This window comes from Saccoglossus kowalevskii, chromosome 16 (genome assembly GCF_978046115.1).
Source record: "Saccoglossus kowalevskii chromosome 16, keSacKowa6.1, whole genome shotgun sequence".
Taxonomy (NCBI): Eukaryota; Metazoa; Hemichordata; class Enteropneusta; family Harrimaniidae; genus Saccoglossus; species Saccoglossus kowalevskii.
In genome coordinates, this window is record NC_140656.1 from 30311627 (window position 1) to 30599984 (window position 288358).

At 36.5% G+C, this 288358-nt stretch overlaps 11 protein-coding genes and 1 pseudogene across 14 annotated transcripts; 5 read left to right on the forward strand and 7 right to left on the reverse strand.

The window, feature by feature from the left end:
- Positions 1-9272: 9272 nt before the first annotated feature.
- LOC102803033 (uncharacterized) lies at positions 9273-232752 on the forward strand. 3 transcript variants are annotated; one of them, XR_014926639.1, is made up of 7 exons: positions 9273-9397; positions 9567-9579; positions 13211-13357; positions 13709-13861; positions 14246-14380; positions 15213-15275; positions 232735-232752. XR_014926639.1 is itself a non-coding variant. In XM_006823049.3 (7 exons), the coding sequence occupies exons 1-6, from the start codon at positions 9341-9343 to the stop codon at positions 14700-14702; spliced, it is 513 nt and encodes a 170-aa protein (XP_006823112.1). In that variant the 5' UTR covers positions 9273-9340; the 3' UTR covers positions 14703-14730; positions 15213-15282. The 3 variants fall into 3 exon arrangements, 2 of the variants coding, with proteins under 2 accessions (XP_006823112.1, XP_006823113.1); XM_006823049.3 differs by lacking the exon at positions 232735-232752 and adding an exon at positions 14695-14730 and having other exon boundaries at positions 15213-15282; XM_006823050.3 differs by lacking the exon at positions 232735-232752 and having other exon boundaries at positions 15213-15282.
- On the reverse strand, positions 17897-88868 carry LOC102803359 (integrator complex subunit 2-like). Its single transcript, XM_085491343.1, has 22 exons — positions 88501-88868; positions 87273-87399; positions 78747-78849; positions 78342-78455; positions 77522-77652; positions 75139-75315; positions 73750-73922; positions 73141-73266; positions 71235-71306; positions 70474-70588; positions 68773-68841; positions 68424-68558; positions 63375-63702; positions 62298-62555; positions 42858-43059; positions 28338-28457; positions 25253-25493; positions 24920-25030; positions 23606-23713; positions 21707-21812; positions 20640-20813; positions 17897-19114 (listed from the first exon to the last, which is right to left on the reverse strand). The coding sequence occupies exons 1-22, from the start codon at positions 88782-88784 to the stop codon at positions 18954-18956; spliced, it is 3435 nt and encodes a 1144-aa protein (XP_085347469.1). The 5' UTR covers positions 88785-88868; the 3' UTR covers positions 17897-18953.
- On the forward strand, positions 56812-57618 carry LOC144350851 (uncharacterized). The gene has a single exon (XM_085491464.1). The coding sequence runs from the start codon at positions 56812-56814 to the stop codon at positions 57616-57618; it is 807 nt and encodes a 268-aa protein (XP_085347590.1).
- On the forward strand, positions 89058-92149 carry LOC100378779 (mediator of RNA polymerase II transcription subunit 31-like). Its single transcript, XM_002738756.4, has 4 exons — positions 89058-89135; positions 89306-89386; positions 90404-90500; positions 90816-92149. The coding sequence occupies exons 1-4, from the start codon at positions 89114-89116 to the stop codon at positions 91117-91119; spliced, it is 504 nt and encodes a 167-aa protein (XP_002738802.1). The 5' UTR covers positions 89058-89113; the 3' UTR covers positions 91120-92149.
- LOC144362069 (uncharacterized) lies at positions 99420-102425 on the reverse strand. Its single transcript, XM_085491344.1, has 6 exons — positions 102252-102425; positions 101723-101881; positions 101455-101514; positions 100613-101299; positions 100234-100339; positions 99420-100091 (listed from the first exon to the last, which is right to left on the reverse strand). Exons 1-6 carry the CDS (start codon positions 102408-102410, stop codon positions 99955-99957), a joined length of 1308 nt encoding a protein of 435 aa, XP_085347470.1. The 5' UTR covers positions 102411-102425; the 3' UTR covers positions 99420-99954.
- LOC146733827 (uncharacterized) lies at positions 119871-128260 on the reverse strand. The gene is made up of 3 exons (XM_085490984.1): positions 127652-128260; positions 123525-123726; positions 119871-119989 (listed from the first exon to the last, which is right to left on the reverse strand). Exons 1-3 carry the CDS (start codon positions 128258-128260, stop codon positions 119871-119873), a joined length of 930 nt encoding a protein of 309 aa, XP_085347110.1.
- LOC102804432 (protein rolling stone-like) lies at positions 158498-161510 on the reverse strand. Its single transcript, XM_006824133.3, has 3 exons — positions 161289-161510; positions 160704-160938; positions 158498-160273 (listed from the first exon to the last, which is right to left on the reverse strand). The coding sequence occupies exons 1-3, from the start codon at positions 161364-161366 to the stop codon at positions 159633-159635; spliced, it is 954 nt and encodes a 317-aa protein (XP_006824196.1). The 5' UTR covers positions 161367-161510; the 3' UTR covers positions 158498-159632.
- LOC102804314 (protein rolling stone-like) lies at positions 163318-169072 on the reverse strand. Of its 2 annotated transcripts, none has more exons than XM_006824132.3 (3): positions 168847-169072; positions 166191-166413; positions 163318-165203 (listed from the first exon to the last, which is right to left on the reverse strand). In XM_006824132.3, the coding sequence occupies exons 1-3, from the start codon at positions 168934-168936 to the stop codon at positions 164590-164592; spliced, it is 927 nt and encodes a 308-aa protein (XP_006824195.1). In that variant the 5' UTR covers positions 168937-169072; the 3' UTR covers positions 163318-164589. The 2 variants fall into 2 exon arrangements, with proteins under 2 accessions (XP_006824195.1, XP_085347471.1); XM_085491345.1 differs by lacking the exon at positions 168847-169072 and adding an exon at positions 166522-166562.
- Positions 172131-175798, forward strand: LOC102805566 (protein rolling stone-like; annotated as a pseudogene).
- On the forward strand, positions 189104-189541 carry LOC144364590 (uncharacterized). Its single transcript, XM_078014503.2, has one exon. The coding sequence runs from the start codon at positions 189104-189106 to the stop codon at positions 189539-189541; it is 438 nt and encodes a 145-aa protein (XP_077870629.2).
- Positions 190802-206320, reverse strand: LOC100376542 (uncharacterized). The gene is made up of 8 exons (XM_085490985.1): positions 206269-206320; positions 202409-202548; positions 199491-199632; positions 199339-199379; positions 193915-193987; positions 193278-193314; positions 191428-191491; positions 190802-190972 (listed from the first exon to the last, which is right to left on the reverse strand). Exons 1-8 carry the CDS (start codon positions 206303-206305, stop codon positions 190802-190804), a joined length of 705 nt encoding a protein of 234 aa, XP_085347111.1. The 5' UTR covers positions 206306-206320.
- LOC100376389 (long-chain fatty acid transport protein 2-like) lies at positions 212911-234493 on the reverse strand. Its single transcript, XM_085490986.1, has 9 exons — positions 234022-234493; positions 233419-233631; positions 232571-232729; positions 232117-232241; positions 219291-219485; positions 218867-218957; positions 217211-217409; positions 213661-213758; positions 212911-213424 (listed from the first exon to the last, which is right to left on the reverse strand). Exons 1-9 carry the CDS (start codon positions 234491-234493, stop codon positions 213117-213119), a joined length of 1860 nt encoding a protein of 619 aa, XP_085347112.1. The 3' UTR covers positions 212911-213116.
- Positions 234494-288358: the final 53865 nt, after the last annotated feature.

Consider the following 288358-nt stretch of genomic DNA (forward strand, 5'->3'; position numbering starts at 1 on the left):
TGATGATTAGTACTTGAGATATCAGTGGAAAAACCGAAAATTGACTAATCATTATGCAAATTAGGTAATTAGTATCCACGGATTATTACCAAAAACTAATCAAAACCTAACATTAGGTCAGAGCATCTATGTACCTAGTTTCATCAAAATCCAATGAGTGGTTGTTTAGATATCAGTGGAACAGTCATGGAACCACTAAAAAATAGCTAATTATCATGCAAATTAGGTAATTAATATGCACGGATTTTTACCAAAAATTAATCAAATCTGCGCATATGTTCAGAGCATCTATGTACCAAGTTTCATCAAAATCCAATGAGTGGTTCTTTAGATATCAGTGGAACAGTCATAGAACAGCTAAAAATTAGCTAATTATCATGCAAATTAGGTAATTAACGAGCATGGATTTTTACCAAAACCTAATCAAATCTGCGCATTGGCCCAGAGCATCTATGCATCAAGTTTCATCAAAAACCGATGTATGGTTCTTGAGATAGCAGTGGAACAGTCGGACACACATACACACACATACACACATACACACACACACACACACAGACACACTAACTGCAAAGACTCCCATTTTGTGCTTCGCACATGGGAGTCAAAAAGGGAATGGAAATGGCATAAGCATGGAAATATTTATGGGTGGAAAGCATAGCGATCTAACATTAATAATGTTGTATTCCAGGCGAATAACCAAGTATTCAATAATATAGTTTTCAACAATGCCAAAAATGTTAAAATCTTGACCAGACTATTGTAATTGTATAACTCACCAAGCTTCGTCTCTTGCCATTACAGGCAATGTCCCGCAATTCCAGTTGATTGACAGCTTACACAATAAACATTCCAGGCTGGATGGTAGAGAGAGTGTGATATGTCACTGAAACTCGATAATCCCGCAACAATAGCATGTTATTAAGAGTTAAACACATGTTACATCGTTAGTTCAGGTTGGGTGGTTGATTTCTATCTACACACCCAGGAACCTTACTGAATGTATCTGCGTCAAAATTATTTCAAATAACAATCGCCTTTCGAAAATACAGACACTATAATAGACAGTGTGTCTTTCTTGTCTGTCTCAATACTTTCCATATTGTGACACTGTCATACAATTTTTAATGTTTTTCGGCTTAGTTTTTTCCACGAAACGAAACGAAACCCTAACCTTTAATTTTGAACGACTTCAAACATCGCCACGTCACAGAAATAAATTTGTCGAAAATATTTAGTTTCCATCTCTTTTCCGCCTACTTTGCAGCTCGATTCATTTGTGCTGACATAATGTGACAGCCATTTTGGAATTGTTGAATACTGGTGGCGCTATTCATTTCGTGTTTCACAGTGTGAAATTTTCTCAGATATTATTAGGCCAATGAAAAAAAATGCGAGTTAGGGTTAGGGTTTCGTTTTGTGGAAAAGACTAAGCCGTGCTTTTCTGTATCTGCAAAACCACTAAACGGAGTGGTCATTGCTGTTTGAATTTTGACCTCTCAGTCACACTTAGCAAACGCATTTATTTAAATGTAGTTAAACTTACGTATTCTCTCATAGCGCTGCACGAATATTTTCATGATATATTGCCGGGTAAATTGTCCTTGATAAGTTTCATTTTAGCAGGGCTAATGCAACTAGATGTATGTTATTTCCGTAACGGGACCACGTCACTGAATATGTTTTAGCTGAATGTATCCATGCTATTGGTATGTCCCACCATTGCAATGCTCATGTCACTACATACATTTTAATTTAACAATGTCATTGCAAATTGATATATTTAGGCTTATGTGGCAAAAAAGCATTATCACAGTGCATGTGCCACCAAAAAGCTACTTGATATGTCCAACCATAACATTGCCCGTGAGACCTTAACAAGGTCAATTGCACTGAACATATTTAGGCGTAGGTGGCTAAACCATTATTACAATGCTAGTGCCACAGGAAGTCTACTTGATATGTCCCACAATAAAATTTCTCAATATTTTGATTTAACAGAGTCAATGTCACTGAATATGTTTAGGAATAGGTTACTAAAGTATTATTACAAAGCATGTGTAACCGAAAGGCTACATCATATGTCCAACCATAACAATGGTAATTTCACAACATTTATTTTAATTTAACAAGGTCAATGTTATCCGATATATTTAGACTTAGGAGGCTAAAGATTTCAAACGATGCTTACGCAACCAAATGGCTACTTGATATGTCCCCGAATAACATTTCTCATACCGTTGCATTCATTTAATTTGACAAGTTCAATGCCACTGAATATGTTTATGATTAGGTAACTAAAGTATTATTACAAAGCATGTGTAACCAAATAGCTACTTGATATGTCCCACCATAGCATTCCTCGTGCAACCATATTTATTTTAATTTAACAAGCTTATGGTCAATACCACTGCATACTTTTAGGCTTAGGTGACTAAAACATTATTACAATGCATATGTAATCAAAAGGCTACTTGATATATCCCACCATAACATGCACATGCCGCTATATTTATTTTAATTTAACAAGGTCAATGTCATTCGATTTATTTATTTATTTATATATTTATTTATTTATTTATTTATTAGGAAGCATACGCAACCAATTGGCTAATTGATACGCCCCACCATAACATTGCACATTTTAATTTGACAAGGTCAATGCCACTGAATATGTTTAGAATTAGGTATCTAAAGCTTTTAAATTATTACAATGCATGTACCACCAAAAGTCTACTTGATATGTCCCACCATAACATTGCTAACATCATTACTTATATTCCAATTTAACAAGGCCAATGCCACAAAATATTGTAATGAAATATTTTCAAGATTAGGTGTTCTAAAAAGGGTCATACCGTATTTTGCAATTGCAACAACTTGTATGCTTTACAATGCGACTATCGCTATTGGACTATGATGATGTGGTATGGTTTAACTATGATTTTGATCGGTTACAACGCCAGCATTATTCCGCAGTATGAACTGACACGCAATTTAGTCTTTGAAATGGTCACACCTAAAAAGCGATCCGACTTCCACAGCGTATATACTTACTTCATAATAATAATACATGCACCGTTGTAATTGAACAAGCGCATAATTTCAACTTAAACTTGGTTATCTGAATGCAACCATCTTTAGGTATGTTAGTCATGGATACTTTTTGTCCTATATAGCTTGCGTGTCAGTAACTAGTAAACATGATTGGTCAAACTCGCAATAATAATCGACAAGACATATCACACATATGTCATTGAAATTGACAAAGGCTTCATACGAATGTGAATTGGGTGGAAAGTGAACTTAGAGTGTAAGAAATTTAAGATTTAAGAATACCGGAATGATTACTAGTTGTTTATCTTGTATGGCTTGGTGCGCCATGACACTTGCGGTGGAACCCAGCCAAAGCCAGTCTCATTTTCATTCCTAGATTACCGTATCTCTGCCAACACACAGCGCCATTTTGAGGTGAAACAACACAAGACTTTTAGTAGGCATAATCTTGGCTTGTTCTTGTTACTAAAGGGATCTCATGTTGGTTTCTTCCTACTGGTAATACATTTTAAAATATGCTGTCTATAGCTGATAATGATCTTTCTGTGAACGCGACGAAATGAGTGAATAGTTACAATTTATAAAAAAATCATTGCTGAATAAAGCGGTTAAAAAGTAACTAAGATCTTCAAGCTGACCTTTCTGCAGATTACCAGGCGAAGGAATATAAACAAACAAAAGCACTTGTGAGTCAGATTCGAAAATCGAACACCAGCATGTTTTTGACATGATGTATTGACCAATCAACGACGAGCATAAGATCGCATGATGACAGAGATATATTTTTAGAAAAGCGCTCTGCGTAGTTCCCCGGGTTCTTTCGATCGTTTTCCCGATTCGCTACCGAAAATAGACTCCAGCACATTTGCTAAACGATTCCTGTTCAGCCCACAATAAATTTGCATAACTGATGTGCAGGAAAACTGGCATATATACTACCAAAGTCAACTGGTGTAGTTGAGTTTTCTACACAAAATACACAGAACAATGATATTATATTAGATACCAAAAATACACCTGTCATTCACGTACAGCTTGAATAAGATGTGCTACCATGTTTATTTGAGGATAGAGATGAGGAAACATTGAGTCAAATTGCTGAACCTGTTGATACTGAATATGTACTTAAAGACAATATAAAAATTACACTGGAGGAAAAGATAGTTGTGTTTTATAAATACGTCCGAAAGAACTGCAAGAAGTACAGACATCTTTATCAGTACCACATAGACTTGCTGTTGCATCGAAGTAGGCTGAAGATACTTGTTTTTCTTGGGAATGAGGTTTATTATATCGAAAGTGGACTCTGAAATCTAAAACTTGTACAATACTAAACACGTTGGTTAGAGCCAAACATGTATTTTACGCTTAGCACATGACATACCACTTGCAGGTCGTTGTGTGGAATAAACTAAAAGAAGGCTAATTCAACACTACTATTGGCCTGGAATCTTTATTATAGATGTACCAAAATATTGTTGCACATTTGAGGTATGTCAGAAGGCTGCAAATAAAAGTGTTGGCGGTTAAGGTAAACTCATCCCTTATCACATTTCCTGTGTTAAAAATGCTTTTCCCGCGTATAGACATATAGATTGGTCCACTACCCCGCACAAAGCATGCCATTCAATACGTTTTAAGCATATGCAATTATGCAACAGCTACCCTGAAGCTATACCGGTACCTACCTTAGAAGCTGAATTAATTTCTGGGGAACTGGTGACTGTGTTTAGTTGGGATACCAAAGGAGATCAAGACACAACCTTTCTATCACATTTAATGAGAAACGTGTGTAAGTTGCATTATTGCATTACATTACCGTCACATGGCAAATGGTCTGGTAGCGAATGTTGAATGGTACTCTGAAGTCCAAGTTCGCAGGTACAAACCCAGACAGTTGCGACAGATATATTCCATACTTGTTGTTTTCCTATAGGCTAATGATGCAAGAATCCACTGGCTATATACAGTTTGAACTTCTCTATGGTTGGCAAGTGAGAGGAACCTTAGTAGTTATGAGAGGATTGACGACAGATGAACTACCACCTGCAGAAAATATAGTGCAATTTGTAGTTGAAACAAGAGATAAGTTATCAGAAATGTCAGATCTAGCTCAGCAGAACCTCAAAAATACACACAGCAAAAACAGAATGTGTTATATGACCGCAATGTGTTACTCTTGTTACCATCTTCTACCAAGAAAATTACAAGAGCAGTGAAAAGAACCATGCAATATATCCAGAAAAGTGTTGTTTCAAGCCGTGTTGTAATTGATGTAGAAACTGTCTGACGCTAACTAAAACATGTATTACGTACTAGATGATCAGTTTAATGAAACGCATTCAAGTTGACGAATGCAGAATCTTAACCAAAGGGAAATAATCATTAAAAAGGCTTACCGAATCACTATATTAGTTTATTTCATCGCACGCGTATGTACAATAGACGTACGTACGTTTTGATCCTGTTCACTGGAATTGTAGAAATGGAGAGTTTATCAATATCAGCTCATGATATTATAAAATTACAAAAACTGGACAAACAGGTTGAAGGATAAATACAACGCTTTGAATGCCAGAAGAAAACTGTCGAAATGATTGTACTACTGACATGGTAACAAAATGAAATAATACAGTATTTTTGTTTACTGTGATATACGTGTTATGTTTGAAAACATCTAAAAAAAAATGACAAACAAAGTTCAAAACATCGTATGCGATTCGCAAATGCGTGTTCGCGTTTTCCCATGTGCTGTCCCTATTTGTTGATGGTCAATTTTTAAGTAGGGTAATCTTAACGCCATATTCCCTCTGAAAGTCAAGTTCGAAATCAGATCATTCGATTTTTGTGGAAATTATCAGGTCCATACACAATACGCGAAATTTCAAAGTGAACGAAAATTCCTTTCTTTCATGGGTTTGCTCAATGACTTATACTGTTATAGTGAAGAGTGCACACACAAAGAATGTGTCTAAGAAACAGTGAATAACAGTCACAAAATTAAAACATACAAAACAACATAAGGTTGATATGTCCGCGAGACATGGTTCACTAGCTGATATAGAGAACTGACCATCATTAACTACTGACTATCATTAACTAGTGACTCTCATTGGTGTTACTAGGTGTTCAGAGGAAGCACACCTTCCTGACTAGTAACATCGGAATTTGTTTCATATTGTAATATGTGTCTTGACATTTCATGACTAATCTATAGACTTGCAATTGCGGAAGTTGTTTCGCATAATTGTTTCGACAGACAAGCCATATTATGATAATTATTTGTTTAATGTTGTTTCAAAAATTGTTGAGAGTCCCAATCAGTATATTGCTCGAGTTCAGTCCAGTTCATGCACAAGAATACAGATGGGCACAAGTCTGTTCTACATGAAAATGATTCACGAAACCCGTATGAAGTCCTAGGGTTTAATTTTCTGTTACATTACTGCTTTATCACAGTTGAGTAGTTAATAAGTATATAAGAACAAAATCAAGATGAGACAGACTCTATTGTAAAACTGACGCCCGAACTGAGGGCGAGGGGCGTTCAATAAGTAATGCCCCTGACCCACTTCCAATTGTCTGATCTAGATGAAATTGTACATGTGTAATTTTGCATGGGTTATGTTGCAAAAAACAGCAGTGGTCCGGTATTTGTATTTGAAAGGACGCACACAAAAGGAGACTTTTAATGGAATGAAAGAAACTTATGGTGATGCCCCATCATATGACCTTGTAAAACGCTGGCATCGTGAATTCAAACATGGCCGGAAGTCTGTGGAAACAGCTCCCAGACCTGGTCGTCCCTCTTCTGCCATTGATGAGGCATCTTTCCGTAAAGTTGAGGCAGCCATTTTAGAAGATCGACGCATTACTGTTCGCCAAATAGCCCAAGAGATTAGTACAGGGTCTGTGGAAACTATCATTCAGGACCATTTGCATATTATGCATAAGGTATCTGCCAGATGGATTCCCAGGTTGCCCACACCTTTCCAGAGTCAAAGTTTTTTCAAAAAAACTGATTACATAGGATGAAACCAAACCAATGAGACCAAAGCCCAGTCAATGCAGTGGAAGCACTTAGACTCACAACCTGCAAAGAAGGCAAGGGTGCAACCCTCCGCTGGCTAGGTCATGCTCACAGTCTTCTGGGGCCAGGACAGAGTAGTGATGACAGATTTCCTGGCAAAGGGTACCACAATTACAGGAGCTTATTACACTTCACTTTTGATGAAATTCGGAGAAGCTATCAAAATCAAAATGCTGGGCAAGATCAGCAAATATATCCTCCTCCTGCAGGACAACGCTCCGATCCACAACTCGCATGTCGCCAGATCAGAAGCACGGGCGTGTGGCTATGAATCCTCCCTCATTCCTCTCCTCGGACTCATATTGAGAATATGTTGTCTAATTTACGATGGATGAGTTTTAAATAGCGAATCCATTTTAATAAGATGATTTTAATGTGCAGAGTGCACCATAATTTGGCACCTGAGTATCTTATTTCAAAATTTAAATATCTTAGAGAATTGCACTCATATGACACAATTTCAAGTGCCTTCTCACTATTTCAGTTGTCAGAGAATGGAACTCTCTCACCCAGCAAGTGTATAATCACGATACGTTTGCTGGTTTTAGGAAGTCATTTTCTCAGTATATTTTATAAAATGCTGGTAAATTTTAAAAATATTCTAATGTAATTGTTGCTTGTATATTTGTATATATTTTTATAGCTTTTTTTCTGAATTGTATTTTAATGTAATATTTTAAATGGCTCCTTGTAAAACAGCATTTAGCTGACAGGATTCCTAATAAACTTTGAACTTTGAACCCTCTGACTTCCCAGCCATGAAAGGAACGCGTTTCCCAGATGATGCAGCCTTGATTTATGAAGAAGGGGTGTTCTACAAAAACGGTGTCCAGAGCTGCATCAAACTATGTGAGAAATGCATTACTGTGAGTGGTTCCTATGTAGAGAAAGACTAATAACTGTGCCAAGTTTTATTAATCTTCTGCTATGGGAAATGGCTTAGGGGCATTCTTATTGAACGCCCCTCGTACATATTAAACATGCATCAACATACCTTTCATTCCTGCTTTTCACTTATTTGAATAATTACTTCAAATGAAAATCGTTGTAATTTTGTAATGTTATTTATTTAAAAGTATTCTCGAGAGAAAGCTTATCTCAATTCGTGAACACAGGAACAAAGTACGATGCGCATGCGTAGAACATATGATGTGGCTATTTATTACCTATAAATTCATTAGTAAACTGGACACGCCTCGCTGTATTGCCATGCTGTCTTGTTTAATCAGCTTAAAATGACAACATAGATGATTACCAACAATAAGGAAATAAACATATGACAAATACCGTGTGTTCGATGATAGCAACAATCTACTCTGTGGTCAATACATATAATTTTATCGGGGATATATTTAATAATTTGTCCACTTCTGATTGATGGCTTACTGTTTTAATGCAGTGACCATCTGAAGATGAGTGTATAATCACTAGGGCGTTTATTGCTTTGGCTGAAACAACAATTTGTGTTCAGTCTTTACCTAAGTCATATATTCACCTTGTCTGTTTATTCCTGCTTTTCAAATCACTTGTTGGAATACATACTTCAAAAACAATAACAATCACTGTATTAAACAATGGCAAAGGTACACATACATATGCTTCATTTCTCCAATTTATTCAGTACGACATATGAACAATCCAATTAAGCATCCTATGTTGCATTTAATGCCGGAACTGGATTCATATAATGCTAATTCATCGTGTTTTTATTTTATGCTGATTATATGTACATACAATTAAACATAGGACCATTATGTACACTCACGGTAGGAATAGAAACTCAATGATCTGTCATAATAATACATAGTATTTGAAATCAATTCATCAGATAGAGATCTTAACTCAATTTGTGATTATGATTATAAAAACACGGGAAAGAAATATAAATCATTCTAAGTACTCATGCGAATGTGTTGGACATATGGTTTGCCAATTTAATACTACTTATTCGTAAACTGGAAACACCACTGTGTTGTAGCCTTTTAATCCGCTTACACTGACAGACATTATGATTGATTGCCAATAATAAGTATTAACCTATTATTCTTAATATTTTGGAAATAAACATATTGCCAATATATTGTATTCAATATTAAACATATGAATTCTTCCTAATAAATCCAATCACCCAGCAAAGACTCTACTGACAACGTGTGTATATAGTTCCAAGCTAAGCGTACAGATTTACTCAAAATGCATTTTACATATTTAGTGTGTCTGCTGGTACTTTTGGTTTGTCTGGCGACAAGTGTGAGTATCAAGTATGTTAATATGAATTGATTGTAGTGAAGGAGTCCTTTATCAATGTATACATTGAGGAGCTAACCTCTAAAATAAACATATTTAATGATGAATACATGCACATGTTATCCAACATTTTTTACAATCATTAAACAATAACTGTTCATTTTTATTGCAGGTTGCTGCTAGTAGTAAGTATTCACCCTATTATATGTTCTCTATTTGCTACACTAGCATAGCATAATCTACACAGATCGTTGTCGAAATGCTAATAATTCGTTGCATATATATTAAGTCAACTATATTTAAATACTAGACAGCAAATTGAAGGGGAAATTCCTACTGTTCTATTCGGGGAAATTCATACATAATATTATTATACATCTGTCACCGTAACGCCATAAGTTACAGCGTACCGTAATTTTGCGGTATTTTACGGGATATTTTCATACTACCAAATTAGGAAATCCGAATTCCACATATGGAATGATTACGCGCGTAAGCGTCCTCTAATAATAAAAACAAACATGGCTGCCACCAGGATTTGATCGGACTCCACACAAAGAAGCTCGCTGATTATGTTATAAACTTTTTGGATTTCGGCATTCCCATGATGTATCCTTGGAAGGAAAGATACATAATAATAATAAGGTTATTACGAAGATACCTCAAAGTATGCACTCAGACAGTACGCTGTCGCATCGACCTCCGCTGCGCGTCGGTCGATACTCCCGCTGTACTGTCTTCGTGCATACTTTGGGGTATTTTCGTAATAACCTTATAGTATAAAGAAACGGAGACGGGGATGTGGGAACCTGTACAATAATTTATTTTATAATTAAATGCCGTGTAAACAACGATGAGAATCTTTTCAAGGAAACCTTTTATAAGTTTTCAAGATATCATAATGTACTGTTTAGACACATAATGACAACAAGCTTCATTTTTTGAATCAACAAAACTAAGAGCAGCTTGTAATCCCGATTGCCGATTACAGCTGGTAAATGGTAATCAAAACAGGAAAATAGAGAACTAGCCCAACTGGTCATGATTAATCAACAGATTAATTGCCAATGTCAGCTGATAAAATACCGCTACTAGCAATATCGGAAAATTTCCCAGCTGAGCATTCAACTAATATATAATTTAATAGCACAGTTTGAAATACTTGAATGGCACATCTTTCGAAAGTGTTTTATTTTTCAAAATAGCGAGAATTACATTTCTTTCCATGTGACCCCTCTGATACAACCAACTCTTAACTCTAAATAGCATGAATTGTAATGATTCAACTATGGCATAATAACGTCAATAACCTCTCTTAAAATTGTTGAGAAATAAAGAAACATGCTTTTTGACAAAGATTTACGGGAGAAAATAATAATATTTAGTTCTCTACATAGTTCTCAAGAATTAGATGGAGAAAATAGTCACGTTACCAATACATTTTAAGTTAAATAAAGGATTAAATATGATATTGCGGAATTTACGGTCCATACAATTAGTATAAAAGTCTCTGACTTTATTTAATGGTTTTCAATATCATATTCAAAACAGGCGGATTCGTGATTGTGATTTTCATATTTTCAATTCGAAGCGACTAATCTAGACAGGATGAATTGCAATTGTATTTAATTCCCTGGCGATGAGCACAGTCGGTTAATGATATTATGGTGTTAAATATGTTATTAAAGATATTATAAAATCGAATGCAACCCGTTATTCACATACATAATACGGTTTTGATCAGGGATCGAGTAAATATTTAATATCGAGTCGACACGATAATTTAAATGCTAGTCCATTGAAGCTAGCAGAGCCAGGGATGTAATTAAAAAACATACTTGTTTAAAAACATTGAAATGAGATTAAGCGCACTGACGCACGGGTTGTTGTCCGCTCTGATATCAATGATGATAATGCCAATTTATCTAAATGGATTATGCTATACTGAATTGAATGCTGTCTATCACCCTAGTTCTGTTGAGGCCAAATGTTAATCCACAAACACCGACAAGGGTTAGGGATTATAACGAAAATATTTTGCGTTGCCGATGCGTTTTAAACATTACTGTATATAACAAAGTCACATTTGTACTTAAACAGTTCATTTTGTTTGTGTTTTATTATATAGTGTAAATTTTATTTACGAATACATCATTTACTTCGATAACTATCTACACTCCTGACAGCGTTGCAATCTCCATGTATAGGATAAAAAACAGGAGGGCTATCCAAAATAAATTACTAATGCAAACTCTATTTACACACAGACCTATATAGATAGCCTATTAGTCGAACGAGTTCTGCTGTTCTATAAGAACTTATAAGTATTAAAGAGCAATCATGCTGGTAGAAAATGGAAAATTAATGACATCATCACGAAAGTCTAACTAGCAATTATCAAAAAAACCGGACGAAAATATTAATGTGAAATAACGAATTGAACTAAGGTATACCCCCCCCAAAAAAAAATATCACCCCAGATAGGATAAGTATTCTTTATGTACATGGAAATACAGTGTAGCACGATAAGCCGACAGAAAACATCCAATTGTCATATTTTGGGGAATACAAAATGCTAAACGTGAAATCTGGCCTGTTGAACAAACAATTGTACAAAAACTCAACTAAATAGGCTACACAGTTCCCCACAAAAAAGTATCATTCATAAATTGCATTTTCTACACAGTTTCATAACTTTCTGGCTCAAAAATAACAACTGACTACAGCGATTTTACACTCCGCATCACTACGTATCACCACAAACAAATTCGCCACATTTAGTTCACACGGTTTTGAAATTACAGCCGAAATCAATTTACGCAGACAAATAATAATATTAATGAAACAATAGGCTTGTGGTTGCGTCGTTATTATTAATAACATTGCGATTACAACATACTACATGCAGCAACAAACTGCAGTCGGTTTTTAGACACCCCCCCCCCCCCGAAACGTATTTTGTTTATCAAATAAATTATAACCTTATCTTACACGAGAATTGTAGAACCAGTTCAAATATCTAATATCAAAATATATTGTAATCCGGGAGCCAAGTTTTCAAAGTGTTTTTAAGGTTTTGGTGCCCCTATGTAATTTGATTGAGTGACTTCTTGTGGTATTTGCGAGATATGGTGCAAGTCTGAAGTCAGTAACAGAAGCGAAACATGCCTTGAGTTATAGGTATAACTATTTCTAAGGATTATTGTATATGTCAATAGTAATTTAATGTTTAATTCTGTGGGTTAAGTTCAACTTAAAATCAAATAAATGAGATTAAATTATTACTGTTTTGATAAAGTACCCATTTTATGTAGGGTAAAATTAAATTTTGTGATGGGAGTTACAAAAGGTTCAGTTCATCTCCAGTTTTAAAGCTTACCTTTAAACCCAGTACAGCAGAGATTATCAGCTATAGATGCAAGTTTCACAATTTTCTAATAGTGTTTTTTTAAGTTTTATAAGTATATGTATGTATAAATTTCCAGACCGCTTGCAGTCGGTCAGTTTCTAAATTTCTTTGCTGAAATTGCTTCACCAATACACCTCGTTCATTCATCAAGGGCTTCGATTATTGATTTGCATAATATGCATTAGTCATTAAATGACGGCTGTCATATTCTTTAAACAGACATAACAGTTCAGTTGTCAAACCAAGATTTTACCCTGAAGTAAAAATTATGGTCTACCTAATGTGTGTTCGAGGATCTGTGGTTAGTCCAATCCTTGATAGGGAATAGGAGTGACGAAGACTTAGTGTACATTAAATGGTAAAATTAGTTTACTAATTATACAAGTTTTGTTTTGCAACTGCATTAGATATTGATGAGTGTGATTATTACTGTGGTGGTACATGCCGTGCTAAAAAATGTAATAGGGGCGAGATAGCCTCGGAAAACTCGTACTATTATTGGTATTATGGCTGCTCTCACTACTGTGGGGAAGGTCGGGTGTGCTGTGTGCAAGGTAAGTGTTCTGCCTATAAATATTTGAGTTGCAATTGATGCATATTGTATGAGAATTGCAGCATGTACACGTGTTTTCTATTTTAATATGCACATGTTTGGAACATTTTAGGTTGTTATGGACATCACAAGTTGAATAACCATATTTCTATCAAATCATGATGTTAAATTTATGTGGAATAATGGTATTAGATTGATGTTGACATAGTAATTTTTGACAAACTACGGTGCGTTTATTGATGTTGACATCACCAGTAGAATAAACATAATTCATTTAAGCCATAGTTGTATAATAATTAGGAGAAATAATGTTGATTTACTGAAATTCTATGTTTTATACTAAATATATTAGATTACGATTCAGATGTATGTGAATATTATTGTGGTGGTACATGTCGTTCTAAAAAGTGTAATAGAGATGAGATCACCACAGAATCGGCATACTCTTATTGGTCGAATGGTTGTTCTAGCTACTGTGGGGAAGGAAGGGTGTGCTGCATACCGGGTATGTAATCATTCTGTAAATAATTATCACATATATCAGTCATTTGTTAGATGTTCTTGTAAATTCGTCAGGTGGCCATAGCGTGTCATTGTTTAAAAATTTCGTCTACCCGTGAACCTTTGCTTTCTTAGCGCGTGTTATCATCGCTTGGGACTCAATTCCCGTGCGTGCGTAGGTGACGACCCTCCCGCTTTAATTACTATGAATAGCGATATCGTTGTTAATTATTGTTAGACAAAATGATTGTTTTTTTATTGGCTTCAAGTCTTATTCAAAATTTGTTTGATTAAAAAAGTGCAAATGATTGACTTTGATGCGCCAATGGCATGCATGCAATTGTAGTTAATAGTAATGGTTGATTCACTAAATCTACGTCTTATTAAGAACCTTATGATGTATGTGACCATGAATGCGGAGGAACATGTCGTGCTAAAAAGTGCAATGCAGATGAGGAAGTATCTGATTACAGTTACTGCAATAGCTACTGTGAAGAAAAGAAACGACTGTGCTGTGTGCAATGTGAGTGCCCTTTGTTGAGTTCGATTCACTTAGACTGGGTAGCCCCTTTAGTTACATAACTATCATTTTGACATGATAACAGACATATGACAATATCTAAAGACCGTGAATCACTAAATAAAATAGTGAATCCAAGTTTGCAGTGATGATTACACATTTTGCTTTCATAGTATTATATTTAATTTAGTTCATTGTTATTTGACGTTTTGTGAGTTTTGTATCAAAATGTGCGAGTAGAATTTGGATCAATAATACAATTTTGAAAATGCGCCAAACCACTGTATTACAAACTTGGTAATTTGTTCTTATCACAGGGGAATGAACCGTGTAAAACAAGTTCAAAATGCACTGTGAGTTTATGTATAATAATGTAATGACAGTTAATGATTTGACAAAAATGCAAATATTAATGTCAAGTTTAATTTGCCATTGAAGAAGGATGGTTCATGTTAGTTGCCACAAATCATGAAAGACGCTCAAATATGTATTTTTTATTCACTTTCCCAATTACAAAAAAACGTATTGATTTAAAAAATAATTCAAATTTATTCTTACAGGTTTATTGTTGATAATGTGTTACATAATCAACTATGTCAGATTTGAATTTTCGAATAGGAATTCTGATGAGTAAATTAAGATGAATTTTAGTGATTTTTTTTTTTCATTTATTTTCGTGACCCCCTCGTTTCATTTTCTACCCTATTATTGTTTAGTTTTGTTTTTATGTGCTACCATATACCTAAGTATTGGATTTTATGACACAAGCATGGTATGTTACATACAATGTTCATATTTTAATGCAACTATATAATTATGTTTATATTTTTTTCAGAGGAATCAGCTCAACACAACAAGAGAGCACTGTTAACATTAGCTCTAGCAATAAATCAGATTAAAATAAATAGTTTTTTAGTGATTTTTTGTGAATGACTGTCATACTGCAAAAAAATATTTTCACACTCTTGTGCGAGTTCTGGATACTGTATGACGATGCTCCCATTCTGGGCTAGTATCATTGTCATTTTTCAGAGAGCAGAGACCCATTTATACAGGGGACGCTCCAGTAGGACATTGTTAAAATTGCCCGATTGGCATATCAAAATCCTGTATTGAAACAGAACATATTCTGTATTCACTTTCATAAACAAAAGAAACAGTCTGATCCAAACAACCTGCGTCTTTGAAAATCAAGTCTTATCGCCCTTGTGTTTCCGAGCGAAAATACGTGGATGCCAAAAACAACCGATTTTTGCCAAATCTTCTGAGATTTTTTGATATCATTAATTCAGTCCAGCGGTTAGATAGGATATTTATTAGAGACACTCGGAGAACCAAAACTGACGATGTAAATCAATCTGGCGACGAAAAATCAGCGATAATAGCCAAGGGGGTGAGAGACTGAATTTTAAAAACATATTTTATATATAGGGTATATAATAAATCATTTATAACAAGCCCCTTCCAGATTTTTTTTAATGAATTCATTACCCCAGGTGTAAACAGATGGTGACAATTGTGATTTTCATTTATGAATTCATTACAATAAATACATGATAATTTCTCTAACAATACTGATATCGGTAAAGCAGCAGTTTAAATAAGAAAATTTTTTCAACTATTTTTTTTTATTTTATTTTTTCAAGTACGTCAGTCACTGACATGGGGGTAGCAAAGACATACTTGTAGTTTTTTAGGTAAGATGATATTTGTGTGTCACGTAACTCCTTGTATTGTATAGAAGGGCAATGGACCAGTGACCTACATTTGTAATTAATGTATATATACATATACTTAACAATATGTTGCTTTCAACAACAAACAACCTGTTGAGCTCAGTCAATGGAGTGAGCTGAGAATTCATTCAAAAATCTAGTCAATCTGAAAACCGTGAGTTGGGATCATGGGTGTTGCTGCTTAAAAATAAAAATGTACCATTTTTAAATAGTGGAGGAACATTGTGCTCTTGAGTCATGCTGGAACAACCTATTTCTTGAAAAATGAAAAAACAGTTCTCTTCTATGAATGAATGAGTATTGTTGAGAACAAAGAAACTAGTAAGCGGGTACTGTTTTGGAACCAATGAAAAATACTTTCTCAGTAAACAAGCATTGTTGAGAACAAAGACTCTAGTAAGCGGGTATTGTTTGAAACAAATGAAAAATACTTTCTCAGTAAACAAGCATTGTTGAGAACAAAGAAACTAGTAAGCGGGTACTGTTTTGGAACCAATGAAAAATACTTTCTCAGTAAACAAGCATTGTTGAGAACAAAGAAACCAGTAAGTGGGTACTGTTTGGAACAAATGAAAAATACTTTCTCAGTAAACAAGCATTGTTGAGAACAAATAAACTAGTAAGCGGGTATTGTTTGAAACAAATGAAAAATACTTTCTCAGTAAACAAGCATTGTTGAGAACAAATAAACTAGTAAGTGGGTACTGTTTGGAACAAATGAAAAATACTTTCTCAGTAAACAAGCATTGTTGAGAACAAAGAAACCAGTAAGTGGGTACTGTTTGGAACAAATGAAAAATACTTTCTCAGTAAACAAGCATTGTTAAGAACAAATAAACTAGTAAGCAGGTACTGTTTGGAACCAATGAAAAATACTTTCTCAGTAAACAAGCATTGTTAAGAACAAATAAACTAGTAAGCAGGTACTGTTTTGGAACCAATGAAAAATACTTTCTCAGTAAACAAGCATTGTTAAGAACAAATAAACTAGTAAGCAGGTACTGTTTGGAACCAATGAAAAATACTTTCTCAGTAAACAAGCATTGTTGAGAACAAATAAACTAGTAAGCAGGTACTGTTTGGAACAAATGAAAAATACTTTCTCAGTAAACAAGCATTGTTGAGAACAAAGAAACTAGTAAGCAGGTATTGTTTGAAACAAATGAAAAATACTTTCTCAGTAAACAAGCATTGTTAAGAACAAATAAACTAGTAAGCGGGTACTGTTTTGGAACCAATGAAAAATACTGTCTCAGTAAACAAGCATTGTTAAGAACAAATAAACTAGTGAATAGTACTGTTTGGAATTAAGAAAGAGTATTTTCCTAGTAATACTGAACAAAAACTGTCCAATGTCGAAGGTTGGCAGACTCTTAACTACCGTTAGCTTCCTCATAGCCGTACTTTAACTATACAACAATGGTAGTCTATAGTTGTTACCATAGTAATTACAATTGTTATCTGGTTACAAATCTTGCAGAGGCCCACCCATGATAACTATTAACATTAGAGAACTGCATGTGTCTTCACAAAATTAACAAACCTGATGGAGATTCACCCAAGGTACCTACATGCTAAGTGTCAAATTCATTGAGCTGGTAGCTTTCAATATGAATTCTAAAATAGCATCTTTTTGTCAAAAATTACCAAAAAAAAAATTCAGGACAGCATTCTGCTACGTTTGCATCTTTATTATTGAATGCAGGGGAACTGGACTCAATTAGTGGTCAATATGTACCACAATTTAGGTAATATTGTTGTATTTTAGACAAAGAACTGAACAATACTGGAAATATTTGATGCCCTGTAACACACAAGTCTATGCTGTCACCATGCATCAGTACATTTATTATGTTATATTCATAACAGCCAAACTAACAATATCTTGAAATGTTTGAAACACAGTGTTTGAATTTAATCTGTGGAAAAGGGGACAGCTAATTGCATATAATTACTGTATGTAATTTGCATATTAATGCAATCAGAGGCAAATGTAAAAATAAAATAGGTACTTTTATTTGAAGCCCATCCTCAAACAATGTAAAGTATGATACTGATATTCTTGAATTCTCTTCACAGATATATATACATTGTAACCTTTCTGTAAAAACAAATTTAATTATTAAACAGGAAATATTGCCAAACTACCAATCACTGTCCATCATGATACATGTAGAAGAAAGGTGTATCATGTATTTTTCTCTATAAGAGAAACAAGTGTTGCATTTCTAGTCTTGCATTCAATCTTTTACAATTTGTGTCAAGTAATTTCAGTCAGTTCAGTTGTATATACAGTTTGGATATGCATTGGCATATTATTATAGTTGTAGAATTAAAGAAATAAAAAGACAATGTTTTGAAATCAAAATAACGATAAAAATCTGTTAGCTGCTAATAACAAACAAGTTGTTTGTTTTTACATTCCTGGTACAGTACTGTACATCAATTAAGAAGCTGAGAAAATTCAAGAATGAGAAGATATTTTTGTTCGACATGCATTTTGCGGGTGCCAATCATTTTATGCATATGATTATTGTTTTGTTTCTTCATTCAGACAGTTAGTTTTTCTTGATAACCATTTTATTGTAAAAGTTGTACTGTCAAACACCCGTCCCAACAACTGACACTGGTTCTTTGTTTAATGCCTGTTAATTAAATACAGTGTCTCAATAACGTTGTCAGGACATCTTTCAGAACTCAGTTTTCATCAGAAGTAAACAAAAAGCAGAACAACAAAATGAAGCGATGTTGGAATAAATGATGATACTCATCCCTATAAAATCGATAGTAAAAAACAATCACACATGTCCATGTCTGTCACCATATGTTAATGCATCCAATTATGTTGTAGTCATGACAGCAAAACTAACAATGTCTTGAAATGTTTGATGCACAGCAACACACATAGCCAAATCCACATTTGATGTTTTCAGAAGATGTTCTGATATTTGCTGCTCCCTGTTTTCTCTACCAATGACTGCATGTGAGCTGCCATTCAGTCCTACCAAATAAACAGAGTATGAGCATCAATATTATACAATCACAAGTTCATTATAATACTACCTATGATTAAATAAAAAGAGAAACTGGCATAAAAAACAAAATAGCTACCAGTCACCCTTATCGTTTAAATCACAAAAAATTAAAGCTGCAAGCGACATTAAGTTGATTGCTTGAAGCATTCGTGAGAAACCAAATTTGTGGTCATCTTTGTCAAAAACCAAAGATGGCAGCCAAACCATGTGACTTGTCAACATTTTTTTTTTTCACTTTTCTCGTAAAAAGCTGTGACCATTAATGCAATATGCCAAATATGAAGTGGATCAGTGATGATGTAAGTTTTTTGTTGTTGAGGGTTTGAGACTATGGCTTTATGTGCTGATGCATACCAATGGGAACTGGTGCACTTTAAAATAGTGACCGGTCCAACGTTTTGGCAGTTATCTTATTTGGAAATTTTGTATCGCTTCTCACTCAACAGTTTAAGTTCAAACTACTTGAGATTACACAACTAGTTGCATACTAAGCACATGCAAAATGTTGGCTCATTTTGTCCAGTGGCCATTGAGAAGAAGTTGATTAAAGGATCCAATATGGGGTATTGTGGGTAATTTCTTTTTTTTAAGAATTGTGGTTACAGTTATGAAAATTGGTGAGCACATGGCCAGTTGCTTGACCTTCAGAATTTGGCTATCTGGTCAAAAACTTTGGCCGCTACAGCATCTTGTAAAATCAAATAAAGATTAGAAAAAGTTCCAGTGTGCTGAAATTATAGGAGATATAAAGTTAAAATATGGAGTTTTTAAAATTATTTCAAAATTTAAGACTTTATTTTCAAGCAAGAAACTTATTGAATAATATAGGCCTGCTATTTGCGATGCACAACGTGAAATCAATGCAACTCACAATATTGATTCAATTTAGAACATTCACGGAAAATAAGTTTGATTGTACATCATTCTGTGATTTGCAGTGTGATTTATTTCTGAGCACCTGTGCCACAAGTACAGTTTAAATAAGTCAGAAATTGGCTCATAAAACCTAGATACCGATAAATTAGTATGCACGGTTTTCAACATTAAACTAAGTTTCATTAAAATGTGATGATTAGTACTTGAAATATTGGTAGAACGTTCAAATATTTATTATATGCAGGGCTGCATAATGTTCCAAAGCATCTATCTACCGAGTTTCAGTGAAATATAATGAATATGCAAATTAAGATGACAATATGTACAGATTTTATAAACCAAAACTAATCAGGTCAATTAAAATCTGTTGAACAGTTCTTCAGATATTCATGGAACAGACATGCATAAATGCACATATACAGACAGACATACATACATACATACTGGGTAACTGCAAATACTGCCATTATTACATATATTTATTTAATATGCAACCTGTTAATTTTGCTAGTATGTGACATACAAGTCATCTTCGGTAAATTGTTACATAGGATATATGAGAGCTATGTCCATTGTAACACATTATGTAATTGATTATTAATGAGTTTAACTTACCTAACTGTTTGAGTGGTTTATTTGTGACGACAGAAGAATGAGAGTTACATATCCTACCCATCTGTTGTAACATAGATGTGATGTCATCATACAACGGTGGGAAAGCTTGACATATTCTAACTAAGGCTGGTAATGTAGGCAGAAAAAAACGACTTCGTTTATCACTTGGTAATACTGCAATACAGATCAGAAACATGAACAAATTAGATAAATTGAAATCAAGAGAAAACTTACATTTTGTAGCAGTACAATGTTCTTTTGGTAAAGATTGTTATTTGGAACACGGCTAATTAACAATGCTTTCTGTTTTGATACAACTCTGACTGATTGGGATTTTTAATTTCACCTTAATTACAAGATGATCATATTAAAGTAAGGCTGGAGCTATGAGCATTCAGGTGAAATCTCACATTGTCTCATGTGATATTATTCACTCAGTGTCTCTAATATTGCATGTATTTTTATTAACATTCAACAAGTCTATCATTTTTGTTTTATGAAAAGCTGTAAGTTATGTAAAAGTATTTGATGTATAAAAGGTATACAAATGTATAAATGAGATTATACCCAATTTTTTTTTTTTATTTATGCTGTAAAAAGCATTTTTTTTTAGAAAAAGGATAATTTTTGGAACAATTTCCATAGAAATTCATTATTTCATACAAAATTTTAGTATTTATCACAATTTTCCTATTATTACAGCATATGAATTTCTCACCATATGTAGCCAAACAAAATTCTGTGATAAAACCTTTTTAAACATAAAATTGAAATATTTCATTGTCATGTATGATTTGTGTGAAGGGTTTGCTAATCATATATTGTTTTATGAACAGCATAAACCATATTGTAAATTCTAAAATATGATCACCAGTCTCAATAGTAGCAAACTGCTTTAAAATGCAGAAAACTGTTTTGTAAAAAAAAAATATGAAACACGAAAGATATGTGAAGGTATAAGACAAGATGAACTGCTCGTAGCTTGTAGACATGATCTTTATATCATATGCAGCTATGTAGTGTGGTGGTGTAATTAGGAAGACTATAACGTTCATGAATTAGCTAACCTGTGAGAAGAGTGGACATCACGTTAATAGATAACCTTGCTACGCTTAGAGACTTTGGAAGTGCATACTGCAAACATAAATAAGAAACCAACTCTATGGCGAACACCTGAAAAAAAAATCAATATTAGCATAAATGTTGTATGTAAGAGGCATAATTTATAAATGATCCAGTTTCAACCCAAATGTGTGAAACGCCAATGCAAGGTATGGGTAAGCTGCAGCCATTACATCCAATCTTAGATCAATCTTTTGATCATGTATGACCATACTAACATAGATCAGTCTTTAAATCAATGAAAGCTTAGAAAGAACTCCCATGTGCTGAGAGTATTGGAGACACATTAAATATAATTTGAAATTACTTAGCTGAAAACTAATTATGCAAATCAGAAAATTAACATGAACAGATTTGATTGTAAAACTAATGAGGTCTGCGCAATGTAACAAAAACTCTATGTACCAAGTTTAATTGAAATGTGATTAGAACCAAAAAATTATGAATTATTATGCTAATTAGGGAAATAATATGAACAGAGTTTTACCCCAAACTAATTAGGTTTGTACATTGTCCTAGAGCATCTTTGTACTAAGTTCATTCAAATGGAAATTAGTACTTTAGATATCAGTGTGAAAGCTTAAAATTGGTTAATTATGCAAATTGGGTAATTAATATGTACAGATTTTAACCCACAATTATCCAGGTCTGTCTATTGTCCTACGGCATCCATGTATAAACATTCATTGATATGTGATCATTAGTACCTGAGATATCAGTGTGAAAGTTGGAAATTGGTTAATTATGCAAATTAGGTGATTAATATGCACAAATATTTACCAAAAACTAATTGGGTCTCTGCATAGTTCTAAAGGATCTATGTACCAAGTTTCATTGAAATGCGATGATTAGTACTTGAGATACCTGTGGAAAAGCTGAAAATTAACTAATTATGCAAATTAGGTGATTAATATGCACAAATATTTATCCGAAACAATCAATCTCTGCATAGTCCTTGAGTATGTAAGTACCAAGTTTCATTGAAATGCTCACTACTTGTATCAAAAGCTGAAAATTAATTAATTATGCAAATTAGGTAATTATATGTACTGATATTACCATAAAAACTATCAGGTCTGTGCAGTGTCATATGACATCTATGTACCAAGTTTCATTGAAATGTGATGATTAGTACTTGAGATATCAGTGAAAAAAACGAAAATTGACTAATCATTATGCAAATTAGGTAATTAGTATCCACGGATTATTACCAAAAACTAATCAAAACCTAGCATTAGGTCAGAGCATCTATGTACCAAGTTTCATCAAAATCCAATGAGTGGTTGTTTAGATATCAGTGGAACAGTCATGGAACCACTAAAAAATAGCTAATTATCATGCAAATTAGGTAATTAATATGCACAGATTTTTACCAAAAACTAATCAAATCTGCGCATATGTTCAGAGCATATATGTACCAAGTTTCATCAAAATCCAAAGAGTGGTTCTTTAGATATCAGTGGAACAGTCATAGAACAGCTAAAAATTAGCTAATTATCATGCAAATTAGGTAATTAACGAGCATGGATTTTTACCAAAACCTAATCAAATCTGCGCATTGGCCCAGAGCATCTATGCACCAAGTTTCATCAAAAACCGATGTATGGTTCTTGAGATAGCAGTGGAACAGTCGGACACAGATACACACATACACACATACACACACACATACAGACACACTAACTGCAAAGACTCCCATTTTGTGCTTCGCACATGGTAGTCAAAAAGTTCAAACAGAATTATAAATTATATCATATCCTCTACATGTTTTTTTTAATATACGTTAATGCCACTCATGCAATATAAAATCCATGATTATACGATAAAAATAATTTGTACATTACCTGTTTTTCCATGTGAGGCTGACTGAGTAACTCAGCTATGAAATCAAGACATATATGCATGGATGGAATGCCAGCTACTGTCACTGGTAATAATTCACTATTATAACCCTATGGAGATAAGATATCATGACAAAATCAGATAAGTTCAAATATCAATTTAAAGGCAATGGAGATTCAATTCAAATACACTTTTTGATGAGTTAGAAGGTACAGATAAAGAATCACCCAAATGCTCAAGAATGCATCATACAATTGAAGACACTGACAGCAGTGAATCAGATGAGTCAGGACATGTGTTGAAGACAGGAGTGACTCAGATGAGTCAGGACATTTGTTGAAGACAGCAGTGACTCAGGTGAGTCAGGACATGCGTTGAAGACAGGAGACTCTCAGGTGAGTCAGGACGTGTTGAAGACAGGAGAGTCTCAGGTGAGTCAGGACATGTGTTGAAGACAGGAGTGACTCAGGTGAGTCAGGACATACGTTGAGGAGAGGAGACTCTCAGGTGAGTCAGGACGTGTTGAAGACAGGAGTGACTCAGGTGAGTCAGGACGTGTTGAAGACAGGAGTGACTCAGGTGAGTCAGGACGTGTTGAAGACAGGAGTGACTCAGGTGAGTCAGGACATGTGTTGAAGACAGGAGACTCTCAGGTGAGTCAGGACATCTGTTGAAGACAGGAATGACTCAGGTGAGTCAGAACATACGTTGAACAGAGGAGACTCTCAGGTGAGTCAGGACGTGTTGAAGACAGGAGTGACTCAGGTGAGTCAGGACATGTGTTGAAGACAGGAGACTCTCAGGTGAGTCAGGACATCTGTTGAAGACAGGAGACTCTCAGGTGAGTTAGGACATCTGTTGAAGACAGGAGACTCTCAGGTGAGTTAGGACATGTGTTGAAGACAGGAGACTCTCAGGTGAGTTAGGACATGTGTTGAAGACAAGAGACTCAGGTGAGTCAGGACATGTATTGAAGACAGGGTTGACTCAGGTGAGTCAGCACATGTGTTGAAGACAGAAGAGACTCAGGTGAGTTGGGACGTGTGTTGAAGACAGGAGACTCTCAGGTGAGTTAGGACATGTGTTGAGGACAGGATTGACTCAGGTGAGTCAGGACACGTGTTGAAGACAGAGGAGACTCAGGTGAGTCAGGACGTGTTGAAGACAGGAGTGACTCAGGTGAGTCAGGACATGTGTTGATGACAGAAGAGACTCAAGTGTGTTGGCGACAGAAAAGACTCAAGTGAGTCAGGACATGTGATGAAGACAGGAAAGAATCGGATGAAGTCTATGCTCACAAACAAAAAAGTGTTTACCTGAAAGTGGACTAACTTGGCAATATTGGGGTCAGCAATAAACATCTGATGTAAAAGTGAACAAACTTGACATTGAACTTCACGTAGTACACTTAAAGAACCATCCACAACCTAAAATATAGAAATTGAATAAAAGTACCAATCACCAATGAAAATGCAACCATGTATCTGTGATGTAAATGAGTATAAGGAATTGATCTTGTATGGTCTGTAATCATTCGTCATAAAAAAACACTGTTCAAACAGCATTGCTAATAACTTTGTACATCATTTTGACTTAATGACTTATTAAGTGTGCATTAAACAGGTGAAATACCACATGTTTACATGTACCTTCTCGGCAGATATTGGTAGACATATCTCCAGCAGTATCTGTATTGCTGCACTCTCCTGAGCCGATATTAATGCATTTTTCAATTCCTCTCTTTCCACATCAGTCATCATAGGGTTTGTCGTCATATCCGATTTCTTATTTAGATTGGGAGTTGATTGCAGATGGTTAATGAGGTAAGCTTTAGAAGCAGCTAAGTACGAAGTCAGTATTTTCAATACTATGTCTAATATTGGTGGACATCTAAATTAAACACATGAATGCCTTGGAATTATACATGATAATCAGAGCAAGATTCTATGGTTTGTCTATATGGAGTGTGATTAATACAAAAGTACAGTACAGTACAGTGAAAGTACAGCAGAATACACCGCATCTCGAATACACCGCATCATTTCATATCAAAGAAAGAACGTGCAACAAACCGGCATGGAATTTAGGTTGGATACCCCATTGCCCATTAATATGTTCAAACACTGAGTATAGTATTACGCCCAAGTAACGCGTGTCAGTGTAGAACGCGCCCTGAGAACGCGTGTCACTATTTGTTTGAAATTAAAATAATCAGACGTCTAATCTGAGTCACTGTCAAAATGAATAATTCGTGGACGTTTATTTGGGACCACCACAGAACCAGAACTTGAACTGGATGACTATGATACACAGCTTATGATGAAGTTAAAAGTTCCTCCAAAAATTGTGCACTGGTAAACATGCTGTGCAACTGCGGTACTCCACTGACGAGGTGACTTTCGTCGACAGCGGTCGTTGCTGAGTTGCACGCTACAACTTCGTGTGTGATATTGCTTGCTAGTCGTGGATTGACCGAGTCTTGGTTACCGGTTAAAATGTTGCTCATTTGGCATTGGTAATCTTTATTTGGAACTGAGTAACGCCGCAACGTCACCAGCAGAGACCTCCTAGTATCTCGATGTTGATGATTGCGGTTCAATAGTACATGTGTAATCGCTGATTTTACGGCGGGTGGATCTTCCGAGAGCCGTTCAAGGTTTATAAAACTCAGTTTCCAGGTGGTCAACATACATTAAGTTCTCCCAATCGTAGTATTCCATGAGATGTACACCTAACATGCCAAAAACGTTGCTGAACGATTTGAATCTTACAAAAATAGCAGACGAAAATGTGTTTACAAAATAAAAATAGTTCAGTAGCCAATGGAAATACCATGTTCATTTGCATATAGACCGTGAAAATACCGAAAACATTATTGCATGGGTGATATGCAAATTAGTTTTTGTCAAAATAAGTGACTGCCAAAGAGGATCGTTACTGTTGTTCAAATTTCATTCCACTCGGCAAGTATATTCATGTACCCCAAGAGAAAAATATCGCACTTCTTAAATATTGTTTATTTCTGCTATGTTTCGAAAAACAGTACTCCTAAAGGAACTAATTTGTTTGCTTTCAAACTCATTTGCATATGAGGTGTAGAAATACCGATTTTGATTTCAGGGACGAATCAAAATAAACTGTAGTACATATGTAATAAGATGGATTATTTTATAAACAGTTATCAAATTGCCAACTTTCAAATCGCAGTGACTTTTGAACTTCTGGCGTCAACAAATTATATATTCTAAAACACAAAATACACCTCATATGGATGACCACGATTTGCCAAAAAAATTACTGTAAAACATGTTGAAAAAGCGACATGCAATTTTAGCGAATTGTGGTAAAATGACGTAATAGCAAATGTTGATTTAGCGAATCTCTCTTGTCATTGTTGACTTCCTGTTTTCGCAATACTTGTCTGTCGCATGCTAAAACAAATGCACAGTTATCACCTCCATAAAAACAAAGAACAAGTGTAATAAGGAAGCGCCCCAGATTTTTATGTTCCAGATTACTGTATACAAATCCCCAAGCCTTGGTCATTTTGAATTTATAATATAGTCATTAGCGACATCTTAAATTAGCAAACCAGTTCTCTCGCTAAATTCGCGAAAAGGACATGTTTTACAGTAATCAGCTATAATACAAGTCAATTTACTTTTTCTATCAACTTATAGTCTTAATACTCTTAGGTCTAGTAATGGAGAATTTGAAACAACCACAGCATTACAAACTTCTACATGTACAATGTATGAGACAAATTTCATTGGATGCAAGTATCTTAAATTTGAAACAACCACAGCATTACAAACTTCTACATGTACAATGTATGAGACAAATTACATTGGATGCAAGTATCTTAAATTTGAAACAACCACAGCATTACAAACTTCTACATGTACAATGTATGAGACAAATTTCATTGGATGCAAGTATCTTAAATTTGAAACAACCACAGCATTACAAACTTCTACATGTACAATGTATGAGACAAATTTCATTGGATGCAAGTATCTTAAATTTGCAACAACCACAGCATTACAAACTTCTACATGTACAATGTATGAGACACATTTCATTGGATGCAAGTATCTTAAATTTGAAACAACCACAGCATTACAAACTTCTACATGTACAATGTATGAGACACATTTCATTGGATGCAAGTATCTTAAATTTGAAACAACCACAGCATTACAAACTTCTACATGTACAATGTATGAGACAAATTTCATTGGATGCAAGTATCTTAAATTTGAAACAACCACAGCATTACAAACTTCTACATGTACAATGTATGAGACAAATTTCATTGGATGCAAGTATCTTAAATTTGAAACAACCACAGCATTACAAACTTCTACATGTACAATGTATGAGACACATTTCATTGGATGCAAGTATCTTAAATTTGAAACAACCACAGCATTACAAACTTCTACATGTACAATGTATCAGACAAATTTCATTGGATGCAAGTATCTTAAATTTGAAACAACCACAGCATTACAAACTTCTACATGTACAATGTATGAGACAAATTTCATTGGATGCAAGTATCTTAAATTTGAAACAACCACAGCATTACAAACTTCTACATGTACAATGTATGAGACAAATTTCATTGGATGCAAGTATCTTAAATTTTTCCCACAATGCAATGTGCATTCATGGTACAAAGTATTGAGAATTTTATGAACTTGAAGGAAACTAGTTTTAAATTAATAATACCTGAATATTCGTGGATCACATCGCAGTACAATTAGTGGATCTACAGTAATATCTTGTTGACCATAGGCACCTGCTCTTTCTCTGTTCACAGCTAATGAATTTACTGTCATTACATGTAACCTGTTAAGTAGAAATAAATAAATAGTGATTACATGACAGAAATAATAAGTTTAAAAAGTGAAGAGTATCATGGCTTGAAATACAATGAAATAAACAACAATTAATTTGTCAATTTGTAATAATAGGTTACATATATTCAACAAAATGACTTTCATGTTCCCAGACAGCATTTCTTGAAAGACTTAATTGAGAATAAACAGCGTCCGGATAACTTTCGGAAATTCCGTCGCGTTTCGGAAAGATTTAATTTTCACAACTTTTGAATATTTATTCATACTTTTAGGCTAGTGAGGAGGTTATAATAATTTTTCATTTCACTTTAACTCTGTTTTTTTCACCCCTCAGACCCCTTTGAAAAGTCACTTCTGGCCATTGTAATGGCCACTATTTTCTTAATGGCCAGAATACCAACCAGAAATTTTTTAATGGTCAAAATATTGACCAGTATTTTCAAACTGGTAGTTATAATGACCACTATTTTTACACTGGTCAGAATAATAGTAATTTTTTATTTAATGATGGAGTGGGTGACAATCTATTTTTTTAATGGGTATTATAATGATCATTTTATTTTTCATTACATGAATAAAATGGTCATTTTTTTTTTCATGTCACAGATAATACCCGGTAATAGCACATGGGGATTGACAGCTCTCCTCTTTTTCTCTCACTCGCTTCAGTTTGCTTCAATTTTAAGCCAGTACAATTGTAGGTAAACGTAAAATACAAGATTTTGAAAAATTTGAAATATGGAATTATAATAATAAAGATAATTTATTGCATCCTTAGAAATACAGTGTTTCCATCAGTTTATAGCAACAAAAGTAAGATATTAAAAAACAAAATAACAAAATAACTATAGCAAATAATAAATGATAGATTTTAGTGTTTTTGTTAAGTATCTTTCTCGTTTCTCATTAAGAACGAGCTGTCTATCTTGAAAAAATATGACGTTTTGGGTTAATTTGTTTTTAAAATCACAACAAATCATGCACTTGATACTGTTGACTTAATAATATATACTAGTAGTATAATGCAATAGGTTATTGAACATAGAAGATGACTCGTTTTCAAAATTCGGTCTAGACCCTTATCACGGGTGCTAATGAAGTGTGTGCAAACATTGAGCCCAGGCTAATCACCCAAAATACCATTGTACTTGATGTCCATTTGAAAATTTAACTATTATATTCATAACTATTCTTATTCATAACTATACTAAACTTGACAATCAATACAAGCACATTCTGTGACATTATTCTTGAGATAAAAATGGACTGACAATGAGACTCTGTACTACATCCTGTTCTTATAAAGGCAATGTCCAGCATTTTAATACCTTGAACAAACAAACAAGACATTCACTACTGAACCTTCGAAAAGGGTGCAACCCCAAAAATACTCAGTTACTCCAAAAAGTCACAGGGAGTTACTCCAAAAAGTCACATAAACAGCGAGTTATTAATCCGAAAATGAGGCTGTCTTTATGAGTGGGGTTATAAACATAAACAAAATTCCCATTTTAATAATGACAAAAAACTAAAGTTTAGTCTTCAAATACACCCAAACTATAACATTTTAAATTGAAATACTTAACCAGTAACTTTTCATAACATGTGTTATAAACTGTAGAAGTTTATGTTGAAGGGTTGATGGAAGGTGATTTTAAAGTGGCTAAGACACAGTCAACTAAAAAATACCCATGATGCTCTGCTTTATTTTTATATTTTGCTATTTTCTCTATTATGAATGGTTTAATGTGATATGAAAATTATCTGTGAAAATATTCCACGACTACTGCATGTGTACAAAACGGTGTTGGGTGGTTCAGTAAGTTATATGGGGGGGGGGTCCTAGCATAGAGCTCCATGTGTGTAGCTAGCTGACTTAGCAGTGAATGGCATGTTTGTTTGTTCACGGTATTATAATGCTGTACAATAATAGTGTTCATGCTACATGAAGTACTGGCTAAGATTTTAGCTGATGTTTTGACTAGACCATGGAACTATAAACCCCTTTATAGTTCCATGACTAGACCCAATTGCATCCATGCATTGGGAGGGCCAGTCCTTAGCACGGGCTAAGGGGCGCTGTTTACGAACGCAAAATTTCTGCTGCTGACATGTTTCATTCTAATTTATGAAGCGAAGTGCACTGGAACACGAGCGTAGACAGACCGATTTATTTGGATGCACAGGAACAGTATATAACGGTGTTACAGAATGCAGAGTTTTATTAGTGCATGTTGTAGACACAGGGGCTTGTCGACTCGCCAAGGGGCTTTCGCGCTCGCCAAGGGGCTTTCGCGCTCAGTCGACAAGCCCCTGTGGTTGTAGACAGCAAACTAAATTGGCGTTGTTGTATGCTCTACTACAGCGACCCAATCAGTGTGGAAGCGTGTACGGAGTAATTAATGACTGGTGGGATACTAGTTGACGACTTCCCCAGAAGTCGAAGATATGGTGTTTCGCATGCGCACGCATGCCGTTTTGGAGTGTAACGTAAATTGCACATGTGATATTGCTTTTGAGTGTACCAATCAACATCACAAAAATTCCCTTCTAACAACTATCAGCAAACTAGTATCGGAAGCACCACAATGGTTTAAAAAAAAAAACAATTGAAAAAACTGGTGATGATATTAATAAAAAAAATAAGCATTATAAATCAATAAAACATGGAAAAGGAATGAAAAAAAAAAAATATTAAAGGCCCAGGTATACTTTAAATACGCTCCTAAACAACAGGGATTATTTCCTTGCTTGTCCTGCTGTAGTAAACAGCTCCAGCCAAGCTCCAGTAAAAACGCGTTTTCTCGAACTTACATGTCTATTATGTCGTGCCAAAGTGGATGCATGTGACTATGAATATCACAGCAGTGACTGTGTGTAGTATTTATGACAATAAATAGTGTACGAGCTGAGATTTTGGCGGATAAAAGTAAAAAACATGAACCGGGGAAAGGGATGCGCGACTCATCTTGAATAATTACTACTGTCAATCAAAGTCACGTGATGTTGGACCGCTGAAACAGGATGCGTCATAGGCTATGCAAGTGTTTAATACCATGCATTAGAATAGCCACACCTCCAATTCACACTTGCCCAGGGCAAGTGAATTGGGCCTTTAAGGGAGAAAAATATATGGTGGTTTCGATAATTTGTGGTTGGTTTATTTAGGTTAACAGTGTAGTTATAGAACTGTACCATTGCTGTTTAATTGTTTGTTCATAATTGCTGCCTCCCTTGGGAAACAAGTTTGGGTGTTGTTAGCCAGTGCACAGACCCTCAACACTGTGGCCTGTGCTATAATTGTTGGGCCCTCCTGTGAGTGAACACAATTGGGTATAGCTGATAAGCAAACATTTGGGATTCACTTATATCTTAGCCTGTACTTGGTCAAAGTCCCTCTTATGACTATGACTTGGTGTAGCCTGAAACCAGACTACTGTGGATTAGTGATGTTTTGTAATGGATTACCTCCCTGATGAGTACATTTAAATAACAATGGAAACTAGCATATCACTGGCAACACATATAAGGATTTTGGCAAATTTTCACCGTTTTGTATGAAACTATTTTCACAACAACAATAATGTTTTACAATAAATTATATCAAACATATGTATAATTTAGTAGTATTAAAACTTTTTAAGTTTTTTTGAATTAAGAATGCACCAATCTTACTAGGAATCTATTCAAATCTAACCTAATGTGTGCTATTAATAATGGCTCATCAAAGGTATTGAATTACTGAACACACATCTTTGCATAGTTTCCAAAACTAAAATATTATTTCATGCTCTGCCCCCTCTCATGTAACAGTTTGTTAAGAATACGTACATTATTTAAAATCATTTTAAAAATGTGACTGGAATGTCCAGGCCCAAACTTCTGCTGCTGCAACATCCGACCATTCCTGCATGTACATGCAATTGTTTCTCTGAGATTCTGCATGCAACCAGTTTATTTTTTGAACTGAATAACAGATTCCTAGAAGTTTATTTTGACATTTTCAAATAACACTATATATAATTTAACAATTTCAGGAATAGATTAGATTGCTTGCTATTCCATTAGAAACTCTTACTTCCAAGTGTGATTTTCAACAAGCGTTCATATGTTTAGCTAACCAAAGGGAAACAAAAGCATAGTGACAGGAAGTCAACACAGCAGAAAGTATGACAAAGGTTTACACTTCAAAAATGACTGGAAAGTAAATAATTTATAACCAAAGACCATCTATGCATAAACAACTAAAGATCTGGGAGGTACAGCTTTGCAAAGTAAAAATGTCATATGGGGGTGGGGGGTGGTGAGGGGGGGGGGTTAAAACATTGCTTCAAACACAGTCCCTCTATCACTGTGCTTCAAAACATCATCTTAATTATTCAGCTCAGTGTACAAACACATAAAGTACAGAAATTGGATAATTAATGAAAACATTAGACAAAACAAGAATATGTAAGCAATATTTTGTTTTGTTTTTTAAAAATCATGATGTAGTGCACAGCCATACAGACTGTTTTAGTGGATAATAATATTTTAGGTTTGCAATGTCATACTCCTCCAGATATTCATCAAGTTTTCTTGAGAGGCGATTAGCTTAAGGAGGGGGCTGTGCAAAATGTTTTTTCTCCTCTTTGTTTTTGTGCTATTCTTTTTCTAGTGTAAAATATTTTTTCTCAAAGATGTAGGCGTGTCAAATTTGTTCATGTTTTTGATCTCTACAGGATTTTTTCAATAATATTTTCCTGTTAATTATTATTAAGAAGATGAAAGATTGTGGAGTGAGTGTGGGTGTGTACAAAAGGGTCAGCAAGAAGAACTATATAAGATAGCTGAAAATCATGAAATACCAGTTGAAAGATGTCACTTTTATTTGAGGGAAAACATAAAAAAAGGAATGTACAGTAACTCATGGAACTATAGTTCCATGAGTAACTCTACACACTTGGAACTTTCAAAATCTGTGTGCAAATGTAAAACTGATAAACATGCAAATGCTAAACCATTGCATCCATCAATACTGGTTAAACTTTTTTTTTCCCTTAACGTCCATAAATTCTGGTTCTTCAACTTCTTACGTTCCATTTATATAGTATTTCCTTTTTTTAAATTGTCATTATCTGCAAAAAATAATTCAGATTGCTATTAGCTTACAATGACCAGTTTTTAATTAAGACACTTTGTAATCAATTTTGTAAACAAAAATTTGTGGTGTCTGTGTATTTTGGCATATTTCTGTCCTCACTAATAACAATGTGGATAAAATGACATCTTGTGATATGTCAATTTTTCCCCTATGCAACTCAGATATACTTCCAAAAAGATGATACCCGGTACATTCTGATTGAAAAAATATAAATATCAAATAAAACAGAATAACATCAAATTGTTTCCTAACCGAATATATTAGGGGTTGTGCCATATATACACACAGTTTGTCTCTTGAGAGACTAGGACAGTACACAGTCCCTCTGTGGACAGTACATTGCTGTACTTGGGAACCTAATTTCTGAGAACAATAGGGGGATTTAACTTCCTACAAGAGACAAAAGAAAGTTATGTAACAATGCAGCTGCATGATTTTGTCTTTCAAAGTAGGAAGCTGTGTACATACAAAATTATAGAGTCCCTCCACAATGGGAATGCCACCATGCATGTACAACTTCATCGATCCCCAGGTACTTTCACAAAATAAATAATTGTATTATAATTATGATCCAATACAATACCATATTTGCTCTAAAATTACATTTGTGGATACTAAATCATGAAAATATTACATATTTCGACCATTGAAGATCCCTGTAAATTACCTAAGTGCATGTGCTGCTAATAGAGTAATTATGTTAAGTGTAATATTGTTTCTATATTTTTTTTTCAAAATCAAAAAAATGATATTAAAAATATAAAAACAGTTTAGTTTGAAAAGTGAAATAATGGTATTCAGATGGTTATGATTTAAGCATGACCTTAGAAAACTGGGTCATGCAACTTCTGTCTGAGACAATGTGCAATGTGGGTTATAACCTCCTGTATAATCTCATTAATACATATACATGTACCTAGAAGATTTATACATCTGAAACAGTTTTTACTAGTATTCCCATTAGTCAGTGTATAACAAGTGCACTATGCTATATCTGTTCTAAATATGATGAAAAATCCACTTGTTATAATGACACAAATTTCCACAGGTCATTGTTTACTTTTAGGCAGTTTTGTTTCCTTGCAGAGAAAACTTACCATTTTTGTTTCCCTTTCCTGATTTCATAGTGGAATAAAAATTGTTAATTTTTAGTTTCACTCGCATCAATAGAATGGACTTGGCTATTCAAGTTTTGATCAAATTTAATTTTTCTGATTATATTCCAACCACAAAATTGTCTCATTTTGTGTAGCTACACCCTGGCAGCCATGTTTGGCTTATGAAACAGGAGAGGATGTAACAGTGGTGTTGACATAGATTTATCATCAGTTTCTCTAAGGTGTTAATTTGGGTAGGGGGATTATAACTAAGGTTACATGAAAGGGGTAGCCACAGTAGCATGTCCCTGTTCTCTAAGGTCTATGATTTAAGTAACATTATATAGACTAAATATTTTTTTGTCCAAGTTGAGCAAGAGTACCCATGATCAATTTGGCTGACCCAGAAATGCCTAGGACATTTACTGACTGCATATTACACCTTCATTATATTTTGTTTAAGTCTCGCCCATTTGCCCCCTGTATCTTCAAAAGTAGTGTTCATGCTACACAAAGTACGGGCTAAGATTTAAGCTAATCTCATATGTTTGAGTTCATGCACAGAAGGAAACAATGGTTAGCACGGGGTAAGGAACGCCCAAACTTATTAAGAATAGGCAAAATCTTCAGAAATTTTAACTATGAGTGCTCAGTAAGAGTAAGTAGGAAGGTTAGTTCTACAGCTATAAAACAATACCAAAGCAAATTCAGAAAGTGCAAATTGCAGAATAACAGGAAGTAGCACAGTATCTCATCATCGGTACATTTTTTCTTGAGTCAATCTCTCTATATGTGTTAGCGTTGATTGTCATGCAGGAAATGGCACACCAAAATAAAAAGTTATGAATATAGTAGTAAATCTTCTAAATGAACATTAAATACAATGGTTTTTTTAGCCGAGCTAAGCGTTCATGCTTGTTTTGTTTTGCCTGTGCTAAGGCTTTGGACTGACCAGATTTACTCTGTACCTAGTATTTCTTAGCCTGTATTCATGCACATTTTTTTAGCATAGGTTAAGGTATTGGACCTCTTAGCCTTTGCTAAAGAGCTCTACGTGAATCTACGAATAAGTGTCTTCTGTTTATTTCTACCTTAGGTGCATACATTAAGATTCACTTCCCCTTTATATTGATCTCTACAACTCATTCAAATCAAATCAAAGATGAGCAAAGAATATTAGATTCAATTGAAATTTAGTTTAAATCCATGCTAAATTAAAAGTTATTTTGAGTATGAGTTTTACTTTTTTCTTTTGTGCGCAAAGAAAAATGAACTGTTGCACACTGTAGACATATATCATCTTTACTAGTTTACAGGAAAAAGGGATTCTGGATGGTATTTGATGTTATGGGCATAATATATACATGTATAGTTAATACATGATTACTAAATTAGATTTCCCAGTGTACAGTACACTATTGCTGGTATTGTCTGAGGAGAAAAAAAAAAACAATATACATAGTCTTCAAAAATTTAAAAAAAACAAACATTTTGCAGTCAGTTAAATTATTTTATTAAAATAATTTGAAAACATTGCCATGAATGGAAACAAATTTACGTTGATGTTTTTTTGCAGATTTCAGGAGTTGGAAATAAATTTTGTTTATACTTTTCTTGTATTAACAAACATAGGAGCTAATCCTCATTAACACCTACTTGAGCTTGTTGTTTGACAATTATGAATAATAATGAAGCATTACTTACACAGTGTGCCATGACTGAACAAAAACGAAAGCCCCAAAAAACTATCCTGCTACATAAACAACAACAAAAGTATCTAATATTGTATTGAAGTCATTGTAAAATGGTAAAATAATTACAAATTCATACCTTGATGTGCCAGTTGCAGTACTGCAATCGTCCTATGATTCAACACCATCTAAATACTCCGCAGGTTATGCAGTCCACCAGCAGTCACTGGCATCAGCGTTACTATGAAATTTCACTGGGGATCGAGGCAATATTCGCGAAATTTCATTTAAGTGTACTTGGAAGCGCCAGTGAAACTTGGGAAAAATAAATTCCCACACGTATATTGAGGCTGTTTTCTGGGCCATTATATTTAGAGACATGAACAAAAATACTGGTCATTTTATGTATGTAATGAAAAATAAAATGACCATTATACTGCCCATAAAAAAAAAATGTTCATCAACTCCATCATTTAAAAAGCAATTGTAATTATTCTGACCAGTATAAAAAACATGGGTCATTAAAACCACCATTTTAAAAACACTAGTAAATATTTTGGCCACTTAAAATATTCTGGTCAATACTCTGGCCATTAAGAAAATAGTGGCCATTATAATGGCCAGAAGTGACTTTTTAAAGGGGTCTGAGGGGTGTAAAAACAGTGTTAAAGTGAAATGAAGAATTATTATAACCTTCTCACTAACCTAAAAGCACAAATAAATATTCAAAAGTTTTGAAAATTAAAACTTTCCAAAACGCGACGGAATTTCCGAAAGTAATCCGGACGCTGTTAATAGTTTCTTCAAAAATTGTCCAGTGACTACCAATTTTTGTATTCAATTTCTGTAACTCACAGGCATAAACTCATATTAGTGATAATATAAAGAAAGTGACAATTCATTTTCAATGTGGTCACAACCTACTTTGAAGTAAATATGATTTGTAGGTACTGAAAACAATGTAAACACTTCCAATGTGTTGATTTATTGCAGCAGTAGCAGCATAATTTTAAATTAGAAACAGAATTTGCATGACTGTATGCGCGTGTACCGAAGGGATGACTGTATGTGTGTGTACCGAAGAGATGACTGTATGTGTGTGAACCGAAGGGATGACTGTATGCGCGTGTACCGAAGGGATGACTGTATGTGTGTGTACCGAAGAGATGACTGTATGCGTGTGAACCGAAGGGATGACTGTATGCGTGTGTACCGAAGGGATGACTGTATGTGTGTGTACCGAAGGGATGACTGTATGCGTGTGTACCGAAGGGATGACTGTATGCGCGTGTACCGAAGGGATGACTGTATGCGTGTGTACCGAAGGGATGACTGTATGTGTGTGTACCAAAGGGATGACTGTATGTGTGTGTACCGAAGGGATGACTGTATGTGTGTGTACCAAAGGGATGACTGTATGCGTGTGTACCGAAGGGATGACTGTATGCGTGTGTAACCGAAGGGATGACTGTATGCGTGTGTACCGAAGGGATGACTGTATGCGTGTGTACCGAACGGATGACTGTATGCGTGTGTACCGAACGGATGACTGTATGCGTGTGTACCGAACGGATGACTGTATGCGTGTGTACCGAAGGGATGACTGTATGCGTGTGTACCGAACGGATGACTGTATGCATGTGTACCGAAGGGATGACTGTATGCGCGTGTACCGAAGGGATGACTGTATGCGCGTGTACCGAAGGGATGACTGTATGCGCGTGTACCGAAGGGATGACTGTATGCGCGTGTACCGAAGGGATGACTGTATGCGCGTGTACCGAAGGGATGACTGTATGCGCGTGTACCGAAGGGATGACTGTATGCGCGTGTACCGAAGGGATGACTGTATGCGTGTGTACCGAAGGGATGACTGTATGCGTGTGTACCGAAGGGATGACTGTATGCGTGTGTACCGAAGGGATGACTGTATGCGTGTGTACCAAAGGGATGACTGTATGCGTGAGTACCGAAGGGATGACGGTATGCGTGCGTACCGAAGGGATGGCTGTATGTGTGCGTACCGAAGGGATGGCTGTATGCGTGTGTACCGAAGGGATGACTATATGCGTGTGTACCGAAGAGATGACTGTATGCGTGTGTACCGAAGGGATGACTGTATGCAGGTGTACCGAAGGGATGACTGTATGCAGGTGTACCGAAGGGATGACTGTATGCAGGTGTACCGAAGGGATGACTGTATGCAGGTGTACCGAAGGGATGACTGTATGCAGGTGTACCGAAGAGATGACTGTAGGCGTGTGTACCGAAGAGATGACTGTATGCGTGTGTACTGAAGGGATGACTATATGCGTGTGTACCAAAGGGATGACTATACATTGTATGTGTGTGTACCAAAGGGATGACTGTATGCGTGTGTGTGTACCGAAGGGATGACTGTATGCGTGTGTACCAAAGGGATGATTGTATGTGTGTGTATCGAAGGGATGACTGTATGTGTGTGTATCGAATGGATGACTGTATGCGTGTGTATCGAATGGATGACTGTATGCGTGTGTATCGAATGGATGACTGTATGCGTGTGTATCGAAGGGATGACTGTATGCGTGTGTACCGAACGGATGACTGTATGCGTGTGTACCGAAGGGATGACTGTATGCGTGTGTACCAAACGGATGACTGTATGCGTGTGTACCGAAGGGATGACTGTATGCGCGTGTACCGAAGGGATGACTGTATGCGCGTATACCGAAGGGATGACTGTATGCGCGTGTACCGAAGGGATGACTGTATGCGCGTGTACCGAAGGGATGACTGTATGCGCGTGTACCGAAGGGATGACTGTATGCGCGTGTACCGAAGGGATGACTGTATGCGCGTGTACCGAAGGGATGACTATATGCGTGTGTACCGAAGGGATGACTATACATTGTATGTGTGTGTACCAAAGGGATGACTATACATTGTATGTGTGTGTACCAAAGGGATGACTGTATGCGTGTGTGTGTACCGAAGGGATGACTATGCGTGTGTACCAAAGGGATGATTGTATGCGTGTGTATCGAAGGGATGACTGTATGTGTGTGTATCGAAGGGATGACTGTATGCGTGTGTATCGAAGGGATGACTGTACGCGTGTGTATCGAAGGGATGACTGTACGCGCGTGTATCGAAGGGATGACTGTACGCGCGTGTATCGAAGGGATGACTGTACGCGCGTGTACCGAAGGGATGACTGTACGCGCGTGTACCGAAGGGATGACTGTACGCGCGTGTACCGAAGGGATGACTGTACGCGCGTGTACCGAAGGGATGACTGTATGCGCGTGTACCGAAGGGATGACTGTATGCGTGTGTACCGAAGGGATGACTGTATGCGTGTGTACCGAAGGGATGACTGTATGCGTGTGTACCGAAGGGATGACTGTATGCGTGTGTACCAAAGGGATGACTGTATGCGCGTGTACCGAAGGGATGACTGTATGCGTGTGTACCGAAGGGATGGCTGTATGCGTGCGTACCGAAGGGATGGCTGTATGCGTGTGTACCGAAGGGATGACTATATGCGTGTGTACCGAAGAGATGACTGTATGCGTGTGTACCGAAGGGATGACTGTATGCGTGTGTACCGAAGGGATGACTGTATGCAGGTGTACCGAAGGGATGACTGTATGCAGGTGTACCGAAGGGATGACTGTATGCAGGTGTACCGAAGGGATGACTGTATGCAGGTGTACCGAAGAGATGACTGTAGGCGTGTGTACCGAAGAGATGACTGTATGCGTGTGTACCGAAGGGATGACTGTATGCGTGTGTACTGAAGGGATGACTATATGCGTGTGTACCAAAGGGATGACTATACATTGTATGTGTGTGTACCAAAGGGATGACTGTATGCGTGTGTGTGTACCGAAGGGATGACTGTATGCGTGTGTACCAAAGGGATGACTGTATGTGTGTGTATCGAAGGGATGACTATATGTGTGTGTATCGAATGGATGACTGTATGCGTGTGAATCGAATGGATGACTGTATGCGTGTGTACCGAATGGATGACTGTACGCGCGTGTACCGAAGGGATGACTGTACGCGCGTGTACCGAAGGGATGACTGTACGCGCGTGTACCGAAGGGATGACTGTACGCGCGTGTACCGAAGGGATGACTGTACGCGCGTGTACCGAAGGGATGACTGTACGCGCGTGTACCGAAGGGATGACTGTACGCGCGTGTACCGAAGGGATGACTGTACGCGCGTGTACCGAAGGGATGACTGTACGCGCGTGTACCGAAGGGATGACTGTACGCGCGTGTACCGAAGGGATGACTGTACGCGCGTGTACCGAAGGGATGACTGTACGCGCGTGTACCGAAGGGATGACTGTACGCGCGTGTACCGAAGGGATGACTGTACGCGCGTGTACCGAAGGGATGACTGTACGCGCGTGTACCGAAGGGATGACTGTACGCGCGTGTACCGAAGGGATGACTGTACGCGCGTGTACCGAAGGGATGACTGTACGCGCGTGTACCGAAGGGATGACTGTACGCGCGTGTACCGAAGGGATGACTGTACGCGCGTGTACCGAAGGGATGACTGTACGCGCGTGTACCGAAGGGATGACTGTACGCGCGTGTACCGAAGGGATGACTGTACGCGCGTGTACCGAAGGGATGACTGTACGCGCGTGTACCGAAGGGATGACTGTACGCGCGTGTACCGAAGGGATGACTGTACGCGCGTGTACCGAAGGGATGACTGTACGCGCGTGTACCGAAGGGATGACTGTACGCGCGTGTACCGAAGGGATGACTGTACGCGCGTGTACCGAAGGGATGACTGTACGCGCGTGTACCGAAGGGATGACTGTACGCGCGTGTACCGAAGGGATGACTGTACGCGCGTGTACCGAAGGGATGACTGTACGCGCGTGTACCGAAGGGATGACTGTACGCGCGTGTACCGAAGGGATGACTGTACGCGCGTGTACCGAAGGGATGACTGTACGCGCGTGTACCGAAGGGATGACTGTACGCGCGTGTACCGAAGGGATGACTGTACGCGCGTGTACCGAAGGGATGACTGTACGCGCGTGTACCGAAGGGATGACTGTACGCGCGTGTACCGAAGGGATGACTGTACGCGCGTGTACCGAAGGGATGACTGTACGCGCGTGTACCGAAGGGATGACTGTACGCGCGTGTACCGAAGGGATGACTGTACGCGCGTGTACCGAAGGGATGACTGTACGCGCGTGTACCGAAGGGATGACTGTACGCGCGTGTACCGAAGGGATGACTGTACGCGCGTGTACCGAAGGGATGACTGTACGCGCGTGTACCGAAGGGATGACTGTACGCGCGTGTACCGAAGGGATGACTGTACGCGCGTGTACCGAAGGGATGACTGTACGCGCGTGTACCGAAGGGATGACTGTACGCGCGTGTACCGAAGGGATGACTGTACGCGCGTGTACCGAAGGGATGACTGTACGCGCGTGTACCGAAGGGATGACTGTACGCGCGTGTACCGAAGGGATGACTGTACGCGCGTGTACCGAAGGGATGACTGTACGCGCGTGTACCGAAGGGATGACTGTACGCGCGTGTACCGAAGGGATGACTGTACGCGCGTGTACCGAAGGGATGACTGTACGCGCGTGTACCGAAGGGATGACTGTACGCGCGTGTACCGAAGGGATGACTGTACGCGCGTGTACCGAGGGGATGACTGTACGCGCGTGTACCGAAAAGAGTCTTTCTATACAGCTTTAACTTTAAAGCGAGAGGGTCGTCAGCTGCGCATGCGCAGGAATTGAGTCCCAAGCAACGATAACAATACACGCAAACAAAATGCAAAAGCTCATGGGTAGACACCTGTTTGTAAACAGTGACATGCTATGGACATCTAACGCTTGCGCAGGTTACGACTCCCTCACTTTAAGTTACTATTTTGAAGATCTATTATGAATTATTTTAAAACATGACATTGTACACGAATAAGTTAATGGACAACTAGTATTTCTGAACAAACAAAGATACTAATTAGTATGCAAAACTTTATGGTAATTAACATGCAAATTAGGCACAATGTACAATTTGTAATTTGGCAAAAAAAAATAAAAATAAAAATTTATAAACAAAATAAGTAAATAAAAAGAAAATCAGAGGCCAAAACATTTTTGTTTGTGCCTAAAGTCACCTATACAGTCGTACAATTATATTTTTCAACATTAATGGCAAATACTCTTTTGGATATATGTTCTAAATAATAAATGACTACACATTGACATTGTTTTCACTCATATGCATCAGTTGGATATCACAGAATTACTTCACTGCTACAGGGCATGAACCATGTATTGTTTTCATCTGAACAGTGACAGTTCATAGTAAAACACTGGTTCGAGCCCCTTATCTCTAACACTGGCTAACAATTCCTTACAATGTTTTAGACCAAACAATTTACTGTCCAAACAGGTTTCATTGTATAGTTACCTTCTTGGCATAATAGTATTTAATATCCCCCAAAGTTCAATGACCAAGGTTTGAACTTTCCTTGGCATATCAGTTGTCAACATCTTGGGTAAACTTGCCACAATAACATCAGCAAAACTCATGAGTTGAGTAGCTGGTATGTGTGATAACTGATCCAATAATTTCAGTGACTGAGATGGTAACTGTAGTACATTATCAATAGCTGTAATAAACAAACACAGAGCAGGAGTTACTGCAATGAACAAACACAGAGCAAGAGTTACTGTAATGAACAAACACAGAGCAAAAGTTACTGTAATGAACAAACACAGAGCAAGAGTTACTGTAATGAACAAACACAGAGCAAGAGTTACTGTAATGAACAAACACAGAGCAAGAGTTACTGTAATGAACAAACACAGAGCAAGAGTTACTGTAATGAACAAACACAGAGCAAGAGTTACTGTAATGAACAAACACAGAGCAAGAGTTACTGTAATGAACAAACACAGAGCAAGAGTTACTGTAATGAACAAACACAGAGCAAGAGTTACTGTAATGAACAAACACAGAGCAAGAGTTACTGTAATGAACAGACACAGAGCAGGAGTTACTGTAATGAACAGACACAGAGCAAGAGTTACTGCAATGAACAAATAAAACAGAGCAAGAGCTACTGTAATGAACAAATAGTAAAACACAGAGCAAGAGTTACTGTAATGACCAAAAGCACATAGCAAGAGTTACTGAAATGAACAAATAGTAAAACACAGAACAAGAGTTACTGCAATGAACAAATAGTAAAACACAGAGCAAGAGTTACTGAAATGAACAAATAGTAAAACAGCAAAAATTACTGTAATGACCAAATAGTAAAACACAGAGCAAGAGTTACTGTAATGAACAAATAGTAAAACACAGAACAAGAGTTACTGTAATGAACAAATAGTAAAACACAGAGCAAGGGTTACTGTAATGAACAAATAGTAAAACACAGAGCAAGGTTTACTGTAATAAACAAAAGCACAGAGCAAGAGTTACTGTAATGAACAAAAGCACAGAGCAAGAGTTACTGCAATGAACAAATAGTAAAACACAGAGCAAGAGTTACTGTAATGAACAAACACAGAGCAAGAGTTAATGTAATGAACAAACACAGAGCAAGAGTTAATGTAATGAACAAACACAGAGCAAGAGTTACTGTAATGAACAAACACAGAGCAAGAGTTACTGTAATGAACAAACACAGAGCAAGAGTTACTGTAATGAACAAACACAGAGCAAGAGTTACTGTAATGAACAAACACAGAGCAAGAGTTACTGTAATGAACAAACACAGAGCAAGAGTTACTGTAATGAACAGACACAGAGCAGAAGTTACTGTAATGAACAAACACAGAGCATGAGTTACTGTAATGAACAAACACAGAGCAAGAGTTACTGCAATGAACAAATAAAACAGAGCAAGAGCTACTGTAATGAACAAATAGTAAAACACAGAGCAAGAGTTACTGTAATGACCAAAAGCACATAGCAAGAGTTACTGAAATGAACAAATAGTAAAACACAGAACAAGAGTTACTGCAATGAACAAATAGTAAAACACAGAGCAAGAGTTACTGAAATGAACAAATAGTAAAACAGCAAAAATTACTGTAATGACAAAATAGTAAAACACAGAGCAAGAGTTACTGTAATGAACAAATAGTAAAACACAGAACAAGAGTTACTGTAATGAACAAATAGTAAAACACAGAGCAAGGGTTACTGTAATGAACAAATAGTAAAACACAGAGCAAGGTTTACTGTAATAAACAAAAGCACAGAGCAAGAGTTACTGCAATGAACAAATAGTAAAACACAGAACAAGAGTTACTGTAATGAACAAATAGTAAAACACAGAGCAAAGGTTACTGTAATGAACAAATAGTAAAACACAGGGCAAGGGTTACTGTAATGAACAAATAGTAAAACACAGAGCAAGAGTTACTGTAATGAACAAACACAGAGCAAGAGTTACTGTAATGAACAAACACAGAGCAAGAGTTACTGTAATGAACAAACACAGAGCAAGAGTTACTGTAATGAACAAACACAGAGCAAGAGTTACTGTAATGAACAAACACAGAGCAAAGAGTTACTGTAATGAACAAACACAGAGCAAAGAGTTACTGTAATGAACAAACACAGAGCAAGAGTTACTGCGATGAACAAACACAGAGCAAGAGTTACTGTAATGAACAAACACAGAGCAAGAGTTACTGTAATGAACAGATACAGAGCAGGAGTTACTGTAATGAACAGACACAGAGCAGGAGTTACTGTAATGAACAGACACAGAGCAGGAGTTACTGTAATGAACAGACACAGAGCAGGAGTTACTGTAATGAACAAACACAGAGCAGGAGTTACTGTAATGAACAAACACAGAGCAGGAGTTACTGTAATGAACAAACACAGAGCAAGAGTTACTGTAATGAACAAACACAGAGCAAGAGTTACTGTAATGAACAAACACAGAGCAGGAGTTACTGTAATGAACAAACACAGAGCAAGAGTTACTGTAATGAACAAACACAGAGCAAGAGTTACTGTAATGAACAAACACAGAGCAGGAGTTACTGTAATGAACAAACACAGAGCAAGGGTTACTGTAATGAACAAACACAGAGCAGGAGTTACTGCAATGAACAAATAAAACAGAGCAAGAGTTACTGTAATGAACAAATAGTAAAACACAGAGCAAGAGTTACTGTAATGAACAAACAGAGCAAGAGTTACTGTAATGAACAAATAGTAAAACACAGAACAAGAGTTACTGTAATGAACAAATAGTAAAACACAGAGCAAGGGTTACTGTAATGAACAAATAGTAAAACACAGAGCAAGGTTTACTGTAATAAACAAAAGCACAGAGCAAGAGTTACTGTAATGAACAAAAGCACAGAGCAAGAGTTACTGCAATGAACAAATAGTAAAACACAGAACAAGAGTTACTGTAATGAACAAATAGTAAAACACAGAGCAAAGGTTACTGTAATGAACAAATAGTAAAACACAGGGCAAGGGTTACTGTAATGAACAAATAGTAAAACACAGAGCAAGAGTTACTGTAATGAACAAATAGTAAAACACAGAGCAAGAGTTACTGTAATGAACAAACACAGAGCAAGAGTTACTGTAATGAACAGATACAGAGCAGGAGTTACTGTAATGAACAGACACAGAGCAGGAGTTACTGTAATGAACAGACACAGAGCAGGAGTTACTGTAATGAGCAGACACAGAGCAGGAGTTACTGTAATGAACAAACACAGAGCAGGAGTTACTGTAATGAACAAACACAGAGCAAGAGTTACTGTAATGAACAAACACAGAGCAAGGGTTACTGTAATGAACAAACACAGAGCAAGAGTTACTGTAATGAACAAACACAGAGCAAAGAGTTACTGTAATGAACAAACACAGAGCAAAGAGTTACTGTAATGAACAAACACAGAGCAAGAGTTACTGCGATGAACAAACACAGAGCAAGAGTTACTGCGATGAACAAACACAGAGCAAGAGTTACTGTAATGAACAGATACAGAGCAGGAGTTACTGTAATGAACAGACACAGAGCAGGAGTTACTGTAATGAACAGACACAGAGCAGGAGTTACTGTAATGAACAAACACAGAGCAGGAGTTACTGTAATGAACAAACACAGAGCAGGAGTTACTGTAATGAACAAACACAGAGCAAGAGTTACTGTAATGAACAAACACAGAGCAGGAGTTACTGTAATGAACAAACACAGAGCAGGAGTTACTGTAATGAACAAACACAGAGCAAGAGTTACTGTAATGAACAAACACAGAGCAAGAGTTACTGTAATGAACAAACACAGAGCAGGAGTTACTGTAATGAACAAACACAGAGCAAGGGTTACTGTAATGAACAAACACAGAGCAGGAGTTACTGCAATGAACAAATAAAACAGAGCAAGAGTTACTGTAATGAACAAATAGTAAAACACAGAGCAAGAGTTACTGTAATGAACAAACACAGAGCAAGAGTTACTGTAATGAACAAACACAGAGCAAGAGTTACTGTAATGAACAAACACAGAGCAAGAGTTACTGTAATGAACAGATACAGAGCAAGAGTTACTGTAATGAACAGACACAGAGCAGGAGTTACTGTAATGAACAAACACAGAGCAGGAGTTACTGTAATGAACAAACACAGAGCAGGAGTTACTGTAATGAACAAACACAGAGCAAGAGTTACTGTACTGAACAAACACAGAGCAGGAGTTACTGTAATGAACAAACACAGAGCAAGTGTTACTGTAATGAACAAACACAGCAAGAGTTACTGTAATGAACAAACACAGAGCAGGAGTTACTGTAATGAACAAACACAGAGCAAGAGTTACTGTAATGAACAAATAGTAAAACACAGAACAAGAGTTACTGTAATGAACAAATAGTAAAACACAGAGCAAGGGTTACTGTAATGAACAAATAGTAAAACACAGAGCAAGGGTTACTGTAATAAACAAAAGCACAGAGCAAGAGTTACTGTAATGAACAAAAGCACAGAGCAAGAGTTACTGCAATGAACAAATAGTAAAACACAGAACAAGAGTTACTGTAATGAACATATAGTAAAACACAGAGCAAAGGTTACTGTAATGAACAAATAGTAAAACACAGGGCAAGGGTTACTGTAATAAACAAAAGCACAGAGCAAGAGTTACTGTAATGAACAAACACAGAGCAAGAGTTACTGTAATGAACAAACACAGAGCAGGAGTTACTGTAATGAACAAACACAGAGCAAGAGTTACTGTAATGAACAAACACAGAGCAAGAGTTACTGTAATGAACAAACACAGAGCAAGAGCTACTGTAATGAACAAACACAGAGGAAGAGTTACTGTAATGAACACACACAGAGCAAGAGTTACTGTAATGAACAAACACAGAGCAAGAGTTACTGTAATGAACAAACACAGAGCAAGAGTTACTGTAATGAACAGATACAGAGCAGGAGTTACTGTAATGAACAGACACAGAGCAGGAGTTACTGTAATGAACAGACACAGAGCAGGAGTTACTGTAATGAACAAACACAGAGCAGGAGTTACTGTAATGAACAAACACAGAGCAGGAGTTACTGTAATGAACAAACACAGAGCAAGAGTTACTGTAATGAACAAACACAGAGCAAGAGTTACTGTAATGAACAAACACAGAGCAGGAGTTACTGAAATGAACAAATAAAACAGAGCAAGAGTTACTGTAATGAACAAATAGTAAAACACAGAGCAAGAGTTACTGTAATGAACAAACACAGAGCAAGAGTTACTGTAATGAACAGATACAGAGCAGGAGTTACTGTAAGGAACAGACACAGAGCAGGAGTTACTGTAATGAACAGACACAGAGCAGGAGTTACTGTAATGAACAAACACAGAGCAGGAGTTACTGTAATGAACAAACACAGAGCAGGAGTTACTGTAATGAACAAACACAGAGCAGGAGTTACTGTAATGAACAAACACAGAGCAGGAGTTACTGTAATGAACAAACACAGAGCAAGAGTTACTGTAATGAACAAACACAGAGCAGGAGTTACTGCAAGGAACAAATAAAACAGAGCAAGAGTTACTGTAATGAACAAATAGTAAAACACAGAGCAAGAGTTACTGTAATGACCAAAAGCACATAGCAAGAGTTACTGAAATGAACAAATAGTAAAACACAGAACAAGAGTTACTGTAATGAACAAATAGTAAAACACAGAGCAAGAGTTACTGTAATGACCAAAAGCACATAGCAAGAGTTACTGTAATGACCAAATAGTAAAACACAGAGCAAGAGTTACTGTAATGAACAAATAGTAAAACACAGAGCAATTAAGGGTTACTGTAATGAACAAATAGTAAAACACAGAGCAATTAAGGGTTACTGTAATGAACAAAAGCACAGAGCAAGAGTTACTGTAATGACTAAAAGCACATAGCAAGAGTTACTGAAATGAACAAATAGTAAAACACAGAACAAGAGTTACTGTAATGAACAAATAGTAAAACACAGAACAAGAGTTACTGTAATGAACAAATAGTAAAACACAGAGCAAGGGTTACTGTGCTGGACGCCCTTTCACTTTTAACAGTATACCGCCCTCTTTAGGCGCGGGCGTTACGTTCAGCGTAGGTCAGAGTTCGCTATAACTATTATGGGCTAGAGTCTCATACGCGTACGCCAACTGCGTTTTGTATGACTGAAGATCGCTACATAAAGTCCTTCTAAAAGAACACTAGACTCAGCGAAGTAAGTTATTTTTCTGAATTTATTGACTCATGAGTTGATCAGGCCACCTTAGCTCCGAGTGTCGTAATTTGATAAGTGTATTTTTCGCAATTTCCATAAATTTTTCCGTAAGTCGTTCACGCTCGTTCGTTCAGTCAGCGATGACGTCATTTGAAATGTGATTTCTTTATCCTGTTATAGTTTTCACCGCTTTCTTGAATAAACTGGTTACCCTAACGCAACTGTGTACGAGTTATTTGGGAAGTGGTTGACACCAGTACGAGTACTAATGCACTTGGACCTCGGAATAGTGAAAATTCGCCTGAATATATGAAGACCACTGGAGTACAGCTAGTCTACTTCAAGCAAGGTTAGTCCCAGTGTTAATGTTGTTAATGCTTAACGGAGATTCATCATGGCGTCCATGGAAGATAACTTGCCTACAGATGATAAACAACATGATATTGAACGGAAATCTGAGGATGAAAAGTATGAGGAAAATTTACAGGACAAAGTGCGCCCTCAACGTCAAACAAAAATGACAATGAAGGCTATGATCAATGCTACTACTGATGCAGAGAAAAGCATGGCAGCAGTGTGGACAAGGTTGAAACGAATTCTAACAAACTTGCATGTGTCAACAGAATCATCAGACACACCATTAGCAGAAATTGAACACCTTACCCAACAATACCAAGACACCTGGAAACGTTTGACCACCCTGTATGAACTTGATAGCTCAGATGAAACAAAAGACCACATGGCATACATGGAATCGATATACCTTAGAAATATGCATATCATTGATTCTGAAATCAATGAGATATCAATCAGACGACTTGATCGCACTCCTCCTATCAAGCCATCACGTGGTCATACACTATCTATTTCGGGTTCCATCACGTCCAGAACGTCATCCAGACTCAGCACTGCACATGCCAGAGCCAATGCTGAAGCAGCCGCAGCTGCAAAGGCAGCTGAATATGAGAAAACAAGTCATTGTCAATGACACGACCCCGTTCCGTTCATATTTGAGTGACATATACATTCAAAGCAGATCATGACCGAAATGCACCTGCATATGTACAACACATTGTACTAAATCTGAACAAAATCCATGCATGCATGACTGAGATCCGGTTCTGGAATTGTGAAAATACGTGATTTTAATGCATTTTCGGCCTTAAAATGGCCATCATTCAGCTATTGCTAAGCGAATCATGAAACAAAAGCACATATCTATTTGTGACATGATGCACCATGTGTGTGTGAAGTTTGAACTTGATCAATCCAGACATGTCTTGGATACGGATCCAGAACTGAATTCTTTAAGAAAATGGCCGCCAGTCGGCCATTTCGAACTTGATCCAAAAAAAAAAATGACGTGCATCAAGGTCCTATTATGTTTAATGTAAGTACCGAATTTGAACAAAATCCGTCCATGCATAACTGAGATCCGGGTTCGGAATGGTGAAAATGTGCGATTTCAATGCATTTTCGGCCTTAAAGCGGCCGCCATTTGGCTATCGTTAATGGGATCATGAAACAAATGCACATACATATTTGTGACATGATGTACCTTGTGTGTGTGAAGTTTGAACTTGATCAATCCAGACATGTCTCGGATACGGATCCAGAACTGAATTCTTTAAAACAAAATGGCCGCCAGTCGGCCATTTCGAACTTGATCTGAAAAAAAAAATGACGTGCATCAAGGTCCTATTATGTTTAATGTATGTACCAAATTTGAATGAAATCCGTCCATGCATAACTGAGATCTGGGTCCGGAATGGTGAAAATGTGCGATTTCAATGCATTTTCGGCCTTAAAGCGGCCGCCATTTGGCTATCGTTAATGGGATCATGAAACAAATGCACATACATATTTGTGACATGATGTACCTTGTGCGTGTGAAGTTTGAACTTGATCAATCCAGACATGTCTCGGATACGGATCCAGAACTGAATTCTTTAAAACAAAATGGCCGCCAGTCGGCCATTTCGAACTTGATCTGAAAAAAAAAATGACGTGCATCAAGGTCCTATTATGTTTAATGTATGTACCAAATTTGAATGAAATCCGTCCATGCATAACTGAGATCTGGGTCCGGAATGGTGAAAATGTGCGATTTCAATGCATTTTCGGCCTTAAAGCGGCCGCCATTTGGCTATCGTTAATGGGATCATGAAACAAATGCACATACATATTTGTGACATGATGTACCTTGTGTGTGTGAAGTTTGAACTTGATCAATCCAGACATGTCTCGGATACGGATCCAGAACTGAATTCTTTAAAACAAAATGGCCGCCAGTCGGCCATTTCGAACTTGATCTGAAAAAAAAAATGACGTGCATCAAGGTCCTATTATGTTTAATGTATGTACCAAATTTGAATGAAATCCGTCCATGCATAACTGAGATCTGGGTCCGGAATGGTGAAAATGTGCGATTTCAATGCATTTTCGGCCTTAAAGCGGCCGCCATTTGGCTATCGTTAATGGGATCATGAAACAAATGCACATACATATTTGTGACATGATGTACCTTGTGTGTGTGAAGTTTGAACTTGATCAATCCAGACATGTCTCTGATACGGATCCAGAACTGAATTCTTTAAAACAAAATGGCCGCCAGTCGGCCATTTCGAACTTGATCCGAAAAAAAAAATGACGTGCATCAAGGTCCTATTATGTTTAATGTATGTACCAAATTTGAACGAAATCCGTCCATGCATAACTGAGATCCGGGTCCGGAATGGTGAAAATGTGCCATTTTGATGCATTTTCGGCCTTAAAATGGCCGCTATTCGGCTATCTTTAATCGGATCATGAAAAAAATGCATGTGCATATGTCCCATATAATGTGTGATGTATGAGTGAAGTTTGAACATAATCGGTCCATGCATGTTCGAGATACAGGTGATCACGGACGCACGGACGCACGGACGGACGCACACAGGGCAAAACATAAGTCCTCGTTTTCGGACTCCGTCCGAACGGGGACTAACAAAGGCTAGAGAAGAAGCCACCTATAGGGCCAGAGAAGCGGAGTATATAGCACACATGAAAATCTTAGAAGCCGAAAAGAAAGCAGCCATCACACTAGCGACCGCTGAGGCCTTTCAAAGGGCTGTAGAAGAAGACAACTGTCGACAAATGTACACTTCACCACTACAGTCGGCAAACGATCATGCACAACGTTTTCGTGACCATACTGAACACAATGCAGGTTCACAGGCTCCACATTATTCAGAACAAGAACCCACCTTGGGTGTTCCACACAATCTAACTCACATCAAGCCACATTCTGAGCAAATTAAAATGGAAGTGACAGCCCTAGACCGTCAAACCAACCCGTCAACCGAGGTTAACAATCTAACTCAACCAGATCCTAACCACTACATTCGTCTTCTAGCCCGTCAACGTTTACCTGTACAGGAGCCAGAGGTATACGAAGGGGACCCAATCATGTTTTTACCCTGGCGCCGGTCATTTGAATGCATGGTGCAAACAGCTTGTGTACCCACATCAGAGAAATTGTTATTCCTAGCCAGATATACAAAGGGAGAGCCGAAAACATTAGTAGACAGATTCCGTCTAAGATATGTTCGAGATGCCAGCACTGCCTACATAGAAGCCTGGAAGGAATTAGAAGAGAGATTCGGCAACCCAGCAGTAATCACGGCGGTTATTATAAAAAAGTTAACCTCCTTTCCACGATTTGGAGCTGGCGACTCTCAAAGACTACGTGACCTGGCAGATCTATGCGTAGATACTGAAGCTCATATGGAAGAACTCCCACATCTAAACACACTGAATTCTCCGCATGTATTGAATCCCATAATTGAGAAATTACTGTCATTCATCGTCAACAAGTGGAGAGATAAAGTATTAACATACAAACTAAGCCATGGAACATTCCCACCATTCAGTTTCTTCGCCTCCTACATGAAAAATGTTGCAAGATCACAGAACGATCCTGACATTCCAAAACCTAGCAACTTCGCACCAGAGAAGACTAGACCAATCCAGACAAAAACAACTGCACGTGTACACGCTACAAAGTCATCTGAAGGTGTTAAACAGTGCGTATACCATGAAGTAACCGGACATGATTTATCCGACTGTAAGGCATTCGCTAAGCAACCGATAAATGAAAGGATCGATCTATGCAAGATCAAAGGCTTGTGTTTTAGGTGCACACAGAAACACCTCGCGAGAGACTGCAACTCAAGCATCAAGTGTGGTATCTGTCAGAGCACCAAACACATAACCTGTCTACACAAGCCTGGTGACACAACTAAACATGGTGCAGAAACCGAACCAAAGAAAACTGACAGAGCTCAAGCAGTAACATCAAATTGCACAAAACTCATTAAGTGCACAGCTGGACGTTCGTGTGGCAAAATAGTTTTAGCAAAGGTCTACAAACAATCCAACCCAACACATTTCATAGAATCGTACGCAGTACTTGATGATCAGTCCAATGCATGTATGGGGGACACCCATCTGTTTAATGCATTGGAGATACAGGGTCCAACACTTGAGTACGAACTGTCAACATGCAGTGCCAAGGGCGAACGCAGAACTGGAAGACGCGGTGACCACATCATAATTGAATCCATCGATGGCAAGAAGAAGTTCACACTTCCAGTCCTACTAGAGAACGATTACATACCCAGTGACAAAGATGAAATACCTTCACCAGAAATATGTAATAAATTTGATCATCTAAAACCTATAGCCGACAAAATTCCTGAATTGAGAGAACACATTGGTATACATCTCCTTATTGGCAGGAACTGTCCAGAACCACTGAAAGTCAGAGAGACCAGAAATGGACCGACCAACTCACCATGGGCTCAACGCACCGACCTAGGGTGGACGATATCTGGTGAACTGTGTATGGAAACTGTAAGGGGCGCTATCAGAGCTTCAGTACACCGTACAACAGCAACAGTGAACTACCTGGACACACAAATAACAAACAGAACAGATACAACACTCAAATGTGATCACCACTTGTATATTAGAGACCCAGTCACCCCTAAACGTGCCAACATAGACGTATTTGAAGAGACAGCAGATGACGAGAAAGTTGCCCTCTCTGTTGAAGACAAACAGTTCCTTCACATTATGCAAAAGGGTGCTCACACAAACCCTCAGGGAAACCTTGAATTCCCTCTACCTTTCAAACAACATCCGAGCGAACTACCAAACAACCGACAGTCGGCACTCAATCGCTTTAGCAATCTCCAGAACCAGCTCAAACGCAAACCAGAAATGATGCAACAGTACCTGCAGTTCATGGGCAAAGTCATCGAACGTAAACATGCTAGTCCAGTTCCAAAGTCAGAATTGAATGACAACAATTCTTGGTACTTGCCACACTTTGGTGTTTACCACCCTAGAAAATCTCAGATACGAGTAGTATTCGACTCAAGTGCTAGATTTAAAGGTGTCTCACTGAATGATGCACTACTTCAGGGACCTGATCAGATGAATAGCCTACTTGGTGTCATACTGCGATTTCGACGCAAGCCAGTAGGTACAATGGGCGACGTGGAACAGATGTTTCACAGCTTTCATGTCAACAAGGAACACCGTGATTATCTTCGCTTCTTCTGGTTCGAGGACAATGACCCCATGAGACCTGTGATACAATACCGTATGAATGTTCACCTCTTTGGGAACATTTCCTCCCCTGCCATAGCCACACTAGGCCTAAGAATGATTGCCACAGAAAACCAATCCACCTATGGTGAAGACGTGAAAGACTTCATACACAAAGATTTCTATGTAGATGACGGTTTAACATCTCAACCTGATGCAGCGACAGCAATAAGCCTCATCAAAAAAAAACAAGAGACATGTTAGCCACCAAGAACATTAATTTCCACAAAATAGTCTCCAATGACAAGGATGTAATGATCGCCCTCCCAAGTGAAGTACGCGCCAAGGACCTGCAATGTCTAGATTTTAGTCAAGACACTCTACCCTCACAGCAATCACTCGGGATACAATGGTCCCTTCAAGCAGACACTTTCACATTCAAAGTGGACTTGAAGGACAAGCCATTCTCACGGCGGGGAGTATTAGCGACCATAAACTCCATCTATGACCCAATAGGAATACTAGCTCCAGTTACAATAGAAGGGAAGTGCATTCTCAAGGGACTCATGTCAGAAATGCCAAAGGGACGTGAGATGGCCAGCGTTGGATGGGACGATCCGCTTCCAGCTGAATACCTTCCTTGCTGGACCCACTGGTGTAACAGACTTACATATGCAGAGAAAGTACATCTACAACGCTGTTACATTACACCTGATTTAGGTTCCATAATTCAAAGTGAATGTCATGTATTTTCCGATGCAAGCAATGCAGCCATAGCAGCTGTCGCTTATTTACGACTAGTGAACCAAGATGGTAAAGTTCATGTAGCATTTCTGCTTGGCAAAGCTAAAGTCAATCCCTCACATGCTGTGTCAATTCCTCGCTTAGAACTTTGTGCAGCCGTTTTAGCAACACAATTGGCACAAAAGGTAGCTATAGAAATTGGAAGTACTATAGACCGCACAGTTTATCACACTGACAGTACAATCGTCCTTGGCTACTTGAGCAATCGATCGAAGCGCTTCCACGTATATGTAGCAAATCGAGTACAGAAGATACATAATGTATCTTCACCAAACCAATGGCGACATGTGTCTACCGAACAGAATCCAGCCGATCTCGCAACGAGATCTGTTTCAGCCCAACAACTGATGTCTACTGTATGGCTTACAGGCCCTTCCTTCCTATGGGAATCTGACCCAACATCTGGACCCACAACGGAAAGCATCCAGTATGCAATAACAGAAGAAGACCCAGAAGTTCGAAAACAACCACGCATCCTAGCCACATCTGCCAAACAGCACAAGCCTAACGTTAATTGTCTAGGGTCTGAGAGATTCCGCCGCTTCTCAACATGGACTGCTCTTAAGAGAGCAGTAGCGACCCTTATAATCAAGCTACGGAAACACCAGAGTGACAATAGTGAACTTCCATCGAAGATTGTCACCGCTGCATGTGCAGAGATCATTATCCTCCGCACAGTACAAGAAGAGGCGTTCCCAGATGAACTCAAGGTATTGATGATTGCAGACACAGCTGATGATGGTAACAATAACATAAAACGAGAGAGCCCACTGTATCGACTCAACCCATTCCTGGACAAGGATGGACTCATTCGTGTTGGAGGCAGACTTCGTCAAACCGATCTTGATCTCTGCGGCCGCCATCCAATACTACTGCCAAAAAACAGCCACATCTCTCGACTTATCGCTGAACACATTCACCAAGAGACTGAACATCAAGGTCGTCAACTCACACATGCAGCTATCAGAGCAAAAGGTTTCTGGATTCTTAGCCTACATGACTTAGTAAGAACCATCCTATATCAATGTACAACCTGCAGAAAGCTGAGAGCGAAACGTCTAATCCAAGTGATGGCAGACCTTCCTGCAGACAGAGCTGAAAACACCCCACCATTCACAAATGTGGGGATGGATGTCTTCGGTCCCTGGAGTGTAGTGAACAGGAGAACGAGAGGTGGTTCATCAGAAGCCAAACGATGGGCCATGATCTTTGTATGTCTATATACAATAGCCATACACATTGAGATCATCAACTCAATGGATACCTCCGCCTTCATCAATGCACTGCGTCGCTTCATAGCCATTCGTGGCCCTGTTAAGAAACTGAGATGTGACCAGGGCACCAACTTCATAGGAGCGAAGAACGAACTAAAAGCAGCACTCGAAGAACTTGACCAGCATCAAGTGCAAAGGTTTCTAACAGAACGCCAATGTGAATGGGTGTTCAATCCACCTCATGCCTCACATTTTGGGGGCATATGGGAGAGACAGATTGGTACCGTCAGACAAGTCCTTAACTTTATGTACGTCCAACTTGGCAAACCGCAGTTCACGCATGATTTACTCTCCACACTAATGGCTGAAGTTTGTGCCATAGTCAACGCTCGACCCATAACCACCATATCTTCAGATGCCAATGACCCGCTGGCACTCAGTCCCAGTATGCTTCTCACAATGAAGACGCAACAAGTACACCCTCCTCCGGGTACATTCATTCAGCAAGACATGTACAGCAGGAAAAGGTGGCGTCGCGTACAGTATCTTGCCGACCAGTTCTGGGTGCGTTGGAGGAAGGAGTTCCTACAAAGCCGTCAACCAAGACGCAAGTGGAACAAGACTACTGCAAACATCAATGAAGGTGACGTCGTCCTGTTGAGAGATAAAGAATGCTCTCGCAACGACTGGCCTCTTGCACGTGTCGTGAAGACATACTACAGTGATGACAACAAGATCAGAAGAGATGACATCATGGTTTGTAGAGACAACGTAAGAAGAATCTACCAGAGACCAATTGCCGAACTCGTTTTGATCCAAAGTATCAAAGAGAACAATTCTGAACATTAGTTGTTTTGATTATAATTAAGTTTAGTGTTAGTGTTCTAGCGTTTAGTAAAAATTACCTCTATCGCTCATTTTTAGACGGGGAGTGTGCTGGACGCCCTTTCACTTTTAACAGTATACCACCCTCTTTAGGCGCGGGCGTTATGTTCAGCGTAGGTCAGAGTTCGCTATAACTATTATGGGCTAGAGTCTCATATGCGTACGCCAACTGCGTTTTGTATGACTGAAGATCGCTACATAAAGTCCTTCTAAAAGAACACTAGACTCAGCGAAGTAAGTTATTTTTCTGAATTTATTGACTCATGAGTTGATCAGGCCACCTTAGCTCCGAGTGTCGTAATTTGATAAGTGTATTTTTCGCAATTTCCATAAATTTTTCCGTAAGTCGTTCACGCTCGTTCGTTCAGTCAGCGATGACGTCATTTGAAATGTGATTTCTTTATCCTGTTATAGTTTTCACCGCTTTCTTGAATAAACTGGTTACCCTAATGCAACTGTGTACGAGTTATTTGGGAAGTGGTTGACACCAGTACGAGTACTAATGCACTTGGACCTCGGAATAGTTACAGTAATGAACAAATAGTAAAACACAGAGCAAGGGTTACTGTAATGAACAAATAGTAAAACACAGAGCAAAGGTTACTGTAATGAACAAATAGTAAAACACAGAGCAAGGGTTACTGTAATAAACAAAAGCACAGAGCAAGAGTTACTGTAATGAACAAAAGCACAGAGCAAGAGTTACTGAAATGAACAAATAGTAAAACACAGAACAAGAGTTACTGTAATGAACAAATAGTAAAACACAGAGCAAAGGTTACTGTAATGAACAAATAGTAAAACACAGAGCAAGGGTTACTGTAATAAACAAAAGCACAGAGCAAGAGTTACTGTAATGAACAAAAGCACAGAGCAAGAGTTACTGAAATGAACAAATAGTAAAACACAGAACAAGAGTTACTGTAATGAACAAATAGTAAAACACAGAGCAAGAGTTACTGTAATAAACAAATAGTAAAACACAGAGCAAGGGTTACTGTAATAAACAAAAGCACAGAGCAAGAGTTACTGTAATGAACAAAAGCACAGAGCAAGAGTTACTGAAATGAACAAATAGTAAAACACAGAACAAGAGTTACTGTAATGAACAAATAGTAAAACACAGAGCAAAGGTTACTGTAATGAACAAATAGTAAAACACAGAGCAAGGGTTACTGTAATAAACAAAAGCACAGAGCAAGAGTTACTGTAATGAACAAAAGCACAGAGCAAGAGTTACTGTAATGACCAAATAGTAAAACACAGAACAAGAGTTACTGTAATGAACAAATAGTAAAACACAGACCAAGGGTTACTGTAATAAACAAAAGCACAGAGCAAGAGTTACTGTAATGAACAAAAGCACAGAGCAAGAGTTACTGAAATGAACAAATAGTAAAACACAGAACAAGAGTTACTGTAATGAACAAATAGTAAAACACAGAACAAGAGTTACTGTAATAAACAAATAGTAAAACACAGACCAAGGGTTACTGTAATAAACAAATAGTAAAACACAGAACAAGAGTTACTGTAATGAACAAATAGTAAAACACAGAACAAGGGTTACTGTAATAAACAAAAGCACAGAGCAAGAGTTACAGTAATGAACAAAAGCACAGAGCAAGAGTTACTGAAATGAACAAATAGTAAAACACAGAACAAGAGTTACTGTAATGACCAAATAATAAAACACAGAGCAAGAGTTACTGTAATGACCAAATAGTAAAACACAGACCAAGGGTTACTGTAATAAACAAATAGTAAAACACAGAACAAGAGTTACTGTAATGAACAAATAGTAAAACACAGAACAAGGGTTACTGTAATAAACAAAAGCACAGAGCAAGAGTTACAGTAATGAACAAAAGCACAGAGCAAGAGTTACTGAAATGAACAAATAGTAAAACACAGAACAAGAGTTACTGTAATGACCAAATAATAAAACACAGAGCAAAGGTTACTGTAATGAACAAATAGTAACACAGAGCAAGGGTTACTGTAATAAACAAAAGCACAGAGCAAGAGTTACTGTAATGAACAAAAACACAGAGCAAGGGTTACTGTAATAAACAAATAGTAAAACAGCAAGAATTACTGTAATGACCAAATAGTAAAACACAGAGCAAGGGTTACTGAAATGAACAAATAGTAAAACAGCAAGAATTACTGTAATGACCAAATAGTAAAACACAGAGCAAGAGTTACTGTAATGAACAAATAGTAAAACACAGGGCAAGAGTTACTGTAATGAACAAATAGTAAAACACAGAGCAAAGGTTACTGTAATGAACAAATAGTAAAACACAGAGCAAGGGTTACTGTAATAAACAAAAGCACAGAGCAAGAGTTACTGTAATGAACAAAAGCACAGAGCAAGAGTTACTGAAATGAACAAATAGTAAAACACAGAACAAGAGTTACTGTAATGACCAAATAGTAAAACACAGACCAAGGGTTACTGTAATAAACAAATAGTAAAACACAGAACAAGAGTTACTGTAATGAACAAATAGTAAAACACAGAACAAGGGTTACTGTAATAAACAAAAGCACAGAGCAAGAGTTACAGTAATGAACAAAAGCACAGAGCAAGAGTTACTGAAATGAACAAATAGTAAAACACAGAACAAGAGTTACTGTAATGACCAAATAATAAAACACAGAGCAAAGGTTACTGTAATGAACAAATAGTAACACAGAGCAAGGGTTACTGTAATAAACAAAAGCACAGAGCAAGAGTTACTGTAATGAACAAAAACACAGAGCAAGGGTTACTGTAATAAACAAATAGTAAAACAGCAAGAATTACTGTAATGACCAAATAGTAAAACACAGAGCAAGGGTTACTGAAATGAACAAATAGTAAAACAGCAAGAATTACTGTAATGACCAAATAGTAAAACACAGAGCAAGAGTTACTGTAATGAACAAATAGTAAAACACAGGGCAAGAGTTACTGTAATGAACAAATAGTAAAACACAGAACAAGAGTTACTGTAATGAACAAATAGTAAAACACAGAGCAAGGGTTACTGTAATGAACAAATAGTAAAACACAGAGCAAGGGTTACTGTAATAAACAAAAGCACAGAGCAAGAGTTACTGTAATGAACAAAAGCACAGAGCAAGAGTTACTGAAATGAACAAATAGTAAAACACAGAACAAGAGTTACTGTAATGACCAAATAATAAAACACAGAGCAAAGGTTACTGTAATGAACAAATAGTAACACAGAGCAAGGGTTACTGTAATAAACAAAAGCACAGAGCAAGAGTTACTGTAATGAACAAAAACACAGAGCAAGGGTTACTGTAATAAACAAAAGCACAGAGCAAGAGTTACTGTAATGAACAAAAGCACAGAGCAAGAGTTACTGAAATGAACAAATAGTAAAACACAGAACAAGAGTTACTGTAATGAACAAATAGTAAAACACAGAGCAAGGGTTACTGTAATAAACAAATAGTAAAACACAGAGCAAGGGTTACTGTAATAAACAAAAGCACAGAGCAAGAGTTACTGTAATGAACAAAAGCACAGAGCAAGAGTTACTGAAATGAACAAATAGTAAAACACAGAACAAGAGTTACTGTAATGAACAAATAGTAAAACACAGAGCAAAGGTTACTGTAATAAACAAAAGCACAGAGCAAGAGTTACAGTAATGAACAAAAGCACAGAGCAAGAGTTACTGAAATGAACAAATAGTAAAACACAGAACAAGAGTTACTGTAATGACCAAATAGTAAAACACAGAGCAAGAGTTACTGTAATGAACAAATAGTAAAACACAGAACAAGAGTTACTGTAATGAACAAATAGTAAAACACAGAGCAAGGGTTACTGTAATGAACAAATAGTAAAACACAGAACAAGAGTTACTGTAATGAACAAATAGTAAAACACAGAGCAAGGGTTACTGTAATGAACAAATAGTAAAACACAGAGCAAGGGTTACTGTAATAAACAAAAGCACAGAGCAAGAGTTACTGTAATGAACAAAAGCACAGAGCAAGAGTTACTGAAATGAACAAATAGTAAAACACAGAACAAGAGTTACTGTAATGACCAAATAGTAAAACACAGAGCAAAGGTTACTGTAATGAACAAATAGTAAAACACAGAGCAAGGGTTACTGTAATAAACAAAAGCACAGAGCAAGAGTTACTGTAATGAACAAAAGCACAGAGCAAGAGTTACTGTAATGAACAAAAGCACAGAGCAAGAGTTACTGTAATGAACAAAAGCACAGAGCAAGAGTTACTGTAATGAACAAATAGTAAAACACAGAACAAGAGTTACTGTAATGAACAAATAGTAAAACACAGAGCAAGGGTTACTGTAATAAACAAATAGTAAAACACAGAGCAAGGGTTACTGTAATAAACAAAAGCAGAGCAAGGGTTACTGTAATAAACAAAAGCACAGAGCAAGAGTTACTGTAATGAACAAAAGCACAGAGCAAGAGTTACTGTAATGAACAAATAGTAAAACACAGAGCAAGAGTTACTGTAATGAACAAATAGTAATACAGAAAGAGTTACTGTAATGAGCAAATAGTAAAACACAGAGCAAGAGTTACTGTAATGAACAAATAGTAATGAGCAGCACACAAGACATAACAATGGAAGATACAAACCTGTATGTAATTGGTATGGAGTACATGGTACATTGGTAGAGTACACCACAGTGTGTACAATCTCTGGCACTCTAACCAACTCTTCTCCTAGTAAATCTTCTACTTGGCTAAGATGAGGATAATGGGTTGATACAAGACGTAATAGTGATGGATATAAGCCACCATAATGATGTTGTTGTTGCTGACATTGTTGTAACAGGTGTTTTATTGGTATCTGGGCGAGCAAGGACTTCGGATAAGATTCTGATTTTGTATTTGCTGAAAAGAGTATTGTTAAATCAAAGTTAAACACTCCTAACCACCCATCTGAATACAGAATATATACGCAATTATTGTTGTTTAACAAATTTTTAGGAAATGAAAATTCCCACCAGTCAATGTCACTGGCACTAAGGGTTAGAATCATCAGCCAGCAGATGTTCAGCACCAACATATAGTACCAGTAAATTTTATAAAAATTTTGTGATTTTGCTTACACAGAGACAGGAAACTCATAACCTCCATTGTGTACTTCGCATACACAGGAGCTAAAAAAATTGACTAAGACATGTCTGAGAACTACTGATGACATATATTCAAATATTGAGTTTTGTGACTAAGATGGCTACCAGTCAGTCAGAAGTCATCAAAATAAAAAGCAAATGAACATGCATCATTAAGTACATTGTTACGTCCCGTCTTTGTACCTACTTTAAACTTAACCTGTCAAAGCATGTTAAAAACACCAGAAATTAAAACCAATAAGGCCACCAGTTGGCCATTCTGAATAGAATCACAAAACAACTTACATGCATGAGTAACACACTATGTGTGATATCAAACCAAGTCTGAATAAAATGTACCCAGGCATGTGTGGCAAACAGTTGATGAAATGTTCAAATTTTACTTTTTTTTGACGAAAATAGCCACCAGTTTGTTAAATTTCATCAGAATCCAAAAATACCTGAAAGGATCATGTAACCCTTTATGTCTTGCCTTTGTACAAACTTTATACAAAAAGTGTTTTCGAAAAAGGGACTAATAATACATTATAAAAACCTAGATATAAACTCTAGACTTGGACTAAAATTAACTTACCTACAATTTTCATATTCGTAAGAAGACAGTCTTCATAAAGTAAAATATAATATAAAACCAATAACTGGGCAGTTAATCCTCCAACATGTTTCTGCTCTTGATGTGATTCACTATACATCATAGTGAATTCACTGACTGATCCTCCAGTACGAATCCTGGTGTCTTCATACACTGATATGATTTCTCTCAATGTTAATGGCCTATTTCTTGCTTGCTCACCACCGCTGTGTGTGGGTTGTAATATTGAAGTGACGTAGACTTCTATGAGTGGTGGCAGCAAGGGATGCAGTGGAGTTGTGGTATTGCAGATTTGTTTATAAATCCAATTCTAATGCCAAAATAATAATAAATAAATAAAACATTTTATTAATGGGATTCTGCATCTACATAGCTGTACATAGTAGAGAAGGAAACTCTAATTGAATGGTAAAATTTTATTTTGTTAGGAAAGTATTACTATTCAGAACAAGATCAGTCATCAAGTCAACAAAAATACTTTTTCAGTCCATATTACTAATTTAAGGATAATTTTGATGATGAGATACTTCTTCCCTCAGAAACCAGGGCAAAAACAAAACTATTGACAATGTTCATAATTTCCACAAGATATCAGGTTCATTACTCAAAATATAATTTTTTTTTGTTAATTTCTGAACTCTAATGAACCCATCTACATGTTTCAAACCTAGTAATCAAATTTTACAAAACAATGCCTTCAAATCCAGTACATGTACATTGAAATTATGTCTGGTAGTCAATTTACAAATATTGAATGTCCATGGGTAACTATCCCCTAAGGCCAAAGGCAAGTGCCTTATAACCAAATCAAAGAAAGCTTAGAAAGAACTCCCATGTGCTGAGAGTATTGGAGACACATTAAATATAATTTGAAATTACTTAGCTGAAAACTAATTATGCAAATCAGAAAATTAATATGACCAGATTTGAGTGTAAAACTAATGAGGTCTGCGCAATGTAACAGAAAATCTATGTCTCCAAGTTTAATTGAAATGTGATTAGAACCAAAAAACCAAAATATTATGAATTATTATGCTTATTAGGGAATTAATATGAACAGATTTTTACCCCAAACTAATTAGGTTTGTACATTGTCCTAGAGCATCTTTGTACTAAGTTTCATTGAAATGGAATAATTATTACCGTGAAAACTCCAAAATTTCGACCCCTCTAAAAATTCGACCGCCTATTTATTTGCCGGGTTTCGGTGTTTTATTTACCTCCAAATTTTCGACTCCACTAAAAATTGCCGACTCATTCTTATTCGAAAATTGCGACCAGTTTCAGTTTTCCCCCAAACGAAAAAAAAAACGATGTGAGCGTTCAAACGGGACCTTCCTCGAAGGCATGAATCCGGGTTTCTGATTGACTGAGAGATTTTTATTTTATTGGTAACGAAAATATATTCTAAATAAACGAAGTTTCAAATAAAAACGAACACAAAAATCTCGGCATGCTGCGTTTCTGAATTGTTGATTATTACTGTACTCAGTAGTGATTATAATAATGTACACAAAATAAATTTGTTGAATGGTTATGAAATACAAATAAAAGTCAACTTAGTTTCATCGTAAGCGAATGATTCCGGTCTCGTATAAACGTTTGATGCTGTAGGATATCCGCCATGTTCTCTTAGGTCAAATAGGTCAAATCGCTAATTAACCAATCAAAAAGCTGGATGATGCCAACGTGTTCAAAGTACCATAGCTTATTTAAATAGATTGATGTTGTAGTACGATATTTTGGCTTGGATTTTGATGCGAAAACGGCATGATTTTTTTTAAATAAAAAAATTAGTTGTTTTTAAAAAATAAACTGGTCATCTGAAGAATAATTTAACATTGTTCACAGTGATAACAGCTCATTCTCGAAAGGAAGCTTACCCGCTCACGCTAGTCACGATAAAAATCATACACGTGTACTCTTGAATAGACAGACGTCAATGACTACGGTAAAACTTAGACTCTATTTTAGCCGGCAGGATTGATTGAAATGTCCGAAAAATGACGCCAAAATACACCTTAAAAGTCCCATTTTATTTTCTTAAATCCCATTTTATTTTTTAATCCAAGGGCGAATTTACGGCAGAATTTGGTCCCTCAAATAACGGACACGTGAGCTTTGATTCTAACCGGATACATTGCACTGGGTCGGGGAGATAGTTTGCTAAACTTCCATGCATCTTTTGTCCAATGGGTACCTGTACTTCGAACATTCGCAAGTTTTTCTAGGTAGTGCGAGACAGCTTTGTCTTTTGACCTATTAGTTTTGTGCTGACCTCTTCTCCGCGTCTTGATGTTTTGTTTTGCTTGTCATAATACTCACTCACTGATTGATGACTTTGTTTAGATTTTGAGTTACAACTCGGCCACGACCTTTGCTTTTACCGTGAAACATGAGGAAGTTTACGTCAATTGACGGACATTGCATTTTTTAAAAACTAATGAAGCACACTGTCTATCATCCCCATGTTTTCATTTGCTGATTTCTATTCTGAAAAATTCGACCGTCCGAAAATGCACCTTAATTTTGACTCTAAAAACACGTCACATATCTAACACCAATTATTTAAAACCGGTCGAAATTTTGGAGTTTTTACGGTACTTTAGATATCAGTGTGAAAGCTTAAAATTGGTTAATTATGCAAATTAGGTAATTAATATGTACAGATTTTAACCCACAATTATTCAGGTCTGTCTATTGTCCTACAGCATCCATGTACATTCATTGATATGTGATGTATAGTACCTGAGATATCAGTGTGAAAGTTGGTTAATTATGCAAATTAGGTGATTAATATGCACAAATATTTACCGGAAACTAATTGGGTCTGCATAATTCTAGATTCATTGAAATGTGATGATTAGTACTTTAGATATCAGTAGAAAAGCTGAAAATTAATTATGCAAATTAGGTAATTAATATGCACAATTATTTACCCTAAAACTAATCAGGTCTCTGCATAGTCCTAAAGGATCTATGTACCAAGTTTCATTGAAATGCGATGATTAGTACTTGAGATACCCGTGGAAAAGCTGAAAATTAACTAATTATGCAAATTAGGTGATTAATATGCACAAATATTTATCAAAAACAATCAATCTCTGCATAGTCCTTGAGTATGTAAGTACCAAGTTTCATTGAAATGTAATGCTAACTACTTATATCAAATGCTGAAAATTAATTAATTATGCAAATTAGGTAATTAATATGTACTGATATTACCATAAAAACTATCAGGTCTGTGCAGTGTCGTATGACATCTATGTACCAAGTTTCATTGAAATGTGATGATTAGTACTTGAGATATCAGTGGAAAAACCGAAAATTGACTAATCATTATGCAAATTAGGTAATTAGTATCCACGGATTATTACCAAAAACTAATCAAAACCTAGCATGAGTTCAGAGCATCTATGTACCAAGTTTCATCAAAATCCAATGAGTGGTTGTTTAGATATCAGTGGAACAGTCATGGAACCACTAAAAAATAGCTAATTATCATGCAAATTAGGTAATTAATATGCACGGATTTTTACCAAAAATTAATCAAATCTGCGCATATGTTCAGAGCATCTATGTACCAAGTTTCATCAAAATCCAATGAGTGGTTCTTTAGATATCAGTGGAACAGTCATAGAACAGCTAAAAATTAGCTAATTATCATGCAAATTAGGTAATTAACGAGCATGGATTTTTACCAAAACCTAATCAAATCTGCGCATTGGCCCAGAGCATCTATGCACCAAGTTTCATCAAAAACCGATGTATGGTTCTTGAGATAGCAGTGGAACAGTCGGACACACATACACACACACACACATACACACATACACACATACACACATACACACATACACACACACATACAGACACACTAACTGCAAAGACTCCCATTTTGTGCTTCGCACATGGGAGTCAAAAACAAACCATATTCCCAATTCTCAGAGAAGAGCATGCATATAATGTGCAAGTAGTTTGCATGATAGCAGTTGGTCAATACTGCATAGCACTTATAGATGTCTACAGATGTCCTAAACACTCTGCTGGATACAAAATGAGACAATTTATCCTCACAGCAAGATACAATGTATAGCTTGTGGAATTGCTTCTTTATTGATGTTATCTATTACTACATTAAACAGCAACATCTTGCCTTGGTATTTTAAGGCGCAGTCACACCATGACGTTCTGGCTAGCATTCTCTGGCGTTTGAGGAAACGTTGGTAGTCGCCCAAAGTCACTGGGACAGCGCCAGAAGAGCGCCGTGAGAACGCTAGTGAATGTCGGTAATCGTTGCTGATCGTCGGGAATCGGCGAAGAACGCTGATCCCAAAAAAAAGTTTTGAACATGCACAAAAGTTCTCATTTGAGACCAGCGTTCTTCAACGTTTATTTTTAAACGCTGTTAAACGTTAAATAACGTTCTTCGATCGTTTTGCTAATGTTCGACGCGTTCAAGAATCGTTAGTCAGTTGTTGCTCTAGCGTTACTTAGTTGTTACCAATCGCTCGCTTTGCAGTGAACAACTCACTAGCGACCTGTCAACGACCGCTGAACGTACCCCTAGCGCACATAAAGCGTGCGACTAACGTCAAATTAACGACCTAATGTTAGATACACGCTCAACACGCTCACTTAACGTTTAAAAGTCATTCATCGCACGCTAGTGACACATTAGCACACATCCATGATTTCCAGGGGTATCTTACTTGGTCGCTCATTACACGCTCCTCGTGCATTAGGGGCACTCGTTATTCAAACGCTGGGAGTGTCTACCTCGTTCCAGAATGCTCGGAAATTGGACGATTGGAATGTTCAGAGAACGCTGACCAAAACGTTATGGTGTGACGGGGCTATTACAGACAGTTATTATATAATGTTTGACAGAACTCTGCACAGAGTAATGCGGGTTCTGGAATAAAGAGTATAAAAAATAACCAGTCACATGACAGAATTTGGATGTACATGCATGTTTTGAAACAGTGTTCAAGTGGATCAGTTCAGGTGAGATATATAATATTGGCTCACCTTAATTGGCACTTTATGCTTTGAGAAAGCTCTACTTTTTAAAAGCTGGTATATACAATGTACGGGTAAAAAACCTGTTATTGTAGAACTCAAATCTGCTGTCACAGGTACAGTCACTGCATGTGATGTCACAACCTAAGAATTGAGAACATATAACGATTATCAAAAACAACAGAAATTAATACTCAAGATGAACTGACCCTTTCACCACTATTGTCAATTTTTGTTACCTTCCACAAAATAGTCCTCTTTCTGTTTCCATAAACAAGGTGTGAATTAAAGTTTGAACAATTTTAATTTCACCTGATACTTTATATGAAAGTTACTGTGTTAAAAGGATAAAACATACCTGTTCAGTAAATATTTCTTGTGTGAAAGTCAACCGCATTCTGGCAAGTGAGTTCGGTCTGACAGCGATCTAAGTAGTATGCAATGAAAGGATAGAAATATTATCAACTTAGGCCAGACTTTTATTATCCCTTGTTTCGCGAACCCGCCAAATGAACAGGAGCCAAAATGGAAATAAAAATAAAATTTTATTTCAGCGTAATTTCTCGGGCCCACCGACTTGTGAGTGAAAAAAATTGCTAAAAAGAATTACCGCGATATTTTTATTTTCATTTTTTTTCCACCCGCCGCCTAACAAATCCAAGTTGCATTTTTGTGGGAGTATCATGATCGAGTACTAAAGTCTCTTGCAGATCTATACTATATGCGCGTTGGTTGACAGTAAATCTCGGGTATTGACCTCTCTATGTGCTGCTTGCGAATACCAGGCGAACATGGCGGCGGCGTGGTTTGTGGTAATACGCCTTGAAACTCTGTCGTCAAAAACTGAGAAATCCCTCAATAATGCTGAAAACTGCCAACCAGGTTATACATGGAATAAAATTTTATTTCATTTCTTCTTGCTGATCAATTATCTTACTTACAATTTTATTTTTTTTTATCGCCCTCCTCAAAAAAAGGAATAAAAAAAGTTTGGCCTTATTTATATCATTCATTTTACCTATTAATCCATTCCACAGAACAAGCAAAGAGCCTAATTACGGCTCTGGAATCTGGGAGGCAACATGTGGATGGAGAGAAAGTAATCACCATGGAAATCCAAATATGTGGTTTCTTTAATGATCAGCACTGAGGTCAGAAACAGTACTGTAAAGGGGGTAATTATTCACTGGGTTTTAATTTAGCTTATTTCGCTGACTGGAAAAATGCGCTAAATTAAAACACAGTGAATATGTAAAATTTAGCATAGAACACATTATCTAAATGACGAAACCGTGAATTTAAAACCCACTGAATATGCCCGAAATGGTAAATCAGTGAAATTTAAACCCAGTGAAAATTAGTCATTTTACAGTATATGGGACAAATAGATTTGAATATCTTCATCTAAATATCTAATAATTCATAATTGGTGTTCTAAGCAGACTGCACTCATATTTGTACCCATAACTCTCCTGATGCACGGCAACCAAGCAATTATACTTGCAGTTTTCAAGAAGCTGAAAATATCACTTTTTACCAAAAACAACAAAAATATTTATCAAAATTAGAAAATTAACAATATTGTCACAAAATGAACAAAACATATATACATATACTTGTATATATCAAACCTATCAGACTTGTACATTTCAAAAGAAGTCAAAAATGAAAAATGACTAGCTAGACTTGATGAATTTGACAATGGAGCTAAAAATAGTACTAACATTATAGAATTAAATGAACAAATCTAAACAAGAATTGTAAAGTTGAAGTCAATGGGCAGTCAGTAATATGATTTAAATTGACTTAAATAGAAACATTTGTACCACAACTTATCAAAGCGACATAACATACATGTACATGTACAAAGTTACATTGACGCACAATAACATTAGGTCGGGAATAGATTTTTTTTAGTGGGTGCCATTTTTTTAAAAATTTAAATTACATGTATATCTTTCAAATAGAAAAAAAAAACATTAATTTTTGTGCATAATACCAACAACATGGACAGTTACATACAAAATTGAAGTTACATAAAGAAGAACTTCTACTTTACCTTCATCCCAAGTGTAGAGCACACTAAATCTACAACTGGCTGCATTTGATTAGCATGGAAGTGGATGGCCATCAGTAATAACATTTCACCAAATGAAGCACTGACTCCACTGGCACTGTAAACAAAACACAACAGTGGGTCATCATGGGGAAGTTGTAAAACGAAAACTACCAACAAAATAGGATTACCCAGCATTTAATACTTATTTTGATTTGTTAAAAAATACAAAACAATGTTACAAGGTTTAGTTAAAAAAAATGTTAAATATCTCAGAGAGAGAAGAAGGGGTTAAGATAAATGGAATAATAGAGACTGGAACTTATGACATTCAATAGCAGGGCTTGCCATGTTGCATTTTTGTCCAGCAAAATGCTTATCCTAAAATAGTGGTCCTAATGAGTCTGGATTGAAGAAGATTAGAAGTAATTCTTCACAGTTTTATAGATGTTAGGAGAAAATGGGAAAAAACTATAACTAGGCTATATTATTGAAAGACTGGTAATTCAGTTAGCACAACATCTGCTGAAAGCCTCCAAAGATAGCCAAATTGAATGACAAAAAAATGACATCAGCATGGTAAAGTTGGAAATTTTGAAGACAGTCTGCAATTGAGATACTTATAGGATTAATCTGACCGAGTGAATTGGTCTTAAAATAGACTATGAACTGTGGGAAGTAGATATCTAGACTGGCATTGCAAACAAGGTTCTTACAGTATACATGCACCTGTTTTGTAATTTTTACAAAAGCTGATAGTTTACCTTTCAAAGTAGGAGCCTTCCTTCACCAACCAATTCATCCAACTTATACCAACTTTCTCTTGATCAGCAGAACTGTCAATTTAACAAAATTTCAGGTATATTTAGTTACATGTAATAAAGACTTGGATCCATAAAGCACAATGATGTAACCTCAAGGTAGTACTACCTCATGTTTTTAGTATATATCAAGTTTGAATGAAATGCAGTCAATGTACATTTGTAGATCACAGTCTGGACCCAGAATAATAGAAATGCTTGAATTTTGTGTATTTATAGTACAAAAATGCCATCTTCAATCACTAAACAGATGCATGTACATATTTATCCCGGGTGTAATATTTTTGAGAAAATTTTGAATGTAGTCACTACAATCATTTCCGAGAACAAAACAACATTTAATATACACTTTACTTATAATATACCTCTATACAAAATAGACACTTTGAAAGGAATCAGTAACACAAAGCCATGTATCAAGGTCACAAAGCCATGTATCAAGGTCACAAAGCCATGTATCAAGGTCACAAAGCCATGCATCAAGGTCACAAAGCCATGTATCAAGGTCACAAAGCCATGCATCAAGGTCACAAAGCCATGCATCAAGGTCACAAAGCCATGCATCAATGTCACAAAGCCACGCATCAAGGTCACAAAGCCACGCATCAAGGTCACAAAGCCACGCATCAAGGTCACAAAGCCACGCATCAAGGTCACAAAGCCACGCATCAAGGTCACAAAGCCACGCATCAAGGTCACAAAGCCATGCATCAAGGTCACAAAGCCATGCATCAAGGTCACAAAGCCATGCATCAAGGTCACAAAGCCATGTATCAAGGTCACAAAGCCATGCATCAAGGTCACAAAGCCATGCATCAAGGTCACAAAGCCATGAATCAAGGTCACAAAGCCATGCATCAAGGTCACAAAGCCATGAATCAAGGTCACAAAGCCATGAATCAAGGGTCACAAAGCCATGAATCAAGGGTCACAAAGCCATGCATCAAGGTCACAAAGCCATGAATCAAGGTCACAAAGCCATGAATCAAGGTCACAAAGCCATGAATCAAGGTCACAAAGCCATGAATCAAGGTCACAAAGCCATGTATCAAGGTCACAAAGCAATGAATCAAGGTCACAAAGCCACGCATCAAGGTCACAAAGCCATGAATCAAGGTCACAAAGCCATGCATCAAGGTCACAAAGCCATGAATCAAGGTCACAAAGCCATGCATCAAGGTCACAAAGCCATGAATCAAGGTCACAAAGCCATGCATCAAGGTCACAAAGCCATGAATCAAGGTCACAAAGCCATGAATCAAGGGTCACAAAGCCATGCATCAAGGTCACAAAGCCATGAATCAAGGTCACAAAGCCATGAATCAAGGTCACAAAGCCATGAATCAAGGGTCACAAAGCCATGAATCAAGGGTCACAAAGCCATGCATCAAGGTCACAAAGCCATGTATCAAGGTCACAAAGCCATGCATCAAGGTCACAAAGCCATGCATCAAGGTCACAAAGCCATGAATCAAGGTCACAAAGCCACGCATCAAGGTCACAAAGCCATGACTCAAGGGTCACAAAGCCATGCATCAAGGGTCACAAAGCCATGCATCAAGGGTCACAAAGCCATGCATCAAGGTCACAAAGCCATGCATCAAGGTCACAAGTGGATCTCTGCATGTACAAAGGTGGATACATCAACTTATGCCTGAATGAATACACAGGAAATAAAACCCAGAAAATAATACCTGGTACATGTAAGTATTTGCCATATTTGCTCTATCAGAAGTTTAAATAAATATAAATGGTCAAAATAAGACATAATTCAGTAAGATAGAACACAATAAATGTAATTTGTATTATGTTGAACTTGATCATTACATAATGGATATGATGTTCATACCTTATGATTGAGGGGCATGCCATTAACATGCAGAGTCCTAAGGAAACAAATCGTATACCAGCTGGAGTGGGTGGTGGTTGTGATGTCACCAAACACAATAATTGCTCTGATTCGTCTTCACTGAATCTATAAATATAAACATGCAGGTAATTTTAGATAGTTAAAGGGCCATAGGGAAGATACATGAAAACTTACTATGTTACCTTCGTTAAACAAAGTTTATTATAATTATAGCTGCTATGTCATTATTAACAAACTTAGTGGGCATGAATAATAAAAATGTGCACACAATAAATATATTTTTCAGAGGGGTGGGGGTCAAAAGTTATTTAAAAACCATTTAAAACTCGTCCTCGTTTTTTTTTTACATTGGTCTACATAAACATGCAGTTATCTTAAAATTATCCACTTTCAATTGTAGGAATTCAATTGTCAATGAGTAAATATGTTCTTAATTAATGTGTTACAGTGTGTAACTGAGTTAATTTACAAGTATTGTGAATAAGCTGGGATCATTTCTGGTTGACAGTTCATAATTGAATAATGACATCACACAGATAAGCACTATGTAACCATTACCTTCAATCATGTTTAATAAAACAAACTTACTTCATGGTAGCTATCCCTCGCAATGCACAATATAATCGAATTAAAGCACTGGCTTGCACGACGTGCCTGTCCACAATAACACAGTGATCACCAGATGGTATGATGGTGGTTAATTCTTGTAATAACTGTTCCCTCAGTGAATGCAACAATGAACTTGGTGGGTCTCTCTTCCTCTGTCAAAGTCAAAATAACATAAACTATATATTAAGCCTTGCCAATCTATTACATTGTTAGATGCAGAGACATAATATATGTAAGATAATTCCTAAAACATTTATAATATAAGTGAATTACATGTGCAGCTTGTTCTCCTCTCAGGTTGGTCTAACAATGCACAATACTGTAAAAATCTGCAGTATTGAAAATAATTGTATTTTTTTCTAGAGTGTGATACAAATGAACATTTTTTTTTTTTGGTAAAAGAATTAATGGAATAATTTTTGGTCCATTCAATAAATTGATTGTCTTTTTTTTTTTTGGATGAAAATAGACAAGACGGACATTTACCAGCCTGAAAATATTATCTATTATTATAGATCTTTCACCGTAATGCCATAAGTTACAGCATGCCATAATTTTGCAGTATTTTACAGGGTATTTTCATTCTACCATATTAGGAAATACGAATTCCAAATATGGAATGATTATGCGCGTAAGCGTTCTCTATTAGTAAAAACAAACATGGCTGCCACCAGGGTTTGACACTAATTTCACTAATTCTGTTCTAAACATTTTGGATTTCGGCATTCCCATGATGTATCATGGGAAGGAAAAGATGTATAATAATAAGGTTATTAGGAGGAGTATGCATTCAGACAGTGCAAAGTATGCACTCAGATAGTGCACCGTCACATCGATACTCCTGCTGTACTGTCCTTGTGCATACTTTGAGGTATTCTTGTAATAACCTCATAGTATCAACATGTTCAGCAAGAGTTTAAGGCATACTACTGCAATGTACTTGTGATGAAGCACACAATTCTGCCAAAATATATTGCTATGATATCCAAGTTATGCCCAAGATGAACATCCCAAAAACGAGGTACTCTAACTTGTTTTCCCCAAAAAATATATAATGAAATTTCCTTGTTAGGTTAATTTAGAGACATTAAGAAATTCAAAATGATATGCAACTAAGAGCTTCATGGATCTGGTGAGCTTGTACTGAAACAGAGTCAAGTAGTTATCCAATCAAAAAATACATGCATTAGGTCACTCATGGCATCTACAATGTAAGTACGTAGTAATGAACCTTCAACCTTTCGGCAACATTGGAGTGTACACTACTAAAGAGTTTGCACTATACACAGTGAGTGACTTTAGAGCCGAGACAGCTGCTCTGAGATTTTTATGGCTGGATCATGATTACATGCAAAGCCTAAATCTTACCTTCTGTCCATTCCTTACAAACTGTGCCATCCACCCTCTGACTGTGGAATTGCTGCCAAGTAAGAGTCCACTAATAAAACCAACTAAGTCACTTACACCATTAGATTCAACATGATTACTTTTACAGTGGTCTAAAGACAAGGCGATTGCTAACCCAGGTAAGCGACAATTTTCAACCTGATACAAATGATAGATAATATACAGTTAGGTTAAAAATAATATGTAGAGTTAGGTAAATAATGACGTAATATGCAGACTTAGGTAAATAATGACATAATATGCAGAGTTAGGTGAATAATGACATAATATGCAGAGTTAGGTGAATAATGACATAATATGCAGAGTTAGGTAAATAATGACATAATATGCAGAGTTAGGTAAATAATGACATAATATGCAGAGTTAGGTAAATAATGACATAATATGCAGAGTTAGGCAAATAATGACGTAATATGCAGAGTTAGGCAAATAATGACATAATATGCAGAGTTAGGTGAATAATGACATAATATGCAGAGTTAGGTAAATAATGACATAATATGCAGAGTTAGGTGAATAATGACATTATATGCAGAGTTAGGTAAATAATGACATAATATGCAGAGTTAGGTGAATAATGACATAATATGCAGAGTTAGGTGAATAATGACATAATATGCAGAGTTAGGTGAATAATGACATAATATGCAGAGTTAGGTGAATAATGACATAATATGCAGAGTTAGGTAAATAATGACATAATATGCAGAGTTAGGTAAATAATGACATAATATGCAGAGTTAGGTAAATAATGACATAATATGCAGAGTTAGGTAAATAATGACATAATATGCAGAGTTAGGTAAATAATGACGTAATATGCAGAGTTAGGTAAATAATGACGTAATATGCAGAGTTAGGTAAATAATGACGTAATATGCAGAGTTAGGTAAATAATGACGTAATATGCAGAGTTAGGTAAATAATGACGTAATATGCAGAGTTAGGTAAATAATGACGTAATATGCAGAGTTAGGTAAATAATGACGTAATATGCAGAGTTAGGTAAATAATGACGTAATATGCAGAGTTAGGTAAATAATGACGTAATATGCAGAGTTAGGTAAATAATGACGTAATATGCAGAGTTAGGTAAATAATGACGTAATATGCAGAGTTAGGTAAATAATGACATAATATGCAGAGTTAGGTAAATAATGACATAATATGCAGAGTTAGGTAAATAATGACATAATATGCAGAGTTAGGTAAATAATGACATAATATGCAGAGTTAGGTAAATAATGACATAATATGCAGAGTTAGGTAAATAATGACATAATATGCAGAGTTAGGTAAATAATGACGTAATATGCAGAGTTAGGTAAATAATGACGTAATATGCAGAGTTAGGTAAATAATGACGTAATATGCAGAGTTAGGTAAATAATGACGTAATATGCAGAGTTAGGTGAATAATGACGTAATATGCAGAGTTAGGTGAATAATGACATAATATGCAGAGTTAGGTGAATAATGACATAATATGCAGAGTTAGGTGAATAATGACATAATATGCAGAGTTAGGTAAATAATGACATAATATGCAGAGTTAGGTGAATAATGACATAATATGCAGAGTTAGGTAAATAATGACATAATATGCAGAGTTAGGTGAATAATGACATAATATGCAGAGTTAGGTAAATAATGACATAATATGCAGAGTTAGGTGAATAATGACATAATATGCAGAGTTAGGTAAATAATGACATAATATGCAGAGTTAGGTGAATAATGACATAATATGCAGAGTTAGGTAAATAATGACATAATATGCAGAGTTAGGTGAATAATGACATAATATGCAGAGTTAGGTGAATAATGACATAATATGCAGAGTTAGGTGAATAATGACATAATATGCAGAGTTAGGTGAATAATGACATAATATGCAGAGTTAGGTGAATAATGACATAATATGCAGAGTTAGGTGAATAATGACAATATTCAGAGTTAAAGTGAATAATGACATAATATGCAGAGTTAGGTAAATAATGACATAATATGCAGAGTTAGGTAAATAATGACATAATATGCAGAGATAGGTAAATAATGACATAATATGCAGAGTTAGGTAAATAATGACATAATATGCAGAGTTAGGTAAATAATGACAATATGCAGAGTTAAAGTGAATAATGACATAATATGCAGAGTTAAAGTAAATAATGACATAATATGCAGAGTTAGGTACATAGCAACAATATGCAGAGTTGAAGTGAATAATGCAGCATATTCACCAAGTAAGGTCAATTGCAAAACATTAAAATCAAGAGAAATATGTCCAATTTTATAAACCGGACAAGAACATAAACAATGTATCTTATAAATATCAACTCACTGCTAGTGCTCTGACACTCATAGCTTGACTTGGATACATTTTACAAAGTCTACGTAATGTTTCAGTCCTCCGCCTTCCACCCAGACTTTCTTCATCTTGATGTTCCCCTCTTGATACCAATATCTCACAAACTAAGAAGGGATTGATAAAGATACATTGCTACAATTAATGCACCACGTCATGAGAAGCAAAAATAAAAACACCTTAACCCTTTCACTACCAGCTCTGTTCATCACAAATTCAATAATCCCTTTTATAGTCTGCAGTTACCTTCAGGAGATAGGGACAAAAATAATTACATTTTTTGAGTAAAAACTGAAAAGTTACCAAATTTTGTCTGGTGGTGAAAAGCTTAAGCCAAGAGAGGATTGCTACAATGAGACAAGATAAGAGCACCTCAGGCCTATGGTAGAATGCTACAAGAAGATGCAAGCTAAGGACAACTTAAGCCTATTAGAAACCTGAGTGACTTGAATAGTCTACATTGTAGGGATGCACCCCTTTCATGTTTTCTTAAAGGTGATATACCCTGATATCTAATACTGTGGAATACTTTATTTTTGCTGGAATTAATTTTTGCTGAAAAAGCTTTTTGGGCGTTCTTTATGGAATTTATTTTCACTGATTTTTGATGAGTTGAATGTGAAATATAGGAAAAAAAGTATATTTGCTGGATTTTATTTTCACAGAATCATCCCTTCATCGAAAATAGCGAAAATAAATTCCAAACGAAAATAAAGTATTCTACAGTAGTCTGAATACCTGGAATGTCTGACAATGGAAGCAGAGTAAGTTTGTGAGAAAACAAAATGTGCATTACCTTCATTAAAACTATCAGGAACATTTGCTACTAGTCTACATAACAGCCATGCACCAAACTTCACTCTCAGTAATGCCTCAGCAACCTGTGATACAGGAAGTAATGACGGTAGTTCTGCAACAGATAATATAAAGATAATATGTCTGTAAATAAAACAGACAGAGGAAAAAAGGGACATATGTGAAAAAAAGAAACTCTACATCTGCAAATCAACATGTATAGTTATCCGAGTTTGGTTTAAATTGACCCAGTCATCTCCAAGCACTATTTGTGAACATGTTGACAGACAAAATTATGTACATATGCACCTAATAATAAAGTGTATGTGTACCATGCTTTAAAATGGGTCAGTGCTGGGTCAGTGCTAGGTCAGTGCTGACATGTAACGCCATACATTGTACGTACCTGCTTGAGCAATACATAAAACGTCAGATACTTCTTCAAGGTAAACTTCATTCTCAAATAATTCTGAATTCCTTGCTATAAATTCACAGTTAGACTCTTTAATCTGAGAAAATGAGTATCAATCAATGTACAATTGTTCATAAGCTAGATGAAATATTGAATGAAATATTGAAAATGCATGCCAACTTAGACTGTAGAATTCTGGATGAATGCTCTATAGTTAATTATAATCAAAGAAAGCTTAGAAAGAACTCCCGTGTGCTGAGAGTATTGAAGACACATTAAAAATTAATTCAAAATTACTTGTACATGAGATATTGATAGAAAAGCTGAAAACTAATTATGTACATCAGGTAACTAATATGAACAGAACAGAACAAAAAAATTATGAATTATTATGCTAATTAGAGAATAATATGAACAAATTTTAACCCAAAATTAATCAGGCCTGTCTATTGTCCTAGAGCATTTATGTACCAAATTTTATTCAAATGTGATGATCAGTAATTGAGATATCAGTGTTAATTAATTATGTTAATTAGGAGATTAATAAGCATAAATATTTACCAAAAACTAATTGGGTTTCTGCATAGTTCTCTTTAAAAGTTTCATTAAAATCCAATTTGTGGTTCTTTATATATCAGTGGAACATTATGCAAATTAGGTAATTAATATCCAATTAAAACTAATTAGGTCTCTGCATAATCCTAGAAGATCTATGTAGCAAGTCTCATTGAAATATGATGATTACTACTTGATATATCAAAAGCTGAAAATTAATTAATTATGCAAATTAGATAATTAATATGTACTCATATTACCCTAAAAACTATCAGGTTTGTGCAGTGTCCTATGACATCTATGTACCAAGTGTCACTGAAATGTGATGATTACTACTTGAAATATCAGAAGCTGAAAATTAATTAATTATGCAAATTAGGTAATTAATATGTACTCGTATTACCTTAAAAACTATCAGGTCTGTGCAGTGTCCTATGACATCTATGTACCAAGTGTCATTGAAATGTGATGATTACTACTTGAAATATCAAAAGCTGAAAATTAATTAATTATGCAAATTAAGTAATTAATATGTACTCATATTACCTTAAAAACTATCAGGTCTGTGCAGTGTCCTATGACATCTATGTACCAAGTTTCATTGAAATGTGATGATTACTACTTGAAATATCAAAAGCTGAAAATTAATTAATTATGCTAATTAGGTAATTAATATCTACTGATATTACCCAAAAAACTATCAGGTCTGTGCAGTGTCCTATGACATCTATGTACCAAATTTCATTGAAATGTGATGATTACTACTTGAAATATCAAAAGCTGAAATATAATTAATTATGCTAATTAGGTAATTAATATGTACTCGTATTACCCTAAAAACTATCAGGTCTGTGCAGTGTCCTATGACATCTATGTACCAAGTGTCATTGAAATGTGATGATTAGTACTTGAAATATCAAAAGCTGAAAATTAATTAATTATGCAAATTAGGTAATTAATATGTACTCATATTACCCTAAAAACTATCAGGTCTGTGCAGTGTCCTATGACATCTATGTACCAAGTTTCATTGAAATGTGACAATTACTACTTGAAATATCAAAAGCTGAAAATTAATTATGCTAATTAGGTAATTAATATCTACTGATATTACCCTAAAAACTTTCAGGTTTGTGCAGTGTCCTATGACATCTATGTACCAAGTTTTATTGAAATGTGATGATTAGTACTTGAGATATCAGTGGAAAAGCCAAAAATTGATTAATCATTATGCAAATTAGGTAATTAATATTGCACAGATTTTTACTCAAAACTAATCAAATCTGCGCATTAGTTTGGAGCATCTGTGTGCCAAGTTTCATCAAAATCCAATGAGTGGTTCTTTAGATATCAGTGGAACAGTCATGAAACAGCCAAAAATCAGCTAATTATCATGCAAATTAGGTAAGTAATATGCATGGATTTTTAGCAAAACCTAATCAAATCTGCGCATTGGTCCAGAGCATCTATGCAACAAGTTTCATCAAAAACTGATGTATGGTTCTTGAGATATCAGTGGAACAGACGGACACACATACACACACACACATACACACACCCATACAGACAAACTAACTGCAAAGACTCCCTTTTTGTGCTTCGCACACGGGAGTCAAAAAGTGTGTCAACAGAACATTGTGGAGGCCAGGTAAGATAACAAGCAAGAGAGATTATAGTGTAAAATATCAGTTTTGATGCAATTGCTAAAATAATCAAAAAGAGAACAAATCTGACTGCATTTGTCTCACCAAATATTCATACACATTGCTCATGGTCTGGGGAAACACAAACAGATATATATTACCGCAAACATGTTTTTTTTTCATTGAAATCACTCTTAATGTAATTTTTACCATTATTGGTAGTTTTTGATACTTTTTTTTTACTTTTACTTTTTACTTATTTCTGCTTGTGAAATCCCATGAGAATTGTATGAATAATTATGTGAATCATACCAAGGAAGGTGATGGGAAATTCTTGGGCACAAAATGATACATTGTAAATATATCAATGGTACATGTATTACCGTAAAAACGCGATTAATTCGAGGTAGTAAAAATAATTATTTTTTCAAGTGCACGAATTAATAGCGTAAAAACGGAAATTATTGGTTTTTGGTGCGCGAATAGTACTTTTAGATTGATTCGAAAAGGAGCTGTTTTCATAAATTTATTAGTGATTTGTTTTGTTTTCCAATGAACACGATTACAGGACGTTTTTTTAGTGCCTCTGAGACTTGTGGCTATTGACATTCATGGTGTATAGTTGGGCAGAGAACACGCACTACATCAAGGACCACGCACCATGTTACACTTGAAATGAAACAGTGAAATGGCAAAGGTCACTCTGTACACAAACAATGAACACGTGGCTACAAAGTAGCCATCTGGCTGCACTCCCTTTTTTATTTTTCTGGGCATCGCCCGGGCGATGTTATGGCAGATATTACGAAGCCCATCTTGTCTGGAAAAATAACCCTGCGTTGATAAAAATGATCTCAAAAAATGTTTAGAAAAAATACTGTTTCGCGTTGACCAAATATAATCATGCAAAGTATAAATTAAGTGTTTCAATACATTGGTGAGAGGTCGAATTTTACGTGAACAAGAACATGCACTAAGAAGAAAAAGCAAGCCAAAGTCGAAACGGGGAGCATCATGGACATGACACAACACATGCTGCGATTACTGAGTGATCAGCGACATCATTTTGGGACGCAATTGAACTTCAAGTACTTCTTTGCGAAACTTGCTGCGCGGCATGCTGACATCAAGTGTGTGTTGACCGAAGTTTGACCCCAAGTCACGCACTGAACTGGCGCGTTACCTTAGCAACCTTTTTCTTTTGTGCCTCCCGCGTCAATCTAGTAAAATTGTTATTATATCCGAAGAAACTGTAATTACGCAACTTGTATGCAACTCTGTACTGGCTTTGAATATATCAACGTCGTTTACATAGTGCACTGCTTTTCTAATTTGTTTACAATATTGTACCGGCTCTGAATATTTCAACTTCGTAATGTATTGCTTTCATGATAATTATTTTTTTTTAACCACGCGTTTGAATTACGTGCGGCATTGGGCAATGGGCACAGATCTAGAAGCAGTACCTACACACGAATTGGTGACGTCATAAAATACATGACCTTCAATCTGGGTCGTTTCCTCGGTATATACGAATTGGTATATACAAATTACAATAAAGATACTTAAGACATTACACATAAGGTAAAACAAATCACGTGACAATATAATGATAATAACGGTAATAAATCCTAGCTTAACAGTTGAACAGAACGCTCATATAGTCAGTAGGGTGACGCCGAGGGTCACGAACTGTGTTGCAAAATGGCCGTGTGGTTGAAACTGGGTCATGGCGTGACGGGTGAGGAAGACATCATTAAACACTCAAAATCACAATAAAACGGAGAAGTGGTTGCATATTACGGCGTAGCCAACATGGGAAATAAAAAAAAGCCCAATACAAACGACATGGGTTCGAATCACACTAGATACACACTCACCAGAACCGAAGCAATCAGAAACCAGTAATCGCTTTGGCTTTTCCGTTCAACTCATCGGAACACTGGAGTAGTTAGAAAAATGAACACCACTTAACGACCAACGTCGTGGCGTGGTACACAAGCGTGCCATCAAAATAAAACAAAATTAGCTTGAAAAGACAGTGGGTTCGAGTCCCGCTCAGAGCTACCGTAAAAACGTAAATAAAATAAACTGAAATCTCTCAAACCGTAAACAAGTAAACAAAGAACGTCGCAAAAAAAATAATAAACCTCACAAAACTCCACCATACAAAACTGAATGAATAAATAATAAAATAACTAACACGCGCAATTTGTTCAACAGATTGTGACATGAGATGAGCAAGACCCAAGTCAAGGTAAGTTTTGTTAAAGAGTCGATGGCGTTCCCTATATTATGAAAACAATTCAGGCAACAGACGAATATCTTCTGTGGTGTTGTTGAATTTATACTGTGTCTGCGGAATTGTTGATTGAGGGTTCGAAGCCAGCAGTTAACATTTTGTTAGAAAGTTTCACAATTAAATCAAATATCCAATGATACCAGTATATTTATTTCATTATTTTAACAACTTGCAATGGTGGAAGTTGGTCAAACACGAGTTCTTACACCTAAATAAGTATCAAATATTTGTCGACATTTATTCTCTCAACCTTGTAGAGGTGGAAATTAATTAAACAACAGGTATTTACTCACAAATATAATGGTCAATATTTGTCCATACATTCATTCTGTCAATTTAAGAACTTGTAATTGTTGGAATTAATCAAATGAGAGTTGTCTACACCAAAATAAGTTTCAAATACTTGTCCATACATTTATTCTCTCAATTTAACAACTTGTAATGGTGTAAAATAATTAAACGAGAGTTGTCTACACCAAAATAAGTCTAAAATATTTGTCCGCACATTTATTCTCTCAATTTAACAACTTGTAATGGTGTAAAATAATTAAACGAGAGCTGTCTACACCAAAATAAGTCTAAAATATTTGTCTGCACATTTATTCTCTCAATTTAACAACTTGTAATTGTGGGAATTAATCAAACGAGAACTGTCTACACCAAAATAAGTCTAAAATATTTGTCCGCACACTTATTCTCTCAATTTAACAACTTGTAATGGTGTAAAATAATTAAACGAGAGCTGTCTACACCAAAATAAGTCTAAAATATTTGTCCGCACATTTATTCTCTCAATTTAACAACTTGTAATGGTGGAAAATAATTAAACGAGAGCTGTCTACACCAAAATAAGTCTAAAATATTTGCCCGCACATTTATTCTCTCAATTTAACAACTTGTAATGGTGTAAAATAATTAAACGAGAGCTGTCTACACCAAAATAAGTCTAAAATATTTGTCTGCACATTTATTCTCTCAATTTAACAACTTGTAATTGTGGGAATTAATCAAACGAGAACTGTCTACACCAAAATAAGTCTAAAATATTTGTCCGCACACTTATTCTCTCAATTTAACAACTTGTAATGGTGTAAAATAATTAAACGAGAGCTGTCTACACCAAAATAAGTCTAAAATATTTGTCCGCACATTTATTCTCTCAATTTAACAACTTGTAATGGTGGAAAATAATTAAACGAGAGCTGTCTACACCAAAATAAGTCTAAAATATTTGCCCGCACATTTATTCTCTCAATTTAACAACTTGTAATGGTGTAAAATAATTAAACGAGAGCTGTCTACACCAAAATAAGTCTAAAATATTTGTCCGCACATTTATTCTCTCAATTTAACAACATGTAATTGTGGGATTAATCAAACGAGAGATGTCTACACAAAAATAAGTCTAAAATATTTGTCCGCACATTTATTCTTTCAATTTAACAACCTGTAATAGTGGGAATTAATCAAACGTGAGTTGTTTACATCAAACTAAGTATTTAATACTTGTTGAGACATTTATTCTCTCAATTTAACAACTTGTAATGGTGTAAAATAATTAAACGAGAGTTGTCTACACCAAAATTAATCTCAAATATTTGTCCACACATTTATTGTCACAATTTAACCACTTGTTAATAGTGGAAATTACTTAAACGCGACTTGTTTAATCCGTTGACGTCAATGCAACTTACCTGCAGACAGTGCACAACAGAGTATCATTATTGAGTAATTATAAACAGGAACGTGTCTTGGCATTAGGGTTAGGGTCGGGTCAGGTATGGGCAACGGAATTATTAACAGGAACGTGTCTTGACATTAGGGTTAGGGTCGGGTCAGGTATGGGCAACGCAAATGGCAAACACCCAATTGGCAAGATGTACACTTAACGGGTTATGTCATGCATATAGTTTACACAAGTAAAAACACAAAATTGGCAATTTTTTGGACAATTGTAACTCAATAATAGAAATACACACTATATAGTCTTATCAAATGCAAACACATCCAGTAAATCCATTGTGGTCTTGTGGGTCAGTTTTCTACATAGTGATCAGGAGGACCTGGGTTCAATTTCCTTGCCTGCCCATTTTTTTCTCGCAAACACCATTCGGCAATAAAGCTAAATATGACAACGAATTATTTAATTTGCATGACTACCCACATAGCTCAGTTGATTTGTACTATGTCAGCAATGTGAGCGATCGCTGGTTCGAATCCAGTATGTTTAGTTAGATTTTTGAATGCTAGTGAAGACAGTGCTCCTATGAATAGGACTTAAATCCTAACTCGTGTGTGAAGACACTCGTGGTACAGTGGACAAGACAGTGCGCCGGGAACTCAAAGATCGCAAGAATCACGGATTGGACACTCCTACAAAAGACATGAAAGACGTTAAAAACATAAACAGCGGATTCAAAAACTCAAGTCAGGAAAACAGAACACAATAATACTACCCCACATGGAAGCCAGTCGAAGTCGTCGAAGAACGAACACAGCTGTAGGTCACGTGCAACAACAGACACGAGGAGCATGGCTGATCTCCAAATGGGTCCCTTCTTTTGTATTGACCCCCTAAGGATTGCTAATCCCCCTTTCTAACTCTTCCCCCAAAAATAATATATCGCCCCTTTTAAAATGTATTGACCCACAAATTAATGAATATTCATGAGCACAGAAACTGCTACGTCATGAATAAATTAGCATAATTTTAAAAAATTTGCATAAAGTGTAGGTACTCCTTCTGGAGCTCTGCCGGGCAATGACCTCCAGAGTTCATGCACTGGTATTTAAATTCGGGCCACCCAGCTTGACGCAAATCAATATAGTTACTTGTCATTTGTTCAAAAAATCTTTCAACTTTCACAAATACCATGGACGCAAAGAGTTAACTGGGGGTTAAATGAAAAGGAACGTCTTTCTTGGACAAAAAATACGTCAGTACAAGATTATGTGTGCAAGGTTAGATTTATAGAACGTACATGACCGCTTAACTCTGTGTTTTTTACCGAATCCGGTATAATGAAAATGTGACATAAGGTCAATCGCCCGACTAATCAAAAACGTCAATTTACGCACCATAGGGCGGTTCACTTAAATGACATAATAGAATAATGGCAGACACACGGTCGATGCAACCCTGTGGACCAGTGACGAAAAAGCCCTGTACTAAGCTTTCCATTACGGAAATTCGTAATCGATGTGCTTACTGATGGATTTTTATCGACTAAGTAATAACCTTGCCCAACATCTGTAGTGTCGTGGGGGAATGATTTTTTTCAGGTCAAATCTTTACCGAACCTAAACTACTTGCTAACTGAAAAGCTGTGATGACGGAGATCATCTGCGATGATTGCGGCTACACCAAGTACTGATAACATAAAAACTCAAACAAAATGTATATTTTTAATGTCTTCATGCAATATATTCTGAGTTATCCACTTTATTCTGGCCCGCGTTTTTGAACGCCGTGAATTAAAAGGATACATTTAAAAATTAGTGCTCGAAAATAAAATGGGTGCGCGAATTAATAGAAACGAGTTTTTACGGTACCTAGTATATTTTCTGCATGTTTTAAAACATTTGTTCACAACTTAGTGACAAACCTGACTAGATATAAAATATATAGTTTGGTACTATATCACACACACATGCATGTATGTACTAAGATGGAATTTATGAAGTGCATATTACCACAGTGTGACATCATAACTAGTGTGTATACTTGTATGATAAGTAACAGTTTGGAATACATCACATGTAAACTTTTTACCTACTCTACTTTCATTTAAGGGAATAATGGGTGCTCAGTTATAATATTATTATTATACTACTGATATGATATAATAACCTTGTGTTAATTTTCATGTTAAAGCGAGAGAGTTGTCACCTGTGCATGCGTCAGATGGCCACAGCGTATCATTGTTTACGAACAAGCGTCTATCCATGAGCCTTTGCATTTTAGCGTGTGTTGTTATCGTGTGTGCGTACAGATGACGACACTGCCGCTTTAAATCTTACCTGATTCATTATATTCATTAATTCACTGATAATAATTCTAAGTCTTCTTGCTGGATCACTTCTTTCAAACTCCAAAGCTGGACACGGAAGTGAAGATAACAAACTCTCAGAGTCTCCAGCCTTTTGTCTGTAAAATAAACAAACTTTGTAGATCTGGTACTGAAAACAATAAAATTCACCATTCTATTACAACGAGCGTAAGATATTTCCCGCATCTGGTAGGCAATTACTGATGGACTTTCAACATCCTTCCTAGATGATCCAGTGACCGTTGTAGACGCAATAAAGTTACATACCCGTCTACGTGACAGTTAATCAAAACAAACCATAGTTTCAGATGGGTTAACTATTACAACATGTAAGCGTCCTGTCAAACTTTCACCAAACAATCATGTTTTACTCGTTGTTGATATCGGACACTTTATTATTTCATGCATACATATGCACGTTCATTTAATAAATTCTATTTTGAACGTTTCAAGAAAATAATAAACCTAGTTGATACAAATATTTAAAAACTTCCCTAACATGATGATGATGAAATTACCTAAATTATCCTCGTGAGAACAGTTTAGTTGTTAATGCAGTTTCTGATTTTGAACAATTATTGCTATTATGTCAAAGCGTCTAGACGAAGACGAAGACAATGAGATGGAGATTATTTGCCTCTTGCGAATGATCGTCGAGAAAGTTGGATTAGCGAGGGCAACCGTTCAAGGGATTGAGAACGAAAATGGCCAGCAGCCAGAATCAAGGGGGTTTCGCACAGAATTCTGGGTAAATTAAGGAAATACTCACTGTTCTGGCACGCCTAATTGGCTGAAAAATAAGTCTGCGCACTTGATTTGCCCAGAATCCCCCTTGATTTTGGCTGCTGGCCATTTTTGTCCAGGAAATCGTCGGATATCATCAGAAAACGTGGGATTTGTGCAGTTTTGAATAAAACCAAGTTAGCGATTATGAACAATGGTTATTAGGGTAACACCTGATCCCCTCTGAACTTTTTGTTTCGCATTTTAGGGTAAGAAATGGACATTTGAAATCGGCATGGTATCGATTTCGCTAGATACATTTTTGTACCATGTTTCATAACTGTTTCATAACTTTTATATGCGTATAGCGGATGACTTTTTGAAAACAATAGTATTTATTGATTTTCAGCCCCCAAGTGAATGTGATTACCATATAAAACAGCAATTTACTTATTTAGGATGCCAGCATGACTTACCTGAGATGCTGTTCTTTTCTTGCATCAACTTCTAGTGCATTGAAATCAACAGACAGCAGAGCGACGATGGAGTTAACAATCTCCATGCCAGACAGTATTTTTAGTATGTGTTTCCTTCCCTCCACCCATTCTTCGCTCGCATCGAGGGGCGCACATAACGACATTCGGACTAGACATGGTAAAAGTGGTCTTATTTCTGTTTCTGTTAGGCTGGAAATCTTTTCCACTTCAACCGTTCGAATGGCTTCAAAGGTCTGCGGTGTTACATCATGTCGGTGACCCATTTTTAAAACTAATACCCTCTCCTGACGGGAAGCAAACGTGAGCAGAGAGTGGACAAAATATTATTGCACTATGTCGACCATGTTTGAAAGTTAAGAAAAGTGCGCCCTCTGTTGTTGCATTGTAATATTTGAGTAACAAAGCATAACAGTTATATTTGGTGATTTGGGAGTTAATTGTGTTTTGAATCATTTCCAAGACTTCTTTGGGAGGTACGTGTGTAATTTGCTGTTGGAAAATACATTAATTATTAAGTCGCCTTCGTACTGGCCACTTACAATACGATAAACTATTGCTTCCGGTTGACCTCTTTCATCACTAAACATTTAAAATGGCGGCCTCTGAAGAAGCAGGTCTGTAAATTTATTGTTTTGTTGGCGATTTCTTACATAAACATCAACATTTTGAATTTTGGAACCATTGAAAAGATAAATTGGTATCACGAATTTTGCAATGTGAATTTTTTTATTGTAATTCTTTGGGGGAAGTAGTGGTATATTAATTTTTTTTTTCTTTTCTACAGAGACTGAAGACCAACAGAAAGTGCGATTTCAAGTTGAACTCGAATTCGTGCAGTGTTTAGCCAACCCACACTATCTTAACTGTAAGTGTAATTTTTTGTATGTATTAAATTACAATAATATAACTTTGATACAATTTCACTGTAGCTTGAGCTACTATATATTGTTACAAATTGTTATTTGTCAGTACTTAGTCGCTTGTGTCATACAACAACGACAATTATTAGCTCATAACAACCTACTGAAGGTTAAAGGTTACAACAACAACAAATTACAGATAAAAATTAATCAAATTACTATGGCTAATAGTTTAATGACAACCGAAAACATTGAAGTTAGTAATGGAAATATATAATAAAGTAAAATGAAGCACCAACAAAAAACTATGCAGTACTATTGTTGGTTCCTCAGTGTACACAAATTTAAATGATACAAGCATGGAGGTAAACTACAAACCTGAATGCGTTGATACTTGGTGTATATGTACCTTGGGTAGACCTGTCTTTGATTTGTTCATTTCATGATGATATCTTCAATTCTCTAATTTTGGTGAATATTTTTGTCATTTTTGCTAATATATGATATTTTTCGATTTCTTGTTGACAACCGCAAGTCCAATTGCTTTGATATTATACATATAGGTACTACATGTGGACCTCTCTCAGATTTGTTCATTTCGTAGTGATATCTTCAATTATCTAATTTTGATGAATATTTTTGTCATTTTTGGTGAAAATTGATTTTTTTGTATTCTTGTTAAAAACAGCAAGTCTGATTGCTTTGATACTATACATATTGTTCATTTTCTAATGATAGCTTCAGTTCATTAATTGAAATGTGCATTGCTAACAGTGGAGCTATCTCAGCCGATAGGCTGCTTGTTATTACATACACCAGTGAAGTATTGAAACACCATGTTAATGCATAGTGCTCATGAATGACTCGTTAACATATTCTTACCAATCAGCAATCAAGAATTGTAAAACCATTACCCAGCATGCAAGGAATATTGACTGCACTTAATTAATAAAAATGAAACAATTATTAAAAATAGTGACCGTAATAATATTCCATGAGCTGTGTCATATATTTAATTTCAGTTCTTGCACAGAGGGGTTATTTCAAAGATCCTAATTTTATAAACTACCTCAAATATTTATTATATTGGAAAGAGTCTCAGTATGCCAAGTTTTTGAAGTAAGTATACAACATACCTATTCCTATTAGTATTAGTTGTACATTCAAATGTTCTAGACTTGTTTTAGATGTTGTTGAATAATTGTGATACTAAATTGACGTTAAATACTGTAAAATATTAAAATGCTTTGTGAATCTCTTTATTGATGTATGAAAGTGTAATCTGAGTCAGATATTTTTAATGTGCATAGATGAGAAATTTGTGAAATTATAAAATGTCTAATATTTCTACAATAACTAATAAGACTTGGGTTAAGATTAGTAAAGCTATTATATAGCTGATTCATAATGGAATATATTGTTTTATATCTTCAGATTCCCACAGTCTCTGCATTTCTTAGAGCTGTTACAATACGAACATTTTCGCAAAGAACTTGTCAGTGCACAATGTGCTAAATTTATTGATGACCAACAGCTGTTGCATTGGCAGTACTACGCCAGGAAAAGAATGAAACTACAACAAGCACATTTGGAACAGCAGCAGCAGCAACATCAACAACTGCAGCAGCAGCTGCAGCAACAACATCAGCCACCAATGCCACATCACGTACAAGCAGCAATGCCAGCACACAGCTTACATCAACAAATACATCCAAACCTTCATCCACAGCCAAAATAGATGATTCTGTGTGCTAAGTGTCTTAAACTTTCAAATGATGAAGAAACAGGATACTATCTGCTGTGTCTCACACTGTAAATGACAACGTATCGTCAATTTAACAAAACTCTACATTGAAGTTTATGAGGATTAAACTGTTCAGTTGGCTAAAACTTGTATTGGAAATATTTGCAAGTTGTAGTTAGCCTGTGATGTAAATCCAGAAAACCCTCATTGACAGTTTTCCTCACTCTGAATGGTTGTATCCCAAATATTAATTTAAACTATAGACTACATGTGTTGATATATGTTGACTCTTATTTTATTCACGTGGTATTTTTACAAAACAAATAGTATTAAAATAATAAAGGGGCCCATCGCATCCAGATATATTATGGTAAAAACAACTATCACTGGTATTTATGGAACTTAATTCTGAAAGTGAAAGTTGTAGTTTGTGACTGTATTTTACAATGGGACAAGATGAATCCAGTAACTTTGGTCTAATACAGAGTTAAGACTAATCCTAATCATATACTGGTTGGAAATAAAGATTTAATTCACTTCAGATATTAGCCTCAATTAATTCACTTTTGATATTATTAGCTATCATTATCTTCTTTAACTAATTCACTTCAAATGTCAGTAGCCACAGTTTACCAGTGTGCTTAATTCACTTCAACTTCAAGTATAATCAACTAGACTGGCATTTTTTTGTTTTATATGATAAATGCTTGTTAGAATGTATTTGTGTGAAAAAACTTTGGCTTTAAAGTCAAATTTCTATGAGTGGGAAATTCTGCCATGCCCTCTGTAAATACCACCTTGTTTTTTAAGGTGGTTATGCTAATGAGTGGTGTCAATTGTAAACATCCAACCATTGCAAGTAAAATTCAATCTACCATGTTTGTTTCATACAAGATTTCTCCTGAAGTTGCATTATTTGACTTCATAGGTCAAGCTGGTTGTTAACCAATTAAAATGAAGTTTACCAATTCACACTTGTCACAATTTCACATATTTTTGAATAAACATCAATGACTACGAAAAACTTTAAAGTTTTGGGTTTGGAGGAGGTGAGAGGAAGACAGTGTTTTTTTAATGATATCTACAGAAACAGTACTGGTATTGAATGTATTTTATGTGGGATATTGTAGAGAGAGCTCCATCACTGCCCCCCCCCCTGAAAATTAACCATGGACAGCATGTACATGTGTAGCACACAGTTAGTAAAACATTAATGATTTGCAGTGGGCCGTAAAAAAATGCGGCAATGGATTACAATGTTTTACAATTATGCCAATCTGCACTTCATTGCATAACAAATCTGCCACTCCTAGAAGACACTGGAACATGTTTTACACTTGGTTTTATTTTGAGCCTTGCAACTAATATAATTTGTATATGATAAACTCAACTGAGGCATTTTGAAGCATGCATAAATTCACTTAATATTATAGTTTCTGATTCATCTGTTTATTTTAAAAATGCACTATGGATGAAACATTTATTTATTTTATTGTTGTTTGATGAGGCATTTTGTGAACCAAATTTGCTTATAATTTATTGCAATCTAACAATTTTGCTTTTGAAGCCACTCTAATTGTAATTGTCGTATCTATGACGTGCCTTGACTGATTGCAGCCGAGCTAAACAACTTGCACATCATGTCGCATACATTATGCAATAACAGGGGCAAATACAGAAATTTTTATGAGGGGGGGGGGTCTAAACTTTAAAATCGCCAGACTAAGTTAATGCTTTTTTTTATTATACAAAAACAAATGGAAAACATTTTGGGGGAGGGGGGGCATCCCAAGGAGGCCCCCATGCACCACTGAATAAGTTTGTTACAAGTTCTGGTTCTATAAACTGGCTTATTTAAGACTCGCTTGTTTATTATTATTATTTGTCGTTATTTATTTCGGCTGCTATATTTCTTACTGTCAAACTGCCAGGTGATTCCCTGGAACCTACCACGTCATTTCCATTCTGATATTTCCAAAGAGCGCCATCAGAGTTCAAATATCGTTTCCCATCGTCTACGCTGTAAGTTTCATTTCCCATGAAATGTATGTGAAAACCCAGGGTAATTAATTTCTACATTGCACCCAGGACGTGCATGACATTAATTAACCCCAAAATAACAGTTAGATAGTGCGTGTTCAAAGCGCAACACATAACTAAGATTATCAAATCGCTCAAACAAGAATGAGTGTGCGTCTCGTAGGTCTGTTTTTCGAATCTGAAAAGAAGGGTCTACATTCAGCACCTGCAGCGAAAATATTCTTCTGACTTCAAGAATTACAAAATAACACGTCGTACAATCAAGTCTATGAATTGAATATTTCAATTAAACAGTTTTCATTTGTTACATTTGATATAGGGGCTATGCAGCTGATTGGCAGTTGTCAGAATAATCGATATGACAGAACCACTTGGAGTCTTTGAACTGACTTTCCCACATAATATACTGCGCCATCACCGACAAAGACATGTTGATTACGCTTTACGAATGCATCTGTATTTTTTATCTTTCCATCGTATGGAGGTCCTGAAGTGTTCGTAACGTGCCTCGTAACGCTATAGGAAGTGCGCCCTCATATCATGACAATACTAGTAATTTCCCGTATCACTGCCGGCTTTCATCAATCAAAACAAAACGCGTAATTCTAAATTTCGTCGTGTAATCAGGTCACGTTGTGGTAAACTTACAATTACGCCTTTAAGGTACATGATAAAACCTTAATGGGCTTGATATGGCTCGCAAGCTGGGGCGCTTTCACCACACGACCTTCAGTTGGGTACAAAAAGCCGTATCTAGTCCCCCCACATAAAGATAATATGTCACTCATTGTCAAATGTTACCGTATGAATACTAGTATCTTGCGATAAGACCGGCGAACAGTGGGTTTTGCATGTTGGTAAATTTTATACAATTTATAACAGAAAATAACTCGCTGTTATCTAGCCCAAATCAATATAACAAGCGACCAGTCGGTCGAAATAGCTGAACTACTCTTAGAAGAAGAAAACATTCTACTTGTAGCAATACTAAGTAGATTACCAAACAACGCATGCAAATTAGGAGATGCGGGCACAGAAAACACAAATGGTCGGAAAGTGCAAATAAATTGATTGATATTACATCATTGGTGGGTAAATAAAAACACCGTCGGCATACCCGTTTTACTGTCCGACCAAGGCCCGAATAAATAACAAGACAGACAATATTTAGGTTGCAAATAAGAAATTCTAAAGTGATCACAATTTCCCTTTTAAATAGATTTGATGTACCGGGGTAATTGTTTTCCGAGGTAATTGTTTTCGCAAAATTAGTGTATTAAATTTGGCAACCTTCTCCAGCAAAAGTATGTTTTCTATACATATATATTTATTTGGTAATTTTCTAAGTAGAATTCAGTTATATGTAACATCGATTACTCAATATTCATAAGTTTGTGACCGTTATCTTTCAAGTCACCTACTGATCGGTTAAAGCGATCGGTCACCTACGCATGCGCCAGTGGGCCATATCGCGTCATTGTTACAAACAATTTATTGATATTTTGATATTTTGATATTTTATTATTGATATTTTGTTCACTTGCTTCTATGCTATCGATAAAGAGCCATTGCTCGAAACGTCTAGCTATTTTTAATAGTTATTTAGGACTACGATTACCAAATATTATCTTCAATATATCATTGTTACAAACAAGCGTCTACCCATGAGCCTTTGCGTTCTTAGCGTGTGTTGTTCTCATCGCTTGGGACTCAATTCCCTCTCGTGCGTAGGTGACGACCCTCCCGCTTTAAACTAATGAAAACAAAATGTTAATTATAAAAACAAATGGAAGGTATTCGTGATTACATTGGTAAGAACCTGAACACTAAACATGAGTAAACATACATGAGTAGAGAATATAAAATATACACCCTATGTTGTTATTTGTGTTTTGTATGTCACTCAAACATAGATAGATAGATAGATAGATATTTTATTTGACACAAAATTTAGCATGAATGAAAAAAAAAAAAACATACAATAAATCAATGGTCAAGAAAAACACAAACAAAACAATAGACTAAACTAAAGCTTAGAAATAAAATCAATAAATTTTCCCAAGCAATTGACAATGAAGCTATCTTTAGTGCCTAGCAAGCACTTGAATTTCTCATGAGTTGATAACTTGCAAATGTTGTCATCATAAAATTCAGCTTCAAATTTAGTACGAGCTTGTACAATCTGACTATTTTTACATGTGAGTAATACATGAAATTCATCCCCATTACATAGAAAACAAAACCTTTGCTCTGGGGGTGTTTTATTATATCTAAGTTTTTCAATTGGCAACGCGTGAGAAGAAATGCGAAACTTAGTGAAGCTGACTCTGTGTTGCACATTTTTGATTTGTTCTAAATATGGTTCAAATTCAAAATTTTGTTTAAACTTGTTAAAAGTACGTAGCTTATTCTTTTCTGGTTTAAATACCGTTGGCAACCAGACTTTATTATAGTAAACTTGTTTGAATTTGGTTTTGAATTCTATAGTGTTAGATTCATCGCTAATTTTAGTTAATGTGAATAATCTTTTAACAAATGCTGTCCATGAATTACCGTTCATTTTATTCTCAGTATTAAAAGCACAGTCCAGAAGATGATTATGTTTAATTGATTTTAGCCTTTCATAATACTTCAATGTTTGTGAACTAATGTCAATAATGAGAGGATAGCTACCAAGTTCAGCTCTAGTTGCTGCATTGCTGGCTTTATTATTAACACCTAAAATCTGTTTGCAAAGTTTAATGTGGAGTTGTTCAAAGTATGTTTTGTCATTAAACAGACTTTGTATAAAATTGTCTTCAGTTATTTCGTTCAGTTATTTTTGTTTTAACAAGTTTGAAAGTAAAAGCCCCCCATATCTCAGATCCATATAATAAAATGGGTAGGATTGTACTGCGATATAACTGAATAGCATTTTTTGGCGAAACTATATAATTGTGTAGGCTAAGTGTTTGTTTTAATGCACCTATTGCACGCATTGCTTTTTTGATTAGATTATCGATAGCAATTGTAAAATTACCACTACTTTGAAAAGTGATACCTAAGTAGGTATATGTTGGGACAACTTTTACCTGTTGGTCTCCTAAGTAAAATTTGCCATCTATCTTTCTTCCCCTGTTATTAAAAATAATAATATTAGTTTTGTTAATATTAATTCCAAGTCTCCATTTGATACAGTAGCTTTTAAACAAATTAAGATTATCTTGTAGTCCTGTACTTGTGTTTGAAAAAATGACAATGTCATCTGCAAAAAGTAGGCAATTAATATTGGTGCCATTAAGACTGACAGACTCAGATTTTTTAAGACTGTCAGATAGGTCATTGATGTAGATGTTAAATAATAATGGGTTTAAGTTGCACCCTTGTTTAACTCCACTAGATGATACAAATGCTTTGGTGCCCCCCTGACCAGTCTTAATAGCATAGCTAGTATTTGAATACATTGATTGAATCAAATTAATACATTTTCCTGTCACTCCTGCTTTCCCTAATTTAAATAATAGCCCTTCACGCCAAACACTATCAAAAGCTTTGCGTAAGTCAACAAAGCAGGCATAAAGATATTTCTTGCCAATGCTATTCGTATATTTATTGATAATTGACTTAAGAATGAAGATGTTGTCTGTTGTCCTCCTATTCTTTATAAATCCAAATTGAGAATCTTGTAAAAAATCATTATTGTTAAGAACATTTTGAATTCTATTATGAATAATGCTATTAAAAATTTTAGATGTACCATTAGAAAGGGCTATTCCCCTGTAACATATATACAAGCAACAAAATCGTTTGTTATTATGGTGGTGCTGTGTTTACCTTCAAGTTGGCAGTTTTTCTTCTGAATTGTCTTCCAAGTTCACATAATTTTAATCATATGTTGAAAGTGGCTGCAGATTTAGTATACCAACGCCAGTTAATTGTCAACGGTGTAGAGCCGTTTCAACAAAATTCATTACAATGCAATTTCTGAGGTGCGCAAAAACAGGTATCAGTTCGCGCGTACATTTGGGCATATAACAGCGCCCTCTATGGCGACTCTTGACATGAAACTGTATAAACAAAGTAGGCATGTTTTTCGTATAACAATAGACCCCAGAGAACAGGAACATGCAACTGTGGGCATCCCTTTCCTACTACCTTAGTTATAATCTTCTACCCAATTAACACCTTAGAGGAACCGTGGAGGTAAAAAAAAGATTGTTTACCTCCATGGAGGAACTGACAATAAAGCTTACGTCAACAAAACTGTTACATCCTCTCTTGTTCCATTAGCCAAACATGGCTGCCAGGGTGTAGCTAACAAAAAGAGCAAACTTTCTGGTTTGGAATATAATTTAGAAAATGTACATTTGATCGAAACTGAATAGCCAAGTCCATTCTACTGATAAGAGTGAAATTAAAAATTACAAAGAACAGTTTTAATTCCACTAAAATGGTAGGGGAACAATAAGGGTCAATTTTCTCTACAAGGAAACAAAACTTCCTAAAAATAAACAATGACCTGTTATTATAACAAGTGGATTTTTCATCATATTTAGAACCGCCCATTATACGCTGACTGTGTATAATGGCACAGCATAACTTATATTTAACATATAAAAAAGCGTAATAAAGTAGCAGCTACCGGTAAAACTGTTTAAGATGTATAAATCTACTAGGTATATGCATTAATAGGATTATGTATACAGGAGATTATAACCCACGTTGCATACAGAAAGTTGTCCGGTTGTACTAGTCCGAGGTTGTAGCGAGTGTAAATCAATACATGTTATTATTGATGACTCATCGTCCGTCCAAGGGTTGTTTGGAAAGTTGCCAAAACGTCGACATGACTTGCACTTTGCCACGTAAAAACGCTTTTATTTATTTACCATGGTCATTTATGTATATGGAGGTTATTGAATGTACTTACAGTGCGGCTTTTATAGTTTGTTTGTTTTGTTTGTTTTTTTTTTTGGGGGGGGGGGTAGGTCTCCATTGGAATAACATTCTCACGTGATTTTAGCTATTGTTCTGTTCTTTGTTCCTCGAGTTAATATTACGAGTTTTCAGTGTAACGAGCGTTCCGCTTCCATACACTGTACACCACCGTTGCCATGACAACAAAAGGACGACAATATTATGGACACACAAGTGCTAAAATAAAGTAGATATATTCTCTCCTGGCTCTACAACAATCGATTAGTTATCGTTGTTTACGTCATATCCGCGTGCCGCATGACAGGCAGTCACGTTTACTACTGATGGTGACTCACATTTAATAAGATTCAATCGTAAACAGTGAGCATGCCACCCTCACCACCATGATCGAAATAAAATAATAATTGTTATGATCGGCTTAACAATTTTTCAGGGAACCGAAAAAATCGGAACCGAAAGATGCAAGTATTATTTTTTTAACTCAATGATTCTTTTAAAATAAAATAAATTGAAAGGATTTATTTTTAGCGTCATTATGCGACCATAATGTGCAAGTAATCGACGTTTCTCAGTTTGGGGATTTTGAATTGGTACCGAGCACGTATTGTTATTGGCAAAGAAAACCGTGTCTTCAATTCTTTTTAAATTGAAAGAAATAAACTACAAATAGAAAATGTTAACAATAGGCTTTATTTACACTCGTTGCTAGAACACAATTTACAAACAAGCAACATACCATACATATGCAACATATTGTTGTGACACACGTCATACCAAACACGACGTACTCCGATGTAGATTTCAAATAGTCTTTAAAAGAAAGTATAAATCAGTATTCATGTTTAACACTGCATACTCGTACAAATGACCGGTTATAGGAAAATACAAATACAAATACAACTTGGTCGTATGAAAAATATTATTCAATAACCTAAAACAATGGACTACACAGATGTATAAGCCCTTTGAGTTTTTGGTACGTACTATTAACACTTAGTGAATAAGCAATCCCATAGTTCGTTATTACATCAAACGAATATAGTTTAATATAGCAATCGTTATTGGGTGTGTATATGAAAATTGTAATATCAAACAAAAATACTTATTAAAACGTATTCAAATGCTATAAGATGCACTTGTAAATATAAGTAAGTTTAAACATCATGTACATGATGATTACGAAAATGTAAATGACATATGGTACCTTATGCTGAGAGTGGCCGTACTGCATACGATTTATAAATACTCTTTTCATTCGCTAAAATAACCATATACTCCAAGGTACCCGCTCCTGTAGATCACATCGCTTTATATCGAGTATTAACGGATTAATAAACTTCTTTTCAAACATATGCAATTCGTTATTTTTCTGCAAGGCATAATTTGTAATGGTGAATAGACCTAGGTCGCGATGGGCCTGCGAGATCTCGTTGAATACGAGAGAGCCATCAGACTTGTTGTTGCCACTGGAATAATGTTTCATTATTTCCCATCATTGTATTCTCTGCTCCCCGGATTAGTGTTATCATGGTGACGGACGGCATAATGAAGTGATAAAATGAAACAGTATTTGAGGTGAAAAAACAAATTTTGTGTTCCACTCGCTTTTTACGAGGTTCCGGTCGTTATTTAGGTAAAAGCGATATTCAAATTGGTGCACACTGAATTGTAGAAACACTAATGTGTATACATGGTTAGAATTAACATAACACCAAATAAATTCTATACATATACAAAAGAAAGTGAATGTTATTAGAAATTGAAACTAGATATATCAAACAAAATAAAACACTGAAATTGCAATTTCTGAAATATTAATTTTCAAAATGGTAAAAACAAAACTACACGGTTTTATAAGCCACTATTCCGATATCAAGCCAGCTCGACTTTTTCTGGTAATGGACCAGCTTGTTGTAGTTCTACTGGAGGTAGTCTGTTCACAGGTTCCTTTGTGGGGAATGGTTCCAAAGCTGGGTTTGTGGACGGGGTAAAGTTCTGTTGCACTTGATCTGCGGGGAAAAAACGTATAGTATCATTAGCCAGTGGACCTCGTAATAAACATGATGTTATGTTTTATGTTATGTTATGTTATGTTATGTTATGTTATGTTATGTTATGTTATGTTATGTTATGTTATGTTATGTTACTTACTTGGTGGTCTCTGGACGATAATGAATTGTCCATTGGTCTGTGGTAGTACTGTCTGTCCGGGCTGCAGAATGTACACTTGCGGCTGGTGATTTTGTTTCACAGTGGTCTGTAAACAAATACAAAGCACTACATAGTTTAATATCGGATATTGATTTATCCACCATTACTTTTACGATGTGTTACGAGAATTTAACGGTTAGTCAATATGATGTACCAGTAGGCTCGGGTAGCTTGGAGCCCCAACCCCAACGCCCCGAACTTTTTCGAGGGGACGGCAGCCCCCTCTGGCCCGGTGCCGCCCGACCCCACTGGACGTATTCATACTAAATTGAGAAGTATCACGGGGAGCAGTGCCTTCCACCAAACGATTGGAACTTACCATGTTCGAAGTCGTAGAATTGCAAAGACCGCAGCATGAAGCAACTGATCCAGCGAACAAAACGACCAATTCAATAAATGTTAGGATTATGGTAACTCCATAGAGAGCCGTGCTAACATGGTGATCATAGCTACCCCAATCGTAAGAATAGTCATCGGCGTACTCCATCATGTTATCACCATCCCTGTCACCATTGTGAATTGGTCGGTGACGACCACCGCCTCCGCCGTGGCGAGTTTCCTCTTCATCTTCGCCCTCCACTTCCTCTTCCCGGTGCTCATTTAACCAATTCTGCAGGAACAAATACCAATCTTCCCAATTCTCTGGTAGGTCGAGATTTTCAATGTCCTGATTAGCCAAACTATCCAACCAATCCTGCAGCTCGTCGGGTCTAGTGTTCCAACCATTTGGTAGGTTTAAATGGTCCTGCAAGTCATCCATATCATCAAACTCACCGTTCCACCTAGAACTACTGCCGTAGCTGTCGCCTTCGCTGTAATCCCCGAACATATGTGGAATATCAGGCCAGTTGAGATGATCTTGGCGTTTTGGATAATCGTAATAATTATAGCTGTCGTCGTAATAGTTGTACATGTACGAATCATACACGACACCGCAAATTAAAATGACAAAAGAGCAGGCAACTACCACAAGTGATAGCACACTGAGTACCAGGAAAGCTGTCAGCTGCAAAACAATGGGAATTGATATTGTCACAATTTGTATTGCAAAATTATAATAACAGTCAAATAAGAGAAATTATCCTTTTTCGATAGTTAATATAGTAGAGCCACGTGTTCGCTACGGCATACACTGGGATATATGATATAACGCATACTCACCCATCCATTAGACTTGGGACGAAATCCGGTGCCTAGCCCGACCGCCCCTGTTATCATCAGCTGGAATGACAAGCATAACAAGAAAAAATGTAACGATGTTCCTTGTACCGCAACTGCTATATAGATTGATGTCGTTGTGAAAATACAAAATAACCGAAATACATGATTCGACAACGGATTTGTATCGGAAATTGCAAAAATTACTCAGAAGACACTTGAGGTACCACGATATATATATATATATATATACATCAGATATATTACTTACAAAAATTCCCGACCATAATGGCGCACCAACGTACTTCAGATCAGACTGGCACAGGAATATAGACACGATACCAAATACGGCGCTAAGTCCGCCTAATGCTATCAATGCAACGCCGAAACATTTGCCAACTCCTCCCATCTTGTCGTGATTTGCGACAGGCTAGAACAAAGACAATACATGGTCGTTATTAGCTGCAGTTCTGTCTGTAGCTCTGGATTTCGCTGGAGTCTGTATTTGGCGTTGGGATGAACGAATCAGACTACCGATGCAACAGAAAACGCCAAATACAGACACCAGCGAAATCCAGAGCTACAGAACTGCAGCTAGATCGTTATAAGTCCTGCGTGTTGACATCGCATTGTTGTGCTTAAGAATTCAGACTCGCGAGACTACGACTTTTCTCTTATTGATATAAATTAGTATTTTAATACTCGGAAGGTGAGATTTTTTGTATAAACCCCCATTAGTGTCAAAGAAAGAAGCGCTATATGTGGTATACAACGAAGACAAGCAAATATGTCGTCCTTACCTGGTACCTGACGTTAGTCTGCTTTAACGGTCTCGACGACACGAACTGTTGAAGACTGCGAGTCGTCGGGATATAAAAACGGCTACCCTGGGTAAAAAATAAATTTAACCTTGTCGTTTTACAATAAGAGTAGACTGGCGATCTCTCTACAATTTGCATACTAATAATACCAGCACGACGTCATATTTGAGTTACTATTGCCATTCTTTTGAGATTCACAAGTAACCAATGAGAGTGTGTTTACGGTGGAGTACGTCACGGGATATTTACGTATACAAGGTGACCTTCAAAATGAGAGTCCAAATCGACCCGAACGACACGACAGGCACATTGCCACAACATCTTACGATAAAAAACAGTATTGAGTATTTGGATTGCGTTTGTTTAAAAAATGGAGCACCAAAAAACAAAATGTCAATTTCACCGTGGGGAGGAGAAGGTATTCCGATGATAGTCAAGTACTTGTTGATGAATGAATTTGGTTCGTTAGTCGCCGGTGGTGGCAGCATATGAATACTAACAATGTTTTCATTTATTTAGTCTGCCATTTAGCGAAAACTACTAAAGGAATGAACGGGCGATGTAAGCGCTTCAAATGACTCTTGCTGGCTTACACAGACCAACCGTTTAATACTGTACGTCAGTGAATGCATTGGACTTATTATCAAAACACATGCACATGTTTGAGTTTTCGTTCGATGCAACAATAAAGCATGTGCACCGGTTGTTTTGGTACGTACACTAACAAATAATGCGCATGCGCAGAGTATCCTGTAAACCCAACTTTTTTAGATCATGATAAATTATTATCAGATTTGGTGTACAGCATGGATTTACGAACAACAATGTATACGTTTTTATCCATATTGCATCTTTAAGCCGAGAACATATCTCCAAAATTAAGTTTCCTTCAAGACATAGTTCAGTCGTGCTGTACTATTAGATGCTCTATTTAAGATGAGAGTTTTCAATATTGTTTTTACGAAATTGTCAACGGTAAAGTTGGTTTTTGACGTAATTCTTAAAGCAATGTGTTCCATAAACGAGGTAATTTCACGAGAAAGCACGCCCTCTAAGCGATAAAAATCTGACGTTTAGAGTGGATAACAAGCATGCAGTATAATAACGGAGAGTGGGAGAATTGGATTTGACTTGTACGGAATCAGATAAATGAATAACTTGGTGAAAGTTTATCGAGAATATTGGTAATGCACATAATTGTGAAATTAATTCTATGCTAACTCAAGGCCGTAGGAAGCAAAAATTAGTTGGTCCGGCCATGCATCGAGGGCCGTAGGCCCAAGGCGTGTGATGACGTGAGCTGAAGGACGGGACGTGCAGGAAGGACATGTAGAAGTGGTCCGGCCATAGCCAGTATGGCCGATACGGTTCCTACGGCCTTGTAACTGGAAGCTAGTGTGAATCTTTGAAGATTGGTGTAATAAGAGTGTGACACTGGGTAACATTTATAGATATTAAGCGCTGTTCTCACCAACGAAAAACTCGATGTGCTAGCTAGGGCACCATGACTGTCAACTTGGATGTGACTCGCACCATTGTGCTGGCTGGTGCATCATGACTGTCAACTTGGCTGTGACTCGTACCATTGTGCTGGCTGGTGCACCGTGACTGTCAACTTGGATGTGACTCGCACCATTGTGCTGGCTGGTGCATCATGACTGTCAACTTGGCTGTGACTCGTACCATTGTGCTGGCTGGTGCACCATGACTGTCAACTTGACTTGACTCGCACCATTGTGCTGGCTGGTGCACCATGACTGTCAACTTGGCTGTGACTCGTACCATTGTGCTGGCTGGTGCACCATGACTGTCAACTTGGCTGTGACTTGTAGCACTGTACTGGCTGGTGCACCATGACTGTCAACTTGGCTGTGACTCGAACCATTGTGCTGGCTGGTGCACCATGACTGTCAACTTGGCTGCGACTCGTACCATTGTGCTGGCTGATGCACCATGGTTGTCAACTTGGCTGCGACTCGCACCATTATGCTGGCTGGTGCACCATGACTGTCAACTTGGCTGTGACTCGAACCATTGTGCTGGCTGGTGCACCATGACTGTCAACTTGGCTGTGACTCGCACCCATGTGCTGGCTGGTGCACCATGACTGTCAACTTGGCTGTGACTCGCACCATTGTGCTGGCTGGTGCACCATGACTGTCAACTTGGATGTGACTCGCACCATTGTGCTGGCTGGTGCACCATGACTGTCAACTTGGCTGTGACTAGAACCATTGTGCTGGCTGGTGCACCATGACTGTCAACTTGGCTGTGACTCGCACCATTGTGCTGGCTGGGGCACCATGACTGTCAACTTGGCTGTGACTCGAACCATTGTGCTGGCTGGTGCACCATGACTGTCAACTTGGCTGTGACTCGCACCATTGTGCTGGCTGGGGCACCATGACTGTCAACTTGGATGTGACTCACACCATTGTGCTGGCTGGTGCACTATGACTGTCAACTTGGCTGTGACTCGCACCATTGTGCTGGCTGGTGTACCATGACTGTCAACTTGGCTGTGACTCGCACAATTGTGCTGGCTGGGGCACCATGACTGTCAACTTGGCTGTGACTCGAACCATTGTGCTGGCTGGTGCACCATGACTGTCAACTTGGCTGTGACTCGCACCATTGTGCTGGCTGGGGCACCATGACTGTCAACTTGGATGTGACTCGCACCATTGTGCTGGCTGGTGCACCATGACTGTCAACTTGGCTGTGACTCGCACCATTGTGCTGGCTGGTGCACCATGACTGTCAACTTGGATGTGACTCACACCATTGTGCTGGCTGGTGCACCATGACTGTCAACTTGGCTGTGACTCGCACCATTGTGCTGGCTGGTGCACCATGACTGTCAACTTGGATGTGACTCACACCATTGTGCTGGCTGGTGCACTATGACTGTCAACTTGGCTGTGACTCGCACCATTGTGCTGGCTGGTGCACTATGACTGTCAACTTGGCTGTGACTCGCACCATTGTGCTGGCTGGTGCACCATGACTGTCAACTTGGATGTGACTCACACCATTGTGCTGGCTGGTGCACTATGACTGTCAACTTGGCTGTGACTCGCACCATTGTGCTGGCTGGTGCACCATGACTGTCAACTTGGCTGTGACTTGTAGCACTGTACTGGCTGGTGCACCATGACTGTCAACTTGGCTGTGACTCGCACCATTGTGCTGGCTGGGGCACCATGACTGTCAACTTGGCTGTGACTCGAACCATTGTGCTGGCTGGTGCACCATGACTGTCAACTTGGCTGTGACTCGCACCATTGTGCTGGCTGGGGCACCTTGACTGTCAACTTGGATGTGACTCGCACCATTGTGCTGGCTGGTGCACCATGACTGTCAACTTGGCTGTGACTCGCACCATTGTGCTGGCTGGTGCACCATGACTGTCAACTTGGCTGTGACTCGTACCATTGTGCTGGCTGGTGCACCATGACTGTCAACTTGGCTGTGACTTGTAGCACTGTACTGGCTGGTGCACCATGACTGTCAACTTGGCTGTGACTCGAACCATTGTGCTGGCTGGTGCACCATGACTGTCAACTTGGCTGCGACTCGTACCATTGTGCTGGCTGATGCACCATGGTTGTCAACTTGGCTGCGACTCGCACCATTATGCTGGCTGGTGCACCATGACTGTCAACTTGGCTGTGACTCGAACCATTGTGCTGGCTGGTGCACCATGACTGTCAACTTGGCTGTGACTCGCACCCATGTGCTGGCTGGTGCACCATGACTGTCAACTTGGCTGTGACTCGCACCATTGTGCTGGCTGGTGCACCATGACTGTCAACTTGGATGTGACTCGCACCATTGTGCTGGCTGGTGCACCATGACTGTCAACTTGGCTGTGACTAGAACCATTGTGCTGGCTGGTGCACCATGACTGTCAACTTGGCTGTGACTCGCACCATTGTGCTGGCTGGGGCACCATGACTGTCAACTTGGCTGTGACTCGAACCATTGTGCTGGCTGGTGCACCATGACTGTCAACTTGGCTGTGACTCGCACCATTGTGCTGGCTGGGGCACCATGACTGTCAACTTGGATGTGACTCACACCATTGTGCTGGCTGGTGCACTATGACTGTCAACTTGGCTGTGACTCGCACCATTGTGCTGGCTGGTGTACCATGACTGTCAACTTGGCTGTGACTCGCACAATTGTGCTGGCTGGGGCACCATGACTGTCAACTTGGCTGTGACTCGAACCATTGTGCTGGCTGGTGCACCATGACTGTCAACTTGGCTGTGACTCGCACCATTGTGCTGGCTGGGGCACCATGACTGTCAACTTGGATGTGACTCGCACCATTGTGCTGGCTGGTGCACCATGACTGTCAACTTGGATGTGACTCGCACCATTGTGCTGGCTGGTGCACCATGACTGTCAACTTGGATGTGACTCACACCATTGTGCTGGCTGGTGCACCATGACTGTCAACTTGGCTGTGACTCGCACCATTGTGCTGGCTGGTGCACCATGACTGTCAACTTGGATGTGACTCACACCATTGTGCTGGCTGGTGCACTATGACTGTCAACTTGGCTGTGACTCGCACCATTGTGCTGGCTGGTGCACTATGACTGTCAACTTGGCTGTGACTCGCACCATTGTGCTGGCTGGTGCACCATGACTGTCAACTTGGATGTGACTCACACCATTGTGCTGGCTGGTGCACTATGACTGTCAACTTGGCTGTGACTCGCACCATTGTGCTGGCTGGTGCACCATGACTGTCAACTTGGCTGTGACTTGTAGCACTGTACTGGCTGGTGCACCATGACTGTCAACTTGGCTGTGACTCGCACCATTGTGCTGGCTGGGGCACCATGACTGTCAACTTGGCTGTGACTCGAACCATTGTGCTGGCTGGTGCACCATGACTGTCAACTTGGCTGTGACTCGCACCATTGTGCTGGCTGGGGCACCTTGACTGTCAACTTGGATGTGACTCGCACCATTGTGCTGGCTGGTGCACCATGACTGTCAACTTGGCTGTGACTCGCACCATTGTGCTGGCTGGTGCACCATGACTGTCAACTTGGATGTGACTCACACCATTGTGCTGGCTGGTGCACTATGACTGTCAACTTGGCTGTGACTCGCACCATTGTGCTGGCTGGTGCACCATGACTGTCAACTTGGATGTGACTCACACCATTGTGCTGGCTGGTGCACTATGACTGTCAACTTGGCTGTGACTCGCACCATTGTGCTGGCTGGTGCACCATGACTGTCAACTTGGCTGTGACTCGTACCATTGTGCTGGCTGGTGCACCATGACTGTCAACTTGGAAGTGACTCGCACCATTGTGCTGGCTGGTGCACCATGAGTGTCAACATGGCTGTGACTCGTAGCATTGTACCAGCTTTCTTCCAACTTGCATCGTTACAAATGTCCGATGCAATTCACCGTGACTGAAACCGATAAAAGTAGCGTTTTCAATATCCAGAATAATCAAACGAAAATTTCAAAATTGTCTAGTGAGTAATCCTATATCTAGGCTAAGATGAATATGTTTTTATAGTAGCAAGCATAGTGACTTTTAGGGAATATCTAAATCACCAGTGATATTGGCAAGTTATATATAATTATAGTCAATTTCTAATTTTATATGTACTTATATATTGTCGATAAACAGAAAATACGAAAATCTGTTTTTACAATATGCCAGCCAAGCTTGGAAGTACAGCATGTACAACACAAAATCTTGCCAATAGCGCCACCAACAACGCACGGCTTAGATGCTCGTTTGAAGAATAAGAATTCATACTACTAATAAGATTTCCCTAGGCGAATGTGTTAGTATTTGGACACATTTCACTCGAAAATAGGTTACAAAGATTACTATCAAGTTTTCATTTACTGAAACCACCGCCGGGTCCTCGTCATAAAACTACATCGCCAGCTCAAACTCCTACAAAATAGCTGTAAACAAGACATACGGATATGACAAAAAACTACTTCCGACCTGCAATATTCTCAGAGTCTAAACGAGAGTTCCCAAGATCCACAGATCACCTATACTTACTGTACTGACTAACAGCTGACGTAATTGAAGTAAGCAATCACACAACACAATGAAAAAGCTCCTAGGCTAAAAACAAGCATATGATTTGAAATCTGGTTGATGAATCAGTGGCATGAGACGATTAACATCGGATAACTCGAACACACTTTTGTTCGAATCATATAATAAATGTTAATACAAATATAAATATCCGGAATGTGATATAGATGTATTGTTAAACATCATCTGAAGCCATTATGTGGGAGTGATCTCCGCCAATGTACGGTAAATTGTCTGAATTGTACAGCACGCATCAAATGCCATGATGTGGGCGTCATCTACACCAAGGTATGGTACATTGTACATCACGCATCTAATGCCTTGATGTGGGCGTCATCTACACCAAGGTATGGTATATTGTACATCACGCATCTAATGCCATGATGTGGGCGTGATCTACATTAAGGTATGGTACATTGTACAGCACGCATCTAATGCCATGATGTGCGCGTCATCTACACCAAGTTATGGTACATTGTACATCACGCATCTAATGCCTTGATGTGGGAGTAATCTACACCAAGTTATGGTACATTGTACATCACGCATCTAATGCCATGATGTGGGCGTGATCTACACCAAGGTATGGTACATTGTACATCACGCATCAAATGCCATGATGTGGGCGTCATCTACACCAAGGTATGGTACATTGTACAGCACGCATATAATGCCATGATGTGGGAGTGATCTACACCAAGGTATGGTATATTGTACAGCACGCATCTAATGCCATGATGTGGGCGTGATCTACACCAAGGTATGGTACATTGTACATCACGCATCTAATGCCATGATGTGGGCGTGATCTACATTAAGGTATGGTACATTGTACAGCACGCATCTAATGCCATGATGTGGGCGTCATCTACACCAAGTTATGGTACATTGTACATCACGCATCTAATGCCTTGATGTGGGAGTAATCTACACCAAGTTATGGTACATTGTACATCACGCATCTAATGCCTTGATGTGGGCGTCATCTACACCAAGGTATGGTATATTGTACATCACGCATCTAATGCCATGATGTGGGCGTGATCTACATTAAGGTATGGTACATTGTACAGCACGCATCTAATGCCATGATGTGGGCGTCATCTACACCAAGGTATGGTATATTGTACATCACGCATCTAATGCCATGATGTGGGCGTGATCTACACCAAGGTATGGTACATTGTACATCACGCATCTAATGCCATGATGTGGGCGTGATCTACATTAAGGTATGGTACATTGTACAGCACGCATCTAATGCCATGATGTGGGCGTCATCTACACCAAGTTATGGTACATTGTACATCACGCATCTAATGCCTTGATGTGGGAGTAATCTACACCAAGTTATGGTACATTGTACATCACGCATCTAATGCCTTGATGTGGGCGTCATCTACACCAAGGTATGGTATATTGTACATCACGCATCTAATGCCATGATGTGGGCGTGATCTACATTAAGGTATGGTACATTGTACAGCACGCATCTAATGCCATGATGTGGGCGTCATCTACACCAAGTTATGGTACATTGTACATCACGCATCTAATGCCTTGATGTGGGAGTAATCTACACCAAGTTATGGTACATTGTACATCACGCATCTAATGCCATGATGTGGGCGTGATCTACACCAAGGTATGGTACATTGTACATCACGCATCTAATGCCATGATGTGGGCGTCATCTACACCAAGGTATGGTACATTGTACAGCACGCATATAATGCCATGATGTGGGAGTGATCTACACCAAGGTATGGTATATTGTACAGCACGCATCTAATGCCATGATGTGGGCGTGATCCACACCAAGGTATGGTACATTGTACAGCACGCATCTAATGCCATGATGTGGGCGTCATCTACACCAAGTTATGGTACATTGTACAGCACGCATCTAATGCCATGATGTGGGCGTCATCTACACCAAGTTATGGTACATTGTACAGCACGCATCTAATGCCATGATGTGGTAGTGATCCACACCAAGTTATGGTACATTGTACAGCACGCATCTAATGCCATGATGTGGGCGTCATCTACACCAAGGTATGGTACATTGTACAGCACACATATAATGCCATGATGTGGGAGTGATCTACACCAAGGTATGGTATATTGTACATCACGCATATAATGCCATGATGTGGTAGTGATCCACACCAAGGTATGGTACATTGTACATCAAGCATCTAATGCCATGATGTGGGCGTCATCTACACCAAGGTATGGTACATTGTACATCACGCATCTAATGCCATGATGTGGGCGTCATCTACACCAAGGTATGGTACATTGTACATCACGCATCTAATGCCATGATGTGGGCGTGATCTACACCAAGGTATGGTACATTGTACATCACGCATCTAATGCCATGATGTGGGCGTCATCTACACCAAGGTATGGTACATTGTACAGCACGCATATAATGCCATGATGTGGGAGTGATCTACACCAAGGTATGGTATATTGTACAGCACGCATCTAATGCCATGATGTGGGCGTGATCCACACCAAGGTATGATACATTGTACAGCACGCATCTAATGCCATGATGTGGGCGTCATCTACACCAAGTTATGGTACATTGTACAGCACGCATCTAATGCCATGATGTGGTAGTGATCCACACCAAGTTATGGTACATTGTACAGCACGCATCTAATGCCATGATGTGGGCGTCATCTACACCAAGGTATGGTACATTGTACAGCACGCATATAATGCCATGATGTGGGAGTGATCTACACCAAGGTATGGTATATTGTACATCACGCATATAATGCCATGATGTGGTAGTGATCCACACCAAGGTATGGTACATTGTACATCAAGCATCTAATGCCATGATGTGGGCGTCATCTACACCAAGGTATGGTACATTGTACATCACGCATCTAATGCCATGATGTGGGCGTCATCTACACCAAGGTATGGTACATTGTACATCACGCATCTAATGCCATGATGTGGGCGTTATCTACACCGAGGTATTGTACATTGTACATCACGCATCTAATGCCATGATATGGGCGTGATCTACACCAAGGTATGGTACATTGTACATCACGCATCTAATGCCATGATGTGGGCGTCATCTACACCGAGGTATGGTACATTGTACATCCGCATCTAATGCCATGATGTGGGCGTCATCTACACCAAGGTATAGTACATTGTACAGCACGCATCTAATGCCATGATGTGGGCGTCATCTACACCAAGGTATGGTACATTGTACAGCACGCATATAATTCCATGATGTGGGCGTCATCTACACCGAGGTATGGTACATTGTACATCACGCATCTAATGCCATGATGTGGGCGTCATCTACACCAAGGTATGGTACATTGTACAGCACGCATCTAATGCCATGATGTGGGCGTCATCTACACCGAGGTATGGTACATTATACATCACGCATCTAATGCCATGATGTGGGCGTCATCTACACCGAGGTATGGTACATTGTACATCACGCATCTAATGCCATGATGTGGGCGTCATCTACACCAAGGTATGGTACATTGTACAGCACGCATCTAATGCCATGATGTGGGCGTGATCTACACCAAGGTATGGTACATTGTACAGCACGCATCTAATGCCATGATGTGGGCGTCATCTACACCAAGGTATGGTACATTGTACAGCACGCATCTAATGCCATGATGTGGGCGTCATCTACACCGAGGTATGGTACGTTGTACATCACGCATCTAATGCCATGATGTGGTAGTGATCTACACCAAGGTATGGTATATTGTACAGCACGCATCTAATGCCATGATGTGGGCGTCATCTACACCGAGGTATGGTACATTGTACATCACGCATCTAATGCCATGATGTGGGCGTCATCTACACCAAGGTATGGTACATTGTACAGCACGCATCTAATGCCATGATGTGGGCGTGATCTACACCAAGGTATGGTACATTGTACAGCACGCATCTAATGCCATGATGTGGGCGTCATCTACACCAAGGTATGGTACATTGTACAGCACGCATCTAATGCCATGATGTGGGCGTCATCTACACCGAGGTATGGTACATTGTACATCACGCATCTAATGCCATGATGTGGTAGTGATCTACACCAAGGTATGGTATATTGTACAGCACGCATCTAATGCCATTATGTGGGCGTCATCTACACCGAGGTATGGTACATTGTACATCACGCATCTAATGCCATGATGTGGTAGTGATCTACATCAAGGTATGGTACATTGTACAGCACGCATCTAATGCCATGATGTGGGCGTCATCTACACCGAGGTATGGTACATTGTACATCACGCATATAATGCCATGATGTGGGCGTCATCTACACCAAGGTATGGTACATTGTACAGCACACATCTAATGCCATGATGTGGACGTGATCTACACCAAGGTATGGTACATTGTACAGCACGCATGTAATGCCATGATGTGGGCGTCATCTACACCAAGGTATGGTACATTGTACATCACGCATCTAATGCCATGATGTGGGCGCCATCTACACCAAGGTATGGTATATTGTACATCACGCATATAATGCCATGACGTGGTAGTGATCTACACCGAGGTATGGTACATTGTACATCACGCATCTAATGCCATGATGTGGGCGTCAACTACACCAAAGTATGGTACATTGTACAGCACGCATCTGATGCCATGATGTGGGCGTCATCTACACCAAGGTATGGTACATTGTACATCACGCATCTAATGCCATGATGTGGGCGTCATCTACACCAAGGTATGGTATATTGTACATCACGCATATAATGCCATGATGTGGTAGTGATCTACACCGAGGTATGGTACATTGTACATCATGCATCTAATGCCATGATGTGGGCGTCATCTACACCAAAGTATGGTACATTGTACAGCACGCATCTGATGCCATGATGTGGGCGACATCTACACCAAGGTATGGTATATTGTACATTATATTATACCAGTATATTGATGGTGTTAATCCATTGATTTGATTGGTCCAAACACAAAATTTGCATATGCAATCCATGGTATATTGGCTGATAATGCACGGCTAAACCAAGTGGCCCTGGAACATGAATTGACTACAGGTTTAATACGGAAATACATAAAACCGGTATTATTTGATTTTTAGGGAAATATAGTGGTTGAATTTTAGAAGAATATTGAAAAAAATACTGAATTAAAAACATCTGAAAAGTTATATAACTATAATATTGCTTTTTGTTAATGGTGGGATCCAAGTTGTGAGCGTCGGTCGTTGGGTGATTGTCGTTCGCCACACAAACCTAAACCACCGTCCCTTAACACCGTGAGGTGCCTACACAAACGCCAGAACGCTATGTTCTCAAGGTTGTTACTTTGAGATGGATTGTGAACTTCCAACAAAGAAAACATGATCTTTAAGTACAAGATATAATTGATGGATTTAATGACATAAAAATGCAAAAAACTATGAGTCACAGGCAAAAATGTATGCCACCAATAACAACCGGTGTCCGGTAGCGGCAGCTGACAAAATTGCAGTGCACCCGGGTAATTGCCATCTGTTTCAAAAAACACGGGACAACGCAGGATTCGACGACAATATATGGTATTGTAATTCTTCACTATGGGTAAATAAATTACAGGAGATGATGAAGGTAATTTTGAAAGCTACAGATTTGTGCCGAGTGTACACCAACCACTGTATTAGAGCGACAGCGTGCAAAGTCTTTCGGCCGGAGTTGAGACAAGGCATATCATGTACGTGTCACAAAAACGATGCGAAAATCCGATCTTACACCATCAAACTTACCCCAGAACAATGACAAAACTTGTCAGTCATACTGTCACAAAACTTTGGTTATACCAAAGGTATCCAGGTCAGATGTTGGAACTGAGGTCGCTGTGCTGGTCACCGTACATGATACACCGCGTCCCGCCGAACGTCAAATATCCACAGTTACAAGTAGTATGATGAGTCACAAAACCGGTTTATTTCACAACTGTATTTTCAATGGGCAAATTACAGTCCAAATTGTACAAAAACCGGAATGAAAACGTGGAAAATCCGTTGTTTAAATGATCCAAACTGTACACGACCCTGTATTTCAAATCACGTTGTGCGTCAGTAAAAGGTCAGAAAGGTCATCCTTTGTTATGCTAATTTGTGTGTTTACGCTGCTCTATTCAACGTGGATATGGTTTTTTTCATGTGGAATAAAAATTAGTTTGTATTCTATTTGAACTGTGTTGCGCATGTAATTTTTGTATGCATTCAGCGTACAACTACATACTATTCTTATAAATATTCATGTTCAAGGGCCATAATCATGATCTTTTAGTAGATGAAAGTAAACTCTTTTTTTACAAGTTTTATCGAATTGTCAATATACTGGTATAATATAATAGCAATAACCCCCGCCGAAGTTGGGTATACCACTTGATATTGCACAATTCACTCCATATATGCACTCGCCTGCGGCTCGTGCATATATGTCGTGAATTATGCAATATCTCGTGGTATACCCGCCTTCGGCGGGGGTTATTGCTTAATCACGCATCTAATGCTATGATGTGGGCGTCATCTACACCAAGGTATGGTATATTGTACATCACGCATCTAATGCCATAATGTGGGCGTCATCTACACCAAGGTATGGTATATTGTACATCACGCATCTAATGCCATGATGTGGGCGTCATCTACACCAAGGTATGGTACATTGTACATCACGCATCTAATGCCATGATGTGGGCGTCATCTACACCAAGGTATGGTACATTGTACTCCAAGCATCTGATGCCATGATGTGGGCGTCATCTACACCAAGGTATGTTATATTGTACATCACGCATCTAATGCCATGATGTGGGCGTCATCTACACCAAGGTATGGTATATTGTACATCACGCATCTAATGCCATGATGTGGGCGTCATCTACACCAAGGTATGGTATATTGTACATCACGCATCTAATGCCATGATGTGGGCGTCATCTACACCAAGGTATGGTACATTGTACATCAAGCATCTAATGCCATGATGTGGGCGTCATCTACACCAAGGTATGTTATATTGTACATCACGCATCTAATGCCATGATGTGGGCGTCATCTACACCAAGGTATGGTACATTGTACATCACGCATCTAATGCCATGATGTGGGCGTCATCTACACCAAGGTATGGTACATTGTACATCACGCATCTAATGCCATGATGTGGGCGTCATCTACACCAAGGTATGGTACATTGTACAGCACGCATCTAATGCCATGATGTGGGCGTCATCTACACCAAGGTATGGTACATTGTACATCAAGCATCTAATGCCATGATGTGGGCGTCATCTACACCAAGGTATGGTACATTGTACATCACGCACCTAATGCCATGATGTGGGCGTCATCTACACCAAGGTATGGTACATTGTACAGCACGCATCTAATGCCATGATGTGGGCGTCATCTACACCAAGGTATGGTACATTGTACATCACGCATCTAATGCCATGATGTGGGCGTCATCTACACCAAGGTATGGTGCATTGTACATCACGCATCTAATGCCATGATGTGGGCATCATCTACACCAAGGTATGGTACATTGTACAGCACGCATCTAATGCCATGATGTGGGCGTCATCTACACCAAGGTATGGTACATTGTACATCAAGCATCTAATGCCATGATGTGGGCGTCATCTACACCAAGGTATGGTACATTGTACAGCACACATTTAATGCCATGATGTGGGCGTCATCTACACCAAGGTATGGTACATTGTACATCACGCATCTAATGCCATGATGTGGGCGTCATCTACACCAAGGTATGGTACATTGTACAGCACGCATCTAATGCCATGATGTGGGCGTCATCTACACCAAGGTATGGTACATTGTACATCACGCATCTAATGCCATGATGTGGGCGTCATCTACACCAAGGTATGGTACATTGTACATCACGCATCTAATGCCACGATGTGGGCGTCATCTACACCAAGGTATGGTACATTGTACATCACGCATCTAATGCCATGATGTGGGCGTCATCTACACCAAGGTATGGTACATTGTACAGCACGCATCTAATGCCATGATGTGGGCGTCATCTACACCGAGGTATGGTACATTGTACATCAAGCATCTAATGCCATGATGTGGGCGTCATCTACACTATCTGCTATGACGAACGTGTCTACAATTCCAACTACGCTGTCGGGATCATTATTTGTATGTAAGTTATTGTCAATAATCGCTGCATTTGCGCCGATAATTGCCGACGTCAAACTCTGACACTTCTATATTTCTTACCGTGTCCATGATGTAGCTAACCTAAAAGAAAATATATTCTTGCACTGAGACATCTTAGCTAAATTAAGAGGCTGTTGATTTGTGCTTTGAGTCAAACTCGCTAAAGTTGCATGTAGCTTTTTCAACAGTAACAGTTAACACTATTTCTGAGGTATTTGCAACAGAAAAACACACTCTGCATTAAGTAATGCACAAGGAAAACTTGATTGTATACATACAGAAACCTATATTTCATGTATCAAAATATCTGTTTTCATGAAATCACCACTCAATTGATCAACGACGAAACCACATCCTACGAGATCCAATACCTTCTACATAAATTATACAGTGTCTTCATTATTCAATGGAATGTTTTTTGTTGGCTTTCCTGTAAAGGTGGAGGTTTCAGGTTGTAATAAATTTGCTGTTGTTATATTCAGAGAATACTTGGTACTGTAAAAATCTGATAAATTTTAACTAAGAATGAGCATAGATACCATTGCCAATGTTTTGAAGAATAAGAATTGCCGTAAATCCTAGTCGTGATCAGTCACTAACACTAAGGGGCGGTTTACATCAATTGAAAAATAACACTGTCGTCATGTTTCTGGGATTAGGCGATTGTGTTTCTAAAACTGTACATGTGTCTCCGTGATGGTAACAATCGTATAGATGTCGCGTTAAAATTTCAATTTTCCAAACGTGTGTGATACCGTGAAGTGTTGGCAAGCAATTCAGCAGAAATTACTTTCGCATGGCGTAAGCTTTTCATTTGTAGCCTAAGAAAAATAGCCGCGAACAAAAGCAGTGCACGTTGTTACAGAAACTGTGTTTACTGAAGCCCTTAGAGATCCAACAAGCATCTCTGTCTCAAAAATATAGCTGCCTAAACCTTTGTGTTATACAGGTACTCGGTATTAATAAAAAAACTTGTCTTTTATGAAATTTCAAATAGCTTGTTCGCATGTGACAGCATGTGCCTGACTACCACAACATTGGTCACTAGAGTCTAGGCGTTTAATGGTAGCATAGTATATGATAATGTAATGCACCGATTTTCTTATTCAACATTTAAAGGGCGGCAGTCGTCACGCAGCGTCCTGTTCGATGTGGGACTCATAGCGACGTATACAACGCGTGTAAAATACATTGTTTATTTACATGAAATTCGAACAGTCGCTGCCCGACGACCAGCGTGCATTAACAATAAAGACCAATACATTGATATGACAACGTCTTGTGGCTTGTAGTGGAAGGCGTAAATAATAAGGCTATAAAAATAAACAAACAGGCCTCAAATTTTATTTTAACCAGATTAATACTGTATCCGCGAAATATCTAAGTCGGTGTTGTTTTTAGGAAATAGCAGAAAAGTAACCAAGATTTGTTGTAGATCAATAAAAAGTAAATGGTAAATCACAACTCACTGTGATACATTCCACAAAACATTGTACGCGATGAACACACCTCATATTTTCGTACTCTCTAGTGTAGTGTTTCCATTACCGTGCAACTGAATCAAAATTTGACACCGTGTTGCATGGCGGGATTTGGCTTAATCGCACAGAGGCCAATCAGATAGGAACACCACACAAACGTCTAAATTGTTGAATTCGGATCATGTTCCAAATTACGAGATATACTTTATCAATTTAAAACTGACAATGCAATTGTAGCAGCAGTGCACACGGATGCATAATAATACACACAATATTCAACACACATACATATGTACACAATCAGCATTTATTCGCTGCCTTGTTACAACATAGCAATATATAATGAAAATATATTAGAAGCGTGATTTTCAACATCGCGCGATCACAGATATCGGTGGGTTATTACAATTCGATATATATAATAAATATAATGGAAATACTTGTTTTCGGGTTGATAAGTTTTGTGGTATATAACATGATACCTAACATTGTCGGATCAAAATAGTTTGTTGAACACATATACCTCTGAAATGAACACTGAACACAAGCAATGGCAGAAACTACAAACCAATAAAACAAAAACAGTAAGAACATACTGCACTTTTTCTCTTTTTACAGAAACTTGATGGCAACTGACCAGGGACACAGGTAAATCTACTTCATGTTAAATTATGATAATATAATTTATAATAAATTATATAATATAAATTATTAATAAATAGTGACAAGTATTACTTTATCAAATGTTTTGAAAATAAAGGAATTTCAGCAAATTATATGTATTCCCATTATTGTAAGGGGAGTGTATAACGTCACTGACTGATCGAGCTTATACACTAGACTCATCACATTAACACCGAACTACCAAACCATAACATAGACTGTACAAATAGCGATTATTACATGCGATATATTTTACAACCATGTGTTAATAGACCATTTTCCGTACACTGCGAGAATCACGCGTTATGCGTGAAATCGAACGTAAAAACAGGACAAACAAAGGTCATAGCGTCGTAGTCGCGTCAAACATCGCGTGGGATTCGACAAACGCGAAAGTATTTCGGGGACATTTCCATGCTTAATATTGTGCTGTCCACATTTGATGATAGGCAATTTCGATTAAGTGAGGATATTCGGAAGCAATATTCTTCTGTCGAAGATCGGCCGGTCAATGTAAGCTGCGAAATAAAGAAATTCTAGTTCAAAATCAAATCGTTCGATTTTTGCGGCAGACGTTCGACGCGCGTCTTTCATGCATCTCGCGAGATCTCGCAATTGTTCGGAAAATCACCTATTTCGTATGGTGTTTGATATTATAGTCGTTTGGCACTAAATGTTTATTTCCGACACACTGACAAATTATATTCAGTTGATTAATATTATAACTTATATATTTCTGGCCGTTAAAAGAAAATAGTCAGAGTTTATATAACTCTAATACAATTTTACCTATTGTCTCTCCAATCCCTACAAGGCATGAATTATGAATTATGCATTACAGAGATCTGTAGCAGGATCTCTGTAAACACATTGATCATTTGATAAGATACATATGGTGTGATCGAGCGTAATTGATGTGAACCAAATATTATAATTGAATAACCATTACACCGCATTCCCAGTGACCTGATTCACTGGTGAATAATAAATATAGCAGCAACTGGCACGTACACCAAAAAGTTGATTCTGTTTTCACTGGAACCGTTCTCGTCATCCATTTGTATAGAGGGTCTTGGATTGGTATTTGGCAAGTCGAGTGTTAGTTATTGACTACAGACGTCTCAGCCGCAGTATGATTGCGGTTTCTCTGATCGGCAGGCTGCATGTTCATTCGCCATACGCTGTTTATGGAATAAATCCCCGTTCCTGTATTCGATACTGTAAAATGAATTAATAAAAATTTGCAATCTTTTGAAATGTAAATATAAAAAGTAACTTTAAATATTATTGTAAAACTAGTTTTGGAGTAGAGTTATAAAAGTAGATTAGTAGTTAATATCGTGAAATATGCTAATAGTTTCTTTAATAATTTATACCAAATGTCAGATTATACTAGTTTCATTATTACATTTATTCGTTATTAGTTGTACCGAAATATGGCGGGTATATCTCACAAGAAAAGGATTATCGATGAATATCATAAATGAATGATCAGTCATATGAGATGTTTTTGTAACACGCGAGTATTCGATGATTGCATACTTTATGTGTATGGTCAAAGAAAATACACGAGGCTATTTTCCATCAGCATCAATCATCATATTGTAAATACGTTGTTGCACGCAATATGGAACAACGCCAATTCCCTGTTTAATAGCATGTGAGTTTACATAAAAGATTCTTTGCATTCAATCCGTGAAAGGTGAAATGGTGTGCACTGAATTATCAATGACATAATCACCTATGTAGAATGTATACATTTTACGTTTATATTTAATCACATAAAGAATTATTAGAATAAATATATTTAAATTAACGTAGTAGTACATCATCATAGGATGTGCACGATCTATTTTACATAGTGTAACATTGAGCAGATATAGTCGCAATATCGACATGGTTATCGAAATCAATTAGTTTTAGACCTATTTTTCACATCTTCTAGACGGAAAAGGAAACGTTTTCAGTATATGCAAATATTCATCAAAACTTCAGTCATTTAGTGGTATTATGCGAGTAATGTGTCACCCCGCCTGCCAACAAGACCAGCAAATATTATCTGAAATGTAATTATAGTACAGTGCTTTATATATGTATATAGTGGCAATCTATTTTATATTACATTACATTGTTGTCTTTTAATGAAAAAACGTAATAGATGACGGACAATTCTTTTTTCTCTCGTTTTACTGAATTTGATAAGCAGTCGGAAGCCACGCATTATTATCCTTATTATACGCATACAAATCTAATTTACATACCAGATAATAAACCACATTTCCATTAATCAAACAAAAAAACATTTCATCAGCAAATAATATGTTGAGAACAAATCAATATATCATTCCGCTTTGTCTTCATCTATTTCGTTTACCAAGATTAATAATTTATTCGAACTGACAACACGATGCCATTATTCAGTGTGGTGAAACATGGAATGAGTCCTGACAATAGTTATAATTTATATATTTCTCAAAAGTTTTACTGAATAAATTGCCTTACAGTATTAGTTGTACGGCATCATCACAAGCCCGGGCGATACTGCTAAGATGGATTTCACATAAATAATAATAATAAAATCACACGTTGTTATATGTTCTTGTAACTGTTTACAGTTTGTGATCTTTCTCGATCTGTTAAGATTTTTCTGCAGATAGATCTGATGCAATAAATGTCACATCCTGATATTTTAGGAGGGTAGTGTTGCAATTGCCTATATTGTACATAATTATTTGGTGATTCTATGTGTTTAATTTATTTGATCATTCTATGTGTTTAATTTATTTCGTCATTCTATGTGTTTAATTTATTTGGTCATTCTATGTGTTTAATTTATTTGATCATTCTATGTGTTTAATTTATTTGATCATTCTATGTGTTTAATTTATTTGGTCATTCTATGTGTTTAATTTATTTGATCATTCTATGTGTTTAATTTATTTAATCATTCTATGTGTTTAATTTATTTGATCATTCTATGTGTTTAATTTATTTGGTTATTCTATGTGTTTAATTTATTTGATCATTCTATGTGTTTAATTTATTTGGTCATTCTATGTGTTTAATTTATTTGGTCATTCTATGTGTTTAATTTATTTGATCATTCTATGTGTTTAATTTATTTGGTCATTCTATGTGTTTAATTTATTTAATCATTCTATGTGTTTAATTTATTTGGTCATTCTATGTGTTTAATGTATTTGATCATTCTATGTGTTTAATTTATTTGATCATTCTATGTGTTTAATTTATTTGGTCATTCTATGTGTTTAATTTATTTGGTCATTCTATGTGTTTAATTTATTTGATCATTCTATGTGTTTAATTTATTTCGTCATTCTATGTGTTTAATTTATTTGGTAATTCTATGTGTTAATTTATTTGGTCATTCTATGTGCTTAATTTATTTGGTCATTCTATGTGTTTAATTTATTTGGTCATTCTATGTGTTTAATTTATTTGGTCATTCTATGTGTTTAATTTATTTGGTCATTCTATGTGTTTAATTTATTTGATCATTCTATGTGTTTAATTTATTTGATCATTCTATGTGTTTAATTTATTTGATCATTCTATGTGTTTAATTTATTTGGTCATTCTATGTGTTTAATTTATTTGGTCATTCTATGTGTTTAATTTATTTAATCATTCTATGTGTTTAATTTATTTAATCATTCTATGTGTTTAATTTATTTAATCATTCTATGTGTTTAATTTATTTAATCATTCTATGTGTTTAATTTATTTGGTCATTCTATGTGTTTAATTTATTTAATCATTCTATGTGTTTAATTTATTTAATCATTCTATGTGTTTAATTTATTTAATCATTCTATGTGTTTAATTTATTTAATCATTCTATGTGTTTAATTTATTTAATCATTCTATGTGTTTAATTTATTTAATCATTCTATGTGTTTAATTTATTTGGTCATTCTATGTGTTTAATTTATTTAATCATTCTATGTGTTTAATTTATTTAATCATTCTATGTGTTTAATTTATTTCGTCATTCTATGTGTTTAATTTATTTCGTCATTCTATGTGTTTAATTTATTTCGTCATTCTATGTGTTTAATTTATTTCGTCATTCTATGTGTTTAATTTATTTGGTCATTCTATGTGTTTAATTTATTTCGTCATTCTATGTGTTTAATTTATTTCGTCATTCTATGTGTTTAATTTATATCTATGCGTTGAATCCAAGTATTGAATTTATGACTAGAATGTATAGAATGTTGTATCTCTGAGTAAAACCTATGTTTTGAATGTATGTGTTTAATATATGTGTTGATTCTGTGCGGTGATGTTATTTGTTGCTTCCATGTGTGAATATATGATGATTTTATGCATTGAATCTATGTGTTGAATTTATAGGCTTAATATATGTGTTTAGTCTGTCGGGTGAATCTGTGCATGAGTCTATGTGTCGAATTTACGTGTTGAGTTTGTACGGTGAATCTGTTTTGATTTTATATGTTGATTTTATTTGTAGAATGTATGTGTTCAATCTAAAAAAATATATAAATATAAATGAGAGTGGAATTGTGTCTCACTTTGAAATCGCAACTTGCCGATATTGCGTTTGACTGTCAGGTTGCTGTTCTCCACACTTACCGTCAAAGATGGCTGTAGTGTGTCAATAAATTGGCAAAAACTTTGGGCTTCATATGATATGACTATATGATATTATCGTACAAATATTCTTGGAAGCATTTGGTGTGCTATTCCTCGTTCATGAACATATACTCACCTTCCGTCTGTTCGAAATCTCTAGGCATATAACAAAAGCAAAATATCAGTACAACTGCTTTTCTGACCCCTCGTCTGTATCGCTTACGATATGACAGTATTATATAAGGAGTTATGACGTAATTTATCATCATAACAACATCAGTTATACGATCAACGAATCTAGACTCCCAGATGTGTTCTAATGTTCCAATGGCTTGAACCTGATAATTAAAAAAATGATTTAAGAGCGATGTTAGTTGGCATGGCTGTGGTGAATATATTCAGTAACACTTGTAAATATGGCGATAAGTCGTGGCAATCGATATGCAAAAATGACACAAAAATGCCTGAGAACAATTATGTTAGCCGTCGATTGATAAATAAACAGCAAAATGCGAAATGACGTATTGAACAGTTTTCTAATTATTGCATTATAACGACAACATGAACACTTTTCATGTCAAAATGTAGAAGAATCAATCAAATTCTCAGTATGACAGTTATCGGGATAACCCATACACTCTACGACGCTGACAGCGCTCGTCCGTTTTCTTCACTTTATAACGCTGTCAGAATAGTTGATTCTTTTGCTTCACTTAACTGAAATTATGTTATTTCCTGTCTGTTGTTAAAATGCTCGTATCGGAATCATGGTGACATATGTAAAAAGGGATCCTTATAGTTATACAATTTACAGAAGATAATCATATTTATTTAAAACCAATGCCGTCGGCCATAGAAGAATCACCATAGCATATACGAACTGTGCATTTAGGAAAATAATAACTATTTTAAATATATATTAATAGTATTGTAATGTTCCAGTAGTAACTCATACTACATAATATGTGCAATTGAAGCAACGACCATTTACTTTATATAAATGCTACGCTTCATTGTGTAGTCATAAACCACATAAAGGACTAGTAATTCTATATTTGTGATTCAGAGTCTTTATTTAAAATGAGGCAGTTGACAAGTAATTAAAATAATGTGCTGTTATACTACCGTATCACAATAATACTATATGTTACGATGTCAAGACTATTTTTGCAATTCATGCGATTAACAGCATTATGGGGCCTCAAACAAATCCCCTATATATTTCTGTAAATACTGTGTAGTATAATATAGCTACACAGTACAATCTCCATGGAAACCAAATCTTGTTCATTGAAGGTAACACCAGGTCACGCCGACACTAATCACCGTATTCACGCAGTACATCAGTCTTCATAAAGATATATACGATAGCCGCCTATATCGTATTACTTGACGTCTTTTGTATATTTTTTCAATATTATATTTGTTTGGTTTCCATATAATGTGTTTCTTCTTTAGTGGGTATTATATGTATTGTTTTGTTCACTGCCATGAAATATTTACATTCACAACTTTATGAGGTACATTGCTTTCTCTGTTATTAGGTATCAAATTCAGTTTGTTTCTTTTTCGTTGTCTAGCTATGGCCAAATGTTACAGCCACTGATGTCAGTGTTGTTGTATCTGAAATGTATTAGCATATAACTGTGTAACTATTCAGTAATGAATACATTCACTTCTGGGTATCAGTTTGGAAAATATTGTGTATAGTTTTACATTAACCATTAACAATAATGCTTTCTGAAAATACTGTTCTATTTGAGAATGTGTGTTAATGTGTTTGCGGGGGGAAAATATATTGTCATGTCTCTAGGATAGATTATTTACATTAACCACCCTATTTATGCTAGACATGTGTTAAAATAGATAACGCCACAGTATCTACAGTTAAAGTGCCTATTATTTGTTGTAGATTAGATTTTTTGAGGCAAAGCAATGAATTCAATGTTGTTTGGCTAAAAATGACTTTTATTTTTGAAGTACGGTTTATTCCCAATACAACTTTAAAAATTATTACACATCACACACACACAGTGCATTTGTTATTTAATAGGCTTTATAGAAACATTTGTTAAATTCAACCATTGAGTCGAGTGGATTGCTTAATTCCGTTCAATATACTCGTTTCAGACAAGATGACAAGATGCTTTTACTCATTATCAAAATGAAATCCGCTAAAGCTGAAAAAGTCATTTCTGAGAGAACCAATTTTTTTAGGATAGGATAGCGGGTAGGCCTATAAGATGTCGAGCGTGTGTTACTGATTTATAAACGGGGGATCGGGCTGTGTGTTTCATTGATTTTAGTCAAACACGATTCTAAGGCGACGTGCTAGGGTGTATTTGCTAGTCACCCTCACATTACGTTACTCACGCCAAGGTAATGGCAGTTGAATTAGTAAACCAAATGTCTTCCATAGTGGTCTTGTACACTTGTGTATAATATTGGGCAAACGGTCATTCCCAGCAGAATGACTACACACGTTTAGCAGACTTTTATACTATCAAATAGATGATGGGAATAGACTGTCGATATCTATTTTCGTGAAAAGTAATAGCACTGCCACTAATTGTCAAGATACAATTTACTAAAAGCTTTACATTCGTTCGTAGGTCGTCTCTTGAGCAATTATGTAGATTGCATGAAACATTTTGTTGTGGCTCACATTTTTAGGAATCAAATTGCAAATGTCATTTTGGAGCTAGATTTGCCTGTAGCTGTTTTATTGCACAGTGTCACGATTCACACATTTAGTATCTAGAAACCTCTGTTTATTTGTCTGTTGTAAAGGGTTAATTACGTACAGAATTGTGCTCTAATTGGTTGCATATAAACGAATTACGAACATAAAACACGCAACACGTGAGGTTATAATTCACAGCTATGACAAAGTGCCTTATTAAGTCGGCTTCAAACAGCGTTTAATGAACGCGGACCTACGGGAACTAGATGAGCATCCATAAGCCGGATCTTTGACGTCACACACAACCACAGACACATAAAGCCACCTATTCATGATCAGTAAAGCACAGTAAAGGTTGGCCTCGGGGAGAAGTACAGGCACACCAGCAGTTGTAAACATCTGAGATGAAGTACAGAAACCGTAATCAATGTTGTGTTTTTGTGCGTCACATATTACAAACTCGAAAAGAATGAACTAAACCGATTTCTTTTCTGAACCAATGTCGATTTTTGAAGCGAGATGAAGATGTTAATATTTGAGTCAACGGTAAATAAGTTCTCGTCAAACATTGTTTTGAAGGTGATATAACTGTTATCTGAATACAATTCTCTCTTATACGTCTGACTATGTTGCCTTGAAAGAGTAGCTTATTGTAGACAACCCTGTTATTACCATACAGAGTCCATACCTTTGGGACTGTCCGTTAGTAATGGACCAACTCCATTACGCCATGTATAGCACGAGATTTTCTCTGAATTATAAACATGTAGACTTATTAACCGAAATGTTACGTGTACATTTTGTAGTTCAACTTAAATCTTAAAATATGTTTTTTTTGTTTTTTTTTTTTTTTTTTTGGTTTTTCATAAATTTTTCACAGCTTTCACATAAACAAACTGATCTCAGACAAATAAGTAATGTTTCATAATATTAAATTCTTCTCCGTGGAGAGTATATTTGTGGAATGAGGTCAGTTTTATTGCTTGTCGATTTGAGTAACTTGAGGATTATTTATCATCGATATTGCCATCTCTGGATTATGATTTATCGTAAGTTTAGAACAGCACCTTTGATGCACATGAAATAATATTTGAATCACACCAATTGTTATTACGTACTACTATCTCAACGTTGTTGACAATAAATACTCGAGTAAGCAAAATTTTCTCTTGTAACATGCAACTTAATATTTATCATAGTATCAAATGGTCTCCAACAACGTTTTCTCCTCTTTAAAACACCATTCATTTACAAATAATTGGCTTACAATAGTTCACCATGTAGTCATGTTTTGATGCAATCATTCAAATAATGGTACTGTGCAAATGCCAGGTATTAGAACAGGAAATGTCATTACGACACGCGCTTGCAAAACTCTGCGTGGTGCTGCTTCTATGCAAGTAATGAATTGAGGTGTGGGACAAACAATGTGTGTTATTAGGACCTAATCCATTCTTAACCTTAACAAATAATGAGGTTGAATGAAAAAGCTACAAATAAGCAATTTAAATTGATGGGATTGTTATGTCATTTTCGATTTGCGGAAGCACCATCATGCTACACATAACATTCTCACTTACCAGAGTAGGAGTCCAGAAAAAAGTGAACACCATGGTTACCATGGCGACTAATTTTGCGAACTCAACCTCTTCCCGCAGACGAGCCTCTGAAACTCTATGTTGATTTACTGTTGGAGTCGGCCTCCGTGTATTCCCATGAGACGCTGGAGTACCTGACTGGACGGTAACGTTTTTATTCGAATCACCCTCGCAAGGCGGAGGCAAAACATTTGACGCACTGAGGAGTCCATTGTTTGTTGTAGTTGTAGAAGCTGTTACAGTCCTTTCTGAATTTCCAAGCGTCGTAGTTAGCGTAGTAGTAGATGTTGCCCTTTGTTCAGAATGTGAGGCGCTATCGTTGTCGTTCTGACTGTGTCTATTTGGCGAAACAAGAATCGTTGGCGTAGGAACAGTGCGTCTCATTGAATACATTCTGTAAATATTATACATATTGGTGACTAATATCCAAACGATCATTGTTACGCTCAGTGCCAATACAAAATAAGCGTACGTCCTATCAGTTTTATCTTCCGCGTAATAATATGGAAGACAGGCGTTATCGTACATGGCGTTATAAAACACTCCAACACCAAAATATGGCATCATACCCAAAACAGTAACTCCAATCATTATGAATCCAACTACGTACTTTACCCTGGATTCCATAAAATGCTGCAAAGAAAGAGAATTTTGTTATTAAAAATACAAATAAATTATGCCATTGATTATGAAACAAATGAAATATATTACGATGTAATATATGGTGAAGGTTAATTATAATTACATTCGCCCATCATATAAGAAACATTACTATTGTTTTCCCATTAATAAGCGAGTATTTCTACGAGTGAATTAAAACAAAGCATCTCAGGTTATGCATCTCAGGTTATGCGTTAGTATGCTCAGACGTATGATTTATTTTAATTATCTTCTGCTACCCTTGTCGTCTGAATGAACTTCTCTTTAAAATCATCCATTTATTAATAGCCACGTTTATGAGATTCCAAATCGATCATCATATAAGAAACACATTGAAGCACAATTTGATTAATCTCTACAATTCAACGCTGAATCAAATTAACATTGTATTCTTTTCACTGTGGTGATAGGCGATCTCACGAACATGTTATATTATTACTCGAGAGTAACATGGCTACAGGTATGTATGTTTATTTGGCTCTACGAACTCGCTGATTCGTGATAGCATATCAAACGTTGCCCATGAGAAATCATTGGCCTTGCTTCAGGAAACTGTGCGTCGATGAGAACCACATTACCTGCGCAACTACGTCACGTCCTCTCGTTTATTCTCTAATATTGATCGATTTGGAATCTCATAAACGTGGCTATTAATAAATGGATGATTTTAAAGAGAAGTTCATTCAGACGACAAGGGTAGCAGAAGATAATTAAAATAAATCATACGTCTGAGCATACTAACGCATAACCTGAGATGCTTTGTTTTAATTCACTCGTAGAAATACTCGCTTATTAATGGGAACACAATAGTAATGTTTCTCGCCACAATTATAAAACAAATCTACAGTATACTATGCCACGAGACTACCATTGCATTCCGCATTTCATTGTATTATCATTTGAGGTCCAATAATTCCGCTAATAATTGGTCTGACGTTATGCCATATATTGAAGACAATTAAATATATAGGGTCTTGTAAATGGCACTCAATATTATTAGACGAATGTTGAGTTGGTTTTGTATATCTTTGTATGTCACGGTGACATGCTTAACCCCCTAAGTAATTGGTTTACTGACATTTTTAGAAATAGAAAAATCCTTTCCTGATTACTGATTGGGTATTATAACAAGAGTACAAGAACAGCTAATGCTATCCGGGATTGAACATATTGATTGCCGTATAGGATATGAAAAGTTAGTCATTTTGTATCTGTAACAAGGCACGGGTCCACATGTGATCCATTCTAATCGGTACCAAGGTATTTGTTCACATGTGATCCATTCTAATCGGTACCAAGGTATTTGTTTGCATGTAATCCATTCTAATCTGTATCATGGCGTAGGGTCACATGTAATCCATTCTAATCTGTATCATGGCGTAGGGTCGCATGTAATCCATTCTAATCTGTATCATGGCGTAGGGTCACATGTAATCCATTCTAATCTGTATCATGGCGTAGGGTCACATGTAATCCATTCTAATCGGTACCAAGGTATTTGTTCACATGTGATCCATTCTAATCGGTACCAAGGTATTTGTTCACATGTGATCCATTCTAATCGGTACCAAGGTATTTGTTCACATGTGATCCATTCTAATCGGTACCAAGGTATTTGTTCACATGTGATCCATTCTAATCGGTACCAAGGTATTTGTTTGCATGTAATCCATTCTAATCTGTATCATGGCGTAGGGTCACATGTAATCCATTCTAATCTGTATCATGGCGTAGGGTCACATGTAATCCATTCTAATCTGTATCATGGCGTGGGGGTCACATATAATCCTCTCGAAAAAAAAATATTTGCGGTGAATAACATGTTGGTATTTCAAATTAATTGATTAAATATGATACCAGAATAACCAACCAACCGACTGATTGACACACTTAAATGTAACACTGAGCTGGGTCAATTTTATTAGTTCAATACTTCATTCTACTACTAGCAGAATGATGAATTGACCTCATGTTAGGTTCCTTTCGCTCCAATGACGATACTGTTTAATATTTGATTTTAACAACTAGACAATCACCCATCCTTGTGTGTCTGGAAAATAGCTCTGCTTTCAAGATTTTACATTACCGTTTCTGTAGATGAATGAATATAATTTATGACAAAGACTGTCGGTTCTTATTACACGAGTAGGTTTGGGTTGTCTTTTATGCAGTAAGTCAAAAAACTGCATAACAATGCATCCTGTATATATAATATGACAATCGTTTCATCGTATCAACAATTTAATATTTGAATAACACTTATACCAGTATTTCAATTGCCAGAATACGTCGTTCTGATTGGTCATGAGAGAGTTTTCAATTATGCAAGCCGCGTTAGTATACAGTGTATGCCACAGTGTTTCATGTTTAGAAGTAGGCCCTAAACGTGAATAGCATACGGTGGGGATAATCTTTCAAAACGTTTTTTTTTTTTTCATAATTACGCAAACGAATTTTATTGCTTCATTTTATTGCTCTACGTTTGTAAACAATAGTATCTCTGCTCAGAAACAAACGAATGAGCGTCTGCCTTTCAATGTAATAGTGTTGTTTCGCAACACTCGAGGAATGTATGCATATGATGGGATTACCACCGTGATGATGACGCGTTTGAACACACTTCTTGATATATTTATTTTCCAATTTTCAATAATACAATTGCAGAACCTTTTGCTTGTTTGCAACACTGACGTATTTAAAAGGGATACGTATTTGCGGTGACGGTTGCTGTTCTTTAATGTCACACCGTCGACCCATACAACGAAAGCATTTCCATATATGGCCGGACAGAACTTTTACGTATTCTAATAACATATTTTCTATATACTGCTAATGCAATAGCTTGCAAGGCGAGATTGTTAATAACAACATGACTGATAACAAGAATATATGTATTGACATTCGTGTCAATTGTCACGTTATGTCGAGTCAATTTTTCACAAAAAAGCTCGGCAGTAAACTTCTTCTTAAAATGTTCTGCGTCTGACTGTGCGGCCCACAATGTCTATTGGCTAGAATCATTAAATTAATCGCAATGTTGACATTTCATTTTACTGGTTGCGTTTATGCTTACAACTTACTGACGTAATGATCAATATGTCAGAAATATGAAGTCTGTGGTATTTTCAATAACCACCTCAAAATATCTGACAACCATTTGAACCTTTTCCTTACCTCGTACATAATATATTACGTCATTAGAAGTAATATAGGCGATCCGCTCCGTTCTGCCCTTATAAACACACAACAAATTGTGAATACTTTCGCGTCCTCAAAATCTGTCAAAAATTGGGACATATCTCGTTTCACTCAGCTTGAGTGTGGACCACAATTTAGTAAAGTTTGTTCACTGTCGAGAAATTTGTCCTTGAAGTTGGGGTAATTGTTTGCCAGGAACGGCTTTTTAACTCTTCTGTATTTTTTTTAGCCGGGCTGCTTTCCTTGAAACTTGGCAGACAGGTCACACCGTCACTCTAGTTAGATGGTAACATTTGAAAAATAAATTCTGGCCAGCCGTTGAATTAGCAACAGCCCAACAAATATTGTTTGAATGCCTTCCCGCAAAATGATTCTCCCTCTACTAATTTTAGAGTAAAAGACTGGGACATATCTAATACTACTTAGCTTGAGTGTGAGGGCAAAGTTATACTTGTTTTTTATATTATTTTCACTGCCAGAAAATTTGATCTCGAATTTAGGTTAATGTTTTGCCAGGAACGGCTTTTTAACCCTTTTGTGATTTTATTGGGGAGGGGGGCAATATTGGTCAAATTTTAAACCCGCACTCTAGAAAGATGAACAAATTTACCAAAATAGTTTTGTCTTACAGATGTCATGACAACAACAAAACACGCGGATTTTTGTCTAATGACACTTACGCATACGCGAAAAGCATCGGATAACGCGTGGCATTGTAATGACCTGCGCGTGTAACAATAAAATAAAAAGTTACGAAGCACCAACGAGAGGCTACCGGAGCCGATATTGTTAGGATGTATGCGGTACGTGTCCGCGCAACTTTAAATGAACTGTAAAGACTGCGTTTAATCAAAAACTCTAAAAAATACAATCACATTACTGTTACATACGCAGAATTTGTAATTAAACTTGGCTTTTTTAATATGTCAAACTAAAACGGATGAACGCAGTCAGTAGTCTGTCAAAAATGACTGGTGTAATCATACGACATGAAAATAATAAAGTCTTTGATCTGTCAAACTATCTGAGAGATATATTGGACATCATCGTTGACCAATGTATCAATCGTGACGACAACTGCAGTGAAACATCAAGCTATAAAACCAATCCAATATATGAACCAGATAGATTAGTTATCACAAGCTATGGAGCAGAGAATTCACTCCGTCAATTTATCCGTAGTACTGTAGTTTAGAAACATGCCGCAAAGTACGTAAACGCATTGGATACAAGTCACGTTGAGTGTTTCATCAATTCTTCAATTATATTTCATGGCAGGAAAATCGTGTTTCAGTTTAGGCACTACGAGATGCGAACAGATTTAGCGTTTTGTGTTACACTGAAACGAAAATATCGTCCGTCCAGCAGCGGCTGGAACATTTCAGAGAAAAATTACGTGGAACGTAATACAACTGTCGACAAAATGCATGATGTAGGGTGATCAATGTAGTGTAATAAACGCGGTCCGTGAATGATTATTATAGAAACCCAAACGCGACATACATGCGATGGATGGCACGGTAATTAAAACTTAATAACCGTGTCAAGCTATGAAATAAAATATAGTTTCATATTTCAAAGTGCAAACGGAATATTGCCAAAATAAAATGTTTGTCATCTTGTCGAAATCTAGGTCAAAAGGTCAACCCGCGTGAATATAATGATAACTACAATAAGGTAATGAAGTTAAGTAGTAATAAAGTTAAGTGACTTCTTAAGATTGAATCTTCTTTCCTCGTTGCGAACTTCGTTTATGGGTCACAGGTTTTAAGTATAAGCCGACTTTAGCTTCATGTTCATGTCCTACCATGGCATACCTGAAAAAATTGTGTGTTTTTTTTAGCGGAGCTAATCGCATGCGATTGCGTGTTTATATTTTCATAGTCTGTTTATAATTAAAGGTGACCATACCCCGCATTTTGTTGAATGTTTCATTATTATATTACCAAAATCACATACAAAAACATTGATTGTTTTATTTGTTTATGCATAATTGTTTATTTGATGGCAGTCAGGTCACATTAGGTTGACACAGGTCACATTAGGTTGACACAGGTCACACTAGGTTGACACAGGTCAATACACACACCAGAATTGACGCATCACTCAGTCGAGTGGGTCATGAATATTTTAAGCATTTGATAGTTAAAGTAACACGTTTAGGGAGCACTTTGTCACGGAATGATTTTTAGACCGACTTTTCCTTGAATCATGTCTGAGCAGCAGGTTACCTTTTCACTAAAAGACGTGGTTTTAAAATAAAGTTGAAGCTTTTCGGATTATAATAACTGCATCCATGACGTGTTTTATGTTGTTTTTTTTCAATCAATGTTGAGTAATATTGTTGATGTATTTTCATAGCATGTTGACAGTCTACCCCCTAGGGTAAGAACTAATTTAGAATGCATTTAACTGAATATGTCCGTGTTCGGGCAATGGGTATAAATAGCCGGAATACATATGTCAGCTTTGTTGCGAAAGATTGGTTTCACAAACCATTACAAGCGGGGAACCTGGGAAAACCAATTAGTTTTTACGTGATCAGCATGTCTCAGTAAAGCACACCATGGGCGATATTTCGGTTATGCAATTTATTTCAGTCATTTCGTCGGAAATCGCGAATATAACCAGTTAACTATAAGACTTGTACATATGGGATAACGTTAGAGATTACGGATATGTAATGTCACATATGGTGAAGACAGAAGCCGCGATAATGCTATCTTGTAATGTTTGCTTTAGGGCTGTAGGGGTTTAAGCATACGTTTAGCACAGATCCAAAGTTTGCATTCGCTTGATGGAATGATACATAGCTTACAACATTGTACGTGTTTGTAATTTGGATGCGACTTCCACGCTTTAAATATAAGACTGTGATTGTGATCACATATAGGCGAATACAGTCGCAACTTTAGACAGGGATATGTTAAACAAATTACATATATTTTAAATCAGTTTCTAGAATACACTAATGGCATGATAATTACCGTGCGTTATATATGGCATATATTGAAAACTAGGGAATGCATGTACATGTATTCATCGTTTTCATATATGAGTGTTTTTGTTATGATCAAAAGTTACGTATGTGCGTTCTACGTCACATTATCACCTTCTGTTACGATAACTCATTGCAGCCTGTCACATTGTAATCAACGGTCACAATGAATACCAATTTATGACTTATTCAAATTAACGCCACATTCTCTTGGCAAATATCTGATATGAATAATTTAAGTTAATTTTGGATTATCTTTCTTTTCTTTCTTTAAATATTGAACAACTATGCACAAGTGAATATGTGTCATGTGACCTTTTGATAAGGCCATATATCAGGTATATTGTTATAAACAAAGTCTATTATATATAGGTTTAACTCAATTGGATGGTGAACGTGATTAATTTGTTTGTAAGCATATAAATTACCCGTGAGTAAACTGGCTCCATTAAACAATATCCTCTGAGATATTCGACCAGTTGCAGAACATGCAGTCGTCGTGGCTGGTTCGCGATTTTAGTCTTTACGAGAATCTTAGCAGACGCGACGCCACCATTATTCCAGATTCTAAAAAAATATCACAGATGTTGTTTCGTTTATTCCAAAAGCCCCCCCCCCCCCGCTAAACACGATTCACCAATTATCCAGATGTCTGCACTGCTTCAAATAGAATCGGTTTTCACACCATAAACAGGCATTTAGGCTGTACATTCAGTGATGCATGATGCACAAGTGTTTTAGAGACGCATCGCATGCATATTAAAACGTAAAATCAAACAGTGTTCACAGTGAGGCCCTTTGCTTCACTGATAATAAGTAATGGTCGGAGAGAAGAAACAATGCTTCACATTAAATATATAAAAGTTCTACTGAAAACAAAATAAAAGAAGAAAACCGCTCTCCTTTCTACGAATAATACGCTCGTGAATTCGAGGACATTCAGATGTAATTAGAACATACATTGTTATGTTATTTACAATTTTGCAGTGTGTACTTGAGAAAAAGTACATCTACTGCAAATGATTAATTTGTTTTGATCAAAGAGGTACACAGACAAAAAATAGATCATTACACTTCGCAACGCAGGCGGTATTGCCACTCAAGGTATCTGCGTATTTAAGGTCTCATATTCACTTTTCTATCCCGGCATTCACCCTAGACAATCGAATCGTCTGAGTGCGTTACCATTGAACGTTGTATTTTCAACAAAGACATCTCGCCGCAGTTTTAGCGGCGGATCTTTGCTGAAAACAGGCGAAATATTGTGAGTCGGGTATTTATTTATTTTTTGTCAATATAGATAACAATAAGCGACGTTTCAACAAAGTTGCTAGTACTAGTTAGGTTGCAGAAATGAAATTATATCTCAGGGTCTCGCTCTGTGAGTTGGTGTTGTTTGACCCAGGGTAAAGAAAAAAACATATGCCACATGACCAAGTTTTAACATCGTGTGATATTGCCCTTGCTCAAACAATATGGTAATAAACACTACTTCCTAGATATGGCACATATTAATATACAGCACGCGTGACGTGTGGCGTACGTAACACCTGACTCTTATTCGTCTCTTCCACGTGTACTCACCAGAGAGACGATAAATATGACAACGTTCATGGTTCAATCGCTATGCATATATAAGCATATAATAATAATAAACATTTTGAGATGCCAATTGTTTCCGCTAAACTCATAAATTACGCACATAGCCGTAAATCTAGATTGAATACAAACAATACAAACATGACATTTTACTGAGCTGCTTTTGCAATGTTCTCCACATGCGTATATTTCACTAGTCACACCAGTGAGAGAAACGTGATATAAGACACGATCACCATAGAAACACGCTCATCACTTGGTTTATCGTTTAGAAACTCTTTCAGTAAAGTAAAAACACTAATATCTGAAAAAGATTGAACAAACGGGGACGTAGTCATATTTGCCATGCTCTAGCCGCGCGAGTGAATAATCTAATTTCAAAATTTATAAGTGGAAGAATTGAAAACCAACTTTATAGGCACTTAAATTGCATCTACATTCTATATACTTAGCGACGACTGTGTACAAAATTGACTTATTTGAAATATTCCCAGCCATTATTACATTAGCGCGACTAACTATACCCGTTACAAATTGCCTGAGACGATCGTCAGGAGGGAAACACAGACATGTCAACCTATATTACTATTTTTAAAATATGGATTGAGATTGACAATTTGTCATTTCCCCAATGAATTCATATAAACGTGTCAACTGAAATAACATAATAACAACCAAGTATCGTATATAACCCAGCGCAGGCTTTCGATTAAAATGTAATTGCGTTTTACAAGGTTGCAAATAAGTTAGAATTATGTTATTGAATCGTGGTCATAATTTGTGAGGTCATTACCTAAAGGATATAAGGCGGAGATTGACATCATATAATTATGCACGTTACAGGTATAGTCGGGTTATGTGTTATTTTTTCAGGATCGAGTGCAGTATACATCGCTTTCACGTTTTCCACATTTAAAATAGTATTATTAATTGAAAACTGAAGCATTTGTTAATGGTGGCATTTTGACTTTATCTGTATGTTTTATTTGGCGGTTGTTTGGGAATTCAACAGTATATTGCATTGTTATCCAGCAACGACTTCGCCTTTAAAAGACAAATAACCGAAAATGACGGAAATTGTATTACACCTGGCGACGTTTGTTGTTTGTTTGCTAAATCTGCGTACAATGGTTGAAATGAATATATACAGCATCATAGTGCACAAGTTGACAGAACGGCAATATAAAACAAATAACTTCATAAACTTGCATGTATCAGATGAATATTCTCTAGAGATTTCTTCGAAAGCAGGGGAAATACGATAACAATATATCTAATATAATGCGCATTAATATAGATAATGATAAGATTAATACTACTCATACTAAAATAAGTAAGTAAATACCTTATATGGCACCATATCAACTAAGGCATATTTATTTCGAGCCACAAACAAATAACTACGCCATGAGCAAAATATTACTCTCATATGCTTTGCTGCGATATTTATAAAAGGCATTTACAACAAGCCAATGTGCACAACCTTGTGATCAATGACTGGTTGTGTGTATATCGTGTTGAGACTGACTGCGTAAACCATTAACCTAGCATAAATCACAAATTTGAAAATGTTATAACCCAGACGCCGATCGAATTGACGAGCTAGACAAGTTGATAGCTAGACATGGACTAATGAATCATTCGAAACAAGCTGTAAAACAAGAAGTGAGATAGACGAACAAATCCTTCAAACCATGCTTCACATAAACGACTTGATTAAAGGTTTTATAATTAGCATTTTGTCAGAAATATATCAGGCAATGAAACGACACATTTCATTAATGTAAAATCTAGTTTTATCACGAGTCCCCGATCCGAAAAGAGATGATCAATATGCCAGGCCGTGTCAAAGATATGCTCATAAACTAAACTGTCGATGATTACTAGAGAACGACAAGTATTCACATATAAATGATGTATTGTCACCTTTAGACACTGTCGGCGTGTAGAAAATTGAGCACACTGTGAGGAATAATCATAAAGGTATAACAGTATATACGTATATAGCTTACTTAAAATATGCTTATTATCAGTCGCCAGTGTTTCTTTGTATGAAAGAACAGTCATTTTATCTTAGGTTGATTATGCATACGTCGCCATTGCTTGTTTTATATGTTGATAACACTGTACACATGGTGTCAATGTTTTGCAACGCAAAGCAGCGTAACGTTACAGGATTATCAGACTGAAGCCGGCAACATATTTCCACTATACACGGTGTCACATTTACTTTCAGTACAGATTCGTCACAGAGAAATGTATTTCAAGCGTGCATTCAAGACAGTACATGTACTGGAAATAATAGACGAGGAAATTGTTTCCACTTTTGTGACGCATTTGTTTTCGAGGAGCAGCATCAATAAGACGCAGAAATTACATAGAGCTGTTTAACCCATTTTGTTAGTGATAACACAATGCTTCATCGTTTAACACAGATCTAAACAAATCGTAGTTTCAGTAATTGCTTAGATTATTGACGTATATAATACCTGTACAATTCAATGAATTTATATTTACCATTGTTAATATTATATGTGATTCAAATTATTGAGCGCTTATCAAAAACAATGATTTTTTTTCAAAATGACATATAATATTATAAGTATTATATACTATTATATAAAATATTATAACTATTATCTCGGTTGTCTCTGTGTTCTCATCACTACATGTATAATAAATAAATGGATTTCATCTTCTTCTATGTATTCACAAGGTATTAGATAGGTTCAACTAATTGGGGTTGAAGTTATTTGAAGACATCTATGCAGTGCTACGTGCGTTTGTCGTAATTAGAGTCAGTGCGATAGAATTATATGTGTAGAAAGCATATCAGTATTCGTAGCTTGATATCGCTTGGTTTCACCAAATATATTATCTGAAAAAGCACGTATAAATAATATATACAATGTAAAAACCTAAAATACAGGTAACACAAGGTGACTGTATATTTCTCAGATCCATCATTGAAATAGGTTTATAAAATAAATGGCGTAAAAAGTGATGTCCATGTTCTGGGTCACGTTTCGTTTAACGGTTCGTGTACTTTTAATTTACTTATTTGTTTAATGAATTTCCAGTCAAAGTAATCAAGATAGTACACACGATCCATAATAACACATGCTGATCAAAACACTTGTATGGCGTGCTTGGAAAATGTCATACTATAATTTACGACATAAGGTTGAGCCATATAACAACACTAGAAATGCTCAAAAAATAAAACAACACGACACCCAATGTGAAAAAAACACGGTAATATGAACAACAACAACAACAAATATGTGATTATGTCTGCGTTTTGGAATTCAATGCTTTGTCACAGAATAATAGCCCATCAAAAATTCCAATTATTGGTGAACTACTGGAGTAGATAACACTACTCTATAAATGTTTAAAAAGCATATTTACATTAACCCTTATTGTTTCCCAAATTTGGAAATCGAAGGTTCAGTTATTTTGACAAGATCCGTCATTAGCCTGTCACGCAATGCTTATGTAAACAAATGACTACCTTGTATGTTTAATTGGGTTCTCAATAACAGACGAGTCCCGACTCTGGATACTACTCATCTAAACATATTCTAACTGAGTGTTAGACAAAATTTGAACTGTAAATACATTTAAAAGATTTAGAGGTGATTACACAAAATATCTTCTTGATGTTGATTTACGAGTCATCTGTGCAATGTGGTGATTCACACGACACGTTGGTGTGTGCGCTGTTGACCAGAATTTCATAAAAGATTATAACGTCGATAAGGGAAAACGTGATAGTGGTACTTTTATTGTTGTAATAAAGAAATCTCATCAACTGTATTACTGATTACTTTTTATTAACATTTGTTATTACCGCTCGACGGGAATAGCAAATTTTAAATAATGTGTATGTTTTGTAATACCTGCATGGTCAATGACATGACTGAATAAATACCGCAGCAAATTATATTTGGGTTGCGGGGTACACCATGCGATAAACAAATAACGATGTTGTAATGGTTCAAAGCATAACAATTCCATGAACAACATTTAACACTAACACGTTATCACACTATACGTAGAGATAAAAAAACACTCAGATAGCATCACGAAATGACATTTTAATAGATTTGAACATGTGAGACTAGAATATCTTTATTGTTAGAACTATGTGGTTCTGTTTTATATATGCACAGCATATGTTTTAATTTAGTATTTTTTATTTTTTCGCTCGGTTTTTTAGTTCGATCGAAAAAAGCTACACCTTCCAGTAGACACATACAGACATGTGAACGGGTACAATACACATGTCTATAATAATATAACCACTGGGATAACAATAACACAGCTCAAACAGAGTGTCACATGTAACACATTAAACATAAGTGTATTTAAAAAAACATGGAGAGGTTTGGATAAGCTTGATGTGCTGCCGGTCTTATAATCAATATGCTTTTATAACAGTCGATAAGAATCGTTTAAAGACATCACGATCTAACGATTTAACGTTAATGGCTAAAACAAACCTTATGTTGTTTTTTCTTCTTCAAAGAGTACCGCTGAGTGGAACGGGCAATATAATTACTCACATCCGGGCTTGTCTCATTTAATTGTGTTAAGGAAAGGAAGCCGTTATCAATGAACAAATTTACACCCGTAATTACGTACATTCAAAGGGTAGTACGTAATAGCTTTCAATTGGTTATGGTTGTGTAAAGATTACGTCAATCTAATGTCTAGATGTGACTTGTTGCTTTTCCGTACATAGTGACTCACTGTGATTATATCTGACATGGTATGTACTTATGACGTGTGTTCATACTCTGTTGTTGGGAGGAATATATATGATCTTACTAATATGTGAAGGTTTTAATAAAAATGGTAGAAATCCAATCTAAGTTCAACAATTACGATCGTCTTAATGGTATTGAATTTCATGCCTTTCATTTGAATATTTTTCACAGTCGAATTGGCATGGGAATATACACTGCTGAATAAATTCTGATTACATACTAAACAGTAGAAAAAGAAAGTAGGCAGAGAATATTTAACCACGAGTATTGAATCCAAATACCTCGTTGCTATAATTGTATACAGCGTTACATGTATACGCAATGCAACATGAAATAAACACGGAATCGAAATTAAAATGCATCGTAAAGATCAGTTGTATAATAAAATAGAATGTTTGGAATTCGAAAACCAAAATCCTAAATAATTCTTTTTACACGACCACGCCTGACTCAAAAACGCAATTTCTTCACTGACGTGACAATACAATTGTGCCTTGGTTATTCCATAATTATCATACATACAAATATAAATAATGATATGTTTCAATGTATCTGTTTAGAAAACAAGTTGGACCTATCGACAATGCTAGTTTAGAACATGAACAATAAAGCAATTTTCTAAAACGACGGTTAGAAAATAGTAATAATAATAATAATAATTAATCCATGATATATACCTTGCGATAGAAATGCAGATTCCTCATCGCAAAAGAGCGATCTGTGGTAAGCATAGCGCACAAGAAGGCAGATATAACAGCAAAGTTTCTCCATAAATGTTGGAAGCCACACATCGTGGGAGACTTGTTAGTCACAGGGAAATATATGATGATATAGACGAGAATGACAGATAGTAGAAGGGCTGTCAATTGAACAGTAGTCATAGCGAGGAAGAGAATGCGTGGTATCTTGCTTCGAGAACGTCCGAATTTACGCAGAACGACTATTGCTACAGAATTGCCGAGTGTCCCTGCGATATGAACCACTGTTACGAGAAACTGTTCTCCGCGGCTTTGACCAGATGTCGGTGCTGTACAGTTTGTGTCGTTCATCAGCGTATCGTTGTACATCTTTTCCGTATCTTGTTACAGAACAAATTCCCAGGTATGCACTTTTTGTTGGTACCAATTCCTGATGGAATCACAATTTCACAATTGATAATTCATCGTCATAAACTGTTACGTACAAGACATGTCCGCCTATTTGAAACCAAAGCAAACACTGAACAAAACACGCGTTCACTTGATATGTATCACATTTTAGTAATCGTACGCATGCGCTAATCTAGTGGGATTACGACCTCTTAGTTGAAACAGATAATAAGGCAGACAGTGATTTAGAGGACACAGTTGCTTGGTAACCATGACAACTGATGCTGAAGAGCGAGCATTGTGTTGGTACTCAAATGATGGTAGTCATCAACAGTTTGCGACGAAGGGAGAATATTTGGCATATGCGACGAACGTAAAGAGAAATGTCCTAGCTTCAACACCAAAATAGTCACAGTTTACGCAAGTCAAGCGTTCACACTCATCATCATAACGCATTCTCTAATAGCACACTAATGGTTTTTATCTGCCATAGGCAATAATGAAAGATCGCAATTGAAAAGGCCATCGTTCTTATTTTGACGCTTTTATATATCTTCGATTCTTCGTTAAATGAGATTCACGTTCTGGGTTAACATATGAGATACATTAAGCCTCCTACTTTATAGGCGCTACCAGGTAGAACTAGGTAACTTATTGTATAAAAATAGCAGAGAATGACGACAAATATAAACCCTTCGGGACGCGAGTCGATACAGTTTAAAATTGATCATGATGGACCGTCATTAAAAACAATGTCTAAGTATGAAATAAATATTGCAGACAGCCTTATATTGAAGTCACTGATATGGAAGCGTCTTACACAGCCACTATATTATATGTAATATTAAATCATTCATTTTGCGTTGACTTCTAACCCAGTCACTTTATTATGTGGAATCATCTACTTGGCGATGACTTCTTTTTTCTATCTTCCTACCCATGCACTGTATAGATTCACCTGTTTGGCGTAGATGATTTACCCATGGGCTATGATATTGTTTCAGACGATTTTCCTTGCCTTTCTACATATTCACGTTATAGATTTGCCTATTTGGTATTGACTTCTTACACATGAACTATATAAATACAACTTTTTGACCTTGCCTATTTGCCGCTGATTTCTAACCCATGAACTGTATAGATACAACTTGTTGACGTTGATGTAATTGCATATTTATTTAACTATACTTTATTTAACTCTAATCATTATGCGTGTATTCCGTTACAAATTCCATTACAAGTATACATGTATGTATTGAGTCTATTAACGCTATTTACATAATAAGTCCACCTATACTGACCACAATTTAGATTGTCAGGGAATTATAAATATTTCTTAATAAATTTCCAAATATATTACAATCTGTTCTGAAACTATTTGTTGTATATTGATATTACCCTGTGTCGTACTATGGTATTTGATGAAGCAAATAGATGAAATGTCATTATGCACCTCAATATATAAACCTGTTTTATATATCCCAGTTTTGGAAGTAAACATTAAATCTCTTCATGTTATTGCCAGTTCATGTACAACTGTGATATACACGAGAATTCACAATAAAATGTTCATGTATATTATTTTATGCAAATACTTGGCAAAGCAGGCCACTCATTATATGAAAAAAAAGTAGTCGCGACGATAGCTCCGTTATCTATTTTAAACGGGAACAACTTAATTGTCATGTGATTGAACACCGTGATTTATGTTAACAATCAAATTCATCTCAATAACCTCCTGGGTCTTTGTAATTACAGTGAACTTTTTGCGTTTTCCGAAATTAGGTGTCAATCATGCATGCATTGCCTTCTCCGTTATCACAATATGCCTTGGGACTAGGTGCTATTTGCGTAGGTGACAAAGAATGACGTCACGTTGTCGAGGTATTATTCGTAGATTCATATCCTGTTACCAGCTGCATTCACCTATGTACTGTAACTAAATACTGAGTGGCAATCTGTAATTCATATAATGTTATAAATATATTCGTGTAGTAAATAAAACACACTTTTTTGCTGAATTAATTCATAAACATTCAAATTATGGTGCTTGATGAAATCTGCCAAGTGTTGTCAAAATGTACATCAATAATTTCAACAAAGAATGACAGTTATTCCACTCTTCGCCTTGTGCCCAGTATGATGCAGGTTTCGTTCGGCAGCCATTTACTTGGAAATTAATTTAGTCTTTTTGTTCTAAACAAAGTTTACTAGTTTCATTTTTTAAACCATGTCCTTTTACTAGGAAAGTACTGTTTCATTGTTAAAATCTGTTTTATTAAACGAATTTGTTCTATTACATGATTCAAGTGGGAATTACAAATTTACACCATTTAAAAATGGGACAATTCTTAGTTTTTAACTAACGATCCGTCGAGTGAATGAACACAGCAGTTGAATTATGATGAAATATAACATGTAGTTCATACATAGATATAACAGGTGCGCTACTACAGGTCATTGACCTCGTCATTGACCTATTGTCCTATATTAAAGGTGTTACATATCACACGTACGCTATGACGACACACATACCATGATAGTACTGCACAAATAAGTCGTAAAACTAATCACATTTGCAGTAACACACACCTGCTCGCACGTTAACGGGAATTAACGGACTTTTAGCACCCCCCAAAATAGCTTTCGATTTCCGTTGAGGTACTAGTTATCATAGGGGTACGATAACTAACCGGAACATCATTTCTCAGGTATATGTTATCATCATGATGTAATACTTGCTGCAGTAACTGCAGTGATAAGAGAAAAAACGTATCTCGAAATCGTAAGTATTTATCTTCGATATTGATGCCACAATTATATATATATATATATATATATATATATATATATATATATATATATATATATATATATATATATATATATATGAAATACTGTCTTTATCTATAGGGAACTGACATCTAAAGATACAGTTATAACTATAGAATAATAACCTATATTTTAGATTCAAATTGTGTGTAACAATAAATACTGACCAACGCCATTGTAGACTGACAGGCAGGCACCAAATATATTCATTATTGTATTCGTTCTCTTTCACGGAAATACTCTCAATTCTCTGCTCTTATGTTGTGGTCCAGTGAATATTGTACAGGCCCCGTTGTTACGTACTGACTTTAACAATAAACTGGGAACCAGTAATACAAAAGCGACAATGTGAGGGTTTGTTTGAATGACTTTACCATAAACTGACACCATTTAAACATTGATGTACGGTTGTACGTCTACTTTAAATGAAATCGCTTCACTTATATATGGTACGGCAGTTGAAATGCACACCACATGTTACATCTAATAAATATGTATAAAACGGGCTATTTGTTGCATTATATACCAAATTAAATAGAGTGCGGGCTATCTTAATTTAACTGGTTTGCTGTAAATAAAAATCAATAGCAGGTACTACTACTACACTGACCCAGTTTTCACATCTATCCGAAAGTCAATAGGTTTAAACCGTTAGAGATAGTTGGAGATGGACCTGGACACCGAGTGAGTTCCGATGATTAATTTAGTAGGATCAACCAATCCTATCCAAGTGTCAAGTAACAAGTTACACAACAACCAATCAGAAGTTCCGGTATTGTGTTTTCATAATGACATCATGTATACACATTTGGTTCGCACGACGTTGCAGTATAATTTAGGATCAACAACTTGCATGTTTAAACTAGAAATTGTAAACATATATTACAGGAATGTTATAAATAGTGTGTTTACTAATTGCAATGCTTTAACGATGAGATACAAGCCTGGTAATCACGTAATCACACCACCGGCTGCAGCGATTGGCTGACTACATGTTTACATAGAGTTCATTGCAGATTGTGTAAGGTTTTGTAACAGAAGGAGGCAGCAAGGCGTTATCTCCGCTGACTATTTAGATGAATAAAGCTGGACTCTCTGTAATGAACTAATGTGTATTCCTTTGCTCAAACATGGTATCTCTACGTGTAAGTGTTATCGGCCAAACGAGTCAAAATTCCCTGAACACAACGCTTTGTTCATAACAGTGATATTATGTAAGAATTGTCCACAAGGCGAAATATAGTGATGTATTAGTGTAGTGTGATGTTCGTAGACGAGTAACATTTCTATGGCGCGTCTGCAGCACCAGCTTGAACATACAAAACTGCCAACCAATTTCATCAACAGGATAGCACTCTATATATTGGTTATCGAGCAGCATGTCAAGATTTCTTATAGAAAAAGTGTAATCGTGTCTGAGCCTTCCCTAGCTACACTGTTAATTGCGGTCTGTAGTTCTGATTAATTTTATACATTATTGTAGAAGGATTCACATGAAGGTCATTAAAGAACGTTATGCTACTCTCATCTGTTTGCAAGAAATCTAATTCACTAAAAGGCCAGTTTTTAATCGACCATTATAAGAACCGTAATTCATAACGTATGTTCTTCACGTCACGTAGGAATAAATAAAGAATGCTATTTGTTACATATTTGGCAAATATCGCACATAGTACTAAAATAATAAAAAAATGAAAAGACCTTTTGAAATATTACCTAATCTTCCAATGTGTACGGAAAGGGTGTGTATAGAACTGTGTTAAACGGTCCGACTGGTAATTCCTGCAAGAGTTATGAGTGCATCTTTACATGTCCACCACAAGGCGATTATAACCTTGATAAGAACGTACGATAGCTGTTCCATTAATACTTTCTTTTAAATAATATGTCACTCTTCTCACTTCTAGTCGTCTACTTGAACACATTACCCGGGCATATCCATACAATGCCTCAGCTTATCTAAAGATAATTTTAATAATAAGCTTTAAATGCATTCTCATCGTATTACGGAATCATATTTTCCAATATTATAGACTTTACCTTTACTTCACCTTTACCTGGGCAATCATGCTATTTAGAACAAGGGGCATGATGATATGATAGAATGCAGCACTATTTCAGAAGCGAAAACAAGTCTCTGTAGCAGATACAGAGTTACAGTTTATAGTAATGTTTCAATAAGTAAGCAAAAAATGTAACCTTGAAATAAACAAACTAAAAAATAAAAATATCGATCTCTTCAATAATAATTAGTATTAGTTTTTATATGAATACGATTCGGATTGATTATATACAATTAAACATTAAATATATTTAGATACATTAAATCTGGTACAAATGTTGATATCAGAAGAGAAAGTTTACATAAAATAGCATTGAACACTAATAAGGATCAGCTTGTAGGACCACGTGTGTGGTGAAGGTGATAAGATGCACTTATTAAGCATCAACAGAAAAATACAAATGTGTACAATAAAGGTGATAAGATGCACTTATTAAGCATAAATAGAAAATATAAATGTGTACAATAAAGGTGATAAGATGCACTTATTAAGCATCAATAGAAAATATAAATGTGTACAATAAAGGTGATAAGATGCAATTATTAAGCATTCATAAAAAAAATATAAATGTGTACAATAAAGGTGATAAGATGCACTTATTAAGCATTAATAAAAAATATAAATGTGTACAATAAAGGTGATAAGATGCACTTATTAAGCATTAATAGAAAAATATAAATGTGTACAATAAAGGTGATAAGATGCACATATTAAGCATCAATAGAAAATATAAATGTGTACAATAAAGGTGATAAGATGCATATATTAATCATCAATAGAAAAATATAAATGTGTACAATAAAGGTGATAAGATGCACTTATTAAGCATCAATAGAAAATATAAATGTGTACAATAAAGGTGATAAGATGCACATATTAAGCATTAATAGGAAAATATAAATGTGTACAATGAAGGTGATAAGATGGACTTATTAAGCATTAATAGAAAAATATAAATGTGTACAATAAAGGTGATAAGATGCACTTATTAAGCATTAATAGAAAAATATAAATGTGTACAATAAAGGTGATAAGATGCACATATTAAGCATCAATAGAAAATATAAATGTGTACAATAAAGGTGATAAGATGCATATATTAATCATCAATAGAAAAATATAAATGTGTACAATAAAGGTGATAAGATGCACTTATTAAGCATCAATAGAAAATATAAATGTGTACAATAAAGGTGATAAGATGCACATATTAAGCATTAATAGGAAAATATAAATGTGTACAATGAAGGTGATAAGATGGACTTATTAAGCATTAATAGAAAAATATAAATGTGTACAATAAAGGTGATAAGATGCACTTATTAAACATTAATAGAAAAATATAAATGTGTACAATAAAGGTGATAAGATGCACTTATTAAGCATTAATAGAAATATATAAATGTGTACAATAAAAGTGATAAGATGCACATATTAAGCATCAATAGAAAAATATAAATGTGTACAATAAAAGTGATAAGATACACATATTAAGCATCAATAGAAAATATAAATGTGTACAATAAAGGTGATAAGATACACGTATTAAGCATTAATAGAAAAATATAAATGTGTACAATAAAGGTGATAAGATGCACTTATTAAGCATCAATAGAAAATATAAATGTGTACAAATAAAGGTGATAAGATACACATATTAAGCATCAATAGAAAATATAAATGTGTACAATAAAGGTGATAAGATGCACTTATTAAGCATTAATAGAAAAATATAAATGTGTACAATAAAGGTGATAAGATGCACTTATTAAGCATCAATAGAAAATATAAATGTGTACAAATAAAGGTGATAAGATGCACTTATTAAGCATTAATAGAAAAATATAAATGTGTACAATAAAGGTGATAAGATGCACTTATTAAGCATCAATAGAAAAATATACATGTGTACAATAAAGGTGATAAGATGCACTTATTAAGCATCAATAGAAAAATATAAATGAGTACAATAAAGGTGATAAGATGCACTTATTAAGCATCAATTGAAAAATATTAATGTGTACAATAAAGGTGATAAGATGCACTTATTAAGCATCAATAGAAAAATATACATGTGTACAATAAAGGTGATAAGGTGCACTTATTAAACTTCAATAGAAAAATATAAATGAGTACAATAAAGGTGATAAGATGCACTTATTAAGCATCAATTGAAAAATATAAATGTGTACAATAAAGGTGATAAGATACACATATTAAGCATTAATAGATAATATAAATGTGTACAATAAAGGTGATAAGATGCACTTATTAAGCATCAATAGAAAAATATAAATGAGTACAATAAAGGTGATAAGATGCACTTATTAAGCATCAATTGAAAAATATAAATGTGTACAATAAAGGTGATAAGATACACATATTAAGCATTAATAGATAATATAAATGTGTACAATAAAGGTGATAAGATGCACTTATTAAGCATCAATAGAAATATATAAATGTGTACAATAAAGGTGATAAGATGCACTTATTAAGTATCAATATAAAATATAAATGTGTACAATAAAGGTGATAAGATGCACTTATTAAGCATCAATTGAAAAATATAAATGTGTACAATAAAGGTGATAAGATGCACTTATTAAGCATCAATTGAAAAATATAAATGTGTATAATAAAGGTGATAAGATATACATATTAAGCATCAATAGAAAATATAAATGTGTACAATAAAGGTGATAAGATGCACTTATTAAGCATCAATAGAAAATATAAATGTGTACAATAAAGGTGATAAGATGCACTTATTAAGCATCAATATAAAAATATAAATGTGTACAATAAAGGTGATAAGATGCACTTATTAAGCATCAATTGAAAAATATAAATGTGTACAATAAAGGTGATAAGATGCACTTATTAATCATCAATTGAAAAATATAAATGTGTACAATAAAGGTGATAAGATGCACTTATTAAGCATCAATATAAAAATATAAATGTGTACAATAAAGGTGATAAGATGCACTTATTAAGCATGAATAGAAAAATATAAATGAGTACAATAAAGGTGATAAGATGCACTTATTAAGCATCAATTGAAAAATATAAATGTGTACAATAAAGGTGATAAGATACACATATTAAGCATCAATAGAAAATATAAATGTGTACAATAAAGGTGATAAGATGCACTTATTAAGCATCAATAGAAAAATATAAATGTGTACAATAAAGGTGATAAGATGCACTTATTAAGCATTAATAGAAAAATAGAAATGTGTACAATAAAGGTGATAAGATGCACTTATTAAGCATTAATAGAAAAATATAAATGTGTACAATAAACGTGATAAGATGCACTTATTAAGCATTAATAGAAAAATATAAATGTGTACAATAAAGGTGATAAGATGCACTTATTAAGCATCAATAGAAAATATAAATGTGTACAATAAAGGTGATAAGATGCACTTATTAAGCATCAATTGAAAAATATAAATGTGTACAATAAAGGTGATAAGATGCACTTATTAAGCATCAATTGAAAAATATAAATGTGTACAATAAAGGTGATAAGATACACATATTAAGCATCAATAGAAAATATAAATGTGTGCAATAAAGGTGATAAGATACATATATTAAGCATCAATAGAAAATCTAAATGTGTACAATAAAGGTGATAAGATACATATATTAAGCATCAATAGAAAAATATAAATGTGTACAATAAAGGTGATAAGATACATATATTAAGCATCAATAGAAAATATAAATGTGTACAATAAAGGTGATAAGATACACATATTAAGCATCAATAGAAAAATATAAATGTGTACAATAAAGGTGATAAGATGCACTTATTAAGCATCAATAGAAAAATATAAATGTGTACAATAAAGGTGATAAGATGCACTTATTGAGCATCAATAGAAAAATATAAATGAGTACATTAAAGGTGATAAGATGCACTTTTTAAGCATCAATTGAAAAATATAAATGTGTACAATAAAGGTGATAAGATACACATATTAAGCATCAATAGAAAAATATAAATGTGTTCAATAAAGGTGATAAGATGCACTTATTAAGCATCAATTGAAAACTATAAATGTGTATAATAAAGGTGATAAGATGCACTTATTAAGCATCAATAGAAAAATATAAATGTGTACAATAAAGGTGATAAGATGCACTTATTAAACATGAATAGAAAATATAAATGTGTAAAATAAAGGTGATAAGATGCACTTATTAAGCATTCATAAAAAAATATAAATGTGTAAAATAAAGGTGATAAGATGCACTTATTAAGCATCAATAGAAAAATATAAATGAGTACAATAAAGGTGATAAGATGCACTTATTAAGCATCAATTGAAAAATATAAATGTGTACAATAAAGGTGATAAGATACACATATTAAGCATCAATAGAAAATATAAATGTGTACAATAAAGGTGATAAGATGCACTTATTAAGCATCAATAGAAAAATATAAATGTGTACAATAAAGGTGATAAGATGTACTTATTAAGCATTAATAGAAAAATATAAATGTGTACAATAAAGGTGATAAGATGCACTTATTAAGCATTAATAGAAAAATATAAATGTGTACAATAAACGTGATAAGATGCACTTATTAAGCATTAATAGAAAAATATAAATGTGTACAATAAAGGTGATAAGATGCACTTATTAAGCATCAATAGAAAATATAAATGTGTACAATAAAGGTGATAAGATGCACTTATTAAGCATCAATTGAAAAATATAAATGTGTACAATAAATGAGATAAGATGCACTTATTAAGCATCAATTGAAAAATATAAATGTGTACAATAAAGGTGATAAGATACACATATTAAGCATCAATAGAAAATATAAATGTGTACAATAAAGGTGATAAGATGCACTTAAGCATCAATAGAAAATATAAATGTGTACAATAAAGGTGATAAGATGCACTTATTAAGCATCAATAGAAAAATATAAATGTGTACAATAAAGGTGATAAGATACATATATTAAGCATCAATAGAAAATATAAATGTGTACAATAAAGGTGATAAGATGCACTTATTAAGCATCAATAGAAAAATATAAATGTGTACAATAAAGGTGATAAGATGCACATATTAAGCATCAATAGAAAAATATAAATGTGTACAATAAAGGTGATAAGATACATATATTAAGCATCAATAGAAAAATATAATCGTGTACAATAAAGGTGATAAGATACATATATTAAGCATCAATAGAAAATATAAATGTGTACAATAAAGGTGATAAGATACACATATTAAGCATCAATAGAAAAATATAAATGTGTACAATAAAGGTGATAAGATGCACTTATTAAGCATCAATAGAAAAATATAAATGTGTACAATAAAGGTGATAAGATGCACTTATTGAGCATCAATAGAAAAATATAAATGAGTACATTAAAGGTAATAAGATGCACTTATTAAGCATCAATTGAAAAATATAAATGTGTACAATAAAGGTGATAAGATACACATATTAAGCATCAATAGAAAAATATAAATGTGTTCAATAAAAGTGATAAGATGCACTTATTAAGCATCAATTGAAAACTATAAATGTGTATAATAAAGGTGATAAGATGCACTTATTAAGCATCAATAGAAAAATATAAATGTGTACAATAAAGGTGATAAGATGCACTTATTAAGCATCAATAGAAAAATATAAATGTGTACAATAAAGGTGATAAGATGCACTTATTAAGCATTAATAGAAAAATATAAATGTGTACAATAAAGGTGATAAGATACACATATTAAGCATCAATAGAAAATATAAATGTGTACAATATATGATAATAAATCAGCAAGTATCTTTGCAGTTCTATATTCATTGGTAATTGGTGTTGTTAAGGTGGACAATTCACATTCATATGATTAATAATCAATAAAATTTTCAAGTGAAATAGCGACGTGTGGTGACAAACGAACACCTTGAACAAAATATATATACCGGTATATATTTTTAAAATTTATATACATTACTTTCCAGAGTATTACGCTTAAGCTTTGGAAATATGGGATACAAATTATCATATCATTTATGCTACACTAAATGTGTGGCAGAACAAACAAATCAACACATCAACATAAGAATGTGAGTGAGTTGAATGAGAGATGGAACGGTATTACTCAATCACTGATAAGCGAAAACACAACTTTGACTCATTGCGACTAATCTAATGTGGATCTGTCGTATTCAATTATAAGATATCAAACTCCCCAAATACCTATTACATCATACCATAATGTCCGGTTAATGTACATTTCATGCTACGTGATTCTCCTCACTTCCCCCAATTGCCGACAACATGAGTAATGAATGAACAAAACATCGATTCGATTCGCTTGTGTTGCTAATTACACAGTTGACGTCAATGTCCTTGAAACCATGACAGATGTTTTATAATTGGATGTATAGAGATCGTTTCAGGTGATAAATAATCGAACTTGCTTGCTGCAAATGAACAATGGAATGAGAAGTCCATGAATCTGCTACTGCAGATAATGATACGTTTTAATTATATGGGTGAATGTGTTGCACATTTACCAAGCTTACAACGCACGACTGCATGGCCGCGGACACGCTGGGTTAATTGTGGTCACGATCTTAATTTGCAATGGAATATTTTCTTAGAGTGTAAAACGCGAGATTTCATGAACCCTAATAATTGCAACATTATTCAGATTCTGACCCAAAACACAATGTGTACACCAGAAACTATATCAATCCCAGCTGTACTATTTTTTCAGGAAAAAAATAACATCAAGTACTGATTAGGAAAAGCTTCTTTACGGGCAACTTATGCTGTCTTATGTATTGTTTTAACAATTTGTATGGGGTTATTAATCATTTATTTAATTTATACATTTCACATAGACGTTTTAAACTACTTAAAATATAATAAACTACACTAAACTATAATTGTTCGTTAATGCCGAAACGTGATTGCTTTGCACGCCGTGCGGCCGTTAATGATTTATTGCAAACATTATAACCAATAAAATGTACATTGGCGCATATCAGTGGCACTGAACCCCAATCTTTTATCAATAAAATGAATGATAAATCATCTCATCGGACAGTCGTATCAATCTTATAGTTTAGCCTTACAGCGAGGTGAGAGATGATAATGAATCAAACCATTGTATATTCTATGACTGATATTTGATTTCGTGGTATTGTTGAGAACAAATTTGTTGTGATTAAATCTATTATTATGTATATATGCTATATATTGATGACAGTAGAGGTGATACCCAGTAGTAACAGTTGAGTCGAAGCATGTATACAAGGCTGAATGTGATACGTCGAATAATCCTGCCAACAAACAAGCTGCTCTACGATTGGACAGTCAGGTGTCAGGTTTTGGTAGCAAATCAAGCACAATTCTCTAAGTAGCTTCGCTTGACTCGGTAGTAATGCCATCACCATATGCCTAGTGGAATAATCAAAATACAGAAGCGTCAAATGACAGTTGTACTATTATGTAAGTTGTATCCACAATTTATTGATAAGATGTGAGTTATACTAAAAATAGGAAGCAGAATACTTTTCAATTGACAGGATATTTTTGCTTGGATGGATACGTGCCATGGATTAAGCAAAATGCTATCGGTATAACAGACAGTTTATACCGCCATTAACAACACAACACGTTTACTAAAAAGCATACTGACGGGTAATAAATTCAAAATGCATTGTAATACTCACAGAATGGAAGAGTACACGTATGGTCTGACATCATTCACTTGGGTGCAGTGAGAATACGTGTTATTATAGTTTATTTAACAATTATGCAAATTCAGCACATACTAATTTACCATCCAACTGTTGATACAGAATGCCGTGGGACGCTCTGCTATGCGTCTAAGCAGTGAAGCAACCTGCTGAACTCCGCATGCTGAACTCCACATCTTTGATAACTAACGAGCATAAATATTGGTTCTATAATTGACTAACATACTGCTCTGGGATATTCAAATAACGACTGTGGTGGGTGGGTGGGTGAATATATATATATATATATCAGTAATTTTAATGAAAAAAAAGTACATTTATCTTAGTAATAGTGACACCTGTTGTTTAGTGTGATGAACCCCCACGGTTGGGTACAGGAGCATAGAAGTTTTTAATTAAAATTGTTTTCCATAAGAAAAATGAAACCATCATACATGGCCTTATAAACAGCCTTTTACTTCATAGTGGGGTGGGTGGAGTAAAGCTGTGATTATTTTTATTACTTTCTGACCATCTAGTTTGCCATTTACCATGTCCATATAAACTAAAGCTCCAGCCAATATCAGATTTGACTACTTGTTTCAAGCTATGGCACTTGGAAATGAGTGTTGTGACATGTGGCAAATGTCCAACTGTCTTGGTTAATAAGATTGGCTATATTTCAACTAGAAACAGGTAAACCAGTATACCTGTATGTACGAAGCCAGTGATCGTTATTCAAGCCAAAGAAACTGCATCTATTTATATAAATACACATGGACAGAGAATATTTTCTTGGAGCACTAAATGTGACAATTGCCCTACTGTCTGTGATAAATATACCACACCAGCTACATAGTGCCCGACGAGGAGTTGGGTAGGTAGTGAAGAAAAACATTGACTGAAGCCTGGCAGAGGACTGAATTGTTGTCAACAGCAACAAACATACTGGGAAAGTCAAAGACAGTGAAAAAACAAACAAACAAAAAACACACAGGCATATAAATACTAACTTTCTAGGATCTTTATTGACTCCAAGTAATCCAGAGTAGAACGAGATGAATCAACGCTATACTCCGCCATCTTTATTTTAATATTAGATGCAACCATTATTCTGTAGGGGACAACGGGTCATAACTTGAGGGGAGTTAACACCCATGATTTTTAAAATGCCTTGATCAATAAGAGTCTAAGTTACAGGGAACATTATTTTCATTTTTCAGTGGACCAATAAATGCATTTGACAGGAAAATAGAAAAACTCTACCACAACAGCAATTAGAACAGCTTGCTGCATTATAAGTATCACTTCCCTGTCAAATTAGTGGTTCATGCTTATTTGAATCTGAACATAACAGGCCAATTCTATCACACCTTGCTAGGCTTGAACTTCCATCCAATCAGAGCATTCCAAATGAACATGATTCTCCACAAAACTAGAGGGCGCTCTGACCAAAAAATTGCCATGATCTAAATAAAAAGAACTGATATATATATATATATTTAGTTGTGCTGTAAGGGCCTTGTACAAAACCTTGTGAAAATTATACATGGAGTATAATCCAAGGACTAATATTCTCGTGTAGCTGATTTGAATAAGCTAGGTAGAAGTCGCTCACATGTCTTTATTTATTTATTTATTTATTAGTTATCTATGTGATTTCATTCCTTCAACGACTCAACACTCACTATTAAAATATTCTAAACATTAGACAAGTTGTGTTGGCACCATCATGACTTCATATTAGATTGTAAGTCTCACTGTTTATTAGGTTATATTCTAATACAAATAAGATTATCCATTATCGTTCAATCAATGCTCACTTTTTCAATGTGTTGTACTGAATTTCAATACACAACAGATTCTGTTCGTAGTCTGTTTCATTACGTGGTTAATCAAAACTATTTTGATGAATAACTTAAAATATATTCAGTGAATGTAAAAAATGCAGAATCTAAGTATAACTTGGTATTTACATTTATTTTATATTTTAGCATTTTTTATTTTTAATTTCTATTAATTTCCCCCAAACCCAATGAGTCACCTCAAGCAAAAAGTTGGTTTCCATAGAAACATGCCTATCTGCATATGCAATCAGCTGCGAGAAATAGATGCAAAGATGAAAATGAATCTAAAGCATCATCGAGAATTAGAGAGGTCGTATGTGGTTAACTTCATTAGGAATTTACATGTTTAACTAATTGGCGTCGTAGAAATTACTTCCTTTCATATTCACACCTTGTACTGAATGGTAATAAACTAATTTATCTGCTGCTTGATGGTTGTATCATGATAGTTGTATTGAATATATCACAGAGTATTATTTTCTAGTGAATGAATGTCTCCAGTGAGTATTTTTTCTCTGTAAAATACAGGCCTAGGGCTCCCCTTTCTAATACAGCCAACTCGGCTTGATATATGATGATCGAAACGAAATGCATCATGCGTGCCTACATGTTGTTTCATTTCTTGATTGATCATTTAGTGTACCTATAAAGCATTTTATACAGGTATATTGTTGGCTAGGAACATTGGGTGCGACGACTGATTTTAATCAATCAAATAATAGCTCGATCGATCATTAAATAATTATTGATTGTATTGCCAACTTAATTTATTTATTTATACATTCATATAATTTAATGTGTGTTATCCGAATAGGTTTATATTGACCAATCACGATGGTGAATATCAGGACTATGTTTAACTAATGTCCCGTTGAACCACCACAAATATGACCTTTGCATAAAATCTTAGACAGGCAGCATTTACCTCCATTCTCATAAGAAATATATTTGTATTTTTCTATTATTTCGTTGGTCCATGGGTTCTCTCCGTCAAAATAGTCTTAAAATGTTGCTTTGATTTTACTCATTAATCATGTAAACTTATTACAATGTCACAACAAGAGATTTGATGGCCGAAATAGCTACGCTGATCTACAGGAACATTATGGTAGCCAAGTCGAACAACGCACACCCATAAGAATTTTTCTGGAAAATTTGAAGTATCAAAGCAATTGAGCTGGCAGTTTTCAAGAAGTCGAAAATACCATTTTTCGCCAAAAATTGAGGAATTAAAGATATCACCACGGACACGAACAAATCTGACAGAGGTCCACCAAAGGTACCCACATACCAAGTATAAAAGCAATTGAGATAGTAGTTTTCAAGAAGTAAAAAATAATTATTTTTACCAAAAATGAACAAATATTCGCCAAAAATAGCGGATTAAAGATATTGCCACGAAATGAACAAATCTGACAGAGGTCCACACAAAGTACCTACATACCAAGTGTCAAACAAATGAGCTGGTAGTTTTCAAGAAGTCGAAAAAAACACACCTTTCACCAAAAATTGAGGAATTAAAGATATCATCACGACATGAATAAATCTGACAGAGGTCCACCAAAGTCAAAAATAGCATTTTTTACCAAAAATTAACAAAATATTTCCAAAAAATAGCGAATTAAAGATATCACCAAGAAATGAACAAATCTGACAGAGGTCCACGCAAGGTACCTACATACCAAGTATAAAAGCAATTGAGCTGATAGTTTTCAAGAAGAAGTTGAAAATGCAATTGTTGACAGACGACGACGGACAATCACCTATATGAACAGCTCCGTTCTAACATTTTAAGAAAACAGCGGAACTAAACAAAATCAGCTATCACATGTTCGTCTCCGTGGCAACCTTCATTTGATACAGTGCCTACGTAGACGTACGACTGTAATCCACGATTCGGAAAATTTGCATATTTAAATTAACATCGTACTATATGCATCACCCGTAGAAATCACGGTTACGGGGTTTAGTGAAACCACTGTCACATGTCAATTCATTCATCAATAAAATACGTATATGCAAACAAGTCATCTTTCACGTGAACGTTTTAATGAAGATCTCGAACTTAGTAAATTTAAAATTTAGAAAGTGTGTGTATGTGTCATAACAGTGACGCACGGGGGTTTGTAGATCGATGAAAGTCACGTCAATTACCCACCCTAGTAGCCGAATGTAAAATTCAAATTCCTAAATCATAGAATCATATGGTTGGGTTCACACCAAGGTCACGATGAATGTCACGGCGAGGGCAGTGGACTGGGTGAGTGGCAATGCTATCAAGATGCAAATAAGATAATAAGAAAAAAAATGTTTATTTGAAAAAAAAAATATCAACCTCGCAAATTCAATAATATAGGGTTTTAGTTTAGCTAGAGAACTGTATATACGTCGACAATATGTGTTGTTTACATAAACACATGTTTATGTAAACAACACATATTGTCGACGTTAGGTATATGACATGTTAGGTCAATAATGAGCACATGTATGTATATATGTGCGTTCGGGTGAATTAAGTATTGTGATGAAAATAATAAAACGCCAAGACGAAAATCGATTACTATAAACTGTAAACTTGAACCATGATACATTAATCAATCTTTACGTTTTACAGCGGTATTTTTTATGTTATCGCACACAATAATATGTTGCAAAATTGAATAAGATGAGATTCCACAGCCATCGTGTATTACTAAACATATTTTAACACAAAAACGCTAAAATGAAATTATAAGTGTGGCGTACAGATGTCTTGGAGGGCATTCTGTTGTTAGTAAAACACAATATTGAGTGGCGTAAAAATCCACACATTACGATAACAGAGACAACACGCAACATTTTGGATCAAATAAACTAGGAATGAATACTGCGCCATTTGTGTGTCTCTGTATGTTGTCGTACATGTAACGAGGACGCTTTTCATTTGTAAATAGTGCTGTGCATTCAGCATATAATTATATTAAATTATTAAAACAATAAATAATCCCCATAAACTAATTGTAAAATATTAATTCAATCGTTGGCGGACCCTCGTTCCACGGCGATAGTTCTTCTATTCTTTGTTTAGAATTTCAAATGCACTACTAGTATAATAACAAAACTCATTGTTCATAATATGTCACGATGAGCTTTCAATAGACGACTAGCTATTAGTTATCAATTCTATGTTTTTATTGCTTCAGATGACACTTCGTCTTCCTCATCTACCTTCTTGAAGTATACTTTACCGCTATCATCCGTCTCCGTCTTCTCCGCGATCGAGGAACGAGGCGAATGCGGCTGGTCTGTTATTGGCTGCCGATTCCTTGCTAAATACAGCTTGACTTTAAAAAGCGCCCATAGACTAGTTTGCAGCAGAAACAGCCCGACGAAGATCCCGATGCTTGCACCAATAGCGATCCCAGGATTCTCTGCATAATCGAGAAAAGGGTAAACATACGGTTTGTCATCATATGGATTTTGCCACCCCGAATAGTAAATAATGACCGTCATTATAATATAAACGATGCCAATCAATACGGTGTAAAAAGCATGCATCATACGTATTGGCATCGCGGCTAATATCAGTTCCAGTACTATAACAACTGAGGGCAGAGCGTGCAAGTGGAAATCTAGCACAAACGGGATGTTCATTTCATCGCTGAATCCTGACAACGCTGGCCAGTAAACAAGCGTGACGACTAAAGACGCCAAAGCCGCCACATTGAAGAAACACCATGTCACCTTGCAGTACCACGGCGTCGGTCTACATCGAGTTGCCGTTCTGTCAGTTAGCGGTGTTGTCTCATCCGGGTCTTCAGGCTCTAGAAGTTTAATGACAAATCAGAAACTTGTAATTATATCATCGAGAAACGGGGAGCTTTGTTCAAAGACTGTGAGAGGGTATCTTCTAGAGGAACAGGTGTAATAATAAAACATACATGCTGCACAAGAACAAGTTAATGTTATTCAGTTTGCCATTGGCGCAAATTACTCCTTATTTTCTCCGCAACAACATATTCAATGTTCAAAATAAAAAATGAACTTCAATGTTAACATTGTCAGGTATCATATACAATGACAAATTAATTATATTTGACAACCAATATAATACAAGGGTCAACTGTTAAGGAAATGGAACAAAATGATCCAGATATATTTACCACTGTTGAATTGTTACGTACACATTGTTAATTTGCGAACAACAATTGACAACGAAATGCAGCTCCACATCTTTACAAACCAACTACTTACCCTGACTGTAGGATGGTGTTCGTGGGTTCTCTTTGACATGAATCAAAGTGGAGATGGCAGCAAACAGGAAGTATATTGTAACAACGATGAATCCCCAGTTTGTGAGAAAGACAAAAAAGTCACCGCCCATTCCATTCACCATGGAAACGATCAAGTAAGTAATGCCAAAACCAAAGAAGTACGTCGCAACGACGATTCTGTAGGCGACAAACAGCCAGCGAGGAATACAGCGCCACTGCAAGAAATTGGTTGACAAATGACTGCTATTATATACACGGTTTCCAAACAATGCGCCCTCATACGAACAGATTTAAAAACCGCAAAGGTCTTCCTAGGGTCACCTCACAATCACATGATTTTAGTGTGACTTAGTGTGTTCGTTCATTTATACACACAACGCTATACTTCCTTTAGTGAGAACTAAGGTACATTCTGTATATTTTAAAATGTGTAATTTGAGGCATATGTAACAACAAACGACCTTCGATCGTATACAATTCGAAACACTTTCCGACCGCACTCAAGGTGAACTTGAACATTGTTATTCGACTAAATTATTGCGACTTGAAGTGTTTTTGTTCTTACCTGTGTCCTACAGAATACATCTGGGTCTTCATAACTTAGACTGAGGTCTTTTCCAGCGGTTACACAACAGCAAGTCATAGTGTAATTGTTAAGGCTTTCGCACAGCACGATTCGTGCAATTCAAAACACCATGTCTCGGGTATGACCTATAGTCACATGCTGTAATCACGTGCACAATTTATAGCCTTATTAGGGTATTGTTAGAATTTAAACACATATATATGAGAAAATATAGACATGTCCTCTTGGTTCACTGGAACGATAGTCGGAATCAATTTTAACGCCCATCGGGTGCATTGCCCAGCTGTTTTACATTAACAATTGTCCGACCTTTACTCAACATCCTAGAAACGAGGGCGCACTTCATTGACCATCGTCCGAATCGCAAAGTTTCGCTAAAGCCGGTCATTCATAACCGGTCCACGAACCCATGGTTATTGTTGAGGCTTCGGCCGAATAAATGGTCCTTAGCTGGCGAAGATTTTCATTGACAAAACCGTGTTTATTTAGGGCTCATGCTACTACTTAGAATTCCAAGCAATGAATTTCTAAAAAAGAAACAGGTTACAAAGTTCAAAATAGTGTTTTAATTTGTTAAAACCACATGGAATTTTGGCCAGAAAAGCACATGTTAGCCAGCTAAAAATCCTACAAAATGATGTAAACAAAATACACAGACTTATCAGGCTGTCTACCTTCAATATTCGTAAAAAACGTCAGCCTATATTCACGGGTCACCGGTACTCTCCAATAAAAAAAAACTGACGTAAATTAAGTACGCCATCACACATCGCGTTTCAGATACTAAAACGCCATGAAAAACACCCATTGGCGAACAAGAACTATGATTTAAGCGAACAGCTAAGGACGCTGATAGGTATGAGACCTTCAGACCACTGGCGAAGACATTAACCGCGACAAACAGACATGATCGAAATAAATGGAAAACTGTTAATTTGAATTTTCGCGGCCGATAATTCTCCAATATACACGTGGCAGATGCCAGCATGATACCGTCAATGGCAAACTGACTGACAATTAATCATAGAGAACCCAATAGGCCAATTTTATGAGTCAACAATGTCCCATGCGAGTTCATCTTCAATTAATTTCCTCATTGGTTTCGTTTTAGGATTTTGAGTATACATTTACACTGACTTGAGTTCCTATCATCGGGGGCGGAGCTACGTCACGGACGTTCAACGTTGCTAAGACGCGCACCACTGTACCACGTATTTCTACGGGCTCTGTGCGCGCTGCTGAGGAACGCGGAACGCCGAGCGAAGTGCCTGTGAAAATTCGAGAAAACAACAGGAACTCAACTTTGAAGTAATCCTGAACAATCAAATTTATATGCGTTACACACGCAGGGGTAACCTTGTTACACTGTTCAGGGAAGTCCCAACAACCATCCCAAAGAACTGTTTTCTGTGAGTTTTCGGCCTATGTTTAAACCGTGATGGTTGCCATGCGGTAAAAATGCCCGGATGTCCGCCCCTGAGAATTGAATTCAAATGCAACTAATTTTACTAATTTAGCGTGACGATTAAGCAGTCAGAGAAATCACAATTCAGAGAAATTCACTTCATAATTATTTGATAAAATGTAAACGCGTCCCCAATCTTGTGCTATTCTGTTAAAGCTTGAGGGCGGGCGGGCGGAAATTGAGTCCTAAACGATGGTAACAACACACGCTAGAAACGCAAAGGCTCATGGATAGACACTTGTTTGTAAACAATGACACGCTGTGACCATCTGACGCATGCGCAGGTGACAACTCCCCCGCTTTAAAATAATCTTTTAGAGCACTCTGTGTGCCATGTTTTCCTAACGTGTACTTCATCTAAATTGAAGAAGCAGTTTTATTTCTTCGTTTAAATAACTTCCGTCTTGGGATGAATTGTGGGATACATGAAACGTACCACGTACATACTTGTACTGATTTCATGTTACAACACGTAAGACCAGTAGTAGAAACCTGCATGTGTGTGTGTGTATGTGTGAAGGCATAGAAGTAAGAATACTCCAGTTTGACAATATGGATTTTAATGTTCATCACAACACGTTACATAATATATTCAAAACATATTAAGAACGGTAAACAATCTAAGGACGTGAAGGTGAATTGTTTAATCACTCCGGGGATAAAATGTCATTTGTCATGTTATCATCGATTTCTATATGACAGTCATATTCAAAGCAATACTAAATCCGACATTTTAACAAATAACCGGTATTAAAATCGGTAATTCTAGATAAAAAAAAGAGAGAATTGTAATTTTACTCTCCGTAAATATCTTTTACTAAAAAATACACTTTATACAATATGAGCTACATCGCAAATATTTTTCAGAAAGTAATGAACTACTAGTAGGCAATTCAAAACACATGTAAATGTTTTTCTCAGTATGTTGGTGCATGACGTCATATACAAGAACACTTACCCTTTCACGACCCCCTGCCCACTAAACTGTTGGTCAACATGACTGAATACGTAGTTTGTTGTACAATTTTATAATTCATACCAGGCTTTTTTTTATAAAGCGTCTCACTCATTTTATGTAAGATGGCAAAATAAAACAGCGGTAAACGTGCCAATGTCTTTATGAATGACCATACGAAAGGTTAAACATCCTGGTACAATCAGGCGGTAACAATTAACTGAAAATGAAGATTTTCTCAATCATTTCCTCTGAAGTATAAGAACTTATTGCCTGTACTAGGATGTGTGACCTTTAGGGGTATGACGTAATGCTGGTATATGATACCCAAGAAAGTCACTGGCATGATGGAAACATTGGCGCTGTTTTAACACGGGTGTTTGAGATGTTTCTTTAATTATCACTATTATGGATTCGTTTTATAACAAATAAAAATAAATTTAAAAACCCCCTTATATTTTCAATTTCGCAGCGAATTTGTTTTCAATTTGTGGCCACCAATGTTATGAGTCGCAATGTGTCGACCTATCCAGACCACCAGGAGAGCACTCGTGTTTCTACGAGAATCGCAGATCAGTTTTTCACAAGCGGTAAGTAGTTGCTGGCTATATGTATCTGTAAATTTACATACCAAAACTATACCAATATGACGAGTCATTCACACCAAGCTAGTACATTATAAATCAAATCCCAAATATCACATACGGCAAAAACCAATACTCGACCCAAATGTGTTCATGGTACCTTGTTTGTCAGGCGGGACCGAATAACTTTGGTGATGTAATGGATTTCAATAGATGAGCTTCAAGTTGGCTCCGCTTTGGTATATTTTCATGCATATTACGAACTAAATAAGTAGTTCATGGCAAACTTGAGGGGCCCATAGCAACCTCTGTTTTAGGCTCTCTAGATCCGTAATTACCACTAGATTCTGCACTGGAAAAACGCGGGGACATCGAATCGTAATCACCTTTTCCTTCAAGAGAAATATATATTTTCAGCTTAAAAATAACCCATAGTAAAATATGAAACGTTATTGCACCGAGAAACATAAGCAATAATATAAGGACAGAGAGCTCAGGATTCTCCCCGTAATCAAGAAATGAGTACAGAAGACTTTGTGTGCCTTCAGCGCCACCAACGGCGAAACATACAACAGTCACAATTGTATACAGTAAGAGAATAAGCAATATGTAAATAACGTGTGCTATTCTTGTCGGCATGGCCGAAAATATTACTTCTATTAATGCTACGATTGTATTTATAAAATAAATTTGAAGACAAGCAAACTTGCTGACTCTGCCGATCAGATTTTCGTTTGTCAGGAGGTAGGTTGTGGTAACACCGAGCGAAGACACCATTGATATATTGTACAGAAACCAGCTCAGTCGATAATGGCATGGTGTTGAAAGCAGCTGTGTGACATCACAGGTCAAAGGTTGCCATTCGCTGTAATCGTTTTCTCGCCATCTTCCTAGATATTAAATGCATGCAGAGAAGTTCATGTTATTAATATATGACAATGACATGTTTTCCTGGTGATAGGTCATGAAATATCCCTCGATGTACTGCTGACGTCAACCAGCGCATGTTATTATGCGTCTCTTATCCTCGGGGGCGGGGCTACGGCACAAGACGTTCTACGTTGCTACGACGCGCACCACCACTGTACATGCATTTCTATGGGCTCTGTGCGCGCTGCTGTGGAACGCCGGTCGAGCCGGTGAAAATTCGAAAAAACAACACAAACTCAACTTTGAAGTAATCCCAAACAACCAAACTTATATATGTTACACACGTAGGGCTAATCTTGTTACACTGTTCAGAGGAGTGTCAACAGTTATCCCAAAGTACCGTTTTCTGCGAGTTTTGGGCCTTTGTTTTCACCGCCGCAGGTTGCCAGGCGGTGAAAATGCCCGGATGTCCGCCCCCGAGGATAGGGCGGTGGTCGTCGCGCCAAGCATGCGCGAGATATGGGACTCATATGAACAAAGATGGCGACTTTGACTGTTGTGCATACCGACGAATACAAACTGAGACGTTACTAAACTTTAACTATGTAAGTCATCAATGGTATTTAGTGCACATTGCGCGATTTCTGTCAGAAAAGTGCATTGGATTATGGGAAAATCAATGTTTATGATCAACACAAATGTCGCACATGGGCGGCGCGACGACTACCGCCCATTAACCGTTTGTGTTGGGCCCAAAATATCGGTAAATATAAAATATTGATGTATGTGTCATATACCCAATGCAACACATATTGTTATTGCATGTAGCTGTCACTGTACATTCAAAACTGCGTTGCATGTCGGAATTTCTAGTATAAAATTCAATTGTAGCTTGGAAATCATGAATCACTTTGCTACATGTTATGATTAACATACAATAAAACTTAATCCAGGTGTCAAAAGTACAGCATGTGGTTTTATAAAAACAAATACAGAAAAATACTTACCTCTATGGCGATATCTGTTGGTGATATGGTAATGAATAATTGACAACGTAGAAACAGATAAATACAGAGCTAAGAATAGGAACGACCAATTAGGATAATAGATGAGTACATTCCATCCGATCTCCGTGGAGCTTGTTGCCATGTATACCGTGAAGCAGACGTTGACGTAAATAGATATTGATACGCGGTATCCAACCAGGATCCATGGCGACAAGTTTCGAAACTACGGAACGAACAGAATACAACTTTAAGTATTGTATATAATTTGATAATATATGTAATATATTGAATATATATGTAATAACAAATGTCACTGTGAAAACTAACTCACGATATTGCGTAACAACGTTGTCCGTGAGTTACTTTAGCTTACATGTATACTAGTATTCAATGACAATAACAACAGACAAGGCCACTATAATCTTATGATGCAAACGACCAATTCTTGCCAACCAGTCACTGCGCATGCTCACGCGCGAAAAACGTAAACAAGTGTAACAGCTTATACATAATCAAATATGTAGTTGTTGATGCGTTATCACATTGTATAATTTGTAAACAAAACACTGATCGCTGGAAGTACCATAAGTGTAGCTAGACTGCCAGTCACCTGCCGCCGTGCCGTGTAGATTAGAAAATACCATTGAGGACAGTATAACACAGGATCAGTAACTGATATACGCGAGTGACATAGACAGTGAATTAAATTTTAAATTGTTGGTGGGGGGGGGGGGGTCTACAGTTCACATGAAATCTTTATCAACAGAATACAGAAATCAAATTCTTAAGATCAGTCTGGAATAAATAAAGTCGTGTCAACGTGAAAATGCTCAGCATACAAATAACCTTGAATGATAACAAGTGTATTCTTGGCACTCATTTTCATTTCGGATAATCTTCACATCGCATTTCCTCTCGGAACAATTTTACTATTTGTTTTTGTTTTATTAATTTATTTATTTCTACCACGAACAATTAAATTTTTCACAATGCAATCATCATTACACACATAAATCTCAGAGATGAATCATAATACATAACTCTACTGAGAAATGAATATGATGTTAAACCATTATAATAATATGAACATGTTTTGTGTGTGTGTTATTGGCATGAGTAATGAGTTCCATAGACGAGTACCATTATATATTATATTGACAGTGAGAATAATTTTTCCTATGACCCATGGAGCTAACAAAATATTGTTTTAGTTTTGTGTTAGAATGTGAAATCGGCATAGAATAATTAAATTCATTTCTCACAATTTGTCAAGTTTTACATAATTCAAATATATCTGGAATTCCATTTTAAAAGAGGATGTGAATGGTTAACATAGCTTGATATCTCTTAATATAAATATCTTAATATATGATATCTTCGATAGAAATAAATGTAACAATTTCTATGTTCTTTAATCTGTGTCATTTGTGGAAATCTGCAGAATGTGTAAACACGAATGTAAGATTTTCCAGTCACCATTAATACAATTAGGTCTTCCATGCAACTTACGAGTTATAAATAAATAAATATGTGTGTGGCCGAAAGTTCTGTGGCGAAAATTCCGGGTGGCAAATGGTGGCCGAAACTTCTGTTCATTTAACAGAATTAGTTTGTTTGAATGGACCATCTAAAACCACACTAATAGGAATAATTGGAAATAATTGAAATGTCGAAAAATGCCGCTCGTCTGAAACCGAAATAAGGTACTTAAAAATAGATTTCCCGGTGATAGTAAGTTGCCGAACTTATAAAATTTAACATATTTTGTGTGTGTACGAGCTATAGTCCATAGTTTTGAAACATAGCGACACACCCCTCTGTGTGAAAATGGACTAGACTGGAATCAAATGTATTTGTTGGCACGAGTTGAGTAATATTTACAGGCTTTATTTATTATATTGTTTGTCATGACTGTTTACAGTACTGGTTAGCATCGGTGACGGGAATTCCATACCACATATTGTTCCTGTAATTTAATTTCCCAGCAAGCTCTATTGCACTGAAAAAAACAGCGCCACTGCATCTCCTGTGTATCACGTGTCAATCAAATTAAGCGATCACAACTATGTATGCAAAGGTAGTTTAATTAATAATGCCCACATTGCCTTGGCTGATTATCGATACGGGCGTAATGTAATAACAAATCTGGGAATCGTCGAAAGCACCCTCTGACCGATGAGCACGAATACGTTAAGTCCCGAAACCGCCAGTGTTCTTAATGTGAAATGACCTGATTACGTACAAAACTATAAATACAATTAACAGCTATTTAAAACAGTTAAAAGAAATCTTCCAGCTTGAATTGAAGCAATGTAGCGTTGACACAGTCGTAGAATTCCGTGCCAGTCAGTCAACGTACGTAATGCAGTCCGGACAACAGGGGTTAACGAACGGGCACATGGAATCAACAACAAATGGTGAATACAAAAGATGGCGTGCAATTCGTTCTGTAGAAGATGTGAACTCATTCAATTGAGATTTACATTCACATGCACATATCTAACATGCTACCGCATGTTTTGAATTTCGTGACGTAATCAAGCTGTTGAGCTACACAGATGGATGCCGCAGTGGCACGTAATCATATTCAACGTAACAGTTTGAGTAAATGTTAATGAGTTAGATTCCATGTGTTCAAAACATACGATACACGTACCTGTGATCTAACAAACGCAGATGGGTCATCATAACTGAATCCGAACTCCGATTTCTGTACGCCGAAAGCCGAATGACTCGTTTCGCACATCGCGTACGCTAATTTGTGTTTATATTGCTCGAACACAGTTACCTCATCGCGTAGTGGGATAGATCAGTATGAGCACGGCACATCGAAAACCGACATGTGTGTACGCCGGTATAGATGTTCAGTTGTTTGACCCTGACGAATATCCGAAGGTCAGTAACATAGTACACAGAAAGGTGGACTATGCCATTCATGTACGAGGGGTGCTTCAAGTTAAGGTACAATGACTTGTTTACTAGTACATGTTGTACTGTGAAATATTTAATTTACGCTTCTAAACATGTACATGATTTGATGGCATTCGTGAATAGAACATTTTGCGAAAGTCACTGACATTCCATTGTTGTAGGACAACCGGACGAGAAATTTTCACTTCGCGACAATGACTTACGATAAATTGTCAGTAATTTGCAGAATTTTGCGATTGGTTGTTAAGGAACCATCCATGTTCATGCATTTCTACATGTAAAAATTATACGAAGTGTAATAAAGCTTTCCCGCTAGCATAGCATAGAATAGCATAGAATAGAATAGAATAGAATAGAATAGAATAGAATAGAATAGAATAGAATAGAATAGAATAGAATAGAATAGAAATTGTAAAGAAAATGTTACATTTCTTGTATAATTCCTATACTTCGTGACGTCATGACTTTTGAACCAGTGGTACAGACTAGTTATTCCTCAGCTTGTCCAGTCTATCCAGTTCCAGTCACGGTCAAACAAATACCGCTGAGGGCAGTATACACCATGCGGAAAAGTGGAATCCAAGTCATTAGAACCGGTGGAGGAGACACGCAACACCTTGACACGTGTATTATTTTGATATATATTAATATATATATTAATTAAATCTGATGAGTGAGGTATTTGTACCTTACGAAACAGTGCTGTAGAGTTTCAATATTTATGTCGTCAATTCCTCAATTACCGTATACTGTAAAAGATGTTTTTTTCGCGAGCTTGTCTTTTTTCGCGAATTTAGCGAGAGAACTGGTTCGCTAATTCAAGATGTCACTAATGACTTTATTATCAATTAAAAATGACCGCCAAACAAAGAAATCAGAAATAACAAGAAGAGAGATTCGCTAAATCAACATTTCGCTATTACGTCATTTTACCACAATTTGCTAAAATTGCATGCCGCTTTTTCAACATGTTTTACAGTATATACTGTTATATACCTTGCCTAAATACAATAACGGTAACAGAAGACAATGTTTATACGGAATTGCCTCCGGGGGTTGCCTGAGCGGAAGAAGAGTAAATCAGTGTCTTTCTTGAAAACGCCATCTTTTGATTTTTCTTTCGAGAATGCTAGCTATTATAATAATTGATTGTTGTGCATGTTACCGATGAATGCATGCATACAAGAGGAAAAAATAAAATTAATATACATTTTTTGAATGCGAAAGGGTCTTCCTTCAAGATTTCAAAATGATGCGCCGGCAATACATCATGTATATCTTCTATCAATGACTGAACGAGTTTATACAACAAAATCAACTACACGTATATTCTTTATCCCTTCCAAGTCTTTCTGTTGTACTCAAATAATAAACACATAGTAACAATGAATTCTAATTTGTCATTATTGACTGTAGACTATCCAGGGTATACTAAAACATTGATTAAATAAATATTTGTCAAAAGGCATATACAACCAGCAAATTAGGAAAAAATAAATTCCAAAGCATAATAAAATTATAAATATTATTGTAATGTTTGACAGAAAAGTAAGGGAAGTATTGTATAATTCATATACATTCATGTTTTATTGTTTATGCTTTTAAAATTGTCTTTTGCGACAAAACTGAACCGAAAATTTGTGACACCAGACTATATCATTTCCTAGCATGCTTTACAAATCATACTTTTTTGTTGTGAAACTTTAGTAGTATAATATAAAATACTTCTACTATACGCTCAACAATATATACTTTTCGATTTGATACATATACTGCCAATGACACAGTTTGTGCAGATAAGCTATATAGCTAATTTAGGGTTGATTAATGGCTGCTGTCTTGGATAGCCATATATTATACGGCTTATAAATGCTTACCTATACAAATTAAGCGACTTATACGTTTGTTGCAATTTCGTGACACTTCATACAGATAAAGGTGGTTACACACAACACCAGCAAGGCCTTTCTAAAATTACATTTTGTCTAACCTAAACTGAGGAGTGACGTAGAAGATGTGAACGTTGAACAAACGCAAATCAGCATAGGCGAATTTGCATATGTTGCCTGTTAACCGATAATCTCTCAAGACAGCTTCTGCCTCCGGCGACACTCAGGCTCTTTATCGGGGAAACCTTTGTTGTATCCATTCATTCATCACTATATCGTGGTAGATTCAGATACAAACTCAACGACACTAACATCATATATATTAAAGTCTTAAACTGGTTACCCAGACTGAGGGAAATGTGTATTTTATCAACGAATTATGGGTAATTATGCAAACAAATGAATTAAAAATCAACAAAAAGTAGTAATTTTGGAAGCACCTAGGGATACTAAACCGTTAGGACTAAGTAATTGTGTCCCAGGTTACACTTTAAGTTCCAATTTACAATGAAACCCGTAAGATTTGTACCACACGTTCGGGTATAAAAACTGGCGACACAAATGAATTGGTGAAAGTGAATGCGATCAGCCCTTGGGCAGTTACGCATAAGTACTGACAGTATAAAAGACGAGGATAGTATGGTGAAAGATATTTGTAGCTGTTCTACATATGTATGTAATTAAATAACAACTACTTAGTGGATGCATCATACATATAATGTTCTTCTAAATTATATAGAAACTTTAAAAAAACAAATAAAATTTGTTAGGTAGTTCATGGTAATAAAATATTTGTTAAATCACATGTTGTTTTGGGTAATTTCATGACAATAATCTTGAACTTCAAATTGAAATCGGTGGAGCATTATCAGTGTGTGCAAGTGTAATATATTAGTTTCAGGAAAAAAATATAATTTAGTGTTGCCGAGCAGACTCTATTATGTGACATTGTAACACATTGAATATCGCGGCCACTTCACGTGGGGTCTATGTGATTGGGGTGATGGAACTTTCCAGTTAAGCGTGACATGACGTTCATTGTGGTATGCTTAAAAATTAAGGACGCCAGAGGGCGGTTGGTATATTGATTGTAATATTCGTCACGGAAGCTGGTCATATCATGGGATACTGTACGGTAAAGAAGTCTGATTTAGGATTGCGATTCGAGAACAACTCGTTTTTTGTGAATTCACAGGTACAGTATTGATATCAATTATTTTTGTTGTTGTTAATGGAGTAACCACAATTGTGGCACAATTAAGGTTTACGTTATGATACAGGTGTGGCGATGTGCAGTGCACACATATTTACCCGCGCCGTATAGCAGTCCAGTCAGTCTTGAGCTCAATCTCTTTTCTAACATTACTCGACAATGTCGTCCCAGTATACGAATTGGTAATACATCGACTTAGAACTGAAACAAATCCAAAACTTTTTGAAATTTTAACTGACGTGAATTGTATGTATGGGAATGTTGGATTGATTCGATTATTTGTCAAATAAAAATTTATTTATTTATAAGGCCAATTTAAACTGAAACCGTAAACACACCGACTGTTGTCAGCACCATACTACAACACACCTTTGTTAGCCAAAATAGTGTAAATATAAATTGAATGCTAAAAACTTAAGTATCGTACTCTATGGATCATCATGTTGCTATGCCAATTCAATCAATCACCCATAGTGTTCAGCTGGTTGACAGCTATTCAAAACCCACTTTCTCAACACACACAATGACTTGCGTATTTCGTGCAATTAATTTAAATTAACCATAACAAAAAGATCAATTAAACATCGAACTTAAGTAACACGTTACTGTACACCATATTGATGACGATGCATGTGTGTGAACTTTGACACCATGAAATATGTCATATTTTAATTTTATTAATTTATAGTGTCAGTAATTCTCGTTATCTGATTATAGGTTGGAAGTCCAAAACCATAAATAAATATCTAGTTCTATAAATCAAAATTTGTAGTATTTTTGAGGTAGTAACCATACAACATCTATATACAGCAGGAGGGTTAAGGTAGTATTTTGCAATGTCTCAATTTTTTTAAATCGAACCTTCTAACAAAATGTTTTTCTTTAGCAAAGTTCATTTCACACATGTCACATATTCTATTTTCGGGGGGTAGACTTGAATAAAGCAGACATAAATACTGATTTATCAAATATTGTTAAATAGGAATACAAAATCTTGTTAATTGTGGTATATAATTATAATTTCCATACACGTTGTATCGCAGCACAGAGCTACCCAGCAATGAAAGGTCATCTACAGAGAGTAGATGTACCCCAATACCCCATCCACATAAAACCAGAGGCAAGTCTTCTACTCGAACGCACACACTCCTTTACATGCTTATACATTAACTAGTATATAGTGATCTTTACCCTTTTTTTAACCACAACAACGCTTGATTTAATAGAATGTCTTTCAAAATCTGTACGCTACATGCACTATGCATATTTTGTGTTCTAATTACTTTAAAATAATTGTATTAAGAATAAAAATATTTCCCGGCATACAATAGTGTTTACGGAAGCCTGTATGTCTTATGGATGAGGCAGTTGCACCCTCAGTCCACATTCTGTAATTTTTCAGTGAGTATAACAGAGAGTGGGGATTCATGGTTGATGTCATTTAAACCGGGTACTAGTACGTTGTCATATTTTGTTTTCAAATGATTCACTTCCAGTATTGTAATTTCGATTCATTAGCTAGAAAACCAATTTTAACGTTATTTCTGACGTTATATTCATACTTATTTGGAAGACCATTTTTCATTTTATTTTATCTATTTTTTTTTAATGATCAACCCTAATTTGAGTTGATGTGCCGGTATTTGCTCCGACATGAGTTCCCCAATTTGTGTTCGTTTTTACATCTTTTAGGTCTGGAAAATGTCAATATAATGTGCGTAACTATGTATTGTTAACTTTATAATACACTTGACATGTTTATAAGGACATTATTTGGAGCAAAGTAGGTGTATAGGTATTAGGGTCAGGTCACGACATATACAGAGTTTTGAACATGGAAAATCACCAGTAGCATTTTAATTTACCAATTCATCCTCCAGAATGCTGAACGTCATTCCCTCATTGGCTACACATGTGGTGCGTGCGTTATTATAAAATAATTTCAGCAATTCAGCAATTTTCGGAGAATTCGCCGATTTTCATTTCATATCTTCCCGTCGTGCAACACCGTAGTACTATGTGAGTAAGTACACTGGTATATTGTGCGATCAATAAACGCGTTTAGAGCCACAGTCTCTCCCTGACAAAAATACGAAGTACATGTATTCATTTTCATAAGACATACACAACTTTGATTTGTTATAGTGGTACCTTAGTCGTTGTACAACACACATCGTCGTGTTGTATACCTGGTGCACCTAACTCGACTACAGTGGTATTTATGGGTATACACGTGTACACAACATTCGGCGGAATCCACTGCCATCCAATGTCTTGTTTAGTGGTGGTCTCACTAACCTTCTAGCATATGACCTAATTATTTAGCCAAGTGCCATAGTTCAAGTCACAAACGTGCGGGCGAAACAATCATTATGTCTCGTTAAAAAATAATACTATTATCTTTACAGTGGCAGTTTATTCCACAAATATTGTTTGTTATATACCGGGTTGTATTGGCATTATACTATACAGCATGGATGTTATACACCATGGCATTTTCCTTCAGTGATAGTGGTGCTATGTATTTCATTTATCTCACCAATTGGGGCTTTATGACAGTCACTTTCTATCTCATCACGGCCGCCTCCACTACTGTGTATATCTACATTCAGACTCGATGAGAGTCGGGCACAGGTTCGTATTATTATTGTATTCTACCCTTCAAGGCATATCACCACCTTCATTCATTTCAAGCGAGCTGTGCCCTTTCCAGTCATAAAACGCGATCACTTTTGTCAAAACGTGACGTGTTTTTGTTTATATTTAAATAAATATGTAAATAAATATGTAAATGACATGTCCATGTTATCCGGGTTTTTTTAAAAGGGAAATCGGATTCCGGCTCGTATTATTATTGCATTCTACTCCGTGTGTGATGCAGTGAACCACCACTGCATGAATTCTTTTACGAGCTACATTCTTTTTATCATTTACAGACACAGCCGTATTTGTTATTATGTGCATGTTCACAACTTAGGCTTACTGTAAACCGATTACTTCCTGTTTATTTTTTTGCAGGTCAACTAAACCAAAAAACGCCATGGTATTTTCAGTTGTCATGGTTACTGTACAATCTTGCAGCTATATACGCGCCCATAATTACCATCATGTACTGGGCTTCTCTGTATGAACCCGAGTACGGTTTGGAGGTGTATGATTTCCATGTCCATGCTATGAACTTGGTTGCCATGGCAATGGAAGTCGCCATCGCAGCAATGCCTGTGCGCTATATACACGTATTGTATTCTGTCATATTTGGAGTTTGTTACATCATCAATACGCTAATTTACTGGGGAGTTACCGGTGAAGCCGTCTACCCTATATTAGATTACTCTGCCAATCTAGGGATGGCATCCGCTACTGTCGTTGGCTGTCTCGCCATGGTTTTCATTTTACAGCTGTTGCTCTGGGCTGTTTACCGACTTAAGCTGAGACTGAGTGGTACGAATTCACCATCAACAGTTGACATTGGCGCGGTAAATCAGTCTGATACGTCCCATATTGCAGCAGGCATTGATAATCCAGTAGCTTTGGAGAATACTTCGTCACAGGTGGACATGGACGAAAATGTTTGAGGTTACTATTCAAGTTCAGTGGTTTATATGTTAATGCGAAATGTTTTAATATATATTCGAATTATCTACAATACCACACATCCGATAAACCGTAAATTCAATGGTGCACACATGCTGAAACTTAAAGTTCACATGTGCAATTATTATACTACTATATGTAAAGTCCGATATAAATTGCTTCCGTTTTTCAACATTTTCAGCAATTAACAAAATTAAGGTGCCTGTGATATTCAATCTTTATGTATGACATATGGTGATTGGAGCCATTTACACATTCTCTTTTGGAGGCCTAAATTGCAGGTTCCTAAAGGGCGGTAGTCGTCGCGCCGCGCATGTACGAGTTTTATCCTAGGCGCCACTTGCACTAATTATCGCCGGCGACTCCTTCGATACCTTCAAATCACATAAAAACAAAACAAAATAAAGCTTGGTAATCTCTCAGTTTGTACTCGTCGATGAGCGCACACAGTCAAAATCGCCATCTTTGTTTATATGAGATCAATATCTTGCGCATGCGTGGCGCGACGACCACCGCCCTTTAAGTAACGAAGCACCACCCCCTATACATTTTATACAAGTAATCCACCCGATGAAATGAGTACCGTTTTATAATAGATATTGGTCATATTATTGTTTAATATATTAAATGAACAAATCGGTAAAACTTTATCACGATGAGGAGTTTCTTTTATGTACCTATATTGTACGCCTCAGCCTAATTTCTACGGGTAAATCGTGTATTTTACGTGTTTCAAGCTGCACTCAAGAATATTTTGAATAACGTATTGAGTTATATTACATTATACAAAGTTGTACACCTATGTGTTGTATGTGTGACGTGTGTACATTTTACAATGTGCAAGACTTGTACTGACTAGTGTAACTACTGTAGTTTATGTCGGGTATTGTTTTAAATGAGACATCAAACTTTGATATATACTGAAATATACATATGGGTTTCTGAAAAAATACTGTGCTATTATTATGGATATGTTTATTGTAGCTACTTGAGTATGATCACACTGTTAAGAGCTTAGCTGGAATGCCCTACCCGGCTACAGATCAAGAGCCCCCGAAATACCTCGCAAATATACATGCGCAATTTATGTACCATGCTTGTATACTAATATACAGTGTGTGCTGTATTCATTTATTTTACTGTAATGTATGTTTATATAACGTAATCAACAAATTGTTACTATGTGTAAGAACTCATAAAATGGTCATGTTTTGAATTTAACAAATTCTTTATCTATTGTAATATATTTATTTATTTATTTATTATTTTGCATGTCTCGCAAAATCCCGCGACATAGTCACATCACTATTGTATTAAATGTGAACTTTGCATGTCTCTGAAGAATGTCTGAGGAAATATAGCTCATAGTTGAGTTTTCGTTATCACTTTAGATTTTCCAAAATATTTACTAAATATTCACTGTCAAATGCACCACGTCACATGGATATCAAACATATCAAAATTATATGCATTGACAGATAAGTTAACCCAAAAGAGAGAGACAGCAGAACACATTCCATCTTGTAATTTGTCATATTAGAGAAGAAAAAAACACAAATTGAGTTTATTTGTTATTCCCGTGTATTTATATCAACTAAATGTTTAGATTTTTAATTAATCAAATCAAAAGCATCAACACGTGAAATGTCGCATGATTTATGCAATACACAATTTTCTGATGTAATCTTCTTATACAGGTATGTAATTGCTATAATTAACCCTTAGAATGAGTTGTAATTATTGGTATGTGAATTACGGCAGCATGGATTTGCGTTTTGTTGTGTTGCGTTCCTTCAATTTAAAAGACTGTATGAAGATGTCATTCAGGCGATGCAAAATAGGTGGCAAAATAATCATAAGTTTCATGAAACAAAGAATTATAAAATTTCCCACTCCACTAGGATTTTAAAATTATGAATCAGATATATTATTTTGCTGATTTCCATTGAGTGGTGCAGACGAATAATAGGTTGACAGACGTTTGTCTTATTATTTAAAGGCGACTTTTGGTTTCACTTCAAATTGTCAGTTAATTAGAATTTTAATAATTTTCCATAGTCAGTTTTTAATTTGGTTATCAACGAGCACTTGGTTACTATTTATGATAACCTTATTGTCAGGCATGGTATGCCAGTATGCTAGGGTTCCACGTATTGAAATTCTCCCATAACCTTTTCCATGGGTTTGTTCATGTTGTTATTTTCTAGGTTCGTGTTCTTTGAACGATATATTGATTGTATCCAAATGTCCATTTATATCAGTGATTAGAGAAGCAAAATGAGTGCCCAAACTGGCTAACATTGTGCGCATAAATAGTTGTTTTTAAAATTCTAAAAGTGTTCCTGCTTTGTTTGTTGGTACTGCCGAAGGCATCCGACACTAGCCGAGATCACGATTCAAGTTCCGAACATCCGGAAATAATAGTTACCGTATTCGTCATAAAAGACGGTCACATCATAGGATAATGTACGGTAAAGAAGTCTTATTTAGGATTGCGATCCGAGAACATCTCGGTTATGTGAATGCACAAGTACAGTATTGATATTAAATGTTATTGATATGTTTTTATTATATTAAAAATATGGAAGGCTAGACATGAATTAGTCCCTAATATTTGTTTTTCGTTTCTTAATCAATATTGAAGAATATTCTGCCATCTGATGCAAAACTAAGTTTTGAGCTAGACAAGGATTTGTCCACATGTACGTAACTCTTTGAAAACGTTTGTCGCATACGACTTATTTACCACTTCCGTGTCACTGAGAATGTTCTAGAACCGTACTGTGTCTGGGTGGAATATTCTAGATTTTTTTCAGAAAATGGTTGAATAGGTAATAGAACACTGTAGGAGGCAATAGAAGGTAATGGAACATTCTATAAATTGGTAGTAAGTTCCAGACTCATTATGTATGCTGATGTAATGGTTTATTTATAGACAGTGGGGGTATATATAGGGGAGTTGTACAGCACCGAGATCAGATCGGAGATCTCGTTGAATTGTATTGGAGTTTAAGTATCTAGTTATTGGAGTAGTGGAGTTTTACCGAGTTATTGTACTTGATGTTTGCAGAGTATAATAATACCAGTACAGGTTGAAACCTCATCTGTTGGCACCGTGTTCGTGTTTTATCATCGCCGCCAGGGAAGTCTTTCTGTTACTGTTGCCATTTTGGTATTTGAACCATCACACCTGTACTATACCAATTACGGTAATATTACGTTGCGTGTGACATCTGGGGGCTCGTCCGGGAACAGTGAAGACATATAGAAGACAACATGGCCAGCGAGATAATAGATATGTCGAAACAAGAGTTGATGGAAGGGGCGGATGAACTGGGAATAACTGGAGAAGACAAAAGGAAATTTATTTTGGAGCAACTGAGTTCTCAGCGGGCTGACAGACAAGCGGCGAGGGAAGAGAGTAAGGCAAAAATGGAAGCAGAACAGCGAGAAAAGGAAAGGGAAGCAGAGGTGAGGAAAATGGAGATTGAGGAAAGAAAGGGAAAGTTACGGCTGGATGCGGAAGCAAGACAGCGATAAAAGGAAAGGGAGATTGAGGAAAGAAGGGAAAAGTTACGATTGGAAGCGGAAAAAAAGCAAAGAGAATTTGAGTTGAGGAAATTAGAGCTGCAAGCAGCAATGCCGGGGTTTCAACAGGCTGATTTTGGTGGTCAACGAAATGTGGTTAGTGATGCACAGTCACCAAAGTTGCCTGCATTTGTTGATGGTAAGGACGAACTTGATAGTTATTTATTGCGTTTTGAGAGGTTTGCAACGAATTGGAGTTGGCATAAAGATGGATGGGCCACAAAATTGAGTGCGCTGTTAACTGGTAGAGCACTGGAAGTATATTCTAGGATGTCCGACACTGATGCAGTTGACTATGATCGGGTGAAGATGTCGCTGTTGACAAGATACGATTGCACAGAGGATGGGTACAGGAAGCGATTCCGTTAAATTAAACCTGAAAGTTCTGAGAGTCCTGACCAGTTAATTGTGTGGCTTAAGAATTATTTTGCTAAATGGGTTGAGTTGTCAGGCACTGCAGCAACATATGATGGTGTTACCGACTTGATGGTGAAGGAGCAGTTTATTGGTGCCTGTACAAGAGATCTTGCAGTTTATCTTAAAGAAAGAGCACCCAAAGATTTAGATGAGTTGGCAGTAATAGTAAAGCAGTACCTAGCTAGTGGCACATGATCGACAGTTATCCACAAAGGACCAGGTGAGGCGTAATGATAAGAGTGCCATTAGAAATACTGATGTGGGACAGGGTAGTAGTATCCGGTGTTTTGTATGTAAGGGTGTTGGTCATCGAGCAGCACAATGTCCATCCCGTGTTACTGATGTCAACCATGACAACGGTAAACAGTGGCTTCAGTGTGGTGACATAGGACATGTGGCTAAGTTCTGCCGTAGTGGACAACACAAGGGTCAGGAAAGAAAGAGTGTCAATCCCAGCACTACTACTGGTGCAGCTGCAGTGGTTAAAGAGGAGTCTAATATCAGTGCTACCTGTGCTGTTCAAATTGACAGTGATGTGCCTAAAACGATTGAGAAGGACCATTTGTTGTTAGCATCGGGGGAGCAGTTAAAGGTTGTGAATGGTGCATGTATGGAACGGAGTGGCGTTGTGGAGGACAGGACTTTGCCTGTGAGTCAAGGGATGGTTGGTGACACAGTTGTGACCATGTTGAGAGACACTGGGTGTAATGGCATTATAGTCAAGAAGAGCTTGGTACCAGATAACCAGTATTCAAAAAAGATGGGTCATATATTGATGGTTGATCGTACTGTAAGAAGGGTTCCAGTCGCCATGGTGGAAATTGATACGCCATATTTGAGAGGCACGGTTGAAGCATTATGTGTGCAGGACCCAATCTATGAGTTAATTGTTGGGAATGTGCCCGGAGCAAGACCACCAGATGACCCGGATCCAGTGTGGAATGTGAGTGGAGCAGTAACAACCAGAGCGCAAGCGAAGAAATCTGGTAAGGTGAAGCCGCTCAAAGTGTGTGATGTAAAGACTGGAGCACATGTAACAAAAGACAAATTAATCGAGATGCAGCAAGCAGACACATCGTTGAAGAAATATTATAATAAGAGAGAACCAGAAGTGAGAGGGCACCATACAACCGAGTTCCAGGTATATGGGGGCTTGCTATATCGAGTGTATCGGGATCGTACAGTTCCAGGAGGCAAGACGGTACGTCAAGTGGTTGTGCCGAAACTGTTGAGGACTCGTGTTATGGAGATTGCCCATGATTCAATATTTGGTGGACACATGGGGATAAAGAAGACAGAAGACCGGATTGTGACTAGCTTTTGTTGGCCTGGGCTACATCAAGATGTTACCAGTTTTTGTAGGTCGTGTGATGTGTGCCAGAAGACTGTTTCAAAGGGATCAGTTGTGAAGGCCCCATTAGGTAAAATGCCTTTAATTGATATGCCATTCAAGCGTGTGGCTATAGATTAGGTTGGACCAAATACACCAGCCAGTGACAAGGGTCATTGATACATCTTAACTATGGTGGACTATGCTACACGGTATCCAGAGGCCGTTCCACTTAAAATATAGATACGGAGACTGTAGCCGAGGCGTTGATTGGCTTTTATAGCCGATTGGGGGTTCCAGAAGAAGTACTAAGTGACATGGGGACTCAGTTTGTGTCAGAATGCATGCAAGAAGTATCAAGATTGCTCAGCATTAAGAGACTGACATCTACGCCCTATCACCCCATTTGTAATGGACTGGTGGAAAAGTTTAATGGTACTTTGAAGAAGATGTTAAAGCGGTTGTGCCATGAACAACCAAGGCAATGGCATCGGTATATTAGTGCTTTACTCTTCGCATATAGAGAGGTACCACAGGAGTCCACTGGTTTTTCCCCATTTGAGCTATTATATGGTCGAACAGTTAGAGGCCCAATGAAGATCCTTAAAGAGTTATGGACCAAAGAAAGCGATACTCCTGAGATAGTTAATAGTTACCAGTATGTGTTTGAGTTGAGAGATCGGTTAGAACAGACTTTAGAGATTGCTCGAGACGAATTACAAAAGGCACAGAACCGATACAAGTGTTACTATGATCGTATAACAAAGAAGCGAGTGCTTAAGGAAGGAGATAAGGTGTTAATTTTGCTGCCAACTGACACCAACAAGCTATTGATGCAGTGGAAGGGTCCTTATGTGGTGGAGCAGGTAATAGGCGAAAACGATTATCGAGTGAGGGTAGGTGACAAAGTGAAGACGTATCATGTAAATATGTTAAAGTTGTATGTTGAGCGGGAGACGTCACCTACCTGACTACCTGAACTTTTGAACAGTATAGTAGAATGTTATTCGTTTATGACTATATTTCATATTTTATTATATTCTACTGTATGTGATTTTCGAATTTATGTACTCAGAGCTTTATTCAGTTCGATTTGATATATTGTATTGTTGTTTTATTGTTATCATATTCGTATTATTGACGTCGTTGCTAGTCATGTAATATTATATGTTATAATATTCTTGAAAGGGGAGGCATGTCGCATACGACTTATTTACCACTTCCGTGTCACTGAGAATGTTTTAGAACCGTACTGTGTCTGGGTGGAATATTCTAGATTTTTTTTAGAAAATGGTTGAATATGTAATAGAACACTGTAGGATGCAATAGAAGGTAATGGAACATTCTAGAAATTGGTAGTAAGTTCCAGACTCATTATGTATGTTGATGTAATGGTCTATTTATAGACAGTGGGGGTATATATAGGGGAGTTGTTCAGCACTGAGATCAGATCGGAGATCTCGTTGAATTGTATTGGAGTTTAAGTATCTAGTTATTGGAGTAGTGGAGTTTTACCGCGTTATTGTACTTGATGTTTGCAGAGTATAATAATATCAGTACCAGTTGAAACCTCATCTGTTGGCACCGTGTTCGTGTTTTATCATCGCCGCCAGGAAAGTCTTTATGTTACTGTTGCCATTTTGGTATTCGAACCATCACACTTGTACTATACCAATTACGGTAATATTACGTTGCGTGTGACAACGTTCCTTTATTTTTGAGCGGTAAAATAACTAGTTTCCACGAGGATGGTCAGTACCTGCATATTCGGAATCCTCATTAGCAAGCAAAACAATTCACTAGCAATTTGCACCACTGTTTCACAACTTTCCATTCTAGTTGAACACTTTGCACATCAATTCCATTGTTTTCGTACTTTGCACTACTAATCCACTAGTCCACCACCTTCCACTATAATTTTGCACTTTTCACTTCAATTCCACGTTTTACTCTATATTCACACTTTGCATCACTACGTATTTAACGGAAAAGAGTATATATGTATGCTATCTGAAAAAGTGGGATAGTGTGACTAATACTCGAGCATCCAATGTGTAATCAACAACATGACTAACTATATTATTGTAGAAAGTACGTATTTATTTAACGTAGTCATGCGACAAAGTACTGTGTAATCCGAGATGGTGCTGGCGTGTGGTATAATGTATCTGGCGACCGTATCTTCACGAATGAAAATGCAGCAGCGATACGCCCCAGCTTTTACTTGCCTTCGCGTTCTGCCAATGCATGTGCGCTATATACACGTATTGTATTCGATATTCTGCCATATTTGGAGTTTTTTACATCATCAATACGCTCATTTATTGGAGAGTTACCGGTGAAGCCGTCTACCCTATATTGAATTACTCCGTCAAGCCAGGGATGGCGTCCGCTACTGTCGTTAGCTGCCTTGCCATTTTTTTCATTTTACAGCTGTTGTTCTTGGCTGAGACAGAGTTTAAAGTTACTAGTCAAGTTCGGTTTCTTATCTGTACATTTAGTTTGATAACACGTTAGTTCACTGCGTATATTCAATGATGGACACACGATTTTGGATTGTCATTCAAACAATTTTCAAATCTCATCAGTCAGGAAATCATTAAAATCGAAATAGGAGTTCATGAAAGATAGCAAAAACGCAGTTTTGTACATTCATCTGAGGATTATGCACTATATTTTAGAACGTACAATAAAAATCACTACGCATGCGTATTAGTTGTTTATACAAACGCTACATCAGTTGTAACTTATTACAAGTCGTAGCTCGTTTTGGTCTACAGTATGGAGTGTCGAATAACAATTTTAAAAAATGTGTGTTTTCGTCCACATTGCATATTTAAATTTAGCACTTCACTTGGAGAACTGACGTACTAAAATACGTTTTTCAAACCAGAATTCATCGTGGCTAATGTACCCAACAAATGGTAAACCTTAAACATTGTGATTTTCGAAAAAATAAAACACTGCATAACTTCATGTACGAAAGCAGAGTGAAGTTTGTGTAGTACATTCATGACAACTAGCTTTGTCCTACACTTGAAATTGATCGAACCATTTCAGTATGCTCAAGTGCTGTCATCGTCGCTTGGGACTCAATTCCCGCGCGTGCGCAGGTGACGACCCTCCCGCTTTAAATACTGTCTTGTTATGATGTTGAACTATAATCCAGTAGAATGAAAGAATATGATTTAGCACAAAGCACGTGTTGTTGAATAGATCCTAATGGAATATATTCAAGTACCTAGTAACAAAAATCACAAACACATAGCATCGTGGTCAATTCACGTGGAGTCTATGCGATCGGGAAGAAAGAACGTCTCGGTTGTTATGGATACAAGATTAACCTCACCAGAGGGCGGTTGCCGTAACCGCCATTACAGCTGATCACATCATGGGGTGCTGTGCGGTAAAGAAGTCTGATTTAGGACTGCGATTTGAGAACAACTCTGTTTTTGTAAATTCACAGGTACAGTATTAATATTATTTTCTTTGTCATCATGAATGACATAACATCCATTGTACATGTGGTACTAGTAAAGCACATATCGCTAGGAAACATTTAACACGTTTACATTGTATATCACTAGCACTGGCATACTAATCAAAAACATTCTGTCGCGAAGTTTCGAACAAGTCGGCCAAATATTATGTAAACATTACCAGTTTCCAAAGATTACAATATTAAAACATTTTGGATATTACCATATAAACCATTTTTTTGCCAAACTAAATAATAACAGCGGTGAATATGTTCCGGAAAAAAAGTTTGGTGACCTCAAATGTTTGTTTTTTTTTTTCCACGCAAAATAGGTTGCTGCATATCATAACACACATATCACCCAAATTTGCAGAACCATTTACTAAATCAGATTTCATTTTTTTTTAATTTCACTGTTGGCGCCGAATGCAAATATAGAGAATGTGTGACCACAGTCGCCCAGTGGGGTGATTAATAATCGTCCGTCCATTTTGTTACTGTTTACATACAGTAGTCATGTAAGAAAATGGCGCTTATTATGGTCACATCTACTACACACATTCTATGGTTTAAGATGGTTAGAAATTTTCCATTGAATCAGGCGCGAATCACACTCACTAACGATTTTCTCTATTGTCCTGTTTATTAACCGTGACCCCCCTTTATGCCTTTCAAGTTTATTGTTACAATTGGTACAGTGAAGCCTAACACTATTCTATTTCAAATCATGTGCAACTTTCAAATGCTGATATAAACCACTTCTTGGTCTGCGGCTTATCTCGGTTCCGATCTCTTGCCGCTGCTCTATGTGAATCTGCCCTAGGCGCAATCGAGTCCCAGTGTATAATGATAAATACTACCCTTTGTTATCTGCCTATAAATAGGCCGTCAATACAGTAGTTACTTATACACTGCCTTAAATGAGACAGCCACTGAGTTGGAACTTATAATTTGAATAGACTTACCTGAATCATTCTTCCCACGGCCCTCTCCGAAGATCTATACGGCAACTATATACGCATGGCAAAGACTGAAAATCGCCTCGCCAGCCTATCTTATGAATCCATGATAATATATAATGTAATGTACCATGCCACTGAAATTGTTAGTAACATACAGCACTCACTGATGGAGTGCACTGAACGTATGTATGTGAAATACCCAATGGGAGAAAACTCATGCATTAAGTTACAATAGCAACGGAACGAATTAAATTATTAGGATTTTTATCAATGACTCTTTTCAACCCATATTACAGAGCAATATTAAATACTCTCACCACAAAACAAGCAACATGAAAGATAAAATTACGATTGTTTTAGCAAATGATTACCTCAACATGGCTGTCACAGTGTAAGGCCTGCTTATCGCAATTGAGAGGGCCACCCACAGAACTCACACTGGACAGGGGGTTCTTTCACTGCTAGTATGAGGTAGACAAGACAATAGTACTGGAAATGAAATACACATACACAAAAATATCGACTTAAAGCTCCTGGCTTTAATACCTCTCAAAATATTTACAAGAAATAAAGCACAACAAAATACAATGAATAAAGTCACTAAAATAGGGGATTGCTTAGAGAAGTGTGCATTGGTGATAACTCACAGTTCCAGGATGTATTAATGGACGACAGTCAATGACTTCTGCGACACAACAACGAAGAAATACAGGAGTCTTGCTTGCAGAGGAACGCTGGTATTTTGGGCACCGCTGAAAGCAGGAGATCGCAGAGCAGTCTCACTGAATGGTGGTTGTAGCCTGTAATATCGTATCGCAGCAGAACACACAGGAAAGCAAGTTGAAGTGACGGACACCAAGTTGAAATGATCGACCCAAACTGTCTTTGGTCTGTCTAAATTATATGCAGTGACACCACCTGGGTTTCCACATGAGCCAATCTGAATGTAATCTTGCTAGCAGCTGTGTCACGTTGGCAACTCAGTAGATCATAAACATCCTTTGTTATTCAAATAACAGCACACCTGGTATGTAAATTACAAGCACACCTGGTAGAACCCACTGTCCTTTCAGAGTTGAAAACAAGTGTGACCTGTCAATCACCATTATGACAGTTATGACAATACACACCGTTTCTTCCCGTGATTTCATGCACACTTCCATTTGCAGGGTTTGGGGTAATATGACAAAACATGAAATAAAGGATGCTGACAATGGCCAAGGTCGTCCAGTCGTTCCACCTCATTGCCTTATTACCCAACAATCTTCGCGCCAAAAAGATTCCTGATATTACTTTTACGCAACTTTGAAGCTGAATTTTGAACCATCGATATCGATTGAAAAGAATGGTTATTAATGCATCCCAGGCGCCATAGGAATTTTTATTTTAACAATTTAAGCTAAAAACAAATGATGGTTGAAATGTACGGTGCGATGCCAAATTTCACAACCTTAACGATGACAACTTTACAAACAATAGTACTGATCAATTTATTTGGATTTTCAGCTTTGGGTCATGTGCATTCAACGTTGTGTTTAGGGTGCACTGAATTTCCAGTCAAATGCCTCTGTTAACCAAACTCGAGGTTGAAACAAGCGTCTTGTCTCATTAACATCTAACATTTCGATTACATTTACAGTGGCAGTTTATTCCACAAATACTGTTTGTTATATACCGGGTTGTATTGGCATTATACTATACCACATGGATGCTATACATCATGATATCTACATTCAGCTGGGATGGTGCTAAGTACTTCATTTATCTCACCAATTGGGGTTTTATGGCAGTTACTATATATCTTATCACAGCCGCCTCCACCACTGTTTACACCTACATTCGGACGAGAACGGATTCGGATTCGGGTTCGTACAAGTATTGTATTCTATTTTTCGAGACACATTAACACTTGAACTTTGTTTCATCTTTGATGTCCCGTGATCTGTATTACAGCCCTGGCACAATTGGGATAACAATAATATTTGACTCGGAAACAGGATATTTAGTATGTAGTAAGTCCTGCAATAAAGCAGGTTACTCAGAGTGCCGATAATCACCGCCACTAGACCAAATAATGTACAGGTGGAATGTACAATAATTGTTTCAAATATTGAACGACACAAGTGAATTTCAATATCTGAATGATGTACGACACGTATGATTTATCCACCTAATAATACGTCATCCACATCAGGAGATTGGATTGACCATTCACGTTCAACTGAATCAACACATGTTTCGGGCCTTATTTACATTGTTCGCATACCAGTTAGAAGGATCGAGTGCCAGTTGGCGCGTCCGACTGCAGTGACGAGGCGCTATGCAGTCGTAGGTGGACGTCGTTTAACATTTGAATTTTTTTCTATAAATGTGTAAAGGTCACACACGGCACGGTGACGGTATCTAAAATTGGAACGAGCGTCGCACGTCACCATAAATTACCCAGAATTCCTATAATTTGTACCATTGCGGGACATTGATTTCTCTAAAACTTTATACTGCTTTTACTGGCTTAACGATTTAAACCCTAATAACTTCCCAAGAAGTCTGTTGTATTTGTTACTTGCAATGTGTGATCAGAATGTCAAATTTACCTCAAAGTCTGGCAAAATTTATAGAGATTCAAAAAATGATGTCACTCTTTGGGGAATATAATCAGCAAAAAAAAGAAGTCTCCATTATCGTCTGCCAGCTAACCTACTGGAATACGCATATTATTTTGTTTAATTCATGCAAAGACACATACAACAAGATGCTGGGGATTTTCTTAGTTAACAATTAAATAGTAAGATTTAAACTAAGTTTGGTTTGCAGTTGACAAAAAACGCTTTAATTTGGATAAAAAGGAATAGAATTTGAAAAAAAATATACTTTTTCAGAATGCACGAAGCATATCGACAAATGGCTGTGTACTAGTGAAATTAACCAACCGATATACATTAGTACCAACATAGGGCATTAATCAGCGCTGTCGGGTAGTCTCAAATATTGAATACTAGTATAAGTTTTTATGGTGACATTCTTTATTTATCAGTACTCGCACTCGCACTTGGAATTTTCACATGAAAAGTCAGGAAACTGTCACAAGGCACAACAAATAAAATAATATGATTAGTCGCAAAATACTCTGTCCTTTTACTGGTGAATAATCTTATGTGAACCCAAAAGAACAGAAGAAAAACAGATGATTAAAAAAAGAGACATGATCGGAAATCAGATGTACGCGTAAAAAGAATACCTCACGTTGGATGTCATCGCTCGCGTTTTAGGATATTCACTGGACTATCTTCTCGTGGTTCTACCACAAGTAATGAGACACAGTCATGTTACAAGTAAACCTCAAAGTTATGGCCAATGATTTTCAATTGTTTTCCCTGATGTTTGTTTTGCAGGTCGACCGAGCCAGAAAACACAATGGTATTTCCAGTTGTCATGGTTACTGTATTATATAGCAGCTATATACGCGCCTTTACTTAGCATAGTATACTGGGCTGCTCTGTATAACGCCGAGATGGGTTTGCAAGTGATTGATTTCCATGACCACGCCATGAACGTGATTGCCATGATATTAGAAACGACCATCGCAGCAATGCCTGTGCGCTATATACACGCATTGTATCCGTTCATATTTGGAGTTTGTTACATCACCAATACGCTAATTTACTGGGGAGTTACCGGTGAAGCCGTCTATCCTATATTGGATTACTCCGCCAAGCCAGGGATGGCGACTGCTACTGTCTTTGCCTGCCTCGCCATGGTTTTCATTTTACAGCTGTTGCTCTGGGCTGTTTGTCGACTTAAGCTGAGACTGAGTGGTACGAATTCACCATCAACAGTTGACATTGTAGCGGTAAATCAGTCGGATACGTCTCATAATACACCAGGCATTGACAATCCCGTAGCGTTGGTAGATACAGCGTCACAGGTTAACATAGACGAGAGAATCTGAGGTTGCAAACTTTAAGTCAAGTTATGTGCTGTTAATGTATATAGTGTTTTTAATATTCAAATACCAAACATATATGTCGGACAGTTTGTCAGCCAATTTTTCTCGTATTGGTCCAGATTTCGAACATTTCACACCTTCAGCGAACATCGTTGAACTTTGACAAACATCGACTGAAATTATGAGCACGTGACTAAAACTTGTGGTTTCATTTGGTCATTTTAGTTTGTGATTTCGTTGAAAATTACGAACAACGATGCAGTGTTATGTATTAAATAAACGTAATTCTAACAATGTAAGTATCTGTATCTGATATGAACGTTTTATAGAACATATTTCCAATTCAGAGTAGAAAATATTGTTTAACTTCTTTAAAAACATATACTATATTATGCCAGTGTATCACGCCAGTAAATGCACGATTGTGATGAGAAGATGAAGGGTGTTTGTGTATCATGTATTATGTATCATGGTTTTAACGATAGTATGCAACGCAGAGAGCACTGATCTCCACAATCTCGCGGCGACCGGGCAGCGACAACGATACGCCACGGCGCATTGACTTTTCATTAACGGTTTCGGACGTCCAGCTTGAAGTTTTCAGCAAAGTCATAGCATACAAGTTTCATACTGACTATTTAAGTATTTCTTATTTAGCGAAGATCAAACTGGCAACATGTTTCATAAAGTGTATGACAGACTGAGAGCTTTCAACTCTGAGCCGCACCTAAATGCGATGTACGACAGGCACGTCCCTTCCGCGTTGCGAATCGTAGTTCACATGGCCAAAGTTATTTTATCACAGTTTCATCGCACATTAAACTGGTCAATATATCAGGTATACACCGTTCTGGGGCTGATTATTTTTTCTGAATAAGAATTGGAATAAGGATTATTCTAACTTATAAAACATCAAATAATATTTAAATTGTTATGTTTAATCTAGCAAAAAAATATCCCCCATGATTCCAAGAAATAATGTTATAATAGAACATTTTTTTTTTTCTATCGTATTACTAACCCGGACAACTGGTTCTAAACATGTGATATTGATTGCTAATGAAATAGCTTTATGAGTACCAGGGACAAATAATAAAGAAAACGTATGACTTTTGTTGTAGAAACTGTTTTATTGCCTGAAGTACCTTGCGTTATATTTGGCGAGCGGGAAAGATTTTAGTTACAGTGAAGCACACACGACACTGTACTGTTGTATAATTGAACTGAGGTCACACCGTGACTTCGCGTTTTTCCCATGGTTGCTCAGCTCTTAAATGTGTATGATCCTGCAGCGTGTAAACCGCCATCTATCGGTACAATGGCCCCAGTGATGAAGGCCGCGTCATCGGATGCCAGGAAAGCTGTCAGCTTAGCACATTCTCCTGCTGTACCACACCGCCGAAACACGTGTTCATCCTTGGCTGCTTCCATCAACTACAAATAAAATGCATAAAGTATGCAGTAAAGTAAACATTCTTTCTGATTTGACGTAGAGGATCATGGGCGGTGATAGGGGTTCACTACAGCCGAGTATATGATTTATAATCAGATCTCGCGACCCTGGATGATTATTGGTTTAGTTGTACCACGTGGTCATACCTTGCCGGAAAGGATTGTCGAAGGATAACACACACAATTTTCAACAACAACAAATACATTTTAATTAACAGCACATACACATAATATTAGGCAACTATAAAAATTGTCAACATTGCCTGACTTTCCCTTTAATACAAGCAAAGCATCATGGTAAATCGACGCGCTGGAAGCGAGATTATGACGTCACTGAAAATGCTGTCATTGGAAATCATTATGGTAGAAACGATAGTTATACAACTTTCCTGTGAATTAAGAAAACTACAAGAAAACTACTCGGAGAGTATACGTACCCGGTCATATTCTTCGTCATTCAGTCCTGCTTTTTTATGACAGTCTGTATCTATCACCCCGGGACTAGAATAAAATAATAAGTTTGTTTCATTCTCCAATGCATTAATTTTTAGTGTTGCAAATACAAATTTACACTTCAAATCCATAGATCATTTACTGCTCACTGAGCGAAGGGGTATGGCCAATCGGTGGTTTTGTAGACAACGAGCAACTGAAATAAGGGGTGAGGGTGTTTACTTGAAATATTAATTAGTATTAGAAACTCTTTGTTTGCAATTCACTTCTTTGCATTTTGAAGAATACACATGTTATTACGCTGTGTCAATTTAAACTATGTAATCAGTGGAATAAACACCAATCTGTAATCCGTGGAATACACACCAAAACCGGTTACAAATACTTTCTTCATAATTAAATGTTTATGATTCTATTGGCATAGCTGTTGTTGCTGGTTCATTATTATCAGTAGTTGTATGTTTTTGTACGCCAACAATATATACCTTTGCGTCACTGCGCACGACAAAATGTGAAAACGGTTATTTTAGAATAGTCTTATCAGAGATTTGATGTGAAATGAATATGTACATGGCATGTGCAAACAGTACATGCAATTGTCTATAGAAACAACATTAAATATAAAACTTTATCGCCTGAGTCGAACCGAGGCAGCCATACTGGCACGTAATGTAGGCTGTTTAGCTGATCACAAACTTCGGAAACACAGTTAAACTCTGGTTACCTAGCCCTTTGTTTTTATCCTTTAAAAGTGTGACAGATGTTGTCATTCGTAGGATTTTCCCTCTATTTCAATGAAGACAAAGGCCAAATCATGAAACGAACAAAATTTAGAAGGCACACGTAAGTACTCAACGAACATCAGATTGTTCGTAAACGCATTTCATTGATATAATTGCAAATTCGTTTCAGTTTGTTGATGTTGAAACACAGTTTTCAATCAAAGGGATTTAGGAGATTTATTGCCAGTGACCTTTTTTGCAAGACAGGCACTCACATATTTTAAGATACACAGAAGACTATTCCCTTAAAGTCCAGTAAAGGAGTTGAATACGCATCAACTTTGTGACCATTCATGCACATGCAAGAGATTTGAAGCATAATTTCCTCGAAATCTCGTGATATTTTCACACAATACAAAAACCAATTAAGCTTGGGCAAAATGTTATACTCATGAATGATATACCCAAGTTCTACTTTGTTTTGATTAGAATTGCTCAAGTTATCTATCAAAAATTAACAAGTATTAATAACGACGCCGACAGACATTTCCTCCCTAATACCATTTGCCTTGCATAATACATGACGTACAAGTCAAAAACAAACTCGGGTGAAATTTGACGAGCTGGAATTTTGAATCAATGTAATCCATGACGAAACCGAAAAAGTTAAGAAAGAAAATAAAAATCTTTTGATACTGTGAATGTATGTGTGTTTAATACAACCGAGGATTACTTTTGAATAGTAGGGGGTAGTTCATTCATGATAATATCTAGAAATTAACTTTAGTTCAAACAAATAATTGTCCAGCTTTCTACATCATACACATTTTATAATAATATTGAGTGCGTCCCATTACAGATAATGAGTTCAATTTCCACAGCATAGTGGCAGACGTTTATTTATAAAGTTTAGAAAGTATAACAACGGCTTGTTAATAAAACGTGTTTAAAAGATTGATATCAAATGTTTCGTATCATTACGGGTGCTGCAGAGTTGGGGTTCAGTTGCCTCACAAGTTGCGTTGCATTGTGTTCCGCTGTGCTGCGCAAATCACAAATATTAAATAAAGAGACCCTACAGACTCAAAATAGTGACACGTGGCAATACTTACTTTATGGCATTCACGCGTACTTGTTTTGAGCCCAGTTCTGCAAGAATCAAAAGATTTCTACGTGAAGGGTAACATTGGTAGGGTTAAAGGGCGGTAGTCGTCGCGCCACGCATGCGCGAGATATATGGGTATGAACAAAGATGGCGACTTTGAACGTTGTGATTTTCATTTGAAGAGCACATTGGATTGTGGGAAATCAATGTTTATCAACACAAATGTCGCACATGCGCAGTGCGACGACTACCGCGCATTACTCGAGTTCAATGGATGACCAGGATCGGTGATTTCTGTTTTGTCATGTCATATTTCAGGCTACTCAAAGTGGGTTTCAAGATATACCCAAATGTCCACTATCACTTGTTTAGGAAATTTGTCGCACGTATACAAGTCAAGTCGTGATGTAATCATTTTTTATTATAACACGACCTGGTATAGTGAATATAATTGAAGAATTACTCGGATAATTAAACCACGTGACATTTAAACCTCGGGACAATTGTTTTGTGAATTAAACAATATTCTATCTTTGAATAAAATGTATATATTTGTTTATGAATACATTGCGTTGCGCATGACATTTTTACTAGGTTTAAGTTCATATCCTTGCTAGCCTAGTATTTGGAACTCAAATGCTTACCGACTGCAAGAAACTTTGTGAAATGGTCTACGGCAGACTTAGCCACGCTGTAGCACAGTAAACCGCCTGGAAACTAAAATAATTAAATGATCCATGATTGATAACGACTGTGATATTGTATAGGGTTGGTTGGGTACGTAGTGGGTGATCTATACTTGATACTGATATTGTATATGGTTGGTTGGGTACGTAGTGGGTGATCTATACTTGATACTGATTACCAAACGCTTCAGCGTGGTATTAAGAGTTTGTTTTCAAGGGTGGGTGATACCAAGGTGGGAAATGGATGCACATATGGGGTTAATTCCTTGAATTGCAATATAGAGGGTTCAAGCTGAAATACAATATATAGTGTTTTCATGTTTCGTCTGATATTTCTGTGGTATTCTGCTGCTGTAAGTAATGCACGATTTGTTCCGAAATTCAGTATATTGTGTGTATTCCAGGGTTATTCGTTTTTTGCTGAAAACACCCCTATTTTTTTAGTGGCAGAGTCGAATAGTCTCACTCCCACTGGGAAATCTGCATTGTTGCTTGAATGTGAGTTAATTAAACACATTTTCCAGACCGGCGAAAGAGTATACAACAGCCAATTTTAACAGCCTGTCACGTGATTTTAGTCTGAATGTCAACATGAAGAGGCTAGTCCATTTTACGCAGGAGTAATTGGGAGTAGAATATGTGAGGGATAGTATCAACAGAGATGTGTATAGTGAAAAGTAATATCTATCCTTCATTTGCATCTCTGAGCATTTCTGTTTTAGTATATTGGTTTGAAAATGTTGAACTTGCATGATTTGCAATGTGTTTTTTTAATGGGACTCCCCCATTGATCGAATCCCGGGTTTGAACGAGAACGGCACACCACGTGATTCGTTTGAATACAATGCTGATGGCAAACATGCCGTGTTACTGCAGTACTGCATTGACGGGATGACTTACTGGTACTGCATGCTACAACTTCGCTTGTGATGTTGCTTGTTAGCCATGGATTACATGAATCTTGATTACCAGTCAAATGTTGCTCATTTGACGTTGGTAATCTTTATTTGGAACTGAGTAACTTCCTGGTACTTCGTACTATGATAAAAATCAGTCAACATACATCAAGTTCTCTCAATCGTAGTATTCCATGTGATGTACACCTAATATGCCAAAAATGTTGCTGAACGATTTGAACTGAATAAAAATAGCAGACGAAAATTTGTTTACAAAATAAAAATACTTCGGTTGCCAATGAAAACCGGTAAAAAACAAGCAATATGTTTTCGGCTGTTATCATGGAAGGGACATGAACGTGAAGCTAACGTCTGTTTATAACTAAAACCGGGCACCTTATACGAGGTTCGCAAAATAACATGGCAGTCATTAGAAGTCACTTTATTTTATTGTTAGGACGTATTCAGCCGTTAAATGTATTATTTCCAACCGTTTTGCGATAGTATTTTCTAGATTGGAGGCAGCATTTACATTTTATTCAAAGTTCAAAGCTGCGTTGGGATTCCGTTGACAGTGGTAACAATGTCGGCGCCGGTGATCTCTTACCAGTGCGCAACGTAGCCACAATAAAAGGCATGATCATTTGGGCACTGCTATTACAAGACTTTGGCTGTTGCCATGGTAGCGGTGGGTCAGGATTGTTTTTCCAATTAGTGATGGTACGACCTGCCTGTCAAGTATGAACCGTGACAAAATCAGCCAAGCCAAAAAAAATCACAGAAGAGTTAAAAAGCCATTCCTGCTGAACAGTTACTCTAACTTCGGGGTCAACTTTCTCATTAATGAAAACAGATATCAAAAATTCAAATAGTAACTTTTTGCCCACACTCAAGCCGAGTACAATGAGCTATTTCTGAGGTGTTGTATCACAGGGAGTTGGACAAACTTATGTATCTTAATAAATTATTGAATAATAAAATGTTATATAACTTTTCTTTTACCCCTCTCCCCTTCCTGGTATCTATTTCAAGTATTTTTGTCAGGTTCAAATCGTTCACCAGCATTTTTGGCATGTTAGATGTACATCACATAGAATACTAGGATTGGGAGAACTTAATGTTTGTTGACCACCTGGAATCTGAGTTTTATAAATCTTGAAGGGCTCTCGGAAGATCCACCCGCTGCCTGGACCCGCAGTAAAATCTCCGATTAATATGGAGCCGCAACCATCAACATCGATATACCATGAGGTTTCTGTTGGCGACGTTGCGGCGTTACTCAGTTCCAAATAAAGATTACCAACGCCAAATTAGCAAAATTTAACCGGTAACCAAGACTCAGTCCATCCACGACAAGCAAGCAACATCACAAACGAGGTTGTAGTGTGCAGCTCACGAGTCAGCGACGACCGATTTCAACGAAAGTCATTCCGTCAGTGAAGTACTGCAGTTGCACGGCATGTTTGCCAATGCACAGATCTGTGGAGGAACTTTTAACTTCAACATCAACCGTGTATCGTAGTCGCCCAGTTTAAGTTCTGGTTCTGTCGTGGTCCCAACTAAAGGGCGACAGTCGTCGTGTCGCGTCCTGTTCGATATGGGACTCATAGCGACGTATACAACGCGTGTAAAATACATTGTTTATTTACATGAAATTCGAACACGCGCTGCGCTACGACCACCGCGCTTAAACATCCACGAGTTATTTATTCGGACAATGACTTAAATTAGACGTCTGATTATTTTATTTTCACACGTACAGCGACACGCGTTCTACACTGACAAGCGTTGCTAGGTCGCAGCACTGTCTTGGAGCATATTAATGGGCAATTGGGTTCCCCGATCTAAATTTCTATCCCGGTTTGTTGCACGTTCTTTTTTTAATATGAAATAATCAAATATGGGACATGTGTATAATAACAGAACCCCACACCCTCCCCGTGGCTTCGCTCGTGAAAGTACGGCAGCAGGATACACCGCATCACTCGTGAAAATAACTTCCATACGCAATGAAAGCCACGGGGAGGGTATCTGTCATAATACTTCATTATCACTGAAAACATTTTTCCCCTGACATAAATTCCAGTGAATATGCCATTTCCCTCATACTCTATTGAGACACAGCGCAGTGAAAATTGGATTCACATGTAATGCTTGAAAACATGTCAGAAAAAATAAATTAAGTGAAATTCTACGTGACTTCATAATAGTTGGAAATGAACACATTACACCCGACCCTACCACTCTATATACAATGTAAACTACACCCCAAAACATCCTTTCACCCACAGTTACTACCATGTTTCACCAGTGTATTCTATTTGACGTCAGGAGAAATTGAAATAAACAAATTAATTATAATTTCAGCCTCTAGTTGACCACTGATTAAATAAACTACCTCGTCTTTATGTCAACTTGCAGTTATTCGTTGCCTACACCAGTGACTTCAAAATATATGTTTCAATCCCAGGAATTTCACTCGCTGTTAATTGCATGGGAGTGGCAGTCTTTAATGAATTTCTATTGTCATGTCAATTTCTTGCGATTACTCGAACATTAAGCTGTAACCACATACCGCCTAGGTGCTGTAATTAAATCCTGGTGTAAGCACCATATGAACTATGAACAATGCATGTGAAGCCAGCTGTGGGGTATATTCAATCCTATAGATTTCTCATTGTTTGGTAACTATTTGCTGCAAATGCAACAAAAATCAATATAAAAAATATTACCGACACAGTATTCTACAGGTTACTTGTATTGTGTAGGGTTGGTTGGGTACGTAGTTGGTGATCTATACTTGATACTGATATTGTATAGGATTGGCTGGGTATGTAGTTGGTGATCTATACTTGATACTGATATTGTATAGGATTGGCTGGGTATATAGTTGGTGATATATACTTGATACTGATATTGTATAGGGTTGGTTGGGTACGTAGTGGGTGATCTATACTTGATACTGATATTGTATATGGTTGGTTGGGTACGTAGTGGGTGATCTATACTTGATACTGATATTGTGTAGGGTTGGTTGGGTACGTAGTGGGTGATCTATACTTGATACTGATATTGTATAGGATTGGTTGGGTACGTAGTGGGTGATCTATACTTGATACTGATATTGTATAGGGTTGGTTGGGTACGTTGTTGGTGATCTATACTTGATACTGATATTGTATAGGATTGGCTGGGTATATAGTTGGTGATCTATACTTGATACTGATATTGTATAGGGTTGGTTGGGTGCGTAGTTGGTGATCTATACTTGATACTGATATTGTATAGGGTTGGTTGTGTACGTAGTGGGTGATCTATACTTGATACTGATATTGTATAGGGTTGGTTGGGTACGTAGTGGGTGATCTATACTTGATACTGATATTGTATAGGGTTGGTTGGGTACGTAGTTGGTGATCTATACTTGATACTGATATTGTGTAGGATTGGCTGGGTACGTAGTTGGTGATCTATACTTGATACTGATGTTGTGTAGGATTGGATAGGTACGTAGTTGGTGATCTATACTTGATACTGATATTGTGTAGGATTGGCTGGGTACGTAGTTGGTGATCTATACTTGATACTGATATTGTGTAGGATTAGCTGGGTACGTAGTTGGTGATCTATACTTGATACCGATATTGTGTAGTATTGGCTGGGTACGTAGTGGGTGATCTATACTTGATACTGATATTGTATAGGGTTGGTTGGGTACGTAGTGGGTGATCTATACTTGATACTGATATTGTATAGGGTTGGTTGGGTACGTAGTTGGTGATCTATACTTGATACTGATATTGTGTAGGATTGGCTGGGTATGTAGTTGGTGATCTATACTTGATACTGATATTGTATAGGGTTGGTTGGGTACGTAGTGGGTGATCTATACTTGATACTGATATTGTATAGGATTGGCTGGGTATGTAGTTGGTGATCTATACTTGATACTGATATTGTATAGGGTTGGTTGGGTACGTAGTGGGTGATCTATACTTGATACTGATATTGTATAGGATTGGCTGGGTATGTAGTTGGTGATCTATACTTGATACTGATATTGTATAGGATTGGTTGGGTACGTAGTTGGTGATCTATACTTGATACTGATATTGTGTAGGATTGGCTGGGTACGTAGTGGGTGATCTATACTTGATACTGATATTGTATAGGATTGGTTGGGTACGTAGTTGGTGATCTATACTTGATACTGATATTGTATAGGATTGGCTGGGTACGTAGTTGGTGATCTATACTTGATACTGATATTGTATAGGGTTGGTTGGGTACGTAGTGGGTGATCTATACTTGATACTGATATTGTATAGGGTTGGTTGGGTACGTAGTTGGTGATCTATACTCGATACTGATTATTTTGTTTTGTGGTGGTGTATTCTTGTACAGCGGTAAAGATTTGACTTGCTATGTAGTATGTGCGTGATCTATAATGAATATAGTGTTGGGTTGATGGCACAATAATACTCACCACTGACAAGCTTGTCATACTTGATACGTTTACAATATTACCTGAAATATATATAAAAGACGTAAAACAAGAAATTCAGTTTATTATATCAGCCACAAATTGTCTATACTTAGAGTTGTAGTAGAATGCCTACACTCTGTACACCAACATACCTTTGGTCTTTATCAGGTGGGGAACGGCTAATTTTGATAAATGGAACAGCGCCCTCACGTTGAGGTTGAAAGAATGGTCAAACCTCTCCATCGATACTGTTTCAATCGTCTCTCTATAGAAGCCACCCCCTGCGTTGTTAACCTAAATAAATTGCATGTAATACAGTAACGATAGAAGACAAGAAAAGATGAATCATGATGGTAAAACAAGAAACAACAACCAATCAATACACTTAACAATTAATCCATTAACGGACATAATCTATGCGGAGCCCCCATAGTTATATACTGATATATAGAACCCATTTGGCTGTTCAATCGCTTTATACCAATCCATTAACGTAGAATCTCTGTGGTGTTCAAATCACTATGTACCAATCAAGTAAAGCATAGAATATATGGACGTCCCAACGGTATATACCAGTCCAGTAAAGCATAGAATATATGGACGTCCCAACGGTATATACCAGTCCAGTAAAGCATAGAATATATGGACGTCCCAACGGTATATACCAGTCCAGTAAAGCATAGAATATATGGGCGTCACAACGGTATATGCCAGTCCAGTAAAGCTAGAATATATGGGCGTCACAACGGTATATGCCAGTCCAGTAAAGCATAGAATATATGGGCGTCACAACGCAAGTACGGTATATGCCAGTCCAGTAAAGCATGGAATATATGGGCGTCACAGCGGTATATACCAGTCCAGTAAAGCATAGAATATATGGGCGTCACAACGGTATATGCCAGTCCAGTAAAGCATAGAATATATGGGCGTCACAACGGTATATGCCAGTCCAGTAAAGCATAGAATATATGGGCGTCACAACGGTATATGCCATTCCAGTAAAGCATAGAATATATGGGCGTCACAACGGTATATGCCAGTCCAGTAAAGCATAGAATATATGGGCGTCACAACGGTATATGCCAGTCCAGTAAAGCATAGAATATATGGGCGTCACAACGGTATATGCCAGTCCAGTAAAGCATAGAATATATGGGCGTCACAACGGTATATGCCAGTCCAGTAAAGCATAGAATATATGGGCGTCACACCGGTATATGCCAGTCCAGTAAAGCATAGAATATATGGGCGTCACAACGGTATATGCCAGTCCAGTAAAGCATAGAATATATGGGCGTCACAACGGTATATGCCAGTCCAGTAAAGCATAGAATATATGGGCGTCACAACGGTATATGCCAGTCCAGTAAAGCATAGAATATATGGGCGTCACAACGGTATATGCTAGTCCAGTAAAGCATAGAATATATGGGCGTCACAACGGTATATGCCAGTCCAGTAAAGCATAGAATATATGGGCGTCACAACGGTATATACCAGTCCAGTAAAGCATAGAATATATGGGCGTCACAACGGTATATGCCAGTCCAGTAAAGCATAGAATATATGGGCGTCACAACGGTATATGCCAGTCCAGTAAAGCATAGAATATATGGGCGTCACAACGGTATATGCCAGTCCAGTAAAGCATAGAATATATGGGCGTCACAACGGTATATGCCAGTCCAGTAAAGCATAGAATATATGGGCGTCACAACGGTATATGCCAGTCCAGTAAAGCATAGAATATATGGGCGTCACAACGGTATATGCCAGTCCAGTAAAGCATAGAATATATGGGCGTCACAACGGTATATGCCAGTCCAGTAAAGCATAGAATATATGGGCGTCACAACGGTATATGCCAGTCCAGTAAAGCATAGAATATATGGGCGTCACAACGGTATATACCAGTCCAGTAAAGCATAGAATATATGGGCGTCACAACGGTATATGCCAGTCCAGTAAAGCATAGAATATATGGGCGTCACAACGGTATATACCAGTCCAGTAAAGCATAGTATATATGCGGCGGTTCAATCGCTATATACGTGGCGTTGATATTCCATACACGGAATTTATTATAGTAATATACAAAAATACTGCACCATAGAACGATGCTTGGTAATTTTAACCCTATTATGTCGATGTCTGCAGGTTTCGCCAGACTACAATATTCAAGATGTACTTAGTTGTTACGGTCTTCAAAGTAAAGTCAAACGGTATTTAACACTACAAACCATAGATATTAGGAATTAGTAGCATTTAAGACGCATAAATACGTGTACGAAACAATATTTGACAACAATTGATCTCTATTTGTAAAGTTGGTGTACAAATATTTGAATGAATATCGCATCGTTGTCATGGACACATGTCATGTTACCGGGCGTGCGATATTATGAACGAACAATGGCACGTCCAGTCACACGCGTTCGACCTGAACTCCCTCAATACTTGCATACACGTGTATACAGACGATCTGTACGATGCAATCTTAGCAATGCTCACCAGAATATCGAGGTGTCCAAAGTGTTTCACAGTGGATTCAACAATGTTAACACAAACTTCGTCTATAGTGATATCACCAGGTACACACAATATCTGTGATAAAAAGACATGTGTTGATAATATAAACGTACATCATAGTGATAGGAAAAACTCAAAAAGACAAATAAATAAATAAATAAATAAATAAATAAATAAATAAATAAATAAATAAATAAATAAATAAATAAATAAATAAATAAATAAATAAATAAATAAATAAATAAATAAATAAATAAATAAATAAACGATGGTACTAAATATACGTAGACAATGAGGCAAAACATGACTGAATATATGATATGACTGATATATACTGAATTTAGGTAATCATCAGTTTTTCAGGTTTTGTTACGTAAGTATATTACCCCGAATACTTTATATATACATTATATTTATATTTTTATATATTTATACATTATTTGGGGAAAAGTCATTATTATATAACTATAGCATGTTGTATTGCGATACGTTATGCAGTTTGAAATACTTGCAATGATTTACAAACTGGTTATGTTACCTTGTCTTTTGACAATCCGTTTTTCTCACACTCTTTGGAAACCGCTTCCATTTTCGTGACATCTCTTCCTCCAATTGCGAGATAGCAACCGAGCGATGCAAAATGAGCGGCGATAGCAGCTCCTATGCCGCTACTTGCACCTGAAATATCATATATTGCGTTAAAATAATAGAGGAACAGTATAGTACGAGAGAACGTCGTCACATCAAAACAACATCCAAACTATGATTAAACTACTTTGGCTCTGGAAATAGTATTTTACCATACATTACTATTATAAGTCTTGTTCAAATGCACATTTTGTTTACTAAGTACATGCGTTTTTTTACTAAGTACATACTGAATATCATAGTTTCTTTAAATTTAAAATGTCAGGCATCGTGTCTGATACTATATGACCTATGACCAATGACGATGATATATTCTACAAGAGTGGCTGTTTTAGCTACCATTATTGCAATATTGCAAACATAGAAATCAATATAGAAAGTTTAAAAATAACTACAGTATCCTTCTGCTGTGGGAATAGAATTGAGGAAATGGGATATACATGAAATATAGTAATTAAACAATAAAAAAATGACTAACCGATTAAACAGGTTTACAATGCGTAGGCATAATGAACAATATAATCTTTTCAGCTGTTATCCAATGTTTTAAATGAATGTTTTGCAAAAAGAAAAATAACACTGTCAATAGAATCAAATATGCATATCATCTCAGAGTGTTTATATTCTAATTTGTGTTTCATTTGGATATAATGTTAATTGTTGCGTAAATTATTCTTATTAAAATTATTACACCCAGCAACGATAAACTAATTGTCACTGGATTTCAATAGACTTATCATTATGTGACGTGTAAATACAGCAATTGCTTACATGTAGAGTTTATGTTAAAGAATATGCAAATTAAGTCAGTTATCCCAAGTTTCCGAGTCACTGAAATGCGATAAACAGTATTTGTGACATGCAACGCTCAAGATAATCTTCGATAAATTGAAATATATTCACAGATGGTAACATTTTGGTTCAGAATATATAATCCAATACTCCCGAAATAATGTTTTAAAACAATGACATTAATATAGGGACAGAAGAAATACGAGATCATAAATACGAGACAATTTTTTTTATATTCTGATTATGTAATATTATATTTCATTTATCGTTGGTCGAAATTTAATGTGCACAATTCATTTGATACGTAATCTCAGTTTATTTTCCAAAACCAAGTTGTGGGTAAACATTCCACTGACATTTGCATAACTATGCTAAAAATATGGATATGCTCTACATACTTAATGAAGACGTTTAACATAACAAATGTCTTTAATAAATTAGCTGCGGTTACGCCATTTTGCTCAACTCAATACTCACTCTTGTTGAATTAGTTTTGTCAATTTCTTGGTGAAGGTTTACCGTCCTAGTAGATCAAATACTTGTAAATTTACAAAGTAACACACGCATATATATATTGGAAAGTTACTGATTGGATGGTATCTATGATACGGCATGTGACCGGATTAAACGGACACGTGTACAATAATTGGTGGAGCCCACTGATTGGGTGGCACCTAGGAGCATGTGCCGATTGGTGAATTGGGACAACACTCGGTGTGCATATAATTGTGCAGGGACCAGTGTCAGTGTTGTGTGATGTTACACATGGCTGATTTTTCATGTGACTTTTGTGTTATGCATTCGTGTTGAATCTAGCCTCCGGGAAGGTGTATGTTTTATGTCGGTGAAATTTCAACGCCTATGTATCTACATGTGGCTGCAACTGCTTTAAATGACTGTCACCACGTACCATATTACGTCCAGAGGCAACCACACTAACTGCGTTTCCGCCAGTTTATTTTGTCGATTTTGTTTCTTACCTATTACCCTAGCTGTATAAATTTATGAAATCTGTCTACCTTCGTAAGTGTTGCACTTTTGAAATTTTTAATGCAAGCGCTCATACCTTAGATTGTTCTGTACATTGTCGCTTAATTTGAGGAAAGGGAGGGGAGAACTGACTGTAGAAATGCAAAGACGGGAAACCGAGGTAATTAGAGAGATAGAGCCATTGAAATGAGATTGAAAAATTAAAATTGAATAGGCAAATCCGCCAACCCACTTTTCTGCTAATATTAAAAAATAACCAGATTATATGGAGGGAGAGGATAAGGTAACGTTGAACATGTAAACCGTCTTGAAGTATTTGTTACTGTTTGTAAATTGACTGAGGAAGGGTATAATTAGGGAAAGCCTGCCAAACATGAAACCAAGAACAAATATGTAACCAGGTTGAGCAGTCACTAAAAGCTCTGCTCCAAATAATTATGTTGGGACACAGTCAATGGATGAAATAAAATATTAAAGTGATGATGACAGTCTACTTTGACTATCCAAGCCCTACAGATGAAATAATAAGTGTGAATACTAATTCTGCAAGAGGGCCTACAAGCCCGTGTTAAAAGCTGTAGCTAAATCGGACTATGTAGTAACAGTGCTTATCCTCGGGGGCGGACATCCGGGCATTTTCACCGCCTGGCAACCCGCGGCGGTGAAAACAAAGGCCCAAAACTCGCAGAAAACGGTACTTTGGGATGACTGTTGAGACTCCTATAAATTTGGTTGTTCGGGATTACTTCAAAGTTGAGTTTGTGTTGTTTTCTCGAATTTTCACCGGCTCGACCGGTGTTCCACAGCAGCGCCCACAGAGCCCATAGAAATGCATGTACAGTGGTGCGCGTCGTAGCAACGTGGAACGTCTTGTGACGTAGCTCCGCCCCCGAGGATAGATTCGAGATGTAGTATGGTTGTAATCAGTGATGATTTGGTCATTCTTAATCAATACACTACAGTGCAAGTATGTCTTATAGAATGGTACATGTTTATAATCAAAATTTGGCCATCTTATTTATGACATTCATACTATGCGGGTCGTGTATGGGCAGTTTGTAGAAGGGAGCCACTATATGATTCAATCATTGGGAACATCATATGTTTCGACCTTTCGAAACTATTAAGGCTGAGAAGGGGTCAGTAAAGGGGAAGGGGAAGAACTATATCCCAGTGAAAGACCACCCATATAAGAAAGGTCCATATGCACATATAGGTAAGCTCGAAGGTTGTGATTCCACTAGAGATTCATTTATTGTAGAGAATAAAAACCATATTCCCTAAAAGTTTACCCACTCACTTAAGGTTTAGCTCATTTCTTCTCCTGTACCTTGAAGTGCCCATTCGAGGACTCGCTCCATTGAAATGGCATTGGAAAATTTGAATTTACAGACCCAATCTGCTACTGTGTGTCCCTGGATTTAGCATGGATGGTATTCCAATTAACAGTGCCCAACAAATGGACTGAAGACCGGAGTTTCACAGCTTACCCGACTAGCATGTATTCAAACAATCGATTTATATTCATGAAGTCAACTTTTGTGTGTTCGAGGTTATTTGGTTTTACCTTCAATTGATTCGTGTCCTATTTACCTTATTGCGATTGTGTTTTGTTTCTACCAAATTGTGAAATATCGGTGACATTTGGAATATATTGTACATCTTTCGATATGTGGTGTTATGAAGTGTAATGCGACAGATCGCTCGCTTTAGATCTGCTTACGAGTGCATATACGGCTCATTATGATTTGCTTAATAGGTCAGTGGATACCTCGCTTGTAGGGCTACCGGCGTGTGTTGAACCGACCATGGAGGTAAAATACCTCCATGAACCGACATTGAAAACACATTGAAAATGTATTAGTGCGTGGCACAATACGTCTTACTACCCTAAGACAATTCAAAGATGGTGGTTTTGAGAAAATGTACGACATGTTTTAAATGCAAGATCTAATAGCAGTACTGTACCTGTAACGAGGGCTACCTTTCCTTGTAAGGAACTCATCTTATATCTGTTCACACTCACGGTGTAGGAATAGACTGACAAGGTCATGAGAGTTGAAAGGTTAACTTAGGAGTGGAGCATTTGCTAACTTGAACTCGGGGGAGACAATGCAAATTGAATGAGGCAATGTTTTGTTTTATTTGAATTGACTATATGCGAATCCATTGTGGCTGGAAATATTTGTCACGATGAAGCTGGTTTGAAAACTTGTTTGGTCTATAATGCGAAATTAAATTCCTTAGTAGTAGTAACAGTAGTAACAAGAATTCAAATTTCTTCTCGAAATAAAGAATGTGTATACATTATTCCCAAATATTTGTTTTTATTTATTTTTTCACATTTAATTGTTTAATTTAGTTTCTTAGTTATATATCATAATTTTCAATTTTTCAATTCTGAGTTTGGATGTCGATTTAATATAGTTGATAACTGAATTCTGCGTTATGGGTCGGATTAGTATGGCTGATAACTCAATTCTGTGTTAGGGGGTCGTATTAGTATAGTTGATAACTCAATTCTGTGTTAGGGGGTCGTATTAGTATAGTTGATAACTCAATTCTGTGTTAGGGGGTCGGATTAGTACAGTTGATAACTCAATTCTGAGTTAGGGGTCAGATTAGTACAGTTGATAACTCAATTCTGAGTTAGAGGTCGGATTAGTATAGTTGATAACTCAATTCTGCGTTAGGGCGTCGGATTAGTATAGTTGATAACTCAATTCTAAGTTAGGGGTCGAATTAGTATAGTTGATAACTCAATTCTGAGTTAGGGGTCGGATTAGTATAGTTGATAACTGAATTCTGATTTAGGGGTCAGATTATTATAGCTGATAACTGAATTCTGAGTTAGGGGTCGGATTATTATAGTTGATAACTCAATTCTGAGTTAGGGGTCGGATTAGTATAATTGATAACTCAATTCCGAGTTAGGGGTCGGATTAGTACAGTTGATAACTCAATTCTGCGTTAGAGGGTCGGATTAGTATAGTTGATAACTCATTTCTGCGTTAGGGGTCGGATTAGTATAGTTAATAACTCAATCCTGCGTTAGGGGGTCGGATTAGTATAGTTGATAACTCAATTATGCGTTAGGGACGGATTAGCATAGTTAATAACTCAATTCTGAGTTAGGGGTCGGATTAGTATAGCTGATAACTCAATTCTGAGTTAGGGGTCGGATTAGTATAGTTGATAACTCAATTCTGAGTTAGGGGGTCGGATTAGTATAGTTGATAACTCAATTCTGAGTTAGGGGTCGGATTAGTATAGTTGATAACTCAATTCTGAGTTAGGGGTCGGATTAGTATAGTTCATAACTCAATTCTGAGTTAGGGGTCGGATTATTATAGTTGATAACTCAATTCTGAGTTAGGGGTTGGATTATCATAGTTGATAACTCAATTCTGAGTTAGGGGTCGGACTAGTATAGTTCATAACTCAATCGTTATCCAATAATTCTTTCCTTTAATTTGTTTGCAAGAAATAATAAATGTATAGTATAATTATAATAATAATACATAAATAAACGTAAATATAATGCTCTACACATCTCCGGTCTACATAATAAATAATTTGTTGTATTACTATTTCCTTTCTATAATAATCGGAAAAGTTTATACCATGTCTTAAATACATTGAAATTCAAGCGTTTTGTGTGACCACCGTGATACGTCCGTAAAATTCTAATATTTAGAAAATAGATTTTAATAATATGTATAACTGACAAAAACAGTTAAGCCTTAAAACACACACATCCTTTAAAACAAAATAAATATTATATTTTAAAAAACAATTCATAAGTAGACACATTCTTCCCCTTTTACTGAAACCAGTCATTATGTAGCACAGACGTAACTTTCATGTAACATCCAGGTACCTGTTCAAACAAATACTTTATATATTGTGATAGTCTAATTGGTGCGATTCCCGATAGAATGTTTCCACTCAATAATGGACAGTTGTCGAGTTCATTTCGTGGCAAAATGTTATTGAAGACCGTCTTGGATTTATTAACGTTACATTTACTTTGATCCTCAGAAACATCCTGCCCAGGTGCGGCTTTAATTCTGCATATATCAATGCGTTTCATAGCAGGCAACGATGACACAATCGCCGTTTTTTCCCTTTCATTCGCATTTATCAAAGCAAGTTTGCACAATTTACATTTTCTTGATTCCCCGGAAATATGTAATTCAAGTTCACATTTACAATTAGCAGCATGGGTGGACGTTGTAGACTGTGTCGCTATGACTTCTGGGATATATATGTCACGGTCTACGTTAACGTTTAACTGTTCTCGGCATATCTTGGGATGTCTGGCTACTAATCGACATCGAACGCTGTGTTCAGACTTCACAGTTATTGTTTTTACGATATTTGGAATCTCATTCCTATGATTGTTAACTTGATTGTCAAGGTCATTTTCCCACTTCATGGTAGCTCTGGGTTCTGCGTCTAAAACAAATAAATAGGTATATGGCAATTAATACGAAACATCTTTTTCAAAAATGGGTTGTAATGCAGGGTAAAGTCATTGATAAATTATGAGTACGTCTTTTTCACTACCATTATACCAATATAATTGCACACAGTGCAGCAAACTCATAGTAGCTGCTAACAGAGGTAGTAAAGCAAGGAAATGATATATAGTATGTGGAAATTGTTAATCTGCAATCCTGAAAATGTATTTTATGGTCTATTAAATGTACTACTATCACAGGTAACAAGAGATAACTATTGTCAAACTATTATTGTAACTCGCAAAAATGACAACTATTGGCAGACTACTGCTGTCACGAGTGACAAATTACTATAGTAATTTGAAAAAAAGTGAAAACTACCACTAGTAAAAAGTGACAAAACTACTACCATCACTAGTAAAAAGTGGCAACTACTGTCAAACTATTACTGTCACTGGTAACAAGTGACAACTATTGGCAATATATTATTGTCACTCGTAACCATTGGCAAACTTCTACCGTCGTTGTATTGTTCACTGACACTGATTATCACTGTTATCGGAACACTTTAAAATATAAAATAAGCAAAATAATATTAATCTCGAGCGAATGTAAATATACCAACATGTGCATACTTTTATTTTGCAGCAATTATTTCCAGCAAACTTTTCAATTTTTTTTTGTCTTTATTATTCAAAGACAAATCACTATATTATCAGGGGGAAAATCTTCTCTCTACAGGGTTCTCCACACTTGTCAGGGGGGGAACTCGTCTCGTCTCTATATCTCGTCCCCTTGAGGTACGGGATCGGGAAAGTCACTTATACTTTACAGTCAAATAAGACACACACAACGAAATACGTTTCAGCTCTCGTCTTAGTCGATCTTTCGAGCACTCTATAAGACACGGCGCCCTGGGGAAAAAATCCCCAAGACTCTCGCAAGGCTGACCCAAGACTAGCCCAAGACTGGACTGCCTCAAGGCTCGCCCCTGGACTCTCTCGGACTCTCGACTCGACTCGACTCAACTGCGTCTATCGTGGAGTATTCGCCAAGACCAACTCAAACTCTCTTTATTCATTTTCAAAACTCTAACCAATTACAAAGCAGTAAAAAGACTCTAAGGCGTAAACTTCAATCATAAAGCCAATCACACTAAGTACTGAATACGTCATATCTTTTGATTAATCGTTCACTACATTAATAACTATGAATATAAACTGTCAGAATGAGTAGTCTAAAAGCGGTGGTTATCTGGTAATTAGTTCCAAATCACTGAGCCAAGTTCCGTCCAAAACTTCAAATAGGCCTACACGATGACAGACATAACACAGCAATTCGCTAATAATCAGTTAATCAAGTCGACCAACAGATACGCGAAAACAAATTCATTACAATATCTTGAGATAGATCTATACAATTCTCCTAGTCAACAGCAATTTTGCCAAGGTACACATAACGAGTGTGTAAATGCATAACAATGTGTTTCTAAGACAATGCTTATGTAACAATATTCTAACTTGTATTTCCAAGTGCAGGTTGTGAAAGTATGCACTATAAACCTTGAGCATGCAACTTATACCACGATCTTTGTTGCTCAGAAGCAACAATCAGAAAGAGGCATAAATTGTAAAATTTCGGTGCACTATAAACACCATGATACCCTTACTCTTGGCAATAGGTCCTGGGAAACAACGAGCCTACTCTCTGGGCGATGTCGCCGGTGATGTAACTATTGTGTTTTACGACGATATTTAGAATTGAAACAAAATGATAAAGTGTAAGAGGGAGTGTTTACCTTTACTGCACTGGACATCCATTGTAAATGTTTTATACTGAAACTGTAACAGACAAAAGGTGCGCTGCTGCGGTGTGTACACGTGAACGATCGGCAAAAAATGTCAGGAGACGAGGAATCCCACTAACAATGGCTAGTTCTAAAGTCGCTAAGCTACGGCGTCGAACGAACGCGCTTTATGACGTCATATCGAACATCACCCATAGCGCTCTCGCAGACTTCGTTTTTGTGGACGCGGCGATTGAGTGCTATATCTTTTTCAAAATACGCTGATATGTGGAAATTGTTAGTTATTATTCAAACTAACCAACGCATTGATCGAAAGAACGCTAATAGGTCACCTGGTGTAAACATAGATCTCGTTCGGCTTTATTTCACATTGTATAGCATGAATTTGTCGTTATCTTCGGAGTCGCCTGTATCCCGTTCGTACTCGCCCTCTATCGTCATATGTCACTCAGACTTTCAGAGTTTCAGAGAAGGTGGTCTAGTACCGTTTTTCATTTCATGTACAACGTAAATCCTACCATCCGTTGCAAGTAACACCCGAGCAGGAGAGCGCCACCACCGTGAATGTCTTCAGACTAAAAATCGTTTGTTTGTAATGGAACACCGGCGAAACCCTACACATTTGTTTTCAAAAAAAACAACAAATATATTATGGTAATTAATTCTATTTAATTAAGAGGGGTGGCTTGCCCATTTCGTTCGCGAATGAGTCATCCAGAGGTTTGAATTTGAACTTGCTCAAGGAGATGAAGAAACATTTCTATTACGTATCGATAGATGGCGCATTGAAGCTACACAAAAGATCATATTAAACTCGGTGAGTATTTGTATAACTGATCAGTCAGATAATGTAGACCAGTGACCATGATATTATGTCTAGACGTGCAAAATACCACTCAGTTAAAGTTTACTATTAAAGTAGGTGAGGTCGTGTTATCTCCACATACGTGATATCAGATGAAACCATCAATCATTGTATTTATATCTCTACAAAGTCCAGCAGTCACGTGACATATTACTATATATTAGACACAGTCACTCATTACTATATTTTATTATTTTTCCCGATTGTCCGATCGTTATGCAATCAGCTGACTTTTAGCCAATCACCGATGGTGTTACAAGGCGTATGCTAGGGACCCCTGTTACGCGATTTCGACACTGATATCGGTAGAAACTGTCGGAATACTTGTGAAATTACGGTTTTGAACGAAATCCACTTGGTGGTTGAACAGAATAGTTATTAATGTATCCCCAGACATTAATTTTATATTTTTATTTTACAATTACAATAGTATTATAGTAATAGCGAATGGAGAAAATGAGAAAAAATAATAACATAGTACTGATTATTTTGATTTTCAGACCCCAAGTGACTGTGGTATTAGACGTAGATTGTACTGCGCAGTTTTTAAAGACTGTGGCGGTTTTAACGAATTACACAAAATGCTTCGGCAGTCAAGCTATTGGTACCTTCAAGCGTTCCATGGTAAGCCACCCAGAACACGTGAATTTATTAATTTGCTCGCCATAATCTCCCCCCCCCCTAAGAAAAAAAATGGCTGCAATTCTGATTGCCTAAAGGCCCTGATTAATGAATACAGTTAGAATGTATACAACAATTACTGGTGAGTGGTTGTTTTGTGTAAAATGAAATCACACTTGCACGTTGAAATGGAAATATGGATGAATATACTACCAGACTACCAGACTACCAGACTACCAGACTACCAGACTACCAGACTACCAGACTACCAGACTACCAGACTACTAAAAAGCTGCCCATATACAATACTGAATGGGGAAATTACTGAATGAGTGACCGCGATATCATTTATATCTCTCAAAGAAGCTGCAATCTGGCTCTGATAAACCTGGCTTTACATGCATCTACATATTTTAGTGCCTTCAAAAATTGACATAACTGGTCGCACCATGACCCACTTAGATATGTACTATTTTATCAGTGTCGAAAGGATGTCTCCTTCGTCGCTCGTCCTAGTTAATGATTACTTTACTAGTTATTGATTGATAGGCTACCATCATCTGACTATATTTAATTTCAATTTGATCACCAATAACACATCAACACGCACTGTATTTGTAAATTTTATTTTCTATCTACCTTGTCGAAGTAAAACACACCATTCTGACAGGTCTCTGTGACGTGAAACTGACATGGATGTTTTTTTTAGAATACAGCAAATCTGACAATAATATGAACTGCTATAATTGGGCGACTACAATAAAAGCGTATGGACACTCTCTACACCCCACATACGTCGCAGATTCATCATGAATTTTAAGAAAGTGATATTCTAAAACACGTACACTGACAACTTGGGTTTTTCTCTCATTTATTCTGATACACCCCCAAAAAATAATGACAATTTCCCAGCGGGTGGAAAGAATACATCGCAACAGCAGGGAGCATTCAATCCTTTCACAACATGTCAATAAATACACAAACAGAATCACCAAAAGCTGACAATGTCATTGTTGACATCTTTCTGGCTATCTATTTTTGTGAATCGACATGGTGTTGATTACAGCCTCGATTTACCAGCAACAATTTTCCCGAATGATATTTCGTCTAACGGTGAATAAGTGTTTGCATTTAAATCGATGAAATACATAGGCTCCTTTACTTTATTGGGGTCAAATCCTTCGCGAACCAGGTCTCCTTTCTTATATTTGTAGGTACCCGTCGTTTCAAGGGTTTTCATCACCCTCAAAAATCTCGGGCATGCGTACAGCGGCAGGGAGGAAGTGATGTAGTCATAAAACTCTTTCAATCTGAAAACTTGATCATCCTCTAATATTATGGCGGCCATTCCAGCTCGTCCGTCTTGGCCTGTGAAACATACAGTAATTATATTCAATATCTGTCAGGTTTGTGTTATTTTTAATGTTTATAATACTCTGAATATGATTGCAACGCTTGTACTTTAGTATAAAAAATCTATCTATTCATAATCTCTGAATACTAGTAAGTAATCAACTCTATCATTTTGAATTTGCGCATGCGCATTAAATTATATTAGATATATAATTATAAATCTGTATGTATTGTATCCACAACCAACTTACCGGGTACCTTTACGCCATATACATTTGCTTCCTTGATGTCGGGAAACAATGTGACAATCTCCGACACCTCTGTAGTGGCAACATTTTCACCCTTCCATCTATTAGTCAGAAGAAAAAAACAGTGGAAAGATTTCTTTGTCTGGAAAGTGTGTGTGCAGAGACATACGTCTGTAACAAAGACAATTAATACGACTAGTAAACATACTGTGTGGGCTCATACGACTACTACACATACTGTGGTGGTTTATATGGGGTTCATATGACTAGTACACACACTATGTGGGCTCATATGGGGTTCATACGACTACTACACATACTGTGTGGGTTCATATGGGGTCCATACGACTAGTACACACACTATGGGGGTTCATATGACTATGTGGGTTCATATGGGATTCATATGATTACTACACATACTGCGTGGGTTCATATAGGGGTTCATACGACTAGTACACATACCATGTGGATTCATATGAGGTTTTCATACGACTTCTACACATGCTGCGTAGAATCATATGGGGTTCATACGATTAGTACACACATTGTGTGGGTTCATATGACTACTACACTCACTGTGGTGGTTTATACGGGGTTCATACGACTAGTACACACACTATGTAGGTTCATATATGGGGGGTTCATACGACAACTACACATACTGTGTGGGTTCATATGGGGTTCATATGACTAGTACACATGCTACGTAGATTCATGTGGTGTTCATACGACTAGTTCACATACATGGATTCATATATGGGTTTTCATACGACTAGTACACACACTGCATAGGTTCATATGTTTTTATGGCTAGCACATATACTGTGTAGATTCATATGGGGTTTTCATACGACTAATGCACATGCTGCGTAGATTCATATGGGATTTCTACACAACTAGTACACATACTGCATAGGTTCACATGGGATTTTCATACGATTAGTACACATGCTGTGTAGATTCATATGGGATTTCCACACAACTAGTACACACACTGCATAGGTTCACATGGGATTTTCATACGATTAGTACACATGCTGTGTAGATTCATATGGGATTTCCACACAACTAGTACACACACTGCATAGGTTCACATGGGATTTTCATACGATTAGTACACATGCTGTGTAGATTCATATGGGATTTCCACACAACTAGTACACACACTGCATAGGTTCACATGGGATTTTCATACGATTGGTACACATGCTGTGTAGATTCATATGGGATTTCCACACAACTAGTACACACACTGCATAGGTTCACATGGGATTGTCATACGATTAGTACACATGCTGTGTAGATTCATATGGGATTTCCACACAACTAGTACACACACTGCATAGGTTCACATGGGATTTTCATACGATTAGTACACATGCTGTGTAGATTCATATGGCATTTCCACACAACTAGTACACACACTGCATAGGTTCACATGGGATTTTCATACGATTAGTACACATGCTGTGTAGATTCATATGGGATTTCCACACAACTAGTACACACACTGCATAGGTTCACATGGGGGTTTCATACATCTGGTAAACATGCTGCGTGGATTTATATGGAGGTTCATACGAGTAGTAAACATACTGCATAGATTCATTTGAGAGAGAGTCTCTTCAAAGACACAATATGATGTGATTCGTATGTAGCGAGCAAGTTTACAAATATTCCAAAGTAAGTGGTTCACGAGTGCACGAATAATTAATCTATTGAATATAATGAGGGATATATTGACATTTTTACACAGTATTGCCTTAATTAAATTAACAAGGTCTACAACGGTGACATATACAATTTCTCAAAATAGATTCGAGGAAGGATATTTGGATTTCCAGTATTAAAATATTTTTCAAATCAATTTGAAAGTGCACTGACCTCTTCACACTGTAAATGAGAATACACACTAAGCCTAATATACATACTAAATACATACTATGTTAAATGGGGTTCTGTTACGTCAGATTCGACGGTTTGGAGTTTCTAACGGGGTTAGACACGAGGGTATATTATCTCCCTTTTTTTAATTTGTATGTTGATGTTCTGAATGTTGAGCTTGTGAATATTTCTGTTGGTCTAAAAATTAACAGTATGTTCACCAACCATACGTTTTATGCTGACGACCTTATTCTGGTTTCTCTTTCTATTAGGGATTTGAATTTTCTTGTAAAGAAATGTGAGAATTATGCCAATGAATTTGATATTTTATTTAATTCTAGGAAATCTGTCTGTATGTATAATTTACCATCCCAGTGTGACATTAAACGAGTTCCCAATGTTTATCTTAATGGCAAGCCACTAAAATGTGTTAGTCAATATTGTTATTTAGGATATCATTTTACCCAGGACGGAAAAGACAGTATTTGTATGAGAAAACAAATACGTGGATTGTTTATTCGAGCCAATTATTTTATAGATTTAGTAAATGTTCTCTTCCTGTTAAGTGTATGCTGTTTCGTAGTTATTGTTCAAATTTGTATTGTAGTTATGTGATGAATTTGTTTTTGCGTATCTGTTGATCAACTTAATTAGCTGATTACGAGTGAATGGCTGAGTTATGTCTGTCATCGTTTCGGCCCATTTGAGGTTCTGGACGGAACTCGACTCAGTGATTTGGTACTAATTACGAGATAACCGTCGCTATTCTGACTACTATTTCTGACAGTTAGTATTCGTAGTTATTAATGTAGTGAACGATTAATCAAAAGATATGACGTGTTCAGTACTTAGTGTGATTGGCTGTATGATTGAAGGCCACGCCTTAGAGTCTTAATACTTCTTTGTAATTGGTTAAGGTTTTGAAAATGAATAAAGTTGTTTTAGTTGGTCTTGGCGAGTACGCCACGACAGACGCAGTGCAGTCATAGAGAGTCTTGGATCAGCCTTGCGATAGTCTTGGGGACTTTTCCCCAGGGCGCTGTGTCTTATAGAGTGCTCGACTGACCGACTAAAGACGAGAGTTGATACGTATTTCGTTGTGTGTGTCTTATAGAGTATTCGACTGACCGACTAAGACGAGAGTTGATACGTATTTCGTTGTGTGCGTCTATTTGACTGTAAAGCTTAAGTGACGTTCCAGATCCCGTACCTCAAGGGGACGCGATATAGAGACGAGACGATATCCCCCCCCCCTGGCACGTGTGGAGAACCCAGAGAGGAGAATATTTCCCCCCTGATAGTTACCTGTGGTCAGATTTTACTGTGGCAGATTTTAATCGTATTCGTGTTGCATATAACAATGCCTTTAGAATTATATGTAATGTTTCTCGTTCTTTTAATAGTAGTATCACAAAAACTTTCGCCTGTCTACATGTTGATGATTTTCAGGTTAAGCTTAGAAAAATGTGCTACAGTTTTTCGCAACGTATTTTGTTGAGTAAGAACTCTGTTTTAATCAATTTATTATTTAGTGATATTTTTTTTTAATCACGTATATGGCAAATGTGTCGATATTATTTAATGCATACTTTTTATATGGGCTTGTCATGAACTAAAAGATAATAATAACTAATGCCAAGTTGTAATAACCTTTACAATATTATCTTACCTGAATGTGTCACCAAGTCTATCTACAAAGTGCAGATAATAATTCTTGTCAAGCATTAGCAGATCACCACTATTAAAATAAGCGTCGCCTTCTTTAAAGACATTTCGGACAACCTTCTGTTCAGACAGCTTTTTATCGCCCGAGTATCCATCGTAACGAGCCCGGTCATTGATTGGACAGAGCAGTAAACCAACTTTGCCTACACACGTTTAAGTAAAAGAGTAATTATTAACGATTGTTTGAGGTGGTTAGCTATTTTTAGCTATGTTATTATCATTTAAACGATAAGATGCAGTCTGTATAAATATTTGTTAGACCCCATCACTAACAGCAGATTTCCTAAGAGAGAATTACAAATATGTCCGTGACTAACATCGGGGGAGTCCAACCCTTTTAACATTTGTGTAGTTTACTAAACCCGAGATTCATTCAACATACCTCATATCACTATATTATGTATTAATTAATGAGGAGATGGACAAAGTTTTAATTGTTTTGCTATGTTTTGCACCGCTGCTACAGGAACAGATACAGACGTGTGCGTCTGTTTTGCTTTAAGAATTTCTCCGCCACAACTTTGATACGACAGCAGGAAATTTTTATTCTGAACTATATCTGATCCGATATTGTAAAATAAGTTTTAGCAACACAGGTGGCTCTAGAGGGTTCGATGTCTGTACTAAGGGGCCGATGGAAGTCAGAAGGCGCGAGGCGGAAGCTTCTGGGCTTAATTCATCTATATCATTCAGGTTAAAAGATGGTTGGGGAGGTGAAGTGCAAGTTATATTAAAATTAATTATTAAGTTTTACAAACTTAAACCAGACAAGCTGGAAATACTACAATTTGTAAGTAATTCTTGTGAGTCCACTGCAGCCCAACTTTTTCAAAGTATGTGTGGGAATCTTAATACACCTTAACTGATGTAATTTACAACAATCATGGTAGTTGCCTCAGATTGGGTATAACACGATGACCATTTCAACACCACACCATTTGTGTGTATCTCAATGGCAGAACACACCAAACACGACAAAACATGTCAAAGGCAACATAAAAGGAAAACAAACTACGATAGTTGATTGTAAACACTTCCCCATGGAATATTGCATGCGTTTCGGAAATAAAATCTAGGGTATAGGGAATAGATCGACGAGGCCGCTGTGGGCTCTATCAAACTCACAAATCGGGGCAAATTGGTAGTAAGTCCGGCCAAGTTACAAAGGCGCGATAAAAAATCAAATCATTATTATTATATTTGATAAAGCCTAATATCCCGGGATAAATGAGTGAATTGTTTCTGATATTATCTTTGTTTACAATATAACACAGGCGTTGGCGTCTAATGTAATGCTCGCTAATAATAGACTTGCAGTTGTGGGGACGGGTGGAAGCTGTACTTTCTGAGTTGTCAAGATGTTCAGCGCCGAGTTCCCACTCGCGGATATAACAAGTCACTCGTCGAAAAATCCACAGCTCCTACCACAAACCAAACAGTCGTCAAAAATATTCTAAAATCGTGAAGATGACAACAATATTGGACGGCACTGTCATGGTAGCCTAAGTTGTCCGGACGTCCTTCTAAACTGTGGGATAATTTTCAAATGTTTATCCAAGATAAATATTTGTGGTGATGCTTCGTAAATTTGAGTGCTTACCTCGACTTACAGGAATGCACCTGCCTTTTGCATCTCTGATTGGCTCTGCAGTTTCGTAATCGTACTTGATCAAAGTCAAACCGGTTATGAGCTAATAAGAAATTGGATCACATTATATTCTAAGGTAAAACCGATGTCAAGGAAATGTTTTAATGCGACGAGGTTTAATAACATTATGACCAAATTAAAGACGTGTGTAATATTTTTTTTTTAATCATTAAAATCAAGTCTGGTGATGTTGGCCAGGATATCAGAAGCGCGTTGACATCAATGCTGTCGGATAATAACAATTATAATAACTGTCATCCAAAATGCGGAATATCTACCCCGCCCACCCATTCACAAAACCGATAATAAGCACAATCAAACAGACGTACAATTTATATAACATTATCTACATATGTTTTGTCAGTGAGATACATACCTTCCAAATCGGTGTAAATTTACCAATTGCGCCAACAGTATTGTCTGTGTTTGCACTGAAGAAAGGAGCTTCCGTCGCACCATAGAACTCACATATAACGGGAATGTTGAAACGCTTCTGAAAGCGCTCCCAAATATCTGGGCGGAGACCGTTTCCTATCGCCACTCTAACCGAGTGTTTTTTGTCTTCTGGGTGCTGAAATTCGAGTTCATATGTATTACAGTTTTTACAGCCAAATGTATTGATTATTTTAAATACGTGATACCAAAATGAAAACAAATTATACTTCAATTTATAATAATCAACAATGTACAAGTTTCATACTACAATTAAATCCCCCACAGACAACACTTCACATGTATTATACTACAATAACATACTCCATAGACAATATTGCACAGGTATATCATAGTACAATTGAGTTCTCCATAGACAACACTGCACAGCTCGCATATTGCAAATGAATTTCCCAAAGATAATGTTGTGCAGGTTTCATTCTACAATTACATTCCCCGTAGACAATGCTGTGCATGTTTCATACTACAATTACGTTCCCCGTAGACAATGCTGTGCATGTTTCATGCTACAATTACGTTCCCCATAGACAATGCTGTACAGGTTTCATGCTACAATTACGTTCCCCGTAGACAATGCTGTGCATGTTTCATACTACAATTACGTTCCCCATAGACAGTGCTGTGCAGGTTTCATTCTACAATTACGTTCCCCGTAGACAATGCTGTGCAGGTTTCATACTACAATTACGTTCCCCATAGAGAGTGCTGTGCAGGTTTCATACTGCAATTACATTCCCCATAGACAATGCTGTGCAGGTTTCATACTACAATTACGTTCCCCATAGAAAATGCTGTGCAGGTTTCATACTACAATTACATTCCCCATAGACAATGCTGTGCAGGTTTCATACTACAATTACGTTCCCCATAGACAATGCTGTGCAGGTTTCATACTACAGTTACGTTCCCCGTAGACAATGCTGTGCAGGTTTCATACTACAATTACGTTCCCCGTAGACAATGCTGTGCAGGTTTCATACTACAATTACGTTCCCCATAGACAGTGCTGTGCAGTTTCCTTTCTACAATTACGTTCCCCGTAGACAATGCTGTGCAAGTTTCATACTACAATTACGTTCCCCATAGACAGTGCTGTGCATGTTTCATACTACAATTACGTTCCCCATAGACAGTGCTGTGCAGGTTTCATACTACAATTACATTCCCCATAGACAATGCTATGCAGGTTCCATACTACAATTACGTTCCCCATAGACAATGCTGTGCAGGTTCCATACTACAATTACGTTCCCCATAGACAATGCTGTGCAGGTTTCATACTACAATTACGTTCCCCATAGACAATGCTGTGCAGGTTTCATACTACAATTACGTTCCCCATAGACAGTGCTGTACAGGTTCCATACTACACTTACATTCCCCATAGACAACGCTGTGCAGGTTTCATACTACAATTACGTTCCCCATAGACAATTCTGTGCAGATTTCATACTACAATTACATTCCCCATAGACAATGCTGTGCAGGTTTCATACTACAATTACATTCCCCATAGACAATGCTGTGCAGGTTTCATACTACAATTACGTTCCCCATAGACAGTGCTGTGCAGATTTTATACTACAATTACGTTCCCCATAGACAATGCTGTGCAGGTTTCATACTACAATTACGTTCCCCATAGACAGGGCTGTGCAGGTTTCATTCTACAATTACGTTCCCCGCAGACAATGCTGTGCAGGTTTCATACTACAATTACGTTCCCCATAGACAGTGCTGTGCATGTTTCATACTACAATTACGTTCCCCATAGACAGTGCTGTGCAGGGTTCATACTACAATTACATTCCCCATAGACAATGCTGTGCAGGTTTCATACTACAATTAAGTTCCCCCTAGACAATGCTGTGCAGGTTCCATACAGCAATTACATTCCCCATAGACAATGCTGTGCAGGTTTCATACTACAATTACGTTCCCCATAGACAATGCTGTGCAGGTTCCATACTACAATTACGTTCCCCATAGACAACGCTGTGCAGGTTTCATACTACAATTACGTTCCCCATAGACAATGCTGTGCAGGTTTCATACTACAATTACGTTCCCCATAGACAGTGCTGTGCAGGTTCCATACTACAATTACATTCCCCATAGACAATGCTGTGCAGGTTTCATACTACAATTACGTTCCCCATAGACAATGCTGTGCAGGTTTCATACTACAATTACATTCCCCATAGACAGTGCTGTGCAGGTTTCATACCACAATTACGTTCCCCATAGACAATGCTGTGCAGGTTTCATACTACAAATACGTTCCCCATAGACAATGCTGTGCAGGTTTCATACTACAATTACATTCCCCATAGACAATGCTGTGCAGGTTTCATACTACAATTACATTCCCCATAGACAATGCTGTGCAGGTTTCATACTACAATTACGTTCCACATAGACAATGCTGTGCAGGTTTCATACTACAATTACATTCCCCATAGACAGTGTTGTGCAGGTTTCATACTACAATTACGTTCCCCATAGACAATGCTGTGCAGGTTTCATACTACAATTACATTCCCCATAGACAATGTTGTGCAGGTTTCATACTACAATTACGTTTTCCATAGACAATGCTGTGCAGGTTTCATACTACAATTACATTCTTCATAGACAGTGCTGTGCAGGTTTCATACTACAATTACGTTCCCCATAGACAATGCTGTGCAGGTTTCATACTACAATTACGTTCCCCATAGACAATGCTGTGCAGGTTTCATACTACAATTACATTCCCCATAGACAATGCTGTGCAGGTTTCATACTACAATTACATTCCCCATAGACAATGCTGTGCAGGTTTCATACTACAATTACGTTCCACATAGACAATGCTGTGCATGTTTCATACTACAATTACATTCCCCATAGACAGTGTTGTGCAGGTTTCATACTACAATTACGTTCCCCATAGACAATGCTGTGCAGGTTTCATACTACAATTACATTCCCCATAGACAATGTTGTGCAGGTTTCATACTACAATTACGTTCTCCATAGACAATGCTGTGCAGGTTTCATACTACAATTACATTCTTCATAGACAGTGCTGTGCAGGTTTTATACTACAATTACGTTCCCCATAGACAATGCTGTGCAGGTTTCATACTACAATTACGTTCCCCATAGACAATGCTGTGCAGGTTTCATACTACAATTACGTTCCCAATAGACAATGCTGTGCAGGTTTCATACTACAATTACATTCCCCATAGACAATGCTGTGCAGGTTTCATACTACAATTACGTTCCCCATCGACAATGCTGTGCAGGTTTCATACTACAATTACGTTTCCCATAGACAATGCTGTGCAGGTTTCATACTACAATTACATTCCCCATAGACAATGCTGTGCAGGTTCCATACTACAATTACATTCTCCATAGACAATGCTGTGCAGGTTGCATTCTACAATTACGTTCCCCGTAGACAATGCTGTGCAAGTTTCATACTACAATTACGTTCCCCATAGACAGTGCTGTGCATGTTTCATACTACAATTACGTTCCCCATAGACAGTGCTGTGCAGGTTTCATACTACAATTACATTCCCCATAGACAATGCTATGCAGGTATCATACTACAATTACATTCCACATAGACAATGCTGTGCAGGTTTCATACTACAATTACATTCCCCATAGACAATGCTGTGCAGGTTTCATACTACAATTACGTTCCCCATAGACAATGCTGTGCAGGTTTCATACTACAATTACATTCCCCATAGACAATGCTATGCAGGTTCCATACTACAATTACATTCTCCATAGACAATGCTGTGCGGGTTTCATACTACAATTACATTCCCCATAGACAATGCTGTGCACGTTTCATACTACAATTACATTCCCCATAGACAATGCTGTGCACGTTTCATACTACAATTACATTTCCCATAGACAATGCTGTGCAGATTTCATACTACAATTACATTTCCCATAGACAATGCTGTGCAGGTTTCATACTACAATCACGTTCCCCATAGACAATGCTGTGCAGGTTTCACACTACAATTACGTTCCCCATAGACAATGCTGTGCAGGTTCCATACTACAATTTCATTCCCCATAGACAGTGCTGTGCAGGTTTCATACTACAATTACGTTCCCCATGGACAATGCTGTGCAGGTTTCATACTGCAATTACGTTCCCCATAGACAATGCTGTGCAGGTTTCATACTACAATTACGTTCCCCACAGACAATGCTGTGCAGGTTTCATACTACAAATACATTCCCCATAGACAATGCTGTGCAGGTTTCATACTACTATTACATTCCCCATAGACAATGCTGTGCAGGTTTCATACTACAATTACGTTCTCCATAGACAATGCTGTGCAGGTTTCATACTACAATTACATTCCTCATAGACAGTGCTGTGCAGGTTTCATACTACAATTACGTTCCCCATAGACAATGCTGTGCAAGTTTCATACTACAATTACGTTCCCCATAGACAATGCTGTGCAGGTTTCATACTACAATTACGTTCCCAATAGACAATGCTGTGCAGGTTTTATACTACAATTACATTCCCCATAGACAATGCTGTGCAGGTTTCATTCTACAATTACGTTCCCCATAGACAATGCTGTGCAGGTTTCATACTACAATTACGTTCCCCATAGACAATGCTGTGCAGGTTTCATACTACAATTACATTCCCCATAGACAATGCTGTGCAGGTTCCATACTACAATTACATTCTCCATAGACAATGCTGTGCAGATTTCATACTACAATTACATTCCCCATAGACAATGCTGTGCAGGTTTCATACTACATTTACATTCCCCATAGACAATGCTGTGCAGGTTTCATACTACAATTACATTCCCCATAGACAATGCTGTGCAGGTTTCATACTACAATTACATTTCCCATAGACAATGCTGTGCAGGTTTCATACTACAATTACATTTCCCATAGACAATGCTGTGCAGGTTTCATACTACAATTACGTTCCCCATAGACAATTCTGTGCAGGTTTCATACTACAATTACATTCCCCATAGACAATGCTGTGCAGGTATCATACTACAATTACATTCCACATAGACAATGCTGTGCAGGTTTCATACTACAATTACATTCCCCATAGACAATGCTGTGCAGGTTTCATACTACAATTACGTTCCCCATAGGCAATGCTGTGCAGGTTTCATACTACAATTACATTCCCCATAGACAATGCTGTGCAGGTTCCATACTACAATTACATTCTCCATAGACAATGCTGTGCAGGTTTCATACTACAATTACATTCCCCATAGACAATGCTGTGCAGGTTTCATACTACAATTACATTCCCCATAGACAATGCTGTGCAGGTTTCATACTACAATTACGTTCCACATAGACAATGCTGTGCATGTTTCATACTACAATTACATTCCCCATAGACAGTGTTGTGCAGGTTTCATACTACAATTACGTTCCCCATAGACAATGCTGTGCAGGTTTCATACTACAATTACATTCCCCATAGACAATGTTGTGCAGGTTTCATACTACAATTACGTTCTCCATAGACAATGCTGTGCAGGTTTCATACTACAATTACATTCTTCATAGACAGTGCTGTGCAGGTTTTATACTACAATTACGTTCCCCATAGACAATGCTGTGCAGGTTTCATACTACAATTACGTTCCCCATAGACAATGCTGTGCAGGTTTCATACTACAATTACGTTCCCAATAGACAATGCTGTGCAGGTTTCATACTACAATTACATTCCCCATAGACAATGCTGTGCAGGTTTCATACTACAATTACGTTCCCCATCGACAATGCTGTGCAGGTTTCATACTACAATTACGTTTCCCATAGACAATGCTGTGCAGGTTTCATACTACAATTACATTCCCCATAGACAATGCTGTGCAGGTTCCATACTACAATTACATTCTCCATAGACAATGCTGTGCAGGTTGCATTCTACAATTACGTTCCCCGTAGACAATGCTGTGCAAGTTTCATACTACAATTACGTTCCCCATAGACAGTGCTGTGCATGTTTCATACTACAATTACGTTCCCCATAGACAGTGCTGTGCAGGTTTCATACTACAATTACATTCCCCATAGACAATGCTATGCAGGTATCATACTACAATTACATTCCACATAGACAATGCTGTGCAGGTTTCATACTACAATTACATTCCCCATAGACAATGCTGTGCAGGTTTCATACTACAATTACGTTCCCCATAGACAATGCTGTGCAGGTTTCATACTACAATTACATTCCCCATAGACAATGCTATGCAGGTTCCATACTACAATTACATTCTCCATAGACAATGCTGTGCAGGTTTCATACTACATTTACATTCCCCATAGACAATGCTGTGCACGTTTCATACTACAATTACATTCCCCATAGACAATGCTGTGCACGTTTCATACTACAATTACATTTCCCATAGACAATGCTGTGCAGATTTCATACTACAATTACATTTCCCATAGACAATGCTGTGCAGGTTTCATACTACAATCACGTTCCCCATAGACAATGCTGTGCAGGTTTCACACTACAATTACGTTCCCCATAGACAATGCTGTGCAGGTTCCATACTACAATTTCATTCCCCATAGACAGTGCTGTGCAGGTTTCATACTACAATTACGTTCCCCATGGACAATGCTGTGCAGGTTTCATACTGCAATTACGTTCCCCATAGACAATGCTGTGCAGGTTTCATACTACAATTACGTTCCCCACAGACAATGCTGTGCAGGTTTCATACTACAAATACATTCCCCATAGACAATGCTGTGCAGGTTTCATACTACTATTACATTCCCCATAGACAATGCTGTGCAGGTTTCATACTACAATTACGTTCTCCATAGACAATGCTGTGCAGGTTTCATACTACAATTACATTCCTCATAGACAGTGCTGTGCAGGTTTCATACTACAATTACGTTCCCCATAGACAATGCTGTGCAAGTTTCATACTACAATTACGTTCCCCATAGACAATGCTGTGCAGGTTTCATACTACAATTACGTTCCCAATAGACAATGCTGTGCAGGTTTTATACTACAATTACATTCCCCATAGACAATGCTGTGCAGGTTTCATTCTACAATTACGTTCCCCATAGACAATGCTGTGCAGGTTTCATACTACAATTACGTTCCCCATAGACAATGCTGTGCAGGTTTCATACTACAATTACATTCCCCATAGACAATGCTGTGCAGGTTCCATACTACAATTACATTCTCCATAGACAATGCTGTGCAGATTTCATACTACAATTACATTCCCCATAGACAATGCTGTGCAGGTTTCATACTACATTTACATTCCCCATAGACAATGCTGTGCAGGTTTCATACTACAATTACATTCCCCATAGACAATGCTGTGCAGGTTTCATACTACAATTACATTTCCCATAGACAATGCTGTGCAGGTTTCATACTACAATTACATTTCCCATAGACAATGCTGTGCAGGTTTCATACTACAATTACGTTCCCCATAGACAATTCTGTGCAGGTTTCATACTACAATTACATTCCCCATAGACAATGCTGTGCAGGTATCATACTACAATTACATTCCACATAGACAATGCTGTGCAGGTTTCATACTACAATTACATTCCCCATAGACAATGCTGTGCAGGTTTCATACTACAATTACGTTCCCCATAGGCAATGCTGTGCAGGTTTCATACTACAATTACATTCCCCATAGACAATGCTGTGCAGGTTCCATACTACAATTACATTCTCCATAGACAATGCTGTGCAGGTTTCATACTACAATTACATTCCCCATAGACAATGCTGTGCAGGTTTCATACTACAATTACATTCCCCATAGACAATGCTGTGCAGGTTTCATACTACAATTACGTTCCACATAGACAATGCTGTGCATGTTTCATACTACAATTACATTCCCCATAGACAGTGTTGTGCAGGTTTCATACTACAATTACGTTCCCCATAGACAATGCTGTGCAGGTTTCATACTACAATTACATTCCCCATAGACAATGTTGTGCAGGTTTCATACTACAATTACGTTCTCCATAGACAATGCTGTGCAGGTTTCATACTACAATTACATTCTTCATAGACAGTGCTGTGCAGGTTTTATACTACAATTACGTTCCCCATAGACAATGCTGTGCAGGTTTCATACTACAATTACGTTCCCCATAGACAATGCTGTGCAGGTTTCATACTACAATTACGTTCCCAATAGACAATGCTGTGCAGGTTTCATACTACAATTACATTCCCCATAGACAATGCTGTGCAGGTTTCATACTACAATTACGTTCCCCATCGACAATGCTGTGCAGGTTTCATACTACAATTACGTTTCCCATAGACAATGCTGTGCAGGTTTCATACTACAATTACATTCCCCATAGACAATGCTGTGCAGGTTCCATACTACAATTACATTCTCCATAGACAATGCTGTGCAGGTTGCATTCTACAATTACGTTCCCCGTAGACAATGCTGTGCAAGTTTCATACTACAATTACGTTCCCCATAGACAGTGCTGTGCATGTTTCATACTACAATTACGTTCCCCATAGACAGTGCTGTGCAGGTTTCATACTACAATTACATTCCCCATAGACAATGCTATGCAGGTATCATACTACAATTACATTCCACATAGACAATGCTGTGCAGGTTTCATACTACAATTACATTCCCCATAGACAATGCTGTGCAGGTTTCATACTACAATTACGTTCCCCATAGACAATGCTGTGCAGGTTTCATACTACAATTACATTCCCCATAGACAATGCTATGCAGGTTCCATACTACAATTACATTCTCCATAGACAATGCTGTGCAGGTTTCATACTACAATTACATTCCCCATAGACAATGCTGTGCACGTTTCATACTACAATTACATTCCCCATAGACAATGCTGTGCACGTTTCATACTACAATTACATTTCCCATAGACAATGCTGTGCAGATTTCATACTACAATTACATTTCCCATAGACAATGCTGTGCAGGTTTCATACTACAATCACGTTCCCCATAGACAATGCTGTGCAGGTTTCACACTACAATTACGTTCCCCATAGACAATGCTGTGCAGGTTCCATACTACAATTTCATTCCCCATAGACAGTGCTGTGCAGGTTTCATACTACAATTACGTTCCCCATGGACAATGCTGTGCAGGTTTCATACTGCAATTACGTTCCCCATAGACAATGCTGTGCAGGTTTCATACTACAATTACGTTCCCCACAGACAATGCTGTGCAGGTTTCATACTACAAATACATTCCCCATAGACAATGCTGTGCAGATTTCATACTACTATTACATTCCCCATAGACAATGCTGTGCAGGTTTCATACTACAATTACGTTCTCCATAGACAATGCTGTGCAGGTTTCATACTACAATTACATTCCTCATAGACAGTGCTGTGCAGGTTTCATACTACAATTACGTTCCCCATAGACAATGCTGTGCAAGTTTCATACTATAATTACGTTCCCCATAGACAATGCTGTGCAGGTTTCATACTACAATTACGTTCCCAATAGACAATGCTGTGCAGGTTTTATACTACAATTACATTCCCCATAGACAATGCTGTGCAGGTTTCATACTACAATTACGTTCCCCATAGACAATGCTGTGCAGGTTTCATACTACAATTACGTTCCCCATAGACAATGCTGTGCAGGTTTCATACTACAATTACATTCCCCATAGACAATGCTGTGCAGGTTCCATACTACAATTACATTCTCCATAGACAATGCTGTGCAGATTTCATACTACAATTACATTCCCCTTAGACAATGCTGTGCAGGTTTCATACTACATTTACATTCCCCATAGACAATGCTGTGCAGGTTTCATACTACAATTACATTCCCCATAGACAATGCTGTGCAGGTTTCATACTACAATTACATTTCCCATAGACAATGCTGTGCAGGTTTCATACTACAATTACATTTCCCATAGACAATGCTGTGCAGGTTTCATACTACAATTACGTTCCCCATAGACAATTCTGTGCAGGTTTCATACTACAATTACATTCCCCATAGACAATGCTGTGCAGGTATCATACTACAATTACATTCCACATAGACAATGCTGTGCAGGTTTCATACTACAATTACATTCCCCATAGACAATGCTGTGCAGGTTTCATACTACAATTACGTTCCCCATAGGCAATGCTGTGCAGGTTTCATACTACAATTACATTCCCCATAGACATTGCTGTGCAGGTTCCATACTACAATTACATTCTCCATAGACAATGCTGTGCAGGTTTCATACTACAATTACATTCCCCATAGACAATGCTGTGCAGGTTTCATACTACAATTACGTTCCCCATGGACAATGCTGTGCAGGTTTCATACTGCAATTACGTTCCCCATAGACAATGCTGTGCAGGTTTCATACTACAATTACGTTCCCCACAGACAATGCTGTGCAGGTTTCATACTACAAATACATTCCCCATAGACAATGCTGTGCAGGTTTCATACTACTATTACATTCCCCATAGACAATGCTGTGCAGGTTTCATACTACAATTACGTTCTCCATAGACAATGCTGTGCAGGTTTCATACTACAATTACATTCCTCATAGACAGTGCTGTGCAGGTTTCATACTACAATTACGTTCCCCATAGACAATGCTGTGCAAGTTTCATACTACAATTACGTTCCCCATAGACAATGCTGTGCAGGTTTCATACTACAATTACGTTCCCAATAGACAATGCTGTGCAGGTTTTATACTACAATTACATTCCCCATAGACAATGCTGTGCAGGTTTCATACTACAATTACGTTCCCCATAGACAATGCTGTGCAGGTTTCATACTACAATTACGTTCCCCATAGACAATGCTGTGCAGGTTTCATACTACAATTACATTCCCCATAGACAATGCTGTGCAGGTTCCATACTACAATTACATTCTCCATAGACAATGCTGTGCAGATTTCATACTACAATTACATTCCCCATAGACAATGCTGTGCAGGTTTCATACTACATTTACATTCCCCATAGACAATGCTGTGCAGGTTTCATACTACAATTACATTCCCCATAGACAATGCTGTGCAGGTTTCATACTACAATTACATTTCCCATAGACAATGCTGTGCAGGTTTCATACTACAATTACATTTCCCATAGACAATGCTGTGCAGGTTTCATACTACAATTACGTTCCCCATAGACAATTCTGTGCAGGTTTCATACTACAATTACATTCCCCATAGACAATGCTGTGCAGGTATCATACTACAATTACATTCCACATAGACAATGCTGTGCAGGTTTCATACTACAATTACATTCCCCATAGACAATGCTGTGCAGGTTTCATACTACAATTACGTTCCCCATAGGCAATGCTGTGCAGGTTTCATACTACAATTACATTCCCCATAGACAATGCTGTGCAGGTTCCATACTACAATTACATTCTCCATAGACAATGCTGTGCAGGTTTCATACTACAATTACATTCCCCATAGACAATGCTGTGCAGGTTTCATACTACAATTACATTCCCCATAGACAATGCTGTGCAGGTTTCATACTACAATTACATTCCCCATACACAATGCTGTGCAGGTTTCATACTACAATTACATTCCCCATAGACAATGCTGTGCAGGTTTCATACTACAGTTACGTTCCCCGTAGACAATGCTGTGCAGGTTTCATACTACAATTACGTTCCCCGTAGACAATGCTGTGCAGGTTTCATACTACAATTACGTTCCCCATAGACAGTGCTGTGCAGTTTCCATTCTACAATTACGTTCCCCGTAGACAATGCTGTGCAAGTTTCATACTACAATTACGTTCCCCATAGACAGTGCTGTGCATGTTTCATACTACAATTACGTTCCCCATAGACAGTGCTGTGCAGGTTTCATACTACAATTACATTCCCCATAGACAATGCTATGCAGGTTCCATACTACAATTACGTTCCCCATAGACAATGCTGTGCAGGTTCCATACTACAATTACGTTCCCCATAGACAATGCTGTGCAGGTTTCATACTACAATTACGTTCCCCATAGACAATGCTGTGCAGGTTTCATACTACAATTACGTTCCCCATAGACAGTGCTGTACAGGTTCCATACTACACTTACATTCCCCATAGACAACGCTGTGCAGGTTTCATACTACAATTACGTTTCCCATAGACAATGCTGTGCAGGATTCATACTATAATTACGTTCCCCGTAGACAATGCTGTGCAGGTTTCATACTACAATTACATTCCCATAGACAATGCTGTGCAGGTTTCATACTACAATTACGTTCCCCGTAGACAATTCTGTGCAGGTTTCATACTACAATTACATTCCCCATAGACAATGCTGTGCAGGTTTCATACTACAATTACATTCCCCCATAGACAATGCTGTGCAGGTTTCATACAATTACATTCCTCATAGACAATGCTGTGCAGTTTTCATACTACAATTACATTTCCCATAGACAATGCTGTGCAGGTTTCATACTACAATTACATTTCCCATAGACAATGCTGGGCAGGTTTCATACTACAATTACATTTCCCTAGCTTGGCAACTGATCTCATGATTATTCGTGAGGTGATAATGATGATGACATGAAAAAAATTACCCCCCCCCCCCTTCCATGAATTTTGGGTCATTACATACCGGAGGTAGGCTTAGTAAATAACGACAAGTCTCGCCTATGTAGAATATTACAGTAACACCATGGCGACGACAGTCCTCCCAAAATCTACGCACTGACAATTTTCTTGCTAAGACGATGGTCGACTCTGTTAATATGATTCAATGTAATGCAGTGAATTAATTTGGGAGTATCGGGCATGAAATGAAATCTGAAAGATCCACAGGTCGAACCAACTCATTGGCCGGGATCAAGTACTTGCCACGCCCAGACGGATAATAATTACACTTAACATATAGCTGGTAAAAGATTGTCACACATAAGCGGGGAACATGTGTGGCGAATATTTGATATCTAACAATGTCTTAATATGTGGGTAGCTGTTTTATTTTCCGACAGACTGATTTTGCCGATGTATGCATTCAACAAACTTTGACATGATGTCAATACGAAATCAAATGTGTTGTTTCAACTTACGAGTCCTCAGCACTGTCGAGAAACTCAACATGGATGCTGACGAGTGGTAGAGAGGTAGAGAGATGTATGTACGATCGTTTGCAGTGATGCCGACTGGACTGAGCATAAATGCCGCCATAAGTTGTCGGTAGTATGTTATTTTTGATGCCTTCGGATGACCTTAGAAATAAAAAAAAAAAAAAAAAAAGAACATGAATACTTTCTATATGAATAGAATTCAAACAAAACATACGACATATCCTGGCATGTAGACTTATAAATAATTTTTAGAAATGCTCTCTTGCTTTGAAAAAAAAACAAGTTAAATGTATTTTTGATGAGAAATTCAGCTTGTTCCAATTTTCGTATTAAGAAATTATTAATTATTTTAAATTAATTTGATCGATTGGTGCGCGACTACAGCCGCCCTTTAATTTGAGCAGCACATACAACAGTATGATAACAAGCTAATACGCATGTCCACTGATTGTTATTCAACTCCCCTAAACCTTCCCAACGTGTTAGCACTCCAGCGACGAAGCGTGAAAGGAAAAAAATATTCGTTACGTCATTTAGAATAGATATCTTGAAAACAGATCAACACAATACCCACTCAGCGATTGGTAGCTCTTCGACGCTAGAAGGCGTGACGTATAGGAGCAATGTGTGTAGCGACCTATCGTGGATATTAAGGGGCGGCAGTCGTCGTGCCGCGTCCTGTTCGATATGGGACTCATAGCGACGTATACAACACGTGTAAAATACATTGTTTATTTACATGACATTCGAACACGCGCTGCGCGACGACCACCGCGCTTTAAATACGGAATTAATCAATAAAATATTTTCTTTATGTCAAACATCTTTACCTGTGGTACCGGAAGTAAAAATGTAAACTGAAATATCACTCTCTGTAAGCGAGCGTCTAGTATCACGTGGTATTGGTTGTTCCGACATACTGGATAAGTGGTTGTCTATATGAGTATATGGGCCATCATAACTACCACCAGTTATCCATACATCAACACCTCTGTCCTGCAATTGGCTGAAAATACCTTCCACGGCTGGAATTAATTCTGGATCTGACAAAATACAACATTAAATGCGTGTAAATCGAACAATGATTGAATCAATCAATCAATCAGACATCAAATTGATAAATTAATAAACAAGCAATCAATCAATAAAACAAACAATTCAATAAATACACCACAACACCAATTCGATGCTAAATAAAAAAATTAAACAACAACAACAACAACAACAACAACAACAACACAAATAAATAAATAAATAAATAAATAAATAACACTATATATGTAAAGCATTGGACGATTACACATACGTTGCCCATGTCCGGAAAATTGAGTTCATCAAACTTACTGCGATGAGTAAAGTACGGAGAGAAATTGATGGACCCTGACTTTTGAACGTCAATTAGGAAACGACATGTTAGTCGCCAACAAACTCACCGTGACCTACTATAACAACTTTAGCTTCAGACACATCGATGCAGTGGACCAGCGGGTCTAATCTTAAATTATAGTTGAGGAAAGCAACACGTATACCAAGCTTTGCAAATCCAAGATAGCTCCATATAAACGAGGGTTCGTTATACATTAGCACGGCGGCGCAGTCACCGAGTTTCAGTCCTTTCTTACGAACAAAGTTGGCGAATTTGTTGGCCATTCTGTTGATATCGCCATAGGTGTATATCGTGTTTTCGTAGATTATGAAGGTCTTGTAGGGATTATGAGCCGCAGCCTCCTCGAACATGTCGACAATGTAGCGTTTGCTGTCTAAGTACACCCTGGCTGCTTTTAGAAATGAGGATGTTTGACGAAAAGCATGGTAATCTCTGCTGAGATATGGATATGCGATTCTCAACAACCCAGCGGCCACTGCAGTACCAGCTGCGACTTTATAGCGAGTAGGTGCCGACATTTTGAGTAAATCAGAGCACTGCTAGTCTGTCCCCAACCACTAGTATTACCCAAATACGTACTGACCACGTGTCAATGATAACGTTTGTGATTGGTCATGATTGGAGGTCGATGAACAATCACTCCTGTGATAAGTTAAACATTGAACTTGTTTACTTGATTATAATGCTGTCATGAATTTGTTTTTGCGTATCTGTTAATCGACTTAATTAGTTGATTATTAGCGAATTGCTGTGTTATGTCTGTCATCGTTCAGGCCTATTTGAAGTTTTGGACGGAACTTGGCTCAGTGATTTGGAACTAATTACGAGATAACCGTCGCTATTTTGACAGTTGGTTTCCATAGTTATTAATGTAGTGAACGATTAATCAAATGATATGACGTATTCAGTACTTAGTGTGATTGGCTTTATGATTGAAGGTTACGCCCTAGAGTCTTTTTACTGCTTTGTAATTGGTTAGAGTTGTGAAAATGAATAAAGAGAGTTTGAGTTGGTCTTGGGGAGCACAGCACGATAGACGCAGTGGAGAGTCTAGAACAGTCAGAGTCGAGAGTCCAGTCCAGGGGCGAGCCTTGAAGCAGTCATGGAGAGCCTTGGGGCGAGTCTAAGCACAGTCTTGGGCTAGTCTTGGGTCAGCCTTGGATAGTCTTGGGGACTTTTCCCCAGGGCGCTGTGTCTTATAGAGTGCTCGATTGACCGACTAAGACGAGAGCTGAAACGTATTTCGTTGTGTGTGTCTTATTTGACTGTAAAGTATAAGTGACATTCCCGATCCCGTACCTCAAGGGGACGAGATAGAGAGACGAGACGAGTTTCCCCCTGACAAGTGTAGAGAACCCGAGAGTACAAGAATTTACCCCTGATAATGCACTACTCACTCAGAGGTTCTCGCTTTTGTTTTATGAGGTGTCATCGGGTTTTACGCGTGTATTATTCTCGGCTTGTTCTTTCTGTTTTTTGGGTTGGTTGGTGGTTCGGTTTGGGGTATGTTGCTTGGCTTTGAGAGTACCTTCTGGGAATCGCATAGGTGATATTTGAACTGCTCAACAATTATTTACGCAAGTCACTGTATGTTGTTTTCATCAATTTATAATATAATCACAAGGAGCCCAGGAACTATGATCAACTGTACGCACTCCCTATGAGCGGGGGGGGGGGGTTATCGGCTGGTATCTAGTGTAAGAAATAGACAAGGGATGAAGGCTCCAGCCAGCTCATATTTTTTTAAACTGGAAATAACAGACGAACAGAATGAAAAATAAAATCTATAAAAAATACCAGGTTGAAGATTATCAGTTGTTCTTTCAAATTTCGCCAAAGCCTTACCTATATTTTACCTATATCTACAGAATAAATCAAGAAGTCTACACAAATTGACTCCATTTCATGTCTCCTCACGAATTATGGTTTGATGGTCTCGTTATATGTATGGTTCGGCCATCCAGACAATGTATAATCTAATACTTTTGACAATATTGTGTCTTTTCGCGTTTGTTCAGCGATTTGTTTGGCAGTGACAGGCAACTCATCTATTGTCACTTGATGTACACTCTTCTCATCTGGGTCTTCAGTAACTGTAGACAACGGTAATCTACTAAGTAAATCAGCATTAGCATTTTGTTCTTATGATCCATAGACTATTTTGTATTGATAACTTGACAAAGGCAAAGCCCACCTCTGCATTTGCGTTTCAGCAAGAGAGGGTATACCAGCTTTCGGTCCAAAAACACGTGTCAACGGCTGATGGTCGGTAATAAGTGTGAAATCTTTACCGTAAAGATACATTGTCAAGTGAAATTTCTTTACTCCAAACACAATTGCTAAACCTTCTTTGTCAATTTGTGCATAGTTTTTCTCTGCCGCTGCCAATGTTCGCGATGCATAAGCAATAGGTTTTTCTGTTATCATCCAGTTTATGACTCAGAACGGCACCTAACCCATACGGGCTGGCATCTACACTTAATATTAGCGGTTTTGAAGGATCGTAATGCACTAATACATTGTCACTAACCAGCATGTTTTTGGCATATGTGAATGCTTCTTCATATTTTACATTCCAATCCCATTCCATGGAGTGTTGTAACAGTGAATAGAGCGGATGTAATTTTGAACTAAGATTTTGTACGTAACAGTGAATAGAGCGGATGTAATTTTGAACTAAGATTTTGTACGTAACAGTGAATAGAGCGGATGTAATTTTGAACTAAGATTTTGTACGTAACAGTGAATAGAGCGGATGTAATTTTGAACTAAGATTTTGTACGTAACAGTGAATAGAGCGGATGTAATTTTGAACTAAGATTTTGTACGTAACAGTGAATAGAGCGGATGTAATTTTGAACTAAGATTTTGTACGTAACAGTGAATAGAGCGGATGTAATTTTGAACTAAGATTTTGTACGTAACAGTGAATAGAGCGGATGTAATTTTGAACTAAGATTTTGTACGTAACAGTGAATAGAGCGGATGTAATTTTGAACTAAGATTTTGTACGTAACAGTGAATAGAGCGGATGTAATTTTGAACTAAGATTTTGTACGTAACAGTGAATAGAGCGGATGTAATTTTGAACTAAGATTTTGTACGTAACAGTGAATAGAGCGGATGTAATTTTGAACTAAGATTTTGTACGTAACAGTGAATAGAGCGGATGTAATTTTGAACTAAGATTTTGTACGTAACAGTGAATAGAGCGGATGTAATTTTGAACTAAGATTTTGTACGTAACAGTGAATAGAGCGGATGTAATTTTGAACTAAGATTTTGTACGTAACAGTGAATAGAGCGGATGTAATTTTGAACTAAGATTTTGTACGTAACAGTGAATAGAGCGGATGTAATTTTGAACTAAGATTTTGTACGTAACAGTGAATAGAGCGGATGTAATTTTGAACTAAGATTTTGTACGTAACAGTGAATAGAGCGGATGTAATTTTGAACTAAGATTTTGTACGTAACAGTGAATAGAGCGGATGTAATTTTGAACTAAGATTTTGTACGTAACAGTGAATAGAGCGGATGTAATTTTGAACTAAGATTTTGTACGTAACAGTGAATAGAGCGGATGTAATTTTGAACTAAGATTTTGTACGTAACAGTGAATAGAGCGGATGTAATTTTGAACTAAGATTTTGTACGTAACAGTGAATAGAGCGGATGTAATTTTGAACTAAGATTTTGTACGTAACAGTGAATAGAGCGGATGTAATTTTGAACTAAGATTTTGTACGTAACAGTGAATAGAGCGGATGTAATTTTGAACTAAGATTTTGTACGTAACAGTGAATAGAGCGGATGTAATTTTGAACTAAGATTTTGTACGTAACAGTGAATAGAGCGGATGTAATTTTGAACTAAGATTTTGTACGTAACAGTGAATAGAGCGGATGTAATTTTGAACTAAGATTTTGTACGTAACAGTGAATAGAGCGGATGTAATTTTGAACTAAGATTTTGTACGTAACAGTGAATAGAGCGGATGTAATTTTGAACTAAGATTTTGTACGTAACAGTGAATAGAGCGGATGTAATTTTGAACTAAGATTTTGTACGTAACAGTGAATAGAGCGGATGTAATTTTGAACTAAGATTTTGTACGTAACAGTGAATAGAGCGGATGTAATTTTGAACTAAGATTTTGTACGTAACAGTGAATAGAGCGGATGTAATTTTGAACTAAGATTTTGTACGTAACAGTGAATAGAGCGGATGTAATTTTGAACTAAGATTTTGTACGTAACAGTGAATAGAGCGGATGTAATTTTGAACTAAGATTTTGTACGTAACAGTGAATAGAGCGGATGTAATTTTGAACTAAGATTTTGTACGTAACAGTGAATAGAGCGGATGTAATTTTGAACTAAGATTTTGTACGTAACAGTGAATAGAGCGGATGTAATTTTGAACTAAGATTTTGTACGTAACAGTGAATAGAGCGGATGTAATTTTGAACTAAGATTTTGTACGTAACAGTGAATAGAGCGGATGTAATTTTGAACTAAGATTTTGTACGTAACAGTGAATAGAGCGGATGTAATTTTGAACTAAGATTTTGTACGTAACAGTGAATAGAGCGGATGTAATTTTGAACTAAGATTTTGTACGTAACAGTGAATAGAGCGGATGTAATTTTGAACTAAGATTTTGTACGTAACAGTGAATAGAGCGGATGTAATTTTGAACTAAGATTTTGTACGTAACAGTGAATAGAGCGGATGTAATTTTGAACTAAGATTTTGTACGTAACAGTGAATAGAGCGGATGTAATTTTGAACTAAGATTTTGTACGTAACAGTGAATAGAGCGGATGTAATTTTGAACTAAGATTTTGTACGTAACAGTGAATAGAGCGGATGTAATTTTGAACTAAGATTTTGTACGTAACAGTGAATAGAGCGGATGTAATTTTGAACTAAGATTTTGTACGTAACAGTGAATAGAGCGGATGTAATTTTGAACTAAGATTTTGTACGTAACAGTGAATAGAGCGGATGTAATTTTGAACTAAGATTTTGTACGTAACAGTGAATAGAGCGGATGTAATTTTGAACTAAGATTTTGTACGTAACAGTGAATAGAGCGGATGTAATTTTGAACTAAGATTTTGTACGTAACAGTGAATAGAGCGGATGTAATTTTGAACTAAGATTTTGTACGTAACAGTGAATAGAGCGGATGTAATTTTGAACTAAGATTTTGTACGTAACAGTGAATAGAGCGGATGTAATTTTGAACTAAGATTTTGTACGTAACAGTGAATAGAGCGGATGTAATTTTGAACTAAGATTTTGTACGTAACAGTGAATAGAGCGGATGTAATTTTGAACTAAGATTTTGTACGTAACAGTGAATAGAGCGGATGTAATTTTGAACTAAGATTTTGTACGTAACAGTGAATAGAGCGGATGTAATTTTGAACTAAGATTTTGTACGTAACAGTGAATAGAGCGGATGTAATTTTGAACTAAGATTTTGTACGTAACAGTGAATAGAGCGGATGTAATTTTGAACTAAGATTTTGTACGTAACAGTGAATAGAGCGGATGTAATTTTGAACTAAGATTTTGTACGTAACAGTGAATAGAGCGGATGTAATTTTGAACTAAGATTTTGTACGTAACAGTGAATAGAGCGGATGTAATTTTGAACTAAGATTTTGTACGTAACAGTGAATAGAGCGGATGTAATTTTGAACTAAGATTTTGTACGTAACAGTGAATAGAGCGGATGTAATTTTGAACTAAGATTTTGTACGTAACAGTGAATAGAGCGGATGTAATTTTGAACTAAGATTTTGTACGTAACAGTGAATAGAGCGGATGTAATTTTGAACTAAGATTTTGTACGTAACAGTGAATAGAGCGGATGTAATTTTGAACTAAGATTTTGTACGTAACAGTGAATAGAGCGGATGTAATTTTGAACTAAGATTTTGTACGTAACAGTGAATAGAGCGGATGTAATTTTGAACTAAGATTTTGTACGTAACAGTGAATAGAGCGGATGTAATTTTGAACTAAGATTTTGTACGTAACAGTGAATAGAGCGGATGTAATTTTGAACTAAGATTTTGTACGTAACAGTGAATAGAGCGGATGTAATTTTGAACTAAGATTTTGTACGTAACAGTGAATAGAGCGGATGTAATTTTGAACTAAGATTTTGTACGTAACAGTGAATAGAGCGGATGTAATTTTGAACTAAGATTTTGTACGTAACAGTGAATAGAGCGGATGTAATTTTGAACTAAGATTTTGTACGTAACAGTGAATAGAGCGGATGTAATTTTGAACTAAGATTTTGTACGTAACAGTGAATAGAGCGGATGTAATTTTGAACTAAGATTTTGTACGTAACAGTGAATAGAGCGGATGTAATTTTGAACTAAGATTTTGTACGTAACAGTGAATAGAGCGGATGTAATTTTGAACTAAGATTTTGTACGTAACAGTGAATAGAGCGGATGTAATTTTGAACTAAGATTTTGTACGTAACAGTGAATAGAGCGGATGTAATTTTGAACTAAGATTTTGTACGTAACAGTGAATAGAGCGGATGTAATTTTGAACTAAGATTTTGTACGTAACAGTGAATAGAGCGGATGTAATTTTGAACTAAGATTTTGTACGTAACAGTGAATAGAGCGGATGTAATTTTGAACTAAGATTTTGTACGTAACAGTGAATAGAGCGGATGTAATTTTGAACTAAGATTTTGTACGTAACAGTGAATAGAGCGGATGTAATTTTGAACTAAGATTTTGTACGTAACAGTGAATAGAGCGGATGTAATTTTGAACTAAGATTTTGTACGTAACAGTGAATAGAGCGGATGTAATTTTGAACTAAGATTTTGTACGTAACAGTGAATAGAGCGGATGTAATTTTGAACTAAGATTTTGTACGTAACAGTGAATAGAGCGGATGTAATTTTGAACTAAGATTTTGTACGTAACAGTGAATAGAGCGGATGTAATTTTGAACTAAGATTTTGTACGTAACAGTGAATAGAGCGGATGTAATTTTGAACTAAGATTTTGTACGTAACAGTGAATAGAGCGGATGTAATTTTGAACTAAGATTTTGTACGTAACAGTGAATAGAGCGGATGTAATTTTGAACTAAGATTTTGTACGTAACAGTGAATAGAGCGGATGTAATTTTGAACTAAGATTTTGTACGTAACAGTGAATAGAGCGGATGTAATTTTGAACTAAGATTTTGTACGTAACAGTGAATAGAGCGGATGTAATTTTGAACTAAGATTTTGTACGTAACAGTGAATAGAGCGGATGTAATTTTGAACTAAGATTTTGTACGTAACAGTGAATAGAGCGGATGTAATTTTGAACTAAGATTTTGTACGTAACAGTGAATAGAGCGGATGTAATTTTGAACTAAGATTTTGTACGTAACAGTGAATAGAGCGGATGTAATTTTGAACTAAGATTTTGTACGTAACAGTGAATAGAGCGGATGTAATTTTGAACTAAGATTTTGTACGTAACAGTGAATAGAGCGGATGTAATTTTGAACTAAGATTTTGTACGTAACAGTGAATAGAGCGGATGTAATTTTGAACTAAGATTTTGTACGTAACAGTGAATAGAGCGGATGTAATTTTGAACTAAGATTTTGTACGTAACAGTGAATAGAGCGGATGTAATTTTGAACTAAGATTTTGTACGTAACAGTGAATAGAGCGGATGTAATTTTGAACTAAGATTTTGTACGTAACAGTGAATAGAGCGGATGTAATTTTGAACTAAGATTTTGTACGTAACAGTGAATAGAGCGGATGTAATTTTGAACTAAGATTTTGTACGTAACAGTGAATAGAGCGGATGTAATTTTGAACTAAGATTTTGTACGTAACAGTGAATAGAGCGGATGTAATTTTGAACTAAGATTTTGTACGTAACAGTGAATAGAGCGGATGTAATTTTGAACTAAGATTTTGTACGTAACAGTGAATAGAGCGGATGTAATTTTGAACTAAGATTTTGTACGTAACAGTGAATAGAGCGGATGTAATTTTGAACTAAGATTTTGTACGTAACAGTGAATAGAGCGGATGTAATTTTGAACTAAGATTTTGTACGTAACAGTGAATAGAGCGGATGTAATTTTGAACTAAGATTTTGTACGTAACAGTGAATAGAGCGGATGTAATTTTGAACTAAGATTTTGTACGTAACAGTGAATAGAGCGGATGTAATTTTGAACTAAGATTTTGTACGTAACAGTGAATAGAGCGGATGTAATTTTGAACTAAGATTTTGTACGTAACAGTGAATAGAGCGGATGTAATTTTGAACTAAGATTTTGTACGTAACAGTGAATAGAGCGGATGTAATTTTGAACTAAGATTTTGTACGTAACAGTGAATAGAGCGGATGTAATTTTGAACTAAGATTTTGTACGTAACAGTGAATAGAGCGGATGTAATTTTGAACTAAGATTTTGTACGTAACAGTGAATAGAGCGGATGTAATTTTGAACTAAGATTTTGTACGTAACAGTGAATAGAGCGGATGTAATTTTGAACTAAGATTTTGTACGTAACAGTGAATAGAGCGGATGTAATTTTGAACTAAGATTTTGTACGTAACAGTGAATAGAGCGGATGTAATTTTGAACTAAGATTTTGTACGTAACAGTGAATAGAGCGGATGTAATTTTGAACTAAGATTTTGTACGTAACAGTGAATAGAGCGGATGTAATTTTGAACTAAGATTTTGTACGTAACAGTGAATAGAGCGGATGTAATTTTGAACTAAGATTTTGTACGTAACAGTGAATAGAGCGGATGTAATTTTGAACTAAGATTTTGTACGTAACAGTGAATAGAGCGGATGTAATTTTGAACTAAGATTTTGTACGTAACAGTGAATAGAGCGGATGTAATTTTGAACTAAGATTTTGTACGTAACAGTGAATAGAGCGGATGTAATTTTGAACTAAGATTTTGTACGTAACAGTGAATAGAGCGGATGTAATTTTGAACTAAGATTTTGTACGTAACAGTGAATAGAGCGGATGTAATTTTGAACTAAGATTTTGTACGTAACAGTGAATAGAGCGGATGTAATTTTGAACTAAGATTTTGTACGTAACAGTGAATAGAGCGGATGTAATTTTGAACTAAGATTTTGTACGTAACAGTGAATAGAGCGGATGTAATTTTGAACTAAGATTTTGTACGTAACAGTGAATAGAGCGGATGTAATTTTGAACTAAGATTTTGTACGTAACAGTGAATAGAGCGGATGTAATTTTGAACTAAGATTTTGTACGTAACAGTGAATAGAGCGGATGTAATTTTGAACTAAGATTTTGTACGTAACAGTGAATAGAGCGGATGTAATTTTGAACTAAGATTTTGTACGTAACAGTGAATAGAGCGGATGTAATTTTGAACTAAGATTTTGTACGTAACAGTGAATAGAGCGGATGTAATTTTGAACTAAGATTTTGTACGTAACAGTGAATAGAGCGGATGTAATTTTGAACTAAGATTTTGTACGTAACAGTGAATAGAGCGGATGTAATTTTGAACTAAGATTTTGTACGTAACAGTGAATAGAGCGGATGTAATTTTGAACTAAGATTTTGTACGTAACAGTGAATAGAGCGGATGTAATTTTGAACTAAGATTTTGTACGTAACAGTGAATAGAGCGGATGTAATTTTGAACTAAGATTTTGTACGTAACAGTGAATAGAGCGGATGTAATTTTGAACTAAGATTTTGTACGTAACAGTGAATAGAGCGGATGTAATTTTGAACTAAGATTTTGTACGTAACAGTGAATAGAGCGGATGTAATTTTGAACTAAGATTTTGTACGTAACAGTGAATAGAGCGGATGTAATTTTGAACTAAGATTTTGTACGTAACAGTGAATAGAGCGGATGTAATTTTGAACTAAGATTTTGTACGTAACAATGAATAGAGCGGATGTAATTTTGAACTAAGATTTTGTACGTAACAGTGAATAGAGCGGATGTAATTTTGAACTAAGATTTTGTACGTAACAGTGAATAGAGCGGATGTAATTTTGAACTAAGATTTTGTACGTAACAGTGAATAGAGCGGATGTAATTTTGAACTAAGATTTTGTACGTAACAGTGAATAGAGCGGATGTAATTTTGAACTAAGATTTTGTACGTAACAGTGAATAGAGCGGATGTAATTTTGAACTAAGATTTTGTACGTAACAGTGAATAGAGCGGATGTAATTTTGAACTAAGATTTTGTACGTAACAGTGAATAGAGCGGATGTAATTTTGAACTAAGATTTTGTACGTAACAATGAATAGAGCGGATGTAATTTTGAACTAAGATTTTGTACGTAACAGTGAATAGAGCGGATGTAATTTTGAACTAAGATTTTGTACGTAACAGTGAATAGAGCGGATGTAATTTTGAACTAAGATTTTGTACGTAACAATGAATAGAGCGGATGTAATTTTGAACTAAGATTTTGTACGTAACAGTGAATAGAGCGGATGTAATTTTGAACTAAGATTTTGTACGTAACAGTGAATAGAGCGGATGTAATTTTGAACTAAGATTTTGTACGTAACAGTGAATAGAGCGGATGTAATTTTGAACTAAGATTTTGTACGTAACAGTGAATAGAGCGGATGTAATTTTGAACTAAGATTTTGTACGTAACAGTGAATAGAGCGGATGTAATTTTGAACTAAGATTTTGTACGTAACAATGAATAGAGCGGATGTAATTTTGAACTAAGATTTTGTACGTAACAATGAATAGAGCGGATGTAATTTTGAACTAAGATTTTGTACGTAACAGTGAATAGAGCGGATGTAATTTTGAACTAAGATTTTGTACGTAACAATGAATAGAGCGGATGTAATTTTGAACTAAGATTTTGTACGTAACAGTGAATAGAGCGGATGTAATTTTGAACTAAGATTTTGTACGTAACAGTGAATAGAGCGGATGTAATTTTGAACTAAGATTTTGTACGTAACAGTGAATAGAGCGGATGTAATTTTGAACTAAGATTTTGTACGTAACAGTGAATAGAGCGGATGTAATTTTGAACTAAGATTTTGTACGTAACAGTGAATAGAGCGGATGTAATTTTGAACTAAGATTTTGTACGTAACAGTGAATAGAGCGGATGTAATTTTGAACTAAGATTTTGTACGTAACAGTGAATAGAGCGGATGTAATTTTGAACTAAGATTTTGTACGTAACAGTGAATAGAGCGGATGTAATTTTGAACTAAGATTTTGTACGTAACAGTGAATAGAGCGGATGTAATTTTGAACTAAGATTTTGTACGTAACAGTGAATAGAGCGGATGTAATTTTGAACTAAGATTTTGTACGTAACAGTGAATAGAGCGGATGTAATTTTGAACTAAGATTTTGTACGTAACAGTGAATAGAGCGGATGTAATTTTGAACTAAGATTTTGTACGTAACAGTGAATAGAGCGGATGTAATTTTGAACTAAGATTTTGTACGTAACAGTGAATAGAGCGGATGTAATTTTGAACTAAGATTTTGTACGTAACAGTGAATAGAGCGGATGTAATTTTGAACTAAGATTTTGTACGTAACAGTGAATAGAGCGGATGTAATTTTGAACTAAGATTTTGTACGTAACAGTGAATAGAGCGGATGTAATTTTGAACTAAGATTTTGTACGTAACAGTGAATAGAGCGGATGTAATTTTGAACTAAGATTTTGTACGTAACAGTGAATAGAGCGGATGTAATTTTGAACTAAGATTTTGTACGTAACAATGAATAGAGCGGATGTAATTTTGAACTAAGATTTTGTACGTAACAGTGAATAGAGCGGATGTAATTTTGAACTAAGATTTTGTACGTAACAGTGAATAGAGCGGATGTAATTTTGAACTAAGATTTTGTACGTAACAGTGAATAGAGCGGATGTAATTTTGAACTAAGATTTTGTACGTAACAGTGAATAGAGCGGATGTAATTTTGAACTAAGATTTTGTACGTAACAGTGAATAGAGCGGATGTAATTTTGAACTAAGATTTTGTACGTAACAGTGAATAGAGCGGATGTAATTTTGAACTAAGATTTTGTACGTAACAGTGAATAGAGCGGATGTAATTTTGAACTAAGATTTTGTACGTAACAGTGAATAGAGCGGATGTAATTTTGAACTAAGATTTTGTACGTAACAGTGAATAGAGCGGATGTAATTTTGAACTAAGATTTTGTACGTAACAGTGAATAGAGCGGATGTAATTTTGAACTAAGATTTTGTACGTAACAGTGAATAGAGCGGATGTAATTTTGAACTAAGATTTTGTACGTAACAGTGAATAGAGCGGATGTAATTTTGAACTAAGATTTTGTACGTAACAGTGAATAGAGCGGATGTAATTTTGAACTAAGATTTTGTACGTAACAGTGAATAGAGCGGATGTAATTTTGAACTAAGATTTTGTACGTAACAGTGAATAGAGCGGATGTAATTTTGAACTAAGATTTTGTACGTAACAGTGAATAGAGCGGATGTAATTTTGAACTAAGATTTTGTACGTAACAGTGAATAGAGCGGATGTAATTTTGAACTAAGATTTTGTACGTAACAGTGAATAGAGCGGATGTAATTTTGAACTAAGATTTTGTACGTAACAGTGAATAGAGCGGATGTAATTTTGAACTAAGATTTTGTACGTAACAGTGAATAGAGCGGATGTAATTTTGAACTAAGATTTTGTACGTAACAGTGAATAGAGCGGATGTAATTTTGAACTAAGATTTTGTACGTAACAGTGAATAGAGCGGATGTAATTTTGAACTAAGATTTTGTACGTAACAGTGAATAGAGCGGATGTAATTTTGAACTAAGATTTTGTACGTAACAATGAATAGAGCGGATGTAATTTTGAACTAAGATTTTGTACGTAACAGTGAATAGAGCGGATGTAATTTTGAACTAAGATTTTGTACGTAACAGTGAATAGAGCGGATGTAATTTTGAACTAAGATTTTGTACGTAACAGTGAATAGAGCGGATGTAATTTTGAACTAAGATTTTGTACGTAACAGTGAATAGAGCGGATGTAATTTTGAACTAAGATTTTGTACGTAACAGTGAATAGAGCGGATGTAATTTTGAACTAAGATTTTGTACGTAACAGTGAATAGAGCGGATGTAATTTTGAACTAAGATTTTGTACGTAACAGTGAATAGAGCGGATGTAATTTTGAACTAAGATTTTGTACGTAACAGTGAATAGAGCGGATGTAATTTTGAACTAAGATTTTGTACGTAACAGTGAATAGAGCGGATGTAATTTTGAACTAAGATTTTGTACGTAACAGTGAATAGAGCGGATGTAATTTTGAACTAAGATTTTGTACGTAACAGTGAATAGAGCGGATGTAATTTTGAACTAAGATTTTGTACGTAACAGTGAATAGAGCGGATGTAATTTTGAACTAAGATTTTGTACGTAACAGTGAATAGAGCGGATGTAATTTTGAACTAAGATTTTGTACGTAACAGTGAATAGAGCGGATGTAATTTTGAACTAAGATTTTGTACGTAACAGTGAATAGAGCGGATGTAATTTTGAACTAAGATTTTGTACGTAACAGTGAATAGAGCGGATGTAATTTTGAACTAAGATTTTGTACGTAACAGTGAATAGAGCGGATGTAATTTTGAACTAAGATTTTGTACGTAACAGTGAATAGAGCGGATGTAATTTTGAACTAAGATTTTGTACGTAACAGTGAATAGAGCGGATGTAATTTTGAACTAAGATTTTGTACGTAACAGTGAATAGAGCGGATGTAATTTTGAACTAAGATTTTGTACGTAACAGTGAATAGAGCGGATGTAATTTTGAACTAAGATTTTGTACGTAACAGTGAATAGAGCGGATGTAATTTTGAACTAAGATTTTGTACGTAACAGTGAATAGAGCGGATGTAATTTTGAACTAAGATTTTGTACAAATTTTCCATAATAGTTCACTAATCCCAAGAATAATTTCAACTCAGATACATTTTCTGGTCTTGGTGCGTTTTTAATGGCTTCCACTTTGTTTTGAAGTGGTTTGATACCATCCGCGGTGAGTATATGTCCCAAATATTTGATTGGTGGCTTCAATAATTGACATTTCTCACGATTGAGTCGTACATTAAACGTGTCTAAACGTTTAAAAAACTCAATAAGCGTACGCGTATGTTGCTCATGTGTGTCCGTCGCTATCAAAATATCATCGATGTAACAAAACACATTTTGTATACCGGATAAAATCTTGTCCGTAGTTGCTTGAAATATTACTGGAGCAGTTTTCACCCTAAAACACAATCGTTTAGGTGCAAGTAGACCTTTATCTGTGTTCATAACCAAAAGCGCAGATGATTTGTCGTCCAAAAACAGCTGATTGAATGCCCCCGATAAATCAAGAACAGAATACACTTTAGATGCAATGCCATTCTGTGCAAGTTTAGCAAATAAATCTTGAGAATTAGGTAACTTGTAGCCATCATCCTCGATTAAATTATTGAGGCGTTTACAGTCACCGCACACATGAATTTTCCTAGACTGGCGCAGTCGGGGCGATTAATTTGTTTTTGTAGTTTAAATAAAAATTTTATAAAATCGCGAAATGGAGGTGTTAGCGCGAAATCACCCCGCAGTTACGCAGTTACAAGGGATTTTGCGCTAACACCTCCATTTCGCAATTTATTTAATTTTATTTAAACTACAAAAACAAATTAATCGCCCCGACTGCGCCAGTCTAGAATGTTCCCTTCCGCTTTTGGCACATGGACAGTAGGAGAAGCCCATTCACTATGATCAACACTAAATATCCTCAGATATGAGCCTATCATATTCGCGCTCAACATTTTCGCGTAAAGCATACGGAACTGGCCTAGCCTTTTGAAATACGGGTGTAGCGCCATCTTTCAGCTTTAACGATGCTTTAAACCCCTTGATCCCAGAGCCTATGTTAGTAAACAAACATTCATGTTCATTTAAAAGAAAATTCAAATCAGAATTGAGAGCCTGAGGTACACATTTTGATTAGATTATATTTTCATGTTTAACAGACAAGATAGTGTTCCAATTTAGTTTAATTTTACTGAGCCAGTCTCTTCCAAATAGAGCTGACCGTTTTCCTTTTACAACCAAAAGATTAAGATCAAATGTCGGACTTTCCCCAACACTGTCTGGTACTGTGATACTTCCCAAAACGGGAACCTCCTGTCCACTATAACTACGAAGTACAACATTGCTGTTCAACAAAGGATACATACTCAATTTGGTTCGGTAAACTACGTCACTATTCGTAGACCTAGAAGCCCCAGTATCGATTTCCATATCAATACTTGTATTCCCCACATTACTTTAACTAAATATTGTGAAAAAGTACGCTTGCACTCACTCTGTACCTGAATGTTATACATTGTATTAGACACTGTCTCAAAGTCATCATTATTAGAGTTCTGATTTAATTTCACTGACTATCGGCAAACGGATTTAATATGCCCTTTCTCCCTACAGTTGTAACATGTAGCGTCTTTAAATCTACATTTCTCAGCAGAATGTTCGCCTACACAGCATTTACATTTGGTGAACAATGTCTTTCCCTTCGACTTCACAGTATGTTGTTGTGGGCGTTTCTTGGTTCTTGGGTGATGCTGCACTCGGTGCGCGTCTTGTTCACTTGCGTTGATTCCCATCTATATGCAGTTGGTTGGCTGCTCCCGCCATACATTTCGACTTGGCGTCCTCGAACGACAATTCACGAATCGAAAGTAATTGTCTCTGAATACGAGACATTTTTGAGTGCAGTCCCGATACAAGACGATCACGTAAAGCTTAAGTTAAGAATGCTCCAAAAGCACACGTCGACGCAAGATTTTTCAATCCAACAACAAAGTCCGCCACCGTCTCGCGCTCTCCCTGTCCAAAATGTGTGTCGTTCGGCAATGCGATCGGTGCAGGTTTAAAATGTTCTGCCAGAAGCTGCTTCAGTTGAGCGTAACTGTTCGTACTTGGTTGTGCTGGGCTACACAAATTTTTCATAAGCTTGTCAGCACCCAGGTTAACACTGGCGAGAAACACACTGGCTTGCTCGTCTTCTTGAATATAGTTCGCTTGTACAAACGCATCCATTCGGTCGGCATAATCTTCGAAGGATTCGACATTTTCATCAAAATTGCCGATATTTCCGTATACAGTTATATCGATGGATACTTTAAGATCCCCATCGCCAATTTTGTAGCTCTTTGCTACAAAGTAAACTTAATTACGTGAAAATTCACGTATCAGAATAAAGAGGGAGACACACACACAAGTTGACGGGTTGTAGGTTAGCGGTGAAGTGCTCATGACAACATAACATGGCGTAATGTTTTGTTTTGTTTTTTGTTTTTTTATAAATAGTTTTTCTTTATTTGCGAATACAAGAAATACAAGAAGGGAGAACAAAGAAGCTGGAACGAATGGAAAAAAAGGCAAAAGACAATAAAGAAATTTAAAAAAATCAACAATATTCCATTTTCTATTAAAAATGTCTGTTTTCAGGTTTTGAGCTGCAATGTCGCTAGCGCTCTATTTCAAAGTATTTTTTGAAAGAAAGTTCAACCTGAGTGGCATCTGGTTTACATCTGTTCTTATGTGATAGATAGATATGATATTTACAGCAAAGTATAAATGGTTTAATACAAGTGTATTTTTGCTACCCACACCAAGCATAATTTCTACATTTGATAAATTAATAGCTTTTTTTTCCATTTCTTCCACATGAACAAACATTCCCCCCAAAACTGTCTAGTGAAAGTACATGTAAGGAAAATATGTTCTAAAGATTCAACATGATAACTGCAGAAGATACACAAGGAACAGTCTACCAGACCTCACTGACAAAGTTGTTTGTTAGTCGGAATGGCCCGATGTAAAAATTTAAACTGAAAAGCTTGTAGCTTAGTATCACTTGTACAGCGGAAATGTAAATCATGTATGCGAGACCATCGTTCAAATTCTATCCGCACTTCAAGTTTATCTTCCCATTTATTATGAATAATGTGCTATGATTTGTGTCCATGAGTATGTCGTAGACTGTTCTATGTGGCTTCCTTTTATTTGAAAAAAGATCAATAAAATTTTCAATTATTGACAATTTCTTTGGCGTTTCTTTTAAAGTTGATTTCCAAGATTTTGGTATTGCATTAATAAGCATCTGGTATTCTAAAAAACTAACCTTAAAATTATATTTATATATAAACTCTGTTACATTCATCAAATTCCCCTCATCAGTAAGCAAGTTATTCACATACTTATTAATACATATTTGAGAGTTGTACCAAAGTGTCTGATTTTGAATTATACCGCATTTACCTTTTCTGGAGATACAAAGTTCCCACGTTTCTAAAATATTTTTCCAAAAATCGTTCGATATGCTATGTCTTAGATTTCTTATAAACCTAGAATCTGCTTCCCAAATCCTGGGCGTATCATATTGCTCAAAAATAGCAGAGAAAAGTGCTCTTCACGGGTGTGAGCAGTTTAACAATGACCTTTGAACCCAAGCCATTTTTAACGAGCTTGCAAACCTTGCTGTGTTCATTAAATTCAATCCCCTTTGTTCCCGCGAAAGACTAAGCGTCTCTCTGCTGATCTTTGCTCTTTTTTCATTCCAAATGAAATCAAAAATTAGATTGTTAAGTTGATTGAAATAATCATTTGACGGATTTGGCAACGATGTAAAAAGTCGAACTAATTGTGGTACCACCAGATTTTTAACTACAGTTACCTTACCAATTAGTGATAATGATCTCTGTTTTTACATTGACAATACCGAAGTTATATTTTTGAGTCTGATCTTATAATTCTTTGCCACCATTTTCTTCAAATCTAAATCAAAACTCAAACCTAATAAATAAAATGTTCCAGCCAAGTTATATGTAGATTTGGACATATTTGTTCTTTTTTCCCTTTTTTTGACCCGTACCAAATAGCTTTCGATTTTTGAACATAAACGGTAAAACCGGATGGCCAGGATGGAAAAGACTGACTTTATAGACAACTCTGAACCATCAAGTGTCAAAAATGAATCATCGGCATACTGCCCTAACAACAATTCCTTGTGTTGAATTTTTACACCCCTGACATTAGTATTTTTCTTCAAAGCCACATTAAGCAGTTCAATACCTAAAATGAAGAGGTAAGGAGACAAAGGGTCTCCCTGCCTTACCCCCTAGAAACATTGAACATTTCACAAGTATAACCATTGTTTATAACACAACTTCTTATATCAGTATAAAAACATTTAATCCAATTTCTTAAATTGATCCCAAAGTTATATTTGTGTAAAGTAGCATCAATATATTCCCATTCTATACTGTCAAACGTCTTTTCAAAGTCCAGTAACAATAAAAGCCCTGGAATTTGATTTTCTTCTGTATAATGCAACATAACATAAACAAAACGAGTATTGTCTCCCATGAATCTGCCCTTTATATAACCTGTCTGAGTATCACTGATCAAAATTGGCAATAGTTTAATACGCTCTGCTATACAACTAGTGGCAATTTTATAGTCAGTGTTTAAAAGAGTGATTAGACGCCATTTTTTTTTAAAAAGACTTGTCTTTACCTATTTTGGGAATTAAAGTAATAACCCATTCTCTTTGAGAAATCGACATTTGCTGAGATACTAGAGAATGATTTATGGAATGGATTAAAAAGAACTTAATATCGTGCCAAAAAAACTTAAAAAATTCTGAGGGGAAGCCATCACTACCAGGACCTTTACTGTTTCCCATATGTTTAAGAACACGGAGGAATTCAGATAGTGTTATAGCGCCCTCAGCAGATGCCTGCTGCTCAGCTGACAATTGCGGTAAGAGCACATCAAACTCCCTGTAATTATTAATCTGCTCAGTAGCAGAACTTTTGTAAAGCTTTTCATAAAATCGCCTTCCTTCAGCTAGAATTTCTTTTGGGTCTGTAACAATTGTGTCATCAATTTTGAGGGCGGTGATTGTTTTTTCAATATAATTTCTCATTTCTAAACTTAGAAAATATTTAGTGCATTTTTCTCCTAATTCAATTTTCCGGGCTTTTGAGCGAAGCATTACCCCCCTTGATTTCTCTTTATGAAAAACTTCTAATTCTTGTTTTTTCTTCTCTAAATCTGAAACCAAACGAAAAGAACTATTCACAGCAATATTTTCCTCTAAGTGATTAATTTGAAACTCCAAATTTAATTGATATTTATCTTTTTCTTTTGAGAACTATAAGCAATTGTCATACCCCTCATATTCATTTTTAATACATCAAAAAAGAGCTGTGGGTCAATAGTAAAAGGCCAATTGAATTCATCAAGATCACTATTTTCTGCATTAACATACTGTTTGGTTGTTTCATTAATAGAATCTTTTACTTTTTTAACATAATCTTTATCATTTAACAATGAAGTATTCAACTTCCAAAAACCTCGACCCCGACCTTGCAAGGTAAAATTACATGACAACGTTATTAAACTGTGGTCTGACCTATACCGATATGAAATACCTGCTTTAGTCACAAATGTAGTAATATCAGGAGATACGAGGAAGTAATCAATAATGTGATTTGCTAATAAGGTCATGGTCATGCCACGTGATCATGTAACCCTAACTCAATGAATAAAAGTACAAGAAACCATAGCAAAGTCAAAGATACAACAAAACATTTCATAGACAAATACAGGCTCCAAAATTATGTCTATTGCAAAACAATTCAATCGACAACCAATTTGACGCCACAATTTCTTGCTGGAGCCCGAGTTCTACGCGTGATTTGGAACTAATTTCGAGATAACCGTCGCTATTCTGACTACTATTTTTGACAGTTGGTATCCGTAGTTATTAATGTAGTGAACGATTAATCAAAAGATATGACGTATTCAGTACTTAGTGTGATTGGCTTTATGATTGAAGGTTAGAGTCTTTTTACTGTTTTGTAATTGGTTAGAGTTTTGAAAATGAATAAAGAGAGTTTTGAGTTGGTCTTGGCGAGTACACGATAGACGCAGTCTAAGTCCAGTCCTGGAGAGTCTTGGGCGAGTCTTGGGTCAGTCTTGTGATAGTCTTGGGGACTTTTCCCCAGGGCGCTGTGTCTTATAGAGTGCTCGACTGATCGACTAAGACGAGAGTTGAAACGCATTTCGTTGTGTGTGTCTTATTTGACTGTAAAGCTTAAGTGACTTTCCCGGTCCCGTACCTCAAGGGGACGAGATATAGAGACAGAGACGAGATTCCCCCTGACACGTGTGGAGAACCCCAGAGAGAAGAATCTACCCCCTGATACGTGAGTGGAGATCCCGGGCAGGTGTTTAACACACATTGAGATCCTGTATAGAAAAGTGAAATGGCGAAGGTGTGTCTTTCTTGCGAACCGAACTAACAGCTCGACCACAGAGACAAAACCGCGCTTGACGACTAACACCGTTAACAGTGTGGCCCCGATGTACAACGCTGAAGAGATGAACACTTCGGAAACCCTTATGAAGGACGGATATCGAATAGGACTGTATAATTAAGAATTGAGCAACATTAAAGACAAGAAGATGATAAAGAACGACCCGGACTAACGCGACGACAAGAGAAGAGAAGAGACGCTATATAGACTTTGATTAGAACTTTAGCTATTTGTATAGAGAACCTCTCGCTGGACACTGTAACTGACACTGTGTAACTCAAAGACGTTGAACTCTATTCAGAATCCCAACACTATTGCTCAGTAATGTAATGTATTGCTTGCTTTTCCTATAGTTTTTACCGTTTTTTTGTGTGTCGAATTGTATGTTATGTGAGTGCCCAGATTTTTGTTTTGAAATGATATTTAGTGACGTGCGAGGTCCTTTATAACGATTTAAGCGCGCCTCAGTGGACAAGTATTTGCAACACAGTGTTATTAGTTTTGTGAAGTTTTATGAAGTTTTAATGAGTTTATGAGTACGGAATATGATGGGGAAAGTAAAGCCCCAATGAGTTTTTAAGAGTTTTGAGATTTGTCGATGTACAGAGATATCGACGTTTTAAGAGTTGTTTTTGTATACGTGTTGTTTTCCGGAATACTTCTGACGCTTTTTGAGTTGAGAGCACCTTTTGTGACGTTTTTTAATGTCTTTTTGGAATGAGAGTTTGGTGCGCCTATATGCGCATTGTTTGATAACGCAAGCTTTTGTTCATGATTGACAGGATTATATGTAACTCAGTAGTGTCTATCGTTTTAGCTATTTCCCGTCTTTTTGCCAGAGGTTAGATTAACGACTTGTGAGTTCAGTTGAAGTTTATAAGCGTATATGACAAAAGTTTGATTAATAGCTTGTTTATTCATTGTTTATTAGTTACCGCTTTGGAATGCTTTAACCGAGAGACGCATCCCTGGTAATCACGTGATCGTGCTGTCGACGGCCGCGATTGGCTGATCGCTTGGTTACACTGCCACGCCTTAGTTTTTTTGACCTTTCGATATAGAGATTGTAGCCTTAGTAACGAGAGACAGTGCAGCGAAGGGTTACCTCGGCGAACCGTTTGAGAAAAGCGAGTCGATTGGTAGCCTTTCCCTTGTTTTTGATTTATAACCGTTGATATTTGTGACTTATAATCAGTTTATTAATCAGTGTGTTTTATTCTTTTTGATTTATACCTTTTATTCCTCAGCTCCTGAGAGCGAGGTTATTTGTAGATATGTTAGCGATCGTCGCTGTGTCTGCGGAAGTACTATGGGAGATTGCATGGTGGGAGTGAAAAGTCTTTTGATCAGTAAGATAATTTTAGAAAAGTGAAAACTTGAGTGACTGTGAAATAAAGGTTGGTTTTAAATATAAAATATCATGGAATCTGGATGAAATAATGAAAGGAAATTGAACGGGTATGAAAGGGCAGTAAATGTGGCAAGAATGCAAGGTCAGAATCCGGGGGTCAAAATACGTCACAATACATCCATCATCATCCATCGGCTGTCAACAACTATGGATGCGGTAAAAGTCTTGATTTGCAGTTTGCGTGAATGGCCGGGGAAAAAATCATGCAAATTCTGTGCTTCAGTAACAGTATTTGCTGCTTTTTTGTGCAATGGAAATTAATTCAAGAAATGCTGTCAAAGGACATTTCCTTCTAGTAAACAAAACAACCATGGGACGTTCATCTTGAAAAATTGAGAAGACGAAAATCTTTTGGGACAGTCATTGTTGTGAAACAATGGACATACTTCTCCAGGGTATCAGGGGTAGTTTTGATTATTAAAAAAGGGAAACTGCTGCTTTATGGAAGAGCAAATTTCAATGTCATTGGCCACAGTAATTCTAAATCGATGTTGGTTTTAATTGGTGTTACCTGGTGTAGAAGTAATAACATTACGATGTTTTCGAATTTAATAGTAAATTATTAATATTAAGAAATTAATAGTAAATGGTAGACTCCCTTTTGAATAACATCAACCAGTCTAACCTGGTTGACAACAATGAAATTCTAACAGCAAGGCAATTAGGACAAATTAATAAAAATATACAAACATCATTTATTACCTTGCCCGTACCATCAAAGATGGAAGGGAAAGGTATTTTAAGGGAAAAATTTTGTCCGGCGTTGTCGTTGTTGTCGTTGTTAATAATTGTTATTGTGTGCATAATAACTTTACTAATTCTATTCCAAACTTTATCAAACTTGGTCACCTTATTCATCAGTATAAAGTCTTCTCTGAGTTTGAACAACAGATGTCCTGTATGAAAATATCATGCAAAAATTGAGAAAATCTGATAAAATTTTTTGACTGTTTCTACTTGACTGATCACTGGTGATACACATCAAAGGTCACTGATCTCAGTGGAAATATGCATTGTTGTATGTGTTCAATGAAGCAAATGATTTATCTTGTAATAATATCCTTGGTAATGTATCTCAGAATCCCATACTGGGTTTCAAAACCAACTCATGGAGAGATTGCACAGTCTGATACACATTTGCAAACCTACCAATAAAATCTTTACAGAAAACAAGATGTCAGAAAATCAATATAAGCACTCCTATGAACTGGGTGTCTAACTTTGATCAAGATCTGAAGCTAATAGAAAATCTGTTTAGTTCAAAGTTATCAAATCAAAAACAATACATAAAAAATACATTAAAAGCAAAACATTTCATCCACATTTTAAAAAGAAAATTATTCTAAAATATATGTATTCTGTATTTGACAAACAGTTCATTCGACAAATGAAAACTCACAAGAATATGTTTCTGCTATTAGAACAGAACGATAGAGTTTTTATAATACTAGTTTAAAAACGCACTTCAAAGATTGCAGTGTTTGAAGATGTAGATTCTCAGGAGGCAACAGTACTTTTGACTTCTCCCTCCACTGGACACCAACTAACTATTTAAGTTGATTTGCATACAAAGCAGAGCTTGCAACATGATAGCTATTCATAAAGGGTGTTTTTTTTTTACTTTTCATATAATACAGTAGTCACACAATGAGGCAGTTCATATTTGTCTCAGTGAATCATTAATTTTTGACAGACACCTGTACAAAATACTTGGACTAAAGCCAGCTAAAATTTGCTGTTATCTTGCATGTTTTATGAATCTATTCACATCTAAATGCAGCACTTTTTTTCAATGAGACATTTGTTTGTATACTAAAATATCTGAATTACTTTGAAGAAAGCTGGAAATTATGTCCTTTAAAATAATTAAACAAATAAGGCACCAATGTTTTTGTAAGATATTTACATCTTTTAAGGACATTCGGTAGACTGATTCCCCACTGTTGGTTCAACCCCAAAACTTGTTTGTATTCAAAATTAATTATGACAATGCATATTTATATTGAAACAAACTATGATAAAGGGAATTATATTATATAACAAAGGGCAAGGTCACCAGAGTTCAACTATGTTATAAACTTGGAAAAGTGAATTACAAAACGACAATCAATCAAACCAAAATGAAATATAAATAAATTAAAAACATACAGAGAATTAAAAAAAAAACAATTTTGCTTTTGAAACCTACCTTGTTACCCTGCAAAATATTGAGATGCGCGAAAATTTAAATAATTCCGCCTCAGTGACCATAACTTGAAAACTGAGACTGACAGACACAACGGAATACCCCTTGCTAATAAATTATGTAACCTTTGTGATCAGAATCAAGTAGAAGATGAGTATCACCTAATGATGTCATGCAAAAGTTATACCCGCGATAGAAATGTCTTATTTGAAATAGCAAAAACCGATCGAAAGACACAATTCATAGCCTTGCTAAACAACAGTGGTCTAATACTCCCTGTAGCAAGGTATCTAAAGAAGTGTTTTGAAATAAGACAGCAACCCCAGTGACAATTTTCTTTCCCGGTTAAGTTTTGCGTTTTTTCTATCTTTTTATTGTATAATATTTAATATTTTCTTTCTCTGTTACAGTAATGTATTAGCTTAGTTTTTTGCATGTTTTTATTTTATATTATTTATTTAATTTTTTTAACCTTTTATTATTTCTTAAACATTTGTAGCCATTGCCAATCCCTCCGGGGAATGTGTAAGTGTTAATAAAATTAATATTATTTAATTAATGACCCCGCACATTATTGACTGGCCTTGGCTAGTTGAAGCGGTTTTTAAATGGGCGACTCGATAGAAGTATTCGCCGTGACTCAATACCTTTCATTCGGGTTTATACAACGCTTACATGTTAATGTCTGGAAGGTGTAATGTCTTGTTTGTATTTGCACAATGTGAAAGAGGGTTTTATTGTCAAAATGCACTAGTATACGGTTGGTTGTATGCATATTGAACTATACAAAATTTGAATTATGTCACCAAAGCGTACGTTTTGACGACTCGTATGCAATTGTAAGATTATATTTCTGATTTACTCGAAGTGAATCTCAGCGCTGTGCTTTTTATAAATGTTATGGTTCGGATAATAATTTCCTGGAAACTGTGCAGAAAAACACAGACTTTCATTATTTTTTGTTCATAGTTTTTCTAAATTTCAGTTTTTATTGTTCATAATTATTTACAACAATAATACTTGTTTTCTGTTGTGAAATCATTTCAAGCTATTATGATTGTGTACGTGACAGCTTTGTCCCACACAATAAGACATGTATGAATATGTGCGAGTATATTTCATGGGTTAATAGACCACTTCTTTATATCCCACAATGTCTGGTAATTCTAACTAGCTACTATTTCACAAAATTTGCGCAGCCTTGCTCCTACTCCCATATTGTCCTTAATAGTGAAGGTTAATGCAGATATATTGTAAATTATACAGAGTTAACACTATAATACATTTCCCTTTACATTCCCTGGTATTACACAGCAGCATTTGTGCTGAGGCAGTTATGGTTCACAACCATCACCAGTTTTCTTGTTAGCATTGTATTTAACCCGTATGACGAGTAGATGACGGTATCTTTGATTTATGAACGTGTTATGCCGGGAGGCATGACTCAGTTTGAGTGAAGGGATGTATGATTTGTTTTTGCGTATCTGTTAATCGACTTAATTAGCTGAATGGCTGTGTTATGTCTGTCATCGTTTAGGCATATTTGAAGTTTTGGACGGAACTTGGCTCAGTGATTTGGAACTAATTTCGAGATAACCGTCGCTATTCTGACTACTATTTCTGACAGTTGGTATCCGTAGTTATTAATGTAGTGAACGATTAATCAAAAGATATGACGTATTCAGTACTTAGTGTGATTGGCTTTATGATTGAAGGTTAGAGTCTTTTTACTGTTTTGTAATTGGTTAGAGTTTTGAAAATGAATAAAGAGAGTTTTGAGTTGGTCTTGGCGAGTACACGATAGACGCAGTCTAAGTCCAGTCCTGGAGAGTCTTGGGCGAGTCTTGGGTCAGTCTTGTGATAGTCTTGGGGACTTTTCCCCAGGGCGCTGTGTCTTATAGAGTGCTCGACTGATCGACTAAGACGAGAGTTGAAACGCATTTCGTTGTGTGTGTCTTATTTGACTGTAAAGCTTAAGTGACTTTCCCGGTCCCGTACCTCAAGGGGACGAGATATAGAGACAGAGACGAGATTCCCCCTGACACGTGTGGAGAACCCCAGAGAGAAGAATCTACCCCCTGATACGTGAGTGGAGATCCCGGGCAGGTGTTTAACACACATTGAGATCCTGTATAGAAAAGTGAAATGGCGAAGGTGTGTCTTTCTTGCGAACCGAACTAACAGCTCGACCACAGAGACAAAACCGCGCTTGACGACTAACACCGTTAACAGTGTGGCCCCGATGTACAACGCTGAAGAGATGAACACTTCGGAAACCCTTATGAAGGACGGATATCGAATAGGACTGTATAATTAAGAATTGAGCAACATTAAAGACAAGAAGATGATAAAGAACGACCCGGACTAACGCGACGACAAGAGAAGAGAAGAGACGCTATATAGACTTTGATTAGAACTTTAGCTATTTGTATAGAGAACCTCTCGCTGGACACTGTAACTGACACTGTGTAACTCAAAGACGTTGAACTCTATTCAGAATCCCAACACTATTGCTCAGTAATGTAATGTATTGCTTGCTTTTCCTATAGTTTTTACCGTTTTTTTTGTGTGTCGAATTGTATGTTATGTGAGTGCCCAGATTTTTGTTTTGAAATGATATTTAGTGACGTGCGAGGTCCTTTATAACGATTTAAGCGCGCCTCAGTGGACAAGTATTTGCAACACAGTGTTATTAGTTTTGTGAAGTTTTATGAAGTTTTAATGAGTTTATGAGTACGGAATATGATGGGGAAAGTAAAGCCCCAATGAGTTTTTAAGAGTTTTGAGATTTGTCGATGTACAGAGATATCGACGTTTTAAGAGTTGTTTTTGTATACGTGTTGTTTTCCGGAATACTTCTGACGCTTTTTGAGTTGAGAGCACCTTTTGTGACGTTTTTTAATGTCTTTTTGGAATGAGAGTTTGGTGCGCCTATATGCGCATTGTTTGATAACGCAAGCTTTTGTTCATGATTGACAGGATTATATGTAACTCAGTAGTGTCTATCGTTTTAGCTATTTCCCGTCTTTTTGCCAGAGGTTAGATTAACGACTTGTGAGTTCAGTTGAAGTTTATAAGCGTATATGACAAAAGTTTGATTAATAGCTTGTTTATTCATTGTTTATTAGTTACCGCTTTGGAATGCTTTAACCGAGAGACGCATCCCTGGTAATCACGTGATCGTGCTGTCGACGGCCGCGATTGGCTGATCGCTTGGTTACACTGCCACGCCTTAGTTTTTTTGACCTTTCGATATAGAGATTGTAGCCTTAGTAACGAGAGACAGTGCAGCGAAGGGTTACCTCGGCGAACCGTTTGAGAAAAGCGAGTCGATTGGTAGCCTTTCCCTTGTTTTTGATTTATAACCGTTGATATTTGTGACTTATAATCAGTTTATTAATCAGTGTGTTTTATTCTTTTTGATTTATACCTTTTATTCCTCAGCTCCTGAGAGCGAGGTTATTTGTAGATATGTTAGCGATCGTCGCTGTGTCTGCGGAAGTACTATGGGAGATTGCATGGTGGGAGTGAAAAGTCTTTTGATCAGTAAGATAATTTTAGAAAAGTGAAAACTTGAGTGACTGTGAAATAAAGGTTGGTTTTAAATATAAAATATCATGGAATCTGGATGAAATAATGAAAGGAAATTGAACGGGTATGAAAGGGCAGTAAATGTGGCAAGAATGCAAGGTCAGAATCCGGGGGTCAAAATACGTCACAATACATCCATCATCATCCATCGGCTGTCAACAACTATGGATGCGGTAAAAGTCTTGATTTGCAGTTTGCGTGAATGGCCGGGGAAAAAATCATGCAAATTCTGTGCTTCAGTAACAGTATTTGCTGCTTTTTTGTGCAATGGAAATTAATTCAAGAAATGCTGTCAAAGGACATTTCCTTCTAGTAAACAAAACAACCATGGGACGTTCATCTTGAAAAATTGAGAAGACGAAAATCTTTTGGGACAGTCATTGTTGTGAAACAATGGACATACTTCTCCAGGGTATCAGGGGTAGTTTTGATTATTAAAAAAGGGAAACTGCTGCTTTATGGAAGAGCAAATTTCAATGTCATTGGCCACAGTAATTCTAAATCGATGTTGGTTTTAATTGGTGTTACCTGGTGTAGAAGTAATAACATTACGATGTTTTCGAATTTAATAGTAAATTATTAATATTAAGAAATTAATAGTAAATGGTAGACTCCCTTTTGAATAACATCAACCAGTCTAACCTGGTTGACAACAATGAAATTCTAACAGCAAGGCAATTAGGACAAATTAATAAAAATATACAAACATCATTTATTACCTTGCCCGTACCATCAAAGATGGAAGGGAAAGGTATTTTAAGGGAAAAATTTTGTCCGGCGTTGTCGTTGTTGTCGTTGTTAATAATTGTTATTGTGTGCATAATAACTTTACTAATTCTATTCCAAACTTTATCAAACTTGGTCACCTTATTCATCAGTATAAAGTCTTCTCTGAGTTTGAACAACAGATGTCCTGTATGAAAATATCATGCAAAAATTGAGAAAATCTGATAAAATTTTTTGACTGTTTCTACTTGACTGATCACTGGTGATACACATCAAAGGTCACTGATCTCAGTGGAAATATGCATTGTTGTATGTGTTCAATGAAGCAAATGATTTATCTTGTAATAATATCCTTGGTAATGTATCTCAGAATCCCATACTGGGTTTCAAAACCAACTCATGGAGAGATTGCACAGTCTGATACACATTTGCAAACCTACCAATAAAATCTTTACAGAAAACAAGATGTCAGAAAATCAATATAAGCACTCCTATGAACTGGGTGTCTAACTTTGATCAAGATCTGAAGCTAATAGAAAATCTGTTTAGTTCAAAGTTATCAAATCAAAAACAATACATAAAAAATACATTAAAAGCAAAACATTTCATCCACATTTTAAAAAGAAAATTATTCTAAAATATATGTATTCTGTATTTGACAAACAGTTCATTCGACAAATGAAAACTCACAAGAATATGTTTCTGCTATTAGAACAGAACGATAGAGTTTTTATAATACTAGTTTAAAAACGCACTTCAAAGATTGCAGTGTTTGAAGATGTAGATTCTCAGGAGGCAACAGTACTTTTGACTTCTCCCTCCACTGGACACCAACTAACTATTTAAGTTGATTTGCATACAAAGCAGAGCTTGCAACATGATAGCTATTCATAAAGGGTGTTTTTTTTTTACTTTTCATATAATACAGTAGTCACACAATGAGGCAGTTCATATTTGTCTCAGTGAATCATTAATTTTTGACAGACACCTGTACAAAATACTTGGACTAAAGCCAGCTAAAATTTGCTGTTATCTTGCATGTTTTATGAATCTATTCACATCTAAATGCAGCACTTTTTTTCAATGAGACATTTGTTTGTATACTAAAATATCTGAATTACTTTGAAGAAAGCTGGAAATTATGTCCTTTAAAATAATTAAACAAATAAGGCACCAATGTTTTTGTAAGATATTTACATCTTTTAAGGACATTCGGTAGACTGATTCCCCACTGTTGGTTCAACCCCAAAACTTGTTTGTATTCAAAATTAATTATGACAATGCATATTTATATTGAAACAAACTATGATAAAGGGAATTATATTATATAACAAAGGGCAAGGTCACCAGAGTTCAACTATGTTATAAACTTGGAAAAGTGAATTACAAAACGACAATCAATCAAACCAAAATGAAATATAAATAAATTAAAAACATACAGAGAATTAAAAAAAAAACAATTTTGCTTTTGAAACCTACCTTGTTACCCTGCAAAATATTGAGATGCGCGAAAATTTAAATAATTCCGCCTCAGTGACCATAACTTGAAAACTGAGACTGACAGACACAACGGAATACCCCTTGCTAATAAATTATGTAACCTTTGTGATCAGAATCAAGTAGAAGATGAGTATCACCTAATGATGTCATGCAAAAGTTATACCCGCGATAGAAATGTCTTATTTGAAATAGCAAAAACCGATCGAAAGACACAATTCATAGCCTTGCTAAACAACAGTGGTCTAATACTCCCTGTAGCAAGGTATCTAAAGAAGTGTTTTGAAATAAGACAGCAACCCCAGTGACAATTTTCTTTCCCGGTTAAGTTTTGCGTTTTTTCTATCTTTTTATTGTATAATATTTAATATTTTCTTTCTCTGTTACAGTAATGTATTAGCTTAGTTTTTTGCATGTTTTTATTTTATATTATTTATTTAATTTTTTTAACCTTTTATTATTTCTTAAACATTTGTAGCCATTGCCAATCCCTCCGGGGAATGTGTAAGTGTTAATAAAATTAATATTATTTAATTAATGACCCCGCACATTATTGACTGGCCTTGGCTAGTTGAAGCGGTTTTTAAATGGGCGACTCGATAGAAGTATTCGCCGTGACTCAATACCTTTCATTCGGGTTTATACAACGCTTACATGTTAATGTCTGGAAGGTGTAATGTCTTGTTTGTATTTGCACAATGTGAAAGAGGGTTTTATTGTCAAAATGCACTAGTATACGGTTGGTTGTATGCATATTGAACTATACAAAATTTGAATTATGTCACCAAAGCGTACGTTTTGACGACTCGTATGCAATTGTAAGATTATATTTCTGATTTACTCGAAGTGAATCTCAGCGCTGTGCTTTTTATAAATGTTATGGTTCGGATAATAATTTCCTGGAAACTGTGCAGAAAAACACAGACTTTCATTATTTTTTGTTCATAGTTTTTCTAAATTTCAGTTTTTATTGTTCATAATTATTTACAACAATAATACTTGTTTTCTGTTGTGAAATCATTTCAAGCTATTATGATTGTGTACGTGACAGCTTTGTCCCACACAATAAGACATGTATGAATATGTGCGAGTATATTTCATGGGTTAATAGACCACTTCTTTATATCCCACAATGTCTGGTAATTCTAACTAGCTACTATTTCACAAAATTTGCGCAGCCTTGCTCCTACTCCCATATTGTCCTTAATAGTGAAGGTTAATGCAGATATATTGTAAATTATACAGAGTTAACACTATAATACATTTCCCTTTACATTCCCTGGTATTACACAGCAGCATTTGTGCTGAGGCAGTTATGGTTCACAACCATCACCAGTTTTCTTGTTAGCATTGTATTTAACCCGTATGACGAGTAGATGACGGTATCTTTGATTTATGAACGTGTTATGCCGGGAGGCATGACTCAGTTTGAGTGAAGGGATGTATGATTTGTTTTTGCGTATCTGTTAATCGACTTAATTAGCTGAATGGCTGTGTTATGTCTGTCATCGTTTAGGCATATTTGAAGTTTTGGACGGAACTTGGCTCAGTGATTTGGAACTAATTTCGAGATAACCGTCGCTATTCTGACTACTATTTCTGACAGTTGGTATCCGTAGTTATTAATGTAGTGAACGATTAATCAAAAGATATGACGTATTCAGTACTTAGTGTGATTGGCTTTATGATTGAAGGTCACGCCCTAGAGTCTTTTTACTGTTTTGTAATTGGTTAGAGTTTTGAAAATGAATAAAGAGAGTTTTGAGTTGGTCTTGGCGAGTACCCACGGTAGATGCAGTCTAAGTCCAGTCCTGGAGAGTCTTGGGCGAGTCTTGGGTCAGCCTTGTGATAGTCTTGGGGACTTTTCCCCAGGGCGCTGTGTCTTATAGAGTGCTCGACTGATCGACTAAGACGAGAGTTGAAACGCATTTCGTTGTGTGTGTCTTATTTGACTGTAAAGCTTAAGTGACCTTCCCGGTCCCGTACCTCAAGGGGACGAGATATAGAGACAGAGACGAGATTCCCCTGACACGTGTGGAGAACCCCAGAGAGAAGAATCTACCCCCTGATATTTACATCATTTTTCCAATTATTTTTTCAGCTCGTAACGATAGAATCAGTCAATTTAAAACTGACATGTTTGCTATTGGAAAGCATTTTGGCACAATTTTACTGAAAAGACGAGTTTTTCATTGCTCATGAATATTAATTTATGCAAATGAACGATTATTTCAGCCAATCGTGTCATGCAACTCCCCTGGATTGTGTACCACTGGAGCTGTTATATTATAGAGGGCGCCCTATAAAAGGGTTATTTCCTTATTTCTGTGCAAAGTCCATACGCGAAAAAAAACGAGTAAAAAACTTGTTACATTTGTTAGTCGTCCGATCTTACTCTTTTAACATCTCTAAAACGATGGGACAAGAGCATAGCAAACCCAGCTGGGATGACCAGACGAATAAGTATTCGGCAGAGTCGTGCAAACTCCAGGAAGTGCCGAGTGATGTCTACACTAAGTATCGGAATGCTGAGATTGTGCGTCTATCACGCAATACCATAAGAGTGTTACCCAACGAGTGCGACAAACTGAACGCCATTACATGTCTTAATCTCGACGATAACAGCTTCAGTGAGTTCCCCCCTGTTGTGTGTCAGCTACAAACCCTTGAAGTTCTGTCCATGAACGGCAACCACTTGTATGATTTACCCATGCAAATCAAGAATTTGAGACTACTGAAACAAGTTTCGCTTTGCAGAAACCAAATTAGCGAGTTTCCGCGTGGTATACTTCAACTTCAATGCCTCGAAAAACTTGATCTAAGCTGGAACTCGTTGATGCTTCTACCGGACGACATCAATAGATTGACATTACTCCGAGAGCTTTCCCTCGGTAAAAACAACCTCACATCGCTTCCTGCTAACATCATCAAGCTCTGTGACCTTGAAATGCTACATATAGAGTACAACGCACTGACAGATTTCCCATCATGTTTATACAAAAGTCTGAAACAGTTACGTGTACAAGGAAACCCGTTACAAAATAAACTAGATGACATCACTCCTGTAAGCATAGATCCTTCGAGGGCAACTACAATCCTCAAGTCGCGGAAAGGTAAGTAAATCATGTTATAGTTGAAAAAGTTTAATAGTCAAATAATTGAGAATTCATCCGAATATGCCAGTCATAAGCCAGCGTTTGGATGACACGATAGTTTCTGTGAACTACACATTTGCGTCATGCGAGAATTAGTTACTGCGATTGTCCCTTATATATTGTCACACATTTGCGCGTTTGATTTATGTGACAGCGTAGTCTGGTTTCGATTTGCATTACATATTCTTACAACAACAACAACAACAACCCATTTCCAAGTATTGTATTTGATTTATGTGACGGCGTAGTCTGGTTTCGATTTGCATTACTCATTTTTACCCCACACCCATTTCTTTGTAATGACAATAATGCCCTTATTGAAATCATAAAATATAAAAAACAGGGAGAACAAGGAATGGTTAGAAAAACAAAACAGAAAAGGTATCTTAATGAGTTATGTATATCAATTATGTTTATGGTTGTCATTTCTTAAATTGAAGCACTCAAAGATATATTTTGCCAAATGATTGTTTATCTTTTGTTTTTAGAATGTCTACATTGTGTTGGATTTATGTGACATCGTAGTCTGGTTTCGATTTGCATTACACATTGTTTAACAACCCCCCCTCCCACTTTCATGTATTGTATTTGATTTGGTAATCCCCTTATCGTCATACAAGAATTTCAATTAAATCGGGGAAGTCGTCACCTGCGCATGCGTCAGATGGCCGTAGCGTATCCATGAGACCATGAGACTTTGCGTTTTTAGCATGCGCTGGGACTCAATTCCCGCGCGTGCGCAGGTGACGACCCTTCCGCTTTAAGATTCTTAATACTTTTTAACTCATAATATTGTAAAGCAAATTTTTAAATATTTATTAGTCCCCGTTCAGGCGCAGCCTGAAAAGGGGACTAATAATTCAGGTTATGTCCATAATTCCGTCTCCAACATTTTCTCAGAAATTCTACAGCAGATATCAGTGAAACTTGGCAGGTTGATGAACATGTCCCCTCCGAGTATGCACGTAATTTTTTTTCCAGATCTGAAAATCCCAAGTGGGTCTTTTTCACGATTTTATCAAAAATTGCCTCTCCCGGCAACATTGACAAAACGTCTGCGCATGCTCAGAATAAATTAATTACTGTAAAATACTTTATTTTTGCTTGCAACATTTTTTTGCTATTTTCGCTGAAGGAATGTTTCAGTTAAAATAAAATCCAGCGAATATACCCTTTTCTTATATTTTACAGTCAACTTGTCAAAAATCAATGAAAATAAATTCAATACAAAACACCCAGAAAAAGTCTTTTCAGCGAATGATAATTCCAGCTGAAATAAAATATTTTACAGTAGATTAGATCTGTGAGTAAGGCTGCTGTTATTACGGCACGTGATTTCTCCATTGCGTGCAATTTATTATAGTACTGTTTATACATGTATTCTGTTTGGCTCAGTGGTCTCATTCACTCGTTACTAGAAGAACTAGTAACTTTATTTGATTTCAAGAACTTCAAGAAGGCGGCATAAGAGACGTGTTTGCAAAGGTAAGTTTTCCAGTTTATTGGGGTACGATTGGTGTACATTTCGTGACGTACGGACGTGAATATTATGATGATTGACAGCTTTATGTTCTTGTGAAAAACCAAAAAAAGCAAACAATTGTCTCTAATCTATGAAACTAGTTTGTGAATTGTATACCCTGTCAAATTATTGTACACGAACGATTAATTCACGAGGACATAGTTTTCAAGTACCGGTAAATCGTTTTCCGGTCTTTTGCTTGTGTAGCGATTTCCGAAATATTCACAACTCGGGGGGGGGGGGAATTTCCCTGTGTCGATCAATTTATTCATTATATAATAGCAGGTTGCCTATGATTATATTCGTATTTTTTATGTTGTGAGCATTGAACTGTTAGTTGCAATGAAGATTTTGGCGACCTTGTGCGATTCAACATGGCGGATGTACAGTGACAACACGTGTATGGACGGTCGGTCGAGCAGTCTGCAACGGACCACAGTCTGTGAACGCACCGTGAAATCGCCCGTTTTTTCGGCATTTTTTTTTTTAATGTTTTGGATATTTCATTCACTCCTGATGCCTAAAAGAGTCTAATTTATATTTTACCGTAGTCATTGACACCTATTCAAGAGTATCATGTTTATTGTGAATAGCGTGAATGGGTAAGCTTCGTTTCGACAATGGGCTGTTATTTCTGTGAACAATGTTAAATTATTCTTTGAATGCTCAGTTTATTTTTTGAAAACAACTAATTTTTCGATTTAAAAAAATCATGCCGTTTTCCCCGTCAAAATCAAAGCATAAAGATCTTGCTAAACATCGGTGAATCCCCTGTTGCGTTCACCACGAGGTCACTGAGCCGTCATTAACATATTTAAATGACCACGTGTACTGAAATAACATGGCGGATATCGCATCGCATCGCATTTACATTCGACCGAAATCATTCGTTTACGATGAAACTAAGTTGAATATTACTTCCAATTCATAAAAATTCAACGAATTATTTTTTTGTGCGTATTATAATCATTACTGAATAATAATAAACAATTGCAATACTTCGAAAACAAGTAAGTTATTCACTTGCGAAACACAGAATGACCAGATTGTGCTACCGTGATCATTTGCTACCGGTACTAACAACTAAGCAACGTATTCGTGTTTGTATTTATTCGAAACTTCTTTTAGAAAATACTTTACTTTTCGTAAACTTTACTGAATTTTTGGGGGGATTCAATTCCAACATTTCGCGATGCCAAACCAAAGGCCTTTCACTCTTTTGAGTGTGACACCTAAACCAGAAGTTTTATGGTGTATAAACTGGCACTAAATGAAAAAGCCGTTGAACCTTATTCAAATTTATAAGTACATGTTATTATGTATTTAATTATGAAAACTGACTAAATTAAATGTGATCTTATTTTTAATTTGAACAGAATTATGATTTATATCGGTAATGACGTTTTCATCCAATATTAATAGTGCAATTGTTAAAATGCCTACCTACACATTTATTGTTTTTGTTTCTGTTGCCCTGAAATAGACATTTGTAAAAAAAAAATTAAAAATCATGCTTGATTCAAATTCAAAAAAAAAGATGTAGCCATGTAGCCCCTTCCTGTTATCTGTTTCCAACTTCTTCCAGAGTAAAACTGGTGAAGCCATGTAATTGCCATACAATCATCAACTGTGGGAAAACTTATATGTTATTGAAAATCTTTATTTTGTTGTCTGTGAATTAATATAATATTTGAAATGGTGTAATGGTGCAAAATATTCTCAAGCAATTGGTTTTCTGGTGGCACTACACTGTGCATTTATGCATGATCTCAGCTTACTAAGTGATGATGGTGGTTGAAATGGAAAACTGAATACAAAAATCCAGTAACATCTCAAACGAATTTCCGTCTGCTGTGAATGCATGTTTCGTTACATCAAATAAATAACCCAATTTTATTGAATGTATCCAAAAACATGGTACCAATGATCTGAAATTTCAGGAGTGCTCGCTGAAGGTTTATCAATCTTGCTTATTGTCTTGTTCTTTACCAATCCTGCATTTCAGTTACTAGAATTTATACTAAAAAAAAATAGTTTCTGTTTTTCTTCTAATAATTCGGCCACTCTCAAAAACAAATATTTTTCCATGGTCGAAATGCAAGAAGAATACAAAACTACTGTGATTGCATAGCGATACCTGTAGGGCCATTGTCAATTAGTTCGCCTGATCAACACAGCGTTATACATAGGGCTGATATTGAATCACGGAGAGTAAAATCTTGTGATACTAATCTCTAGAACCGCTCAGATTGGTACATACCGGTATGTCTTATGAACTCACATGTGTATATCTTTAACAATACTCATTTTAAACTTTTTTTTTTACAGTGGTGCTGTGAACTGCTTCAATTTTGCAAGTCAATTTTTTCTGGGTTCCTACAACATGGAGTGTCAGGGACTTTATTGAAATTTCATAGAATCCTGAATATATCTAGAAGTGAAAATTAAATGGTTTACAGTATTTTATACCCATTAATAATGATGAAATGCAATAATATCACTGCACTAAAAAGACTTCAAACAATTATTGTTACTTCTCCATTGAAGGTTATGAGCAGACCAACCTTTACTGGCTTCCTTAATTATTACATGTACTTGCTCTGAAAACATAGCTTTTACAATTGTTTAAATTAACAGATGTTGTTCTATGTACAATGAATACATTTTAAATAATAAACCTTACTGTATTAATAAAAAATTGTATTTGACAACATGAGAATGATTCTGATGCCCAGTGGTGATGTTGAAACAAACCCAGGTCCTGGTAATATACTAAGACCTGATTAACAAAGAAGTCATGTACATCAAGGTTCACTCAGATTTATGAATGCAGTTTCTTGAGCAAGTATACATGTATGACAAATAGTTTTGTTGCACTTGTGTACTCTGAGATTCTGAACATGGGTCAGTGGAAGTTTTTAGTTGTCAGTACAAAACTAGATTATGGGAAATCACTTTATGATGAGTTGTACCCACATAGAGTACATATTCATTCACCTGTTTGCAGATGTTCCTTGTACTACTTTATAATCAAATAACGGGGACTGTGACATTTCATGTCTTGTTTAAATTAATTTATGTGAGATCCCAACTATTAGTAGTTGTACTCTTCTGACAATCATGTGCGTTCAATCTTTACAGATGAGCAAACAGTCAAAACCACTAGAAGTAACAACGGTAAAACCAAGCGTAAAAGGTGAATATAGCTACACGAGACTTTGCTGTAATAGCTGTAATATGGTCATCAGGCGCGTGAATTGTTCGCCATATGTGACCAGAAATAATGTTGTGAAAATATTCTATCAAATAGAAAACAACGGTGGTGAATAGGTCAAATTTGGTATTAACAGTATAAAATAAAATTATATTGTCGTAGACAAGGCAATCTAACTGTCTGTTGTAATCAATTAACACAAACACTCAAAAACATGTCCGTTACTAATGTTAGAGAATCATTAGTAAGTCACTTTTCATGAAATATTTATCATTAGCTAATTTAAAATAAATAAACAAATAAATACATTGTCATGTGTTTCAGACTACAATGTGTACAGTATTGTGATAGACTTGTGTTGTTTTTATAAAACACTCACCATTCATAATAACGTACAGTTCTATTGAATATTACTTTTTTGTGATTACTCTAGGGGTATCCTGATGGTTAATGATGAATGGGGGACTGCCAATGGTGGCATTTCCACTCTGAATCGTCAGATTGCTTGCCTGGCTGACTCAACTGGTCAGTTGAAATTGTATGCGACTGTGGTGAGTCCAAGTGAAGAAGACAGAGCTGATGCGAGACAAAAAAATGTAACACTCATCACAGAGAAAATTCCGGAAAACCTGGAAAAAGAAGTTGGCAAACCAAAGAAGGAGTGGTTGACAAAATATTATAAGACGTATTTCAAGCACTTAAAAGATCACAACGACATCGATATTATCATTGGCCATGTACCCATTACATCTAATGTAGCCTTGAACATTCGCGATTATTTCTTTCAAGGGAAGAAGGTATTTCTGTTCAACCATGTTATACCGGAAGACATAGAAGTACACAAAGAATCGTATTCTTTCGACAAAGTCGAGGAACGAGAAAGGTCTATAAAACAACAAGCTGTAAAAGCCGATGCAGTGTTCTCGGTCGGCCGCCGGATTTTTGATCATTTCGATAATAAATTCCGCACCCTAAGACCAAATCCATCACATGAGACGTTCTATCCCCTTCCTGACCAGAAGTTTTTCGACATGGAAATCAGAGAACCAAGAGAAAATGGTAAAATTCAGATACTGACAATTGGACGAGTCCTCGGTGTGATCAACTTGAAGGGATATGACATAGCAGCAGCTGCTATCAGCAAGGTTGTGGAATCTTTTAAGAAGTTTAAGTCCAATATGCCAGTCTGGAAACTCAGGGGAATACCAAAAGGCGAAGAGAAAAGTACCATACACTACATTAAGAAGTACATCACAACAGGCTGTCTTCAGATTAACCCATATCCCTATGGGACTCAAGACCAGATTCGTGACGATTTGGGAGAGAGTCACCTGTGCATTATGGCTTCTCGAAGTGAGCCTTTTGGTATGGTTGGGATGGAAGCTATAGCCGCCGGGGTTCCCGTGTTGGTGACAAGTCATTCTGGATTATCAAAGTTTCTGGAAGATACGTTCCCAGATCAGGCACGAAATATAATAGTAGACGTTGGATTTAACGATGTGGAACTTGACAAGGATATCGGTAAATGGGAAGAGGCGATCAGAGATGTACTTACCGACCCAACAGTTGCCTTCAACAGAGCTAAAAAATTAAAAGAGCTTCTAGCCAAATGTAAAACTGTTGAGAGTTCACATAACAGCTTTCAGAATAAATGCCTTGAATAATATAACAATGATCCAACATACTATTGTTAATATTAATTCTAAAGTAGAGACGCCAAACCCTATTGACATCAATTATCATATTTGTCGGATCAATTGTTATTTTTGTTAACAAAGTAAACAGACACAGCGAGGATAACTGCAGACGAATTGTATATGCAATAACGTATCATTATTTTTAAATTAAGATATAACAATTATAATAGTTTTAAAAAATAGTTGTACATTTGTAGATTCAAGAATAATGTTTAAAGTTGTGTTTTCTGCTATATTTGTGGGCATATTATGCATGTTGAATCCCGGGTAATTTGTATTACCTTCACCGAAAAGGTTATGTTTTTAAAAAAAGGTATTTGTTTAGCTGATTGTGTGTCAGCAGGATAACTCAAAATATTAATGACGAATTGCCATACAATTAGCAGGACATGGACAAATCGATTTTGGAAGAAATCCGTATTTAGTTGCCATGATGGAAACAATTTGATGAAGAGCAATAATCAATTTCCCCAGTAACAAGTAGTCCAATTAGGTAATTTACATATTTAATCTCTATTAAAACAAGCGGACAGCAGACAGGATAGAAATTCGGAAGATTATCTTATTTTTATTTAATCTGATCATAAATAGACAAAAAAGTACGTATTATGTAACTGACATATATAGCTCAGTTCCATGTTATTCGTTTCGGGGAGGTGTTACATACAAAATGAATACATTGCATCGAAAATACCTACTATGATATTTTCTCATTTGACATTGTTATGTTGATGTAATTCAGGCAGTTGCATAACAATGCACAATAACCCAAGAGATGTATAACAAATAACATAACTTGATCCATTCTCACAATTAAAAAGTTTACAATAGTATCCAATTGTTATTCATTTTTTGTCGATATATTTTATTTTTGTATTTCAAATTAGGATTTCTAGGTAGCCTATTGTTTATGCAACATACATGTATAATATAGCATTATACCGATGTATTCTGTGTTTCAAGCTTTACCTTCATTTGTACAAAATGCGCGATTGTTTTATTAACAATGTTTGTTATATGATTAATCTACAAAAGAAATGTATATTCATATAAATTACAAGAATAATCTTCCAAATAATTTATTATACTTTTTATATTTGAAAAATGTGTTAAATCAAATTTAAATAAACAGTTAAACAAAAATAACTCAGTGTTGTATACCTATTTCCTTTTCCATGCCATTGTAGTTTAGGCACAATTTTGCGAAAACAATAGTGCAAACATTCTATGGGTTTAACGTTATCTGAAAATTACTGTTCGTATGTGACAATTGTCGGTTATTAAATCCTAATAAAGAAAATCACGGGAAATCTCTTTAGTAGACTATATGTTGCCCTTAGCACAGAGATTATTTTTTGCGGTTAAGAGTTCTTCTTGACCCATAATAACATCAATACAACGACAATACTTACTTTGACCTTTTAGCATGCATTACGGTCAAGGCTTTGCTTCACATAGAAAGTTTTTTTGAAATTGAACATCCATACATAGACACTGAATTTTGTAATGCACTTGAACTAAATTTAAACTTAGCAGTTTGAGTAAATAGACCCACTATTCTCTTCATATTCAAATATTAAATGTACATATAGTGTTCTTCTCAAAGAAATACTCAAACTACACGGCTGGTAATTTTCAAAACACCCAAGCATTGTGGCCTCGATGCGCGAAAGCTTCTGAGGAGAGCACTGTACATTTCTTCTTACGTAATACCAAAGTCTCTGTCATTTATACCATTTGTTATTGTTGTTGTTTTTTTTAAACTGAAACACGGTAATAAATTTAAAGCCTAGTAACGCATGTAAAATAATTAATTATATACTCAAATGTACTTCACAGACTGGCAACCAGCAACGGTCAAACTCTAGGCTTTACATAACTGACCAGTATTTATAAGTTTCATTGTTTTCTTTATATGCCCAATTATCATACCAGGGGCGAACTTGTCAACCAAAGTCTGTGGTGACAACTTGATATCGCTCTGACTGAAGCCTATCACACGACATTTATTAGGCTCTCTGTAAAACAAATAAAAGAAACGTCTTGAATTGATGATCGCTGCAACAAGTTAAATTATAACACTTGTATACATAGTGAATAAAAACATTTTAGGTAGAGCTTTCAATGTCAAATAAATATCATGGTAGATATGTATATACAAGAATCATCAAGGAATGCAATAATGACACAATCATGTCTTTTCATATATGTTGGTTTTCTCTGTTACGTAATATTTCTAACATCTTATGACTCATAATTGAACGTTATCTGAGTATTTATTTGCAGCACAATTTTATAATTAACATAAAAACTTGAATATTCTAGTTTTCATAGAATTTATAATTAAATTGAATCGCAAGACCTAACAACCAAAAAGTGGCGTCAGGTGTCACAGATAACCCAACATAATGAAAGCACACAATTTTACTTACCCCTCAACTGGATACAGCAGTCTCCCCGATGGATAAGTTGTTCCACGTACGAACTCTGGTACTATTGGATAACTGGCATGTTCTACGTTATTATCTGAAATGCGAATACAATGGATATGAACCACATTACGTACGTGGTGAATAGTAGTTTTTATTTTAACAATTCTGTAGTTTTAATAATAAATAAAAGACGTAATTCCGTGCACTCGAGCACAGCTTACATAATCTACCATTTTTATTATCCTATGCGTACAAGGCAGTTTCATCAATGAAGGTCGTAAATCGTACAAAAAGTCAGCGATATCCAATCGATAATCGATGCAGAATGTTGTCAGATACAATCGATTGCGAGTGTATGTCAATGTATGCGATTAATTCAGTATGGTGGGCGACGAGCCTTAAATTTTATCGTTGCCATGTGCAACAAGTGAGTGAATGTATTGTTCTATGCGAACCTTTGAACCTTTGAGTCCATGAGCCAAACAAATATTCATAATGGTAAGGTCGTAGTGACTATATATATATATTTTATGCATAGCTGAGCGAAAAAAAATAAACCAAATATGAACAACTTTGAGTTATTTTTATAAACCTGCCACTGGAACACTAAAAAAATATTTTATTTTTATCCATAATAAAAAGCTGCCATTACTAACATCATACACATTTATTTAAAGTCAATAATAGCATTCTCTACCTCAAATGGTACCGATCGACCAGTGTATTCAAATGTCCGTTTTCGACGTTGTGAAATTCTTTCGTTTGTAGAAAAATACAATATTTGTATATAAAATTATATTTATTGTCTATACTTGATTTGTTGAACACCCTATATAGTTTGTTATTTCACCCAGCTTCTATCATGTATAATACAAGAAAACTAAAGGCAAAAATATAAAGAATATAGCAAATTATCTTTTTTGTAATATTCTTGTGTATTCTGTATTTACGAAAAGTACGTAGGGAATACATTTCTAATTGAATTACTCTTAATATAAATTTCTGAATTATCTTGTCAAAATCATTTTATCAGGGGTTTTTCTCCTGAAAAACTAAAGAATTTTCGTCGAAAACGTAGTGTTATACAATATATGTATTGGTAACTGGAGTTCAACGAACTATTATTGATTGGTTTATACAATTTTAGTGGTTTGCACATATTATACTTTCTAGTTCATTGCACGAGTAATACTGCAAAGCGTATACCTTGTTTATATGAAGGCTGGCAAATGAACTGTCCATGAAAGTTGGTGACCTAGCGAACAATCAACGCTCAGAAGGAGACCGTAATAACATAATTCTTTAACTTTATAAGTAGTTTTTGTAAGTATTTTGTTTCATATTATTTCGTTTCAATGTTGTTTAAATACTTCACAATACCCTAAACTGTAATTAACCATTCGGTATAATTGTAAACTGTTAAAAACATTTTATTGCAAAATGAAACTTTCTTCAAATTGTCTGTAAAAATGTAAAATGAAATGTATTTATTTTGTAACCAGCACCAGCTACCACCCCTCAATTAAGGTATGTTGAATGTTTTACCTGTTTAATGAAAACACAACGTGACGTAGCCTTACTTGCCATTGTTTTATTGTTATACAGACAATATCATTCACACCAAATACAATTACAGTAAATACATATAGTGCTAGTACAGCATATAAATATAGTAACTTACTGTACACTGTGTATGCATTCTGTTCGGGAATTTCCTTCCAGCTTATTACATTGATGAACTCTCGAGGTGACACTAGTCCCATCAACTGACTTGCCAAAACGAAACGGGTTACTGTCATATCCTGTTGCACCACGTAAGCAGAAACTGTTCAATTAGCAGACTAGTTAAGATTGACAATGATAGTTTTTGCATGACAGTTGATTAGGGGGAGCAATGACTTTGAGGTCGTCTGGTAGTTGTTGGTACTAATAAAGATGATGCAATCAATTGACCGTACAAGAAATACATCTATCAAATGTTGCTAAAATAGTAATTAATATATATTCATTACAAATAAACACCAAATTTCAAAAATGTCGTGCTATTCATATACATGATTGCCCCGTGCCGCATTGGAAGTTAAAGTAGCATTCCCTATTTGTATGATCCTTGGAAACCTCTCACTGACCACTGTATGCACAATATGGGCCTTGGATTGTGTATAATTCAAGACAAAGGAAGGAACTCGAAACATGCTAAAGTTGCCTTGAGTGATTACAATAATAAAAAGGTATGTTTGGCTTGGTGATAAAATATCTTATGGTAGCTTCATTTTTCCAATAATTCAGGATTTTTGCCAAACCAACTAATGTTTATGTTCTGCATAACGACCACACTCCTCAGCCGCAGGTGTTTTGCATATATTACAAAGTAAGAATCTAACTTTAAGAATGTTAGAAGAGTGGCATTATCACATTTTACAAATAATGTCATCTTTCATAATGATAGGATTAGAAATGCCAGTAACACTTGGAACCCTTCCATTTTCGGATGGTGATGGCCAACTTGTGGTTAGCGATCTTGAAGGACTATTTGAAGTAGCCAAATCTAAATGTGTATTCCCCATTTTAATATTGAATGTACAAATAGTATAACAGTGTAATGTTTTGTGAAACTGTCCAGTAAGAGAGAATGGCATGCTAAACAACAATTATAGCATTACTTACGTCCATCATTTCGAGAATTTGCGTTTCTTCAATGTTGTTGTTCAATTTTTGCAGCAACCCCATATCACGAGTGAAGTCATAAACATTCTTTGGAGATGCATTAAATATAAAATCTGTTTTGTAACTGTCAATAAAGAAAAGAATTGGTGTTTGGGTATCAAAATTACAATATTATAATGTCCGTATATTCACCCTGTAAAAATAATTCACGATTTCCTGGTATCACTCAATGAGAGACAATGCATATATTTATTCTCCGAAAATAATTATATCTTACTGCAGCTTGTATTCAATTGTACACAAAACATGTACTTACAGTATACCATTAAATTCAGGTGAAGGTCTGTAGTACAGTTTAATTCCGTCCTAATCAAATAAATAATAGTTTGGTGAGTATGGTTGATGATATAAACAAGTTATGATAGTGTAAGCTGAGGATGATAAGGCCAATGGCAAGGACACTCATCAGATTGCGTCTAAAAGTAATTTTTAAGTTGTCCCTATGCGTGACCCCTAGTCTGTAAACACTGCTATCAATTGGGTTAATGTTTAGAATATCCTGAATCATTAGTATGTGGTTGGCTAATGTAACCCTGAAAGGCGATGTTATGCCAGGCACTTAAAAATACCCAGCGTTTGTCTGTAGACGATCATTTGACTGAATCTATTGAGTCGTGCGTAATTAGTCCCGAGATGGAGAATCAAAAGTATCCTCGTGTAATATTTAAAGAATGATCATGGAGAAAAACATTAGCATACCAGTTTTAATAATAATAATGAAATTACGAGTACAAGTTTTGCTCTGAGCTACTATTTGGTGTGCGCAACAGTCAAAATTGCCATCTTTGTTTATATGATACCCATATCTCGCGCATGCGCGGCCCGACGACTACAGCGCTTTAAGCTTTCCCACTGATATAACAATAAATACTCAACAAATATTAGCGAAACTACATATACGTTGGGACAATGTGTAGACCTGATTTTTAGTCAAAATGTGTGCGTCCTGGCAGATGTGCATAATAAGTACCTAACTTGCATAAATTGACCAATTTGTAGCTGTTCCAAATATATATCCACACTTCAAATAAATGTTCTAGCATAACTCATATAACTAATTCATTAAGGGTTGACATTTTAATTACATAATTTGAATAATATTTCAATTGTTAGCTGTATGTCGCAAGATACACTCGTCAGATTCGTAGTTTGTCATTTATCACACGCAACTGGATAGAAACATTGTTTGCTTCAGTGGTTTAACGTCTATGCACTTTGACCCAATGATGTTTGTTGCCCTGCATCAAGAATATGCCGCATCAATGTATTTGAAAATAAAATTACGTATTGAGTTTTTTTTATTCTGTATATGGAATTTGAGTTTTTGTTGTTTTGAAAAAAATACAAACATGTTACTCAAATTACTAATTATCATCTACTCTTACCGTATTTTTGTGGAATATCCAACCACTCTCATCACTTGCGTAGGATAGCACCTTCTCCAGAGCAATATCGGCAAGGCCACGGTAATCTGTCATTTCTAAGTTTGAAAGCTAAACCGACGAATCTAGAAATGGAATGCCGACCAAGACTTCACAGCACAACAACGTGCACATGCACGAGGCAATGATACAAGCTAGGATAACACATTATAAAACATTGCCCAATGGGTGTAAAGTGCAGGTCATACTGATAACCTCACATATGTAGTGATTCTAGTACGTTCGTATGCAAAATACCAGCGTTGCTGTAAGATTGACTGAACTAAAAATACATGTACCTTGACATCTACTCATACATATACAATGAAAAATGCTGACTTTTAGCTTAATGAGATAAATGATGGTGGTACAGACATTTTTTTATTCAAGCAATCATTCTACTCAATTACCGCAACCCGCTCAAATATATTCACTTATTGAACATTATAAATTCCTGTAAAATGAATCTATTTTTATATCTTGTTCAGCGACGTATAATCTTAGGAAATATGAATTTATTATAGGTGCAGGCTATGATATTTTTTTTATAATTGTCAGTCACATGGTACCGACATGTATATGAGCTTTAACATTTCCATATTAATGTTGTGACCTTGCATTTTTAATTTGTAAGTTCGTGACTGTTGTTATGGGGATACATGTGCATATGTGACATTTTCATCTAATATCTGTAATAGGAATTATAGTAATTCGAATAATTCTGGTGGTTTCAGAGCTAGACTAATATGCGTGTCTTGCCTCATGTGAAGCCGCATATATTTAAGAAGATATTACTCTCCAATTCCAACATGTTTCGTGGTGATTTCCGGATTGTGAAACGGTCACGGTTTCAAATGACTCAAAATTTAACAATTCTCAGTACAATTCATGTTTGAAACCATAAATATAGTCCTGGCTCCGAACATATCGATATTTCCTAATCGTAATAGGGTAAACGAAGGGTAACTATAGTTCGTGAATGGCGATCATTTATGTACCTGGGTTAGACCGCTATGCAATGTTTTGAAATGAAATTACAAAACCTTTTCTTAAAAATAATATAGGGTCACTATATGACATCAATAGCATTACTATTGCACGTATGCTATAATCCAGTAGGATTATTCATTTACACAGTGTCAAAACAGGTACGGTATTGTATGCATTAATATTTATTACTACACAGAAATATACACTCAAAAAATAAGTTTAAATACACTATTACGTAACAGTCCACAAAATCAATAATTCGCAGTAACATTTACAGTGATCATTAACTAGATTCAATTATTTCAGCAAAATTCAATATATCACTAAAACGACAAATCATGTAACGAATGCACCAGTTGATTACAACCATTCTATCTTTCACATCGTTCCAAGTTATTCTGTACAACTAAAAAGGAAAGGAATTATTGTTTTACTAAATAAACGGATGATGCGGTTTCAGTAACAAGTACGTTGGTATAGCCGATCAGGGTGCATGTGTGTTGTACATGAAGTGAAAACCATTTCAATTGCAATAGTTGTCACTAATTTACGAATAATTTCGATCCCATGTTTTGTTGATTCCACATAATTTGGTATCTCATAACGTCACAAGTAAGCAAGTCGCATAGAAATTAAAGCGTTAAATTAAAACATGACCTATCATTAACGCAGAGTGATGGCGATTTGTGTGTATTATGCGTTTGTTGAAAATGGCAAATAAAATTAATGTACCTTTTTTCCTCCACCCAGCTGTTCCCGAGCTCTTCAATGTCCATGGTAACACTTCCGTCGGGCAATTCGTAACCTTTGAATGCATGCTTTTCGCCCGGGAGATATTTGGGTCCAAACAGTCCACACATTTTACGAATAAGTACCGAATCTGGATTGATGTCCACATCCAACGAATTGCGATGAGTTTTCGGATTGCATTTCCATTCTATCCACCATTTTCCAGTCAATGAGAATATCATCATTTTGGTTCGTTGCCTGATTGTTAACGTGCCCACGGCTAAATCGTCAGTCATGAACGTCGTTCCATTACGGAGTTGCCCGTCAACCTGAATACAAACATAGGTGAATGTAAATAATTGATTATTATGGGTATGGGCATGCCATGGAACAAACAACTTTGATATACTCAAGAATTATGATTGGTCAAAAGTCTAGTGGCAATATACCGTGTTAAGTTGTTCGAAGATACTGTCGCATTCCGTAGTAGAATGAAGTTTTTTTTATATTTACGATCACTTCCTTTAATTGTTATTGTAGTCGTTTGGTATTTATAATAGCTAAATCATCCAAACTATAATTTTCGAATTTTCGAAATGCACTTTAAAAGTATGATCAGTTTGTCTACCGATATGTCTCCATTGCTCATTAGGTTAACAACATGACCATCGGCGTAAACAGTGGCACTCTCTATGCGACGAACACTGGAACTGACGGATTCATGCTTCACAACTAACTTCAATGAATGGTCAGCTTCTTGACAGGTGTCTGTTAAAATATAACTACACGGACCATTGAAATCGAGTTTTCTATCCCCATATGTAGTATAGTGTGGGTCACCATGCCCATTTCCTGATTTACATGGACATTCTGTAAACAAAGTTTAGTTAAATTCAGTGTGACGATGAAAATATCATCGGAGGTTATCAAATAGTTATTTTTGTAACAACGTTAGTGCAAGTGTATATGATACATACCTGTCTCTACACTGAATGATCCCAACCTTTTCATTTCTCCACTCTTTACCAGTTCAGTAACAATCGTGACAGTGGTGCATGGATCGTACGGCCCAACTGTGATAGTAAATGTGGGATGGTCCATAAATCGGAAAAACATGTTCTGTGAAACAGTTGTCCAATCATTTGGAATCAGGTTGGAATCGGTATAAACTTTGATAAACATCTGACCATCTTCAAAACGATCGCCGAAGTCTATTGTCCAAAACGCTATGTTTGTGCACGATGCATACAAGACGTATGCAACTCTTGTCTCTAATTATTAAAAGAAAATTAAATTATAACATAGACACAGTTGCAAAATTATTACACATAGCAACGACTCCAAAACGTTACGTTTGTTACATTGTTTATGTATGCAAGACCCTGCTTGCGCTCACTACAAGTTATTTTGAGCTCATATTTTGGGGTCAGTGAGTGTGATTAGTGTGTCCGCCTGCAGCGGCGCGGCGCCTCGGCATGTGATCGAGTTCGAATCTCGTGTTGTTTGTTTGCATGCAATTATTTACAGCTAAAATGGGTGATAACACCAACAATTGTGAAGCTTTGGTTGTTTCTTTAACGGCGAAATAGTACTGCTTTCCTATGTATTTATTGCTAGAGTTAACTTAGCTAATTAACTAATTAGGTTAACTAAGCTAATTAGCGTAAATGGAAATTGCGGCACAATGCTGATTGGTTTATGCATTTTGAAGCATCAGGTTGCATCGATCATAACATTTCAATGATTTATGATATTTTTTGAATAACAAGTAAATAACCTATTTGGAATATCAAATTGTAAACTTTGTGCTTTGCTGTGGTAACATTGATATCGGTTATATTTATGGAGATTCGACAGTAAATAGGATGGTATCTCTGTTTTTGTACATTCAAATTCAAAAACCGGACCAGCCGTAGACATTTTCTTTAATTGAATATTCTTGGGACATCTATCAGGGGTGAATTCTTTTCCTCTGGGGTTCTCCACACGTGTCGGGGGGGGGGGAACTCGTCTCGTCTCTATAACTCGTCCCCTTAAGGTATGGGATCGGGAAGTCACTTATACTTTACAGTCAAATAAGACACACACACCGAAATACGTTTCAGCTCTCGTCTTAGTCGGTCAATCGAGCACTCTATAAGACACAGCGCCCTGGGGAAAAATCCCCAAGACTATCGCAAGGCTGACCCAAGACTAGCCCAAGACTCTACAGGACTGGACTTTCGACTGCGTCTACCGTAGAGTACTTGCCAAGACCAACTCAAAACTCTCTTTATTCATTTTCAAAACTCTAACCAATTACAAAACAGTAAAAAGACTCTAGGGCGTAACCTTCAATCATAAAGCCAATCACACTAAGTACTGAATACGTTATATCTTTTGATTAATCGTTCACTACATTAATAACTACGGATACCAACTGTCAGAATTAATAATCAGAATAGCTACGGTTATCTTATAATTAGTTCCAAATCACTGAGCCAAGTTCCGTCCAAAACTTCAAATAGGCATAAACGATGACAGACATAACACAGCAATTCAGCTAATAATCAACTAATTAAGTCGGACAACAGATACACAAAAAACATTCATGACACATCTATACAAAGTTCTAAAAATATACATAAATATAATTACCTTGACCCATTTGTCTTTTGGATGACGTAGTAGCATTCATGGATTTCATTATTTCTTCTAAAGGCAGTATAGTTAACTAAGAAAGAAAGAGAACATGACGTACTATCAATCAAACACGATCTAGACATTTTTTTTTGTAGTTTATTTAGAGGAAATCTGAGTAACGGAGTGCCACTACTACTGGTTACGAACTTCACGGTGAGTCTGGCACCGAGCATCAAGTACGCTACGTAGGGTGGTACACGCATTTACATGCTGCCACGTTGATCTTATGATCCTACTTACTTTTAATTAAAGACCTTATGACAACACGTTTCCTTGTAGTCATTTATTTTCCCGTAGTGTGGTCCACGTAATTTTTATACATTGTAGTGTGTTTTATTTCTGCTTAGGGATTGGTAGGGGGATCCTAACCCCTTGTGGTGAGAATCAGAGAGTCTGGCCTACCTGCAGAATCCCTTTGTTTAATGTTCACGTTATTGTTTGTTAATTAAGTTGCCTTGTTGTTTTTGTCCGACTGCGATTGAAAATCACTACTACTACTGAAACGTGCAATCATACGTTCTTTGACACGATTGGACACGGTTTAAAGGTAATAACTATATATTAATAAAAGTACTTGGTATGGAATTGCATTTGTAGAATAGAATAGAATAGAATAGAATAGAATAGAATAGAATAGAATAGAATAGAATAGAATAGAATAGAATAGAATAGAATAGAATAGAATAGAATAGAATAGTCTTAATCCAAAGACACTCGTGTCTAATAATACATGCAAATGTGTACGCCTAATAAAAAGTAATTACACGTACAGGTCGCAATTATTTTACATTCTTACACAAGGTACATTGATCTATGGATGGTATTCCATGTGCGACGGACATGAATTAAGTTGTGAAACATGCATCTTTTCCTTACAATTTTTGATATGATTCTATACAATTATGATCTTCGTCACTTAAATTTAATTTTTCATGAAAACAACTTTTTTTGTTGTTGTTTAAATCACGAGATGTGTTAAATGATAAAGATATAATGGGTATTTTTTATGTCAGAGTGGCCTTATTAGATTTTAAATTAGTTGTAATGATTCAAAATTCAATGATTTCATTAACTGTCAAACATTTATTTTATTTTATCTGACTATATGCATTCACAGATCACATTAGTCAGAATTTGTGAATTAGAAAAAATATATCTTACATCGGGATCAGGTACTGAGTCATCTTCTCGTTTCTGAAAGCTTTTACCGTCTACACCATTGCCCAAGATGGTTATAATAGTAAACACAACCAAAACCACAATATATTTCTCCATGGTACACTTAGGAGAGAAGAACACTGAACGACTTGTACAGAAGCAGGGTGACGTTGAGTGAATGTCTGATATATCGCGATGTTTCAGTTTTAAGGTTCATTGTTGATGACCACTACATCGACATCTGCTGTCGGATTAATATATGAAAACAATAAAGATTTAGGTCTGAAAGCATCGGAATCCACATGTGTTACGGCATTTTACTCTAATGAGACACGATTATTTGATATAAAAATTCAATACGTGTGAATGTTAATGGGTACGTGTAATCCTGCAGATTCGTGGCATTTTCGGCGATACAGCGGTATAATAGTATAATCCTATAATAGTTAACTATTTCAGAACATTTAAATAATAATGTGGTTCTTTTGTTTTAAAAATCGGTAACAAATCGATAACATTGTGTTATCCAGTATAAAATAGGTTTTGGAAATGAACTATTTGTAAACATAAAAAACGGGCCGTTTGGAGATTCTTCATAAGAATTCATAGTAAATTATTGTTTTATAAAAATAGTATTTGTCAAAAAACATCACCAACACCCATGAGTACCTATCTTAATAACTGTATGTGACTTTTAAAGATATGAACCAAAAAAACTAATGATGAAAAATTTGTGCAAAAATTACAGAAGATTCATCCTAATTCTGGATCCATGCATTATTCTTTTACTGATTTGTACATGTTTTATCACATTGTCTATGTGAGCTTGGATTTCCGTATGCAACGTTTGCCTGTCAGCTATTGCCGTGGATATTATTTCTACTTTAATAAACCCAAAGTCATGATGACCTTTGAATTGACTTACCACTAATGGTATGGACTACCCAACACACAACTGACTAATCCGATTCTACAAACTATAAATCAAGGCGATGAAATAAAAAATAATACTCCGAATCTATGTTTAATACGATTCCGTTTGTACGGAACATTATGTGTACTTCTATGTAATGGGGGCGATAGGTGGACAATGGTTTAGATAAATAGAGCGAGTGTACAAACTTTATGTTAATTGAATATATAAAGACATAATGGGCCATGTTCCTATCCTAAAACCTTTTCACTCGCGAATTGACGATTAGAAGCTGGGCAGCTGTACATGCTCGTTATTAATGGTCAACGTGACACCCGGTAACAAGTAGCAATGAACGCAAACAATAACGAACATAAAAGGTATATAATCCTAATATTTAACACAAATAAATGATGAAAATAGCTCAGAACATTGGATCAGATGATTGCTGTCTGTGTCACCGTATCCTAAGAGTTCTTGGTCTTTCTGTTTTGGGGTGAGCAGAAATGACAAATTCAATAACGTTTATAATATATCTTCAATACTTGAATGAGTTGAGTGAATTCATAATGTGTGTTGTTTTCATTTGTTGTCGCGATTACTCGTAAATCTACCATAGTTCAAGATGACTATAAGAAGAGTTTTGCAATCGAATAACAAAACTATGACAATGTATACGAGTACATCTATAATCCACTCTGTTTTATTGTTAATTATTTATATTTCTATGTCGGTCATTTCTCATTATCCAATATACACGTTTTTCGCGCTTGTCACCGTGTATGAGCGTTTTTGGCTACTCGTGAATTTATTGTCCGTCTAATAAAGAGTTGGGTGTACTTTCCAATAGGCAAAATACTTGTCTCTGGCATTCTCATGGTCATCGTCCGAATTGCACAGTTTCGCTAAAGCCGGTCATTCATAACTGGCCAATGAATCCGTGCGTAATCGTGTTAGGAAAAGTTGTATTCACTGCAATTGAGTTGAATTGTGTCATTTTATTAGGCGCGCCAAGGAGTTGGTGCTACCAATCAGCATTGATGTATCATAAATGTGAAGTTCTGGGGGGTCACAGATTAAAGCAATGTGAGTATGTAGGTTTATGCGCTGATTCACCGGGAGTCAAGAACACGTTGACACGTTTCCAAAATTCCTCATCCAATGTTGAAAATTATTTCTGGACAATTGAATGAAGACGATAGAAAGTCTAAATATTTATGCAAACCGTGTTTTAATGAACTGACTAAATTGTCGGAACAGATAACATATCGACTTGTCCGATCCGGTCTTCGTTGCAACAAACACATCATTTCCCTAAGTTCTTTTTTTCTTTTTTTTTTTTTTGATGGTCATTATGCTTGTTTACAGGAAAAAAGCTAGTAACACGTTGATTTCTATATTCAATTATTTTAATTTGACCATGGAGCTAGCTCCATGATTTTACCAAGTAATATGTAGCTTATATCGTTAGTTCTGATTGGGTAATGCAAATGAGCCCAATTAAATCTCAAATGAATTGAGGGCGTGCGACATACAGTACATCGTGGTGAAATCCGCCAAGGGTTAATGTTGCGGCCTCGCACGAATAAATGGTCCTTGGCTTGCGAAGATGTTTCATGGTACGACTGTGAAACAGCATTATCAAAACGCATTGTTGATGTCATGAGTGTGTACTCGAGTTAGATTACTGTCATGAATTTATTTTCGCGTATCTGTTAATCGACTTAATTAGCTGATTATTAGCAGAATTGCTGTGTTATGTCTGTCATCGTTTAGGCCTATTTGAAGTTTTGGACGGAACTTGGCTCAGTGATTTGGAACTAATTACCAGATAACCACCGTTATTTAGACTACTCATTCTGA

Bases quoted from the DNA above. Each gene is read 5' to 3' on its own strand.
- LOC102804432 (XM_006824133.3), bottom strand. From the start codon at position 161,366: ATGACTTGCTGTTGTGTAACCGCTGGAAAAGACCTCAGTCTAAGTTAT. The intron at 160,939-161,288 runs GTAAGAACAAAA...AATTTCTTGCAG, and splicing joins ATGTATTCTGTAGGACACAG to TGGCGCTGTATTCCTCGCTG. The intron at 160,274-160,703 runs GTAAGTAGTTGG...TTAAACTTCTAG, and splicing joins AACACCATCCTACAGTCAGG to AGCCTGAAGACCCGGATGAG.
- LOC102804314 (XM_006824132.3), bottom strand. From the start codon at position 168,936: ATGTGCGAAACGAGTCATTCGGCTTTCGGCGTACAGAAATCGGAGTTC. The intron at 166,414-168,846 runs GTACGTGTATCG...TTCGTTCCGTAG, and splicing joins CTGCGTTTGTTAGATCACAG to TTTCGAAACTTGTCGCCATG. The intron at 165,204-166,190 runs GTAAGTATTTTT...TTTAATATCTAG, and splicing joins CAACAGATATCGCCATAGAG to GAAGATGGCGAGAAAACGAT.
- LOC100376542 (XM_085490985.1), bottom strand. From the start codon at position 206,305: ATGAGTTCCTTACAAGGAAAGGTAGCCCTCGTTACAG. The intron at 199,633-202,408 runs GTAACATAACCA...CAATTTATTTAG, and splicing joins ACGGATTGTCAAAAGACAAG to GTTAACAACGCAGGGGGTGG. The intron at 193,315-193,914 runs GTAAGCATTTGA...TGATTCTTGCAG, and splicing joins CACAAAGTTTCTTGCAGTCG to AACTGGGCTCAAAACAAGTA.
- LOC100378779 (XM_002738756.4), top strand. From the start codon at position 89,114: ATGGCGGCCTCTGAAGAAGCAG. The intron at 89,136-89,305 runs GTCTGTAAATTT...TCTTTTCTACAG, and splicing joins GGCGGCCTCTGAAGAAGCAG to AGACTGAAGACCAACAGAAA. The intron at 89,387-90,403 runs GTAAGTGTAATT...ATTTAATTTCAG, and splicing joins CAACCCACACTATCTTAACT to TTCTTGCACAGAGGGGTTAT.
- LOC100376389 (XM_085490986.1), bottom strand. From the start codon at position 234,493: ATGTCGGCACCTACTCGCTATAAAGTCGCAGCTGGTACTGCAGTGGCC. The intron at 232,730-233,418 runs GTAAAGATGTTT...TTTATTTCTAAG, and splicing joins TTTTACTTCCGGTACCACAG to GTCATCCGAAGGCATCAAAA. The intron at 219,486-232,116 runs GTATGTAATGAC...CTCGAATTTCAG, and splicing joins ATTTACTAAGCCTACCTCCG to CACCCAGAAGACAAAAAACA.
- LOC102803359 (XM_085491343.1), bottom strand. From the start codon at position 88,784: ATGGGTCACCGACATGATGTAACACCGCAGACCTTTGAAGCCATTCGA. The intron at 73,923-75,138 runs GTAAGATTTAGG...TGACTTTGACAG, and splicing joins TTGTAAGGAATGGACAGAAG to AGGAAGAGAGACCCACCAAG. The intron at 23,714-24,919 runs GTAAACACTTTT...TTATCTCCATAG, and splicing joins CCAAGTTAGTCCACTTTCAG to GGTTATAATAGTGAATTATT.
- LOC102803033 (XM_006823049.3), top strand. From the start codon at position 9,341: ATGCATTTTACATATTTAGTGTGTCTGCTGGTACTTTTGGTTTGTCTG. The intron at 13,358-13,708 runs GTAAGTGTTCTG...TAAATATATTAG, and splicing joins TCGGGTGTGCTGTGTGCAAG to ATTACGATTCAGATGTATGT. The intron at 13,862-14,245 runs GTATGTAATCAT...CGTCTTATTAAG, and splicing joins AAGGGTGTGCTGCATACCGG to AACCTTATGATGTATGTGAC.
- LOC144364590 (XM_078014503.2), top strand. From the start codon at position 189,104: ATGGGTTTGCAAGTGATTGATTTCCATGACCACGCCATGAACGTGATT.
- LOC144362069 (XM_085491344.1), bottom strand. From the start codon at position 102,410: ATGCAAATTGTAGAGAGATCGCCAGTCTACTCTTATTGTAAAACGACA. The intron at 101,882-102,251 runs GTAAGGACGACA...TCTTTGTTCTAG, and splicing joins AGACTAACGTCAGGTACCAG to CCTGTCGCAAATCACGACAA. The intron at 100,340-100,612 runs GTAAGTTCCAAT...ATTTGTTTACAG, and splicing joins ATTCTACGACTTCGAACATG to ACCACTGTGAAACAAAATCA.
- LOC144350851 (XM_085491464.1), top strand. From the start codon at position 56,812: ATGGATACCTCCGCCTTCATCAATGCACTGCGTCGCTTCATAGCCATT.
- LOC146733827 (XM_085490984.1), bottom strand. From the start codon at position 128,260: ATGATTGGAGTTACTGTTTTGGGTATGATGCCATATTTTGGTGTTGGA. The intron at 123,727-127,651 runs GTAAGTGAGAAT...TTTAATTATCAG, and splicing joins TTTTCTGGACTCCTACTCTG to GTTCAAGCCATTGGAACATT. The intron at 119,990-123,524 runs GTGAGTATATGT...TTCATTTTACAG, and splicing joins AGATTTCGAACAGACGGAAG to TATCGAATACAGGAACGGGG.